The 288,358-nt window shown below is 36.0% G+C and overlaps 1 protein-coding gene across 2 annotated transcripts; it reads left to right on the plus strand.

Annotated features, from left to right (window-relative positions):
• Positions 1–49,892: 49,892 nt before the first annotated feature.
• Positions 49,893–153,580, plus strand: LOC149533114 (MD-2-related lipid-recognition protein ROSY1-like). Of its 2 annotated transcripts, none has more exons than XM_089803808.1 (6): positions 49,893–50,001; positions 50,132–50,166; positions 50,313–50,434; positions 51,237–51,338; positions 127,660–127,826; positions 153,070–153,488. In XM_089803808.1, the coding sequence occupies exons 2-6, from the start codon at positions 50,138–50,140 to the stop codon at positions 153,175–153,177; spliced, it is 528 nt and encodes a 175-aa protein (XP_089659934.1). In that variant the 5' UTR covers positions 49,893–50,001; positions 50,132–50,137; the 3' UTR covers positions 153,178–153,488. The 2 variants fall into 2 exon arrangements, with proteins under 2 accessions (XP_089659934.1, XP_089659935.1); XM_089803809.1 differs by having other exon boundaries at positions 49,959–50,001; positions 50,321–50,434; positions 153,070–153,580.
• The last annotated feature ends 134,778 nt before the right edge of the window (positions 153,581–288,358 follow it).

Consider the following 288,358-nt stretch of genomic DNA (forward strand, 5'->3'; position numbering starts at 1 on the left):
GTTCTTTGTTTTTAGGTTATAATTTGTGTCTTTTGTTTTGGGATAGTTATGTGAATGTCTTTATTTTCCTTAACTCTCATTATTAGGACCTTATTGAAAAATATTTATGCAAACCAATATAGGATTGACGTGTTTTTCTACAAGGAGAGTTTGACTATTTGCTATTAGTTATATCTTCAATTATCATAAGTTTTGGTGTATCACCTATTAGCTAGGTCCAAATTTTTAAGGTTTTCTTTTTGCATCCTTTTCCCCTTTCCCTATCAAGTCAAGTTTGTTTAAATATATAGAACTTAGGTTATTATCATAAGGAGCCATCCCATAACCCAAAGATTCACTCAATTCAATAGGAAAATCCCACCACCTATGAGTGATTCAATGTTGACTAAAATTTCTAGTTCATTTACATGAATTTAGTATGGTGCAAATTTTAGGCCTTAACATGTACACATGTGTAATTCAAGATAAATATTCTTGCATTTCAACAATATCAAATTAAATTTTCTCAAACTTTAACAACTTATGTTGTGGAAATATAACAATTTGTATTGTCTATTAAATGAGTATTAGCTTTGAATAATGATGCTCACAGTTATTTTTCCACGGTTCCCTTTCTCCCTAACCCTACATGTTTGATTAATTGACTTTGGCTCTAACAATAAATCATGAAATTGTTATTGGTAATCAAATTTTTGATTGCAAGAAACTATTTAATATGAATTAGGTGGGTTTTGCCCCCCATGAAAAATCCTATCACCTAATTAATATGTTAGAAATTATAGACCTCAGGGTGTAGATAGGTTAGTTGATTTGTTGGATAACTAGATGATTGACATGGGTTCAAGCCTTGTTTGATACCAAGTTAGTTTATCCTACAACACACATGGTGGGGTCTCATACTAGTTATTGTTGTGCCAAGTGAGATTAGTATTGACCCAACTTTCCCCTTCCTAACCCCAACTTGGCAAAAAAGTAAGACCAGGGAAAGGTAGGTTCGGTGCTAGTATACCAACAATAGAAATATTAGAAAGTATGATATAGTCTGTACATATAAGACAATAGTTCAAATAGAAATTTTTACGTGTGAATAGATATGTAAAAGGATCAAATGTGTAGATCATGATTTTGCATTGCGATAGGATTTCATAATTTGATCTACATGCATGGGTTTTTCTTGTCCAAATCTTGTTAGATGTTATATAGAAAAACAAAGATTACTATATAACAATCAATGTGGAGTATGCACTTTAGCAAAGTAGCTATAATTTACTTGCTTAGACAAAATCCACCTTTTGTGTACATTTATTATTGTATATTTTTTAATTCACAAAGTAATAACATATGAAAACCTTCAACTTAATACACAAATATACTTAAAATATTTTTAGCTATGTAAAAATATAGAAGCTTCAAGGAGACAATTGGTCCTCTCTCTATAAAATCAATGAATAAAATACTCTACTCTTTGAAATAATGTTATCATTCAAAACAAAATCATATCTTCATATTCATTCAATTAATTGATAAATGTCATAAGTCCAACCAAGCTAGTTCAATAGACAAAAGTCAAAACATCTATACCTAAGACATCAACAACTTTGCATACAATATTTAGATTCATCTAGTACTCATGTAATGCCCACTTGTAGTTTGCTTTGTGTTATATATGTTGAACTCTTTTAGGTCTATTTTATGCATGTGTTAGTTTCAGAGATATATGGTATGATGTTATTTCATGACTTCAAAATATCATTCATGAGTTGATAATTGATTATATTTCACATGTTGTCTAATGATTATGATTACTTACATGTCAATGTCGCTTTAGTGATTCTTAGTAAATGTGATTGCTTTCATAACGATATTAGATGATATGTCTTTAAAGATGATTGTTTTACGTTCATAGTAATGCATTGTTATATCTAAGTGTTTGATGAGTTGACTCATGATTCATTATGGTACTTACCCCATACTTGCATCTATATGGTGAGCATGTCTATTTTACTTTTATATCTACCATGTCTGATGTGGTTAAGGGAGGGATTCGTAGTCACCTACTAGTCAGGATCTACACGATGTGCCACTCTCTCACATTGCATGTCTAGTTTAGTTATATACATGCATATATATATGCTATTATTTTATGCAAGTTGTAGGTATTGGGCATCAACTTCCCTGAATTGCCAGGATGAGTGTGCCTTATCACAATAACTCAATGGTAAGAATGTGAAGATAATGATCAAGTCCAATCCCAACTATAGCCTAGACACTTGTCCTACAAGGAGGAATCATATCTAACTCTCTACCCCTTTTTAAATATGCGAGTTTATCTTTGTGTGTGTTGTTTGAGGTTGGATTTTGAATGGTTTTGCTTATGTGCATTTGACTATGTTATTTGTTTGGTAAAAGGTTGAATTGTGATATCTAGATCAATTACATAATATTAGAATTATTAAATATTATTTTAATAAATGGAAGAATTATAATATCATGATATATTTAATTAATTGGGAATTAAATTAATTAAAAATTTATTTATTTTATTTAAAAGACTTGATTTAAGAGTCTAAATGTGAAAGTTAGAAAAAGGATAAATCAAATTATTAAAGAGTAAATATTGATTTATCATGAATATTTAATTAATGATAATAAAATTAGAGTTGCACATTATTAGTGGGGTATAATTATTATTATTGATTAAACTAATTATATGCAATTTAAGTGCACATTAATTAATAAAATTAAAATAAGATTTTTGAGTGGGGAATAAGTTATTTAATTAAAATAAATGAATTTTATTTATTTATTATAAAAAGATAAATCTATTTTGTGAATAGAAAGTAAATAAATCAAGAGTATTTATTTATTTAATATTAAAAGAAAGGGAATAAATTATGTATTTCCTTTCTTAAAAAATAAGTAAAGTGATTTTATTTATTTTTAAAAATATAAGAAAACAAAGAAAAACTATTATTTTATTTTAGTCCAGTTACCTTCTTTTGTAAGTTTACTCATTTTAGAAACTTTAGTTTTATTTATTTATTTTTCTTTATTAAGAGGTCATTCTAGTCATTTTGAGTGAGAAGATTTTTGGAGAACAATAAGATAATTTAGAGCAAAGGATTTAGAAGACAAGCTACATGTTATGCATTCAGATTTTGACGTAAAAGATTTTTTTTCAAAGCTTGGGAGTGAAGTCTACATTTTGGTTTTCTTCTTCTTCTTAACAAATCAACTTGGTGTTAAAAGCTAGGGGTTTTCAAATCTCTTTGCAATTTTTGTTGGAAAGATAATATTCTCTATGTTTTCATGATTGTGAATTTAGCATTGAATTTGAATGAGGACCTTTGATTGTCTAATAGATAGAGATTAGTAGAATTTTATTAAAATTTGCCTTTGTGACACAATTGATATTTTGAGAAAGTTTATTTGGAAACCATAGGATAGAAGATTTAAACTAAATTATGGTGTTGGTATTTATAATTATTATTTTACTATTTTATATAAATCTAATTAAAATATATAGTTATATTCCTGATTATGAATAACTTTTTTTGCAGTTACTTGTGTGTCAGTTTGAGGGTTTGAAACATGTGATTTTTCTATAGCTTTTATTTAATATATTTTATAAAAAATGCAAAGATACTTTTAGACCCCATTTGGATTTTACTTAGTATATATAAAAATCATAGTTGATTATTTTGTACGGACATGGTCAAATATTAACTGTCATGCTAAAACTAGGCCTATTTGAGCTTTATTTTTCAATTAGAGACACATGAACAATCACATATAACTTTTACAAAATATATAATTAGAAAAATATATTCTTTGTGATTGTAAATAAGTATATTATGAATACTTTTCTTGATTTTCATGAAGATCCAACAATTCAAACAAAAGTTATGCTCTTTCTTCTAAACTAGTAACCTTCAAATCTAAATAGTGTTGCTAGGAAGTTTCACATTTTACACCATTCAGATGAACTTTTCTTTAGGACTGGTAATAATAAAAGATATATGAAATTTAATTATATTTCCATCAATAGATTTTGTAGATCCATATCATTTCACATGAAATTATAACATTTAAATTACCAACTAATTTACATAGAGAAAATGATAAAAACTCACTATTATGAACTTTGAAAATCATTTATCTTTATTATTAAATATTATTGATTTAACATATAATAATTAACATACAAAATCTATCTACACTTTTATAATCTCTATATAAGCAAACAAAACTTCTGAAAACAATCTAATCCAAATCATTTGATGGAACCTTGTTTTATTTGCTGTGTGTTTATTTGAGGTTTTGTGGTATTTATTTTGTGATGGGTTTTGGAAATTTTAATGTGATGGCTTTTATGCGAACTATTTCCTGGCCAAACTAGGATGTGCAATGGAAGCATCTTTTAAGATTTCTTTAATGATGGTTATTTGACTAGATGTCAGGATGTACTTTATGATTCAAAATTGAGGCTCATGTCTATGAGATTTATTTGGTGAGAAAATATGATGAATTGGGTTTTGAGAACCAAATTATTTTTGAGTTTCTTGTTAAGGAACCAAGTTCTATCATCAGGGTGTTGTGGTATGGGACACAAATATGTGCTTAGGGGAGGTTGTCTAGGCACATGTCTTTGGGAGTAGCTTGCAATAGGGGTTTGAGATCCAAAGTGATCAGTGTTGGAATTATGATATATTTTTCATCAGTGACAACACTTATTCAATTCTGAATGCTTATCGAGCTCATCACCTAGTCTACAGTTCACACTGAGAATTCAGCGGTTACCTTATAAATTCCATAGGTAAATAGTTGATACCAAGCATTCTTTTGGAAACTAAGGATATGGGCAATTCAGTAGTGTTCTCCAAGCAGTTAGTGGTTACCGAGTAGAACAGTGTTCTCCAAGCAGTCAGTGCTCACCGAGTCATCAAAAGAACTTAGTGTTTACCGAGTGATCAAGGTAAACAAAGAACTTAGTGTTTACCGAGTGATCAAGATAAACAAAGAACTTAGTGTTTACCGAGTGACCAAGGTAAATGAAGGAATCAATATTTACCAAGTGAAGAAGGTTATCAATGGATTCAGTTTTTACCGAGTGACACAATATTCACCGAGTCACCAATGGTTACCGAGTTCCAAGCTACTTAGAATGATTAGTATGGACTGTGCCTCTACTCTTACCGAGTGCATGATGATGCAGTGTATTGTAGTGGATGTCGAGTATCAGAAGGTCACTGAGTCAGTTTGTGGAACTCGAATTTTCTACCACCTAGCCGACTCAGTAATACTTGTTCACTTGTATTTGGCCGACCTTGCCAATGTAAATATTGGATTGGTATATATCATGTGAAATGATGAGATGTTAAAGAGTTGGTTATGATGTGTAGCAATAATTTGAGAAGAAGAAAAGTGAATCACCAACAGAACAGAGGAATACAGCAAGGTCAACATTGATGCAGAAAGGATATATTCATCACATTAGGTGATCAGAGCGCAAAGGATCTTACCAACAATCAATTGTAATCAGATCCACTGCTTCATCCTAACAGGTGAATCAATTTTCTAAATCCTTTAACAAGGTAGACTTAACAGTCTTTTCTAAATCTCCTAACAAAGTGCATACTTCATTGTATGTTTAGAAATCCTTTAACAAGGTGGATCTAGCAATCGTACTTGCTCCTAACAGGGCAGATCATCAGAAGTGATCATTGTAAGCCTTAACTGGCCAACTTTATACTGCAGTATTGAAGTTTTGTGGGTGTTATCCCCACCCCAGTTTTACTTTCTAATTGGAAGGTTTCTAGGTCACCAAATATGTGTTTTCATGTGTTACAAATGTTTATCTTTTCATGCATACAATAGTTTAAATAGATGAATGGTAAAAATATTATTATGCAGAATTGAGTTAAAGTTTTAGAGTTATTGATTCACCCCTCCCCTCTCAGTAACCTTATTAGTCTTGATTATTTCCAAGAATTGGTATCAGAGCTTTGTGATTAATAGGACAAAAGTTTGACAGCTTGAGCAAAGATCAAGGATAATGGAGATATTCAAACTTGACAAGTCTATTGAGAATGAAAAACTAGATCTAGAAATGGCCATGACTCAATTCAATGAAGCAAAGGAGCATCTTTCTCAATCCCTAAAAAGAAGGAAGGAACTTACAAGACAAATGATTGATTATCAGTGTATTGAAGAAAGGATTGAAGACCTTTTACCATCATGTAGTTCAAATGAAGCTAATGAAGCAATCAAGGAACTCCTAGCAAAGAATGGTTCTCTACAGGAAGAAGTAAGAAAGCTCAAAAGAGAACAAGAAGTCCAATCCATCAGGTTATGTGAAGTTTTGGAACAAAGAAACAAGGAAAATGAAGACTTAGAGGTAAGAAATAATCTATCGCTTCAGCATGAAGATCTTATAGGACAACTATCTAATGAAAATGAAGAAATTATGATTCTAAGATCTAAGAATGAAAGTTTGAGAAATAATTTAATCACTAAAAGACAAATCAATGCAAGTTTGCAAAGTGATCTGAGATCTGAAAGACAAAACAATGAAAGTTTAAAAAATGACTTAAATGTTGAAAAACAAGTCAATGAAAGGATGATAAAATCTCAAGTAGATATGGATCAATTGAATCTGCAAAATGAGCAGAATCTTCATAGACAAAAAGGTAAAGCAGGCCTTGGATATAATGAAGAAGGTGAATCTTCCAAACAGGGTACCCAAAAGAATCAAAAACCTACTTGCAATCACTGTGGAAAGTTAGGTCATACATCTAACAGATGTTGGAGCAATGGTAAAAGAAAATTTAATGGTAAATGCTACAATTGCAATCAACATGGTCACAAAGAAAATGAATGCAAAATGAAACCAAAGTTTGAGGGCAAATGTCACAAATGAAAGAAACAAGGTCACAAGGCATCTGAATGTAGATCTAAATCATTCAATCCAGCAGAACAAATTGTCAATGCATTATTTGGTTGGGACTACAATACTTGGTGCAAATGTCACTATTGTAGAGAATATGGACACATTGGAACAAACTATGCAAGGCATCACCTAAGGAAGAAAGATACTACTATAAGATTTTATACATGTACCAAAATTGGTCATATATCCAAGAATTGCATGAATATAGGAAGAATTGAAGATGAAAAGAAAGCCAGAGCTGACAACATTCGAAAGCAGATGAGACAACAGTGGATTCCAAAATCTACCAAGCCAAAAAATTCAAATAATGGCTATGTCACTCAAGAAGTGGGTGACTCCACCATTTGTAATTAGACTCATCAAGAAGGACTAGGGACTGCATCTTCAAGCAATATCCTAAGCAGTTTTAGAATGTAGAAGTGCAAATGACAAATTGGTATTGTTCACTGTGACGCATTTTACCGAGCAAGATTGGTTTCAGACTTAATCGAGCCAGGTCGGTAATATGAAATATTTTAGTTTGTATATTGAGTTGCAAGGTTTACTGAGTGATTCAGTGACTCTCTAAAAAACCTTAGGTCACCTCAGCTACCTTCGTACTCGAACATTAATGGTAGAGTTTTTCATCAAAAGGGCAGAAATTGATCTCATTTTTTCACCACAAATTTAGAATAAGAGTTTCCAAGAGTGCGAAAGAGAGTTCAAGCAATTTGAAGTGATTTTCTAGTGAAGAATTTGTTTAACGAAATCATTCACTTACCAAGCAGAAATGGCATCCGCAAGCACCAGTAGCAGCAAGGCAAAAAGAGGCTTTGAAATGCTTGTGAAGGGAGTAGAATGGAAAGCACCCAGCTTCAAGCTCGTTCCCGCCATAGTTGAATCGCTCGACCCTCATGGAGCTCAATTGAAAATTCCACCAAAGGTACTTCTTATAAACAATATTCATACTCATTTCAAATGCACTGTTCAAGAGATAGGGACACTAGATATGGATAATGCCCTAGCCGAGTTGTGTGTAGATGGAACCCTCAAACCCGAATTCAAACATCTGGAAACCAAAGGTTTGACCCATATCCCGCATCTACAAAGGAAATTTCAAATGAAATGGATAAGATACATTTTAAGCCATGTGCATAATGGTCAGTTGTGGTTAGAGCAACCCATCCTGATAACAAAGAAAATGATTCATAGGATCATGGGTTTGCCAATGTTAAGCAAATCAAAAACCACCAAAACCCTAAGTCGAGATGAACTCCAGAAGTTAACCCTAGCTAAATGGGATGGTAAAGGATTAAAACCTAACAATGTATTTGATGCAAAGTTAAGATTCAAACTCTATTTAATTGCATATAAGATGTATAGCTCCAGTAGATTGAACAGCGTGCCCTGTGAGGGTGTAGATTTAGCCTATAAGGTTGTGAAGAAAAACATGGAGTTTAACCTAGCAGATGTGTTGCTAAAACAACTTAATAAAAACATAGACAATATAAGAACCTCAAAAACCAATTCTTGTAAATTTTGTTCTTTGTTAGTTTGTTTATTTTTCTATGTACAAAATTTTTTCCCTTCAAAAGGTACAATTGTATGGAGGAAAGATATTCCAGTCTTGTATCAAATAAATGAGTTTGTAGCAGAGATGGGTGAAAATTTTGATAGTATTATGGATAATTATTTTGAAGACTTCAAGGAAAGAATGAATAACAGATTCAGAATCCCTCCTAAGCTTGTTGAGGATTACAAAGATGATGTGTGCTTCATGGTTGACTGTGACAAGGTATATATTCAGGCAATCAGACCCCGAGTTGCATGGGTAAAACCTCTTCCTTATGAGGTAAATATTGATGAAACCAGAGACATCATAGAAGCATTGATAAATGAGCCAGTAGACCCAAGGCAACCAATTTTTGGAACCTATGAAGAAGCTAAGGCCAGAATTGAGCTTGAAATCAAGCTACCACAAGCCATAAGCAAGGGCAAGAGGAAAATAGCAAAATTGAAAACTTCTACCGGTTCTCTTATGCTCACTGAGGGAAAAGGTGAAGATGAAGAAGGAGAAGAAGAAGAAAGAGGAGAAGAAGAAGAAGAAGGTGAAGAAGAAGGAGAAGAAGAATCTGCAGAGGAATAGCCAAAGAAGAAAGGTAAGGTAATCATTACCAAACCCAAAAAGAAGCCTACTACAGTATTTACCAGAAGAACCAGGAAAGGTAAGCAGGAACCTATACTAGTTAGGCCTGCACCCACATTTGAGCAAAGGCTCAAACAATTGGAGGAAGGAGTTGGCATCACAAATTTCAAAGCATTGAAATTTGAAAATAGAATCGATGCAGTGAAAATTCAAATTGAGGAACTGGTACTCAGCAAGATGCATAAATGGAAATACTCCCCAGACCAGATTGCCCCTCAAATCTCAAAAGAACTACTGGAGAGATTGCAACCAAGATGGGAGTTAGCCACCCAAATGATAAAAGATATTTATGAGCAATCTCTAAGGAATCTCTGACCAAGTCTCACTGGAGCAGAAGTAAAAGCTGAAATGAAAAATCATGAAGGTAAAATGATGATTAGATTCCACACTTGTTTGATTTTGATTAAAGACATTGAACAAGTTGTAAATGATGCTACAAACATGTGGAAAAACATCTATCATCTACATAAGCCCAGTGTAGACCCAGTAGAAATCAAAGATGATGACAGCGACAGTGATGATGAACTTGATAGCACTCCTTCCGTCATAGTCTCACCAGGAGAGCTACATGCACTGATGTAAGATAAGGAGGAAGAAGTTGAAGAGGCAGATAAGGAAGAGGATGACCCTGTGAAAATTACAGTAGTAGTTATTGCATCCCTTCCTCACTCTCCACCTAAAACTGTGATATCATCAAGGTTGGAGTCAGCTTCAGCAGATTTGGTCACAACTACATCAAATATATCATCTGCAACTACCACATCTCAGCTCCAGGTATCATTAATGGAAGTGTCTACCACTTCATCTACCGAGCTACATACCTCCACTTCATCTACTGAGCTACAAGCAACTCCTTTAGTTATCGAGTCATCCACTGTAGTAGTCACCATATCAGAAGTATCTATTACTTCTGTAGTATGTACAATGAGTTTTCCAGTTTGCTCTCCAATTTTGTCAACTTCAGCTACATTAGCACCAATTTTTGCATCAGTGAGCTCTTCAATTGTAAATATTTTGGTATGCACATCAATTATGGGAAGTATACCAATTTTGGATACATTTAGCCCCTCTCTCAGTCTTCCTTTAGTTGGTCCTATTCCAATTTTGACAGCTACTCCAACCTCATCAACCATTGTCTTTGTTTCAAAAGGAAAAGGTGTTAGTACAGCAAAAAAACCAAAGACTCCATTAAAACTTCTCCTAACAGGCAAGGAAATTGATGATGATGTAGACTTGGATACTGAAATTGTCATTCCAAAGATAGATATGGATACTGCTTCAGTTGATGAACTAAGACTACTCAGTCAGCGAATAGAACTGAAGGCAAAACATAAACAACTAAGGAATGAAAGAGATAAAGAATTTAGAATTATTGATGAAGCGAAAAATATAATTACTGATTCTATAGGTGTTGATGTTGATACTTCTCAACACATCTTGCTACAATTAGAAGAGGCAATCAATAAATTCAATAAGGACACCTCCGGTCAAGAAAAGTTGATAGAGAAGGCAGAGAAGAAATTTGATAATAAGGTGCTCGAGCACATTGCTTAGCATATAGCAATAAAATAGGTTGAATTAACCTCGGTTTTGGCCAACATTGAAAATTCTTTTAATAATGTAACATCTCTTTTTGCTAAGCTTTGTGATGTTACCAAGTATACTAAAGAAATAAGAGAGCAATTGAATAAGATAGAGGAGGATCTGAAGACAAGCGCACAAAATCTGAAGCTTGACCCCAGTTCAACCTCATCTCATCACCTCAAAATTAATTTTTTGTCAGAAAAACAAGCAGAATTGTTGAGAGAAGAGTCAAGGATCCGATCTACATTGTTAGATATTCAGAATATGATCCTTCCCATCATGGACACAATGCAAAAGCACATTGCCCATTCAAAAACATTGATCCATGACAACAATTTCTCTGTTGCAGATCATCTGATTGAACTCTCTGTAGAAGTTAAAATAGCTCTATCCACATGAAAAATCCTGCAAGAGAATTGGGACAAGACTCTGCAGCTCATTCTTCAAGTCCATTCAGAGTTTATCTCACATTTTGGTGTTTCTATGTAAATACATTTTTTTTTTAATTCTTTGGCATTATTGTCAAAAAGGGGGAGAAAGAGATACTCAGAAAGAGTTATTGGTGAGATAAATGTACAAAATGGACAAAGAGATACTGTAAATAAAAGTCATATAACTTAGGGAAATACCTTGTGTATATTGTATGGGGGAGTCATATGCAAGGAAGCCATGTATATTAATCAGAATCAGTTGTCAGTATGTCAAATATTGTATATAAGTTTTGACTCATAAGTGTTTTTGTCACTAATGCCAAAGGGGGAGATTGTTGGAATTATGATATATTTGTCATCAATGACAACACTTATTCGATTCTGAATGCTTACCGTGCTCATCACCTAGTCTATAGTTCACACCGAGCATTCAGCGATTACCTTATAAATTCCACAGGTAAACAGTTGATACCAAGCATTCTTTTGGAAACCGAGCATATGGGTAGTTTAGCAGTGTTCTCCAAGCAGTCAGTGCTCACCAAGTCATCAAAAGAACTTAGTGTTTACCGAGTGATCAAGGTAAACAAAGAACTTAGTGTTTACCGAGTGACCAAGGTAAATGAACGAATCAGTATTTACCAAGTGAAGAAGGTTATCAATGGATTCAGTTTTTATCGAGTGACACAATATTCACTGAGTCACCAATGGTTACTGAGTTCCAAGCTACTTAGAATGATTAGTATGGACCATGCCTCTACTCTTACCAAGTGCATGATAATGCAGTGTATTGTAGTGGATGCTGAGTATCAAAAGGTCACCGAGTCAGTTTGTGGAACTTGAGTTTTCTACCACCTGGCCGACTCAGTAATACTTGTTCGCTTGTATTTGGCCGACCTTTCCAGCATAAATATTGGATTGGTATATATCATGTGAAATGATGAGATGTTAAAGAGTTGGTTATGATGTGTAGCAATAATTTGAGAAGAAGAAAAGTGAATCACCAGCAGAACAGAGGAATACAGTAAGGTCAACATTGATGCAAAAAGGATATATTCATCACATTAGTTGATCAGAGCACAAAGGATCTTACCAGCAATTAGTTGTAATTAGATCCACTGCTTCATCCTAATAGGTGAATCAGTTTGCTAAATCCTTTAACAAGGTAGACTTAACAGTCTTTTGTAGATCTCCTAACAAAGTGCATACTTCATTGTATGTTTGTAAATCCTTTAACAAGGTGGATCTAGCAATCCTACTTGCTCCTAATAGGGCAGATCATCATAAGTGATCATTGTAAGCCTTAACTGGCCAAATTTATACTGCAGTATTGAATTTTTGTGGGTGTCATCCCCACCCTAGTTTTACTTTCTAATTGGAAGGTTTCTAGGTCACCAAATATGTGTGTTCATGTGTTACAAATGTTTATCTTTTCATGCATACAGTAGTTTAAATGGATGAATGGTAAAAATATTATTATGCAGAATTGAGTTAAAGTTTTAGAGTTATTGATTCACCCCTCCCCTCTCAGTAACCTTGTTAGTCTTGATTATTTCCAACAATTAGTACCAGGATAACCTATTGTAAGTTGTGGAATAAGTGATAACATAGTATTAAAATATATTGTCTAGCCCTTTTGCTTAAGATACATCAAAAAGATAAGTTAGTGATGCACCTCACCCATACTTTGAGTGCTTGTATAGGCTAAGGATGGGAATGGGATGATACCTAATCAAAGGTATGACTAGTTCTCCTCATCTTCATGAGATATTATTCTAGTTGTGCATGTGTCATGTTGGAGGTCTAGGGTCTAGAGTGACTAGTCTAGGGTAACTCAACACTTGAGGGTCTAGGGTGTAATGAGAGACCAACCCAAGGTAATGTTGGTAAATAGATTGTTCCTTTCAGTTTAACTCTTGAATGCCCACTATTCTTGAACAAGATCTGATTACAACAGTTCGGAAATCATAACTAAGTGATTGACTTCCCTCTAAATTCTTAGGTACAACTCCCTTAGATTTTGTGATTTGTAATGAATCTTGTTTGTTCCTAAATATAAATGGGGTTTGTTCTTGACCAGAGAACATGAGAGCTAAACCAAGTTAGGCCTAGAAAGGAACTAACTTAGGTGAAGATTTGGGTCTTAAAACTAATCAAGTCTGTGGACTCACACATCTTATGAACTCGCAAAAATTGATAGAATGCTAATGAATTCTATTTATGAACTAACTTCTTAGTTGAAAGCTTCTAACTCTAATAAAGAAGAGACTAACTTGAAGAAGAACACAAAACAAAATCTCTTTAAACTTTCAATAATACTATTATTATCTATAGTTTACTACATTGAACAAGGGAAAAAAACTCAATTTATTCCTCAACTCAATTCAACAAAAACAGATATCCTAAGCTATCACAAAAACAATGGAACAATAAATAATCAACCCAAAATACATTCAACTTATCTCTGCAATATGAAGTATCTCATGCAAACAATTAGTTGACCTTCTATTAATCTTTCAGATACATACATATAAGATTCTGAGATGACCATTACAAAATGAGACTCAGATCAATTCATCTTCTCAAAATTAACAAATGGTAAGGAACCAATTGTTAGTTATAATCATTACATCAAAATATAAAAAGGTGGGATAAGAATCACTTCACCTTCTTTCTTTTTTCTAATTTTTCCCTATAGGCTTTAGTGACAAGAATGATTGGGATCAACTCCTCATGTCTATGAACATGAACATTAGTATATCTTAAGAGCCACTTGGAATTCTCTCTAACTAGATCTTTTATGGCACTCAACTACTCTTATATTTCCTCCATAGCCACGTGTATACATGCACCAAGTTTTTGAAGCTCTAACACTCTATTCTTCTGATGAGAATATTTCTCTATTAAACTATCCAGATAATTGGAGAAATTATTTTTCACGACAGAAACTACAACTATCCCTTTCCCTTGTTCACTAGCTTGAGAATCTATATGTAGGCCCCTTAGTAAGTCATAGTCTCTATCTTGATCTTACTTAACTTTGACCTTTATTTCCTTTAACCCTACTTCTACTACTAGGATCATTTTATATTTGAATTACATGCTCTATAGCCACTCAAATGAGGACTCATCTCCTTTAGAAAGAATCTTTGCCTCCATAGCTTCATTATCCTTCATGTGGATGATCATTTTTAATAAGGAAATGCAATCCTCACTCTTGGCTTTCTTTGATGCCAGGGTAGCTCAGTTAGTTAAGATGATAGCTTTCTCTATTTTAAGCCTCAGTACTACATTTCTGATTTTCTCTATGATTGCAAGTCCCTTAGACTTGAGTTTTTCGCTCCACTCTCTACCAATTTGTCTAAAGTGCTTGTCTTCCTATAACTGGGAGATGATAGTTTGAATGTTAGTGGCTATAGGATCACTGGTGGTTGACATTTTTGAGATGCTTACTAATGGGGTGACTAATTACCTAATGAAGCAATTAAGTTCATGAATCTCCACCTTCATTTTGACTTTAGCTAGCTTAAGGCTTTCGAGTTGTCCGTCTATCACATCATTTTTTAACTTCTATAGGCCCACCTTAGTGTCATGTCTAACTTCCCCAAGATCCATAGAATGCAAGCTAAAATCCTCTACAAACATGTCTTCAATCCTCCCTTCCTTAGTAGGCTTAGAAATCTCTATAGTCAGATGCCCTATATCAAGATTTTGTCTAAGAATTGATAGGGTCTTCTACTTCTTAACCTTACTCAATGCTGATCTAGAATGGATAGCCAGAGATAAAGTTTCTTTGTTGGGAACTCCCTCTTCTTTCTTCTTCCTCTTTCTATTCAAGGTGTCTTATAATCATGATTCTATACCAATCACCTTGGATGGAGTCCTGAGCATGTCTACACTGAACATCTTTCTTTTGACCAAGGTCAATGTCTTCATATCTAAAGAGAAAGGATTCTTTAGGACCTAGGAAATGAGTTTTGAAACTCCAAGACCTTTCTCTCTTTCTATAGTCTTCTTTGCAACTTTGTTGAACTTAGTAGACTCACTTTCGCTACTTCCACCATCTCAAAGGTCCACCACTTGTACTTGAGGACTAGTTGGTAGGAGTAGTGTAGCATTTACAGATGGGATCAAACTACTATGGGGTGAGAGAGCTACTATGATTGTGTTATCTTTCAATTCCTCTACCTTCTTCTTCTCAGCCTCTATTTTAGTTTCAATTACTAGTATTGAACCATCTTGAAAAGTTTTATCAAGGGGATATTCTTGTTAGGAGTTTGGTTAGCTCCACCAGCTAGTTGAGCAGGCCCTTAAGTGGTAGGCAAGACTGTGCCTGAGACAACACCTTGGGAAGAGGAGGTTGTAGCTATAATGGGAGATGCTTGGGTAGCTATGCCTTTTCTCTTGCTTCACCAAGACGTGGTATATTTGTTCTATTTTCCAATTCTCTTGTAGATTCTAGCCATCATCATATCTAGGTCTTCCCCAACTTCTTTGTAAGGTTCCAAACTTATTTGAGTACTCCTTAGCTTAGTCAAGTAAGTGTTGTTATACATGTTCTAACCATTCTCTTCAACTCCTTTAACATCAATGTTAACTTTATATATTTTCACCTAGTCGGCTATCAATTTAGTAAAGGCTCGATCATGACTCTTGAACTTGTCTTTGCAGTCAGCCCAATAGTTTTTATTGGTAGTGATGTCCTTTATCATGTTCCCTATCTATAGAGCATCTTTGGCATACCCATTCAGGTCAAACATGGGCCTCAAGACTTCATACATGTCCAATTTATATTTCTTCTCAAACACCTTCATCATATTTTTAGCATCAGACCTGGTGTTGTAGCTGAAGGCTCTAACTTTCATAGGAAATTCATACCCTTTATTCTTTAGACTCTCGCTCAATATATTCACTTGTAGGGCTTGCCTTATGATCTCAATCAACATGATCATGCCGTGTGGATACCTTGGTAGCTTTAAGGGGAATCCATCAAATGCTGCAAGATGCAGATATGAAAATAATGAGAACTGAATGAAGAAACATCCAAATTGACTAATGGTAGTTATGGCTTCTAGGATGAATCTCCTTTTTGGGCATCCCTGTAGCTCCCTATAAATCCTCATAGTAAATGCATCATTCACCTTAACATAATCTAAATAACTATTATGTAACTGTAGACATGGATAGAATTCATAAGATTCAACATCATTAGGAAAAGTTTCTAATCTTGGGAGGCTAGGCCATAATTACAATGAGGCCAACACGTAAATCAAGAAGGAAGAAATGTAGAATTTTTTATAGAAGTTAGCTACCTGGAGAGCATTGGACAAAATTTTTCTTACCTCTTGAGCCCAGTCAATGTATTGGGTATCAGAGAAAAGTACTTGAACTAAAAGGAAATGTTGCTCAATGAAATTCAAAGCCTATACCTCACCTTTCAACCTATGCAAGAGGACCAAAATATCAATGATTTTTGGCTTGAGGTTTGTCTCAGACAAGGTTTTGGGAACTTTACTTTTATCACTCCATAGTTTCTGGAACTATGTCCTCATGATTTCTTTCCTCTAGATCATCTTTTTAGGTAAAAACTCTGAGAAAGCTCCACCAGTGGCTAAATTAGAGAACTCCTCCTACTCTGGCACCTAAAGGTAGTTCACCACTATTTTCCTATCTATTGAGATTATCACTGTATCATCAGGTAGCACAATTTGTCTAGTCTCTAGATTATAGTGATGAATGCATTCATAAATTAACTTAGGGGCTTGGATTGTGACTGGGAAACCGACTACCTCAAAAACCACATTCTCAAAGCCTCTCGATGATGGGATGAATTTTTTCAGCTCTCAACCTTTTTTGGAAGTCTTCCATGTCAAATAAGCGAAGAGAAGTATTAGTGGAGTTTTGCAATACAAACTTGATTCTAGTTAATCCATCAAAACCTATGAACTTGGTTGTCATAAGTTCGTGAAGGAGATTTTGAATTGAGAAAGTGAATGAGACAAAGAAAGTAATATTCATAGGTTTTTCAAAAGTTATATGCATGGATAGAAAGAAACATAAATAAATAAAAGAGGTAACTTATCCAACTGTGTATCTATCTATATATAAGAGCCTTGATTCATCTGTTGTCTTCAAAATTCATGCCACATGAATGAATTTAAGGGGATACCTATTGAATAGGAAATGTGAGAGTTCAAAAAATATGTAGAGGTATTTTCACTATTCTATTGAACTCAATGGTAACTTTCTAAATCTCCATTATTTACTTTCTCATTTTCCTTTAAGTTTTGAAAAGTTACCATTAGGGTACCCCAGTGAGGAAAATCTTCCAAATGAGATCTTTGCTATGTTTCTTTATCTTTAATGATTCTATCCATTCCAATATCATCTTGACATGATTTTCATCCAATATAGGGGTTGGATTTAATCGTTAACTTGATTTTTTTGAAAATTTAGAAATCTGTCTTCATGGGTTGAAAACCCACCAAGGAGAAGACAATTCCCATTTTACCACCATTGCTTCTTTCCAATTCAAATCTTCAAAAAAAACACTTTTGGAAGCTTGGAATTTTTGTTTAAAGTGTTAATATTGAAGATCTATTTGAGATTCATTAAACATCTTTTTTTTCACCTCAAATTATCTCGCAAAAATTTGTCTTCACGAGTTGAAAATCTGCCGAGGAGAAGATAACTTCAAATTTTTTGTCGAGGCTTAAATCTTTGAGCATCGGTGAATCTGAACAATGCTTAGAAATCTTAACTTAGATTCAAGTGATTGTTTATCTTAGAATCTTTCACCTTTATATGTTTCAATAAATACACATCTTCAAGTGGTTGTGATGAGAAAACACCTTCATGGGTACAAAACCCACTGAGGAGAAGATGTATTTCTTTTTTCTGCCAATGTATGCTAAAAAATGAATGGTGCACCATGAGTGGATATGAGGCATGATTGGTCATCAAATGAGTAAAATCAATCTTTATTAGACTAGGTACTAACCTACCCGACAAGTACATGTTAAAATAAACACCCACCTGACAAGAGGGAAAGGGAAGGCAAAAAGGGAAAGTTCGATAGAGATCACTTAACCTCAAGAATTTAGACTTAGACTCAAATATGAATGAGGACTACAATCACTTTTCCTACTAAACAATACTCAATTTTCCTAATTGGTTAGAAAATGAAAAGTGGGGCAATAGGTAACTCAAGTAGTTTGACCATGTGATGACACTCCATAGTAAATGGCCTGAGTCTCCTTTGTAGATTTTTTATTTTCTCTAGTGGTGTAGTTATTGGTGTTGTACTTATTGTTAGATATATTTATTGTTTCTATTTACTTTTATTGACAGTGATTGGTGATTCATGGTATTTTTACTTTTGACATGTGTCTTTTGATATGTGTCTTTTGACTTGGGGTGGATATCTTTTGTGGAATGTATCTCATTATTTTGGTACTTGATATATACATGGTATATATATATTGACTTGGTATGTGGTGTTGGTATTAGATGAGTGTTCTTTCAATTTTTGTTATATTTGCTTGTTGAGTAGCTTGTGTTACCCTTGAGGTAGATTTGGCTATTAGGATTCCTTGCATAGGAATGTTTTATGGTTTTATTAGTTTCATGTAGATCACTCATTATCTCCCTACAGGGTGGGAGTGGAAGCTTGACTAGGTAACTATGTGGTCGGGAGGTAGTCACTACTTACCATTTAGGTCACCCTCAGATTTCTAGATGCTGGAAGGTTGATGATACAATTGTACCTTTATCATTCTTATCCCTATCTTGGAGACTTCTATTCAGTTGATGTATTTATATGTTATCATGTATCTTGTATTCTGATGTACTTGTATATATTCTCACATACCCTGCAACATGTAGTGGATGCTATCCATTAGATGTATTTCATTATATCGATTGTATTCAAGCATTTTCTTATGAGATTTATATGTTATTTTTTTATGATTATGGACATTGTACTTAAGATTTTAAAAATTAATAGAAAAATATTAAACACAAATCACTGTGAAGGAACCCTTAAGGATTGAAATCTATATTGTATTTGCATGTGTAAATGTTGTGTTTGTGTATTCTGCTTCTGCATTATTACTTTGATGTTGTATAAACTTTGAAAAAAAAAATAGTTCAGTAAACTTTGTAACATATTAGGTTTATTTATTTTGGGTTCCCAAGCAAGGCATTACAACTCAAAATACAAACTTATAATATCTAACCAAGTTATTCTTACTAACAGTTCTCGATTTGTAAAATATGAAATTCAACTTTCTTTATAATGTATCATGATTCACAAATCATGGGACAAAATATGAATCTTTTCAGCCTTTCGCACATAGAACCATAGGAATATGCCATAGTCCCTATTAGACATACTCATTTCTCAAGCTTGGTTAACAGTAGCAAGAAAATATAACTAATAATGATTCTTTGTTTGTAGGGAACACGTACAAGTGCTTCTATGGGAATGTAGTGAGTGCCTATGATGAACCTTGTTTATCATGAGAACTTAGAGTATGGATTTGATATTTAAATACTAGAAATTTGTTTAAATATAGATATGAAGGACTTGATAGGAAGAATATCAAGTTAGGAAAACATTTTCTCTCTTATTCTTTGTTAAATTTATAATGGCAAAAATTTTAATTTAGGAAGTCATCAAGAATCATTAGGTTACTCATAATTCTATTATTATGGTTAGTGATAATTTTAGATGACATGCTTTGAGTTCTAATGTAATGCCATGACAATTTTGAAATGCATTATGCCATAATTAAGTTTGGATTCAAAGATGTGTATCTTGAAATGTTGTTAAAGAAGGTGAAATAAAGGATGAATGTGGGGGGGGGAAGGTTAAATTTGTTGCTATAAATGTGGATCATATGGTTGACAGGCATATCAATCCTATATCTTAACATAGAAGAGATAATCAATGCTAAAATATATAATTTTAAAATAATAATATCAAGTGTTTTTTACTAAGTTAGTTTTACTATTACAATTTTCCACTAATACAACCTTGATATTCATTTAAGGAAATCTAATATATATGGAAAAAAGTAGAAATTATGTTTAAAATTCTCAATCCCTATACCACAAACACATATGAATAAGATAAAGCAATAATGTTGTAACTATTGGTACTATAAATTTTCATTCATCCTCAAATTATAAGCACTATGAAACTCTAGTATAAGATAGAAAATATTGTTCACTAGGATGTGTGGAAAAACTAGGAAACTTGAGCTTATCTCTTCTTGCATTAGAAGGAAGATGACCCACTAAGCTCAAGGAGGTTGAATCACTAAGTGGATACAATAATTTTTTATGCTATTAAAGATGATTATGTAATTTGTTGGTGTGATTAAATACTCATTGATTATACTTTTCTTAAGCTTACTTAGAATAATATATACATAGTAGTTTGCATTTGAGACACTTGGGAATTTGCACCTTTATTTACACATCGTGTAGGAGAAATTCCAATTTAGGTAGTGAAATATCTTATCTCATTTCCACTTTATGTGTTATCTCCACCTTTAGTCCACTTATCATCCTCGAATTGTTTCATATACTTTATGACACAATGGAGGATGATCCAACTTTGATGAGCATGTGGTTTCACCTTATGTGGGTGATAAGTTATCTTATACTTATCATGGTTTCTTATTGGCTTTAATTAGGAACTTCTACATTGTAATCACCCATTATTTTACATATTGCACTTTAGTTTAGTTATTCCATATCAAGGAGAACTATTTATTATTTTATATCTCATCTCTTTGGTCTTTATGCTATTCATTAGACTTTAGATATTGAGTTGCTACTATAAGAAAATTCTTACATAGTATCAGAGAAATTCTTACATGGTATCAAAGCCATTAGAGCATCATTGTATAGTTTGTTTGGAGATATTTTGTGTGTTTGAAGGAGGCAAATTTTAATATCTATGGATTAGTGATCTTCAACAACATCCTACATCAAATCCAAGCTTATCATTACATTAAAGATGTTCTTCTAATAAATTTTAACTATAAATTTGTCTATTTTGAATGAATCATAGGGAAATATTTAGAAGACCAAGTCATAAAACCATATCTATGAGTGATAGTATGATCTAAAATATTTTGGAGATATTTTTTGAATTTTACAAGTTTTATGTAGTCTATGAGCCGTAGTCTATTAGGAGTATTTTTTCCCCACAAAATTTTGGTTTTTTGGGTACCCCACATTCCTCTATTTGTTTCTTAGATGTGTTGTAGGATTGTGACAAGTTGTACATTGTTTAATTTTGTAGTTTTTAGATAGTTTATTAGTTGTAGTCTATTAGGAGTCTTTTTTTCTTGCAAAAATTTGGTTTTGGGGATACCCCACATACCTCTATTTTTTCTCGAATTTGTTGTAGGGCTGGAACAAATCATACATTGTGTGAGTTCATATTGCTCAAAAGTTGTACAATATTTTTCAAAATAACTAGTGATTGCATTAACCAAACACCATGTAATGGCATCATATATATTGTGGGTGACACCAAAATCTAGCAACTAGTGACTTCACAATCACAACTCAGTTGTGTAAATTTTCTATGAAAAGTACCTAAAAGTACCCCACATGGTGCATGATGGATTATTACCTACTACACAACTCAAATAGATCATTTCTTACTCCTATCACTATTTCTTTTTTTCTAGCTATCACATTGTCATCACAAGCCCTCTACTATAGTGTGACCATGCAACATAACTCAGCTAGAGCTCACTTAGAAAATGAAAACAAATAATAGAGCACCATGTGTCAAAGAATACATGTTACTAGTTGAATATGTTGATAGCCACTAAAGATGTCATATGATCTCGTCAAAACTAACATCATTATCACATTATAGCTTTCATAACTTTCCATTCAACATCCACACTATCAACCATGTTAGATTATTATTCCTATGTTTTAACACAATCAACGATCATACCCTCACATCATCATGCGACATCAATCTTTTTTTATTTAAAAAATTGATGCTTGTCTACCCATCATTTTGTGTTATTATTTTCTTTCTATGACAACCTCTAAACCATCAAATTTAACATATTAGACTAATGCCATTATCATGTTTACAAAATTTGGAACCCTCACCATCTGAGTTTTCAAGTTTTCAATTCATCTTTGAGGGCTCATAACTTTCTCATTTTGAGGCCTTTTGTTATAAACTAGTGAGATTTTAGTGGTGGTGTTATTTTATTATCCTAATGGACTTTATTATCCTAATGGACATGGTTTTCACATATCTCGATTGTTGGTGACTATACCTTCCAATCCTTAGGTTGATAACTTCCAAGGATTTGTTCAAGTTTATATAGATAGATTTTGAGCCATTTCTTTTTAAAATGCATGTTGTTTTGCTATATAATTTTTTATAAGTTTGTAGCCCTTGTATGTAGAACTGCCACTTTTAGTACTTGGTTTTTTTGGGGAGTTTTTTACCATTATAATGCTGAGATTTTAGTTGAAACTTTATAATTTCTTTATTTGAGTCTAATTTGTCCCCATCAAGACAATCATAATTGTCAAAATCAAAATTCCACTTCCCAATTATAATTGGGAAGTGGTAATTGTACACATACTCTATATAAAGTGTAAAAATCTTCTTATGTATTTTTCCTTTTCTTTTCTCTTGTGTTCTTGCATTTTTGCATTATGAGTTCTCCTAAATTTCCACATTTAACTCCACACAATTATGCTTCTTAGAAAACTAATTCATGGGGTAAGCTAATAGAAAAAGGATTAACTCAATATATTGAGGAGAATCTTACTATGCTAGTTAATCCTAATGCTCAATTAGAATGACTTGCTAAAAATACTATGGATCTTAAAACTTTGAGGAAGTGACTTCCATAGGATCTTATCTTTCATATTAAAAAATATATATATTGTGAAAAGAGGCTTGGAAAAATTTGGTCAATTTTATGGCCAAGTTGATGAGATTAGGGGCTAAAATCTTGACAAAGAGCTTAATGATTCAGATCCCAAGGAGTTTGATATGATGTAAAACTATGTAATTAAAGAAACAAAGCTTAGAGAAAAACTCAAGGATTGTGACATGGACAAATAAGATGCACAATGTTTCATTTATATTTTTTTGTAAAATCTACCATCAAAGGATGAAACATTAGCTTCTAGCTTGCGGACCCATAAATTGGAAATGGTGGCTTTATACATTACACCTTCATTTGATGCCATCAATAAAAATATGTTAAAAATTTGGAGAAATCAAAGTTTATGAGAATGGGATTTCTCAAGGATTTTGCGACAAATCAAGGGAATTGAGAAAAGGGCTCCAATAAGAAACATAAATAGTGGAATCCAAAGAGACAACAAGAGAAAGTATAATCTTCATCTCCACATAAAGATAATTCTTCCTAAAAGAGGGGAAATTTGAATATGAAAGAGAAACCAACTTTTTCTTATTGCAATAAGCATGGTTATGATGAGTATCATTGTTACACTAAGTAGATTGATGAGTTGAATAATGTTATAAAGACGAAAAAAATTGATTGTTCAAATTCATACAAAGAAAATGATTCATCACCTTAAACTTCCTCACAGTTAAAAGGAAAAGGGAAAACATTTATGGAAATTAAAAATTCTTCATAGGAATGGATACTTGAATTGGGAGCCACTGAAAATTTGTGTTCTTTAAATGAGTCAATTTATTCATTAGAGACACATAAGATACCCTACATTCTTTTGGGAAATGAAACTCAATTTGAAGTTGAAATTAAAGCTTCAATATCCAAGGAGGATGGATCATTTGAGAATGTTCTCTATGTTCCTATCTTGAGCACCAATATACTTTCAACTTAGCAAATCACCCACTATGGAGATGAATGAAAGTTGAGTTTCTACCTAATTTGGTTGTGGTAAAAAAAATTAATGATGGAACTTTGATTTCAATGAGAATAAAAATCACAACACAAGGATTTACTTGTTGTCTAATTTTATGCTTGATTCTCCATCTATTGTCTTTCTTGCAACTAAAGCTTGTCCCTTGCCCTTTGAAGTGGATGAAGAACCTTTGTCCTTGTATGCATTTGGAAAATCAATTTTGTGTTTCCTCATAATGTTTACCAATTCATCAATTTGCTTATCTTTGTACTCATGTTCATCATGTCCATTTCTCTTACAATAGGAACACACTTTCTTCTCCTTCTTGTTGGAATTGTTCCCCTTCTGATTATTCTTGGAAGAAGACTTTCGTTGTTGTGAAGAAGAATCTTGAGTGGAAGAAGATTGATTTGAGGAAGATTTTTGTTTTGAGGAGGACTATTGTGTGTCATCTTGTGGCTTAGCCTTCCATTGCTTCTACTTCTTGTTTGATTTTTTGCCACTTGAATTACCTTCATTTGCTACCAAGGCTTTATTTTTGGAAGACTTGAGAATTCCCATTCCCACTAGATTGTCATGTTCAAAGATCAACATTTCTAAGAATTTCTTGAATGAAGGCTTAACATAGGATACTACCCATTGTCACTTTGTGTGTATTAAAGCTAGAAAAAAAAGGTGCATATTCAAGTGGAAGATGAGTCATGATGTGTTTAATCATCTTTCCATCTTTAATGGATTCACCACAATCCTTTAGCTGTGCCCTATACATTTCTACTTGGGTAAGATAGTCTTTAATTGTGTCAAAATTTCTAGGATCGAACTTGAGAAGTTTATCCTCTATTGTGTAAGCCATGTCTTCATCTACTATCCCATACAAAGCTTCTAGTTTAGCCCAAAACTCTATTGGATCTATAAGCTTCCTAATGTGAAATTTGATAGGATCAAAGATATTTTTCAACAAGGTTCCTAAGGCCATCTCTTGTTTGGATTCCCAGTCTTCTTTCCGAGCTTCATCAGCATCAGCAGAAGGTTTCTTTGCTACACCAGTGACATAACGCCATAAACCTTTTTCTACCAATGGCTCTTTAATGTTTTCTTTCCAAGTAGCATAATTATGTGGAGTGAACTTTGAAAAAGAACCCATAATGCAAGAACACAAGATCAAGGAGACAAAGTACACACACTACACCCCCCCCCCCCCCAAATGAATGATTTTGGCACTTTATATATAGTGCATTTACAATGGGCCACTTGCCAAAATTGACAATGATTACAACCTCTATATAGAGTACAAATCTGGACTATTACAATGTAGATCAAAATTACATCAATTGTGAAGCAATATAATGCAAAACAGGACCTATCTCTGAAAGTGATACTTTTGTCCAAATAAGACTACAATCTGACTATAGATCTAAAAACTAGAAAAAATATACACTTTCAAAAAAAATGGAACTTGAAAAGGAGTCTAGATGAGCCTGTACGATGTGTTTGAAGTTGCAAAAAGTAGGTTAGACAGGTATAGTCATTGACCAATCCATTCACCAAAACTATAAAATAGCTACACCACTAAAAAATTCAGTAAATTTTACCCAAAAAAAATAAAATTGCACGTGATTTGGAGTCCCGATGATCGAGTTATGGTCGTTTGAAGTTGGGCTACCAAATCAAAATTGCATCTGAAGAGGGGTCTGCAGAGGAAAATGCTATGTTAAATTTGACGGTCAAACAATTGTTGCAGTAGTTTAAAAATGCCCTGGAATGACGGCTAGATGAATGTCAAATTTAGGTGAGTGATTCACTGACATCAACATCTGTGCAAGTCTATGATGATGTCACCCTATATGGATGATGATGTGGCATGTACAGATTAGCATGGAATAGTATGAACAGTGTAGTCGTGGCAACTTGTGTGGAAGTATGGTCAATGACTATGTGTATGGAATGTGTCCACGTGTCTGACAGGTCAGTGCAGTGCTGACATGGCAAGTATGTGCAGGTGGCACTAACAGATCGTTGACTGGGTGCTCTGCTATCAATTTTGTAGGTAGAGCTATTGATGGTGCCATGCATCAAATGTGAGGCCTTGCCCTAACCCTTCGTAGCCTTAGTTGTTACTTTATCATTTTGATGCTCATGACTTGAGATGTCGAGACATTATCAGATACTTGAACATATTATATTGTTTTATGTTGTGTGATGTTACTTTCAGATATTTAATGTTTGTCATTTAAGGTTTTATGTATATGTATGTTGATGAAATAAGTAAATGCAGGATTAACATCTTGATTTTGGAATTTTTACGATTAAGGATATAAGTAGGATGAAAGAAACCTTGATTGATGTATGTTTCAATTTATGTGAATTTATGATACGTATATACATATATACATGTGATTTTCGAGACTACTAATGTGTGCAATGAGTGTGAAGATATTTTAGCCGAGAAAACTAACGAAGGAATAGAACTGATCCCTGTGTGCTATTTTGGAAACCTTGTTGTTCATAATTCAAGTATTTTTCTTGTGAGATGTATGTATGTATCTTTTTGTGATCATTAAATGTTAATGTTCGTAATTGTGTTCTTATATTGTCACTTGACACTCGTGAAATTGTTTATGCTCTTCAGTGTGCTTGTTAGGATTAGTTGTGTAACCCTTGGACCTAAGTCGGATTAAGTTAGTATCTTTTGCTAATTTGGTTCTTAATCGAGTTTAGTCACCCTTAATTTGGATTAGTGCTTAATCTTCATTGTTAGAGTTGTTAGATGGTCCTAAATTATTTCTTAGCTTTTGTTTGGTTCCAAACCTATTCCTAAGGCTTTAAAACATGTTATAATTATACCCAAGGGGTATGGGTATGGGTTGGGGGTATTTTCCAACCCTTAAGCCCCTTTTGTTGACTTTTGAGATCACTCAAAAAGTCTCATTTTACCTTTGTGCGAAAATTGCAAGTGGTTACCATGAGTTTCCTTACCTCACCTCCACTTAGTGGTTAACCATAGTATGGGTTGAGTTAGGAGCTTCTAGATTTGTAGGTGGCTGAGAGAAGTTATTGCTCCTTTTGGTGGGTGAGTTTGAGGCTTATTTAGAGGCTCTTCTTGGATGAGTGGAGGTTGTTACCCAATCTCTACATTTAGAGAGGAGTCTTGGAAGATTGAAGAAGGAAGGGAAAGACTCTACTCAAACTTGTTCATTTGCCATTACCTCTTGGTGCAAGTAGGAATTCTCATCTCCCTTGTTCAGATTTTCATGTTTGTTTCATGTTTATGCTACCTTGTTGATGTTTGAATGCTTGTATGATTGTGGTTATGTTGGGAAGATTTGAAAACCATGTTCTTCAATGCTTTTCTTCCGTGTTTCTGTTTGAATTTCAAAGTTTTCTTGTATGGGTGTTTTGGCATTACTCACCCTTGGAGAGGGCAGAAGTGGCCAATTTTGGGAAAGGTCCTTTTAGTTGGACTCCAACAGTGTAGAGTCTCTTCTCAGGATGAGAAGAGGGAGAGAGGGTAGGGTGTTATGGGCCCCTACCTGTCAGCACAAACCATGTATGAGTTATGGCATGTAAGAATGGAAGAACGAAAGTTCTTGATTTATAGCCCCGATTGGGCACCTAGTTTGGTGTTGTGTCTAATATCTCCTATTGGAAAAATCCACCTTTCCCTAGTTTTGATTCATTTTGAATCCTATTGTGAAAACCATGAATATGCATGTTTGATTTGTTTCTTAGTCATGCTTGTTGTCACCTGATTAGATTCTATTTCCTCCACGGTTCATAGAAATGTGTTGCAAAATTTGATATGGAACCCTTGATGAGGGTCATGAAGGAAATTTAATTTAAGTGTTGTAATTCAGGATTGAAATCCTATGTAATTTGTATCTCAAAACCTTGTTGTAATGGCAGCGACACTGGGTTTTCTTCCTAGTTCTTTCCCGGCTGAGCCTTTGAATCAGGTTTGCTAATAAAATTTGTGTTTGAGTAATATTGCTATCATGAGATTTAATCATAATTTTCAATTATATGGTTGATGTTGATTCAATTAGGAAAATTTTAAGTTTTATTATATGTTGGAAATGAAAATTCTATTATGAATGAAAGATTAGTTTTTGTGATTATTAGAATTAAATCAATTTTTGCATTATGGCTTAGATGGATAATTAAATCTATTGGTTTATTGATTTGCAAATGGTCCTATTAGATTTATTAAAAAAAAAAAAAATCCCCTCTTGATAATTAAATCAACTTCAAAATTTAAGAGAGCAAAAACTCTTTGGTTTTTGTATGGGAACAAATTAAATTTTCCTCTTGTAACAGAGAATCTTTAGGGATTCTCCTAGATATTCCCTTTTGAATAAGATTATGACATCAACCTTTGAATAGATAAATATATAAAATTCATTAAACAAAAAAAACAAAAAAAACAAACAAAATATCCTAACTTATCATTGCATGATCAAATCACCTAATTAACTTTTGAAACTTAACTCTTCCCCAAAAATGGGCGCGGACCTTTTTGACCTCTTTTATTTTAAACATAATTGATTTATTTTGGAGACTTGACATGATTTTAGTGTTAAGCAAATGAGAAGGGGGCATGGTGTCATACTTGGCATCAAGGTCAAATAGCATTAATGTTATATCTGTCTACGCAATCCCTTCTCCATTCTTTGAAATAAACCAAAACTAATCCATGCCAATGTTTTAATAGAAAACAACTAAATCAATCCTTTAACTAAGGGTGACATCACCCTATTTCCCTCCATAAGAAAGCGCAACTTGTCATGTCCATTGACTGATGGCACTTGACGTGACTCTGTTTAAATCTCCTTCCCTCTTCATAAATTTGGTCGCCACTTTCCTAGGAGGGTCTGCACTTGGTTTTATGGGGCAGTGTGCCTTGAAAAGTGCTTGGAAGCACTGAGCTTTAAGTGGGGTAGTTAATGGTTAGTGGGGCCACGTGGGTGGTGTTAGGATATGGGGGGGGGGGGGGGGTGGTTAGTATATAGTTTTCTTATTATTATTTAGTAGTGGTAGTTAATGTATGTTAGAAGGTAAGTATAGGATAGTTTAGTAATTGTTAGTTAGTATTAGTTTTATTATTGAAGATTAGTTTAGTTTTAAATTTATGTTTAGTTAATATTAGTTAGTTAGGAACTTTATCTTTCATATATAATTTAATCATTGTGATTTTGTTTTAAAATATTGAATTTTGATACGTTGTTTTTATGTTAGTTTAAGTTTTAGTTTAAATTAGTTTATTTTATTAGTATTAAATAGTGTCTTAGATGTTAGTATATTAAATTAGTTCTAATTTTTTTTTAAAAATCTTAAATGGGAAATTAGTATATTTTAATTAAAACAATTTTAATGTGTTATTAATTAGTTTTATATCATTGCGAGCTTTATACATCGATTTTAATATGAACTTAAATTTATGATAGTTCAAATAAAGTTTAGATTAAAAAAAATAGATTTATTGAATTTATTCTTTTCATCATTTTTAATGGTAAACAATAAATTAAATGGTTATAAGTATATTGAAGATAATTTTAAGGTTAAGTTTAGATTTTGGATTAAAGTTTTAAAACGTAATTAGAATGAAGTTGAAAGAAGTTAATTAATGACATTAAGCCTAAAGTAAATGATTAAAATTGAGATGACATTCAAGTTATCAATTTAATAAAAAAAAGGGTTAGTTAGTTAAGTCATCTTCAAGAATGTAGTATTTGATCATATTAGATTGGTGTTAAACAAGTTGTGTAACTAGGAGATAGAAAGACATTTAAGTTGGTAGGTCTTTGAGACGTAACGAATTAGTCATTTAATTTAATTAATTGATTTACTAGAAACTCTCAGTTTACCCTTATAATCTCTTTAGCAAAATGTTCAAACTATGTTGTGACCTTTTTAAATCAATGATGAACTTGCATCTAGTCTTATAGTACCCTAAATATCTGAACTTAAAACTTCTCGAACAAATTAGTTCCATTATAGTTAAACTTTTTAAATCTTTTACGACCATGTTATTTTATTTTATCATTGTTCTTAAAAAAAATTTGTGTGTGTTTTGCCCTTATGTTTTGGGCATGACATCAAATTTGTTTTCAATCGTGTGACGTGTGCAGGTTTTGCGAAAGCATTCATGTGGCATTGTATTTCTTCACCGCATGTACTAATGCTTTTGAGTCGTGTGTGCATGGTCACAAGTTTTAATATCATCGTGGTCCTTTTTGCGTTCACCGGCTATAAAATTGGGCGGGGACTTTTTTATTTAGTCCCACATTCATAAAATTTGGTGTAGCAGGGTTGTATAAAACAGAACCTACAACAATATAAAAACAAAGGCAATTGTCGTCAATGGAGTTGGTAGCCTACCGGTTGGTTTGTTAGCCGCTAGTACTCTGAGGAATATTTGCCAAAATGTAATTGCCTACCAATGGAGGAAGTTCTCGATTGCCCTTTCTACACAAATATAAAAATGTTGACTGTCGGTGCTAATGTTTAAACGCTGCTATGCCAAATTTGGAAATTGAGACCCTCCAAATGATATTAAAGCTTGCGAAATATAAAATAATACTTATAGAATAATAACTACAGACTGTAGAATATTTTGCACTGCTCAATGCCAGGGTGTGACTGCCCGGTGCCTGGGCCAAAAAAATTTCTCTGCCTAGATTCCTAAATCAAAAAAAATAATCTCAAAATTGCAAAGAAAAATACATAATGAATAGATCCAAATATTAAATGTAGATCAAATAATGACCATACCCATGTTGGGATAAACCATAGACAGAAATAAAAACTACATGCAAATATAACCAATAAAAGAACATAATAGAACACACAGAAATGAACACAAGGCACCAAGATTTAACGTGGTTCACCCAATCCCTGGGCTACGTCCACCAAACAGCAAGTCCGATCTTATTACAATCTAGTGATTACAACCTGATTACAATTCATAATCCCTTACAGCTCAATACCGCCGCAAGAACCAATTTCGTATCACCACATATATAAAAAATACCCAACCCTAAGCCCTTTTCATACAAGTATTAAACCGCTTTAGGGTTATAACATGTCGGCCATATGTCGGCCATAATATGTCGGCTACCATGTCGGCTACTTCCAAAAAAAAAAATTATGTACAGTACTTTCTTGATCAGTCACCACAATCTAACAATCTCCCACTTGGGGACTGATCAGGCTCCACACTAAACAACAATCTCCCAATTGGAGACTGATCCTGTAGCAATACAACTACCGCATGGGGCTCCCACTGGATCAAACCACCCTGGACTCTGCTATTCTTTTATTCACATGTAGTCTAAAAGACCAACTGAAGCTGAAGAGGAGTTCAACTTCTCCCTTGTTACAACCTTTGTCAACATATCTGCTAGATTTTCATTGGTATGTATCTTCTCCAGCTTTAACTGTCCATCCTCCAAAACTGACCGAATGAAATGGTACCGCAACTGTATTTGTTTGGTCTTAGAATGCAGAGCTGAATTCTTAGCAAGATGAATGGCACTCTGACTATCTGTGAACAAATAATTATCCTTCTGAGGATGTCCCAATTCTTCCAAGAAGAACTGAAGCCATATCATCTCTTTGGCTGCCTCTGTAGCAGCAACATACTCTGCCTCTGTAGTGGAGAGAGCATTAATCTTCTGTAGCCTAGAAACCCAGCTCACGGCTGCCCCACCAACAGTAAAGACATAACCTGTAGTACTCCGCCTGGTATCAATATCCCCAGCCAAATCTGAGTCAACATAGCCCTGTAAATCAGTAGTAGAGCCCCCAAAGTGTAAACACTTATTGGATGTTCCTCTCAAATATCTGAGAATCCACTTGACAGCATTCCAATGCTCAAAACTTGGATGACTCATATACCTGCTAATGACTCCCACTGCATGTGCAATATCTGGCCTAGTGCATACCATAGCATACATCAAACTTCCTATAGTTGAAGCATAGGGTACCTTGGACATCTTATCCTCCTCTTCCTGTGTCTTGGGACACATCTCCTTAGTCAATTTCAAATGACCAGGTAAAGGTGTGCTGACAGCTTTAGCATTCTCCATAGAGAAACGTTGCAGCACCTTCTCAACATAATCAGCTTGAGATAGCATCAATGTTCTGTTCTTCCCATCTCTGCAAATCTTCATACCAAGGATTTGTTTTGCTGCCCCCAAATCCTTCATAGCAAATGCATGTGCTAATTGGCGTTTCAGCCCCTTAATATGATCCATGTTAGACCCAGCTACAAGCATATCATCAACATATAAACATAAAATAATGTAGCTATCATCATCCAACCTCTTAAAATAAACACAGTAATATGAATGACACCTATTATATCCATGCTCATGCATAAAACTGTCAAATTTCAGATACCATTGCCGAGGTGCTTGCTTCAAGCCATATAAACTTTTCTTCAATTTGCACACTAAGGTCTCCTTACCTTTGACCTCAAAACCCTGTGGCTGAGCCATATATATTTCTTCATCCAAATCACCATGAAGAAAGGCTATTTTAACATCCATTTGCTCTAAATGCAAATCTTCAGTAGCCACAAGACTTAAAACAGTACGAATAGAAGTCATTTTAACAACAGGAGAAAATATCTCATCAAAATCAATTCCCTTTTTCTGTGCAAATCCTTTTACAACTAACCTGGCCTTAAATCTTTTCTTACCTCCTTCCTCTTCTTTCAACCTGTAAACCCATTTATTCTGTAAAGCCTTTTTACCTGCAGGCAACTTGCACAAATCCCATGTCTTATTTTTCAGCAAAGATTCCATTTCATCTTTCATTGCAGACTCCCACTGAATCTTAGTATCCACCTGCACAGCTTCATCATAACTTTCAGGTTCACCAGCATCAGTAAGTAAAATAGAATACAAAGAGGGAGAAAACCTTTGTGGAGGTCTAATTGGCCTTGTTGACCGTCTAACATTCACTGGTGTGTGTGGTATTTGTTGTTGCAGTTGTTGCACATCATGAGGAATGGATGGAACATCAGCTTTTGGAGTATCATCCAACACTACATAATCATTTTCTTTCTTCTCATGTTGCTGCAATAGATCTTTGTACAACACTTTTTCATTGAATATGACATCCCGGCTTCTTATAATTTTATGATTTTCAAAATCCCAAAGCCTATAGCCAAATTCATTAATGTCATATCCAACAAAGACACATTTCTTTGATTTAGCTTCTAGCTTGGTTCTATTTTCAGAGTCTATAGGAGCAAAAGCTTCACAACCGAAGGTCTTGAGAAAAGAATAACTCACCTTCTTACCAGTCCATGCTTCCTCTGGAATACCACAGCCCAAAGGAGTAGAGGGACCTCTATTAATCAAATATACTGTAGTATTGACAGCCTCTGCCCACATGTGTAAGGGCAACCTAGCATGCAACCTCATGCTCCTTGCGCGCTCCATTATAGTCTTGTTCATGCGTTCAGCCACTCCATTTTCTTGTGGAGTCCTTGGAACAGTTTTTTGTCTACGAATACCATTAGTGGAGCAATAATCTTCAAATTCATGACTGCAATACTCACCACCATTATCAGATCTGAGACATTTTAATTTCTTACCAGTCTCATTTTCAACCAAGCATTTCCATTTCTTAAAAGTTTGAAATACATCATATTTCTGTCTAAGGAAATAAACCCATACTTTTCTAGTTGCATCATCAATAAATGTAACATAATAATGAGAGCCACCAAGGGAAGATACCTAAGCCGGTCCCCATACATCTGTATGCACAAGCTCTAATTTCTCCTTTTTGTTTTCCTTCCCTATCTTTACAAAACTCACTCTCTTTTGTTTTCCATACACACAACTTTCACAGAAATCCATATTCACACATTTTAAACCTGGTAAAACTTTCCTTGAATGAAGTACTTTCATACCTTTCTCACTCATGTGCCCAAGTCTATTGTGCCACAGCGCTGTATCAGAATCTACAACAGCTATTTGTTCTCCCTGCTCAACTGCAGTAATTGTTCTTGAATATTCATTTTTCTCTGAAACAATCAAAGTAGAAGGAACAATATGACCTGTACAAAGATATAAGGTGCCTACTTTCACACCTTTTGCTACTACAAGGGATCCTTTTGAAACCTTCCAATTTTTATCATTAAAAGTAACTACACAACCCTCATCACTGAGTTGCCCTGCTGAAATTAAATTCCTACTCAGCTTTGGAACATGTCTTAGCTCATGTAGTAGCCAATGATTCCCATTCTGCAACTTAATCTTAATTTTTCCCTTTCCAACAATCTGACAGGGTTCATTATCCCCCAAATAAACAAGCCCAAAATCTCCTTGGACATAATCAATGAAATAACCTCTATGAGGTGTAGCATGAAAAGAAGCACCAGAATCTAAAACCCATGAATCATCAACACTCTCTAAAGACAGAAGCAAAGCATCCTCTTTGGATTTGTTACTTACCACATTTGCCTCTTTGTCTCCATCTGATTTATCTCCTTCATTTTTCTTTCGAGTCCAGCAATCTTTCTTTTTGTGCCCTGGTTTCCCACAGTACCAGCAATCATTTGGTCCTCTCGATTGAGACCTCCTCCCCTTTGACTTTCCTCTTGATTTCCCATGATTTCCAGAGTTACTTCCTGTTTCAGTCGTTCTGCCCCTGCTTTGTGCATTTAAAGCACTTCCTGATGTAGATCCACCTGAGGATTTTCTACGAGTTTCCTCACTTAAAATAACACTGATCACATCATCATATTTTAGGGTACTAGATCTAGGAACATAATTACTCACCGCCATTACCAAGCCATTCCAGCTTTCAGGCAAAGAACACAAAATCAAGAGAGCCTTAATTTCTTCATCAAAATTGATACCCACAGAAGATAATTGACTAGTAATAGTATTAAACTCATTTAAATGATCTGCAACAAATCCACCTTCGACCATTTTCATATTAAATAAACGCTTCAGGAGAAATACCTTATTTGAAGTGGAGGGCTTTTCATACAATGTCGCTAGGGTTTTCATCAAATCTTCTGTCGTCTTTGCTTTTGTAATATTAAATGCCACCGATGGTGCCAAGCATAACCGAATGCTTTCGAGTGCCTTTCTGTCCAAAAGATCCCATTCAGCCTCTGACATAGTTCCCTGATTCTTGGCTTTTCCTTCCAACGGCTTCCATAAATCCTTTTGATATAAATAGTCTTCCATTTGCATCTTCCATAACTGGAAGTTCTGCCCATTAAACCTGTCAACCCTCAACTTACCCTCATCTGCCATCTCTCCCACTCAACTGTGAGACTCCCACTTAACCGTGAGACTTTCCTGCAGAGGATAACTGAAAGACAACCTTGCTCTGATACCAATTGTTGGGATAAACCATAGACAGAAATAAAAACTACATGCAAATATAACCAATAACAGAAAATAATAGAACACACAGAAATGAACACAAGGCACCAAGATTTAACGTGGTTCACCCAATCCCTGGGCTACGTCCACCAAACAGCAAGTCCGATCTTATTACAATCCAGTGATTACAACCTGATTACAATCCGTAATCCCTTATAGCTCAATACCGCCGCAAGAACCAATTTTGTATCACCACATATATAAAAAATACCCAACCCTAAGCCCTTTTTATACAAGTATTAAACCACTTTAGGGTTATAACATGTCGGCCATAGGTCAGCCATAATATGTCAGCTACTATGTCGGCCACTATTTATGAAGTATGTACAATACTTTCCTGATCAGTCACCACAATCTAACAACCCATACTTGCAAATTGGGCCTTTGGGTTCCAATTTGTTGAAATTTTTTGCCTCACAGTTGACTATGGCCTAAAATAGGCAAATTTATAGTCAATATTCACCGAATTGTCACTCTGGATGCAATAGTGAGGTTCACTTCAGCTCTGGACTCTCCCAATTACAGCTGATGCTCCAGATCTGGATCGGGTCCCTTAGAGAGATGAAGCAATGAGGTCTCCAATGGCTATGTGATGAGTATCTCCCTTAGCTCTAATACCATGTAAGAATTTTCCTTAGGGAAGAATTCACCCAAGACCAAGGAACTCAAAACACAAGCACAAATTAGACCCGAGTATGATTAGAATAACTGTATAGTATTCAATACAATGTACAAGTACACTAGGAGTGCCTCAATATAAAGGCCTCTGAGATGCATCTAGAATGCCTTAGAATCAACATCATTATAAGTCCAACAACTAGGCACATGTCCACTAGATATGGGTTATCCTCCATTAAGCACAGAAGTAAGTGTGATGATGAGAGGATAAGCCTACAAAGGTGAATTACGCACATCAGTGCTATAGACAACATGTGCTAAATTAGGAGTGCAAAAAACTATGTTGTCTACATTACAACTCGGTGAATGATGCAAACTCCTGTATTGTAGACACCATGTGCATAATTAGAGTTGCTACCTCATTTTATTAGGATGTTTTCTGACTTTATTGCTATGTCATAAGCATTAGGCAAGGTATCTCCTCCCATAGTTTGGATTGTAGTGGCAATGTCACTGTTAAAAGCTCTGAGGTAATGCAAGAAGGCATGACTAGGGGTAGGCTTTACTGAAGTAGGTATTCTATCCTATGTCTTTTGAAATCTATAGTTGAAATCAGTCATACATTCATGGGGGGCTCTTTTTATAGTAGTCAACTATTCTAAAAGTGAAAAATGGTCACTTTTGTCCTCAAAGTGTTTGCACAGTCCTACTCCTAATCCATCCCAATCTGCTATAGAACCATGAGCCAAACCTCTATACCATTGTAGTGCTTTTTCATTCAAGGATGAGGCTAGAAGCCTAACTATAACATCATCTTCTGTAATACCATGGATATTATAGATATTTGCAACTTCTTGAATGTGTTCTAATGGAGAGATAGAAGTTTCACTAGTAAATTCTGGTATACTTTTGAGTGCAGCTATTGGTATGTCAGGTCTTTGGGCCAATAAAAGAGGACTTCCACCATTAAAGGTGGAAAAAGCATGATTTCTAGGCTGTGCCATATAGACAAGTGATCTATTGATATGTGTTGATGGCAATCTAGGCTGAGATCTAACATCAGGAGGAGTAGAGATGGATCTTGTAGGTGTATTTGTTACTATTGCACTCCTTACTGGTGATAAAGATACTCTAGTCTTCCTTCTTCTAGGATTAGAAAATGAAAGCTCTTAGTACTAAAATTTACCTCTAGAAGATGCCCTTGTTTCAGCTTTGGGCATGAATTATTGCAACTTTGGTTTGGAACCAGATGTATTTGAAGCTCAGAGTCACCAAGTACTTGAAGAATGAATCCCTTGAAGGCTTGAACACCGAAGCCAATATTATCTCCTCGGTATTAATCTTGAAATCTTCCTTTTGACACCAATAGAATTGAAATTTTTTAAATACAGTCCCACTAGGCGTGCCAAAAACCGTTGTCACAAAAGTTTGCACCCTTGTCCAAAGTTTTTACCTAAGGACAACCTTGTGAAAAATGGAAACAACCTCCAAGCTATGGGACTTGAACTGTAAGGTTGAGTCTCTGGAGAAGGCCGACTTAATTTACTATCAGGGTGCACTTAACTACTCTTGGAGAGGAAAAGGGCGAAGGAATGCATAGAAGCAAATCTACCTATTCTAACCTAAGGGGGGTGATGCACCAAAAATAGACTGTTCAAACCAATCTCTTCCCATACATGCACTATTGAACCATCATGACACCAAAAGATGACACATCCAGACTTGCTTTAATCTAACAATCACACGCAGATCAAAAAAACCCAAATGAATGACACAAAGAAAGAGAGGATTCATTTATATACCATTCATAGACCAAAAGAGATACAGTCATGCAAGATTGTAGATATCTACAATACACCAATGAGAGGAAAATAGTTCTTGAACTTAACATCAATGGCTAAAGGAGATAAGAATGTCATACAATTTAGAGGCAAAGGGGATTTACAGTGAAATTGCAGAGCAATATCAGAGAAAACAGAGAAGAGTTGACCTCAACAAAATCTACAAAAATTGCCTTTATAGCTTAGGCATAACTGAGATGTTCTCTAACTGAAGTTACTCCACAACCATTGTCATTAAGTCTCTTTAGAGATCTAGAGAAAATATGATTTGGGCACAGATTCAGATACAATGAAATCTGATATTTTGTTGAAATAGGGCCCTAACAGAAATGACACCATTAAACCATTCTGACCAAGTAGATGGATAAATTGGGGTGGTGGAGTGTTCTCTTGCTATTTATTGGGTTTAGCATTAATTCGAGAGTAGTTAGAATCGATCGTGAGGATCAAATCATGCAAAAAAACTCAATTTCCTTCATTTCTAGCTTATCAATCATCAAAGTCAAAAGTCAACTGAATCCTGCAACCAAAATGGGCCATGCGAGCCAATAATTTTATTTCATTTTACCACCCCATAAAGTCTCCATGCAGTTGACCACATCTTCTCAATTAATTGAGCCACCTTCCCAACTTAACCGTGATGTCACATAAGTGTCAGCCTCAACTGTTAATGCCTTAACCAGACCCATAAGGACATGTGTCCTTCAGGCACTTTCTCACATTGTTTAATTACCTTGCATCTTCATAATGCAAGAAAGTGCTAATCATTGATCTCTGTAAGATCAATGATCATGACAGATCTTCATTATAGTGTGCCTGCCCTTAATACTTCTGGGCCCACAAACTACTCAACATACACCTCAACATGACTTGGCCCCACCTGGCATCACCCTACGGCTTATGAAATCATCCCTACCTCACAAAGACATGCAGCAATGAGGTGCTTGCCCACATTCCTTAACATCCTTGCATCTTCATAATGCAGGGAAGCACCCACTGTAGATCTGTTTGCATCGGACGATGGATCTTGTTGGACAAATAGAGTATCACCTTTTCAAACTCACGTGCTTTGACAAGTGCCATGATAGAGAATTCATTTATTACCTTTGAGAAGAATGAATGCATGATGTCATTATCAGCTACGTGTCATGAAGGGGCTTGCCCGCATTACTTAAAACTCATGCACTTTCATATTACGAGCAAGCACCAGCCCTTGATCTTTGCTAAATCAATGATCACAATGCCTAAAATATAAAGTATTAATATCATTAAAAGACCAACCAATGACATCGTAGGAAATTCAAAATGTGCACGAGGAACATGAACAACTCTGCAACAAGTCTGATTGCTTCTGACAACCAAGAACTTTCACGATGCACTGAGGTTTGAATGTCAATAGGGGCTATGTGGCGTAAAGGTGCTTGCTCGAATTAGGTAAAGGTAGTGCATTTTGAGAAAGAAAAAAAGCGCCCATCATAGATCACGAAAGATTTGATGGTTAGGGAATTGTGAGCAAGCAGAAACATTAAAGTGCACAGTCACTTAGAAACAAGGAAATACATTAAGGTTTTATTTCATTTATTTTCATATTTCCATGGCATTTTGAATACTTAAATATGGAAAGTGACCGTTGGGTGGGCTCAAGTATTTGAATTCAAATTTTTGGCGAGGGGCAAATATGGTTAACATTTCTGGTGACTCAGAGGGGACGCAAGCCAACTATGTGTATGACTAGTGACCTTATGCATCCATTGGGTCATAGAGTCATAAAAAAGGTGGATCTTGTGCATTATGAAACCCTAACCCTACCTCTATGGTAGTAAAACACTGAAAGCTCTATCTCTACTCCTCTGCAAACTCAGCAAAACGCATGTGCTCGTGCACTTCTTGGAAAGCCAGAAACCAACATGAAGAAAACTAAGCTACCTATGTACATGAAACCTCGACCCCTATCAAAAACATGGTTTGAGATAGATCCCATTGACTAGGATAGGCAAAATTTCACCACCAGGCTTGCTTAATTGAAAAGCATTAGCCTGCTTGCAACTAACAATCACATAGGGACCACTCCATAGTGCATCAAATTTTGAGTGTCTCCCTTGCTTTGCCCTGTCTGCATCCCATTTCAAAACCAAATCACCTTCTTTGAAGATTCTAACCCTAGCCTTCTTGTCAAAGCTCCCTTTCACCTACCGCTGATGTGTTTCTAGAGTCTACATGGCTTGACTTCTTTTCTCTTCCAGCTCCATCAGCTCTGTCATTCTCACTATCATGGCATCATCTTTAATTAGCTCCAGCTGATGAGCTAGTTATAGGGATGAGAATTCTAATGAAATTGAAAGCCTTACTTCTCTGCCATATACCAACATAAATGGTGAATTTCCTATTGACCTCTTAGGTTTTATTCTATCAGCCCACAGTGTAGTCTTCAAATTTTGATGCCAACACCTCCGATTATCCTCTATAGTTCTTTTCATAATCCTAATCAGGTTTTTGTTGGATGACTCAGCCAAACCATTGCCTTGAGGATAGTAGTTTGAGGATGTGCTTAAGTAGATATTATGGTCAACTGCCCATGCACAAATCTGAGCTCCTACAAAAGATTTTGCATTATCTAAAATAATGGTTGAAGGGGCACCAAACCTAGTCACAATTCCATCAAGGAACTCAACAACTGAAGATTTTGGAGCATCCTTCAATGCAACTACCTCTATCCATCTAGTGAAGTAATCTGTAGCAGCTAAAATCCATTTATGACTAGAACTAGAAGAAGGATTGATAGGGCCTATGAAATCCAATCCCCATTGAGCAAAAGGTTGGTCCACCTAAATGGGATGAAGAGGAAGAGCTACAAGATTTTGCTTGCCAGAGAAGAAGGTTTTTCACACTTCCTCACATACCTATGACAATCATAGAATAGGGATGGATAGTAGTAACCAACCCTCATGATCTTCATTGTAGTTGTCATTGCTGAGAAGTGACCACCATCAGGACCATCATGAAGCTCTTTGATCATTCTTTCAGCTTGGTCTATGTCAATGCATCTTAATAGGGCTTCATTAAAATCTTTCCTAAAAAGGATACCATCAACTATGACATAAGGAATTGACTGTAATCTATACTTTCTCCTTTTAGTTCTATCTAATCCTTGAGGATATCCATTGCCTAATAAGAAATTCCTCATATCATCCATCCAATTCCTTGGGTCATCATTTCTTGTCTCTTGTTGTTCTATTAGTATCATAGCAACTTCCTCATCTGATTCCTGATATGATATCATCCATTTACACAACCTCCTCCCTCTTACCAGCTTGGTAATCTGGATGTCAACATCATATTCCATTACTTTAGTAATTTAACCAGCTCTCTTCTCACTATTATCTTTGCTTAAAAGGAAATCCTTCACACTCACATGGGGTACTAAAAAATGAATGTTATTATGAGACAGGAGGTGTCTAAATTTATTTAAAGCTTTAATGATTGCAAGGGCTTGCTTCTGTACATAGTTGTATTTGTTTTCATACTCTTTAAGCCCTTCACTAAAGAAGGCTATGGGATTCTTTTCATCTTTATCATTTGTTTGAGTCAAGACAGCGGAAATGCTTGACTCACCACCTGGGGCATAAAGGATGAAATCTTTTTCAAAATTTCGATTAATGAGAGTATGGGCTAACGCTATGGCTACCTTGACCTCTTCAAAACTTTCCTTCCCTTCCTTAGTCCATGCAAAGACCATACTTTTCTTGAGCTTAGTCGTAAGGGGTTTTACCATGGTAGCAAGATTAGGGATAAATCTTCTCAAATTTTATCCTACCAAGGAAACTTTGCAACCCTTTCTTATGTTTAGGAAGAGGGAGAGAAAGTATTGCTTTTGTTCTTTCTGGATCAATGGTTAAACCATCCTCAGATACAATGTGTCCTAATAATTTTCCTTGATTGGTAGTAAAGACACAGTTGCTTGGGTTAAGGGATACCCCAAACTCTCTAAACCTTAAGAACACCTGTCTCAAATGATCAAAATGATCTTCTACATTCTTTGAATACATTGTGATATCATCAAGGTAAACTAATACAAACTTTTCAATCATGTCTTTAAAGGCCATCTCCATTGCCTTCTGAAATGTAGCACCTACATTGGTTAGTCCAAATGGCATCTTAAAATAAGCATACGAACCCCATTTGGTGGTAAATGCAGTCTTGTACCTATCAAAATCTTTGAACAGCACTTGATTGTAGCCAGAAAATCCATCAAGAAATGAGAACCTCTTTGAACCACTGACCTTGGACAAAATCTGCTCCATGGAAGGGAGAGGATGGTAATCTTTAAGGGAAGCTTGGTTAAGGTCCCTAAAGTCCACACACAATCTAATTTCTCCATTCTTCTTCCTAACAGGGACAAGGTTTTCTACCCATGACGAGTGCTTGATGGGGAAAATTATATTGGCCTCAATCAATTTGGATAGCTCTTTTCTCATTAAGGGTTCAATTTTGGGATTCACTGGCCTCTATTTTTGTCTTACTAGTTTGACATTATCAATTAAATCTATGGTATGCTGAAACAACCTTGGGTCAAAACCCTTCAAATCATCATACATCCAGGCAAATACATCATTAAATTCTTGACATAGATGAATAAAACTTTCTTGCTCAATCTCAGAACATACCTTCCCCATGTTTAAGGATTTTCTATTAGCAACCATGACTGGGGTGTGATTGTCTTTGTCAGCAGCTAGGTTCATGACCCTACCTCTTGCTTGGTCATCAGGATTGAAAACACTCTCTAAGTTAATGAGACCCTTAGGCAATTTTTTGGAACTAAGATTAATGATTTGATCACCATATTGATCCTGCAGTCTTGACTGGTTTCTATCTGAAAATTTTGCAAGAAGCTTACAATTTGTTCATCAGATTCAAACACTTGCCAATGAATGTTGTTGTCAGGGATGGTAGGCCTTACTACCATTTTGATTTGTTGCTTCTTCTTCTCCTCAAGATTCCTTGGCACATCATGAGATGCACCTATTGCCGCAAGTCTATTAGCATATCTATTTTCTTTTCTAGGGATGCTTTGAATATTAAATGCATCGAAACCCTCAAGAAAATCCCATACCCTATGTTTATAAGACGAGCAAACCGTTCTTGGTGATATTTTGATTTCTTACTTGATTAACCACCAACTCACTATCTCCATATACAATTAAGGCTTGAATTCCTCTTTTCTTAGCAAGTAGGAGGCCCTGAATCAAGGATTCATACTCGGCCATATTATTAGTGCAACTAAATTGGAGCCTAAAGGAGAAGTAGTACCTTACTTATGCAGGAGAAATCAACATCACACTAGCCCTTGATCCATTATTATTCCTTGATCCATCAAAGTACATACTCCATATCTCACTTACATCTTCTTTAGTCTCCACAAGATTGGGAACTAGAGCATCCTTCTCTAATATACAATATGTATTGAGGCCTGTCTCAAGGGTTTCTGACATAGGATCAAATTGATATGTATTAGCCCATTCATCTAAGAGAAAATTAGGTATCTCTATTAGGGAAGTAGTAGGCTCATTCATTATGTCATTCTCATCCATTTCTAGGATAATGCAATTCATGTTGATGAGATTAGGGGTGTAGGGTTTAGTATGATGGAGGGCTAGAGGCTCTACTCTGATTGAAGCTTTGGTCCCATATCTTGTTCTAAAAGACATATATGACCAATCAGAAGATATGTAACCACCTATTTGGGCAGTGAAGTCTCTTGACAGACAGATGGCAAAATGTGGCTTGACTTCAGCAACAGATATATCTTGAGTTACAGTACAACCAAGGCATGCATGTAGGGCCATTTCCACATTCCTAAGGATCCCTATAGTCTTAATAGTACTACCATCCAACTGTAATACATCTCTAACAATGGGTTCATATTTCATTTCCAAAACATTAGCAGCACACCTAGGCATCACTGAACTACTAGCCCCTGAATCAATCATGCAATTGTGGACTAGTTTACCCCCGATAATTAAAGAAACATAAAATGGAGGGGGTCTAACTTTTTTACTTGTTTCTACCTCCTTTGATGGCTGTACTAGGCTTGTGGCACTTTCCATGCTGGGTGGCTGGCCCTTTGGTTCAATACTTTCCAATTCTTGCTGCAACAACCTCTTTTGCATGGGTATAGTAGCAACAACATCCCATATGAAAATATTCACATTTGTCTTCTTCATTTGTTCTACAACACTGAATGGTGTAGTAGGTACTTTGGTAGAAGCCTTGGGAGTTGCATTTGTAGGAGGTTGAGATGGAACAACCTGAGGATCACTTACATCCTTTCTGCCATTATTTTGCCTTTGTTGCTGAAAGGTATTTGATTGATCATTTACTGCTTGTTCATGAGGTATTGCATTTGAAGTTGAGGCATGATTGGGAGGAGGAGGGGTAGCATCTTCAATAGCTCTTCTTTTGCTCCCAGTGTTGTGAGTAATGGAATCCTGGTTTAAATTACAATGTTCCTCCACGTGATGATTCATAAAGGAGAAATCACCTTGTCCTTGCATATACGAGGCATCTTTAAATTGGTCCTCATTGTATGATTATCCTATTGCAGGCTCTTGGATGGTCAAAGCCAAATAAGATTTTGCCTTCTGACACATGCAACAGGCATAGGAGTAGTTACAGGAGGGACAAAAATCTTGATCTTGGGCCATCTTGTTTTGAGGAACTATGGCCCTACTTTGGTTTACATTTGAGGTTGAAGCATGGCTATTCTACCTATTCTGATCAAAAGAATTGTTCCCATGATTATGATTTGGAGGCCTACCACTGTTCAGAGTTTGATATTGCAATTGATGAGCCTTACTACCTTGAGCTTTCTATCTCTCTAAAGTCACCACCTTGTTGCTCACTTTCTGCATCACAGAGAAGCTATCCTCCAGCTCCTTCTCTTGGCCCTACAATCTTTTATCTATGTTCTCTATGTTCAACATCATAGATTGCATCATCTCCTTGATTTCATCTATTCCATTTGAAGATGTGGAAGCTTGAGTGACTAGAGAAAGGGATTGTGATGTGGAAGTTGTGGGAAGAGGAGCCATTGATGGTTGGTGATTTGGAACGTCAGAGAAGAAAGGCATAAGAGGCCTTAGAGCTAGCTTACCTCCTTTTATTAGGATGTTTTATGACTTTATTGCTATTTCATAAGCATTAGGCAAGGTATCTCCTCCCATAGTTTGGATTGAAGTAGCAATGTCACTATTAAAATCTCTAAGGTAATGCAAGAAGGCATTACCAGGGGTAGGCTTTACTGAAGTAGGTATTCTATCCCATGTCTTTTGAAATCTATAGTTGAAATTAGTCATACATTCATGGGGGGCTCTTTTTATAGTAGTCAACTATTCTAAAAGTGATAAATGGTCACATACCATTGTAGTGCTTTTCCTTTCAAGGATGAGGCTAGAAGCCTAACTGCAACATCATCTTCTGTAATATCATGGATATTGCAGATATTTGCAACTTCTTGAATGTGCTCTAATGGAGAGATAGAAGTTTCACCAGTAAATTTTGGTATACTTTTGAGTGTAGCTATTGGTATGTCATGTCTTTGGGCCAATAAAAGAGGACTTCCACCATTAAACATGGAAAAAGCATGATTTCTAGGCTACACCATAAGACAAGTGATCTATTGATATGTGTTGATGGCAATCTAGGCTGAGATCTAATAGTAGGAGGAGTAGAGATGGATCTTGTAGGTGTATTTTTTACTATTGCACTCCTAACTGGTGATAAAGATACTCTAGTCTTCCTTCTTCTAGGATTTGAAAATGAAAGCTCTTGGTATTGAAATTTACCTCTAGAAGATGCCCTTGTTTTAGCTTTGGGCATGAATTATTGCAACTTTGGTCTGGAACTAGATGTATTTGAAGCTCAGAGTCACCAAGTACTTGAAGAATGAATCCCTTGAAGGCTTGAACACCAAAGCTAGTATTATCTCCTCAGTATTAATCTTGAAATCTTCCTTTTAACACCAGTAGACTTGAATTTTTTTGAATATAGTCCCACCGGGTGTGCCAAAAACTATTGTCACAAAAGTTTGCACCCTTGTCCAAAGTTTTTACCTAAGGACAACCTTGTGAAACATGGAAACAACCTCCAAGCTGTGGGACTTGAACTGTGAGGTTGAGTCTCCGGAGAAGGCCGACTTCCTTTACTATCAGGGTGCACCTAACTACTCTTGGAGAGGAAAAGGGAGAAGGAATGCATAGAAGCAAATCTACCTATTCTAACCTAACGGGGATGATGCACCAAAAATAGACTGTTCAAACCAATCTCTGCCCATACATGCACTATTGAACCATCATGACACAAAAAGATATATACATCTAGACTTGCTTTAATCTAACAATCACATGCAGATCAAAAAAACCCAAATGAATGACACAAGGAAAGAGAGGATTCACTTATATACCATTCATTGTCCAAAAGAGATACAATCATGAAAGATTGCAGATATCTACAATACACCAATGAGAGGAAAATAGTTCTTGCACTTCACATCAATGGTTGAAGGAGTTAAGAATTTCATACAATTCAAAGGCAAAGGGGATTTATAGTGAAATTGTAGAGCAATATCAGAGAAAATAGAGAAGAGTCGACCTCAACAAAATCTACACAAATTTCCTTTATATCTTAGGCATAACTAAGATGTTCTCTAACTGAAGTTACTCCACAACCACTGCCATTAAGTCTCTTTAGAGATCTGGAGAAAATCTGATCGGGCACAGATTCAGATACAATGAAATCTGATATTTTGTTGAAACAGGGCCCTGACAGAAATGATGCCATTAAACCATTCTGACCAAGTAGATGGATAAACTGGGGTGGTGGAGTGTTCTCCTGCTGTTTATTGGGTTCAACATTCATTCGAAAGTAGTTGGAATTGATTGTGAGGATCAAATCGTGCAAGAAAACTTGATTTCCTTCGTTTCTGGCTCATTAGTCAGCAAAGTCAAAAGTCAACTGAATCCTACAACCAAAATGGGCCATGCGGGCCAATAATTTCATTTTATTTTGCCACCTTGTAAAGTCTCCACTTAGTTGACCACATCTTCTCAATTAACTGAGCCACCTTCCCAACTTAACCACGATGTCACATAACCGTCAGCCTTAACTATTAATGCCTTAGCCGGGCCCATAAGGACACATGTCCTTTAGGTGCTTTCTCACATTGTTTAATTACCTTGCATCTTCATAATGTGAGAAATTGCTAATCGTTGATCTCCGTAAGATCAATGATCATGAAAGATCTTCATTATACTGCGCCTGCCCTTAATACTTTTGGGCCCACAAACTACTCAACATACACCTCAACATGACTTGGCCCCACCTGGCATCACCCTACGGCTTATGAAATCAACTTGACCTCACAAAGACACATGGCAGCGAGGTGCTTGCCTACATTCCTTAACATCCTTGCATTTTCATAATGCGAGGAAGCGCCCACTGTAGATCTGTTTGCATCAGACGATGGATCTTGCTGCACAATTAGAGTATCACCTTTTCAAACCCATGTGCTCTGACAAGTGCCATGATAGAGAATTCATTTATTACCTTTGAGAAGAATGGACGCATGATGTCATTATCAGCTACATGTCATGAAGGGGCTTGCCCACATTACTTAAAACTCATGCACTTTCATATTACGAGCAAGCGCCAGCCCTTGATCTTTGCTAAATCAACGATCACAATGCCTGAACTATAAAGTATTAATATCATTAAAAGACCAACCAATGACATCACAAGAAATTCAACACATGCACGAGGAACACTAACAACTCTGCAACAGGTTTGACTGCTTCTAACAACCAAGAACTTCCATGGCACACTGAGGTTTGAACATTAGCAGGGGCTACGTGGCGTAAAGGCGCTTGCTCGCATTAGGTAAAGGTAGTGCATTTTGAGAAAGCGAGAAAGTGCCCACTATAGATCATGAAGGATCTGACGATGAGGGAATTGCGGGCAAGTAGAAACATTAAAGTGCACGGTCACTTAGAAACAAGGAAATACATTAAGGTTTTATTTCATTTATTTTTGTATTTCCATGGCATTTTGAATACTTAAATATGGATAGTGACCGTTGGGTGGGCTCAAGTATTTGAATTCAAATTTTTGGCAGGGGGGCAAATATGGTTAACATAGGTCACGTTGAGTCCTTTTTTCCTCTATCACTAGTATATATTCGTTTTACTTTTTTCTTTTTTTTGAAGAGCATATTTTTTATTTTTTTTTCCTAGTTTATCTAGTTGTGAGAGATTTATTTCTAGCTAGGACTAATCCATGCATTTACCATTAGTGTATCTCTACATTTTATACTCCCTAAGTTATATTTAAGGGGGGTGTTAAGGTGAAAAAGGTAATCACCTAATTAATTATTACCAAACTTTTATTCACATTACAATACTTAAGCTTACTTAGATTGTTTATGTCTCAAGTTATGTAATTAAGTCACATACTGTCTTCTAATTCAACCTCCATGTATGGTTTTATCTACGATTCTATCCTTGTCTATTGTAACAATTGGTATTATTATGGCATTGGTAAAACTTTCACACATTATAAAAAACTCTTATTTTTTGTCTTTTATGAAGGGGTATCATGATTATCTCTAGATAGTTCAAAAGTGTATAGAGTCAACTTTCTACCGTATGCTATGACTGATAATTATTACTGAACTCATAAGTAAATATGGTAAAGGTGCTTAGAATAGAGTAGACAAGGTACATGCTTTCAAATGTTGCAAAGAAAATGCAAAGCTGTAACTCTCAAATTTATACAGACACCTTTACAACACATATAAAAAGAAAGAGGTTAATAAAAACACTAGTAAAAAATGTTTCAAGTTACTTTATATTGGCTGTACAACAAAACTATAAGAGTATTAAGGATGTTCAATATCTAATGAAAAAGAGTAATAATAAATATGCAAAGATATCTAAAATAATAAAAATAAAAAATATACATGAACAAATATTTTTAAAAAAAAATCAAAAGATGTGAGCGAATTTAAAACATAGAGTTTGTGCGTGCGCGCACACACACACACAAGGCGGCAAATAAAAGATGTGAGCAAATTTAAAATATAGAGTTTGCACACGCACACACACAATATTTTAAAAATATATCATTGTACATATATTCAACTATTTAGTGATATCTATATATGAAAGTGTTTATATTAAATATATAATGATATCTATATAAGAAAATTAGTGGTACCTCAAAAGAGATTATAGAGAAAGTAATATGTGAGTTCAATAAACTAAACAAAATTTAGTTTCTTTTGAATAAACTTAAAACTATTATTTTTTAATAGAATGTTACATCAAACATAACCTTATAAGTTTTTTCAATAAAAATAGGCTTAATAAATTTTTGGTAAAAAATAACTTACAATTTTCAAATTGTAAAAAATTGTGTGTTAATTTATAAAATATAAAACTATTAAGATTCATGGAATAATATTTAGTTTATAATTTTTTAATCAAATCAATAACATATTTTTTTAATGTAATTTTTAAAAAATGACTCATGATACTATAATATTTAATTTAAAAAAAATAAATCTAAAATTTTAAAAGTTATTAAAAATTAAAAGCTTAGCTAAAAGGTTTTTAACAAATAGATTTGAGAAAATTAATTTTTGATAATTATGTTGTTAATAAATTTGCAACTTATAAAGTTTGATTGAATAAAATTGTATAGTTTAATCCAAAAGCATAGGAGTGAGTGGAACTAATATATATTTATTATTATTATTATATATTAGAATGGTTAAAAAAGCAGTATATACAAGTTATATTCTCTCTCTTAGAAATTAAATGCTGATAGTAATGAAAACTCATCGTTCAATTTTGGAATGATATGCATGATGGTCAATAAAGGTCAATAAAAATTCCCTTAATTCCTTTAATTTAATGAAGGTAAAGTTTCAATTAACAAAAAGTTGGTGAAGAGGTTAAAAGTCCTTTTCAGGGGAGCACGAAGAGCTGAAAACAAAAAACATAATTCCGTTGAGAGATTTTTTTTTTTTAGAACGTTGGTAAGCTTGAACTCTTTAAAGCACATTCTCGCTTAATCATTTTGTACCCGTTGCTTTTTATCTGTTAGTCTGATTTCTTTTCACTTCGGTTGATCTGAACCCTCTCATTTGAATTCATTCGGTTTTCCAGTTTCAGATGATTGCTCGTTTTTGCTCTTGCCAATCGTAAGTCAAGAAATTTGCAATTTGTTACATAAGATTACTCGAGTGGAATAATCAGTAAATTTTGTTAGAATTTGGTAAGCATTAAACTCTGAACAGAGTTGGAGCGTGGATTTAGATTTGAGTTCTTTCCTATGTTTTTGTTGTAGATTTACAGTTGATTTTGGCGGGATGAGCCAGAAATCAGTTTTGTGTGCTCTTCTACTGGTTTTGGCACTGTGCTCATCGCTTCAGCTTTCAGATGCTGTGAACTTCTGGACATGTGGTAGCGGTAAGTTGGCTATATTGAATATCTTATATAGAATTTTTTGAATATGATGATTGGTTGGTCCATCGCTTGATTTGAAATTTTGAAATGGGTCATCCGCAATTTTCATGCTTTTGATTTGATGAATTTTTACTTACACATATTTAGGTGTCTTCCCCTTCAAGTTTGTGCATTCTCGCCAGAATCTTAATAGAAAATTAGTAAACGGGTTCAGCCTCAAAACCTTATAAGATTACATTATTGAGCAGAATGGGACAACCCAATACCATCTACATGATTGACAAGGCATTCTGGAAATAAATATATTCGTGTGATCTATACTGTCAATTACTTGCTTACTGCTAGAATATATAAAACACTTTCATCATAGTCTGCCTGGTTGAAACCTTTACAGATGAGAAAGATTGGACTTCTTTTGAGTGTTTGATAGTGTGAGCTTTGTTTGGGAGTTAATTTTCATATTGAAGTTATACGAGGTTCTCCACCTTTTGCTAGGATATAAGGGTTGCATTTTCAGGGTGGAGGAAAACTCAAAGAATGGAAATTCTTCTGCACATATTGCTTAGAATGGTTTTAACTTCCATTCATTCTAAACAGAGATCTAGTAAATAAGCCCTATCTTCGTTGTTAGATTACATACCCATCTTAAAACATATGTTTCACCAATTCCTCTGTCTGGGGATAGAAGTGAATGTGCTACTTTTTAATGTTTGGTACGCCTAGGGATCTGCATTATCCGGATCAGGGATCTACATTATCCGGATCTTTACATCCTTTTGAAATTATCTTGATTTCTGAATTGCAGGAACAAAGTGGAAATATTCTGTGTGGGTTCATTCTGTGACTTTAAATCCAGATCCTATTCAAAAAGACAAACAGGCCACGTTCACTATTTCTGCCAATTCTAGTGAGTAATTTGGGTTCTCATTATATATGCTGCAAACATTTAATAATGATTAGTATAATGGAGTTATAATGGTTCTCCAAATATTTTGTTTAATATTTCATTTTTTTAGTTTAAACTTATCTATATTGTAAGAATGATTGTTGTCCTGTTATAGAGTTCACGTTTTCTCATGCCAAAGAGACAGAGGTATTAGAAGACAAATTGTCTTTCGAAGTTTATAGGTTTAATAAACATAATAAGTTCTAATTCTAAACTACCTTTGGAGGATAAAAAAATACATATAAATGTCAATTACCTGGACATTACGTTTTATTACATATAGATTGCAAATAAAGGTTCTTAATAGGATACGGTCATAGACATTGTAATGGGTTGCAAAACTAGAGAAGTTCATGTTCAGCGTATTGAAAGTAAGTGCTTATGTTTGACGTTTTTTTTTTACATGATTCAGACGTTGTGTGCCACTTGATCATTATCTTCTATGTTTTAAGTTTTTTCTATGCATGAAACTGGGAAAGTCTTGTGTTAGAAAATAAATCCTTTTCTTCCACTATAGGAAAAATTGCTCATCTTGTTAAATTTTTGAAAGATCTCGCAGATTTGAGATTTAATGAACCACCTCAAGTGAAACTTTATAGTCAAAGGTCATTACCATAGGATTACCTGGTATCACTTGGAAGATCGTATAGCTTAACAAACACATTGCAACAGCATCAATAATTTCAAGTAGTAAAAAGCCTGATAGCAATAGAAATCTGTTTGAGTTTAATTGGCATGTTTAAACATAAATGTTAAGATCTCTACTCCCAAGTACAATGTTTTCTATGTTTAATCACAGATGTGTTGAAGAGAATAAAGGACTTATAGATGATATTGCACTTAAACATTTTGTTAAATACATCCAACCATAGGCTTGCTTTTGCTTGTTCACTGGTTGTTGTTACTTCACAATATGATACTATAGGCGCTTTCTAGATTGCACATATCTAGGCCTAGAATGCTAAGATCTACAAAGATTCGTTAACAAGGAAATACAAGTTAGTCCAACAAGTCATCCTTCCAAGAGAGCTTTTTCTATTTATATAAACATCCCTAGCTATAAAGACTAAATAAAGTAGCTTTTTCCATCTTGGGTTTTCCTCATATATTGGATTTTCCCTAGGGTAAATATGGAGTCATATTCACGATTTCCATGTTATGATGACTTTACAATCTATTGTCTTGAACTCTGCACATTGATCATATGTGTTGTTTGGACATTCTTTGGGATGATATACACAAATGCTAACAGTAGTCTTGAAACATAATCATCTATAGTTTCAAAACTAAAATTTCATTTTAAAAGTTAGTAGAATTCAGCACTAGCAGGTGTAGTTACAAGTTTTTTATTAGGGGATCATGCACATTGTCATAAGAAATTAATGTTAGTAATTTTGGGTGCCATAGTAATCTATTTTAGCCATTGCAATATATGATTCAGCTATAACGATGTAGATGGCAACATTTTGATGTCCCCTTTTAAGATATCTCGGAATATTGTGACAATTACTTCAACTTCTCATACTTACTCTATCTAAATCTTGTGCTTGAACTAAGTAATGGAGAATATAAATAATATCACCTTGCTATTTTTGATTCAATCAAGTTATCAACAATATATGCAATATGATATAAATTTATAAATATATATTGATATGTCCAATAGAAGTTTTAATATATCGATATTGAATATGCCATGAATAAAGATTTCCAGTCATTTATACTGATAAAAGTTTTCTGCTTCTGATATATAATTATGTACAATGATGCTGTTCCTGATAAAGACATTGTTAATATGCAATTGATATGGTACTGCTTGCAACGATTTGCTTTTCCATGTCTGATATAACAATGTAAGTATATAAATGTGGGAATATTGCCATAAACAATAGGTTTCTGTTTCAGATCTTAACTTATATGTTTGCTACTTAAAGATTGATGCAGTCTCTGATGTATACTTTCTATACTTGCAATCACTGGTGCTTTCCCTGATCTGCAGTTTATGCTTGCAACCAGTCAATGCAAATCAATCACTTGCTCAATTGAGCAGATCCAAATATGGATGTATATGAGATAAAAGATTCTGATTAGGATGCCTTGAGTGATCGATGAGAATGCCTTCTAATCTTGTCTTCCTTGAATGAGCGTTGCATTATATGAAATTGTTAATAAGCAAAGTCCACACCTCACAACTGAGAGGGGTGGGTGGTGAATCAGTTGTGGATAAACACAATGAAATACAAACTTATAAAACTGATCACCAACTAACAAGATAGCAATGTACAATATCAAGAAAGCCAACACCATAATACAATGATTTTTGTTCTTGAAGAAAACCCTTAATGAAAAACTCCGGTGGGAATTATACCCACTAGATATTGCATTGATATATAAGTTCCCAAATAAAGGATCTGACCCTGTTAGGAGCCAATACAATGCATTTAGTACAGCTGTCCCTGTTAAAGGACTCAACTGTGTTAGAGGACTTGAACCCCTATTAAAAGATTCTCAACCCTGTTAGGAGTTAATAAGAAAAAAGGCTCAGTGTCCAAGCACACTGCCCAAAGTATGAAAGTTAAACGCCTTCTGGATAACAAATCCAATTAGCTTGAACTGACTGAACAACAACACACTTGCCTTTACAATTCCTTTGAAGTCCACTAGGAATGATAGATTCCACTCATACCTCTTCTCAAAGCATTTAACAATCTTTCAGCTCAGCTCTGATATTCTAGCATCAAGGCTCACATACATAATCATTCCACACACTACAATTGAAGGAAATAACTTTCCTTTATACTAATTACAAACAAGCAATTAGGTTGGCATGTTAGGACTTCCCCAATGCACAATTAAACATATAAAACCACACTAAGGCATACTCACTTTCTTAAACAATTATACAACCATTACAGAAATTAATCCACATGCTAGAGTCCATAATCAACACTTGCCAATAAAGATCAACATACTACACCATCTAGTTGGCTGACAATTTGACATATCGCATGTTACACAGTATACGACATTAGTCATATACCCTGTATAGTCACCTAACATTCCCCACTATACAAGTATTGCTTACCCTACGCACCACCTTTTCACCATACCATACAGTCTCTCAACTAATTCCACCAGACGGTCACCTTCTATCTCTCACATCGTACAATCCCCTCCTCTCTCTTGTCACAAGGTCCATACTCTTGCACGTATAGGGACTCAGCATTCACACATAGCATTTGCTTGATCGGTACTATAGGCTTCTATTGTAATGTCCCCATTTTAGCAGTTGACCAAGTGTGTGTGCGTTAGCCTTGTTCTACATGGTCCCGAGGGCTAACGAAGGGTTTAATGGGATCTTGGAGTGTTTTGGCCTAGTCATTTCCAGTTTGGGCCAAAACGAAGTTGATTTACTTAGTTTTAGGCATACTTACTATCTTTAGTAAGTCGGCAGGACACAGTGCAGGTCAATTTTGGTGATTGGATTCGATACTCCTCGGTGAGAGCTTTCCGATGAGCTATCACTCGCATTATTCGGAGTCCGATTGCTAATACATTTTAATGCCTGAAGTTTTATTAAAGTAACGTCTAATTTAATTGTAAAATATTAAAGTGTTACTTTAATATTTATTTTATGGTGATGTGTACCCAAGGGAGACATAAGGGGTATTTTAATATATGTTTTATATTACACATCTTTTATCCCACATTGCCCATATGAGTTGAGCGGACCCGTGGCAATAGAATAAAAGGAAGCATTTGTGGCTTCATTAGACAGGTTGAATATGAGAAGAAATTGGTGTGTGAGTTGCAGCTCCGTTCTTGGCATTTGAGGACGTCTATCCTCTCTTGTAACATTCTAGACGTCATTCCCTTGGGGTTTGGCCTTTGGAATTCTTTGTTTTTGGTTTCATTATCAGGCAGTTTAGTTGCATTTCCGACTACAGGCAGATTTAGTATTTTGCTCATATCTTCTTCACTACTTGTCCGACGCTTATGCCGCTTTGAGGGAATGGTATTAGGAAGGTAGTGGACTGATTGAAGGACAAAGTATTGTAGCAGCAAGTTCGAAAGCATGGGCTGGAGTATTATGTCAATATTGCTGAAGTAATTAGTGAGTTGATAAATCTGCCATGTATTTGGTTTTATGAATTCTGAAAATAACATTTTATTAGCAGTAGTTCATTTCCACTTTGCATATCATTGTAGTTTCTTTCTTGCTTATGTTGTATGATACCAATTCCATGCATGAAACACAACAAACAAATAAACGTTTGATTTTTGGAGTTATAAGGGGTTTAAAACATTAAACGGAGAAATAAGAAGTTGAATGCAAACTGTTTGACATAATTCCTTTCAGCAATTTGGTTTAGTTTTTGGGACATCCAGGGGTGTCCATTACAGTGGTATCAGAGCTATAAGTCCTGCCATCCTGTGGAGGTCTTATAGAGAATTTGGAACAGCCGGATAGAGGGAAAAAGTGTTTGACAAAATGTCAAAACACTAAAATCAGAAATAAATAAAAAACACAGGCTAAGCATTTATGTTTGAGCATGCGACAGGGGTCTTATAATTTCCGCGATACCAGAGCAAGACAAAATAGGATTTCAGACTTGCAAAGCAAACAGTCTAGTACATCCGTGCAGGGGGACATTGAATCTAACCATACAGACACAGAGGAGATATTCTGTGATCAGGACAATAATATGGGTGATCGAGATGACAGGAATACAGGATTAGGCGGAGGCAAAAATGCTGGTCCAGATTAGGGGGAGGTACTGTTTCGACGGTTACTGGATACATTAGAGCAGGGGCAGCGTATGCAGCAGGAGCAGAATAGGCGAATGGACATGATGTTGCAGCTCATGGCTAGACAGATGGGTGTCAATATTAATCCAGGTGATGCCAACAACAGAAACAATAACAACGAGGGAAACAATAACAATGGGGGAAACAATAACCATGAAGGCCAAGGCAACAACAATGGTCTTGAGAATAACATTAATGGTAATAATGGACACGACAACAATGGGAATGAGGTTGATAACTTTAGACACGTTGCACGCCCAGCACAGACTGCGAGCTCGAGACCTCTTCTACCCACTTTCCCACCCAGAGATCTGGTTCAACCAGTAAACGAACTGCAGATTACCGAGTTACAGGATCAGTTCAGGAGGGACTGGGAGGCTAGTGGACCAGAGTTTCAGGCGGATATTTCTCTTAGAGATTATATGGACTTGAGGATGAGACACATGCCTAAAGCAGGAGGGAGGAATCAAAACTTTGAGTTGAGGAAGAAAGTTGGAAAACTTTCTTTACCTTATTATGATGCTTCAGGGAAGATGACTGCACGAGCTTAGGTGCAGAAGGTAGATACATACTTGCAGCTAAATCCTATGCCTGAGGAGGAGGCTATCAAGTATGCGGCTATGCACTTGGATGACGTTGCACATGAATGGTGGCATCATGGCATGGTGACTTTGGGGCATAATCAGATTACATCCTATGAGGAATTCACCGAAACATTGATTGGGAGATTTGACACTAAGGATCCCGAGTTACATTTCAAGGAGCTAGCACAGTTAAAACAGTCAGGTTCTGTGGATGCTTACATTGCCGAGTTTCAGCGCTTGTCTGTACTTGTTACTGATATCTCTCCTAGGAGATTGGTGGTGTTATTTTGTGATGGTCTTGCTGATCCATTACGAGGTTGGGTGAAGGGACATGATCCACTCACGTTAGCTGAAGCAACTAAAAAGGCACGAGATTTAGCCCCTTCGGTATACAAAGGAAAAAACCATTCAACAGATTCTTCCTACCGTAAGGACAAAGACAAAAAATCGTTTCAGAAAGAGTATAGCAAACCCAAAGAAGGATCAAAAGGACTAGACAATGAAACCTTGAATGAACTTCGAAAGAAGAAGCTGTGCTTCCATTGTAGAGAGCCTTGGGACTTATCTCATAAATGTTCTCTCAAGGCTCAGGCAAATCAAATGGAGTATTTTTCAGCAGAAGAGTCAGAGTCAGAAGGGGAGGATCAACACTCCGATTCAGATGAGGGTAACACTATAGAGGAGAGCAACATTCCTAAGGATGATAGATCGTTGGCACGCTTGACAGGGGCCCAAAAGGCAATCACATTTAAGGTCAGGGGTACTATCCAGGGGCAGAAAGTGATATCTCTTATTGACACTGGGGCTACACATAACTTCATAGATGCACAGTTGGTAGCCAGGAGAGGGTTACAGACAGAGGAGCATGATGGGTTTAGAGTCATGTTGGCTAACGGTGATAAGTTATTATGCACTCGGAAGATATCTAATCTTCGCATCAGGTTTGGAGATGGCTACGAGTTGGAGGATGAGTTCTATGTTGTGGACATGGGAGATTATGATGTCATCCTCGGCATGATATGGATGGCTTCACTAGTTGAGTTCACACTCAATCTAGCGAAATTGGAGATGAGATTCCAGCATGAGGGCAGAACTGTGGTACTTAGAGGGCTTTCAGATGGAGGTTGCAGAGCAGTGTCCTTGAGGAGAATGCAGAGACTTTTTCGTCATGATGACATAGAGTGGGCGGCAGAGTGCCACATTATGCCAATTTCACCAGAGCCACAAGAAAAGAGTCATCCACTAGATGTCCAGAAGATACTTGATAGACACGCTAAAGTATTTAGCGATATTCCTCATGGGGTTCCTCCTGACAGAGGGATGGAACATGTTATTGAGCTCGAGGAGGGAGCCAAACCAGTTATGATTACTCACTATCGTCATCCTAAGAAACACAAGGATGAGATAGAGAAGGCGATTAAGGATTTGTTGGAGATGGGGCATATCAGGCCCAGTAAGAGCCCCTTTGCTTCAGCAGTAGTATTGGTAAAGAAGAAGGATGGGACGATGCGCATGTGCATCGATTACAGGGCACTGAATAAGAAAACAATTAAAAACAGGTATCCCATTCCTAGGATTGATGAGCTGATTGATGAGTTGCATGGGGCATGCTTCTTCACCAAAATTGATTTGCGATCCGGATACCATCAGATCAGGATGAGAGCAAAGGACATTGAGAAAACAACCTTCCGATGTCACTATGGCCACTTTGAGTTCATGGTTATGCCATTTGGTCTAACCAATGCACCTGCTACATTTCAAAGTTGTATGAACCAGGTATTCAGGAAGCAGCTGAGGAGATTTGTCTTGATCTTCTTTGATGACATCTTGGTCTTCAGTAAGACCTGGGAGGAGCACTTACATCATCTGGAGGAGGTGTTATCTATTCTGGAGAGAGAGTCATTGTATGCCAAGGAATCTAAATGTGAGTTTGGCATGACTGAGCTCCTTTACCTGGGGCATATCATTAGTGCAAATGGCGTTCGGGTTGATCCCGAAAAGGTTAGAGCTATTGTAGAGTGGCCTACTCCCACAAACCTTACACAGCTTAAGGGATTCTTTGGGTTATGTGGTTTTTATAGGAGGTTTGTTAAGGGATTCTCACAGATTGCTACACCCTTGACAGATCTTACCAGGAAAGGAGCCTTCGTGTGGACAGGGGCAACACAGAGGTGTTTTGAGCATTTCAAGCAGGTAATGTCTTCATGTCCAGTTCTAGCTCTATCGGATTTCACGAAGCCTTTTGAGCTTCATTGTGATGCATCAGGTGATGGGATTGGAGCAGTATTGATGCAAGAGAAGCATCCCATTGCATTCGAGAGTAGGAAGCTCCGAGGAGTTGAGAAAAGTTATTCTGTCTATGACTGGGAGATGTTGGCCATAATGCATGCATTGGCCAAATTTCGATCATATTTGGTAGGTGGACGTTTTGTGATCAAGACTGATCACAACAGTATTAAATACTTCATGAGCCAGCGTGATCTTAATGACCGGCAACAAAAATGGGTGACTAAATTGCAGGCTTATGACTTTGACATAGATTTTGTCAAAGGTAAGAAAAATGTGGTGGCTGATGCCTTATCTCGAAGACCTCACTTATGTGCTCTGGCAGAGATTTCAGGAGATTGGAGAGATCGGATTATAGCAGAGTATGTCGGAGATGCTTGGGCTTCTGGATTGATTTCAGGTACCATACAGGATGATCGCTATGAGGTGATAGATGGATTGATCAGAGTTCAAGACAAGGTTTATTTGATTCCGTCATCACATTTGAGAGACGCGATACTGAAGGTATTTCATGATGCACCCACAGCTGGACATCCGGGGGTCTTCAAGACCTACAGGCAGATCCGAGAGCGGTTTTCATGGAAAGGGCTCAAGGATGATGTTCAGAGGTATGTCAGGGAGTGTGTGGTTTGTCAACAGAATAAGGGAGAGCACACATTTTCTGTAGGTTTATTACAGCCCTTGCCCATTCCTGATAGGAAATGGGAAAGTATTTCGATGGACTTCATCACTGGTTTACCACGAGTGTAGGGAAGGGATTGCATCTATGTGGTGGTGGACCGCTTGACGAAGTTTGCTCACTTCTTTGCTATTCCGTCCACTTACACAGCAGCACAGGTGGCAGATCTTTTCTTTAAAGAGATATTCAGGTAACATGGGCTGCCCAGATTCATTCTCAGCGACCGGGATAGTAAGTTTATGAGTGTTTTTTGGCAAGAGTTGTTTAGGTTGTGTGGTACAGATCTTACACCTAGCACTAGTTATCATCCGCAAACAGATGGGCAAACAGAGATTGTGAATAAATGCGCGGAAGGATATTTGAGGAACTATGTAACTACACAACAAAAGGCTTGGATCAGATGGTTGCATATGGGAGAGTATTGATATAACACCACTTATCATATGTCCATCAAGATGACTCCTTTCATGGCACTCTATGGTTATGAAGCACCTAGCTTCATGGATTTAGTTTTGGGGGACAGTAGAGTGCCCAAAGCCAAAAACTTATTGCAGGATAGTCAGGACATCTTGAAAGTGCTCAAAGAGAATATACAACAGGCCCAGAATCAACAGAAATTGTATGCTGATCAGCACCGAATAGAGCGTAGCTTCGAGGTAGGGGATATGGTTTACTTGAGGCTATAACCATATAGACAGTCATCGCTCAAGAAGAGCGGAGCTGAAAAGTTGAAACCTAGATTTTATGGTCCCTACAAGGTGATTCGCAAAGTGGGCAAAGTCGCCTATGAGCTTGAGCTTCTAGAGGGCAATCGAGTGCACAATGTGTTTCATGTGTCTAGGCTTAAGAAAGCCATTGGTCAGAGTGTAGTGCCTTCTGCAGATTTACCCCCTTTGGATGAGGAGGGGAAGCTTGTGTTAGTACCTGAGGCTATTCTGGATACCAGAGAGAGGAAGCTTAGAAACAGGATAGTGAAGGAGTATTTGGTCAGATGGAAAGACCTGCCGGAGGAAGATTCTACATGGGAGAGTGAGCAGGTTATTTAGCAGGCTGGACTGAGATTGCTTGAGGACAAGCAATTTCAAGGGGGACGGACTGTAATGTCCCCATTTTAGCAGTTGACCAAGTGTGTGTGCGTTAGTCTTGTTCTACATGGTCCCGAGGGCTAACGAAGGGTTTAATGGGATCTTGGAGTGTTTTGGCCTAGTCATTTCCAGTTTGGGCCAAAACGAAGTTGATTTACTCAGTTTTAGGCATACTTACTATCTTTAGTAAGTCGGCAGGACACAGTGTAGGTCAATTTTGGTGACTGGATTCGATACTCCTCGGTGAGAGCTTTCCGATGAGCTATCACTCGCATTATTCGGAGTCCGATTGCTAATACATTTTAATGCCTGAAGTTTTATTAAAGTAACGTCTAATTTAATTGTAAAATATTAAAGTGTTACTTTAATATTTATTTTATGGTGATGTGTACCCAAGGGAGACATAAGGGGTATTTTAATATATGTTTTATATTACACATCTTTTATCCCACATTGCCCATATGAGTTGAGCGGACCCGTGGGAATAGAATAAAAGGAAGCATTTGTGGCTTCATTAGACAGGTTGAATATGAGAAGAAATTGGTGTGTGAGTTGCAGCTCCGTTCTTGGCATCTGAGGACGTCTATCCTCTCTTGTAACATTCTAGATGTCATTCCCTTGGGGTTTGGCCTTTGGAATTCTTTGTTTTTGGCTTCATTATCAGGCAGTTTAGTTGCATTTCCGACTACAGGCAGATTTGGTATTTTGCTCATATCTTCTTCACTACTTGTCCGACGCTTATGCCGCTTTGAGGGAATGGTATTAGGAAGGTAGTGGACTGATTGAAGGACAAAGTATTGTAGCAGCAAGTTCGAAAGCATGGGCTGGAGTATTATGTCAATACTGCTGAAGTAATTAGTGAGTTGATAAATCTGCCATGTATTTGGTTTTATGAATTCTGAAAATAACATTTTATTAGCAGTAGTTCATTTCCACTTTGCATATCATTGTAGTTTCTTTCTTGCTTATGTTGTATGATACCAATTCCATGCATGAAACACAACAAACAAATAAACGTTTGATTTTCGGAGTTATAAGGGGTTTAAAACATTAAACGGAGAAATAAGAAGTTGAATGCAAACTATTTGACATAATTCCTTTCAGCAATTTGGTTTAGTTTTTGGGACATCCAGGGGTGTCCATTACATCTATCAAGTGTTTTTCCTTGGGTACTTTTTGTCGGGTGCTTCCCTCCGGTACTTTCCCTTGAGTGTTTCCCTTGGGTAATTTCCCTCAGGTTTTGTTGTCCGGCAAAATGGGTAGTTAGGTAGTTACCGGTGAGGACACGGTTGTGTTGTTTCATTAACACTGTTTTGGGTATTATAAATGTGGCTTTCACTTATGTATTTGAAATCATCATTGTATGGAACATTGTTATGTATGAAAAGCATTTGATGAATGAATAGTATTTTACTTTGTTAAATCATTATATGTTTCTTTTCTATTCACCTACGGGTTGAACATTTGGCGCCGTTGCTAGTTCAAATCTAGAGTAGTATGGAAGGCCAAGGATAAATGGGAATAACCGTACCAAACAACCAGAAAATGAATGAGGACGATGAAATAGAAATTCTTGAATGTGAGCACGAGGCAGCCCAAAACTTTCACATCCTGTATAGTGTAGGCCTCGAAACCTTCAAATGGAGAGAAGTCATGGAGAACGAGGTTACGCCAGACAATGTGTGGGATGATATGCATGCAAGCCCAACCACAAACATATTTTTAGACCAACTCCCCTGTTTGATTGCACAAGCATACCTCACACAGAAGAGACGTAGGGATGAAGTAGAATGCGGAGAACGTTGTCAGGAGACCCTCAAGAATTTCTATGAGGAGAGAGATGCACGGTGTTGCAAAACAAAATCATGGGCTTTTGAGCTGTGGTGCCAAGAACACTGGAGTCTGTAACTGTCGCTTGAGTCGACACATGATGTATACAGATTAAATAAATAAAAAAGTGTTATGTTTTGGTTTTTATATAATGGTATATGTCAAATGCCCAATCTTTTAAACAAAAATAGGAACTTGAGGGAGGATGTTGACGAATTACAATATATGCAGGGGCATTTAATCCAAGCCGAGAGAAGGCGGCGGCTAAGACAACTTGCCGAAGATCGGACTGTGGGACAGTCGGAGGAATCACTGAGGGTGATTGAAGGCAACCGCGCGGAAAGTGTTGGAACTGCCGAGGGGTACCATAGTTTGCTGGAACGACGAGTATGGAGCAACGAGGAGTTGCTCGAGGAAACATGACATAGATTAATTGTGCTAGAGGAGACAAGAGAAGTGTTTCTGCACTCATCCCGTATACCACTACGAGAGGGAGCCCGTAAAGTAGGAAGGGAGGCGAGGCCAACAAAAGACACCGGGGCACAAGAAAGTGTTAGAGGGACACTGCACGGTGGTCAGAGTAATTTGTTGAGACCAACTCCTAATAGTTCCAGGACACAACCGAGTGGTCTTCAAAGGACGAGAAAAACAATGTCTCAAAAGAAAAAACTCCCAAAGTTCATAGGCGACAAGAACGAAGACCCTGTACATGCAAAACCATATGGACCGCCAACTCCATTAGCGACGTCGATGAGTGGTTGAATTAATTTCCAGCCAGCCTACAGGGAGTGGTCGTGGATTGGTTCTTTGACATGGACAAGGCGAAGATCTCCACTTGGGATAATCTAAAGAAATAATTTCAAGTAGAATTTCGACTGCTACAGGATGACAACGAGGTTGTTGCGGAGATCTACAACTCTAAACAAGGAAAGAAAGACACTATTTGAGCCTACAATCGAAGGCTCAAAGATCTTCTTAGCCGAATGGGTACTCAACCTGCGGATGAATTAAAGAAACGTTGGTTTGTTGAAGGTCTCCACAGCGCATTGAAAAGGAAAATGAAAATAGTCCCACCCACATCATATATAGATGCCTACGACTGTGCCCTGGACTTAGAAAGTGAGGGCAAGACCGCAAAGAAAAAGAAGAAGAAAAACAAATCCTCATCCTCCTTTGACAGTGATGGGTCCTCTGATGAGGAAAGTAGTGTAGACAATGAGGAGGAACCCAGCAAGAAAGTACAAGCCCTCCAAAAGGACTTCGAGCGGATGAGGAAGGAGTTTAAGTCCATGAAGGGAACCACTAGTTGCATGGAGGGAGGAGAAATATGGTGTATGGATTGCAAAGAGAAAGGTCACCCAAAGGGAGCGTGCCCTAAAAAGGCAATGTGTGATATCTGTCAGATCTTGGTTCATTCTACGAAGGAGTGCCCATTCAACATGAAGACACAAAGTCAACAGATACTGTTCACATAGGAACAACCATCCACTTCGGGCACTAATAATGAGACCTAGGGCAACAACAATGCCACATCCGACGGCTATAGAAACAACCGTCGAGGAGGACAGGGCAGCAACGACAATAGGAATCGGATAACAATATGATTCCAAGGGAAGGCCCATAATCCAATGTTGAGAATGTAACCAATGGGGCCACTTTGCAAGAGAGTGTCCGAAGAATGACATTCCTTAAAAATTATGTCAATGGTATGGTCCAAGGGACCATGAAGACGCTAACAGCCCAAAACAAGTAAACCTCCTTAACATTGATGAGGAGAAAGTTCTTGTTGTCACCTGTAACCAGGCTAAGCAGGCCACCTATCTTGACCTCCGCATGGAGAAGCAGACATTGCGGGAGGCACGGGAAGATGTAGAAAGGGCAATGAAGGCTACAAAAGATACTATTCCTGGAGAATTGGAGGGGGAGAACAACTTGGTGAATTAGATGCTGCAAATGGAGGTGCCTGTTAGACTTCAAGAATTATTACAAATGGTACCACAACTAAGGACGACATTGTTGAATGCCCACGCAAACCCGTCCGAGATGAAGGAACAACCAATTGTACCAGGAGGGTCGGCCACAGATCCCATGTTGCTAACAGTAAGCAACAGTCATCACTCGGTGGTCATTGAGATGGGAATCCTCGGAACCATCTTGACGGACACCATTGTGGATGGTGGGTCTAGGGTGAATGTTCTCCCCGAGGAGACATGGAAGAAATTGGGAAAGCCTACTCTGTGGCCGCCCACATTCAACTTGCTCGGTAGCGACTCGTAGGGGATAAAGCCCCTAGGGACCTTGGTGGCTCAACAAGTAACCATCGGGACGCAATCATTTGTGTTGGAATTCGTAGTGATTCCCTTGAAGAAAAAGAGATATAATGCCATTGTTGGAAGAGGATGGTTGGTGGCCGCCAAAGTGAATCACAACTGGAAGAAAAATACCTTATCGATGGAAAGTGGAGGGTGGAAGTTTTCCATTAATCTATGAACTCAAATAGTAAGTAAAGAAATGACATCATCGTCAGAGTCTGAGTCAGATGGGGAACATCGGACAGATGAGGGAAGAGCTCGTATGGATCCAAATGACGAAGGCGTTTTAGAATTGGAAGAATGTTTAGGAGATGAGACTAGTTCACTAAATGGACTTTTCCATTGGCAGATGGACAATTATGAGCTCTTCCATTCCTACATGCTTGACATCAAGGAGCCGAAATATGAGGAGTATTTCCACTAGAGTTTGTGGAATGCAAAGAAGGCAATGTGGAGATCAATGAAAGTCCTGCCCATTTCTTTGAAGGGAAAGCTATAAGATACAAAGAGTCGTCAGTAGAGGCTACTAATCTTGGAGATGCAGAGAATTCGAGGAACATACTGGTTGGAGACAACTGGAACTCGGTACTGAAGGCCGCGACATTTAAAATCTTTATGGAATATGAAGGTGTATTTGCATGGACTTACAAGGATTTAAAAGGGGTCCTGCCATAAATGTGTGTCCACCGCATACCCTTGGTACCTAGAGCCATACCAGTGTGAAAGCGGCCGTATAGAATAAACAAGAACTATGTAGCCTGCGTTGATGAGGAAATACAATGAATGCTGGAAGCCGGCATAATATTTAAAGTTCAAACAAGTGAGTGGGTGTCACCAATTGTGATATCAATGAAGGACAGGATCCAAATTTGGATATGTGTGGATTTCCGATGCCTGAATGCGGTCACAATAAAAGATCCCTTCCCAATCCCATTCACTGACACAATTTTGGAAGAAGTGGCAGAACACGAGATATATTCCTACATGGATGGATTCTTTGGCTATAACCAGATCTCCATCGTTGAAGAAGATAAACTGAAAACTACTTTTGTGGTGGAGGATGGAGTGTATGCTTACAACCGAATGCCCTTCGGATTGTGTAACACACCTGCTACGTTTCAGAGGATCATTCTACATATATTTGACAAAATGTCAGTAGGCAATTTGCAAGCATTTTTGGATGATTGGTCCATCTTCAGTGGATAGGACAACCACTTGAAGGCACTCAAGGAGTGTATGGAGACGTGTCAGTGGGCTAGGCTGGCATTGAATCCTAAAATGTGTTGGTTCATGGTTCCACAAGGCAAACTACTTGGGCATATTGTTTGCAAGTCAGGACTGAAAAATGACCCCGATAAAGTAAGGGTGATCGTGAAAATGGAAGCCTTGATGAAGGTATCTGGAGTCAAGTCTTTTCTCGAGCACATTGGATATTATAGATAATTCATAAAGAACTACACCCAAATTGCTCTCCCTCTCAACAAGTTGACACGGAAGGGAGAACCATACATCTAGAGTTCCGGGTAGGAGACTACCTTCACAGAGTTGAAAAATAGATTGTTGGGGGCGCCCATCTTGGCATACCCGAATTGGGACAAGGAGTTCCATGTCCATGTGGACGCTTCAAACTTCGCCATAGGTGCAACATTGGCACAAACTGGTGACCATGGCCTCGATCACCCAATGTATTTTGCAAGCCGACTATTGTCAAAAGTCAAGAAGAATTACAACACCACTAAAAGGGAGGCTCTCGGGATGGTGTACTCGATACAAAAATTCAGACATTACCTATTGGCTATACCATTTACCTTTTACGTGGATCACCAGGAGTTGATGTACTTGGTGAACAAACCAATTATCCAAGGTAGGATTAGCAGATGGTTGTTGCTACTGCAGGAATTCACCTTCGCCATCATTGTGTGACCCGAGAAGAGTCGTCATTGTGGACCAGCTTTCTCGAATCAGGTCCGGAGAGCCACCTGAAGGGGTCGGTGATGATTTTTTGGATGCACACTTGTTCCGAATTGTCATTCTTCCAGGATTTTACAAGTCTATTGGGGAATATCTATCGACGCCTCAATTTTCGAGAGAGATGCCACTGGGTGAATGACGAAAGCTAGTTTTAAGGAGCTGGGCTTTCCAAGGGATAAATGGTCTCCTATACAAGATGGGTCCTGATCAAGTGCTAAGGTGATGTGTAATGGAAGAAGAAGTGCGGAGTGTTATGAGGGAAGCACATGAAGGACCGACAAGCGGCCACATGGGACCCAACACAATGGCACGAAAGGTTTTGCTTGCTGGGTTATGGTGGCCCACACTTTACAATGATGCATGGGAATGGGTGTTGAGCTGCGATAAATGCCAGTGAGCCGATAAACCACTCAAGAGGGACTTCATGCCATTAAACCCTTCCCACGCCTAGGAGTTGTTTGAACATTGGAGACTAGACTTTGTGGGTCCACTAAAGGTGAGTAGGGCTTGACATTGCCGATACGTGGTAGTGGCCACAGAGTATATAAAAAAATGGGTAGTGGCACAGGCACTACTCGACAATTCTGCAATAAGTACGGCAAAGTTTTTGTATGAACAGATCATCACATGGTATGGCATACCTATTTAGTTGACAAGTGATAGAGGGGGTCACTTTAGATTGCTGACAAAGGAATTCAAGATTTTTCATTCGTTGTCAAGCCTATATTTACCCATGAGCTAATGGCTAGGCAGAAGCAACAAACAAAATCTTGGTGGCCATCATATATAAATCATGTGGAGTCGAATAGGCAGACTGGGAGAAAAAGTTGCCTTCGGCGTTGTGGGCCTACCACACAACATTCAAAGCCACAATTGGATAGACGCCATTCCGGTTAATGTTTGGCCAAGAAGCCGTGTTACCAATGGAATTCATGGCCCCAAGCCTGCAAATTGCAATTGAAAATAAACTCGGAGATATGGAGAGTCTATTTGAATGCCTATATTAGTTGAACAAACTGGATGAATGCAAATTAACAATACAAAGGGTAAAAAAGATGGCGCAGACCCGTCGAAAGGCATGGCACGACAAACATTTGAATAGAACAAGGTTTTAGCTAGGCCAACTCGTGCTTCGGTACAATGGCCACAATGAGATAAAATCAGGGAAATTCAAAGTCAAATAGCTCGGACCATATAAAGTGAGAGAAGTTGGCGAAAATGGATCCATAAAACTATGGACCTTGGACAGGCAAGAAATCTTGATGCCATCAATGGATCGAAGCTGAAAATTTGTCATGAACGGCTAGAAGGTGAGGCAAGCTAGAATTCAACTTAGTGAGAAAAAAAATTATAAAAAAAAACAAAAATAAAAAAAAAACAAAAAACAAAAACAATGCTGAAGTGTCCCACTGACAGACTTATCCCATAGACAAGTGTCCACAGGAATGTCCGTCGCCATCCTCCCGCAAACAACTTATATGTCCGCCGCAGTTGGTAAAAGGGTAAAAGACAATCATCATGATGCAAACTCTTGTAGATTGCAAGGGAAGAGTTAAAAACCCCACGAAGGTTGATAGGAAAAATAAAGCAAGAAATCATGAGGAACATCTTGTGAAGATTTTTGTGGAGAAAGGAAAGCCAGGGCAACCACCAAGTTGGCTGACGGATCCCGCGTGGAAATAAAAGATGAGCAACCGTGAAGGGATAAAAGACAAACATCCTCGAAGCAACATAGGAGAAAAAGGAGCCACAGACGAAGCAACAAGAAACAAGACAAAGGGTTGCAGAAAAGGAAAAAGGAAGTAAAGCCACCATGGAGAAGTTGTACGGAGTGCGGGCAGACATTACCAAGCAAGGGGTTACAACAAAATTTGAAAGAAAGGAAACCTTCCGTGGAGAAGAGCATTCAGCGTCAGGAAGCAAAGCCTAATCGTTTTTGTTTTGTATTATAAAGACAAAATAAGAGAGGGTTAGTCAGTTAGTATGCATTCTGTAGGGAAGAAAAGGTAGTGGAAAGACCAGATGAAGGAAAATAGTATGGAAAAGAATGCGAGAGTGTTGGCTTCCGGAGTTCGAGTTGTAGGGCTAGCAACATCCAACAGCAAGAAATAGAAGGTGAAGGCCGACTTGTCACATCTCATAGTTTAGTTCGAAGGGTTGAATGGCAGTGAGTGCCAGAGATGGTGACAAGAGATGACGGATATAGATCTAATCAAGAAAATTCTGGTTCGTGCCCAAGTACATTGGTCAATGCAACTCTTGGTATTCTCCATTCCGCTGTTTGAGACGATCCTAAGAACCATGATTGAAACGTACAACAGGAACAACCGAACAAGCACGTTTGTCTACAAGAAGCAGTGGATGACAGTCTCCTTCAAAGCACGAGATTTCAGCAAGGTACTGGGCATTCTTGGCCAAGGAGGTCGCAAAGTGGTGACCAAGAATCACAAGTTGCCGCAAGAACACAAGGAATATTGGGTAAAATTCGTGGGCCACAACCTCACACTAGAGGAATTGAAGTTTGTGGTGAAAGGTACCAAGAGTCAAGGACTACGGTGAGATTTCATCCGAGAGGGCCATTGGAGATTTATTATGGATGTAATAAAAAGTAGGTTGATGGGGGTGAGTAGGGCCTTAGACATCGCCCTACCTTAGATTACATTCATGAACGACATCATGAATGGTATTGAGTATGATTGGGCCATAGTCCTCACAAATAGAATGGAGGAGTTTATGACATTACAACATCGGACATTTTTCATGCCACATCATGCAATTGGCTTGTTTTTGGAAGCAGTCCTTCATCAAGTTCCAACAGATGACTTTGAAGTTCCACCGAGGGGGAAATTGGCACTAGGAGAACCTCCAGTATTCTACTGGAGGCATTTAGATATAGGTGGAACTGCAGCCAATTAGAAGAGGGTATTGCAGGGGTTGGATGCATAAGGGGACACAAACAACGGAAGGGAGGAAACCACTGAGAGTAGTGGGGCTAATTCCAAGGAAGCGAGTACCTCGACAGAGATTGGGAGCAATGTGGTAGTCAGAGGGTCCACACTTTTCACCCCTCCCCAGTTGCCCACTTTAGCACACTTGACAGCCACTACCTCACTTATTCCTCCATTTGGCGAGAGGCATGTGCCAGTTATCATGACTCCACCGACAATCAGGACAAAAACCACAACTGTTATGACTCCACCGAATGTTTCAACAGATCCAGTTGCACTAGCAGTGCCCGCAACAGAGTTAGTAGAGATGCACACGCTAGAGCCCGAACCCTAGGTTTGACTAGATGTGATCAGCTCTGACGTTGTTGTCACTATATCTTCATCTTTGTTGGCGAAGGCCTAGCTAGCACAGCCAGTACAACTAGTCGACAGCATTGAGATGACCCAGACAACACAACCACAACCGGAGAAGGTTGAGGTGATGGATAGAGCCAGTGTATTTTTGAGATAGCAGTTCTGACTCATTCCTGCAGAGGTTGATTCCTCCATTCAGTCCCCGATGCAGGGAGATGTATCCCTAGGAGTAGCTGCCATATTAGAGCCATGAGAGGTGGGAGTACCATAGTCTGAGGATGTGCCCGAAGATGAGCAGGTGGCATCAGATGTGAATGTGACTACCACAAGAGAGGTAGAGATGGATACAAATATGGAGTGGGATGTTGATGCTGTGGGAAAAGAGGATTATGGGTCGGATGAGGATAGATGCAAGGCATACATCAGAGCTCTGGAGGTTGTGATGGAGAGAGGACGAATCATTGGATATTAGGCTTTGACCTGTAGGAGGGAGTTACATTTGGTTCGAGCCTATATTTGGGGGGTCTGTCCTGAGTGTTTTTGCTCTTGCTTTGAGGCTAGGGGATGGACAAAAGTGGAAACACTGGAGATGGTGGTTGATTGGGCTACAGAGCCTGAGTTGGGACCGTGCAACACTGCTATGGAGACGTTGGCACACAAGATAGTAGGGGCGTATAAAGACATCTACTATGCTCAACGATGTGCAAAAGCAAATAGGGAAACAAAGAGGATTGCAACTGTGAGGTCTATGACAATCGAGATAGAAGCTTGAGAGAAGTTAGCTGCTGAGTTGGTTAGCTAGCAGGCAACATGGGCAGCTGAGCGAGCAACGCTTTTGCGGGATAAGGAGAAGGCTGAACAAAGATTGCAAGTGGCTGAACAAGGATTGCAGACAGCTCAGGCCCAGGCCATGGAGGCCGCACTTCTCTTGAAAGAGGCAGTGGAAGTTAACACACAGACGTAGAAGGACCTACACATCCACACTGATCAAGTTTATGAGTTGCATTGACAACAGAACACTTCAGGATGCAACCTCCTCCCTAGTCTATATTGTTTCCATGTTTGTATGTTGTCTCCTAATTTTGTTAGTTTTGAGTCGTGAGGAGATGACTTTTCTTTTTTGGGGTGGATGATGTTGTTTGACAAAATGTTTAGGTAGTTACTGGTGTGGACACGGTTGTGTCGTTTCATTAGCACCGTTTTGGGTATTATAAATGTGGCGTTCACTTATGTATTTGAAATCATCATTGGATGGAACATTGATATGTAAAAAAAGCATTTGATGAATGAATAGTATTTTACTTTGTTAAATCATTATATGTTTCTTTCTAGTTCACCTATGGGCTGAACAGGTTCTTCCTTTCGATGCGTCCCTTGGTTACTTTTCCTCGAGTACTTTCCTTTGGGATTTTCCTCGGGTATGTTCCTTTATTTCCATTGGGTACTTTGCCCTAGGGTATGATGGTATGTGACATGTGGTAGAAAACTCAAGTGTGTAGATGGGTACATTCAACAGTATCAAAACTGGTGATCTTGCTAGCCCATTGGGATGATTGAGAATCTTGGGATTTGGATCACACTATGGTGCCCAACAAGGGTAGACAATGGTGAATGCAGTACAAAATATTGGCAAAGAACTTAGTGATGATATTAATCTTCCATTAGATATACTGGATGCCTGTTTGTGTAGGGGGACCAGTTACCTTCAAGATTTATATAGAAGATCCTTGCTCCAATTGACATCACCCTAAGAAAGCCTAGTTTGTTGAAACTTGAGACACCCTGACAAGGAAATCATGTTGGAAGTTGCAACATGTCTAAGTGAGATTTTGAGAATCTCAGCTCTTCAGGTACCTTATGATGATGACATTGTGACTTTGCACTTGATCGTTGACAGCTTCGAGAGCCCTTATGACATCAGTGGTGATCTATGATATGTTTCATCACTTCTTGGTCACAATCAAGGAATGTCATAATACTAAGGTTTTAGTTGCTATGGAGAGCCTTATGATTTTGTGTAGATGGAGGAAATATCCCAACCTATTATAGGAAAGACTTGACCGTTGTGTACATGCAACCATTGTACGACACACAACAACCTCTCTGCAACCATTGTATGACATAGCCCAAAAATGTACAACATTAGTTATATACCTCGTACGATAACCCAACATTCCATAGCATATGACCTGTTTTGTTCACTACATGGACCACCTTTTCACCATACCATACGGTCTCTTAGCTAATTCCACCATACGGTCAACTTCTATCTCTCACATAGTATGGTCCCCTACTCTCTCTCGCTGTATGATCCATGGTCTTACAAGCATAGGTTGTCAGCGTTCACACATGGTGTTTGCTAGATTGGTACCACAGGCTTTCCTCAGGTACTTTCCCTCGGGTGTTTCTCTTGGGTGCTTCCCTCAGTTACTTTCCTTCACGTGCATCCCTTGGGTACCTTCCCTCGAGTATTTACCATGGGTACTTCTCCCTTAGGTACAATGGTACTTCCCTTAGGTACTTTCCCTTAGGTGCTTTCCCTGAAGTACTTCCCTTAGGTATTTCCTTGAATACTTTTCCCTTGAGTACAGTGGTACGTGATGTGTGGTGGAAAAATTGGGTGTGCCATTGGGTACATATAGTGGTATTAGAGTTAGTGATCTTGCTAGCCTATTGGGATGATTGAGAGATTTTGGGATTTGGATCACACTAAGGCACCCAACAGTGATCGACAATGGTGGTTGAATGCACTACAAAAGATTGGCAAAGAGATTAGTAATGGTATCGATCTTCCAATAGTGAGATATTGAGAATCTCAACTCCTCGAGTACCGTATGATGATGACACCATGATAGAGATATCGCACTTGATCGTTGGCATCTTTTAGAGCCTCAATGACATCAATATTTGGCAAGAGAACCACAATGTTGGAGAATTGTGCAAATATCAAAGTAAGGAACCTCCTAGATCTCGAGTCGTAAGATTTGATCCATGACATGTTTCATCACTTCTTGGTCACAATCAAGGCATGTCATGATACTAAGGTTTCAGTTTCTATGGAGAGCCTTTTGATTTCGTGCATTGAAGATATGGAGGAATTTTCCCAACCTATCATATCTATGCTAAGGGCCGTTCTCAATCTAGAATGCATTCCTTCTATTGCAAAATGTAAATTGGTCAATACCATATTCAAACATTGTGAAGAGAAATTAAAGTCTCATTTGCACAAGTGTGTGGAATTTGGTGACAACAACAACAGTGATGCACTACTTGAGGAAGATGAAGATGTGCACAAGGATATACAAGAACTTTTGGTAGCCCTACAAGAGGAGAAAACCTAAGTCTACATGACAAATGCAAGGTTGAAGAAAATACTTGCATGGAGCTTGTCAAGAAGACAACATTGATTAGTCAACTACATGCAGAAATAAACACTACCAATGATCCTTTTTATGGGCATGACCACTTGAAGATTTTTTATCAGATCTCCAATGTATTTTATGATTGGCTTCTGTGGGATGTTGATGATTTCGGGGATGGCAATATTAGAGTGGAGTAGCAAAAGCTTGATTGAGAGTTACTCTTTATGGGTACGGTGGCAAGGTTGACTAGCATGGTATCAATATAAATGGTGGTAGTGCCAATTAATATGAGTACGATGGTAATGCCAACTGGCATTGTGGGAGCACTAATTGGCACGGTGTCAGTGTTGACTAGTATCGTGGTAGTAATGATTAGTACAGTGATAGTGGTGGAGTGCAATGCATTTAATAAACGCATGGGATCTACGTTGATGCAAGACCATCCTCATGAAGCAACAAGATTTATTAGAGTTATGAAATTCTTGAAGAGATTGATGAACATAATGGCATAAGGGCTTGGGATCTAAGCATCGATGTATTTTATGATTGGCTTCTTTGGGATCCTAGTGACTTTGGACGTGACAATGTTCATATTAGTGTGGCACAACAAAATCTCAATGGTGGTTTACTCATGCACGTGATCCTGAAGCAACATAGATATTTGAATAGATATTGCTACCAACGTTTGCACTTGGTTTGGGATCTTGGAGCGGATTTCTTGAGAGCAAGAAATCTTTAGGCAACAAGGGTTTCTAATGTCCCCAATTTTAATAAAGTGACTTAATTAAATTAATTAATTAAGTGGTCCAAAAAATAGAATAAATGGGCTTCTTTAATTAATTGATTTAGTTATAAATTTAAGAGGGTCAAAATAATAACATAATAGTTCAACTAAGATTATTTTCGTATGGCCTCAAAATTAATTTATCTTTTAGCTCCATTTTTATTTTATTATTTGTAGGTGTTGGCCATATTAGGACTTTGTTGTAAACCCTTGGGAGTTTCTTCAAAGGGGTATTTAATACCGACTTGTAGGTTGTTGTAGTTATGCGTCTCGGATATTTTATTTGTACTGCACATTTCAGTTGGAGTTCTTGTCTTCCATTTCAAACGTGAGTTGATTTGCTACTTTCCAAGATACCAACTCAGTTAATAAGATAAGGGTAACTGTATACAACAAAGAACCGATGCTAGAAGGAAATACTTGACCATTGTGTGCATACAACCACCATACGACGTACAACAACCTCTCTGCAACCACTGTATGACATATCTCAACTCCGTATGACATCAGTCATATACCCCACGCAGTCACCCAACATTCCCCACCGCACGACTTGTTTTGTTCATCGTATGGACCACCTTTTCACCATACCTTATAGTCTCTCAACTAATTCCACCATAGGGTCACCTTTTGTCTCTCAGACCATACGGTCCCCTCTTCTTTCTTTCCACATAGTCCATGCTCTTGCATGAGTAGGGACTTATCAATCGCACATGATGTTTTCCAAATCAGTACCATAGGCTTCCGTCGAGTACTTTCCCCCAGGTGCTTCCCTCGGGTAGTTTCCCTCGCGTGCTTCCCTTGGTCACTTTCTCTAAGATGCATCCCTCAGGTATCTTCCCTTAGGTATAGTGGAACTTCCCTTGGGTACTTTCGCTCAGGTGCTTCCCTTGGGTGCTTTCCCTCAGGTACTTCCCTCGGGTGCTTTGCCCTTAGGTACACTGGTATGTGATGTGTGGTGGAAAACTTGGGTGTTCTTTTGGGTACATTACAAATAGTGATTTCATTTCAAAATTCTTGTTGTTTCAATATCTAAATTAATTTTGATTTTATTTAAAATTTTAAAATTTTAATTTGTGAAAATATGCAGTTTTATTTTTTAATTTTAAAGTAGGCCATAGGCTGAAATTGTGTTTAATGAGTATTCTTTTTTCATTTTGTGAAATGCATAGTGAAAATGAGCTCTCACAATCATAAAATGAGTGAGGATGAGATTGAAACTCAATCTTATAGTGGAAGCCAATCAGAATGTAGACTTGAGCATGACAATGAGCCCAACAAGGGGGATGAGCATGGGTCAAATCTAGAAGAGAAAACTAGTTCCATAGCTAGTACACCACTTGCTACTAATTTCTCCTCCATGCTTTTGGTAGAGTGGGCTATGGGTCGTTATGGTCCCAAGTCTCCTCTCCGACAGTTTGCAACAAGAATAACAACCCCAACACTATTAGGTGGCGGCACAAGGAAATGAATATGCAATATTTGTGGTACAGAATGGTTTGGGAACATCACTAGAGTTAATGCACACTTCCTCTTTTGGCCAGGAAAAGGTGTAGGAGCATGTGAATTTTGCAAGGAGGCTGAAAATCTACTTTACAAAATTGAGTTCAATGAGCTTTGGGGTGTTTTAGATGACTTGGGAATTGCAATGCCTACTATCTTATCTAGTAGGTAGCATATTCAAACTATTCAGAAAATGCAATAGTAGCAAATGTGAGGGCAACCACATATTTCTACTCCTAGGTCTCATTGGAGAGCAACAACATTGTCAACATCAAGAGGAAATAAAAGATGCAAACTCAAAGTAACCCATAGCTGATTTATTTTAACGTATACCTTAGAGATCAGATAGACGGTTCCAATGGCGGGTTTGTTTTTGCCAATGGCATCCCATTTCATGTAGTTCAATCTCCCTATTATAAGGAAATGATGTTGATGGTGGCAAAGGGGGCAGGACCGTCATTTGTGCTACTACGTGAGCATAAATTGAGGACCTTAATCTTCAATAACCAATATGCCAAGATGAGTTTATTGATGGAGATGATGAGGGCATGTTGGAAGGAGTTTGGATGCAACATAGTTATGGATGGATGGATATACAGCAGGCATCATCCACTCATCAATACAATAATTACATGCTCATAGGGTCTATTCTTTCTTAGTGTGATTGATTGTTCAAGGCATCAAAAGGATGCCGATTTTTAGTTCTCTATCCTTTGGATAGTAATTGAGGTGATTGAGCCACAAAATGTGGCCTAATTAGTGATAGATGCAACACATATGTACATTGATGTAGGGAAGCTTATTGAGGCAGCATACAAGCATATTTGGTGGGCTCTATGTTGTGTGCATGCCATAAAAAATGAACTCAGGGACATGGACAAGATTGAGTGGACTCTTCAGGAGCTTTGCGAAGGAGTTCTTGAAACTATTTGAGTCTAGATATGCATCCTATTTCTTTCTTTTGGAGAGAATGCCTGAGTTGCAAGAGCCAACGCAACTCATATTTATGAGGAATGAGTGGAATTGTTGGGATAGGTCAGGGAAAAAGCAGGGAAGGAGGGTGAAGGAGATAGTGAAGAGTGATGCGAAATATAGTCTCTATCATCACTCCAATTTTCCAAGTCATTAGATATTAGGATAAGGATGCATCTAACCTTAGAGAGGTGTACGAGTGCATTGATTCTATGCTTGGCTAGATGAGGGAAGTTGTGCTAGAGGACCCCACTTTAGCATTCTACAATGAGCACATTTATCCTATTATTCAATGCAGATGGGATAGCCTAAACACTAGCTTGCACATGGATTCTTATGCATTGAATCCGAAGTGGTACATGCCTAGGCTTGGCAGACTTACAACGATTTAGGACGATGAGGTGAATGAAGGTTTATCTAGGTGCATTGATAGGATGTATGATGCGGAAATTGTTGGCAAGGTTTACATTGAGTGGACAAGATTTTCTACTCTTAAGTGTTATAAGGCTGTGGCAAGGCGGGCATAAGAACTATTACACAAGAGGATTCAATTTTATGGTAGACTTCTCATGGACTAAGATTAGTGGCTACTACACCAACCATTCATTTTTTGTCTCATATTTCTAGTTCTTCAGCTTTTGAGAGGATCTAGTCTACTTATAGATTCATCCTCACTTTTAAGAGGAATAAACTTACCTCTAAGAGGGTAGAGAAGCTAGTGGTTGCATATAGTGCCTTGCATATCACGAACCATAGGACACGTGTGTACAAGGAGGGCCCAATATCACAATGAAATGTATAGCTAGAGGAGCCATCACAAATTGTTTGGGATGAGGATACTTCAGATGTAGGGCTGGTTGATGTTCCATTGGTGGATCTTGACCTTCTCGAGTCTAGTAGTTCTAGCGATGAGAAGTTTGCCAACCTCTTGAGGGATCATTAGAGGCCTCCTTCACTACATTGTCATTTTGATTTTGTAATTGTTTTGATATCATGCTACTCATTGTAATCATCTTTATGACCAAATACTCTCTGATATCATATATACATTGATATAATACAAAAATTCCTTTTTCTGGTTCAACATTTTAAATTTTTATCATTATGTAATATTGACTATTCTAATTTCTAATTAGTAATTCAACATTGAAAAATTCAATGTTCAATGTTCATTGTTTAATGTCCAATAGTAAGTATTTAGTAATTTTCAATGTTACATCTTTATGTCTTATACATCTTTACATAACTAGCATTTAAGTACCATATGGATAGTATATAGAAATGTTATAGAACTCTGCTAATCCGAGCAGAACTCTGTGAGTCCCAGGCAGAGTCCAACTTTCCAGGGCAAATGGCCTCTGGACTCGGACTCGGCCAAGTCCTAGCAGAGTCCATGTGAACTCGCCGAGTCTAGAGACTTGCCGGACTTGCTGAGTTTTGAGCTCAAGACTCTCGCAGATGCTTGAGGCAAAAAAGTGAAAAAAAATATTAAAATAAAAAGTTAAGTTGCCTTTTTTGTTTTGTATAACATCCATTTGACCTAAAAAGGTCATTCGACCCTTTGCTAATGTTTGTGATAGAGAGGAAAGAGTTAGAGAAGAGTATTGGAGTTTTGAGAGAGAAATTAGCAAACTAGTTGGCTCTCCCATATCAATTGCTGATGGTTTCTGCAACTTTGTAGCTTGCACTTAAGCATTGAGAGGAGCTTAAGAAAGCATTTGGAGGAGGCTTCTATGAACGAAATTGCATTTCCATTCTTTGTGAAAATTTGAAGAGATAAGCAACAAGTTGCATTTCTTTGTGTTGTTTTCTAAATAGTTTTACATTCATATTTTTTACTTTACATTTTGTTTACATTTGTTTTAGTCTCTATTATTTAGATTTATTCTAATTTATCTCGATGACAAACTTGATAAGTAAGAAGGCCCTAAAGTTTAAAAATTTGATTTGATACTAATTTTTTTTCTATTTATAATATATTCATAAGTCAGCAGCAAACACATTGACATCATGCCTCAGGGTAAGCCTTGTGGAAGTGGAACTAGGGCTGCATATAACCCTGATGCAAACCCAATTGCAATAACAAGGGATAGGGCATGGAAATATGCCATCCTGGGCCACAAAAAGAGAGTTGTTACATGTTGGCATTGCGGTGTGATATATAATGGGGGAGGCATAAATAGATTGAAGCATCACCTAGCACACATACCTAGGTGTGATGCTAAAAAATGCAAAGAAATACTTCAGGATGTTATGTGAGACATGCAAGCTCTTCTAGAGGAAAAAATGGAGAAAAAAGAACTGAAAAGAAGCAACAAGAAGAAATGACACAACTAGCTCAATAGGGATCTTCTAGTATTCGCTCTCCATTATCCTCTACTCCACCTACTGCTGCTACTGCTTCTACAAGTGTGACCATTGGGCCTTGCATTCGTAAGCAAAGATTGACACTTGATTCCATCTTTGTTCCACGCATGGTTCCAGGTGCACAATGATCACTTGACAGCATGGGTTGGAATAAGGAGAAGCATGATAATGCAAAATTGGCACTTGAAGACTTCTTCATCAACAACAACATTTCATTCAATGCAGCAAGCTACTTATTTATTTAAATTTAAATTTATGTCTTACTTCTCTTGCTTTCAAGTTTCAACTTCAAGAGACAATAATATGCTTATTTTGTTTATTTTAATTTGTTTTAAAATTTAATAGTAATAATATAATATACTAATTTGGTTAACTTTAAATTTTATTTAATTTGTTTTAGGTCCTCTTATTGGCAAATTGCAATCGATGTTGTTACTGTTTGTGGTTCGGAGTTCAAAGCCCCTAGTATTAACGAGCTAGGAGGCCCTATTTTGACCCAAAGAGTGGCTGATTTAGAAGGTGCAATCAAGGAGTAGCGTGATGTGTGGAAGATGAAGGGTTGCACCATCATGACTGATGGTTGGACTGATAGGAGTAGAACACTCCTCAAATTTCTTGTCTTCTCATCAGATAATTGTAGATATTAAAAATTTAGAAGTAGAACTTGTACTTAAGTGATTAAGTTAATAACTTATGAATTTATGGTTGATCATTGATCATTATACTAATTTGTTTCTTTTTCTTAAGGTGTCACGGTGTTTTTGAAATAAATTGATGCCTCAGGAAAAACAAAGAATGCTGAATATCTTTGTGAAGTAATGGATGAAGTGATAAAAGATGTGAGTGAGGGGAATGTGGTGCAGATAGTTACAGAGAATGCAGCAAACTATGTTGCTACAGGAAAGCTTCTTATGAAGAGACACCTTTACTTATCTTGGACCCCTTGTGCTGCTCATTTCGTTGACCTCATGTTAGAGGATCTTAGTAAACTCCCTTGGATAAAAACAATTATAGAGCAAGGAAGGAGCGTATGCAAATTCATATATAATCATACATGGGTCCTCAGCCTCATGAGGAAATACACAGAACAAAAGGAGTTGTCTCGTCTAGGGGTCACTAAATTTGCAACCAATTTTTTCACATTGCAATCTTTGCTTTATTCAAAGGGAGGTTTGAGACACGTGTTTCTAAGTGAAGAGTGGATTGCATCATCATATGCAAAGATCACTGCGGGGACTGATGTAGCTGATCACATTTTTGACGAGGCTTCCTTTTGGACACCGATCACTTAGATTGTGAAACTAATTTTTCTTTTTGTCCTCATTTCAACTTTTTTGTTTATGAAATTTTGTTATAAATTATTGTTCATTTTTTAAAGAAAAAACATAAAGCTGATTGTTTCTTTTTCAACTTTTATAATGATTGCAGTTCATAAAGCTGCTTGTTGTTCTCCTACATATTGCTGATGGAGAGAAGCCCTCAATGGGCTACATTTATGAGGGCATGGATAGGGTGAAGGAGGCCATTCACTCTTCTTTTGTAGGGAATCGAGATAGGTATGGGCTTATATGGGATGTCATTGATAGATGTTGGCACAATCCACTTCTTAGGTCTATAAATGTAGTGGCCTACTTCCTTAATCCAACATAACAATTCAGCCCACATTTCAAGGCTGATGATGAGGTGTGGAGTGGCCTCTATGATGTTGTAGAGAGAATGTCACCTGACTCAAGAGTTGGAACAATTGTAGTCCATGAGATTGAGTTGTTTAAGAAAGCTCAAGGGGACTTATTTGCATGGGAGTTGTGCAAGAAAAATAAGGCAGAATTGATGCTTGGTAAAAATCTATGATTTTTCATCCTAATTTCTAATTCTATTACCATTTTAATTTGATAAAGTCAAAGTTATTGAATTGATTAAAATTTTTCTTGTTTTAGATGCATGGTCGGAGATGTTTGGCGCTAAGGTGCCAAATTTACAGAGGATTGCGATTCACATCTTGAGCCAGCCATCTAGTGCATCAGGATGCAAACGTAGTTGGAGTCTATTCGAGCATATACACTCGAAGAAGCACAATAGGTTGGCAGTGCAAAAATTGAATGATCTTGTCTTTGTTCACTACAACTTTTGCCTTCACCATAGATAGATCCTGGGCACCGATACATCACCGATTGTATTAGAGATTGTTGATCCACATGCAGAGTGGAAAATAGAGATTGCTGATTCTATCTTCATTGATGAAGACATGGAGTGGGTTGATTAAGTGGATTGGGAGGCTGAGGCAGTAGCGATGGTAGTCGAGGAGGCTAGAGCACGAGGAGATAGAGTGCAGGACCCTAAGGCTAGGAGTAATGGATCCGAGTCTGATGATGAGGATTATGTGGGTGAGGTTGAGGATGAGGATGTGGTTCAACCTCAGATAGAGGGAGAGAGGATGGCTCTATAGTCTTCCATGACTTATCTTAGGCATACTCATAGGAGGACATAGGCTACTTTGAGTTAAGTCTTCTACTGTTCTACACTCTAGTTGTTATTTTGATATTGTTGAAGTATAGCATCAGTCGAAGTGATATACTCATTACATTGAGTATTTGTATTCATGATTTATATAAACATTGTTTTATGTCTCATATTACTGATAAGAATATATATATATATGTGTGTGTGTGTGTGTGTGTATGTATGTCTATGACTTACATAAGTTACAGGACATGACTTTGTTGTAGCCTTTATTGGATTGATTTTATTAAAGCTACCTCATTGATGATAAATTGTCCTTAAGATAAGTATCTTATTTGTATAATATATATTATATATGTAATATAATATATCTTATATATAATATAATATGTATTATATATTATGCATTATATATTATTATATAATAATATAATACTATAATATTATATTACATATACAGTTAATATATTAATATTATATATATGTTAAAGGTGAGTTACAAATATAGTTATTTATAAACTAAATGGTGACTAACTATAGAGACATGTCTCTTCATGTCTCTTGAAGAGACATGTCTCCTCTCATATTTATATGAGATCCAAATCTGCATTTGGAAATCATCAATTACAGTGGCAATGATTATACATTTGCAGAAATGATCTTAGTTACTTCAACATGGTATCAGAGCCAAACTGCAAATGTACCAGGAATGAAAATAAAACTCACAAATGATGGAGCTTTACTTCAGGCTGGCGGTGTTCTGATCTCGGTTGTTGAGACAGACTAGAAATGATCGTGTTTGTATACATGGTGTTTTCAACCCTCTCCAATGCTGCAATAAGCTTATGGTGGATTTTATTTTTTCTCGCCACCACTCTATTAACACATTACTTCCCCTCACCATCACTGCAAGGGAAATATAACCCCATGACAAGTAGCAGATCGACAGAGAAAACTGATCAACAACATATACATGTTGACCGTGATAAATAAAGACAATTTTTGAACTGAGGCGCTTGGTTGAATTAAGAAAGATATACACCTATGCCTAGAACTTATGTTGAGCAAGTCAATATTGATACGAAATGCAGAAATTAAATGGCAAAGGACCAAGTAAAAGGCATCAACCTCTAATATAATAACATATACTGTAACCAAAGAAAGAATTGCATTATCATTACTTGATGGCCTTTGCTACAGAGTTATAAAGTACCGGAATGAAGATCAGTCATTCGAGCGAGTTCTGTTTGCCAATTCCCTTTGGTTTGACAAGAAGAAGAAGACTTTGTTTTTGCCCGTGATATGGATTTCTGATACAACAGAGGTGATCTTCAGGAATCTCATGGCAATGGATGTCTGCCATGAAAAGGAACTCAGTGTGATTTCGGAGTAGAAGACATAATATTGTATTAAAATATTGTGTAGATTCTCAGTAATTGCCTGATATAGTAACTCTTATGTGGCACAACTTAAAAATATAATCAAGGATGGAAATAAAAGATGCTGCAAATCACGGGGAAACTAGTCATCATAGAACAGTGGACATCATGCCAACTATACTCCGAGAAAACAAGAGAATTACAAGTACCTAGACAAATTCTGTAAGGCATCATCAATAGGGAAAGTTTCAAGGATACGGAATAGACTAGACGGTTATCGCTGAAGACATTATATCCCAGACAGATGTGTCATATAACAGGCTGCTGAATCTGAGGTTAAGACAGAAAATACATTAGCAAGGAAAATAAAAGAAGGCGATAAAAATTATTCAGAAATGGAACGGAGGGAGAAAGGACACAGTAATAAATTGATATTCATTACTCACAAAGGACAAACATCATTGAGATAGGGTAAATGGACATATCAAACATCTACATTTCAACTCAATAAAGAGGCTGCCAAATCATAGGTGTTTAGGATGCTTGATAAGGAGGAGAAAGATATATAAAGAGTTGCATTGACTGTGAATGAGGATTGACCTGATAATGGTTCGTAGTTCAAGATCTTAAATAGATATTGGAACAATTCCAGCCTCGTGAAATTGACATTCTAGAGACGCCACAAAAGAAGCCCCACCACCAAGGTAAGTAGAGGTAAGAGTATGAGATATATTATTATTATTTATATATATGAAAATTTACGAGAATAATATTTTTTCTCAAGGAATGTTATTTACTTGATGTTGTGAATCATAGTATAAGTATGTTTAAATATTGAATAGTAGAATGAATTGCCTAAAACTCAAGAAAATCTGCATATGTCTAGAATAGTATTAGACATTTTTGATTTGATGTATATGAGATATGTAATCATTATCATTGAGTATTAAAATTGTCTACTTTTGATTTAAATAAGAATTTATAAGGAGAATATCTTAATGATATTTGACAACTTATATTATATTTTGATGCATATAAATATGTTAAACAATATAAGTTATTACTATTAATGTGAGGTACTAATATTGTTATTGAAATATAAATGAAATTAAATATAATTGAATTTATAGGAGAACATGTTATCTAAGGGAAAGTAATATATATACATAAATTAGTATTGTGTTATCTTCATTCTATTATCAAAATAAAAGATATTATAATTATTCATGTTGTTAGTCATAGGTATGAGTTAAATTACTAAACATCATAACTAATGTTAACATTGTTATTTCTATTATAAGAGATAAGTGCCTTGATCTTTTCCTCCGAGAACGTTCTTGGAGGAAAAGGAGGATTAATATAAGATTCAAAGAAAGTTTAACACTTTATTAAAGTGAAGTTTATTTTAGAAGCTTAGAAGATTTATGTTCATAGGGATTCTGACACATCCATCAGAGGGAGCAGATAGAGAATATGGTTTTGTCTACCATTAGTGATATCGATCATATTGATTTAGAGGGAGTAAACCAATGTTGTAATGGAATCTTCAGCGATCGATAAATTATAACAATCAAGAGGACTAAAATTCATGCAACTATGTGAATGGGCCTACCCCCTGTGTACATCATAAGAAAGTTGTGACTTTAATTAAACTATCTACGAGTCTCTCTTTGATAAATGAAACTTGACATATGAGTTGTAGAGTCATTCAAGTGGCACAATCATACTCAATCAAGATATTGGCATATTGTGGATGAGGTTGTGTTAGTTTCTACTATTAAGCTTAATGGATGTTTGGAGCTTCGATGAATGAAAAGAACAAGTTGGGACTTAGAAAGAAGTTGTCAAATTTGATGTGATGTAAAAGTATTCAACGGTATAAGAGTGGAAATTTTTCATTGAGGGGGTGAATAATAGGCAATGTTTCATTCTCACTTGAACCATCCTTAGAAAAGGAGATATTCCATGACCTTCATGTGTAGATAAGTATTCTTATATTTTGCATTTATCTAATTTGTAGTCTCTCTCTTATTTGTAATTCTATACATACTATAAGGGTTATCTACCTTGATCTTTTCCTTTATGTCTAAGGATGTTCTTATAGGAAAAGAAAGTTGGTATTTTACACATGCTACTAGATATTGGGTAGACTCAATCTAATGATAGTAGTTCCAAAGACCCTGATGATTAAGATTATGAGATTCTTCTACATTGAGAGGGAGTATGACACTTCTTTGAAGGCAATGCTAGAGCTTAGAAGATTGATACTCAGCGGAAGTCTAGAAATACATGTGGGTGACTGCATGATGTTGATGGGCCTACTTCTACATATATCATGAGGGGGTGATGAGTTTGACAGGCATCCTTGGGTAAAGAGAGTTTCTGAGGAAGTAACAAGAGGACTTGACTTCCGAGGATCGATGTTCAGATGGAGAATTTTTTTGAAATGCAATCCTTTGTGGATGATATCTTCTCTATGATGAGAAGTTCTAAGAGAAATTCTTTATAATGTGCTCTCCTCTATGAGAGAGAAATATAAGGTGAAAACCCTTACATTTCACATATGATATGTAATGAAAGGTGACGATCTTTCATTGACATATATAAACATAAAGCAACCATAATAAGACGACGATCTTCTAAATGGTAGACCTGTTATCATGGTTCTTTGGGCTGGATTTTGCCGGACACCATGATAACGAACAAATAGAAGGTAATCTTTGTAAGATGACGGTCTTGCAAATGATAGGCCTATTATCATGGACATTTCTAGATATTGTTTCGAACAATTAGAGATCATAGATAATGAATCCATTATGATTACTCTAGATATTGTTTTGGACAATTAGAGATCATAATATATGTTATGATAGTGTTCATAACATTGTGATTGTAGTTATCTGACAAGTCACTATTTCAGAGTGTTAAAGTAAAATAATATGTTGTGTATAGATATCCTTGATTCTGATGTCTCATAAAATGTTTTTGCTACTTCTCCCTTGCTAAGAGGGGTGTTGAAGTATAGCATCAGTCGAAGTGATATACTCATTACATTGAGTATTTGTATTCATGTTTTATATGAACATTGTTTTATGTCTCATATTACTGATAAGAATATATATATATATATATATATATATTTATGTGTGTATGTATGTATGTATGTTTATGACTTACATAAGCTACGGTACATGACTTTGTTGTAGCCTCTATTGGATTGATTTTATTAAAGCTACCTCATTGATGATAAATTGTCCTTAAGTATCTTATATATAATATATATATTATATATGTAATATAATATATATTATATATTATGCATTATATATCTTATATATATAATATATATATAATATATGTGATATAATATGTATTATATATATTATGCATTATATATTATTAAATAATAATATAATACTATAATATTATATTAGATATATGGTTAATATATTAATATTATATATATGTTAAAGGTGAGTTATACATATAATTATTTATAAACTAAATGGTGATTAACTATAGAGACATGTCTCCTCTCATATTTATATGAGATCCAAATTTGCATTTGGAAATCATCAATTACAATAGCAATGATTATATATTTGCAGAAACAATCTTAGTTACTTCAATAGATATATATTTTGAACTTTTGATACCATGGATTTCGTAATCCATGAATATTGTAGACATTTGACATTGCAGTGACACTATGTTTTTTACTTTATATTTTGTTATTCAATTTTTCTCCTTCAGAAATTCGCTTTTATACTTATGTGATCTATGCAACATTGTGTATGTGTATTAAGTAGCTTCTATTTATCTCAATTGTTGTGTATTTGATGTTAATTGACTAATACATGCATGAAAAAATCTTAAAATCCTTAAAAATCTTTGAATTTCATGGGTTTTTCAATTTTTTGAGTCCTTGCCGAGTCCGATCACCGAGTCTGAGTCCGAGTCGGATTTTGACTTTCGAAGTCAGAGGTGAGTCCGAGTCCTGTAACATTGGTATATAGTATATACAAATCCATCCTTGTTGCCCCCTCACCCTCATCCCCTCGCCATCCCAAAATTAAGGCCCTTTTGTCCCCCCATCCCAAAATCTTGTCCCCCATTCCGCCGTTCCCCCATCCTTGATTGCGGTGCAACTATGCTAAATTTTGATGTTTGATTTGATAAATATGGACATGTTGACATGGAATTCTTCGATTTGTTGGAGATGAGTAGGCACCATCTTAGGATGTATATCTTATAAACTTCATAAAAAAGAAGAGATATCTTTTGACACTCAACATTATATTTCCAATTCTAGTTATAAGCTTCTTGTGAATGACTGTGATGGTTCATATTCCCAAATTGCTTTGTATCCATGAAGGTTCTTCATCTTGCCTTGATCTTCTTTAATGACTTGAAATTGTCGACCTCCATGTTGTTGAGCCTTTCATGTTGATCTTGGAAGTCCGAGGCTGACGTAGCTTCTCACATTTGTAAAGTGATATGCTTCTTTGATTTTTAATTCTTCATCAAACTTGGTTTTTCTTGTCTTGTTGTCTGTAATTTTGACTTGTAAAAATTAGGGATAACCTACCAAAATTTCAACATTTTATGGCTCTAAACACATTTTTTGAGGCATTTCTCTGTCTCCTATGAATCCATTAACAAATCCAATGCCTCACCTCTGTTTCTGTCAAGTTTTAATGTCTAAAAGTTATCTTTACTTTCAATTTTGGGTTTTAGAGACAACATTGCAAGGTTGTGTTCAATGTTGAATCTCTAAGTTGTAATTGTGAGTAACTGTTGCTAAAAGTAAAGTTGCAAGCTTGGATCACTTGCACTTTTAATGGCCTTCTTAATACTCAATTTTGACTGTGTCGTGGCTTTGCTATGTTTAAATGTTGAGTTGTTTGTCTCTTAGTGAAATTGGGTTTTGAAAACATCTTTTGCAAGTGTGTAATTACTCTTAAAGAGGTTATGTAAGATAATGTGCTAAAGCTCGCTGCAATAAAACTCGATTAAGTTACAAATCAACCATTGAAATGTACATTAATATGACTTGAAAAACATTAATGATATTAGAACAATGTGTTTTAATATTAACATTATCCAATATATATATATATATATTTATATATTATTTTCAATATTAATGTTAATATTTTCAATGTTAGGACTTGGATAATATTAAATAAAACAAATAAACAATATTTAACATTATTAAATATATTAATATGCTTGACTAACTAGTTGGTATTGAACATGATTAAAATAAACCAAATTAACTTATGCCAAACGACATACTGCAGGGTCACACCATTCTAGAAGGTCAAAAAGATATATAATTAAACTACTCGATATAGGTTAGAAGGACAACAAGACATTTTACATTCATTAATAAAAAGAAGAGCACTAAAAACAAAAAACGAGAAAGATATAAAATAAAAGGAAACACAAGGCATAAGTTGGAGACTTAAGGAATATTAAATAAGGGACAACCAAGATTTTTGAATTGGAATGGACGACCAAGATGTGAAACAAAGTCCCCCAATGAAAGATTACAATGCAACTGTCGATTGGTAAAAAGCCTTTAAATTGGATGGTTGACACAATTTCCCACAACAAACAACAAAAGAAAATGTGGTAAGGGATGACATGAAATGTGACCCCCTACTTTGTGACGTCTCCCTATCTTGTAACCATCATGTTGCTCGTTGAAGATGATTGTGACATAGCGAGGGAAAACCACGACCGTTGATGGAGAATGAAGATGTATGGGATTTAAAACTTTGGAAAACACTAACCAACATTGCTGAACTTAATGGAGCCACGTGGGAGAACCTGAAAGGTTATGCCATTTCGCAAGGGGCAAAATAGGAAATGTGAAATAGCGAAATAAAGATAATACAATGGTTAGCCACAGACATGATGTGTTAACACACTATGACAAATTTCAGCCCATTGAAAATATCTCATATTAGTTGTTTGTGATGGACTGAATGATAGCAAAAGTAGCCAACAATACTATTACCTAATTATGTATTCAAGTTTAATTTTCTCCCTATTCATTGTTCCTAGACTATCATTCATCACTTTAAAGATATAGTAGATAACATCATCATTAATTGAAGTCCTTTCTACATTAACAAGTGCTTGATTTATATTGGAAATTTTATACTAGATATGGATAGACAATCTTTTGTTCCTATAGAAATAAATTTTCTTAGCTACAGATAAGAGTGAGAAGCTTGGAGTCATTTGAAATAAACTTGTGCATTTGTAGAGTTATGAAACTAGGTTAGATCCATTGGCATGTCACTATTAGTCATAGCCTATCTTATGTGAGATGGTACTCCTTTGAAAGGTTTCTGCTAGTTGTAGCTTTTTAGATATTATGGAAGATTATCAAGCATGTGTGATGATGGGTAAGTGTACTGTCCTAAAAAGTAAGCATCTATAATTAGATGCTCATTTTAACCCCATTTTAGTACATATGGGTTCCCACATTGATCTTACATTCTCCTAATGCTCATTAGACCTTCAAATTAATATTATAAGCCCTATACTGATATAATTTCTTCAAAAGTCTAGGTAAACCCTTATGTCTAAGTGCGTTCCTTTATTATTTATCTTCTTCAGTCATTTATTGGCATATATAGGCCCTATGTTACCATTTGTGGCTTTTGTACTTCTTCTCAACCTCAAAATTAGATGCACCTTCTTTCCTGGCATCTACCCTATATCCCAAACTTCCCATTTCAATTTGGGTGCATTTATTGGATACATAACAGCCTAACTGTTATGTTCCCAAGAACACAACAAACTAGCTGTTATGTTCCCCCATAAAAGGCTTAAATTTTGCCTGGAGGCCCATGTGGGTGTGTTGTGGGGAATTAGATTTCGTGGTCGGCTTGGCTTAATTTTGAATTCTAAAATGTAGTGAGAGGCATATAAGTGGCCTATCTCTCCTCATTTTGACATCAAGCATTATTAAGAAACCATTAACAATCAAGAAATTAATTTCAAAAGCATTCTTAAGGTCTTCAAGCATCGAAGTCTTCAGAGCATTCTTCTTCTTCTTCATCGAACATTGTGCCAAACTACAACATCCACTATACAAGGCTTATCTTTCATGATTTCCTTTTGGATTTTTTGTGGAGTTCAAGCTATTACATTAACATTTATGATGAGATCCAAAGAGGCATTGCACCTTCAAGGTATAAAGTGATTTACCATTCAGATGTAGCTTCTATTTCTTCTTTCCTTTATCCAATTTCATTCCATTCTCAATATTGTTGCCTAAATAGGATTTTCACCAAGGAAAACCCCTTTCCATACCCTTCTTTCAGATTTTATTGTGTGCATGAATAGGTTATGGAGCTAGCAAAACTTTTTTGAGAAGATAGAAATATGTTGAAGTATCCCAAAAAAATTACACAATTAAATCGTATTTCTGTCTTACAAACAAGTTAAATATGTTAATTTCAAAAGCTACATAGTTAAATCCTGATAGCAATATCGCAACTTATAAAATTTTGCTTGACAACTTTTACACATTATGAGCAACTTTTGCAATGTTTATTCAAAACTTACCAAACTGACCTCTAAGCCTTCAAATGATTTGTTTTATGTTCAAACATCCTAAAACGTCCTAATTGACCCTATTTTGACTATTTATGAACCCCGTGGTCTAATTGACCTTCCATATATAAGGACACTTGGAGCCCATTAGCCTTACAAGATTGGTCAAATTACATTGTCTATGATTCAAATTTGATCCACTACCTTATTTCCTTGTTACCTACTTGCTAACCCTTATACCCCTTGTTTCCATCGAGGTGCCCTGCCCCATGCTCTGGGGACCAAAATGAACTGAAGTCCCTTGAGTTGGTAAGTCTGCAAATTTTATACCATTCTTCTCAATGGCTTTAGTAGTCATCCAAGTAGCATCTTCTAGAGGTCCGCTCTTCCATTTGACCAGGTATTCAAGATATGTGTTCCTTGTCTTCTTGGCTGTCCTGCTATCAAGAACACTTTCAATCTCATGGGGTCGTTGTTTAGGTAACTCTTCTATCCATTCATCCTTGTTCTTCACTTGATCACTTGTATCACAAACATCATCCATAGAACCTTTCTATGCATAGAGATCAGAAATACTAAAAATGGGTGAGATACCAATGTCAAGAGGGACATCAATTTTGTAGGCATTGTTGTCACATTTCTTAAGGATCTTGCAGGGGCCTATCTTCTTCATCATGAGCTTTGTTTACTTCTCCCTTGGAAGTCTCTCCTTTTTGAGACGAATCATCACCATATTTCAAACTTTGAACTGAAGTTCTCTCCTCCTTTTGTCTTCTGCCTGCTTATACTTTTCCATTGTTTGAGTCGATTGCTCCTTGACTTGTTTGTGAATGTCCTTTATTGCTTTTGCAAAGTCTTCTACTTGTGTACTCCTCCTTAATTCATCTTTCATGTCCCTCAATTCAAAGATTCCTCTCGGATAGGTTCCATACACTATTGGAAATGGGCTTTTTCTTGTACTCCTATTGACTGAGTCGTTATAGGCGAATTCTACCTATGGTAATACAATGTCCCACGCTACTCTATACTCTGTCAAAAACCCCAATAAGTTCCCCAAAAGTGGCCAATGAACTTGGAATCCCTATCTAATATTATGGACATAGAGACAATCCATGGATTCTCACTATCTCCTTGAAGAAGAGAACTTCTATATGAGATATATCATGTGTTGTTTTACAAGGCAAGAAGTGAGCCATCTTAGAGAACCCGTCTACAACCACATAACTACTGTCGTGACCCAATTTGGTCATTGGGAGTCCCAAAATGAAATCCATGCTCACTGATTCCCATGGCCTCTAGTAATAGGTGGAGGAGTGTATAACCTTGCATTTGAGCTAGTCCCTTCAGCCTTTTGGCATGGCACACATGTTTCTTGATGAGGGCACAAATCACAACCAAAATGAACGCAATAGGAAAAGGGAAATATTATTATCAGTAGTGATATGCTATTACATTTAACACAATGAAAACAGACTCAAAGACATGCCCTACGAGTTTACAATGGTTTGATTCTAGAGAAAAATCCTCCTTGCAGTACCCTCCCCCAAACTCCACCAAAAAACTACCTTTGCAATGCCAAAAATGTTCTCAAGTAATCCCAATTAGGTTTAGGGTTAGCAATACATTTTAGAATATGCCATTTGGCATCCACCGCCAAAACAGAAGGTTCTCAAAATCACGTCAGAAGTCGGTGTAAAACTAGAAGAATCCAAAAATGGTAGTCCAACTTCCGAGAGGCATAACTTTTGATCCGAAACTCCGATTGATGAACCATTTAAATTTTCGGAAAGCTCTCCAAGCGCTCTCTAGGCCTATGGAAAAACTCCACTTGTCCCCCATTTTTCGAGCCCGTACGAGGCCATTTAGTGCCTCAAATCTGACTTTGAAGTGCTTTTAGGAGGTCTCCAGGCAACTTTAAATTGCAATAACTTTCAAACTGTAAAGCCTTTTGACTTGATTCTTTTTTTGGAGTGTTTTAAATTACAATTATAATCATCCCTCCAACTTACACCCTCTAACTCATCATAATTATGATTCAATTACAAAATAACCTATTTTCTACATTGGCACGTATCCCAAGGTGCTAAAAAGCTCTAACCTAGAAAACCAATAGTGGAATTATGAGAGTTGGAACCTTTATTTGACCCAAATGGGTATCCAAAAATGAAAACACATTAAACAGAAACTAACACTAAGCAAATTTTTGGGTGATACAGGATTGCCCTTACACCATTGGATGCTCCTACATTAGACACTCAGGGTAGATTGAAAAGTGACCCTGTCACTTTATAGTTGGTAGAGGAAAACCCAAATGGGCAACCTCCATTGTGGATATCCAAGTTGAATCTTCTACTGGTCATCCTTTCCACTTCACCAGGTATTCTTCATACTGCTTGTTTCTTGTACTCCGGCCCACACGACTATCCATAATTTCTTCTATCTCTTCCTTCTTAGAAGTAGGAATTGGACATGGCTCTAGCATCAACTCCTCATCTGCCCCATCATCATGATATTCTATTAAGTCTGCAACATTAAAAATAGGAGAAATGTGAATCTCATGTGGCAACTCCACCTCATATGCATTTCCTGAATCATGTTTCTTCAAAATTTTGCAGGGGCCAAATTTCTTCATCTTAAACTTGTTGTATGAACCCATTGGAAATCGTTCCTTCCTCAAGTATACCATAACCAAATCCCCAACTTGGAACTCCTTATGTCTCCTCTTTTGATCTGCCCTATCCTTATATTGTTGGTTCATCTTAGAAATATGTGCATGTACCTCCTCATGTAGGTTCTTAACATGTTCAACAAATTCTTTTGCCTTAGCACTTGTCCTCTCCCCTTGCTCCGTCTTCCTCAGCTCTGGTGCAGTCATTGGACTACTCCCATACACAATTTGGAGTGGTGTTCTACCAGTACTCCTATTTACAGAATTATTGTAAGAAAATTCTACTTGTGGTAGAATCAAATCCCATCCCTTGGGCTTATCTTCTACTAAACACCTCAACAAATTGCCCAGACTCCTATTCACTACTTTTGTTTGTCCATCATTCTGTGGATGATGTGCAGAACTGAACTTCAATTGTGTCTTCAACTTCTTTCACAAAGTCCTCCAGAAATACCCAACAAATTTAGTATCTTTGTCAGAAACAATACTTTTTGGGAGACCATGTAGCCTCACCACCTCTCTGAAAAACAAATTTGCAATATGTACTGCATCATGAGTCTTGTGGCATGGAATGAAATGTGCCATTTTGGAAAACCTCTCAACCACCACAAATACTGGGTCATTACTCCTTTGTGTCTTTGGCAATCTAAGAACAAAATCCATACTTATGTCCTCCCAAGGCTTCGATGGAATAAGCAATGGCTAATAGAGTCCAATATTGTGACTAAATCCTTTGGCTATTTGACATACTTGACAAATTTGCACAAACTTCTTCACATCCTCTGACAATTGAGGCAAAAAATAATGTTCTCTAATAATGGCAATGGTCTTATCTCGACCAAAGTGTCCTGCCATCCCTCCACTATGTTTCTCCTTGATCAAGTTCTCCCTCATATAACTCCTTGGAATACACAATTAACTTCCCTTGAACAACATACCATCCTGAATCAAGTAAATCCTGAATCAAGTAATCTAGCCACCTGGTCCTGTCTAGAGTAATAGGTTCTTTACAAGCCTTCCATGCCCTTGCAAAGTCAGGATCCTTAGGGTACATATTCTTGAGTTCATCAAACCCAACCACTTCAACCTACATTACTGTTAGCAACAACTATCTCCTACTTAATGCATTTGCAACCTTATTAGACCTTCCACTTCTATGTTTTAATACAAATGTATAGCTTTGCATGAACTCTACTCATTTCAAATGTCTCTGATTCAATTTACTTTGGCTATTTAGGTATTGCAATGCCTGGTGATCAGTATACAAGACAAATTCTTTTGGCAACAAATAATGCCTCCATTTCTTTAAGGCCTGAACTATTGCATAGAACTCCTGATCATAAACAAAGTACTTCTTTGCATCATTCAATTTTTCACTAAAATAGGCACTAGGTTTACTTTCTTGGCTCAACACAGCCCCAATAGCACTGCCACTAGCATCGCAATCCACCTGGAATACATTGTTGAAATCAGGAAGTGCCAACACAGGTTGCTTTGTCACCTTCTTTAGTAATTCAAAACTCCTTGCAGCTCCTGTAGTCCACTTGAACTCTCTTCTATCCCCTCTCATTGTTTCAGTTAGGGGCGCATATATGCTACTGAAATTCCTAATGAACTTCCTGTAAAAACTAGTCAGACCATGAAATGACCTCACCTGAGTAGCAGACCTTGGAGTAGGCCATTCCAAGATGACCGTCACCTTCTCTGGGTCCATTTTGAGACCTTCAGCTAATACAACAAACCTAAATAAACTAACTCCCTTTTGACAAAGCTGCACTTTCAAATTAATCAACAGCTTTTCTTCCCTCAACCTTTCAAGAACACTACGAATGTGCAATAAATGTTCATCCAATGATTTACTGAAAATCAAAATATCATCCTTGTAAGAATTTGGTATAGCTCTGATACCATGTAAGAATTTGGTATAGCTCTGATACTATGTAAGAATTTGCCTGAGGCAAAAATGAAATGCCAAGATATAGAAGCTCAAGAGATAGCACAAGAGAGACAAGATATGATCAAAGGAGAATGGATTAATCAGATAATTGGATGATTACATCATAGAAGAGCCTTGTATATAAAGGCAATCAAGATGACTAGGAGTCATGCAAAGAGATAAGCAACAACTAAGCACATGTCCACCAAGAGTGGATTATCCTCCATTGTGCATGAATGAAAGTTCAAAAATGAAAGGATAAGAATGCAAAGGTGTATCTCATAAAGAGATGTAGTAGACAACATGTGCTCAATTGGGGTGCAAACTTCTGTGTTGTTTACATGACAACTCATATGAATATGCAAACTCTTAGGTGTCTATATGACAACTAATATAAAAATGCATTAACCTAAGTAAACTTAAGTAAAGTGTAAATAGTAAATACTTATTTACACCAACACCCCCCCAAGTGCAACTTAGGGAAATGTACTTAAGCTCACAAAACCTAGATAATAATGTAAGATGGGTCCCGACTACTAGGCCATGTTAGGTACCCATGTACAAGATGCAAGTGCAAAAGATAGATGCAATACAATCTCTCATAAAGCAGAGAAAGAGAGAAAACCACATAGGAAACCCCCCCCTCCAAAAAGAGAGATAAGTACAATAAAAGAAAATGAGAGAGAAGAAGACCTCATGTGAGGAAAAGATCCCTCCCATAAGAGAGAAGAAGAGGAAGATAGACCAAGTAACCCCCCCCCCCCCCATGTAGAATGTACACCAATGGTAGATGCTCCAGGCTCGATGTAGAAACTGCTCCATGAGTGTAGAACAACATTCCTCCCCTTAGTAAGAAACATAACCAAAGGTGTATCAATGAAGCCTCTGCCATCTATAGGAAGAAACCTTAAAATATATGGAATCTCTGAAACTTGCTCAAGTGTCCCCATGTAAATACTGAAAGGTGCCTCCTCCAAATCATGTGTACTATGCCACTTTGCTGAAAAAGACAAATCAGGCTCAGCTGAGGATGAATGTAGAACATGTATCAAAGACTCAAATATCTCCTCTGAAAATAAAGTGACCTCCTCCAATTGCTGTATCGAAGGATCTACCATCATGTCAACTTTGAAAGACTGATCAAGTAGAGAATGAAGATGAGGGTCAGCATGCTCCCTTGCAACAACTAAAGAAGGATCATCTTCACCAAAGAGAAGATAAATGTCATCAATAGTGTTTCCCAAATCTGCATGTAGGACCACAAACAAACTAGAAATGTCTGTCAAGTATTCATCCCATGGAACTGAGTCTGGAAGACAATGAATATCCTGTTGCATTGAATCACTTGATTCCATGGCTATGTGAATACAACTATCATCAGGAACAACAATAGATGGAATATCAATAGAAGGAGAAGAAATCGATGACTCAAGAACTTGATCACATATGAGAATACCCAAATTCAAGTAGCCAAAGTCTTCCTCAAAGTTTGAATCAACACTAGAAGTGTGATCAAAATTTGCTAAAGAATCTACTGAGAAATCACTGTCATCATCATATGAGCAAAATCTAAGAAGTAGTATAGCCTAGGTGCGTAATCAACTACCCCTGTAGCAATGATCTCTCTAGTTTCCAAGTCTCTGATAAAAATTCAATCAGGTGTGAATTCCACAGTCCTTCCTCTATCTCCATGAGTGAGCTGATAGATGGAAAGAAGATTATGACTTAGGTGAGGTACACACAACACATCTTTAAAATATCCCTCCCCCTTATCAATAGTTCCTTTCCCAATCACATTCATGTAAGTATGACTGCCCATCAAAATAGGTGGAGTATGACAAGGATCAAATGATGAAAACATAGACTGTGAAGATGCCATATGATGAGAAGCCCTTGAATCTTGAAGCCATCTCCCTGAATCTTGACTTGAAGTAGCTACTAAGGCTTGACCTTTTCCCATGTGATCCTTTCCTTTATCAAAATGTGAATGTGAAGAAGAGGGTGAATTGGTCATTCTTGATGGTAGACTAATTTGATTCTTCTTGAGAAGATTCTTGAGTTCATCAATTTCCTTCTTGTAACAATGATGTTCTTCATGTCCATTCTTCTTGCAATATGCACAAGTAAGAAACTTCTTCTTGGACGATTTACCCTTATTGTTGGAGTTTTCTTGTGGTGAGGAGGTTGAGTGTTCTTTCTCATGTTGTGAATTTTGTTGCCATGATTTATGCTTCTTGTTAGACCCTTTTCCTTGATTCCCTTTACTAGCCACCAATGCTTTGGACTTTGAAGACTTGAGAGTCCACATGCTCATCAAATTTGATTGTTCTACCATCAACATCGCTGTGAAGGAATCAAATGAAGGCATGGTGTAGGAAGAACCTAAGGTCAACTTATGAGTGTTGAAGCTCGAAACAAATGATGCGTACTCTGGAGGAAGTTTTCTCATCAAATTATAGATCAAATTTTCATCCTCTATGGTAATTCCACAATCCTTAACCATGGACCTTACCTCATGTGCCTTGGTGATATAGTCTTGAATTGTGTCAAACTTCTTTGGATCTAATGACATGAGATTTTCATCAAGTTCAAAACCCCTAGCTTTGTCTACTTTTGCATACAAGCTAGCAAACTTATCCCATGCTTCCTTTACTGTTTTACAATTGTCAATATGGAAGATAAGATCTTCATGGACATACTTCCTCAGTACCAATAGCAACCTTATTGTTATGATTCCATTCATTTAGTTTATTAGGGTCAGATGGTGCAACCATGGTTCCATCAACATAATCAATTAAAACTTTTTCCATCAGTTTACTCCATGCTTTAATTTTCCATGTAGAATAATTATGTGGAGTTAAAAGTGGAAACCTAGGAGAACTCATGATGCAAAATGAAAGAACACAAGAGAAAGAGACATGCAAACACTCAAGACACCCCCCCCAAATCACTCAATCAAAGAACCCCCCCAAAATGGATGATTTTGGCACTTTATACTTAGTGCGTGTACAACTGCCACTGTCAAAATGAACCAAAGTGAACTTCTAATTTTGATGGTTACAACAACAAATATGAATCTATATTAGACTCAACAAGATAAGACACAAGACCTCTAAAGGATCTACTTAATTACAAGTGCCAAAATAGGTCAAAAATGACCAAATGCTGAAAGTACTATGTCCACTCAAAATTACTCCAAACTAATATCAGATCTGGAAAGTAGACAAAAAATTATACACTTTCAAAAAAATAGCACCTGAATATGTGTCCAGATGAGCTCGAACAAAGCCTTTGAATTTGCAAAAATCGGGATCTGCGATTTTCAAAAAAAATCAAGATCAAGGATTGCAAACAACCTGCAACAATGTGTAGATCACGAAATTCTACCCCAAAACAAAAAACATTGCTCGAAAAAGGGAGTCCGTATGAAGGAGATATCGCTGTTTGAAAATCACCTCTGTAATTATTTTTCCTAAATTGCCGCCGTCGCACCTCCAAAAATCAAATGACTTTAGATTTCACCTCAAACGTTTGATTTTGATGAAACAAAAGTTGATTTAGGGGTTTTTTGACCTTCTGAATGTGATGCCAACATCTGATTTGCACTAGCAAGCTCCAATCTTTACTTGCAAAAAAAAACTCTTTCCAATGGCTATATAATGAAACTCCTATCGCTCTGATACCATGTAAGAATTTGGTATAGCTATGATACCATGTAAGAATTTAGCATAGCTCTGATAATATGTAAGAATTTTCTTGAGGCAAGAATGAAATGCCAAGATCTAGAAGCTCAAGAGATAGCACAAGAGAGACAAGATATGATCAAATGAGAATGGATTAATCAAATAATTGGATTAATCAGATAATTGGATGATTACATCATAGAAGAGCCTTGTATATAAAGGCAATCAAGATGACTAGGAGTCATGCAAAGAGATAAGCAACAACTAAGCACATGTCCACCAAGAGTGGATTGTCCTCCATTGTGCATGAATGTACGTGCAAAAATGAGAGGATAAGAATGCAAAGGTGTATCTCATAAAGTGATATAGTAGACAACATGTGCTCAATTGGAGTGCAAACTACTGTGTTTTCTACATGACAACTCATATGAATATGCAAACTCCTAGGTGTCTATATGACAACTAATATGAAAATGAATTAACCTAAGTAAACTTAAGTAAAGTGTGAATAGTAAATACTTATTTACACCAACAATCCAGATAGACAATAACAAAATTTTCCAAAATTTTCTTTAGTACCTCATTCATAAGCCACATGAAGGTGCTTGGTGCATTGGTTAGTCCAAAGGGCATGACTAACCACTCATATAGATCCTCCTTGGTCTTGACTGCAGTCTTCCACTCATCTCCCTCTTGTATCCGTATCTGGTGATAGCCACACTTGAGATCTATCTTTGTGAAGTATTGAGCTCCACTCAAATAGTCCATAAGATCATCCATTCTTGGCAAAGGAAACTAGTACTTGATAGTTATTCTATTTATAGCCCAAGAGTTTGTACATATTCTCCACTCTCCATCCTTCTTTAGTGCCAACACATAGGTACTGCACATGGACTTAGGCTCTCTCGATTCAAACCTTTCCTCAACAGCTCTTGAACTTGTCTGTTTAGCTCCTCAGTCTCATTAGGAGTCATCCTATGAGCGGCCTTGTTAGGCAAACTAGCTCTAGGGATTAAATCTATTTAATGACTGATTTGTCTTATTAGCGTCAACCCTTTTGGAACATTATTAGAGATAACATCTCCATACTCACTTAATAGACCTGAAACTTCAAGCGAAATTTCAATACTACCTTCCATATCTTTTCTAGGAATCAAAGCATAACACATACGCTGATGTTTCTTGCCATCCAGAAATTTTCTTCCATCAACAAGACATACCCTAGCATTACTGCATACTTTTCACCCTCCTTTATCAAAGGCTTCAATTTGTGGTGAACTACATCCTTTGTTAGAGAGTATGTATTTGCATGACCATCATGTACATGCCTGTTCAACCACCACGAACTTCCCAACAATAAATGGCAGACATCCATTCGAATGATGTCACAGAGAACCTCGTCATGGTAATTCCCAATCTTGAATTATACCAAACATTGCTCATTAACCAAGAACTTATGATCATCCTGCACCCAAGCAATCCGATAGGGTTGCGGCTATTTCTCCGTTTTAAGCTTTAGCTTTGAGACCATCTCCTTTGACACCAATTTGTCAGTGCTTCCAGCATCAACAATCACATCACAACATTTACCCTCACACTTGCACCTGGTACGAAACAAACTCCTTTGTCCAGGTTTAGTCTCACTGCTCAATAAGACACTTTCATTAACTAGAACCTCTCCACTTTTTGCATCCTCTGAATGCGATGACTGTGCATCATCATCTACATGAGCAACCCTTGCTTGACTATCAACTCTCCTATCAGTCCTTCCTTGGTGTTGAGGGCATTCAAAGACATGATGACCACCTTCATTGCAATGAAAATAGGTACCACAGAAGCCTCCTCTTCCTGAACCTTGTCCACGTCCTCTACCTCTTCCTCTCTGATCTCCAAAGTTTTGATTATGGGAGCAGTTGAAACCCTCATTCCTCTAGTTTCGGCTAGTACCCACATCTTCATTTTTCTTCTGGTTCTCATTTCGGCCTCCAAATAACCTGCCACCGCCCCTTCCTCCTTGACTACACCTTTTCCTTCCATCAAACTTTTTGTTTAGCTTCTCCTCAACTCGCAAGGCAAATTGATATGCCTCTTCAATGCTAGTGATTCTAACTAGACTTAACTCCTCTTGAATGGTAGGTCTTAACCCACTAAGGTAACGGGCAACCTTCTCCTTGTTTGCTTCTGCATGCCCCGCCCTAATAAGGACTCGGTAAAATTCCTCTGTGTATTCCTGGATAGATTTTCCTTTTTTCTTTAACCCTTGCATCTTCTTGAACAAATCAAGCTCGTAATCAACATGAATGAATTGCTTCTTTAGTTTGTCCACCATGCGATCCCATCTTGTGATTTTCTCCTTTCCTCTTCTATTTCTTTCCAACTAAATCTCTTACCACCGGATTTTGGCATGGCCTTCGCAAACTTAACCCTGTCAGGGTCCCCAATATCCTCATACTCAAAATATTCCTCTAGCTCATTGATCCAGTCAATCAACTCATTCGGGTTTAGATTACCTGAAAACATGTTGACGTCAATTTTAGGTCTTTTTCCAAGCTTGGCAACGGCCTGTTGTGAGGTTTTCACACCATCGCCCCAAATCTTGGGGACCTCCCCTTTTTTTTAATTGCCTTGGCAAATTTTGAGTTGTCCAAAAAAATTTGATTCTTTTGAATATTTTGAGTCTTGGACACCTTCAGGCTAGTGGGGAGAGGGCTAGATTTGTTTTCACCCAGTTTCAACTTGATTTTCTAGAACTACCAATTTCATCCTTGAGCCAAACAAATTTTAAAGAGCAACACTTGGTAGGGTAGAATTGTGAATTTTGTACTTAGATGATTTGTTTGAAAATTTGGATATAATTGTATAAATTTGGATAATTTTCAAAAAGTGAAATTTTTGCTGAATTTGGTCTTTTGGAAAATCTTAAATTTTGGTGAATGAAAAAATTAATTTTTGTGATGGTGGAATCAAATTGCAAAATCAATTTTAGACTTTAGAGAAATCATTTTATTTGTGTTAAAAAATTAAAATTGCTTGGCAAAATCGATTTGAGTTGAATTGCAAAGAATTGGCTTTAATGTATTAATATTGTCTTGAAAATTTTTAAGCCTTTAATGAAATTGGTAATTTAATATTGAAAAATGCTTTTGGCTAGCCAAAATCCAATTTTAATGACATATTAATTGCTAAATCTTCATTAAATGGAAACATTTAACATCTCCAAGGCACCATTTAATTTCTTTTTGCAATTTGGAACTAATTGGCAATTTTAAAAGCAATTTTCATTTTGGCAAAATTAATATTTAGCTAAGTATTTAATTGTGGGCCATAATTTTGCATTAATTATTGTTTTTCTTGCTCTCAGGGTCCAAGTCGACCAGCTAGGAGGAAATTGGAAAGTTGGGTATAAGAGGAGGCCTCTCTCCCATTTTCTCCTCACTTCTCACTTTTCCTCCTCAAGGTTGGCAATTTTAGCAAGAGCAGTCCTCTCTCCATTTTGGGCAAATTTGGGCTTGGGGCAGCTTTTCTCCTCCTTGGCGATTTCTTTTGAGAGGCAGATTTTCTTGCATTTTGGGGTAATTTTGTTTGCAATCAACCATTTTCAGACCTTGGCGATTTCTCTTGGAGGCAGATTTTTGCATTATTTGGTGATTTTTCTCCTTCTATTAGGGCTGCGATTTATGCCCTAGGTGATTTTTGAGAGGGCAGATTGGCATTATTTTTGGCGATTTTTCCATGCTTGGGCAGAATTTCCATGTTTGGCGAATTTTCTAAGGGGCAGATCTGAAACTTTTCTATGTTTGGCAATTTTTTCAAGTTTCAAGAGTTTGAAATTCTGATTTGCAAGAGGGTAAATATGAAATTCTCAAGTCTGATCCAAAATTCCAAAAGAAAGATCTAGCTATTGGTGGAGGTGACTTTTAATCATTTAGAGTTGAAAGGAATCCTTAAGCTAACTTTTTTTTTTGTTCTAGTCCAAGGATTGTCTCCTTTGGTTCTTCTTGCATTCATTGTCCACCACTTTACCATTTCGTAATAGGGTGATGAGTTGGTAGATGTTAGTGCAAGCAAGAACTCTAAGGGAACAAACACTAAGAAAAACAAAGAGGATATGATGCCCAAAACAACTTTCTTTTCGAAAATGAGGCGAATAACCGATACCAATGTCGGTACAGTAAATATGCTACAGATAAAGGATAGACTAAAGGAAGGTCAATCTCCCTTGGCAAAGAATGGTACAGTAGACATGATGCAGCTAAAGGTAACTTCAAATAATTTAGAGTTGAAAGGGGTCTTTAAGCTGACTTCCTTCTTTCGTTCTAGTCTAAGGATTTCCTCCCTTGGTTTTGCTAGTCTAATTGTCCACCACTTTACCATCCCGTAATAGGGTGACAAGATGGAGGATGTTAGTACAAGCAAGAATCTTAAGGGGACAAACACTAAGAAAGACAGAGGATTTGATGCCCAAAATAACTTTTTTTTCGAAAATGAGGCGAATAACCGATACCAATGTCGGTACAGTAAATATGCTACAGATAAATGATAGACTAAAGGAAGGTCAATCCCCCTTGACAAAGAAGAGATACAGAAGGCGGTTGCACATTGTAGCCTAGGCGTCGACACTTCCATTACAACCATGATGAGCGACATCGGAGCAGCACTTGATTTTGAAGACATCAGAGAAGAGGATATCAATGAGACAGGACTTGGATCGAGATTGGAGGAGCTAGGAAAGGTTGCTATCAAAAAGAAGCATCTGAACACCCTTTCCTCCCTCAATGCCTTTATCGGATTTGCAAAAGAGTATGAGAAGGATCATGAGATATTACAAGCAGCAAACAGTGTGGTGAAATCAGCGGAACTCAGGACGAAGCACACACCTTGTCCTCCTATGGAGGAAGTTAATGAAAGGCTAGCTAAGCTCATTGCCTTAGCTAAGAAAATGAAAGAAAAAAGAGATTTATATTAGAAGATCATTTGATGTAAGCCCAAGTGGCAATTTCTCTTTCTTCTAGGGTAGGACAAGTGTCTATTTTTGATTGGCCACCATTTTGGTGCCTTCTCATTGGTTTTCACTTTTTGCACTTTTTTCATTGGTCCATTAATGAGGTGGCAGCTTCTCATTGGCCGATGGGGTGGCAACCCTAATTAGGGTTTCCTGGATTCAATCTGGGTCGTCGGTTTTGCTTTTGATCTCTATTGTCGGTTGTAATTTTGGCCTCTATATAAGGCCATTTCGCTCTCATTTGTGAGAGAGTTATGCTGGAGAATTGTTGCCAAAATACTATCAAAATTGTTCTCTATTCATTCTTGTGACTTGCATGGTGGATATACATGATCATTTTGGCGTATTGCATGTTTCTTCTCATCTATCAAATTAAAGTAGGATTTTATTTCATGTTGCTAGAGTAGAAGTAGATGGCTAATTGTATGGTGATGTTGGTAGATGTTTGATAGGGATCAATACTAGAGCACTAGCATCCTAGTGGTTGGTTGGGAAGCCTTGTGTGGTAAACTAATTCATTTTCCTTTGAATAATTGCATCTATGTAGGTGGGGCCACTGGTTAGCCTTCATTAGATTCGATCCCCGTCCATTTGCTAACCTTTGCATTCATAGGAGTAGGAGTAGAATAGTGAGTAGCTGGAGTAGGAGTAGAATAGCAAGTAGTTGGGTAGTCGAATTTCATTTTGAGAAAGTTAGGAAGGTAGAAGTCATTAGAACCATTATTGCCTCCTCCTCGTGCAATCAACATATCTGGCATTACATCCTCCACCATCGCTGTCACCATCAACATCATCTGGCACTCATACAAAATCATCACCATCTCACCAGAAAACCCAAGTCTTCTTTGAATGAATAGCATAAGGCCGCCTACGTGATTATTAGCAAATCACATCGATAAACTGTGCGAGTATCCATAGGTGTAAGGAACATTGGAGTTATTCTCATGTCCCATGAGCATTAACTTTTCAAAAGAGGAATTGTGTGTTTGATACTCTGTATTGGATATCCAATTACGAATATGTTATGTAAGTGATACAAAACTCGCATCAATACGGCCCTAAAAAGATTCTCCTCTGCTTGGTTTAGGACTTCTCCATCTCCTTCCCCTTCTTGCCCAATATTTCCTTCTTCATTTTCTTCCTCACTTTCATTGCCTACGACAATATTCATCCCTCTGTGGATCTCCTCCTGCAATGCCTGAACTTGTTTCTGGAGGGCTCTAACCTCAGGAGTAACAACTCCGGCCCTTCCACCACTCTCCCTTCGTAGAGGCATCTTCTTGTATCAAACCCACAACCACGCAGTCCTGGTGCAAATTTCCTCACAGTTGGCACTCTGCCTACACACTCAGGAAAACTTGCTCTAATACCACTTGATAAGGGCACAAACCACAACCAAAATGAACGCAACAGGAAAAAGGAAATATTATTATCAGAAATGGTATGCTATTACACTCAGTACAATGAAAACAAACTCAAAGACATGCCCTACAGGTTTACAATGGTCTAATTCTGGAGAAAAATCCTCCTTACAGTACCCTCCCCCAAACTCCACCAAAAAACTACCTTTAAAATGCTAGAATATGCCACTTGGCATCCATCACCAAAATAGAAGGTTTTAGAAATCACGTCAGAAGTTGGTGTAAAACTAGAAGAATCCAGAAATGGTAGTCCAACTTCCGGGAGGCATAACTTTTGATCTGGGACTCTGACTGACGAACTGTTTACATTTTTGGAAAGCTCTCCAAGTGCTCTATAGGTCTATGGACAAACTCTGCTCGTCTCCCATTTTTCGGGCCCACACGAGGCCATTTAGTGCCTCAAATCTGACTTTGAAGTGCTCTTATAAGGTCTCCAGGAAACTTAAAACTGCAATAACTTTCAAACCGCAAAGCCTATTGACCTAATTCTTTTTGTGGAGTGCTTTAAATTATAATTATAATCATCCCTCCAACTTACACCCTCTAAATCATCATAATTATGGCTCAATTACAAAATAACCTATTCTCTACATTGGCACATATTCCAAGGTGCTCAAAAACTCTAACCTAAAAAATCAATAGTGGAACTATGAGAGTTGGAACTTTTATTTGACCCAAATGGGTATCTAGAAATGAAAACACATTAAATAGAAACTAACACTAAGCATATTTTTGGGTGATACAGAATTTCCCTTACACCACTGGATGCTCCTGCATCATTTCTACAAAGTTTTTGATAGTTATTTGCATCTTGGGCCAAAAATAGAACCTTGTAACCACGTCTAAGGTCTTGTCAATCCCAAAGTGACCCAATAGACGTACACAATGTTTTTGTTTTATAATGTTTTCCGTCATAGAACATATGGGGATGCAATGTTGACTACCTTTAAAAAGTTAACCTTTTTGCACAATGTAATCAAAAAAATCAATATGATACCTATCCTTCATTTTAGTGCACAACTCATATGCCTCCTTGAAGTCTTTATCATCTTGGTACATGTCTTTGAGTGAATTGATCTCCATACTTTCCAATTGGACTTCTTACACAACTAAGTTCCTCCTGCAAAGTGCATCTACCACCTTATTGGCTACCCCTTTCTTATGCTTGATGGTGAATGTGAAAGTTTGCAAGTACTCCATCCAATTCATGTGCGTGTGACTTAACTTCTCTTGCCTATTCAAAAAGCTTAGTGCATGATTGTCAGTATACACTAAATATTCTTTTGGTAATAAATAATGTCTCCATTTTCTTAATGACTGCACCATGGCATACAATTCTAAGCCATAGGATGATTACATTTGTTTTGCCTCATTAAGCTTCTCACTAAAGAAGGCAATTTGCCTACCTTTTTAACTCAACACTCCTCCAATAGCTATCTTACTGACATCACACTCAATAGTGAAAATTTTATGGAAATTAGACAAAGTTAGCATGGGTTGATCTGCTACCCTTTTCTTCAAATATTCAAAGGACTTATCAGCCTCACTAGTCCAAACAAACTTACATTTTCTTTCCCCTGTGATAGTATCAATCATTGGTGTACAAACCCCACTGAAATTTTTCTCAAACTTTCTATAGAAACTTGCAAGACCATGGAATTTTTTTACCTCACTTGTAGTCCTTGGTATTGGCTAGTTGAGGATTGCATCCACCTTGGAAGCATCTATCTTGTGGTTACCTTTGGAGATCACAAACCCAAGGAATACTAGCTCCTCTTGCAAGAAAACACACTTTTCCAAATTTATCTTCAATTGTTCGTCATGCAACCTCTGCAATACCAAATCCAAATGCTTTATGTGCGCATCTTTGCTCTTATTGAATATTATGATGTTAGCAACGTACATCGCTACAAAGTGATTAATGAATGGTTTGAAGACCTCATTGGTGAGCCTCATAAAGGTACTAGGAGTATTTGAGAGGCCAAAGGGCATCAACAACCACTCGTAGAGGCCCTCATATTTTTTGAAAGATGTTTTCCATTTGTCTCCTCTTATTCTTATCTAATGGTGGCCACTTTTTAGGTCTACCTAGGAATAGTACCTAGCTCCTCCTAGACAGTACAACAAGTCTTCCATCCTAGGCTTTGGGAATCTATACTTGATGGTTAGTTTGTTAATGGCTTTTGAGTCTGTGCACAATCTCCGTGTACCTTCTTTCTTAGGGGTCAATATTGTAGGGACAACACATAGATTCTTCCTATTGAACCCTTTTTCCAATAACTCTCCTAATTTCCCTGCAATTTCCTCATTCTGCTCTGGGATCATTTTGTACATTGCCTTTTTGGGTAATGTAGACCCTGGTATGAGATCTATACAGTGACTAATGTCCCTCTATAGTAGTAATGTTTCTAGTGTACTACCTGCTACTATCTCCTTGTATTTGTCTAACAAATCCTTAACTTCTTTGGGACCTACCTTTCTTTCTTGCACCTGGCCTTTAGACTTTTCTTTCAACACTTTTTTAGGTTTCAGAACTAGGGAAAATCATGGGGTGTCCTCCTTCAAGACTTCCATGAATACCTTCTCATCTACTGGCATAACACTAGTCACTATGTGTATTTCCTTTCCATCATCACAGAGTGGGTTCATGGTGGAGTGTATTGCATCCTTAGCGATCTCATATACATTCTTCTTCCCTGAATGGTATGCATCTACATTATACTGCCAAGGTCTGCCTAAAAGAAGATGACAAGAATCCATCTCTGATACATCACATAGGATCTGTAATGTCCCCTTTTTAGCATTCATAGCATGATGTTGTCGTTAGCCTATTTCCCCACGGTCCCGTAGGCTAACCAGGACATTAAAGGGGCTTAGAGGCCATTTGGCCTAGATAGTTTCAGTTGCAGGTCTTTCTCAGGGGTTTTGAGGCAACTTTGGGCATACTTACTATTTATAGTAAGTCATCTTGGACATGGGCGGACATCCAGTGGCATGGATGGTAATTGTTTAAAATCGACAAGAAGACTTGTTCATCATTAATAAGATTTGTTATGCATTGATAAAACTATTTTATAAAGTTAAATTTAAATATTTAACTTTATTAATGCATAGACTATAGTTTGTGGGAAATATTTAAATTAAAAGAGTCCCCTTTATTTTATAACACATTGGAGACATAAGTTACATAAAGGGAGTTATGTTTTATCCCACATTGAGAAAACGAAGGATTGAGTTCTTGTGAGAACACTATAAAAGAAAGGGAAGAGCTTCTTTTTAGTATGCTTGGAAATATCAAAGAAATTGGAAATTTTTTTGGAGATTATGTCTCAATAGTTTCGAGGACGAAATCCCTTCAAGTTGAAAATCTTGACGCCATTGAAAGATATGGTCTTGAGATTCAACATAGTAGCAATCCGAAAAAGTGAAACCGAAAAAGCAGGCTGAAAAAAGCGGGTACGAAAAAGCAGTCCGAAAAAAGTGGAACCGAAAAAGCAGGCTGAAAAAGCGGGTACGAAAAAGAAATTCGAAAAAGCAGAACCAAAAAAAGCAGGTCGAAAAAGCAGTTTGAAAAAAGCAAAGCAGAAGGGGCAGCATAGAAGGAAATTATTACAGCCATCTACAACCAAGTTCTTTTGTTAGTATTGTTTTTTAGGGTGTTATGAGCTTTCAGCTGTAAGTGTGCATTATACCAACATTATCATTTGTAATCCATGTAAATGCCAAAGTCTTGGCCATATTTCATGAGCATTGTAATTTTCATTGCAATTAAGAAGATAATAGTTGCTGGTGTCATTTAAGCAATTTAATATCATTATTTATCAGCTAGTTAGTTTGCATACCAACTATTTGTAAAAATGCCAGTTGGCTGTGGGTGTTCATTTCTCATGCTTAGATCATATATATGCACTGAATATTGTCAAAATTAGTAGCACACTCATGTTAGGTCATTGTGTAGTCCATTGTAGTCTTCTAGCACAAGATTCTCATTGATGCAAATTGAAAAAAAAGTCATTTGAAGCTAGCTGAAATACTATATCAGTCATACGTCCCTTGCATGTGAATTGTTTGATGAAATTTCTCGAGCTTTCATCAGCATTTTTGAGAGCAGATTTGAGGTGGCTTATTACAGTGGTATCAGAGCTTGCTTGCAAAGTGTTTGACGAAATGTCAAACAACTGAAGTATAAAGATTTTTGGTGTTCGAAGAAGTTATAACCTATTGGGGTTATTACAGTGGTATCAGAGCTTGCTTGCAAAGTGTTTGACGAAATGTCAAACAACTGAAGTATAAAGATTTTTGGTGTTTGAAGAAGTTATAACCTGTTGGGGTTATTACAGGATCTTGTCCCTATACTCCCCTATATTAAATTCTACCCACACTTGGTCATTAATTAAGGCCTGTTGTCCCTTGTTCAACCATGAAACTTTGTATGGATTAGGATGAGGTATCTTTTGCAACTTGAGTCTATATACCAGTTTAATAGAGGCTAAATTATCAGAGGAACTAGAATCAACTATGCCCTTGCATACCTTTTCATTCACCTTGTAGGTGATTCTGAAATTTGACTTTCTTTGTGGGGGTTCTTGAGTAGTTGGCACCTTCAAGAGTGTCCTCCTCATCATCAAACATTCCCATTGATTTGTATTTGCAGGCCTGGATTGTGAAGCCACACTATGGCTATCCTCTGCTTGAGTCAAATGGACTCTCTTATATCCTCCTTGATTACTCAACCCTTGCTTCTTAGGGCATCTATAGGATGGATGGCCAATTTGATTGCATGTAAAGCATCTTAACGTGAAGACACTTGATCCCCTTCCTCCAAATCTTCCTCTACTGTTAGGCTTCTTCCCCTAAAGCCACCTCTCTGACTGGGTTCTCCTTCTTGTTATTGATGATTACTTTCTCCAAGGGGTTTTGGACTTTGTCCCCTTTTGAAGTTACCTCTGCCTCTAAAATTCTCCCCTCTTCCCTTGCTCTGCTCCTCTCCTTTTCTTCTTTGCATTTCCTCTATCTTCAAGGCCACTCGGGAACATTTGTGAATAGTATTAGGTGAGAAGAGGTTACCTCATCCTAAATATTATACCACAAACCATTAATGTATCTAGCCACCTTTTGCTTCTCAGTCTCTGTTTGCTTGGCTCTAAGGGTCAACTTGTGGAATTCCTAAGTCTAGGTGCCAACATCTAAATCCTTTGGCCTGAGATTTTGAAGCTTTATATGCATGACTATCTCATAGTCATTAGGGACAAATTGTCTCTTGACTTTGTTGCCCCACTTTTCATTGTGCACTCGAGTAGAAAAAGTGATTTTTTATGTCTTAGTAGTTTCCTAGGCATGTTCAAGTTTAGGTCTAATCCCCCTTAGGTGGAAGGAGTCTTCATCGGATTTTTCATTTTCCCCTTCTCCACATTTCATAGCCAGGTGGTTTTTCTTTTTCCTTTTTGTGGAGGGATTGTACAAGTAGCTTAGTGTCTAATCTGATGGAGACTCGTATTGCTTGTGCAAGGATCATCTATAAAGATTCATCTACTTGCAACCTGTCATTTTCTCATGAAAACAGAAGCCTGTGAAAATCTGGACTTCGTCTTCTCCTCAGCGGGTTTTCAATCCATGAAGACGATTTCCTGCAAAGAGCACCAAATGATGCAGTTAGATCTAAATGAGGAGATAATAGGATGCCTCATGGAAAATTAATGTTCCTCTTACGATTATCCACCTTAGGGAATGTTCAGGATTCATCACAACTCTTATAATCATTCCAGGCAGAAAACTAAAAACTGACTTCTCCTTGGCGGGTTTTCAACCCATGAAGTCAGTTTTCCGCAGAAGGTAATTTCGAAGGAGATGAAACAAAGGTAGGTCCCCAATGAATTTTTGCACTCGTTTTGAACATTCCCAAACCCAAAGGAAACAATAGTCAAGAGATAAAGTAAAAGGGAAGCCTTGCTGGAGAAATAGAAATCGTCTTCTCGGCAGGTTTTCAGCCCATGAAGATAATTTTCCAGATTTTTAAAGAAAATCAAGTTGCGAACAGATTGGACCCACAATTTGTGCACGAAACTTCTCAAGATGAGGATAGGAAACATTCTAACTATTGTGGGAAAGAATTATTAGGCAGAATTTGACTCAGTGCATATTTTCTCACGTAGTACTCTATTTGCAACTTCCCAAAACTTAAAGGGAAACGGGAAAATAAGTATGAGAAGATAGAAAGTTACCATTGCGCCAATGGAACAGTGAAAAGACACAGAGATATCCATTGAAACCATGCATTTACTGCCTCAATGGATCTCTCCTTCAATTCATTCGTGTGGTGTGAATCCTGAAGATTAACGGATGAATTGAGTTTCCTTTTTAGACGGAAACATGAATAGTTACAAAGATCACCGCTCTTTCTTGAACTGTTATTCAGTTAAAATTGCACAACTTTTTCAAAAAGCTAATATTTGTGTATTTGCTATTCTTTTCGTTGCTTTGGATTCAAAATTCACTCTCAAATAGAAATGGCAACTAGATTCGTGGGCTTCGACTGGTTGAACGGAATTAAGTCTTCATTGCAAAATTTCACTAATACTTCTCTCCGTTTCTATGATATGCAAGATTTTCAGAAGAGATTGAGATCGGAGCTAATACATCCCATTAGTGAGAAGCTCTGAGGATGCGGGCTTGTGTAGGCAGCCGGTTTTCCTTTTGCAGTCCAAGCTCCAGAATTAATCTATGAATGCATAAACCATTACAACCTAGACACCAGACAGATTGTATTGCTGGATGACACAATGTTGATCTCCATTGATAGACAAACTGTGGTGAATTGCCTTCGAGTCCCGGAGTGGGAAGAATTTTCAGACTTGACAATTGGAGGAGCCATTGCCGAGTTCTCCGTGAAGAAGATGATTTGGAGAAAAGAGATCATGCAATCATGGTTCTAGAAACCACAGGACACCAAGAGTAAGGTTCCTAAAACCTTGTTTGGGACTAATCTCAAACCTGAGATTGTTGACACCATGGTCCTCGTACACAGATTGAAAGGTGAGGTTGAAGCTTTAAACTTTGTTGAGCAATATTTATTTTTGGTGCAAGTCATCTGTTTTGATACCCAATATATTGATTGGGCCTACGAGGTAAGCGAGATTCTGTCCAATGCTCTTAGTTTTGCAAAATTCTACAGCACATTCTACATGTCCTCCTTCCTCATTTACATGTTAGCTTCTTTACAATTATGGCCAGGCCTCCCAAGAGTGGAAACCTTCCCTGATGACATGAAGTCTTATGAATTCTACCCATGTTTACATTTGGAAAATAGTTATGCAGAGTATATCAGAGTTAATGATGCATTCACCATGAGAATTTGGAGGTAACTCCAAGGATGTATAGAGAGGAAATTCATTCCCGAAGCTATGGCAGCCATTAGCCAATTTGGGAGGTATTTCATCCAGTTCTCATCCTTTTCATATTTGCATCTTGCAGTGTTTGATGGCTTTCCCTTGAAGCTGCCAAGATATCCTAGTGACATGATCGTTTTGATCAAGATCGGTGGCAGGCAATCCAGGTGAACATGCTGAGCAGGAGTTTGAAGAAGAAAGGTAGGAGTTCCCTATGAAGGTGGGATCTTACAGTTGTGAGTCTCGTTCGGATACAAAGAACATGCTAAAAGTGTTCGAATCAAAATATAAATTAGAGATGTATGAGGTCTTAAGACCTACGTTTGATCCGAATGGATATGCAAGGGAGGTGTTGCAGATTGGAAGTGTTATCAAACATATCACCACCATTGAAGACTACTAGGCCGACTGCAAAGATCAATTCGAGAGCCGTGATCGTGCTTTCACCAGACTCACAGTAGATCAAGTGAAGATGTATAAAGTTGATATCAATGTTGAGGGAGTGGAAGATGATGGACAAAATATGTATAGTAATACCTATCTAACAAAGTTAAGGAATACTCCTATTAGCTTAGAACCTTATGAGGATAATGGAGAAGAGCTAGAGATCATGATGGCTCGGATTATTAAAAGAACTAGGAAGTGGGTCGAATGGACCATAGCCAGAAGAAGTCGAAGCAAAAGTACATTTTCTCAAGCTTCTCTAGTAGCTGCAATGACCCCTTCTTCTCAAGGAGGTACATCAAGTGTGACCCTGGCCATCACTCAAGGACTAGCTTGAGCATCAGGAGGAGGTGATCAACCTCCCGACAAGAATATTCCTTTGGCTAAGACTTGTCACGATGGCTCCCTTGCGGTGATTGGAACTTAAACAAAAGCCAAGAAGGAGAAAGTGGAAGAACCTAAAGACATTGCAACTACTCCAGTCTCCTCACCTCATAGTAGTCCAGTTCCATCTGCAAGTTCTGCACTTCTCTAGCCAAGTAGTCCTCAAGTGTAGGCAGTAGATTTAGGAGATGGAGGACACAGTGACAGTGAATCCACTGAATCTGACGAGGCAACCAAGAAGACTTCGGAGGCAGAAAAGGGCCAAGATTCTTCGAAGCTCATTTCATAGGCCCAAAAGAATACCTTCTCTTCGACCGCAAAAGCAATCACTTTGGTCAAAAGGAAAATGTTTAGCATAGATTTTCTTGGGACGGCCTCCAAAGTGATAAGCATAGATTCATGGTTGGAGGATACTTTGGATAGGAAGAGAAAGAGTAAAGATGAAGGTGCCCCCAACAAGGATACCTTATCTCTTGCGGTTCGCTCTGGGTCAGCATTGAGTAAGGTCAAGAAGCAAAAGATCTTGTCCATCCTTAGACAAGACCCTGAAATAGGGCATCTAACAATGGAGATAGCAAAGTCTACCAAGGAGGGAAGGATTGAGGATATGTCCACTGATGATTTTACTCTGCATTCATTTGATCTTGGGGAGGCCAGACGTGATACTAAAGTTGGCTTGTGGAAGTCAACAAATGAGGTGATTGAAGGACAGTTGGAGAGCCTTAAGTTGTCAAAGGTCCGGATGAAAGCGAAAATACAGAAATTGAATGGCTTCATTAGGGAATTGGTCACCTCGTTGGCAAGCATCTCTGGGATGCTCATTACTAGTGATCCCACCGCTGCGAATGTTCAGGCACTTATCTCCCAGCTCCAAGAAGATAAACATTTTGGGCACATCAGTAGAGAGTGTGTAATGTTCCCAATTTTAATTAATTTGGGCCCAAGTTATTAATATTTTTACTTAGGGGTTCTGATTGATTTAGTATATCTCGGACCCATTTTTTTTAATTTGTTTTGTAGGTTTTGGCCGTTGGCTAGTTTTGTAAACCCTCAGGATGTTTATCCGAAGGGTATTTAAGCACGGCATATAGGTGGTAGTTAGTATGCATTCTGGATTATCTCTATGTACTGCGAACTCTTGTTTAGGGTTCTTTGTTGTTCGCCATTTCGGAAGTGAAAGATCTTCCCTATTTGGCTCGTGCGGTTTCGGTGGGATTCAACCCTCACCTTATTCCGTTGTTGCATTGTATTTCCTTGCTTGGATTTGGAAAGTCGGAGTACCATCTGTGGCAAATATTAATCGAAGATTAGTTCATCTTTGTTGGCTTATTTGCATGTAAAGTCTTTGGTTATATGAATGTATGTTCGTCCATAACACAATTGTATGCTTAGGAGTCTGTGAGACGTTTTCCCTTTGTACCTTGGCATACACACAAGGAAATCCCACTCTGCACGGTGTACGGATACCCCACCGTACGGATACTGTACTTACTCCATTGTACACGGTGCATTTTCCACCATACAGCCCCAGGAATATCCCGTACGGCCCCCAATCCACATCGTACTGCATATTTTCCGTCACACCATTCGTCGCCTGTACACCCTTCATCTCATCCGTATGACCTTTATTCCTGCTACCAATATACAGCTATAGCCGTACGAGAACTTGCTGTACTTTCTAAATCGTATGGCCAACTTTCCAGACACCGTACTACAACTTACTTGCAACTTACAAACTTCATTTTCTCACCACGCCTTCTAGTTACTTGTTGAGAAACAAAGAAAATTTGATCTTCCTCGAATGGGAACATTACAGTGGTATTAGAGCTGGTGATCTTGCCAGCCTATTGGGATGATTGAGAGATTTTGGTACTTGGATCACACTATGGCCCCGAATAGCAATGGAGAGTGGTGGTTGAAGGCACTACAAAGGATTGACAAAGAGCTCAGTGAGGGTGTTGATCTTCCATTAGATATATTAGAAGTATGTTTGTATTAGGTGGACCAATTACCTTCAAGATTTATATAGAGAATCCTCTCACTGATTAAGGATGCCTTAAGTCAACCCAGGCTTTTGAGACACCATGACAAGGATAAAATATTGGCAGTTGCAGCATGTCTCAACGAGGTCTTGAGAATTTCGGCTCCTAAAGCACCGTATGATGATAACACCATGATAGAGATAGTGCAATTGATAGTTGATAGCTTTCAGAGTCTTGATGACTTTAGTAGGTGACCCTTTTGGTAGGAGATCTACAATATTGGAGAATTGTGCAAATGTCAAAGTAAGTAATCTTCTCTTAGATCTCGAATTGCAAAATTTGGTCCATGATACGTTTCATCACTTCTTGGTCACCATCAAGGAAGATCATGATACTAAGATTCCAATTACTATGGAGAGTCTTATGATTTCGTGCATTAAAGAGATGGATGAGATATCCCAACCCATCACATCTATGTTATGGGCTATTCGTAATCTAGATTGTATCCCCTCTATAGCAGCATATAGATTGGTTAGCAATGTTTTCAAGCATTGTGAAGAAAAACTAATATCTCATGTGCACAAGTGGGAAAAAATGGATGACAACAATAAGGGTGATGCTTTACATGAGGAGAATGAAGACATGATTACAGGGCCACTCCAGGAGGATTTGCTAAATCTTTCTACTACACCAACATGGGGAGAACACCAAAAAAATGAAGAGGTTGCTTGCATGGATCTTGTGAAGACATGGATGGATCATGTTGTGCCCGAGGTTGTGCCTGTCACCAATGCACTATCCATTGAGGAAGCTCTATTAGTTGCTGAAGTTGGTGTCCGTCATCGTCGTTGTGTCTATCACCATCGTGTCCATCACTGACATGTCCGTCACCGACGCTGAGTCCATATCCATTGTCAAGTTGGTATCCATCACCGTCATGTCCATCATCGATGTCGAGTCTATGTCTGACGTCGAATTCGTGTTCGTCACTGTCGTCGTCACCATCGTGTCTGTCATCGACGTCGAGTCTATGTCCGTCATCGAGTTTGTGTCCCACACCGTCGTGTCCATCACCAACGCCGAGTCCGTTGTCAAGTTGGTGTCCGTCACCATCGTGTCCATCACCAATGTTGAGTCTATGTCTGTTGTCAAGTTTGCGTTCGTCATCGTCATCATCACCGTCGTGTCCATCACCGACGCCAAGTCCATGTCTGTTGTCGAGTTTGTGTCCTACACCATCATGTCCGTCGTCGCCAACGCCGAGTTTATCGTCAAGTTCGTGTCCGTCACTATTGTCGTGTCTGTCACCATCGTGTTTGTCACTGACGAGTTCGTGCCCGTTACCATTGTATATATTACCAATGCTTAGTTCGTGTCCCTTGTCAAGTTTGTATTCGTTGTGTCCATCACCGACATCGAGTCCATGTTCGTCGTCGAGTTTGTGTCTGTCATCGTCATTGTGTCCTTTGTTGTCATCGTCACCATATCCATCATCATCATTGTGTTCGTTGTCATCACTGCCACCTTGTTCGTTGCCATGTCCGATACTGCCATCATCAACATGTATGTCATCTTCATTGTGTCCATTGTCGTTACTGCAGTTGTGTCTATTGCCAAGTCCATCATCATGTTCATCACCATCATTGCGTTTGTCAACGTCATTGTGTCCATCACCAACGTCAAGTTTGTATCCATCGTCAAGGGTGTATCCGCTGCTGTAGTTGTATCCGTCGACGACGTCATCGCTATCTCCATCATTGTGGTTGCATTGGTTGCAATAGCTACATTTGCTGCCATTGAGACATTGTTCGTAGTCGAGCCCCCTTCGTCGACATTCTCACCATTGAAGCTCTCTTAGTCAAGGTTGCATCCGTCAGGAATATAATAGTGATCGTTGTGGTTGTGTTAATGAGTAAGTTTGTACCAACATCAGTGTCTGTGTGCATGACCATACCCAAAGAGATTTTTGAACATAATGACGTGAAAGATTTCATCAATTTGTGTCAGTGGGATCTTGGTGAAGGCTACGACAATGTTTATATTAGAGTGGTGCATCGGAATCCTGATGGTGGTCTACTAACCTCAGTTGAATTCAATCATGCTCATGTGATCCTAAAGAAGCATGGAGTTTCCAGCAGATATGGCTATCGGCGTCAGTGCACGGTTTGGGATCCTGGAGTTGTGAATTGCTTGAGGACAAGCAATTTTTGGGCAGCCAGGATTTGTAATGTTCCCAATTTTAATTAATTTGGGCCCAAGTTATTAATGTTTGTATTTAGGGGTTCCGATTGATTTAGTATATCTCGGACCCATTTTTATTTATTTGTTTCGTAGGTGTTGGCTGTCAGCTATTTTTGTAAACCCTTGGGATGTTTATCCGAAGGTATTTAAGCACGACATGTAGGTGGTAGTTAGTATGCATTCTGGATTATCTCTTTGTACTGCGAACTCCTATTTAGGGTTCTTTGTTGTTGGCCATTTCGGAAGTGAAAGATCTTCCCTATTTGGCTTGTGCAGTTTTGGTGGCATTCAACCCTCACCCTATTCCGTTGTTGCATTGTATTTCCTCACTCAGATTTGGAAAGTCGAAGCACCATCTGTGGCAAATATTAATCGAAGATTGGTTCATCTTTGTTGCTTATTCGCATCCAAAGTCTTTGGTTATATGAATGTATGTTTGTCCATAACACAATTGTATGCTCAGGAATCTGTGAGACGTTTTCCCTCTGTACCTTGGCATACACACAAGGAAATCCCACTTTGCACGGTGTACGTATACCCCACTGTACAAATACTATACTCACTCCATCGTACACAGTGCATTTTCCACCATATGGCCCCTGGAATATCCCGTACGGCCTCCAATCCACATCGTACTGCATATTTTCCTTCACATCATTCGTCACCTGTACACCCTTCATCTCATCTGTATGGCCTTTATTCCTGCTACCACCGTACAGCTATAGCCATACGGCTACCTGTCGTACTTTCTAAATTGTACGGCCAACCTTCCAGACACCGTATGGAAACTTACTCGCAACTTACAGACTTCATTTTCTCACCACGCCTTCTAGTTACTTGTTGAGAAATAGAGAAAATTTGTTCTTCCCCAAATAGGAACATTACAGAGTGGAGTGGGAAAGTCAAGGTGGAAGGACTCTCCATAATAGAGTAGATTGGTAATGCTATATTGAAATTGGAAACATAGAAAGATAACATATCATCAAATAGAGCCAACTTGGCCGTGGAGAAAACTAAGAGCGATGATTGTGTTTCCTTGTTGAAGATGATCATCCACATGAAGGAAAAGGAGGCTGTTGAAGCAAAAATCTTGCCTAAAGGAGATGAGCCCTTAGTTGAGTGGTTTCAGAGCATGCAGTTCAAGTCCAAAATGATCATGGCGGCAGAAGAGGGACTTAAAGAAATTGAAGCCGAAGTAAAGGAGTAGGATAGAGATTATGAGCTATTAAGAGGTTTGCACATAGATTCGCAGTCTAGTGGGCAAGGGAAAGCGATCACTGGAGTAGCTGTCATGCAGACAAATTTCTCCAATTTCATAGATGGTCTGACAGGAATAGCTTCTGATCACTCGAATAGAGTCTCCGAACTTCATAAACTGGGTGGATGCATGCATGTGACCGTGGAAGAATTAGAAGATCGGTTGGGTGCTATCAAGGATTTGCCCCGAGAGCATTCTAAGTGGCTCTTGAGATACACTAATGTACACGTCCATAAGCATAAAGAGCTAATTCCAATCATTGTTCCCGCCAAGGCCTATAGGGCAAAGGCGGAAAAAGGAAAGAAGGCGAAGTGATTCATATTCCGCCTCTTTCATATTTTTATGTAATCATTGTAATAGACAAACTGGCTCCTTGCCATTTGTTATTTTTGGGGAGATGAACTGATTGAACTTCCTTTGTAACGGTCATCTCGAAACCCTTTATGTATGATAATGAAAGATTAATAAAAGGTCGGTGAATTTTGGTGTGAAATACTTAATGTTGCAGAGTCAATCAAATGGTATTTTGTATCAATTATTTTTTGTTCCATGCTATTAGATGTTAATGGTCTGTTTTCTTTTTCTCTTTTATCTGAATTAAAACAAGGAGCGAATAGAGCTTCATCCCCTGTTTTGAGGTAATGAACTGAATATGATAAGTATTGTCATCATAGGTTCGGGAGAGATCCTTCAGATGTTTCTTTCTAGTTAATCTTTCTTCCTCCATTTTCTTTTAGATTCTTGCTGGTCTAGTTAGCATTAGTTGTTATGCGATTTTGAATCTTTAAGTCTTATGAGTTCATAGGATGTGTGAATTCATGAACTTAATTTTTCTTCTGAAATCTTTTCTTGCTTGAGTTAGATCCTATATAGATCTGGCTCGGTTTACCTCTCCTATTCTCAGGTTAAGAACACACCCCCTTTTTAAGATTTAGGGACAAACATAATTCATTGCAAATCTGCAATAGGGAGCTGTACCTAATAATTCAGAGGAAAGTTAGTCTTCTTAGAAGCAACTATCCAATTGTTGTAACCAGATATTGTTCATAAAATTTAGGCCCCCAAGGGTTAAATAAAACAGAACGATTTGTTTACCAATAGACTTATGCCGTCATTCTTCTCCATGTGGAAATGGGGTACTTGTTGTCCTCTATCCTTTCATTTTGCAAAAAGTTACACCAACTAAGGCCAAATCCCTTCATTTTTGGCTTTGCAACCCTGACCTTCTGGTTCTTAGGGTTCTCCTCACACTCAAAATGATTTTCTAAGGCTTCTAGCCAACACATGACTTCCTCTGGGTTCATCTTCCCAGTAAAGACATGGATGTCTTCTCTAGTGTCCTTACTAATTTTGTTAAGAGCTTCAATGAAGTGTTTCTGATCTGCAACAAGTTGCATAGGTTCTTGCTTTGGTTCTTCATTCTCTTCTCCTCTTTCATCTTTTGAGATTTCCCAAACCTCTTTTCCCTTACCTTCCAACTTTTTGACCTTCTCCTCTAAGGCCCATTTCTTCTTCTCTATCTCTTGGAGTCTCTTTGCCAATTCTGCATTCTTTGGAGGCATTGTCCTATGGTGGAACAAGCCTTTTGCTGACATGTACTGACCTCAACAATTCTCTTTTGGACCACTATTGTGCTCTGATAGCGCTTTAATGCAAAGTGGCTAGTGGAAGCACAATGGCTTCAACCCAAACACCCTTGATCCTCACAATAGACCAAACTAGGACTAAGTCCTTTTGATGAACAACCCTTCCTATCTTGAAGAGTTCACACAGACATAAACCCACCACACTTTCTGGTAATCTTTCTTTGTATGAGTTAGATCAACTTTCACTACAAATAGGAATCAAGACAACATCCATCTTTGATCCTATCTTCAAATGTGAAGGCAAACTGTATTAAAATAACTTTCATGTTTCTTTTTAATGCTCACTATTATATCTTATTATATCTCTGTAAATATTAGAATGTTTCTAATATTTAGGTGTAGTCTAGAATAGAATGTTTCTATTCTATTCGACTCCCCTCTTTGTATATATAGATCAGTTTGATCTCTGATTAATTCATTCAAGTATTCCGCCATTTACATTTGTAACATGGTATCAGAGCTAGGGTTTAAACCCTCTGTGCAAATCGATTGAAAAATTGTGTCTTCAGCTACTGGCGTTCTTGGAAACCCGTAGCTTAGTCTGTAAGTCACAAATCTGAAGGTCGTTTTTTCAAATCTGGAGGTCGTTTTTTCAAATCTGGAGGTCGTTTTTTCAAATCTGTTCACATCCAGATCTCAAAAAGTGGGATTTTTTGGTTGTTTTTTTCAAAAACGGGTCTGTCTATCCCTGTTGGATATTCTGCTCGCGTTTCAGCTGTTGGGTTTTGTTGTTTTTTTCACCTACAAACATCTTTTTTATGCCTTTTTGACCTTTTTGGCCGCCGACTATTATTCTGCTCGAAACCCTAGTTTTTGACTTAGGAAAAATTTTCTGAGCACATATTCTTGGTGGGTTTTTTAAAATCTCAAATGGGTCTTCATCAGATTTTTGTGGGTGCCTCGTTTTTTGTGCTTCGATTTTCGAGCCAGCGGATCCGGATTTCGACAACATTTTATTCCTGGGTTTTTCGAGCTCTTTTCTGGTTACTTCTCCAATTTTTTTGGGTCTTTCATTTTCTCACCTCGAAGTTTGTGCCATTTGAAATATTCACATATTATAAGCATCTGTATCAGCAGCATCAAAAGTTGGACTCAATTAAACAGCACGCCAATGCTGCCCAACACTCAGAGCAGAAAGAATCTATCTACCATGCCTTTATGGCCAGCATACTTGCAAATCATGTGAAATCTTCTGCTTGGTACATCGATTCTGGTGCCTCCCGACATTTCACTCATAGGCGTGATTGGTTTGTTGAATTCACTCCCTATTCTGACTCAGTAATCTTTGGAGGTGGTGAAGAATACAATATTGTCGGCAAGGGCAATGTTCAGATTCAGTCTGGAGCAAGAAAACTCATGTTTCTCAATGTATGTTATGTTCCTGGCATGAAACATAATCTTCTGTCTGTTAGTCAGATTATGAAGCACTCTCCTCAGTTGGATGTCGTTTTCAGTGGAAATAAGTGTTCGATTATTGATCGTGTTTCCCGCACTACCCTTGCTTTCGGTCTTGAGGATCATGGTATTTATAGGCTTGTAGATTCAGGCGATTCCCTTGAGCATGCCTTCATCGCCGAATCATCCGCTCTCAGCAGTCTCTGGCATCAGCGATATGGTCATTTGAACATTCAATATCTAGCACAACTTGCTCGAGATAATTTAGTCCATGGCCTACCTAATATTCAGACCCAGAACCATCGCGTTTGCGGAGCTTGCCAAGCAGGGAAGCAACATAGGACACCATTTAAGAATGGTGAATCATGGCGGGCATACAGAGTACTCTAGCTAGTCCATGCTGATGTATGTGGTCCTATGAATACTCCTATTACTGGGAACAGGTATTTTTTACTCTTTGTGGATGATTTCAGTCGCAAAATGTGGGTATATTTTCTTAAGCAAAAATCAGATGCCTTTCTTGTATTTCAGCAATTTAAAGCTCTAGTAGAAAAAGAGTCTGGTTCCTCCATCTGTACTCTTAGGACTGATAATGGGGGGGAATTCTGTTCTTCTGCTTTCTCTGCCTTCTGTACTACTCATGGCATTAGACGTCAGGTCACCACACCTCACACCCCTCAGCAAAATGGTGTTGTAGAGCGTCGAAACCGTACCATCACAGAAATGGCTAGGACTATGCTAGAACATAGAAATGTTCCCAGAAAATATTGGGCAGAAGCAGTATCCACAGCTGTCTACCTTCTTAACCGGTCACCCACCCTTGCAGTTAATCATAAGACTCCTGAGGAAGCCTGGTCTGGTCGCAAACCTAGGATCAACCATTTGAAAGTTTTTGGCTCTCTGGCATATGTATGGATTCCTGATGCCAAACGCACTAAGTTGGATTCCAAAAGCCAAAAACTTATGTTTACAGGATACAGTCACACACATAAGGCCTACAGACTGATTGATGTAAATACTGATCGTTTAATCTTCAGTCGTGATGTTGTGTTTGATGAGGAATTTGGACCATTTCCGCTCTCTGACTCCCCACCACATTCCGAGATTCTGTCTTCAGCAATCTCTGACTTGGGTTCTTCTATTTTATATGAGTCATCTGATGCTACTGATACACCACCTCAGTCACTTCCAAATAATACAACTCCCGCTCCTGCTTCTCATCCAGCTATTCCGTCAGCATCTGATATTGGCTCCTCGACTCTTCGGCCAAAATGGTGGGCTCAAACGATTAGTGATCTTCGTCCTGATGAACTCATTGAGGGTAGAACCTCCAGAAATAAGAGCCTTCAGCACAACACAGTTAATATAGCTCTTATGGCCATCATCCACAGTATCCCTGAGCCCCAGATATATGCAGAGGCCAAAGGAATTCCAGAATGGGAACAAGCAATGGATTCTGAGCTTCAGAGTCTTCAAAAGAACCACACTTGGGTTCTTTTAGATCTCCCTCCTGGGAAGAAACCCATTAGCTGTAAATGGGTCTATAAGGTCAAGTACCATGCAGATGGTACCTTGGACAAATACAAAGCTAGACTTGTTGCTCGAGGATTCACCCAGCGCGAAGGCATTGATTATGAGGAGACATTTGCACCAACAGCCAAGATGAGCACTATTCACATTCTTCTTGCAATTGCAGCTCAGTATGGTTGGAAAGTTCATCAGATGGATGTGAAGAGCGCCTTTCTCAATGGTGAATTACAGAAAGAAGTCTACATGACGCAGCCCCCAGGTTTTAAGGTTGCCGGTTCAGAACACAAAGTATGTAGACTCCAGAAGGCCCTCTATGGTCTTAAACAGGCCCCTAGGGCTTGGTACATAAAGATTGATCATTACTTGGTTGCTCAAGGATTTCAGCGTAGTCCGTCAAACAGTAATCTATATATTAAACACTCTGGTAATGATATTCTTTTTCTTGTTGTCTATGTGGATGATTTGATCATTATTGGAAATTCAGAACATTTGATTTCAGAAATCAAACAGGATCTATGCAGAACTTTTGATATGACAGATCTCGGATTGCTTCATTATTGTTTAGGTATTGAGGTTTGGCAGACTGACAATAGTATTTTTTTGTCTCAGTCCAAGTATGCCAGAAGTTTGCTTGATAGGTTTCGAATGTAGGATTGCAAATCTACCTCCACTCCAATGGAGACTGGTCTGAAATTGTCCGCACAATCTGTTTCTCCTCCTGTAGATGAAACACTCTTCAGGCAGCTAGTAGGTAGTCTCATCTACCTTACTACTACTAGACCTGATCTCAGTTTTGCAGTCAGCTACATCTCACGGTTCATGACAAACCCCAAGACTGATCATTGGATTGCAGCGAAACGTGTGTTACGCTATGTACATGGTACTTTAGATTATGGTCTTCTTTACACAAGGAGTACTACTCCTCAGCTCAGTGGATTCACTGATTCCGATTGGGCCGGCTCAGTTGATGATAGGAAATCTACTTCTGGCTATGTGTTTAGTATCGGATCTGCAGCAGTTACTTGGACCAGTAAGAAGCAACAAGCACATGCACTCTCCTCTACAGAAGCAGAATATAGAGGAGCTGTCAAGGCAACTTGTGAAGCAATTTGGCTCTGGCAGATGCTTGCAGATATGCATATTCCTCAAGCAGGTTTGACTTCTTTGTTTTCAGACAATCAGGGCGTACTCAAACTTGCCAAGAACCCAGTGTTTCATGAACGAACCAAGCACACAAAGCTTCATTGCCATTACATCCGACAATTAGTAGAAGATGGATCTATTCAGTTACGCTATGTTCCTACCTCAGAGCAATCAGCAGATATTTTCACTAAACCCCTTGGTCCTGACAAGTTTGTTAAATTCAGGGGATCTATTGGTGTAGTAAATAGATTGAGCATTAAGGGGGGGTATTAAAATAACCTTCATGTTTCTTTTTAATGCTCACTATTATATCTTATTATATCTCTGTAAATATTAGAATGTTTCTAATATTTAGGTGTAGTCTAGAATAGAATGTTTCTATTCTATTCGACTCCCCTCTTTGTATATATAGATCAGTTTGATCTTTGATTAATTCATTCAAGTATTCCGCCATTTACATTTGTAACACAAACAACCCCACCACCTTGACTCATACACTCAAAACTTGAACACAGTCTCAAAATCAACTCATATGGGAATAAAAAGGCTTGTTCCACCATAGGATATCATATCATGATCATTTCAACAATTTTCAACAACCTATTGTTTCTCCAACGCCAAAATGCAGAATTTGACCTACCAGGTACTAGTCCTATGAAATCAGTTTTTGGGGGACAACTTCAAAAGTTTCAAAACAACCTGCCAAAAAAATTAGGGTTTCAGATACCCTTTTGGGACTTATACCAAGCTTCAAAGAATCAGGACCCAAGTCCACTCCTACACCACTTAACACCTACTGTGTTCAGAGACCTAATAGCCTAATTAGGCTTGGTTAACAAAGCAAGTATTCAAGGACAGGTTCATGAAGTCGAGCCGGTGGTTCAGAGAGTCTTCTCCCAACTAGTTTGCAACAATTCCATTAATAGATTTGGTCTCGACACCCCCTGTGCTGACTGTGTGCATAAAACCTCATTTTTAGGCCAAACACATGGGTTTGTTTGACATAAGGCTTGGTGGTAAAAATGCCAAACCAACTCCTCCAGTTCTAACCTTTTGCAATCATGTAATATACATCCCTAATTTTCATTCCTAAAAGGGCCATTGAATTCCAGCGGTGGAATTGAAAGTTAGGGCAACATTTCTCCAAAAGCTTTATGGAGTAAGCGTTTCAAAACTGCTTTCACAAAATGCTGTATAACTTGTATCAAACTTAACCAATTCAACTCAAACCAATTGCATCTGACAGAGAACTCACCCCTGTAAACAACTGTGCCATTTGGTCATGTCAAGCAATCCGTACAGGGCTGTATAAAGAGATGAAACAGCAAAAACACTAGGAAAAACAAACTTTATTTATTCAAATTCCATCAAACTTACAAAGATTCCAATCTGAGCATTTTCCAAATCAATGTGGCTAAATAGCCCTCCTATGTCTGCAACCAATTTTTAAATGGCTCTAGCCGTTTGTGACCATTTTGCAACTTCTGAGCAACTTTTTGAAAAGTTGCTTTGCAACTTTAAAATGTTGCTTGACAACTTTTACACATTAGGAGCAACTTTTTCAATATTTATTCAAAACTTACCAAACTGACTCCCAAGCCTTCAAATTACTTTTTTTATGTTCAAAACATCCTAAAATATCCTAATTGACCCTATTTTGACAATTTGTGAACCCCATGGTCTAATTGAACCTCCCAGTTTATAAGAACACTTGAAGCCCATTAGCCTTACAAGATGGGTCAAATTACATTGTCTATGATCAAAATTGGATCCACTACCTTATTCCTTGTTACCTACTTGCTAACATCTTAGACCCCTTGTGTCTATGGAGGTGTCCTGTACCAGATTGATGCCCCTTGATCACCATTTCTAATTGTACAGTAACAAAGGCATAGATCTACCTAGGTTTGTAGTGCATTTCTTATTTGATCCATGCAATAAAATAAATCTTTACTCTCTTAATAGATTATGGATATTTTCAGTGATGTGATTTTCAAGAAGAGATGACCTATTATTAGGCTCAGTAAGTTATGTCAAATCCACTCACAAGATTGCAACAAGAATTAATTACCAAGTTAATCATTTATTAATGCCGTTCTAGGCATGGTAAATTTATCTTGCACCACCCCATGACTTCATGAACAGAACTAAGCTATTAATAAATGAAAGGTACCTTTAACATTTATTAGTTTTTCCTCGTCAGCAATTGATAACATTGATGGAGGCTTTTATCTTCATCTTCAACTATCACTGTAAAGAATTCTTTTGAGCATTTTGCCTGGCAATTGGAAGCTATGTAAGTACTCGCCTGATCCTTGAGATCTCCCAGCCTGCTAGATGTAAGACAACTTTAAATCTGATTTATTGTTTGTTAGCATGAGACAATGGACATCTTTATAATGATAATTTCTGTCATTTTGCATTTTTCTGTCATTAACTCCCAATTGCACCATTATCAATAATGAAAAATTTCTTAAGAAGCTCTGTACTGGAAGTAAATCAGAAACGGGTATGAAGCTGGTCTGCTATATGTAACTGCAAGCCCTTATATTTATCTTTAATGGAATTATTTTGTTTCTACTGCCTCAATAAATTTCATTGAAGATTTAATAAAAATATTATTTTCAATTCCAATACCACATTTTAAAATTTAAATCATGTCAATTCTGCAGCCTTTAATATCCATTTAGGCATGGACCATTGTTAAATGTTTTTTATTCTGCTATTTTTTAAGACATTGATCACATTTTTCTATTTACAACATAACAATTAGAAAATTCACGAAGAGGAATATCAAGATCATAAAGATGCAAGGATAGATGATATTTATGCAGACTTCATGTCTATTTTGTGATAAGTGGGATGAGATTGTTGGATCATTTAATTATTGCCTATGACAATTAGGGAAAAATATTACGATATCTGGTGGGAAATCAGACATATTGGTCACCTGGCTTGGATTAAAAGTTTATTCAGAGACTGTCGACCTTTGTTCCATGACATCATGTCCTATAAAGCAAGGAAACTTCACATTGACATATACAGAAGATTGGCCAAGATTCAAACACTTTGTAAGTTCATATACTTTGTATCAATATGTAGGCATTCTGAATTTCTTCCAAGTCATAAGAAATTGTTTAAAGGCTTAGCCTCAAATTGTTTTCATTGAAACATACCCATCATTTTGTGAAATAAAAATCATATACTCTGTTTTGAGATTTCTTGCCTGTCCATGTTAGAAAAGATTCAAAGAAACTTTGGCAGTAAAATATTTAAACAGAATGATGACACCTTTCACCCTGTTACTGCACTAGACTTTTCTTCAATTAAATTTTTTTACATATAAGGTTCTTTTACTGGTATAAAGAAATTTGAGTCACTATATTGTTGCTGATGGAGAGTTCGAGGGAAGAGAAGTTTTGATTACGGAACTATGGGAGAATGAAAAAGCATTGAACATATTTATAATTGAATTAATAATAAAATAAGTGTATAGAAGGAATTAGCTAGGATAATGTGTATGAGTGAAAGTCGAAAGTTGAAACCATGTTATAAAGGTGTTTGAGATTTTCAGTAAGGCCCTTTGATTTTGAGTGATGGAATCATGACTTGGTTTCTATATTCAGATTCACCAGGTAAAATACATGGATCCCAATAAGAGTATGAAATCAATTAGGTAAAATGGATTATTGCTATGGTATTTAGGCCCCATCAATAACCACCTTTAAATCTTGTTTAAACATAACACTGCTATTCTTGTGTTTGTCTACAAATCATGATGAATTGAGTAATGCTCAAGTCAGTCTATTGGATACCCTATGCAAAGGCATGCCTCTCCTTTGATTTAATCAAATTTATAGTCTTTAGAAACTAATTCATGCTCCATATTAAGTACATATTTAGAATTGAGGAACGCATTTTTGTTGAATTGGCACCTCCCTGCTTGAGGTTTTTCTCAGCAAAAGCTGAGAATTTTGACAATATTGGATCTTCACAATTCAAACAATGATTCCAAGACAATCTCCAAGTCACAGTATGAACAGTAGGAGAATTGTAGATCATTATACCTCAGCAACGATTAGCAGCAATTTCATAGAACAATTCTTAGGAATTCTCAAAGAACGCTTAGCCAGATAATCAAAGAGAAAAAAAATATTAATCAAGATACTCTTCTCTCCAATGAAATCATATTTATAAGATTATGTGCAACTTGGCTTCACCTTGACACTTCTCACTTAAATAACTCTTTATAATATAAGGTCCACTTACTTTATAATATAAAGCTCATTAAAGAATCATTAAATCTCAAATTAATCGCAATAAACATGACTTCATCCAATTAATTCGTCCAAAGCTCGAAAATAGAGTGATAAGTACCCAACAATGCCAGAACTGCCTTGACCAAAAATAGGAACTGGCCAGAAGTGACTTACTAAAAATAGTAAGTCCAAAAATAGAAAAGCCATATCAAAGACCCCCAAAACTGAACTTCAACTCATGGGGATCACGTTGCTGACAAATAAAAAATCCAGGAACTTGCTCTATCGGGGACATTACATGCACGGTCCAAACTTCTTCATCTTTAGCTTATTATATGTACCCACTGGAAAATGCTCCTTTTGCAAATGAACCATGACTTCATCTCGAATCTGAAATTCCTTATACCTCCTTTTCACATCTGCCTTAGCTTTATACTGTGTATTCATCTTTATAATGTGCTTCCTCACCTCCTCATGGATGTTTTTCAAATGTTCAGAAAATTCTTCTGCTTCAGCACTACTTATCGCTCTTTTATCGAACTGCCGCAATTCAGAAGCATTTCTGGGACTACTCCCATATACAATCTGGAATGGTGATTTACTAGTACCCCTGTTGACAGAATTATTATATGCAAATTCAGCTTATGATAAAATCATATCCCATCCTTTTGGTTTGTCTCCAACCAAACATCTAAGCAAATTTCCCAAACTACGATTCACAATTTCTGTTTGTCCATCAGTCTGTGGATGATGTGATGAACTGAATTTCAACTCTATCTTCAATTTCTTCCACAATGTACACCATAAATAGCCAACAAATTTGGTATCTTGATCTGAAACTATACTCTTTGGTAGAGCATGTAGTCTCGTGAAAAACAACTCTGCCATATGAACAACATCACTAGTCTTCTTGCAAGGAATAAAATGTGCCATCTTGGAAAAACTATCAACCACCACAAAAATAGAATCATACTCTCGCCGTGTCGTCGGTAATCCAAGAACAAAATCCATGTTGACATCCTCCCACAACTTCTCTACAGGTAATGGTTGATACAACCCTGTATTTTGCTTCACTCCTTTCGCCATCTAACATACTCTGCAACTCTGTACAAACTTCTTCACATCTTGTTGAAACTGTGGCTAATAATTCTCAGCAACCAAAACATTGGTTTTATCCCTGCCAAAATGTCCAGCCAATCCTCCACTATGCTTCTCCTTGATGAGATTCTCTCTCATTGAACTTCCTGGAATGCACAACTGACTTCCTTTGAACAACATACTATCCTGAATCATGAAATCCAACCACTTTGTCTTGTCAAGTGTAATAGGTTCTGTATAAGCCTTCCACGCTTTGCCAAAATCAGGATCATCTAGATACAAAGTACTGAGTTATTTGAACCCAACCACCTCTATATGCATTTCTGTCAGCAAAAGTTGTCTTCTACTAAGAGCATCTGCAATTCTGTTAGAAGTCCCACTCCTGTGTTTCAAAACAAATGTATAACTCTGCAAAGACTCAACCCACTTTAAATGCCTTTGGTTTAATTTTCCTTGACTATTCAAATATTGCAAAGTTTGATGATCAATATACAAAACAAAAATCCTTAGGAAGAAGATAGTGTCTCCACTTCTTCAATACTTGAACTATAGATAAAATTCCTGATCATAAACAAAATATTTTCTTTTTGCATAATTCAACTTCTTACTAAATAAGCAATAGGTCTACCTTCTTGGCACAAAACAACTCCTACTGCAGTACCACTAGCATCACAGTCTACTTGAAACACCTTAAAATCAGGAAGTGCTGAAACAAGCTGAGTAACTTTTTGTTTCAACAGATTAAAGCTCTTATTTGCTCCTACAATCCACTTAAATTCTTTCCTATCCCCTCTTACTGTTTCAGTTAAGGGTCCACAAATAGTGCTAAAACCTCTTATGAACTATTTGTAAAAACTAGCCAGTCCATGAAAAGATCTTACCTCTGTCACACTCTTTGGAGTAGGCTATTCAAGGATAGCCTTCACTTTCTCTGGGTCCATTTTTAGACCTTTTGTTGAGACTACAAATCTCAGGTACACCAACTCCTTTACAAAGCTACACTTCTTTAGGTTTATCAACAACTTTTCTTCCCTTAGCTTATCAAACACCTTGCGAATATGGATCAAATGCTCTTCCAATGTCTTACTAAAGATTAAAATATCATCTAGGTAAACTAGGTAAACAATGACAAATTTACCCAGAAACTCCTTCAATTCCTCATTCATGAACCGCATGAAAGTGCTCAATGCATTGGTTAGCCTGAAAGGCATTTCTAACCACTCGTACAATCCTTCTTTTGTCTTGAAAGCAGTCTTCCACTCATCACTTTCTCTGATACGAATTTGATGGTACCCACTCTTTAGATCTATCTTTATGAAATACTCAACCCCACTCAAACAGTCCATAAAATCATCCATCCTTGGCAACGAGAATCTATACTTAATTGTGATCTTGTTGATAGCATGAGAATTTGTGCATATCCTCCATTCTCTATTATTCTTTGGTGCTAATACTATTGGTATGACACATGGATTCAGACTCTCTCGAATTATCTCATTCTGCAACAACTCATGAACTTGTCTGTTCAACTCTTCACTTTCTGCTAGTGTCATTCTGTGTGCTGCCTTGTTTGACAAATTGACTCCTGGAACCAAATCCATCTGGTGGCTGATCTTCCTCATTGGGGACAATTCATCAGGTACATTATCTGATACAATATTAGAAAACTCTCCCAACATATCTACAACTTCGGCATGTACCTCCTCTACTTTTTCTACAATCTTTTGAAATTACAACAAAACACATATTCTCACGCTTCATACCTTTAAGAAACTCTTTTCCATCAACAAAACATTTTCTGGCAGCACTAAATACCTTTTCTTCTTTCTCCTTCAGCGGCTTCAACTTATGTTTCACCCCATCCTTGGTCAGAGTGTAGGTATTTGCTTGCCCATCGTGTACAACATGCCTGTCAAACCGTCACGACCTACCTAGTAACATATGACATATGTTCATAGGTATGATATTACAAAGTACCTCATCCTGGTAGATTCCAATCTTGAACTTCACTGAGCATTGCTCGTTGACCATGACCTTGTGGTCATCTTTCACCCAAGGAATACGGTATGGACATGGATGTTTCTGTCTCTTCAGCTTCAACTTTGTGACCATCATTTCTGATACCAGATTGTCTATACTTCCACCATCAATGATCACATCACAACACTTATCTTCACATCTAGACCTTGTGCGAAACAAGCTCCTTCTATGATTAGGTTCATTCTCACCACTCAGCGGGACTCTTCTGTTAACTAGGACTTCTCTTTCAGCATCTTCAGAATGTGAGGATCTGACATCTTCATCAACATGTGCAACTTTGGCCTAGCCTTCTATTCTTCGATCTGTCCTTCCCTGGCACTGGGAACATCCAAATGCTCTATACCTTTCTTCTCCATAGTGAAAACATTTCCCACGGAAGCCTCCTCTTCCAGATCCTTGTCCTCCGCCTCTTCCTCTCTGATCTCTATTGTTTTGATCATGAAAATGATTGAAATTGTTTCCCCTCTGATTTTGACTACTACTTCCTGCCTCATCCTTGTTCTTCTGATCATCATTACGGCCACCATAAGATTGTCCACCAGATCTTCCACCGCGGCCTCTTCCTCTATTGTTGTTGTCAAACTTCTTGCTCAGTTTTTCCTCAACTCTTAGGGAAAACTAGTATGCATCCTCAATACTATTCATTCGAACTAGACTCAGCTCGTCTTGAATACTTGGCCTTAACCCATTAAGATAATGGGCCACTTTCTCCTTGTCAGCTTCTGCATGGCCTGTTCTAATGAGAACTTGGTAGAACTCTTCGGTATACTTTTGAATAGATTTTCCTGCTTGCTTCAACCCTTGCATTTTCTTCAACAAATCAAGCTCATAATCCACAAGAATGAATTGTCACTTCAGTTTAGCTAGCATCCGATCCCATCTGGTGATTTTGTCCTTTTTATTTCTATTTCGCTCCAATTGAACCTCCTGCCACCAAATCTTTGTATATCCCTTCAATTTCTCCTTCGCAAACTTGACCTTATCAAGATCCTCAATATCTTCATACTCAAAGTACTCCTCTAGTTCATTGATCCAATCGGTTAGTTCCTCTAGGTTAAGATTTCCCGATAATGTGGGAACTTCAGACTTAGGTCTTTTTCCAATATTAGAGATGGCCTTAAAATGCCTCTCTTCCTCTAGGTTTAGAACTGCCTCTGCTTCGGCATTTTCTTTTACTTCGTCCTCATCCTCGCTTTCATCTCTTACAAGAAGATTTATTCCTTTGCGCATTTGTTCTTCCAATGCTTGCATTTTTCTTTGGAGGGCTCTAAAACCCTCAGGTGTAACACCTACAACTCTTCCACCATGCTCTCTTCGTGGAGGCATTTTCACGCTTTCTCTTAAACCCTAGTGCAAACTGCCTTACAATCTGCGATCTGTCTACACGCTTAGCCAAAACCACGGTCCTAGTGCGAACTGCCTCATATTTGGCAATCTCTCCACGCACTCAAGAACTCTAGCTCTGATGCCACTTGATGAAGGGTGCTCCCCTTAATACCATAAAATCATAACAGAAGAAAAGAAACAACAACAAATGCAAGAACAAAACATGAACTTGTTATCGCCGCAAATGCGGAATTATAGAATTCACAAGTACAATATGCTAACCCACATGGGCGCCTTCATTACAGTAATCTGCAAGTAAATGCTACGAACTATCACCTAAAGCTGTCCTAGACAATGTTCAGGACTTTCTTAAATAGGCAATTTTATGCTGCCCGGGAAGGTTCTAGACATTCAAACTTAATGTCTAGAGCCGATAGACCCTAACAATACATATAGAGTCGGCCAAATACATCTTTGACAATTATTTTAGAAATTTTGAGTAGCCCAACTTTGGAAGACCATAACTCTCGAACCGTTCCTCCAATTGGCTATTATAACCACTTTTCAGAAATGCTAGCTCCTAATTTACAGAGTAAGGATTGCTACAACGCCCTTCTGTCGAGTTTTTGGACCTCATCTGGGCACTCTAAGGCCTCCAACGCTGAGCCTGAATATTTTTATCCTAAACTTTCCACCAAACATCCGTAATAACTTCTCTGATACTTAAGCTGGAGCAATGAGATTTTTATGGTAGGCTTATAATTCTAAAATGAACCTTCATGTAGAAAATGAGAACATTCTGAGCTCGTATGACAAAATTACTAAAAATAGCAAGTTCCTCGAAATAGCAATCCCCTGTCTACTAGTCCTTATTAAAATAGAAGAGACTAAAAATAAAAATATTTTTGGGTGATGCAAGATTTCTCTTACACCCAGGATGTTCTACATCAATGAATGAATTGATAGATGAGTTACACGGAGCTTGTTGCTTCACTAAGATAGATTTGAGGTTTAGTTATTATCAGACCAGGATGAGGGTTGAGGATATTGAGAAGATAGCATTTAGGTCTCATTACAACCATTTCAAGTTCTTGGTAATTCCATTTGGGCTTACCAATTTCCTTGCCACGTTTTAGAATTGCATGAACCAAGTATTTAGGAGGTAGCAGAGAAAATTTGTGCCAATCTTCTTTGATGACATTGTGATATTCAATAGGACTTGGGAGAAGCACTTGGACAAGGTTTTGAGCATCTTTGAAAGTGAGGCGTTGGTTATGAAGGAATCAAATTGTGAATTTGGCATGATTAAATGTTATATCTTGAGCATATTATTAGTGTTGATGGGGTGATTGTAGATTTAGAAAAGATTACAACCATCATAGAATGGTCAACTCTGACTAGCCTCTCACAACTAAAGGGGTTCCTTGGTTTATGCGGCTTCTACAAACGGCTTGTGAAGGGGTTTTCAATGATAGCAACTCCATCGACAACAAAATGGGAACCTTTGAGTGGTCTGATTTAGCTTAGTAGTGTTTTGAGCATTTCAAGAGAGTAATATTATCTTATACAGTGTTAGCTCTTCCAAATTTCACTAAACCATGTTAGTTATACTGTGACGGTTTAGGAGATGGGATTAATGTTGTGTCGATCCAGGAGAAACACTCCATAGCTTTTGAGAGTTCGAAATTGAGAGGTGGAGAAGAGCAATTCTATCTATGATTGAGAGATGTTGGCCGTCATGTTTGTGTTGGCCAAGTTCAGAGCTTATCTAGTAGGGGGCAGATTTATGATTAAGACAAGTCATAATAGCATTAAGTACTTGATGAGTTAGGGAGATCTTAATGATAGGCATCATAAATGGATCACTAAACTATATACCTATGACATTGACATTATGTCAAAGAAAAGAAGAATGTGGTGGTAGATGCACTCTCACAAAGACCACGCATATGCTTTTTTGTAGAGATATTAGCTGATTGGAGAGAGAGAGAGAGAGAGAGAGAGAGAGAGAGAGAGAGAGAGAGAGATGATTGCAGCAAAATATGCAAAGGATCAGAGGGCAATAGGTTTGATTGAGTGTAAAACTTAGGATGATAGGTCTACTGTAATGTTGATCTCATATTCTATAAGAACATTCTTCACGCGTTAAGGAAGTGATCCTAAGAACATTTCATGATGCTCCATTGGCTGGTCACCTAGGTTTATCCAAGACTTGCAGGCAGATTCGGGAGAGGTTCATTTGGAAGGTACTTGTGAATGAAGTCTTGAAGTATGTAAGAGTGCCTAGTATGCAAGTAAAATAAGAACAAGCACACATTTCCAATTGGTTTACTTCAGCCCTTACCAATTGCAGATCAATAGGTGGAAGTATTTTGATAAACTATATTACAGGATTGCCCACGGCGTGGGTTAAGAACTGTGTTTATGTAGTGATTGACAGATTGACAAAATTTGCACTTTTCATTGCCTTTAGAGGTACCTACACAACAATCAAAGTGGCTTACTTGTTCTTTAGGCAGGTGTTTAGGCTACATGGGTTCCTCAAGAACATTTTTAGTGTGAGAAACAAGAAGTTCCTGAGTTTATTCTAGAAGTAGCTTTTAAGATTCAGTGGCACAAAATTGGTTTCTTATGCTTTCTAGGATTTTAGTTTTCTTATGCTTTATAGGATATTAGATTTGCATTTTGTAATTGTGTTGACAAACTACCTATAAATCAAGATATATAATCCCACGTGACTACATTGCGAGTCAAATTGTAAAATGCAATTGCATGCAACAACATTACATGTCAAGTTAGAATAGGACTGTATCTTTTAATAAGTAAATAGTTTGTTAAAATCCTCCCATCTTTTTCTCTCATCCCCTCACCTATATATATGAGAGGGATTCATTGTAATTGGGATCTTAATGTGTAATAACCCCAACCAGTTATAACTTCATCAACCACAAATTCTTCTCTAATTCACTTGTTTGACATTTTGTCAAACACTTTGCAAGCAAGCTCTTATACTACTATAAAATTTTGTGCAATTCTGATTTTTATTTCCTGATTGCTAACTTGAGAATTCGTCAAACACTTTGCACACAAGGGATATATATATTGCAGATCTAAAGTCTGATTACTTTCTAAATGCCAAACTTTAATTCATACGCTTGCAAAACTCCAAACAACCAACAACAAATGTTTTTGTATTTTTTTTTGAAACATAGAGCATCGACAATAAATGAGAAATATGCATCTACATCAATAAGACATTAGCGCAACAATTCTGATGTAAAACTCTGATATAAATTAGATTACAAATGATCTCTAAATTCTTCACATGCCCTAAAATATTCAAATCTGTACTCCATGCATTACAAATGAAATAGATAGGAACTTGAAAAACTACTCAAGGGAATCTGGATTTTTTCTATAGCAAGCTCCTGTAGCAGTAATGACACTGTAGCGATGTCACTGTAGTAGCGACATTGTAGCAAAGTTACTATAGTAGCGGTACTGTAGCAAGTTACTATAGCAACAATGTTGTAGCAGAGTTCTTGTACCAATATCCAACTTATTTCTTCTCCATAAATTTGGCCCTAGGCCACAAATTTGGCACAATGAAAAGACTGATTTGTCTTTTCCAACACCTGAAACCTTTCAGAAGATATTTCACCACCTTAGTTATGCAAATCAATGGGAGTGTTTGTTCCCAATGATCAATGTAGCAACTGCAGAATCCCTTAGCTCCACAAGTTATTTGGAAGAGTAGAAAACAACACATTTGATGCTCAACAATGAGGCTGCCCTCCCTATTTATTCTTTTCCTCCAATAAATGGACCTCTTTCTAGAAGAAATAAAATAATATTTAATTCCCCCTTCTAGAAGTTTCTTTTAATTAATTTAATTAACTTTAGTCACTTTTAATTAAATATAAAGTCATCTTTTAATTTTAATTTATTTAATGACTTTATAAGAAATTAATTTAATCAATTTCTCCTTATTTTTCCACTTAGCCTTTGGAGAATGAAAAGCTAAGAAATCCATTAAGAGGCTAAAAGATGGGGACATTACATTATGTTATACAAGTAGATTATGCCATATTTGTTGCAGCAGCAAAGACTCTCTGTTTTATTGTGCAAGTTTTTATCGAGTGAATAAAAGAGCAAGTGCATTTCAGACTTTGTGTTGATGGAATTTTTGATATCAAAACTGTGTTCTTATGCCACATTTGTGATATCATCTTGAATTTACTGAGAAGGTGCATATAGTACATCTGTTCAATCTAATATATGTGTTGCAACTTTGTGGATTGAAATAGAGTTATTAGAGAGTACAAAAAATTTGGAAGACTTTGTGCCTCAATTCTGTTTGTTCAAGCAAGTTCCAGAGGGCTGTTTTATGTTGCATATTGTCCACTTAATCATTTTAGAAAAGTGGAGAACACTTTGGGCTTTTGTAACTCTCTCATTAAGATAGAAGAATTATACTTCTGATTACTCATATGTTTAATCAGGAGTCTATTGGTATTATTGTTGAAGTTAGTAAATCATTCCCAAAAAAGGAGGAATTCATCTTGTGTCCCACCCATTTTTTTAGTTCTAGTTGAGTATTTTCTGAGTAGAACAGTGATAAGAAGGGTGCCTCCCCTATTTTTGAGAGGAGAGAATAATCTCAATTACACATCTAATTTCACCAGTTCGCAAGTGGTTGCTAAGTTACTTGCAAAATATTTAGCCAACACACCTGGATCAAGCCTGCAATGAATCCTTAGTATTCATAAGCTTGGAGGTAAGATTGTCAACTTCCTCTTCCTTCCTTGCCAATGCATCTGAATAAATTAAAGCAAGACTGAGGAGATTATCTCTATCTGACTTGGATTTTCCATTGCCCTTTTGATTGCCTGTAAATCAGAATAACAAGATTCCTCTTCACAACCCTTTTTCCTTTCCTCAAGTTGAATAATATAAAGATTATTTTCAATCAACTTGTGAGAGTTATCGATTTATGATAATGCTGCAACAATCTTTGTCTTCACTAACCTCCAATTGGTTCTCCTAATCAGGCTTATAAGCAACATTGGATTCAATTGATGCAGTAGCTGATTGACCTTAAAAAACTTGGCTCTCCCTAAAGTCCTCTTCTAGGATACCCTCTCTGCATAATTTTGCTCATTTGGAACTAAGGCAGCATTACTTCCAAACACAAAATTATCATCATGACCCCTCTGGACTAACTCACTAGACGATGTCATGCTTTTTTCTTGTAGAAGAAATTGGAGAGTTAGAATCACACATAGAACCTTCAAAGAAGTCCTTTTCACATGGTTTTCCAATCATGATCTCCAAATCATCCACTAGAAGCTCCATGTGACCTTTTCCTGTAACAGCAAGTGTTCCTTTATCCCTACATCCCATGGTGTCATTCTGCTGAAGCCTCATAGTGTTAGAACAATTTTCTTCATTACTGGTTCATAATTTGTTTGCGGGATTATAAAGTTTGCATGCTTATGGACAACAATGTTCTCATCATTGTTGGCAGAAGAACATTGGTATTTAACTTCAACCCAACAATTGGTTTCCTTAATCAAAAGATCAGTTTGAAGCAAACGTCTATTGGACTCATCACATGTAGAAGTAGGTGTATCTCCGGTAGAGAATGACAACTCTTCCTCCAACTGTTTAATTTGAAAAATCATGACCATCAAAAACAATTTTCTTTACCTATGTTTCTTTGTGGATCTCCTAAATTGATGGAGAAAGTGGTGGAAGCGGGCAAATAATCTTCATGCTTTCCTCTTTTAATTTTGCCAATACACAAATGATTAGGCTCCTTCCCTTGCACGGAAAACAAAGTTTTTTGTTTCCTAAACTCATTCTTGCTGCTCTCCTAATTTTTTTCACTGGAAGTCCTTTTTTCATTTGTCTTCACTTCTAATATTTTCAGTCCCTCATGCATGTTTGGATTTTATCATTGTCTTACAATACCCCTTAATATCTGGTCCTTCATAAGCTTAGAGAGTTCTTCTACCAACTCTGAAATTACCTTACCAAAAGTATTCATCTTTCCAATCTCTGTTATGCTGCTCACAAATTCCACTAGATGGCAGGCTCTTAAGCTTTTATACCATTGAAGTGTCCAACCCCTAACTGCCACTAGTGTTTCCTTTTTTCTTTTGCAATTCTTTTTCACTTTCCAAGTCATCAATTCTTTGGCATTATGTCAAACAGTTTTCTTGCAATTGTACAAGTTTATATTTGTCTCCAAATGGTACTTGATTTCATTTATAATCTAGAATGGATTTTGCATAATAAGATCAGTGATAAGATAAGGTAAGATAAATTTATTAATGTCCAACAAGAGACCACCAAAAGGGTCTAAGGGAGTGAAAGTTTACAAACAAGGAAACAACCCACAACAGGAACACTAAACGGTGACTGGAAAAAGAAAAAGGGAACACCCAGAAAATGATTAGATGTTCTTAGTAGGAAGAAGTCCAACACTGAAGGATATGGTCCGAGGCAACTAAGGGTCCCAAGCCATCTCTAATTAGCACTGGAGGTGGAGTGCCATTGCCTAGTGAACCCATTATGGAGTCTCATGGATTTGGTGTTACTAGAGGCCAAAGTACTGAGTAGACGCTTCATGCCCTTGGCGGCGGAAATAGGTGAGAAAAAGACGGTGATAAGCTGATCCGAGGCTTGAATCTAAGGAAAAAGTAGCTGCAAAGTGCGGTCATGAAGCTATGTGGTCTTCCAGAGATAAAGCGTCAAGCAATGCTGGTTAGTGTATCTAAAAAAAGCTGATAGGGATCTACACTCTCTAAAAAGGCAGTTAAATCTCCCTTTGATCTCGTAGTAGATAGGACAACGGAAAATGAAGTGAGTCTCTATTTTCCATTTTCACCAAGGTACATAAGCGACAAATCCAGTCCTACTTGTCGATGTGATGGTCAGTCTGAATCCGAAGCTGGTGGGAGCCAACTTTGAAGGAACCCAGAGAGATATGGAGGGTGTGGTTCCAACGTTGGGCCAAGTAGATGGGACACACAATAATCCCATCCCAAATATCCATGAAGTGCTTAGCATAAAAGGTCATCTGTGAGAGCAACCCCCTCGGAGGGTTACTCCAAGTCATGAAAATGACCTGTAAATATCAAGTCTAACACACCCATTTAACTCCTACTGAGAGGGAGGACGTAAGTGGGAGCATCCAAAGAGAATTGATAGGGGGAGACGATCAATCTCAATCTTGGTCAAACCTTGTAAAGTAGTGGCCTGTGCATACCAACAATAAGTCTTGACAATTGGGTCATAGATGGCGATAGTGATAGAGGAACAATAAGCCAGGTAGAAGTATCTGTGGCGATCATAAATAGAATCCACAAAACACTGGAGACAGTGAAGAAACCAAATTAGATCAAAGATGACACTAAGCTTGAAGGGGTGAGCTTTGAACTCTACCAATATAACACTACGTGGAGTAGACCAATCGGGTCTTATGATACGCTTGAGAAAAATTGTTTTAACTTGCTCAATCAAGGCCTAATCAGACTCTAGGAGAGAGGCCCCCCACACCTCTAAGCCAAATAATACTGTCAGTCTTGTAATGTCCCCATTTGTAGCAAGTCTTAGTAATTGATTGAGTTAGTTTATCACATCGACCCTTGTGAATTGACAGTGAGATTGGGGGTCTCAACTATGGATTTACTATTTTTAGTAAGTCTAATTTTGGTAGTGCAGTTTGGTGACACTAATAGTTGGTCACTTGCATTAGATGTGGCTATTCATTGCACAGGTTCATATTAATTAATTAATTATTAAGGTTTCATTATTATAATTGTTATATGTTATAAAATGGTGTTGTGACGGTGAAGCTTCTTAAGTGGAACTTGTGTTTAGGAAACTAACAGCCATTTGGAGATTATAAATATGAGCCCATTGTGAAGGAAAAAGCATCCTGTTGTTTATTTTCTTTTGTTTCTTGATTGAGAGGGTTTTCTGGTTTGAGAATTCAATTCCCTTGTTGAGGAATAGGATTTGAAATTGAGAAGTGCATTGTAATTTGATGCAGGAGCATCTTGGGTTTGCTCGGTGACTACTTTGGAGTTCATGGGAGGAGGCTCAATAGTTGCTTTAGAGGGTGCTTAGACTGATACTCGGTCGAAGAAGGACTGGTGCTTGGCATGCTCTGGGAGCTCGCCATTGTTTGTTGCACTTGGCATGCATTGGAACTCAGCATGCTTGTGCGAGCTCGACGATGCTTGGTTTTACTGTTGCTCGGCTTGGTCTTGGTTTCTGTTGGTGCCGAGTTGTCTATGAGCTGACTTTTGACATTTAATTTATGCATGGGTATTTAATTTATGTTGTGGCCAACTTGTGGCTCAACATATATTTAATGTAAGGGATTTAATTTAGTTTGTTATTGCTAGGTCGACTTGTGGCTTAGTTGGGTATAAGTAGGGGGTCTTGTAGAGTCTTTTAGGCATTCATTCATGATGGAGTGATTCATTCAGAGGAGGAGGAATGAGTGTGGGAGCAACTGAAGGGCAAGTTTTTTCGAGTCTGTGGACAGAGCGCCGAATGTGAGGCAGTTTACAACAGGATTGTGATGAAGTTGTGTGTGTGGACAGAGCACCCAACGCGAGGCAATTTACACTTGGATCTTGGATAAAGTTGGAGCAGAGCTAGGGCTGTGGCTGGAAAACAAGGAGATTTCTTGGTGGGCTTGCAAGCACAAGTTGAGATTTCCTTGGTGGTTTCTTCCAGATTGCTGTTATGTTACAGATCTAGGCTAGCTGGAATAGTGTTTGGATTGGATCTTGAGGGATCTTGCAGAACTATTACTTGCTTTGTATTTGGCCGTAACTGGGAAGGCTTTATAGCTCGACACATTGCATGTAATAGTTATCTATGAATAAAGAATTGTGATTTGGTATCAGATCTTGCATTTTTGCTTCTTGCTGTTGTATTTCCGTTGTGTGGTCATTTACTAGGGGCTAGGACATCTCCTCTGGGGATTCTCTTGCCTTGCACTGCGTCAGTTGGTATCAGAGCGAAGGTTGTTCCTGAGTTGTAGATAGATCACCAAAGTTGTGGTAGTTTACACTAGGACTTGGGTTGGAGAAGTAGATTGGAGAAGATCTTGATCTAGTGGTGGATTGTTCTTTCTGGAGTCCTAGATCTCTTGGTTGTGAGGTGGCAGATTGTGGTTTTGACTTGCAATTGCAGAGTACTTGCAGATGGATTGATGGATGCGAAGATGGAAGACTGATCTTGTTGAGGCATGATCGTAGAGAGTTTGTGTATTGCAGATTCGTGTCCCTGGACTTGTGATGTGGTTCCTAATTGTTCATACAAGGTGGCAGGTTGCGATCTGACTTGCAAACAATTTGGTTTTGTCACAAGGAGTGTGGGAAGGATTTGTTGTAGAGGGTTTGTGAAAATCTTGGAAGATGGCTCCGAGAGGATTGGACCTTGGGATGATTATGAATGTCTATGATGTGGTGGAGAGGAGGTTTTCTGAGATGTTTGCTCGGTTTGAAGCTAGTTTGGCTGATCGAGCTAAGGAGGTGGTTGCTCAGTTTGAAACTAGTTCGGCTGATTGAGATAAGGATAGGATGAGGAAGGCATTCCGTAGATGTTTGTGGAGTTGGAGTCTACCGATTCGGAAGAGAGTTGTCTGGCCGGTTAGAAGACTTTTTTGTGAGAGATGATGGCATAGCAAGGTCGAGTGGAAGAGGTTGGTTTTGTTGATCAAATTGTGGAGTCTAAGACAAAACTTGTAGAGCAGTTGGAAGTTGTTGCTGAAGATATTCCTATCCTTGTTGATGCTGGGACAGAGGTTGGTTTTCATGATCAGTTGGTTGAGTCTGACATAGAGATTGCAAAGCACTTGGTCGTGGATGATCCGGTTGTTGTTGGTGGTGAGTTATGTATTGCAAAGCATCTTTTTGTGAGCAATGAAATGGTTAGTGTTGAGAGTTTGGCATGTGTTGATGGAGATCTACATATTGCTGCTGATGTGGAGTTTGTTGTTGCTGGTGTGGATTCATTAGTTGCTGATGTGGATGAGGGTTTGTTAATGGAGCATTATGTTCAATTTGTTCCTGGGAGCGAGCATGCTGATTGGATGGTTGAAATTATGATGTTTGACAGAATGACATAGATGTGGATGATGTGCAGATTGATTTTCTTGTCCCTGTTGGAGTGGAAACCTTTAGTGAAGATGAAGATTGTTGAGGATCTTTCTTTGGGCATCAAAGTGTGGGACACACTTTTCTATTTACCTGGGGAGTGTGATGCAAGAGCATCTTGGGTTTGCTTGGTGACTACTTTGGAGTTCATGGGAGGAGGCTCAGTGGTTGCTTTGGAGGGTGCTTGGACTAATATTTGGTCAAAGAAGGACTGGTGCTTAGCATGCTTTGGGAGCTCGCCATGGTCTATTGCACTCGGCATGCATTGGAACTCGACATGCTTGAGGGAGCTCAACAATGCTTGGTTTTACTAGTGCTCGGCTTGGTCTTGGAATCTGTTGGTGCCGAGTTGTCTGTGAGCTGACTTTTGGCATTTACTTTATGTATGGGTATTTAATTTGTATTGTGGCCAACTTGTGGCTCAACTTATATTTAATGTAAGGGATTTAATTTAGTTTGTTATTGCTAGGCCGACTTGTGGCTTAGTTGGGTATAAGTAAGGGGTCTTGTGGAGTCTTTTAGGCATTCATTCATGATGGAGTGATTCATTCAGAGGAGGAATGAATGTGGGAGTAGTTGAAGGGCGAGTTTTCCTGAGTCTATGGACAAAGCGCTGAATGTGAGGCAATTTACAGCAGGATTGTGATGAAGTTGAGTGTGTGGACAGAGTGCCGAATGTGAGGCAGTTTACACTTGGATCTTGGATAAAGTTGGAGCAGAGCTAGGGCTGTGGCTAGAAATGAAGGAGATTGCTTTGTGGGCTTGTGAGAACAAGTTGACATTTCCTTGGTGGTTTCTTCCAGATTGCTATTATGTTATAGATTTGGGCTAGCTAGGATAGTGTTTGGATTGGATCTTGAGGGGATCTTGCAGAACTATTACTTGCTTTGTATTTGGCCGTAACCGGGAAGGCTTTATAGCCCGATACATTGCATGTAACAGTTATCTATGAATAAAGAATTATGATTTGGTATCAGATCTTGCATTTTTGCTTCTTGCTGTTGTATTTCCGTTGTGTGATTATTTGCTGGGGGCTAGGACATCTCCTCTGGGGATTCTCCTGCCTTGCACTACGTCATAATTCATAGCTGAGGTATTGTGAATTAATTTTGAGAATTTTCATTGTGGCTTCTCCTACTGCTCTTACTGTACTTGAGAAGTCAATTACTTGGTAACAAATCTGGAGTTTGTTGAGGAGTTTATTCTCTATTTCCTAAGGTTCGATCTGTTTTGAAGAGGTTGTGATTGCATTACCAAGCCCTGCATTCCTAATGAGAGTTTGATTTTGTGTTGTTGGAGAGTTTTCATCACTTTACAAGGTGACGATTTGACCTATTTTAAGCTATAAACGTCCTAAGCAAGCCTGCATTTATTACAAGAATGTCTGCATCCAAATTTTGATGCCTACAATTCAAATTGGAAGGCTTGCAACTTGATTTTGAAGGCTTGCAATCAGATATAGAGAGGTTGTTTGAAAAGTTTCAAGCCCTGTAGTAATTGTTTGGAGGCCCACGTTGCTTTTAATTAGAAAACAGCAATACCCAGGAGGTTACTTTCAATATTATAGGCAGCTTATAAATGTTCTACCATTGCATGGATGAACTGCTAGAGCTCGAGAGAATCACTGGCAACTTGGAGCTAAAGTTGAGGCAATTCTAACTATATTCACACTTGAAATTGCATGTCTATCAAGTTCTACGTTAATTGTTATAAATTAATAAATTGTAATCCACAGACTATTACTTGCAAAGACAATGAATGGTAGAGGAAATTGCTTCTCATTCATCACTAAATTGATATAATAATTTAGCTAGTAGGGTTTTTGCAATAGGTTGGAACTAAATGTAAATGGTTTCTAGCTGGAAATGCATATTTTATTGATTAGTTCAATCGAGAGCAATTTTATCATATATTCAATGGCACTAGTTGGTATCGGAAAAGGCTTACCAAGTGTTTGACGAAATGTCAAACCATTAAATTGTGAAAAAAGTTGATAATTGTTTATGCGATAACTAGTTGAGGGCTATAACAGGTCTGACCAAAGAGTCCAGAAGAGACAATTTGGAAGTAGTGTCCTCGAAATGATGTTTGAAGCACTGACTCTCCAGCATGGCAAGGGAGCCCAACCCTTTGTTAATCTTGGGCTAAATAGCGGGTCTTAAACTAAAGCAGGGGATGGAGAATTTAACTTTGAGGTAATTGAATGAGGAGACAACCTTGATCTCCTAGCCTTGGAAGCAGAAATGGAGGTGTGAGGTCTTTAGGCAATTGAAGATCATAACCCGAGTCTTACTTAGGTTCACTGGTCATAGAAAGAGGCCAACCCATCAAGAAGCCTCTGAAGCCCTTTAGGAGAGGAGGCCAAAAGAACCACATCATGGATGAAAAGGAGAATATAGATCAAAATCTAGTGTAACTAACAACCGTTGTTGGGTAGCAAGGAATCTTTGAGAAAAGCCTTAAGCTCGTCAATGTAGATGCCGAACAAAGTGGAGGAGAGAGGGAATCCTTGCTTCACCCTAATGGTGATCTTGATCAGATCGGAGAATCCCTCTGAAGTCCTGGATCTGCCCATCACTGTCTCATCTAGTCTCATAATTGCAGTTAGTAAAGTCTTTGAAATCCCAATGTCTCTAAGCCTTCGAAAAAGTGTCCCTCGGGGATCAAAGTTAAAATGCCTTACGAAAGTCCACGAAATAGTAGTAAACTTTCTTTGAGCAGTGTCAAGCCTCAATAATAGTCAACAACATCAAGATATAGTCCATGGTCTAGAAATTCACACAAAAATCGGCCTAACTTGTGGTCTACAGTGTCTCCTGTCAAGCTCTCTGGAAAGACTACTATTTAGTACAACAACATAGAGTTTGGCAAAGGTATGCCCAATAATGATGGTCCTGTAGTTGCCGGGGTCGGAAACTAGCCCAGTCTTATCAATCGGATAGATTCACGTGCCTTGACCAAGAATTCAGAAAGCCAGTAAAACCACTCTATTAAAGGGTACAAGGAGGAAGGAACCCATAACCGAGATTCCAATTTTGAAGAGCTATTTGCCTGAAACCCTTCCTCATCCGTTGCTTTGCTACATCTCACAAGTTTGACGACCTCGTAAATGTTGGAGGGAGCGAATAAGTTCCACTAGAGAGGAGAGGTGAGGTGAAGTGAGGGCTAGCCAAGGATGTCGTAAAGAATGGAGGTATGGGAGGCAAGAGAGCGACAGTCAAGGGTGGAGGATAAAGGGGTATGATGAGAGAACAAGGTGTGCCTGAAAAGCTTTGGGTAGTGCAAGAACGTGTCACAAAGAGATTTGCATTGCGAAGCAATGTACAATCGCTTCTTGTAGTGAAGAAAGCGGTGATACAGGAGTCACAACTAGGTGTAGGAGCGAGAGTGAGAAGCAAAGACCTAGCGTAGGGAGCAGTGGAAGGAATTATAGTCGTAGTTGAATGACTGGTTCATGGGACAAGTCTTTTGGCACACGGGGCTGAGAGGAGAGGTGCAGTGGGGATGGAAAGGAGAGTTGACTCCCAAATCACATCGGGCAATAAGTCAAACATGGAAGAAGTTTGGCTAGAATCCAAGAAGCGACCAGGGGGAGGATTCAACTAAGATGGAGGGTGAAGAGTCACAATTGCTCTTAGAGAAGTGGAAGAAGGTACAGGAACAAAAAACCACGAATGAGGGATGGAGAGGGGGGGTGAGTTCTAAGGGGAAAACCAGATTGTGAGGCTAAGGACAACATGATTGGCCAAGGGGAGGTGGTTGATGGGGAAAAGGTTGATGGAGGAGATGAATGATGCATAAGCGAGAGCATAGTCCACCACAGTTGGGCTTTTAAGTAAAGATCTCCGAACCCAAAAAGTAGGAGAGACCATTTAGGATCACCAAGTCAGAGGACTCACAAAGCTAGAGGAGGTGGTGATCGTAGCATGAAAGAGGTCCATGGCAATTCTTAGAGAGGGGTTGAAGACCCAAGCTAGTGGGATCCGTCTCATGCATACTAATCAAGTTCAAACCGTGGTCATAAAGAGGAACCTAAAGATCTCCATGAATTAAACCCTCCCATGATGATGATGTCACCTATGATTGAGAACTTGGAGATGCACTTGTACAAGTCCATAAAGGGGTCACCATCCTCAAAGTTGTGTATGGCATACAGAGAGGAGGTCAGAAAAAAGCAACAAATAACCACAAAGAAATCTCTTTGATGGTAGCTACTACGGCCGATATGGATCCACAAGAATCTAGTAAAGGTGTCAAATGAACTACAGAGGTGACACTAAAGAGGTCATATTTAATCAAATAGGCAACACCCCATGAACCACAAACCCTACTCAAGGCCTTGACCTTCTTTCTACACACAAACAACCATTGGTACTCGAAAAATCCAGGGAGAGGATGGGAAGGACTCTCATGAGTCTCAGTAACAACCAAAATATTAGTAGAACCAACATCCTGAAGGAGATCAGGCAAGGACCAAAGAGTACCATTGCCATTCTAGCAGTTGACAAGAAGAGAATCGGTGGAGGGCTTTCTCTTGCCCAATTGCTGGTGAGACCATCATTTGGCTATGAAATAGTCTCAACTCCCAACTGTGGGGAGGGGAATCGCAAATAACCTCTTCGAGATTCCACATAACCATCCACTTCCTATCGCATCTTGCCTCTACCACCAGACCCCTAGAATGTCTTAGTTCTGCTAACTATGATTTTGTGATTTCCTCATCAAGATAAATCTTAGTGGGAAGAGGGAAAAAATCTCTTTACCCTAAGATGCCTAAAGCCTATTAGGTAGAGAGAAAAAATGAAGGTAAAGGGTGTCATCTAGGCCAAGCCAACATCTGTCAAGCGTGATATTAGAAATGCCAAGTTGTTGCTGAGGAAAGATGAGCTAGATGAAGTAGGATCCACAGTGGTGATAGAAAGGCCCTAGACCCTTAGGTTGAGCTCATCTGCCCGCCTTACCCGCTCCTCATCAAGTTTCCCTAGAACCCCTGAGAGAGGTATAGGACCAGTATTGTTGTAAATGGAGGCTCGTGACTTAACTTGTTGTTAGGTTTCAGATAATAAAGAAGTATGTTTAGCAACAAGTTCTATTTGCTTGTCTTTGATAGTGTCCAATTCCTTGAGCTGTCCAATGACAGGTTCAAACTGTGTTTTGGTTCCTTTTGTCTTAGAGGTGAAAGTGGTGAAGCTGTTAATAAATGATGAATGAGTCTTTGCTGTTTAAGGTCATTAATTGTCTCAAAGAGAGACTGGACATTATCCTTTAGGATCTAATTCTCAGCCTCTAACTTGAGTAACCTATCAAAAAAGTCTTTGGTAAGTCAAAGACGAAGACTGTAACTGTGAGATCTCCACTGTGAAGGGAAAGAGCTGGTAGAACACAACACAACACTCGACCAGAGTAAAGTTAAAGCATAGGAAAGGGCTATGCCATGAGACAAAAAAGGAACCCCCGATTGAAGCACAAGCAGAAAACCATGCGAGAAAAACAACTTGAGAAGATTGGCTGCCAAAACCTAACTAGATAGCACAAAAGCAGAGACCACATGTGTGGGCCTGGGAGTTGAGCAACAACCACACAAAGAAGCAGAAAACAACAACACATGCCTTAGAGACAAACATCAGACATTGAGAATTGTAGGAAGCAACAACAGGGATCTCATATGCCTTAGAGACAAACATTAGACATTGAGAATTGTAGGAAGCAACAACCCGATTAATAGGCCAGAAGCGATCGACCACCACCAAGGAAAATGAGTAAGGAAATCACCGACTTGATACCATTAATAGTTAATACACACCATAAGATAATAAAAATTGTAAAGTAATTCTTGTCCTAAGTTGCAGCCTCAGTTAAAAGGATAATAATCTGAAACACAAACTAACCTTACTAACTGAAACCAATAACTTATTGATGCCCAAAATTAGATTCTGAAAATGATGAATAATATTCAGATTTACATATTCAATCTACAAATGATTTGCACCTTCTCACAATTATATTGCAAATTCAAGAATCCTCAAATCAGCAACAGCAAACAAATAAAAATTGATAGCTAACATTCAACTGACTAGACATGTGCCCAGATTTATTTACTGATTGGCTCAATAATGATGAAATTGGTGGCCAACAATAAAGACAAGTCTCAAATCCATTTGAACTAAAGTTTGATATAAATTTGGCTAGGTCTGACTTACAAAGCTAAATGATGATAGATGCCACAGTCACATTAAACCCATACAAAACGTGGCATTCATCTTCAAACCCTAGCCATCCAAGGTTTTATGAAAATATGGCAAATAAGACCCAAAATCTGAAGTGATATGATTTCCACCTACAAAAAAACTTCAAAACCTAGCTGGTTGAAGCTCCAAATGATGTAAATTGGTAGATATGCTCAATGATGTACCCTGGGTTGATTCACCTCTCAACATGGAGTTGATTTTTTGTCCTATCTACTAATTCCCATGGGTTTTCATCCTCAGATTTCCTGTAAATAAAAGCCAAAGCTCTCAAACTTCTCAAAGATCAACAAGCCAAGTGCATCAATTGACTTCCTTAAATCTCCTTTTATTATACTCTCTTGAAGTTTTTGGAAACCCTATATAAATATGCCACTTTTAATATTTTAATATTTAACTTATGGGAAAATTTAATAAGGTGATTTGTCATATAATTTCTTCATTAACACAAAGTCACTTTAATATCCATATACCTCCATATGTTGGCACTCCATTTGACATAATAATAGTTACTACATGGTATTAACATATAACAAGCACGTTTGATCCCTTAAATACTCATTAATCATAAAGGCATTTAATTCAATTAATTATTTAAAGTCAATGCTAGATTAGACTTTAATTAATTAGAGTAAATCTTTAAACTCCACTAAATGCCAAATATCAATCCAATGTCTGGTCCTGCCAACTTTTTGAATATAACCATTATGCCCTTTGACCATTTAGATTTCTTACAATAAATATTAAGTATGGGCCCAAATGCCCAAGTGATTTACTAAAAGTAGCATGTATAAACAGAGCTTGAAATACCTCTTGAAGGCAAACCACAAATAAATTGATGCACTGACATGGAGAATACGAAAATAGTCACCCAAAGGGTCAACTAAATAATCCTGAATCACCTTTAATGGCCCCTTAATCACCGTATTAGCCTATGAGGACCACTAAAAATATGCTAACCTCTGAAAATAATTGATGCTTTGGAAGGCACAAAAATGGGGACATTGCAACCACTGTTACAAGCTTATAAAGACTGCAGAAACGACACTGCACCGCTTCAAGCGGATCCATAGTTATTTGCAGATTGATAATAATATATCAAGAGCAACAGATCATCTATTGCTATAAGCAATATGAAAGATAATTGGGAATACTTAAGGATCAAGATCAGACACAACAATAACTTCATTAATAACACTTGCAGGTTTTTAATGACAGAGGAATTGCGTTGCATCAGCATAAACAATAGAAAATACAGTGATAATTGGAACAGATTGTAGCATACTTTTAGTGTCCTATCAGAGAGCTACCAGTATTATTGGTTGCAGAATTCATATCGCTTAACACAATTCCAGTTGGATATTTAGATCACAGATCATCTTTGCATATGCCAAATGGCTATGTCAAAGATAGCAGTGATTTTTTTTCTCGTATATCTTACGACATCATATTATTGACATCAATCGTATAACTTAAGGACAATAATTTAATAAGTGATATCTTAAAATATTGTTCTTGTGATTAAGTAACTTTAATCATTATCATTCTAAGTATAATTAGAGACTTCAAGGAAATAAGTCTCTTGCTATTGAAGTTGGTAAGTTGATTGTCACTAATTCCTCAGTACTAAGGGATTTCACATCATGCTTGCATGTATCATGTTTATCAATCCCAAAAAATCGAGACCAAAAATGGTTTTTAGTGACCAAAATAACTATAAGTGTCTTCAGGTTTGTATTTATATATCTTCATCTTCCAATAAATTATTATTAATTAATAGTAGTGCCATAATACAAGAGAAACATTCCATACTCCAAGAACTCCCATCATATGAAATGAATTCAGGGTCCAACTATGAAAGCCTTGCAAAAATAGGATAAATAGGAAAGTAATTGCTGCATTTCTGTAACTAGTAATGAGTATAAATTCATTCATTGAACTTTTTGTAGATTTCAGTCCTTGAGGGGACTTCGTATAAGGCTGCAAGGACAGGTTGTCATCAATTGAATCCTGTCTTTGTGTACCACATAACTTCACACATTTTTTAAGTAGGGAAAAAGAAATCATTTCAAGGCCTATACTGAAAATTCAAGCCACTGTAATGTGGTGATCCATACCATGCTTCGCTTTGTTAGAGAGAATGATTCTTTCCTAGATCTTCCTCCATGCTTAGTCTTGCATCAAGTTTTCAATGTCAAGCTTCTGAATCTGTACACTTTGTTCTCAAGCCTTTCATAATTTAACATCATTGATTACTAGTTTAAGCAGTTAAATAATTGATACCAGTTAGGAAGCTATATTTTTATAGCCACCTACTTTGTATTACCAATTCAGAGCACCAAGTTAGATTGCCCCAGTACTGTTGCTGTTGAGTTGGCTACTCATATTCCAAATTATATTTTTACTTTGTTCCAATTCTTCTTGATGGCGGGTCCTGTTTATTTGGTTGAATATATCTGGTTAGACAAAAGTTTCTTCCTTGCATCCTAGTTTGTTGATTGTGCTTTAACCTTTCCTACCAATGATAATGTTTAATTTGGTGCTAATATTCAAACATTTTGGGTGCTAGTATTCAAACTTTTTGGCCATTTCATTAGAATTGAGCACCCATCCTTCCTTGCAAGTCACTGTGAAACAAACATTTAGGTGTATGCAAAATCACAAGAAACTATTAATTGTTTGATTTCTGTTAGATGAAGAACTTTATACAGAAGTTAGTCTATTTTAATGTTGAACTTCCCTCTTACCTGTGTATTGTTGGAGGAGAGAAGTTCATTTACAATATTGCTTCTTATATTCCCCGTGTGACTTAGTTTCCATTTTCACTAAGCAAAATACTTACTGAAGTTTTATGTTGCATATTGCCCTGTTTTGAGGTATCCTCCTCTGGATGATAATCTAATTTTCAGTCTTCAAAATGCATCTTATGTTTTCTATTTTCTTGTATGAACACTCTTATCTAAACTATTTTGTTTAGGTTATGGAAAAACTTATTTGAAGAAATTTGGGTGTTATGATAGATTTCGAGCTGCCTTGCCCTTTCCTGTTCACATTTCTCTTCATATGGAGCTTCATATTGTTTGTCTATAATATTTAGCTCATATTACCTAAATACAATTTTTGGGAACTAGAATGATCTTAAAATTTTGGTTGGCATGCTTACAGGTGGATTACCACAAGCTTGAGCTACTGACTTTTGATGAGCATTCTGCTGAACTGACATGCATTGATATCAGTTTTCATATTAAGGGTATCCTTCCTGCCATGTACTAAAGTCTGGAAAAAGAAGTCCAATCTCCACTAAACAATGCAATTTTGTTTCAAATCTAACATTAATTTAATCTGTATACTAGCTGACTGATTTAAATTCTCGATGCAAGAAAAATCTGCTCAAATTGCTTCTATATGAATTACTAAAATTTTTGAGGCATATGGAATTAGTAATTCTGTAATATCAATGAATTTTGCAATTTTTTGTTTGTGGAAGCTTTCCCCGAGGGAGGTGATTAGCAAGACACAAATGGACTTACCTACATAGTTGGAATGTTATAATACACCCTGTGCTTCATAGTTTTTACTTGAAAGGCTACATTAAAGATGAGCTTTGAAATCCTTTCCGTCGTAGTTAATTTGTAATAACAAACATTGACATATGGAATTCAAATGTTTGTGTGTATTCTGGGCCCTTCAAAAAGACCATATGGAAGAAATTATGTCATGATTATTTTTCCTAAATATGCTGCTGCATGATGGGGCTGGGGGCTTGGCTCCATTGGCCAAAGCTTCTTGTTATGAAGTACGAGGTCCAGTCTCCCGCAGCCCATGTAGTACCAGAGAACATGTCACACTAGTGTCACCATTCATGTTTAAAAATAAAAAGTTTACTGGCACATTGCAGTTTATAGGTGTTGATTTTCCAAGATCACTGCAAATGCACTAAGCACTGCCATGTTTCTGGTATGTGTTTTCCAAATGCATCGATCTCTTTGATTTTGTACGAGGAATAAACCTAGAAGAGACATGTCCCTTCATGGGAAATGTCTATTCATTATATAAATAACATAATAGAAAACTTAATTAGAGTTGTGTGTGTGTGTGTGTGTGTGTGTATCATTGTAATTATATTAACTTCACTTTGATCTCATAGGTTTATCCTACTAAAGTGACCAAAACATCAACACTCTCTCTTAGCTAGGGAGGATAAACATATGATATATTAACTCAATGCAATATATGAATATCTTTGATCAGAAGATATTCAGCATTTTGATATCATGAGTCTTGGTCTCCTAGAATATCGACATTTGATATCCACCAAGTACTCAAAATGTTTTGATATCATGAGTATTGGCCTCCCAGAATATCAACAATATTCACCAAATACTCTTTGAGTAATGGCCTTTTAGAATGCAAATATTCACCAAATACTATGAGTAATGGCCTACCAGAACATCAGGACGTGTGCTATTCACCAAGTACTCTGTGAGTAATGGCCTTCCAGAACATCAAGACACGTGATATTCACCAAGTACTTTGTGTAATGGCCTTCCAGAATATTAATAACATTCACCATGTACTAAAAAATATTTATAAGGTATGTGCACACATGTTCTCATAATGTGTACAATATAAACATCTACTAAGAAAATATAATATATCATGATTTGCATAGACATCGTAAGATATCCATCATGATAGAAAATTAAGTTACTATAAGATCGTCAACTTTCAATAACTTTTGCAATTTCAAGTGACGATCATTTGGAAGTCGTCACTTCCTCATGATTTATACAGGGGGTAGGCCCATCACTTAGTTTCAAGATATATTCATGAATTACAATCCTCTTGACTACTACAATTTATTGATTACTAGAGAATCCATCTCAATATGGTTTACTCCCTCTGGATCAATCTAACTGAGATCACCAAAGGTTGATTGAATCATATCCTCTATCTGCTTCCTCTCTTTCAAAGTCTCAATCTCTCTCTTTTCCTTGCAAGAACATTCTTATAGAAAAAACATCAAGTCACATAGCTCTTATAGTATGTATTAAAAAAACAAAAGAGACTGCAATAATACTCAAGGATAATAAATAGTTTTGCATAATAAGACCATTCCAATAAAATATAGATATAGTATATTTTGAACATGTATGCATATATTCAAACTTTTATATACATATACTGTAATTTATATTATAACATTTTATTTCCTTATTAAGACGACATATAATGATCTAAGGTGGTCACAGAAATAAATGAAATTGATACTGAAAATAAAAAATACTTATCTCATTGTTTTTTTTTCTCTTTTCCACATCTTTATCCACAACCATTCATCTAATTATGTTTGCCGCTCGATTTGTGGTAGGTCCCTTTCCTTTATTTAATCATATATTTTCTTCCTTATATGTTGGAAACTCTCTTCATCTCCAAATGCCCCATTGGCATTTCGTGTTCTTGTCTCGGTCCAAGAAAAAATAAATTGACTTTCAACTATTAGGGGCTAGACGCACCTCGTCATGAAGAATAACCAACTCTAACATAATACCCTTCATCGTTTGCAATCGCTCAAGAAGGTTTTACTCGTGAAGTGCTTGTTTTCCATAGTATTGAAAATCTGTAAAACATTTGGATTCTTATTAACATGTCTCGTGATGTTTGTAGACATATTTATATGGTTGGTTTTTAGAACTAAGAGTTGGGAATGATTGTCATTAGAACGAACAGGACCAATAGCTTGCTGTGGTCTTATCCCCAAATTCTATGTACCTATATACGTTTGCCTCAAAAAAATTACTCGTAGGAAATTTCTTCAAAATTTAAACTAACACAGTCTGGAATAGACCCCAACGCTTGCTGAAATCATATGTTTGGCACGTGAATCATTCATTGTTACCCATCCTATTAAAAAAAATTTGCCTCTCCATACTTGTTCATGCAGATCGTCTACCTCTTTCCAAGCATAAACTCCCTTTTAATTTTGAAACAGATAACACTATTATGATCGAATAACACTCAGGTCATTCAATTGATGCAACACATTGACAGCGACCAAAGGAGAGAAGAAATGAAGGGCTCGAATTCACGCCGAGTTTTCATGTGGTTGCAATATTGAATCTCTCTGGAAGGAAAAATATTGAATCTTATAATTAATCATTCCATGTCTGTAATGAATCTTATTGCCCCCAATCAAATAGTTTACGTGCCTTCCCTGATCTTGCATATTGTGATCGTGTTTTGAATAGCTAGGATCATTTGGCATTTAATCAAGCAATTTTAGAGGCCATGGAACCCACAATCACTCTATCAAATTCTTGATTCTTTATTTGAAACGGTGGAGTTTGAAATTGAATGTTCTATTATTCACTTATACATTTGTAGTTTGGCTCTGATAACATGTTGGTTTTCCGAGATCGCTGCAAATGTACTAAGCACTGCCATGTTTACGGCATGTGTTTTCCAAATGCATCAATCTCTTTGAATTTGTATGAGTAATAAACCGAGAAGAGACGTGTCCCTTCATGGGAGATGTCTATTTATTAATATAATTAATATAATAACAAACTTAATTAGAGTTCTGTGTGTTTGTATCATTGTAATTATATTATCTTCACAGGTTTATCCTACTAAAGCTATCAAAACATCAACAATAGTGTGTGTCATACAGAATTCACGATTCCTACAGTCTAATTTTTTTAAAATAAATATGCTGATACAAACTATGAAATAGAAAGATGTGAGCATATTATATAAACTAAAATGAATTTTATTTTAGAACCATATGGAATATGAAAGAGTAAGAAAGGAGACATAAAAATGACAATGTTTCTTTAGAAGGCAATGCAAGTAGACATTCCCTTGAGGTAATTATATAATGAAAAAAAAACCACATTAAATTGGAGGTTTGTCAAACCACTTGTTCTAATAAATGTCAAATAGAATACTATTAAAAAGAATGTTCTGGACTGTAGAATGATCTTAAACTTTTGGTTGGCATGCTTACAGATGGATTAGCACAATCTCGAGCTACAGATGTTTGATTGACATTCTACTGAACTGAAGTGCATTGATATCAGTTTTCATATTCAAGTTATCCTTCTTCCCAAGTCCTAAAGTCTGAAAACAAAAGTCTCGTCTGCACCAATTAGTGGAACTGAACTGCAATGGTCTACATAAATTTCATCTGTATACTTAGCTGATTGATTCAAGAGGTTCAGAATGCAAAAGAATGTTGCTCGAATTGCTTCTATCTGAGTGGCTAAAAATTGGAGCTGCATGGAATTAGTGAAATTAGTATTATCAATTAATTTTGCAAATTTTTGTTTATCGAAACTCTCTCCGAGGTGATTGATGTGATAAACATAGACTTCCTCCATCATGGGAATGTTATGATGTAGGTTGTGTTTCATTATTTTTACTCTAAGTTGCACAGGTACCTCCTCCCCCCCTCCGCACCCAAGAAAGTTCGAATAGGTTCGAAGTTCGGGTCCGGTTCGAACTTGGTTCTACTAGGGTGCAATTTTTGCACTGCTGGTTCAATCGGGTTCGAAACCGAGCGGACTGCCTTCACATTTTCGAACCCAGTTCAAACCTGCAACGAACTGTGCCCTGTGGATGGCTGGAAAAATGTTTTATCAGCATGTTTTAATTGTTTATTGGTGTCCATAAAACCTAAAAGTTGTTATTAATTTCTTTTGTGCCCCCTCATTGTCATTTTATGTTTCTAAATAGGTTATTGTCTCAAAGGAGAGCACATAAGTTTTTGAGCAACGATACGGTTGTGCAAGGTGGAGTTTGAAGATTGATTTGTTGGTGTTCTTCAAGTATTTGTGCATCATTCATTCACATTTGCAAGCTTGCAATGGTTGGAAAAGGTAAGATCTTATTCCATTTGCTATTGTTTTTGTTCTAGTTTTTTCATTTTTCCATTTCTCTTTCAATCTTCATACGTTCTTTTGAATCTTTTCCATTATTCCAAAATTTGTCATTTTCTTGCATATAAATTATGAACACATATCTATTTTTTTGCCATAGGGAAGGGAATGTCATCTACCTCTTCATCAATAGGCAACATCGAACAAAGAATGGAACCCAACTCTGATCATCCTCTATAGAAGTATGTAGACATTTAAAAACCCCTTCCAAGAGGTGGTGCATTCCGTTGGAGATGTCGGGGATGTGGTTGTTAGAAATAGGGATTACTGAAGGGGGGGTGAATCAGTAATCTACAAACTTTAGTCGCCAGCTGGATATTATTACTTACTTTAAACCATGCATAACAAAGCAATAAAGTAATGCTGAACAGTAATAACAATGCACAAAGATAACTCATGACACCATATTTTGTTAACTAGGGAAACCTTGGCCAAGGGAAAACTCCGTTGGGGATGATACCCACTAGATAATATATTGATATATATGTTCCTTGTTAAAGGATGGACCTTGTTAGGAGTCAATGGGAAAACTTAGTATAATAGTCCCTGTTAGGAGACTTTGAATCCTTGTTAGGAGATTCCAACCCTGTTAGGAGTTGTAGAATAATGTATGCAAGATGAGCCCACTGCCCAAACATGCAATTTCAACTACAAAAAGAGCTTATTGCTCAAACAAGTAATCTAATATTATTTGCCTTCCTTCATTGATCTCTAATCTTCAGCTCGATCTCAGATCAACAGATAGTTCATACAAAACTTCGCATATATTGCTTTCACAAAGTTCACTTTCTTCGCATAACTTCACAATTACATAATAGCACACATATGTCCTTATTGCAAGAAGTCTTTTGCATAAATACCATGCCTTTACATATAATATTGTTGGGTCGGCTAAGACCACAATTCACTTTTCCAAGTTAAAGTAAACATCTAGGATGTCGGCCCTAATTGGAAAAGTAATTGTTTTGCAACCAAAACAATTCTTTCCTTCAATTCCATTGTCCTGCTTCATCAAAACATGATTAACTCTATTCCGTACAGTCCATACAAACTTTAAAGGTTATACACGTCATCATCAACATGTATACTATCTCCATGTAACTTCACTTGTCATAATATGATGTTTGCAACATGTTATAAACAAAACAATACACTACTGTAAACCAAATTCTATACTTAGACAATTTTCTGATAACTAAACACTAAGTATCTTTATTTCTGAGGTTTCCTGTCAACATGTACATCATGTGTTGCCATTAATGACAACAATTACATATCATAATTAGCCAATTGTCAACAATCTTCCCCTTTGGCATTGATGGCAACAAAATAGGGAAAATTGGCTTAGTGACAAAAACAATCTAAATAACACCTTATATTAATACTTTTACATATGCTCCCCCCTTACATTATACTTCATATTACACATGTATTTCTCCCAACAATCTCAATATTTTGCTTTTCAATTTTCTCTGCCATTACTCAACTATTACTGCCCTTTTGATAATTCAATTTTCACAATGTATCTCTCCCCCTTTGACATCAATGACAAAGGTCTCAAAATGTCAAGATTCTGTCCAAATTGTCAAAAATGTTGTCCTTGCCTTTATGCTGAAATAATCTTCATACAATCATCAAAAATAGCTTTCAAACCGTCCATACCTTTGTTCCATGTTTCTTTTGTAGACTCTGCTGATGTGAGAATTGCACATAATGCATATGATGCAACCTCAACTGCATTTAAATCTGAATACAAAAAATTTGTATATGTGTCTTTAATCTTGACACATTCTTCTAGCTGCTTCTCAACAAATGATAACTTTAGAGGAATGGATTCTTTGAAATCAGATGTTCTCTTCAATATCTGCTCTTTCCAAAGTTCCAGTTTCCTGATCTCGCTGTGAACACTTTCAACTTGACTCTTAATATCATCAACTTTACTTGATGGGTGCTGGATTAGGCTGGATAAAGCTTTAAGTTCATTTATCTTAGCCTCTATCTGATTGCCCAAATCCTTAGTCAGTTTGTATGATAAGGTACACTTAACATACAAGGATTTCCCTTCTTGCTGACACTTCCGAAGTTCTTTGATGCATGCATCAAGGTTGACTAAGTCATTCTTGATATTTTGGAAGATGGTGCTAAACAAGTTAGCATCATGGGAAATCTGAGCTTTTGTCTTTGTAACATTCAGCAATTTTTTAAACTCTTTGTCAAAAGACTTTAGCACTGCTTGTGCTCTCAATTTGGGATCTGACTCAGTATGTTGTATTGCCAAGGTACTGTGCAATATGTCAGTCACTTCCATCAATGATCTCTACAAACTTTTCACTATCTTATTTTTTTGTAGGAGTTTGGATAAGGATGAAATCAGATTAGTCTGATCATCACAATCAGTGGCCAAACTAGTAAGAGAGAACATAGTAGATGAACTAGATGGTTTAGTTTCATCCTCCCTCTATTTCTTTGTTGCTTCTTTAGCTTTCCTCTCTTCCTCTTCTTTCCTTTCTTTTTCTTCTCTTTCCTTCTTTTCTTTTAATCTTTTCCTCTCTTCTTCCTCTATTTTCCTTCTTCTTTCTTCTTCTGCAATTCTCCTATTATCTTCTTCCTTTCTTTTCCTTTCATCCTCAAGAAATTGTTGCTTGTCGTCCTGTATCTTTTTCTTTTCAATTTCTTTTAGCTTCTTTTTCTCCTTAATTTGTTTAAACTTCTCTTCAACATCTTTAGTATCAAGTACATTTGGTTCGGAACCACCAAATGGATTGGTATCATCAATGTTGATTGTAACATTGGTTTGATCAATCTTCATAGTATCACCACTAATTGGTACTTCTGTGGTTCTAGGAGCTGGAGGAGTTGCTGTCTTGGATTCTGACAACATCTGACTGATGGTTGCTGTTGTCTCCTTCCTCAACTTATCCTTCTCACCAACCATAAATAAGAATGGCCTTAACTTGTTCCTCAAGTATGTTGCGAGGTTATTCAACAATCTCTTAATCTCATCTTCATCATCGGTCTTGCAGATACAGACTTCCAAAGTTCAAGGTCTTCTTCCCTTGCCAGAGACTTCTTCTCTATGAGTCTCTCATAGACCTTTTGGTTCACTATTCCTTTGATATCTTACATACATAAATCATTCACAATGACATATCTTGTAGAAGAGTTATCAATTTGATCCTTCTCGAAATTATTATAAAGATCATAAAATTTGTTCATCTAAACAAAGTTTCCCTCATTAGCAATCACTGTGTTAATCTTCTCTATCTTCGGCTTCCATGGTTGCCGAGCTTTTCCTGTTGCTTGCTTAGGTGGAGTCACCTTTTTAGCTGGCTTGGTTTCCTATTCCTCAACTTCTTCATAACTGTTGGATTCAATTGTCAACAATGCTTTCTGCTTCCTGCCAGGTCACGAAGCCATCTGTTTGACTCTCTTAGTCTTTGTAGGCACTGCTTAAGCTAATCTTTCTGATTTTCTCTTATGTTCACTGGGCTGAACATCAGATACTGTTGCATATGGTATACTCTATCTTGAAGTTGTCTTTGCGACTAAAACTGACAAGGGTTGAATATTCAATACATCTTGTTTCAATGTTTGTCTCACAGCCTCAAATTCATTGTTTGATATTTTGGCGTTAGATAATGCTTTCTTCATTATTGACTCAACTTTCTTGTGAAATGCCTTTTCCAAGGTTGCTTGATGAGCATTCTGTGTGATCTCATCAAATGTGCCAAATTTTTACTTGGCTTTGTCTTTCTTAGAATTCAACAATAAATCTATGTAGCCAACTGCAACATCATCACTTAACTCATAGCTTAAAGGATCTAAAAATGTCTCCCGAGGTTCTACTACTTGAATGTATGTATAGTTGGTATCAACTAAAATACATATGTCCTCCTTGAACCTATCCACAATTGCAGGTGAGATCCTAAACCTTTGTTTCATCTCATTTTGGAATGTTCTTATAACCAAATTTCCATTGTCCAATACCTTGTCTGCAGGGTGTCTTTTGCATACCTCTGATATCTTCTCCATAGTGCATCTCTCACTGCTCATTATATCTATTATTGACGAGTAGCTTCTGAATACTCTTCACTTCGAATGTGTTCGCAATGAAATAAAATCAATTCTATACTCCATTTATGCATCAACTTGAAACTGCATTAATTGCGTACTCGCAAAAATGAAAAGCTACTATTTGCGTTCGACAATTAGATAACTGTCCAGAATCATTTGTCCGATCTTCAAATGTCATCCGAGGTTTACTATAGCCTCCTTTCATCATGACAAACATCCTCAAAACTTTGCATCACAAAATTTTCTACAAAAACTTATTTTCCTCTTCTGTTACAGAATTACCTTTTACTGTAATATCAGTAACTCTGAAATTCATCATAAGTTATTTAGATGAGCTCCAAATCACAAGTGAGCTTAGGTACCATCTAACCACAACTGGATACAATATTTCCCAACTTCGCTACCTTTAATTCGGTCTCTGCATGAAGTTCTCAAGTTCTGATGCTGTGAACAAGCTTAGTTCAACTTAATTCAATCAAACTCAACAACTGACTTTGATTTTTCAGTATCATCATCTAACTTTTCTTTTGAGATACCTGTTCCTTTCACAAATGCTTTATTAAGTTCTTCTCGAAGTTCACTAACAATGTTTCTTTGTTTTTCATTGCTTCTACTAGTTCCGAAGTTTCTTCCATCATTCCTTCTGTTCCCAAAGTTTCTTCCATTGTTTCTTCTGTCTCCAAAGTTTCTGTCATTCTATAGTACTTTGTTGTGTGTCTAAAGTTATTGCATAACTGACATATAGGTGCTTTGCTTTTAGGATTCTGCTGATCATCAGGTGCATGACAGTTCCGAGCAATGTGTCTTAAGTTGTTATATAACACAATCTGTCTTCTATCTTCATAGATCTTCTTTCTCTCGATAGATCTTCTTCTATCTTCAGGGTTAGTATTTCTAGACATTCTATTATTTCTCCTATCATTATCATACTTAAGTTTCCTACAATCAACTGCATTATGACCCATACTATGACAATTATGACAATCAAAGTCCTTAACATGATTAAATGACTTATTAGTACAATCCTTTTTCATATGGCCTATTTCATTACATAAAAAGCACTTACCACTAAATTCATACCTAGTTGTCTTGGGAATCTCTACTTGCCTTGGTTCATCCAAGATTTCAACTTCCTTGTTTTGCTCAATTTCTTTAGGTTTCTCAGAAGATCGACTGGATTCAATCTTATCATCAGATTTGTCTTTTTCTTTTGGATTTGATCTAATCTCAAGTTTCTTCGTAGACATGTTAATTAAATAACCAAGACCAATCTTGTGATAAGGTCTCTGTATAGACATAGAATCATCAAGCTTTTTTCTGCTAGAATAAAGTTTCTCAAGTTATTGTTTGCACTGTGTCAATTCACCTTTCACAATAGTATTGTACTTAAGGAGTTCTTCATGATCTTCTTTCAATGTTTCAAACTTAGATTTTTTTTTGCTAGACTTGCTCTCAAATCTGTATTTCCAGTCTTCAAATTAGATTCAATTTTGCTAAGATCATTTCTCAAAGTCAGCTTCAAATTTGTAATCTTCAATTCATGCTTCAAGATTTTGTACTTTGTCTTCAACTTTGAATTGTCATCATCAGTAGTTCTAGATTCAATAGATTCAGGCTTGGATTTCAGATGTTCAATCTTTTCTTTCAACTGACCAATGTAGACTTTGGATTCTTCATATCTGTCCTTCAATTTATCTCTTTCTTTAGTAAGAAGATCAATTTGTTCAAGAGCTTCTTCGAGGTTCTTCATCAACTGTTCCATATCCATAGGGATCCTATTTAAGCTGTTAAGCCTCTTCAAAGTAACTAGGCTCTGATACCAATTGTTAGAAATAGGGATTACTAAGAGGGGGGGTGAATCAGTAATCTACAAAATTTAGTCGCCAATTGGATATTATTACTTACTTTAAACCATGCATAACAGAGCAATAAAGTAATGTTGAGCAGTAATAACAATGTACAAAGATAACTCATGACACCATATTTTGTTAACTAGGGAAACCCTTGCCAAGGAAAAACCCTGGTGGGGATGATACCCACTATATAATATACTGATAGATATGTTCCTTGTTAGAGGATGGACCCTGTTCGGAGACTTTGAATCCCTGTTAAGAGATTCCAACCCTATTAGGAGTTGTAGAATAATGTATGCAAGATGAGCCCACTGCCCAAACATGTAATTTCAACTACAGGAAGAGCTCACTACTCAAACAAGTAATCTACTGTTATTTGCCTTCCTTCATTGATCTCTGATCTTTAGCTCAATCTCAGATCATCAGATAGTTCATGCAAAACTTCACACATATTACTTTCACAAAGTTCGCTTTCTTCGCATAACTTCACAATTACATAATAGCACGCATATGTCCTTCTTATCGCAATAAGTCATTTGCATAAATACCATGCCTTTACGTAAAATATTGCTAGGTCGGCTAAGACCACAATTCACTTTTCTGAGTTAGAGTAGACATCTAGGATGTCGGCCCTAATTGGACAAGTAATTGTTTTGCAACCAAAACAATTCTTTCCTTCAATTCCGCTATCTTGCTTCATCAAAACATGATTAAATCTGTTTTGTACAGTCCGTACAAACTTTTGAGGTTATACACGTCATCATCAACATGTATACTATCTCCATGTAACTTCACTTGTCATAATATGAAGTTTGCAACATGTTATAAACAAAACAATAAATTGTTATAAACCAAATTCTATACTTAGACAATTTTTTGATAACCAAACACTAAGTATCTTTATTTTCAAAGTTTCCTGTCAACATGTACATCATGTGTTGTCATTAATGACAACAATTACATATCACAATTAGCTAGTTGTCAACAGTGGTGTAGAAAGAAATAGTTCTTATTATCATGTGGTAGGTCATTTATGTGGTTACACTGGAAGAGGAGTGAAGAAATGCCCTAGCAAAAAAGGTGCCCCTATACCAAATCAAACTGTGTTAAAATATATTGAAGAGCATGAGGCAGCAAAAGAGATAGGACGCAGGGCAACAAAACAGTAGCAATGCGAATAAAAGTAAAAGAGCAAAGGGAATGCAACCCCCCTAGATGTTATAGTACAAGACCACCCCTTCTTTAGTACCACAACGGACACTGACACTAAATCTGTCCCCATTGCACACAAAAGAAAGGGGCCATTAGAAAATGCTTTTCAAAATAAGGGTCAGGAAATTGTAGACATTAAGGTGGGAAGATGCCTGTATGCAATGGGTTGTCCTTTAATGTTGTCCACTCTCCATTTTGGAAGGACATGTTGAGGGGTGCCAATGAAGCTCCAAAAGGGTATTGTGGCCTCGGGTATGAGAAAATGCACACCACCTTGTTGGATGATGAGGTCAAACGGATTGAAAATCAATTGAAGCCCATAAGGGACTCATGGGTTGAGATAGGGGTGACAATTATTTTAGATGGCTAGAAGGATTCCAGGAACTGTCCATTGATCAAAGTGCTTGTGGTGTCCCCTAAAGGGGCAATGTTTTTGAAAGCTGTGGATTGTGAGGGCAAAGTAAAAGATGGGACATTTATTGTTGATATCCTAATTGGGGCCATTGAACAAGTGGATGCAAGAAACGTTGTCCAAGTCATAATGGACAATGCAAAGAATTGTAGAACAGTAGGTTTATTGGTTGAATCATGATATCAACATATCTTTTGGACACCTTGTGCAATCTATTCACTCAATCTTGTGCTACAAAAGGTTGGGAACCAAATTGAGTGGATCAAAACAATGTATGAAGAGGCTGAGGACATACAAATGTTTGTCACAAACCACCACATGACTCAATCTCTTTTTAGGAACTACTCAAAATTGGAGCTATTGAAGGTAAATGAACTTGAACTCAAGTTAGTAATTTAATTTTTAATATTTGACAATTTCTGATTTTTCATATTTTACTTGTGCAATGTGTATACTTTTCTAAAATGTGTATCTAATAGTTCTTGTTTTTTGCTCTAATTTATGTCACAGGTTACTAAGATCCATTTTGCATCACATATGATTTAAGATGACTTGTGCAAGTGAAAGATGCACTTCAAAGTGTGGTAATCAGCCACAATTGGGGGTGTATGGAAGCAAAAGAACAGTGAAAGGGCAAACAAAATAAAGGATAGGCTATTGGCTAAGTCACGCTGGGAACATGTGGAATATCTCCTTAAGATCATCGAGCCCATTATGAGCATGCTTAGGTACACTGACATGGATAGACCTTGCCTTGGAGAGATCTATAATGGCATAGACTCAATGATTGAGAAGATAAAGCAAGTTATAAATGATAAGGAGCAAGATCTACAAGAGACCTTTTTCAAACAAGTGCAAAAAATTATTAATGAAAGATGGAACAAAATGACCATTCCATTGCATTCGCTTTCCTATGCCTTGACCCCCAAATTCTATAGCTCACGATATTGTGATCTACCGGGAAGGTTGCCACCAAATAGAGATATGAAACTGTCTGATGGGTACCAGGCAACATTTAGAAGAATGTTTCCTGATGATGATATGAGATATGTAATCATGGATGAGTTCATAGAGTTTCTCAATGCTAGAGGTCTAAGTAATGATTCTCTTCGTCATCGGTTCAAGAAGGATGCTCATGGTTGGTGGTACCTCCATGGCCAAAAATTCCAAACATTGCAGCCCCTTGTAATCAATGTTATATCAAAATGTAAGTTTTATTTTTAAAAAATTAGCTCACTTTATCTTCAAAAGAATCATGAATAGAAAGCGACCTTAAATTTTTGATAAGATTGAATTAATTCTTTTTTAATTGCTTACCCTATGTTGTCTTTATAAGTTGCTAGTTCTTCTGCATCAGAAAAAAATTGGAGCACCTATTCTTTCATCCACTCCGTGAAGCGGAATAGGTTGCAATCAAAAAAAGTAGAGAACCTAGTATTTGTGAATAACAATTTGCACCTTCTTTCGCACAAGAGTCAAGAATACAAAGAAGGGGAGACAAAGTGGGATGTAGGTGTAGAGATTGTAGACTTGGATACTTCCATTGCTCGGCTTACAGTTGATGATTTTGATCACTTTGATGTCAATACCATTGTTGATTCTGCTGCTAATCCCATTGGCCTTAGCGCAACTAATATCAGAGAAGAAGAAGATGAATATGAAGAAGAAGATGAAGATTGAAGAACTTAGAATTAAGAATATTAATAAGTTTTCATTCCATTAGTTAAGCAATGAAAGTGAAACAATGATACTTGAACTTGATATTTGAAATGTTTTGAATCTTTGATGTTGAAGTTTATTGAACTATGTTACTATATGATGGTATGATCACTATGATTACAAGTTTAACTGTTTATGGTGTTTTAAAGTTTTTGTTGTTTAAAAAATTTAACGTGTTTATGCTACTATCAGACTATGCTACATTCTAATTTTAACTCATGCTTCATAAAAATGTGTGTGTATATATATATATATTAATTTTTACATGTTTTTGTACTAACGAACCCAAACCCCTTTCCAAAATTTTGTCAAACTTGCAAACCAGTTCTCAAACTTTGAACTTGGAACTGAACCTGAACCAGGAACTTAGTTTTTACTTGAAAGACTACATTAAAGATGAGTTTTGAAATCCTTATTATATTTTATTTGTAATAACGAACATTGACATATGGGACTCAAATATGCATACTATTGGTCCTTCAAAAGATCAGAATGTAATTTCCCCTTTCTAGCATTCATAGCATGATGTTGTTGTTAGCCTATTTCCCCACAGTCCCGTAGGCTAACTAGGACATTAAAGGGGCTTAGAGGCCATTTGGCCTAGACAGTTTCAGTTGCAGGTCTTTCTGAGGGGTTCTGGGGCAACTTTGGGCATACTTACTATTTATAGTAAGTCATCTTGGACATGGCCGAACATTCAGTCACAGTGGTATGTCGATGTTAATTGTTTAAAATCGACAGGAAAACTTATTTATCATTGATAAGATTTGTTATGCATTGATAAAGCCATTTTATAAAGTTAAATTTAAATATTTAACTTTATTAATGCATAGACTATAGTTTGTGGGAAATATTTAAATTAAAAGAGTTCCCCTTATTTTTATAACACATTGGAGACATAAGGTACATAAAGGGAGTTATGTTTTATCCCACATTGAAAAAACGAAGGATTGAGCTCTTGTGAGAACACTATAAAAGAAATGGAAGAGCTTTTTTTTTGTATGCTTGGATGAAGATTAATGTTATGTTGCTGGATATCTGATTATCGGGCTTGGAGGACGGAATCCCTCTTTGCTAGCATTCTCTTCGCTGTTGGAAGACACAGTCAGGAGGATCAAGGGTGTTTTCACTTCAGGAAACACACTGGGTTTCATTTGGGGCGTTCGCATAAAGAAATTTACAAGGGTTTGAGGTGCAGATCTGAAGTTAGTTATTGCTATAGTGCCGCATGAACAGTATTTTGCTACAGTCGGCATGAACAGTATTTTGCTACAGTACGGCGTGAACAGTGTTGGTATCAAGTTTACTTGTTTTTCCGGCTGATTAGAAGTTTGGAGGGCTGCCGACTACATCTGCAAAATACTACGGCAACTAATTCCAGGTTTCTTCTGTCAAATTTTGATACTTTGCATAATAATTGTTGAATACAAGTCTGAATAGTTGTTGCAGCCTTTAAGGCAGCTGTAAGTGCTCATCTACATTTAAAAATCACCCTTTTATCAGCAGATTGAAAGAGTTTCCAGATTTTTCATATACTGTTGAATGTGTGCCAAGTGTTTGTGAAAATGTTATGATGTGTATTATGCATTTTAATGTCACTTCATAGTTGTTCGTAAATCTACTCATTGGAAAGCAATTTATTGAGGAAATCAGCTTTATGAGTTTGCATACAAAGTGTTTGACAATATTCCTTAAGTTAAATTTCTACAAGTCAAAGTTCAAATCAGGGGAGGATATTACACAGAAGGAAGAAAACTACAATGATTTTTTTTCCTAAATTTGCGGATTCTAACTTTGAAATAGAAACATGTGAGCATACTACATAATGTAAAAAGAAAATAATTTTAGAACCATATGAAATATAAGACACAAGAAAGACATCGTTGCTCTAGAAGGCATGCAACCTAGAAATTCCCTTGAGATAAGTTAAAATTTAAACATAACCACATAATATTTAAGGTTTTTCTAACCACTACATTTTATAAGTGTTAAATTGAATACTATTGAAAAGAAGAGCAAGCCCCACTTTTACATCAAGTGACATGAAATAGATATTTTATAATTGCTTTTGGTGCAAAAGCTTGTAGCTCATCCAAGTTTTGACATTCCAAGTGACAAATGTCTAGTTTCTCTTCGTTTTTCTTGTGGATGGTGGTGGAGGATAATTTGGGGAGGATAATTATCTAGAACTTATTTGTGGAAAGATAGTTTCAAATTCATAAGTTGATTATAATGGTTCAGAAGGTAGATTTCCCTTTGGTTTAAATAGTGTGAAGTTTATTCATTTAAAAAAAGTCAAGTAAAGACACCATTTGGAATACAAAGTGAAGTCCAATCAAGCATGTAAAATATATATGGTGCCCCATTGGAGTGTGGGATGCACCACAAATGAGAAATGCAAGAGTAGTCCTTGTAGGAAGGAAACAACCAAGGGCTCTTACTCATAGATAAATGAAAGAAAATCAAGCATGGGAACAAAATCACAACACCACTCACGAGAACTAGTAGAAAAATCTACTCAAATGGCTTCCATTTTACTAATTAAATTGAGGTATAAATTAGTCAATTTAGTAATATCAGTAAGTTTTGCAATCTTTTACAAAAGCATGGAGATGGAGGACAAGAGTAGAGAGGATCACATTAGTTTACAGAATCAACCTACATTTTAGTTTTCTGAAGGTGTTAAGTCTTGAGGTAGTAGGAAATGGGTGCATGATGATTTCCTCTAGAAACATTGAAATGGGTATGAGTGCAAGGGCATGGTGGCTTCAAACAAGGATTGGATCAGGTAAAGGGTACAAAAACAATCACATAATGACTTTCTCTGGGAGAGCTAGTATAGGTATGAAGGCAGAGGCATCAGACGCCCAAATATAGGAAGAGATGAGAAAAGGAAATGGAGATTTCCTTGGCCATGAGTTTGCAAGGTAAAACGTGGTATCCAAGAGATCGCTAAGATTTGGCAACCAAATGTATACATTTTGTTAAGATTAATTCGACAAAAATAATAATTACATGCAAATATAACCATATAAGAAAATGATAAATTGTATAGAAGAGAACACAAGACATAGATTTAACGCGGTTCACCCAATCCCTAGGCTACCTCCACCAACAACAAGTCCAATATTATTATTATCCAGTGATTACTATCTATAATCCCTTAGAGCTCAATACCGCCATAAGAAGCTACAATCTCATCATACATTATGAAATCCCTAACCCCAAGCCATTTTATACAAGTTTTTTGCTGGTTACAAAATTAGGGCTAGAATAAGTCATCCAATAGAAAAATAATGGTCAATGCCTTTTACAATAGTAAATTCATTTTTGGCTTTGGGCGCTGCCCCCAAACCCCTATAATAATAACCTGCAAGAAAACTGCACCGAATAAAGGGGGAAAATTAACCTTTGAGTCTGATTAGGCTCCACAACACAACACATTTTGATTTTGGGAGAAGGAAGGTGGGTGGAAAATGGAGATCATTTGTGCAGGTAAGGTTTAGTAGTAGAATGATTTCGAAACAATCCTCTCTCGTTGGAAAGAAGGAATTATGGGGAAACGCTCTGCTAAATTATAAATGTTTTACGAAGGATAGAAGAACAAGATGGAGAATCCATTACATATCTAATGGTATAAAAAGAGGTGTGATGGATGAAAAAATGGTTAAATTGGTTTGGAAAGAACAGTCTTATGCTATACATAACACATCATAGATGGATCAAGAAGCATTTAGAAAGGTTAATGAGCAAGAGATAAAGATAAGAGGGAAAATGTAGAAGGGAGGAGTCAAGGTCTCTTGATGACAAATGTAGATTTTAGTGTTTAATTTTCTGATGACATGGTCTTGCTCAGAGCTAAGGAATTGCAAGATAGAACCTTCATCTATAAGTTTTGGAACATTCTGATGACATGGTCTTGCTCAGAGCTAAGGAATTGCAAGAGAGAACCTTCATCTATAAGTTTTGGAACATTCTCATATTGTTTGATGAATCAATAAACTAGATTACAATGGAATGGAAAGTCTTTGAGGAGATCAGTTAGATATATATCAATCAATCTCAAGACTTTTTATGGTTCTCTTTAAATAAAAAGAATGGAGAAATAAGATTTCCGAAAATAAAGGTTGGTTCTATAAAAGTTCAAGCAAGTCATATGCAAGCTTGGACTCCTAACTTTAGGCTGGCTCAGTCCAAAATTTAATTTATTTTCTTTCAGATTTAACGGCAAGCGTTCAGTTTGACTCGGCCTAGAATTTAATTTATTCTCTTTTGGATTCAACTACATAATTTGCCTCTTGAATATGAAACTTCAAAGATCTTAGAAGTTATTGGGAATAAATTAGGGATTTTTTTGAAAATTGACCCTTCAACATCTAAATATTTTCTTCTTCCCCCAAGGCTTTGTTTACTAATGAATCCGGTGAAGGACTTTCCAACCTTTATTAAGATTATAACTACACATGGGGAGTGGTCTCAAACATCTTTTATGAATATGAAGAGGGAGCTTTTCGAGGGAGAAAAAAGATGTTAATTCTTTTTGTTGGAAAAACATGGATTCAAAGGTTTGTGCCCTTGCCTAGGATGCTTTGACATAAGGAGTCATAATTTATTAATTTCAAAATGTAGGTTCAATTGCTCACAGTAAGGAGGAATATAATATAACAATTACTCATAGTAAGGAGAAATTCAATATAACTCATTTGTCATCTAAGGAAAATATTTACAAGATCCGTATAATTTTAGCAATAGTAAAGATTTCTTGGATTTTTCTTCATCTATGTTAAATATCCTTTCCTTTGTTTGAAAATTTTATTGGAAGACTATTATTTTTTGGGGATTAAATATGTTCTTCTTGAGTATTGAAAATCATAGGAACCTTTGTTCAACTTACAATACGGATTCCTTCAAGTATAGCGAGTTAGATTTAAGGGACAAACTCATTTCAGTTCCTCATATGTTGTAGACACTTATTTGGCTTTACTCTAGGTTTAAGATATTCATCTACAAACAAGTTAGGAGGTTTAATGAGGGTGTGATGTTAAAGATGGAGGGACCTAACAATTTCAAGAATTGTGTGAACATTAAAGGTTTTTAAACTTCATCCCTGGATTTCTATTGATGTTTGTATCACCAATTGAGATATAAAATCCTTTGTATAGAATTACTTGTTTGATAAACAAAGAATTTCAAAGAAACAAAGAATTTCAAAGAAATAGGCGATTGAATACTGTCATAAGACAATTGTAGGGAAGAGTTAAGCGACTATACCAATACTGCTATAGAGTTAGGAATCAACAACAATCTAGATTGTGAAGATGGATTAGATATTTGTAACAATATACTTACCTCAGCGGCTACTAGAAACGGTAGGATATGATCCCCAAAATTATAGTAGGAAATTTGCAACCCTTCTAGACATATTTTCCTTTTTCTAGAAAGTAGGGGATGAAAACTTGAGTAGTGAAAAGGAAATGAAGAAGATTAATGAAAAATATAAATCTTCTTTTGAAGACTCTAGAAGGGAAATCCTCATGGAATCTGTAGTGGAGGAAGAGACAATTAAATCAATATTGCCTTTTGAAGACTCTAGAAGAGAAATCCTCGTGGAGCCTCTGGTAGAGGAGAAAGAGACAATCGAATCAATATTGTCTAGTGTTAGAAGGAAGACTTCATCCTTGAGTATTGAAGGATGAAGAGATATGAATTCAAAATCAACAGATATTGGTTGTGCTGGTCTTAATCGGTACTAAGAGGGGGGTGAATCAGTATCAACAATCAAATTGGTCAACATTCTTACCATTCTAACCACACTTAATTACGACCACCTAGCCACTAAATGTTATGATTGTTACAAGCTAGGGTTGTTGCACCAAAAGATCAACCTGTTAATGTCTGATACAACTAGACTTATAGAACACATGAGCTAGTTAAGTCTTGTTACAAATCTAGAAGGAGAACGTTGGCGGTTGGTCAGATAAGCTCCCCCTCAGCATTACTCGAGCATATTCAAACATGTGACCAAGCTCTAATGCCACTTGTTACAAGCTAGGGTTGTTGTTGCACCAAAAGATTGACCTGTTAATGCCTGATATAGTCACTAGACTTATAGAACACAGAAGGTGGTTAAGCCATGTCACGGGGACCAACAATGATAAATGCAATGAGATAGAAGCATATAAACTCAAGCATAAAAACATTCATCAACAGACACAATGATTTATATGTAGAAATCATCACTGAGGGTGAAAACCACAGTGGGACTAATATATCCACTAGCCCTTATAATGCATGTAAAGGGATGCCAATTAAGAGTTGCAAGTGTTTCTTCCGGAAATACATGATGTTAGGAATGCTTGTAACTTATTAAGGTTACTCAAGCCTGTGAGAGAAACCTGGTTAGAGGACTTACAAGTCTCCTTTTGAGAGACACCTTGTTAGAGGATTTTACAAAAGCTTTCCAAAATGAAGCTTGCCATGTTAAAGGCTTGTAAATAGATGCAATGGTAAGAAAGAAATCTAAAAGTATGTGATCTAATGATAACATTGTCTTGCCTTGTAGATCTTCTTGTTTGCTTCTTCTGCTTGCTTCATGAGTGCTCTTGGTCTCACCTCTTCTCATGATTGTTTGGAATAGTTTGTAGCTGTATCTCCTTCCTTTGCAAATACTTCTCTTGCTAGCTTGCACTTCGAACAACTTCCTTCTCTTACTCTTTTGGTAACAACTTTCTCTCTACTGTTGTCTTCGCAACACACTCTTCTCTTTTTATTCTCTTCCTTTTTTTCACTCTTTTCTATTTTTTAAAATAAAATTTGAGTGCCTTCAAGCTCTCTGCGGTGTCAAGGCACACTTACCTATGTTGATAATCCCGCTCAGTTTCGAATTCAAAATTTGAATCCCACGTCTAGCTTGCTTACATAAAAACCCATAATCCCTACTACTAGGGTCTAAACTTGTAGCCTTCCCAGTCTAATTATGAATCTATGTGTAGCATTTGTCCTTGCCTTCTTGTGTCGTTTCTCTCTTTCTTCTGTTACGTCTAATCTGATTGTTCTCTATCTTGTCACATCCTTGGTGACTCATTTCATAGATAGTCTATGATCAACTTCTCATTACCACTTCACTGCCAATTGGAATAGCATGACAGTGTGTATCGGTTCACTTTTCTATCAGTTACCATGCTTCCTTGTTTCATCTTCTCTCTTTGACCGGTTGCCAATCAATGACATTACATGTATTCATTTTCTAGGACTTGTGGGGTCAATAATCTCCCCCTTTGGCATAGAGGGAAATTTTTTTCTATACCATCATCTTTCAAGACATATTAGTCTTCATTTCGTCAAAACTCCATTCTATTAGTATTCATCCATTTGAACCAATAGAAGACATTGCTCTGGTGTATGGACTTAGCATATTCTTTGTTAGGACTCCCCTGAACAGTGTGCTTCCACATTTATGCTTGTGTTCCTTGCTCTGGAACTTTATTTCATTTCTTCAGTCTTCCTCTCTATTAGCTTATTCTCCCCTTTCACCTTGCTTTATTTCATTCCCCTTTGTCCTTATGCATCTCTTCATATGCATCCACGTGCATGCTTTCATCTCATCGTTAGTTCATCTATACATATCTCCTTATGCATTCTTTCACTGAATCTAACCCTTCGAGTATGCTTTCATATCTCCTTCATATCTCCCTTGTGATTCCTTAGTTTATCTTCCTCTTTATCTCATCAATACATATCTCCCCCATTGGCTTTTCTTGTTAGCTCATCAACAATTCATCGCCCTCTTTTTGTCATCAATGACAAAGGGTACTATAGGTTGTCAAATACATCCTTGTATTGACTCTGACTATGGGCTTCTCATTATGCCCTTATATTGGTGTCTCACTCCTTATATCTGCCAAGAGCTTTTCAATCCCATCCATTGTGCTAATAGATGCTAAGGCTATTAGTGATTCTACATCATAAATGTGTCCTTGTGTGATGCTTATTAGGGGTGACAATATGGATTGCACTTCCATCAACCGTATGATTTTCCATTGTTGCTCTTCTTTGATCTAATTGATAAGATGAAGTTTCCCTTATGTTTTGGACATATAGTCAACTACAAGATCAATAACTATATTGTATATACTCCTTAGTGTTTGGAGCTCATGTTGATCTTGTTGTAGCTTCTCTTCTAGATTTGGTGTGAGTGACCTTGGATCAGATGTCGTTTGCATGACTTCTTTTCCTCAAGTAAGGTATTCAACTCCTTTTGTAGCATATCCAACTTAGAGGTTAAGTTCTCTCTCAAAAGACTCAATCTCCCTAAAACTCTTTTTCTCTCATGCTGCAATGTGTGAAGAACATCAAATATTTTTCTCACTCTTTTATCCACTTCAATTATATTGAAGTCATGATTCTCTAGCTCACTGGCTATCTAATCTAACTTGGCCTTACCCTCTTTAATGTATGTAGTTATATCTTCAACATAAGTATGTGATCTAGTGCATGCTATCTACATTTTATTTTCTTGAGTAGTGCAATGTCATATATCCTTTAGGCACTCATCAATGACTTAGACATCATTTTCTATATTTGCACATACCTTTTGAAATTGTGTGGCCTCAAACTCTTGTTGCGCTCTCAAATTAACTGACTCAATCAAGGTGGTCAAATGATCACCAAATTCTTCAATCACATTGCCCAAAAATCTCTTTCATGTTTGTTACATGTAACTACACTGGTGTGGATAAAGTTCTTTATAACCTATCAAGTACTTTCTCAATTGCCAATTTGTATCTGTATAGTTGGAATTTGGAAACAAACCGACCGCACATGAATGAAGGGGGAAGACCAAGATTCACCCCTTTTGATTAGATTAGATTAACACAAGAGGAAGTACCAATCTAAACTTAATATAAAGAGGAATGAATAACTCAAGCTTAATTCCCTCTTACCCCGACCTTAAGAAAATTTAAGCAAGACGATAAATAAAGTGATGCTAAAATGTAGGACACAATTAAATGAATAAGTACGTAGAAGTGAAAGAGAGGAAGATGATATACCTTGTGGAATACAAACCTGAAAATGTGATGTTGAATGATGTTAGAAGCTGTTGTAAGTCGGGATCGAGGCTGAGAGTTGTGAAGCAGACGAAACCCAGAAATCGTTTAACAATATGTCAGCGGTGAATTGGATGATTAGTGGTGAATTGGATGATCAGGGGCAAATTGCAGCCCTGATAGAATGTGTGGGACATTGATTCTGATTTCTCAATTCCGTAGAGAGCCAAAAAGGGTACCCAAATCTGTAACTTGTTCGACAATTTGGGACTCAAAACCTGCAAAACAAAGAGGTTGTTTGATTGTTGTTGTTGTTGTTGGGGGGGGGGGGGGGGCGCTGCCTAAGTCAAACCCCAGTTTATGAATTAACCTTGAATTGAAATAGAAATGGAATGCTAACAAGAAGTATGATAGATATAACATGCAATAATGTAAATCTATGAATATGCTCTTGAATTTGGAGTGTAATCAAGTATGTAGATGTTATAGCTTTGATTCAACTTCAAAACCCTAGAAAGGACATCAAAGTGAAACCAAAACCTTCATAAATGTATGTACTTGAAATCTGCCTTATGAATGAATGTAACTGGATATAGATCTTGAGAAGATGCAACAAAGGATCTTGAATGTGTGAAAGGGAGATCTTGAATGTTGAAAATGCAATAGAAGATCTAGCATAAACTCCTTCAATGGCTTGAATGTATGAATCATTGATCTTCAAAGGAAAGATAACTTGAATGCCTTGGATGCTTGAGAACTTGAGAGATTGAGTGCTTGTTCTTAAACTTGTGCATGCTTAATGTGATAATGAGGAAATGAAAAGGTTTATATAGTGCTTGGAATTGACTAGCTCCCATGGGCTGACTTGCCTAAGAATCAACACCCCGAAATCTAGACACAGGACTTGAATAGAGGTCCCAATGTGGGGCACATTATGGCCCTGATTGACTCATCAGGGGTGCACTACACCTGTGAAAACCAGGGGCTAGGACCTCTATGATCCCTTTGGGATTCCAAAACAGGTCTCAAATCCTAGAAATTGGGCACAGAGTTTGAGATATAGCCATTTTAGTGTACAAAGCGTATTCCAAGTGGATAGATGAAGAAAAGGGAGGACCTAAGAGGATAGATTCTACCTTGAGCTTAACACCGTGAAAATAGGAGCTTTAAAGAGGATCTATTAGGTTTTACCCCAACTCTACCTAGGAGAACAGACAAAAAAGGGAAGAAATAAGGAAGGTGCAATGAGATTGATGATCTTGTATTAAATGTGTTAAACCTTCATTAAATTGGACTACTTCCAATTTAAGATGGTATAATATCTCTCTGGCTTATTTTCATTCTTCTCTTTTTCTAGTGCATAGGTGTACAAAGAGTTTCACATAAATCCATCTGCATCCATATCTTGTTTAACTAGCTTGGTGATATCTTCAGGCATACTACCACTTGCCAACAATGTTTGCAATAAAGTACTTGGTATAGAAGGTGTAGCATCATCATTCTCTTTTTCAACAGTTCATTTTTCTATTATGGAGGGTTAAATATTTACCTTTGTTGTCCTTTGTTCAACCTTAGGAGTTTAAATATTATCCTTAGTAGAATCATTTACTATGGAAAATGAAGATTGATCTTCATTTGCCACAGATGACAATCTTGTCTGATTTGTGTCCATGTCTTGTTAACTTTTCTCTATTTCCATATTCTGATTATTGGAGATGTTATCATTTGTATGATTTCCTCCTGCTTGCTCAACTTGTTTTTGGTCTTCTTTCTCTTCCTTATCACTATCACTTATATCTCTGGCCATGTGAATTGGTTTTGTCATTATGTTTTCAACGTCATCCTTATTCTGCTCTATTTCATCAGGTGTTGCATCCAAGGATATAGGTACACCGCTGATGTAAAAATCAAGTTGCTTCACTGTACTCACAAAATCCCTTGTCTCTTCATCTTCTAATGTCTTAATGGAAGGTTCATTAATTGAAATGCCAACTGATTTCTTCTTGGGTTTAGACTTCATCACATGAGGGTCATTTAATGCCTCAAAAAGTGCCTTCTCTATTTCTACCTCAACCTTATCATACTGATCTGCTATAAGCTTCACTAATCTCATTGACATTCTAAGTATAGGTTTCACATTCTCAAGAGCATTATTTATCTCTTCAAAATTGATCAAAGTGCATAATTCTTTTGCTTTATTGTCTCCTATTTTCTTATCCTCCTCTATTGCTCTAAGTCTCTTTTCTTCCAATTTGCCAAATAAATGGTCTATAATATTGCCTTTTAGCTCTATAACATTCCTTTTGAATTCTAATAATAAAATTTTCAAGCATACTTGATGATTTTCATCATATCTCTAGTAGAAATTTTGAACTTCATCTAGGTTTCTGTAATGTCTCGTGTCCAATTTCTAAGGATATTTGAGACTGATTTATTTAAATTTAGGAGACTTCCCACTTCGAACCACACTTCAAATCTGATGTATATAATGAGACAAATTTATGAGATGTACTTGTCTATATGAGGTATCCAAATATGTTAAGAATGATATGAACTACTGTTGTAAATATTCTTAATTGTTGATTGTGTATTGGTTGATTGATGCTGACCTGGATTATATTTAAAGCTTATTGCCTTCTTGATGCTCATGAGATTCGTACACAAATAATCACTCTATACTGAGGTCATCGCTAATGAGTAGGATGCATTGGATACAATTATTGCAATCAATAATATGGTATTACTTGATATTATTCAATGTGCCCAGAATAAAGATAATCCTCTGTTTCGGGTATGAGAGCCTATATACTTGACTATCTATGAAATTTCCTTCCTTTCTTGTCTTCCGATGTATCTGTCAGGATTATGTCGGCTTACTTAAAGTCTGGTATTTCTTAAACTTCCAGAAAGAGTGTGCTCGATCCTCTTAAAGATTCCTCTTGCGTGGATATGGATGTATCTCAACTTTGGCTCTAAATGCGTGTGAAAACACCGGATATGTTCCTTCTCCCAACGATAATAATAGCTGCCTGATTGATGAATTGCGCTTAGTCTGAAACTTCTGTATGACGTCTAATGTGGATGCGGATGGTAATGACATTCAGCCTTTTTGATACCTTCGGATGTAATTAATTTCGCCACTGGAGTTGCAAACAAAATTCATTGCTTCTTCGATATCACTTTTATCGATCCCCCCGTACCTCCGCCCTTCTTTTCTGATCTGGTCGAGAAATCTTATATCTTTCCATTTGCATATCCTTCCTTTGATGAGTCACAACTCTTCCCAATGGTTATCTGAATAAAAATATTACTGTGAATAGTTATGAACGTGCATCGAGCGATGGATAATAGAGATTAATTATTAGGGTATAAAAGTTCATTTAGTAGATATATAATTAACATATCTCATCATCATCATTATTATTATTATTTCTTTCTTTCTTTATATAATGTGTTATTAATTGATATAATATTATATTATATCTATTTAATATAGTATAACAATAAATGATATATATATATTTAATATTTGTTTATTTATTATTTTTATTTTAATATTGTTTATTATATTCAATCGGGTATCATTGTTTGTTTTACTTTATCAAATGCAGTCATAATTATAAATTATACTTAATGATTTATTTATCTCATATTAAATTTATTATTATTATTATAAAAATTGATCTTGGAAATGGGGACATTACAATTTCCATCATAGTCAATTCTACCAGTGCCTTTCATTATTAGATTTGGTTTCCATTTTCTTCTTTTTACTTCTAAGTCTAATTCAAGTTCCTTTGGTTTTACTGCAACATTATGTTCAATTTATGGTTCTACACCTTTCTCTGCTTCCTCCTCTTTGGTGTTTTTCTTCTTTATGGTAGTCTTTGGTTTCTTGGTGTTAGAAACATGATTTTTGCCTTTTTCCATGAAGCTTTCTTAGGCTTAATTTTGACGTGCTCCTCTAACTTTGTTGCTTGAGTGGACCTTGTAGTCCTTTTAGGTGTACTATGAAATTTAGGGATAGTATAGACTTTTGGCATCTCAATCTCCTCATCATTTCTAGTGCCTTCTATTGTAGCTTGTGTCAATAGCCTGTGCAATAAGCTCTTTCATCTATCGGGTACTTGTTCCTTCAAGCTTTGCTTTGGAGTAAAGCTTGCCAGCCTTCTTAACTTCTTGCCATTCCTCTTTGCTCCTTCCTCCTTCCATAGGCATTCTTTCCACCTTTCTCTTGTTGGTTCCACTATATAATTGCTCTTTGACTGCACTATATTTTTCTTGGTAAGTACCCCATCTTTCACAAGAGGTGTCTCTAGGTGAGTCCAACATTATCTTTACATATCTATCTGACATTTTTTCTCTAACTTCAGATCCCATAGGAGGTATAAAGATCTATCTTGGTTCCACTACTTCCATGCAAGTATAGTGTGTCTCTACCATGAAGCAAATGGTTTCAACATATTTTTTCTATTGTTGCTCTTGATGTTTTATACCTCTATTTCATTTGCATTTGAAAACTCTTGAGCATTGTATAGGGTATGTGCAAGATCATGGTCAACCAAACTATGGCCTTAAGTGGCAATGAAAAACCAATAAATTAGGGTTATGTCAACTTGACACATAATTTTAAAGTGGTTATGGACTTTATATCAAAAAGTTGTAAGAAAATAATCTGTAGGAAATTGAATGTAGTTTCTAAACTACTAAGCCTTATTAGGAGAAAAAAATAATTGATTGGTAAAAAAATTGAATTTTAATGCAGTACTACAAAAATTTTAGGGCAAAAATAAAAAGTAGGTGTATGTCTAACCACCTTAATCAAAATCAAATGATAATTTTTTTTAATATAATTATAGATATGAAAAGTAGACTCATGCCCAGATGTGACGCATATTTTTTGGTATTTTTATTCCAAATAAATAATTAAATATGAATTTTCTACCAAATTTTTTTTAGAAAAAAAAAGTCCCATGTTTGACCACCTTAACTAATAGAAAATTTTACCAAATTTAAATTTTTATTTTATTTTCTTATACTAGGCGAAGCATAGAATGTGACACAACTTTTAGATTTAAAAAATATTATATCATTTGAAAGTTATAGCCATTTTTCAATCAGTATGTCAATCAACACTTTACAATAATCTTCATTGATAATTAACTAATAAATACTTATCGAACTTAGAATTTGATAGAAATTATATCGATGGATTCTCGAGAGCGATATTAAATTTTTTTTTTGTTTCATTCAATTTCGATCAAAATAACATTGTCAGACGACTACCCGAAGTTTGAGTATCACTAAAACCCTCTTCAAACACGTCATTTGGGTTGACCGGGTAGGCTTGGTAAATACCAAGCCTAATCGGATATCAGATTTCAAATCAGATATCCCATATGGCTTGATGAATTTTGGTGAGAAATTTGAAATCCTAACCCATTTTGAAGGGAAAATCGGATTTAAGAGTTATAGCTTATGATTTATAAATTATTTTTGTTATATTACTATGTAAATATGTATTATAATATATTATATATATATAATAACGTAATGTAAAGATATAACATATAATATATTAATATATAATAATATATTATGTTATTCTCATTATAATCTATAAATATAATTTATATTATTATTATTTTTACTAAATATAATAACGTTATATATATATATATTATAATGTAATATTTTTATTAAATATAATAATTATATATATATATATATATATATATATATATATATATATGTTATTAATATATATAATTATGTAATATATATTATAACATAATATTTTATAGCTTATGATTTATAAATTATTTTTGTTATATTATTATGTAAATATGTATTATAATATATTATGTTATTCTCATTATAATCTATAAATATAATTTATATTATTATTATTTTTACTAAATATAATAATGTTATATATATATATATATATATATATATATATATATATATATTATAACATAATATTATTATATTAATATGTATGTTATTAATATATATGTATATTATTAATATATATGAGTCAAAGGGGGTCATAGGTTGACCTATGACCCATTTCGACTCATTACATAACGACATACGTCCCTAGGGGTCCTAGGACCACTAGTGACATATTAGAATTGTTCTTATGGGTTGAAGGGGGTCATAGGTTGACCTATGACCCCCTTCGACATATTACATGACGACATATGTCCTTAGGACCCTTAGGGACATATTAGAATCGTTCTTATGGGTCAAAGGGGGTCATAGGTTGACTTATGACCCCATTCAACTCATTAAATGATGACATATAGGGGGACATATTAGAATCATTCTTATAGGTCAAAGGGGGTCATAGGTTGACCTATGACCCCCTTCGACCCATTAAATGATGAAATATGTCCTTAGGGGTCCTAGGACCCCTAGGGACATATTAGAATCATTCATATGGGTCAAAGGGCATCATAGGTTGACCTATGACCCCTTTCGACCTATTATATAACAACATATGTCCCTAGGGGTCCTAGGACCCCTAGTGACATATTAGAATCGTTCTTATGGGTCGAAGAGGGTCATAGGTTCGAAGAGGGTCATAGGTTGACCTATGACCCCCTTCGACACGTTACATGACGACATATGTCCCTAGGGGTCCTAGGACCCCTATGGACATATTAGAATCGTTCTTATGGGTAAAAGGGGGTCATAGGTTGACCTATGACCCCATTCAACCCATTAAATGATGATATATGTCCCTAGGGGTCTAGGACCTCTAGGGACATATTAGAATCGTTCTTATGGGTCAAAAGAGGTCATAGGTTGACCTATGACCCCCTTCAACCCATTAAATGATGACATATGTCCTTAGGGGTCCTAGGACCCCTAGGGACATATTAGAATCGTTCATATGGGTCAAAGGGTGTCATAGGTTGACCTATGACCCCCTTCGACCTATTACATGACGACATATGTCCCTAGGGGTCCTAGCACCCTTAGGGATATATTAGAATCATTCATATGGGTCGAAGGGGGTCTAGGTTGACTTATGATCCCTTTCGACCCATTACATAATGACATATGTCCCTAGAGGTCCTAGGACCGTTAGGGACATATTAGAATCGTTCTTAAGGGTCGAAGGGGGTCATAGGTTGACCTATGACCCCCTTCGACACATTACATGATGACATATGTCCCTAGGGGTCCTAGGACCCCTAGGGACATATTAGAATCATTCATATGGGTCAAAGGGGGTCATAAGTTGACCTATGACCTCCTTCGACCCTTTATATGAAGACATTTGTCCCTAGGGGGGTCCTAGGACCTCTAGCGACATATTAGAATTGTTCATATGTGTCAAAGGGGGTCATAGGGTGACCTAGGACCCCCTTCGACCCATTAAATGATGACATATGTCCCTAGGGGTCCTAGGACCAGTAGAGACATATTAGAATTGTTTATATGGGTCAAAGGAGATCATAGGTTGACCTATGACCCCCTTCAATCCATTAAATGACGACATATGTCCCTAGGGACATATTAGAATTGTTCATATGGATCAAAGGGGGTCATAGGTTGACCTATGACTCCCTTCGACCCATTAAATGACAACATATGTCCCTAGGGGTCTTAGGACGCCCAAGGACATATTAGAATTGTTCATATAGGTCAAAGGGGGTCATAGGTTGACCTATGACCCCCTTTGACCCATTAAATGATGACATATGTCCCGAGGACCCCTAGGGACATATGAGAATCATTCTTATGAGTCAAAGGGGGTCATAGGTTGACCTATGACCCCCTTCGACACATTACATGACGACATATGTCCCTAGGGGTCCTAGGTCCCCTAAGGACATTAGAATCATTCATATGGATCGAAGGGGGTCATAGGTTGACCTATGATCCCCTTTGACCCATTAAATGATGACATATGTTCCTAGGGGTCGTAGGACCCCTAGGGGCATATTAGAATTGTTCATATGGGTCAAAAGGGGTCATAGATTGACCTATGACCCCCTTTGACCCATTACATGACGACATATGTCCCTAATACCCTTAGGGACATATGAGAATCGTTCTTATGGGTCAAACGGGGTCATAGGTTGACATATGACCCTCTTCAATGTATTATATGATGACATATGTACCCCTAGGGAAATATTAGAATCGTTCTTATGGGTCAAAGGTGGTCATAGGTTGGCCTATGACCCGTTTCGACACATAACATGATGACATATGTCTTTAGGGGTCCTCAAAACCCTAGGGACATATTAGAATCATTCTTATGGGTCTAAGGGGGGCATAAGTTGACATATGACCCCCTTTGACAAATTACATGATAAAATATGTCTCTAGGGGTCTTAGGACCCCTAGGGACAAATTAGAATGCTTCTTATGGGTCAAAGGGGGTCATAGGTCAACATATGACCCACTTTGACAAATAACATGACGACATATGTCCAAAGTGGTCCTAGCAACCCTAGGGACATATTAGAATCATTCTTATGGGTCAAAGGGTGTCATAGGTTGACCTATGACCCCCTTTGACCCTTTACATGATGACATATGTCCCTAGGGGTCTTAGGACCCCTAAGGACATATAATAATCATTCTTATGGGTCAAAAGGGGTCACAGGGTGACCTATGACACCCTTAAACCCATTACATGATGACATATGTCCCTAGGGGTCCTAGGACCCCTAGGCACATATTAGAATCATTTTTATGGGTCAAACAAGTTCATAGGTCAACCTATGACCTATTACATGATGACATATGTCCCTATAGGTCATAAGACACCTAGGGACATATTATAATTTTTCATATGGGTCAAAAGAAGTCATAGGTTGACTTATGACCCCATTCAACCCACTAAATGACAACATATGTCCTTAGGGATCCTAGGACCCCTAGGGACATATTAGAATTGCTCATATGGGTCAAAGGAGGTCATAGGTTGACCTATGACCCCCTTCGACCCATTAAATGATGAGATATGTCCCTAAGAGTCCTAAGACCCTTAGGAAAATATTAGAATTGTTCATATGGGTCAAAGGGGGTCATAGGTTGACCTATGACCCCCTTTGACCCATTACATGACGACATATGTCCTTAGGACCCCTAGCGACATATGAGAATCGTTCTTATGGGTCAGAGGGTGTCATAGGTTGATCTATGACCCCCTTTGACACATTATATGATGACATATGTCCTTATGTGTCCTAGGACCCTTAGGAAAATATTAGAATCATTCATATGGGTCGAAGGGGGTCATAAGTTGACCTATGATCTCGTTCGACCTATTAAATGACAACATTTGTCCCTAGGGGTCCTAGTACCCTTAGGGACATATTAGAATTGTTCATATGGGTCAAAGGAGGTCATAGGTTCACCTATGACCCCCTTTGACCTGTTACATGATGACATATGTCCTTAGGACCCCTAAGGACATATGAGAATCATTTTTATGGGTCAAAAGGGGTTATAGGTTGACCTATGACCTCCTTTGACACATTACATGATGACATATGTCCTTAGGGGTCCTAGGACCCCTAGGAAAATATTAGAATCATTCTTATGGGTCAAAGGTGGTCATAGGTTGACCTATGACCCACATCGACCCATTACATGATGACATATGTCCCTAAGGGTCCTCGAAACCCTAGGGACATATTAGAATCGTTCTTATAGGTCTAAGGGGGTCATAGGTTGACTTTTGACCCTCTTTGACCCATTACATGATGACATATGTCTCTAGGAGTCCTACGACCCCTTAGGGACATATTAGAATGCTTCTTATGAGACAAAAGGGGTGATAGGTTAACTTATGACCCCCTTCGATGCATTACATGATGACATAAGTCCAAAGGGGTCATAGGACCTCTAGAGACATATTAGAATTGTTCTTATGGGTCAAAGGGGGTCATAGGTTGACCTATGACCCCCTTTGACCCTTTACATGATGACATATCTCCCTACGGGTCCTACGACCCCTAGGGACATATTAGAATCGTTTTTATGGGTCAAAGAGGGTCACAAGGTGACCTATAACACCCTTCGACCCATTACATGACGACATATGTCCTTAGGGGTCCTAGGACCCCTAGGGACATATTAGAATCATTCTTATGGGTCAAAGGGGGTCATAGGTCAACCTATGACTCTCTTCGACCCATTACATGACGACATATGTCCCTAGGGGTCATTGGACACCTAGGGACATATTAGAATTGTTCTTATGGGTCAAAGGTGGTCATAGGTCATTCTATGAGCCCCTTGGACCCATTACATGACGACATATGTTCCTAGGGGTCCTAACACCCCTAGGGACATATTAGAATCGTTCTTATGGGTCAAAGGGGCTCATAGGGTGACCTATGATCCTCTTCGACCCATTACATGATGCCATATGTCCCTAGGGGTCCTAAGACCTCTAGGGACATATTAGAATCATTCTTATGGGTCAAAGGGGGTCATAGGTTGACAATTGATCCACTTCGACACATTACATGATGACATATGTCCTTAGGGGTCCTAGGACCCCTCGGGACATATAAGAATGCATCATATAAATCAAAGGGTGTCATAGGTTTACCTATGACCCCCTTCAACCCATTAAATGATGACATATGTACCTAGGGGTCCTAAGACACCTAGGGACATATTGCAATGATTCTTATAGGTCAAAGGGGGTCATAGGTTGACCTATGATCCCCTTCAACCCATTAAATGATGACATACGTAGGACCCCTAGGGACATATTAGAATCATTTTTATGGGTCAAAGGGGGTCATAGGTCATTCGCCCAATTACATGACCACATATGTCCCTAGGGGTCCTAGGACCCCTAGGGACATATTAGGATCGTTCTTATGGGTCAAAGGGGGTTATAGGGTGACCTATGACCCCATTTGACCCATTAAATAATGATATATCTCCCTAGGGGTCCTAAGACCCGTAGGGACATATTAGAACCATTCTTATGGGTCAAAGGGGGTCATAGATTGACCTATGATCCCCTTTGACTCATTACATGACGACATATGTCCCTTGGGGTCTTATGACCCCTAGGGACATATTAGAATGCTTCATATGGGTCAAAGGGGGTCATATGTTGACCTATGACCCTTTTCAATCCGTTAAATGATGACATATATCCCTAGGGGTCCTAGGATCCCTAGGGACATATTAAAATAGTTCATATGGATCAAAGAGGGTCATAGGTTGACCTATCACCCCCTTCGACCAATTACATGATGACATATGTCCCTAGGGTTCCTAGAACTCCTAGGGACATATAAGAATAGTTCTTATGGGTCAAAGGTGGTCATAGGTTGACCTATGACCCGCTTCGACCCATTACATGATGACATATGTCCCTAGGGATCCTAAGAACCTTAGAGACATATTAGAATCATTCTTATGGGTCTAAATTTATGACCCCCTTTGACCCATTACATGATGACATATGTCTCTAAGGGGTCTTAGGAACCCTAGGGACATATTAGAATCGTTCTTATTGGTCAAAGGGGGCCATAAGGTGACCTATTATCCCCTTCGACCTATTAAATGATGACATATGTTCTTAGGGGTCCTAGGACCTTTAGGTAGATATTAGAATCGTTATTATGGGTCAAAGGGGGTCATAAGTCAACCTATGAGCCACTTTGACCCATATGAACGATTCTAATATACCCTTAGGGACATATGTCATCATGTAATGGGTTGAAGGGGGTCATAGGTAAAACTATGACTCTCTTTGACCCATATGAACAATTCTAATATGTCCCTAGGGGTCCTAGGACCCTGGGGACATATGTCATCATGTAATCGATCGAAGGGGGTCATAGGGGTCATAGATCAACCTATGACCCCCTTGAACCCATAAGAATGATTCTAATATGTCTCTAGGGGTCTTAGGACTACTAGGGACATATGTCATCATTTAAGGAGTGAAAGGGGGCCATAGGACAACTTATGACCCCTTTTGACCTATAAGAACGATTCTAATATGTCCCTAGGGGTCCTAGGAATGCTAGGTACATATGTCGTCATTTAATGGGTTGAAGGGGGTCATAGGTCAACCTATGACAACCTTTGAGCCATATGAAGCATTCTAATATGTCTTTAGGGGTCTTAGGACCCCTAAGGACATATGTCGTCATGTAATGTGTCGAAGTGGGTCATAAGTCAATCTATGACCCCCTTACACCCATAAGAATGATTCTAATATATCTCTAGGGGTCCTAGGACCCCTAGGGACATATGTCATCATGTAATGGGTTGAAGGGGGTCATAGGTCACCCTATGAGCCCCTTTGACCCATATGAACTATTCTAATATGTCTCTAGGGGTTTTAGGACCCCTAGGGACATATGTCATCATGTAATGTGTCCAAGGAGGTTATAGGTCAAGTTATGACCCCTTTTGACACATAAGAATGACTCTAATAAGTCCCTAGGACCCCTAGGGACATATGTCATCATGTAATGTATTGAATGGGTTCATAGGTTGACCTATGACACCCTTTGACCCATAAGAATGATTGTAATATGTCCCTAGGGGTCCTAGGTCCCCTAGGGACATATGTCGTAATGTAATGGGTAGAAGGGTGTCATAGCTCAACCTATGATCCCCTTTGACCTATATGAACAATTTTAATATGTCCCTAGGCATTCTAGGACCCTTGGGGACATATGTCATCATGTAATGGGTTGAACGACATCATAGCTCAACCTATGACCCCTTTTGAGCCATATGAACAATTTTAATATGTTCCTAGGGATCCTAGGACCTCTAGGGACATATATCATCATGTAATGGGTCGAAGGGGGTCATAGGTCAACCTATGACCCCTTTTGACCCATAAGAACGATTCTAATATGTCTCTACGGGTCCTAAGACCCCTTGGGACATATGTCGTCATGTAATGGCTCGAAGGGGGTCATAGGTGAACCTATGACCCCCTTTGACCCATAAGAATGATTCTAATATGTCACTAGGGGTCCTAGGACCCCTAGAGACATGTCATCATGTAATGGGTCGAACGGGGTCATAGGTCAAGCTATGAACCCCTTTAACCCATTTGAATGATTCTTATATGTCCTTAGGGATCCTAGGACCCCTGGGGACATATGTCGTCATGTAATGGGTCAAAGAATATAATATGTCCCTAGGAATATATGTTGTCATTTAATGGGTCTAAGGGGGTCATAGGGCAACCTATGATCCCCTTTGACCCATATGAAGCATTCTAATATGTCCCTAGGGAGTCCTAGGACCCCTAGGGACACATGTCGTCATGTAATGGGTCAGAGGGGGTTATAGGTCAACCTATGACCCCCTTTGACCCATAAGAATGATTGTAATATGTCCCTAGGGGTCTTAGGACCCCTAGCTATATATGTCATCATTTAATGGGTCGAAGGGAGTCATAGGTCAACCTATGACACCCTTTGACCCATATGAAGCATTCTAATATGTCCCTAAGTGTCCTAGGACCCCTAGGGACATATGTCGTCATGTAATGTGTCGAAGTGGGTCATAAGTCAACCTATGACCCCCTTTGACCCATAAGAACAATTCTAATATGTCCCTAGGGGTCCTAGGACCCCTAGGGACATATGTCGTCATGTAATGGGTCGAAAGGGGTCATAGGTCATCCTATGAGCCCCTTTGACCCATAAGAATGATTCTAATATGTCATATGTCATCATTTAATGGGTCAAAAGGGGTTATAGGTCAACCTATGACCCCCTTTGACCCATATGAAGCATTCTAATATGTCCCTAGGGGTCCTAGGACCCCTAGGGACATATGTCATTATGTAATGTGTCAAAGGGGGTTATAGTTTACCCTATGACCCCTTTCAAACCATATGAAAGATTCTAATATGTCCCTAGGGGTCTTAGGACCCTTAGGGACATATGTCATCGTGGAATGTGTTGAAGGGGGTCATATGTCACCCTATGATCCCCTTCGACCTATATGAATGATTCTAATATGTCCCTAGGGGTCTTAAGACCCCTAAAGACATATGTCATCGTGGAATGTGTCGAAGGTGGTCATAGGTCACTGTCTGACCCCCTTCAACCCATATGAATGATTCTAATATGTCCCTAAGGGTCTTAGGAACCCTAGGGACAAATGTCATCTTGTAATATGTCGAAAGGGTTCATAGGTCATCCTGTGACCCCCTTCGACTTATATAAACTATTCTAATATGTCCCTAGGGGTCCTAGGATCCCTTAGGGACATATGTCATCATGGAATGTGTCGAAAGGGGTCATAGGTCATCCTGTGAGCCCTTTCGACAAATATAAATGACTCCACTAGAAATAATATAGTAAAAATAATAATAATATAGTATAACAATCATATATATATATAAAATTTATAGATTATAATAATAATAACATTATATATTATTATATATTAATAATATAAGTCATAATATTAGTAATATATTATAAATTATAATTTACATATGATAATAATAATATTAATAACATAATATATTATTATATATTATATCTTTACGTTACGTTATATATATATATATAAATTTTTGTATAGTAGTTATGTTATTATAGTATATATTTATAGATTATAGATTATATCTTTACATATTTCATAACTCAAATTAGTTATATCACTTAAAAATTTGTTTTTCCCTCTAATTTTTTTGCCTTTTCCCTCCAATTTTTATGCCGCCGATATCGGATATTGGATCTCATATCTGATATCCGATATGAGATCCGATATCTGATCTCATATCGGATATCCGATAAGGCTTGGGCCTTACTTTCTAGGTTTGGTACCTGGATAGGTGAAAAAAGTCAGAGCGGATTTTGAAGCGCTTTTAGACGTGTTCAAACTCTATTTTTTTCACATCGACACTTTTTGGCGCACCATGATCCTGCACATACCCTATGGATGGATACAATGATGTTAGCTCTCATCTGTATGTTATAGCAATCAATGATAATCTCCATAGTGCATTTATCATTTACCCATGTAGAAGATGACATGTTAGGAAATTTATCCATGATGTAAAAGAATATGTACATGACTACTGATCCAAATCTAAAGGGTTGGTGTTTATCATTCTTTATTCTTCTTATGTTCTCAAGTAGTTGTTATCTTAGAACTAGTACATTTTGACCCATTTTGTGATGGTAATCCATCTAAATTTGGACGGTCAGTCGTCAAAGTTTTTACGTCACAATTTACGACAAAAACAACTGCCATCTGAATTTGGACAAAATGTCGTCACAAAATTTATGAACGCCAAAACAAGATTATTGATGACAGGCCGTCACAAATCAAATGCATACCAAGATAATAAGGCCAATGGAAAGTTGTTACAAACTGCTATAATTTGTGATGGGAAGGCTATATGACCGATAGACAAGTGTCGCAAAGGCCATCATGTTGTTGTCACAATTGATGTTGGTAAAATAGTTACGACGACTTTTGCAACGCCTAATTGTCAACAAGGTTGTGGATGTCGTCCAAATTTGATGGCAGTTAGTCGCAACCAGTTAAAGTACCAACGACTGGCCATCATAGATGGAGAATCTTGTAAGAGGAGTCTTCCAATAGAAAGCCATCGCAAATGACCATGGCTTCGTCGTCACAACTGCCATCAGAATACTACTTTCCAACAGTACGATCCATGCACATGTTGTATGTTTAACGACAAGTCATCGCAAGTTCTCTTAGAAATATTGTTTCCAACAACATGATCGACAGGTATGTTGTATGTTCAATGACAAGCTGTTGCAGATTTTGACGGTATGAATTATGTACCCATCAAAATTCAAACAAGTGATGTTTAAAAAAGAAAAAACTATTATATTTATATTGTTCAAGTTGCAGCTTTAGTCAAATTGAATTGATGTAGAGATAATTCCTCTATGGTTTTCAGTCAATCATAAATTAGACAAACCCTCTTATGTTTACTCATATATATATATATATATATATATATATATATATATAGACTAATTAATGATTGATCCATAGAGATATGTCTCTTCTATGAATATTATCAGTCTTCAAAATTTGCATTTGGATATACACCAATTGCAATTAATGATTGATCCATAGAGATATGTCTCTTCTATGAATATTATCAGTCTTCAAAATTTGCATTTGGATATACACCAATTACAATGGCAATGCTATGTACATTTGTAGAAAATGATATATGTTACTCAACATGATATCAAGTCAGACTGCCAATGTAAAAGAAAAGTAGAAGAGAAACCGGTGAAAATAGAGATAGATATTGGAGTTGGAGAGTGGGATAATTCTAAAGTAGACAGATAGGTGAAGGAAGCTAGGAAGGATAGGCAACATCCACAGAGGAAGACAATTTTGCAACCTAGAGGGAAAAATGATTGTCCAAGAGAGAACTATATCGTGGAAGACTCTTATACCAACGGCCTCAATTGAACATCATTTGACTTTACAAATAGAGTGTGGGAAAAGGGAAAAAATGAATTAGCATAGTTAATCTCCTGAGCCATTTCAATAAGTCAGAAGTACCCCCTTAAGCATCCAGATGAAGGAATAAAATGATGTTGTCGAGGATTTGGAAGCTCCAATATCCACTCAAGAGCTCTGATGAGAGAAGTCATGGAATATACCAATATTCACGAAAAATATATGTTTCTATGATGCATGCCTAGTCCAATGGTATACTCACTACAATAATTATGTTATCAATGGTTTATCTTCCAATCACAAATCTATGGTTAATCTCTATGGTCATATACTTGCACTAAACAAAAAAAAAATTAGGAAGAAAAGAAGACGAATGGTGATCGACTCCTATCTAATTGAACTGCTACCTTAGAGCATAACATGGAGGGAATAGCAAGGAATCACATCCAACATTTGAAAAAGAATAAGAACATATAAAAATATATCGGCATAGATGTTTTTGGTGACTCAACAATCAATAGACTCCAAGCAAATAAAATAATTTGGGTCAAGTATCATTTTGAAGATACATGAAAAATGTCAATGGGCCCTTGGTCTACTGGTGAAGTTGAATGGCTCATAAAGAGCCCACCAAGGATCAAGTGTTGTTGAGTGCAAGGCTCCGACATCATAAGGGATGAGGTCGGGATCGTGCCTTGGGTGATTTTGATGGCGTGGATGCCCCTCAGTCCTTAGCTCTAAGCCGAAGAGGTTTCAGGCACAAGTGGGCCTGTATCGGGTTCTTGAAAAGTCTCTGTGGTGGCTTTCGCAGGCTTCGTACCTCACTGGGCTGCGTCGCAGGTCTGAACCCTCCATGAAAAAAAAAATGTGACTACCATAATTTGCAAAGACAGTCGTATATTAGGAGGCAATGCATTTTAATTCATACACGTCTTTTCTTGGGGTGTGACAATACACAGGAGTCAATTTTTTTAAAAAGCTTGAAGAGATAGTACAGGTGGCAAGAAGTATTTACTGAATCTTCAAGAACCACCAAGACTTGATGAGAATGAATAGAAATTGTGGCAGGATAAGGATGATTCATATTCCCTAGTGCACATTACTAGGTAATATCTGTGTGCTGTGAAAAAAGTTCTAATTTTAGACCAATGGCCAAGCTTATCTTTGCAGATTGGATACTATTCAAAAGGCTTTTATTAGTGGGAATGTTTAGAGTCATGATTTGAGGATTTCTTCTTGATCTGACTATCTATGGTCGATCACTTTGGACATCTTCGGTGTGAATATTGTGATTGTGATTTGAATTTCATTTCACATTGTGGAAATATATTATCATCAACTCTATTGAAGGAATGTTAGGCATTTGTGTGGGATGTTACTGAGAAAAACAATATAAACTACATGGATATTGGAAATGGTAATTTCCATGAACTTTGGATCTGAGCATCCATAAAAAAAACTCTTTTCCCTAAGGTTTACTATTGAGTGACTAAACCTGGAATGGGGTATGCACATATTTGTTGAAGGTGCAATTCTATTGAACCAATTTGGAACAGTTTCAAAGAAGCATTGGGGTTGCCATATTTCTTGTTCTAAATTGGAGATATATGTGTTTATTCCTATTCTCATAGAAGAAGCGGGTATTTAAATATTTAAAGGGAGTCAATTCATTTTTCTAACTTTGTTGTAAACATGCAGTGCATCTACGACAAGAATCATACTCAGGTTGCACACCTTTAAGTGTTTATAAATCTTGGGCAAATTGTATACAATGTGGAGTTCGATTGGGAGATTATACTATTAAAAGTTGATTATTGAAAACAATTACTATTGAAAAATTGCTACATCTGAAAATTAAGGAGTAAAGATTGTGTTTGGTCTACCTTTCTATTGCAAGGAGAGAAGACTTCTATACATGAAACTATTATATACTATTGTGCAATTTTTTTTAGATCCCTTCTTCAACACAAGCGACAATAGAGGCTATTGTTCATGATCAATTAGTGGACACCAAGAATGCTGATGGAGATACGACCTTGGATACTGTGTTTAATAGGGGGACTGATGTGATCATGGTGGTGTTGCTACCATCACTGTCCCGACAACTACAATCTTATTTTGAGAGGTTGAAGCACCCATTGGTATGGTATATGCAAGCATCATATCGAATGGGCTTGAAGGATCTCATTCAAAATTGATGAATGAAGGAGTGGAACCTATTGATCTAGATGATGAAGAAAATACATCACTTCATTATATCTTAGAGGACTCCTTTAGTGAGAGGGATTGAATTTTTCGGAAATGTAGTAGAGTATTTGTATCATTTGAATGTAGGGATAATAAGAATTGCAATTTGAGAATCTCTAAACCACATATCTCTATCAAATTGATAGAATTTAGAGAAAAGGAAGATTACATTCAAATTACTAATACAAGGAATGATTGTGCAAGTAGATCACATGGTTTAAGGAGAATGGATAGAGACAACCATTAGAACAATACACAACTTAGGCAAAGATATAATCTGTCTATTAGGACCAATAATAGGATCCATGTATAAAAGATGAAGGATAAATATAAACATATTTCATGTGATGCAAAAATGGTTCAAACAATATAAGAGTGAGTGGGAGTTTTACATTGTCGGGAGAATAATAGTCGATGTTTCATTCCCACTTGAACCATCTTTATAGCAGAAATGTTTCATTCTCAAACAATCTAAGAAGGGATGATCTTGCAGGAAAAGCAAGCTGGTACTTTACACATGCTACCAAATATTGTGCAGACTCAACCTTATGGTAGTAACTCGAAAGAAGTTGTGATGTAGAATTAATTAGTCATCTGATGATCGGGTTGGATAAAGTGAGGCTCAAGAAGTGAATATCTTTGATGATTGAGATTATGAGTATCCTTTCATATCAAGAGGGAGTTCAATACCTCATCAGAGACAACCCTATACATGGAGCTAAGAAGATTGATACTTAGACAAAGTCTAACATACATGTGTATGACTACATGATTGTGATGGGCCTAGTCATGTGTACATCATGAGGAAGTAATAATTGTCACCTGAAGGTTGAAAGATTAATATTAGATTTAGAGGGAGCCCGATAGGCATCCTTGGGTGAATAGAGTCTCAAAGGGAGTATCTACAAGACATAACTTCCCAAAATCATGGTTCAGAGGAGAATTTTTTGAGATACATTCCTTTGTGAATGATATCTTCTCTATGAGGGAGAAGTTCTAAGTGAAATTTATTGTAATATAATCTTCTCTATGAGAGAGAATTGAGGTGAAAGCCCTTGTACCACCCTCTGACTTGGTTCATGGTGGTTACTCTTTTGCAAATGATATTTAATGAAAGGTGACAATTATATAAATAGAAGGTGACCATATATAAATAGAAGGTGACATATATAAATAGAAGGTGACCATTGTAAGGTGACAATCTTCTAAATGGTAGACCTCTTATCATGAAAAACTTCATTTAGTTGTTGTCCTAGAGTGCTAGAAGTAATGATAACAAACGTATCATGATAAGACTTCAGTAAGTTGTTGTCCTAGAGTGCCGGAGATCATGATAGTTGTTATGATAGAGACCATGACATTGTGATTTCTTGTTATCTGATAGACTATATTAATTTGTTGTCCCAAAGTGCTGGAAATCAGATAACTCATATCCTACTAGGATATAATATATTCTTTTGCTAGGCATCGTTGATTTGATGCCATTGCACATACCAAAAGAATATAAGTATGATGAATATCATATGATTGTTATTTCTTGTTGAATCTTACTTCAGATGATATTGAAAGATAAAATCTAAGTTGGTGGATATATGTTGATATCCTTAAATATGTCATTCTAAGAATATCATATTGACATGATATCTCTCTATATGCTTGAGAGCATAATGTGTTCTATAATAATCTTCCCTAGCTAAGAGGGAGTGTTAATGGTGTAGCTTCAATCAGATTGAATTGATGTAGTGACAATTCCTCTATGGTTTTCGATCAATCATAAATTAGACAAACCCTCTTATGTCTACTCATATATTTATGATATATATTATATATTATTATATATGAAATATATATTATATATGTAATATATATTATATAATTTATAGATATGTTATATATTAATATTAATATTGACTAATTAATGATTGATTTGTAGAGACATGTATCTTCTATGAATATTTATAAGTCTTTGTTGATCAGATAAGTAAGATTGACAAATGAGTGTCAACACACTTAACCATTTTCACTAGACATGCCGAGTAGAATTTGTTTATGTGCCGAGAAAACTACAGTTGCTGTCGAGCACAACTTATTACAGTATATGCCGAGCTATATAGAATTCAACATGTGCCGAGTAACTCAGAATTCAATAGGTGCCGAGCAATGCAGAAAGCTAACGAGTGCCGAGTAACGTAGAAACTACAATAGATGTCGAGCAATCCATAATAGATGGTGTCGAGCATCAGTATTACTTCATGTGCCGAGCAATGCAGGATCAACATAAAAGTTTGTGCAATCAAAAGCCAAGATGTAAAACAGTTATGCATGACTCATTGACAAGATAAAAGGATAAGATCAAATCCTCACAACCACCTATGCGATCCTTATGCAACCAATTAGAAAATTGGAAATTGCATGCAGCCAATAGGTGAATTTCAAGGGTTTGAGCGGGAACATTTGAATCAAGGATGCATGATGGACCACTAATCTTTATAAGGGAGTCTTGACGACATTGAACATAGAGAGGAGAGAGGAATTGTGAGAAAGAAAGAAAAGTAGAGCCTATTAAGGTCGTTGCAAAACACTGGTGTCAAAGATTAAGAGGAAAGGACAACATTTACACATCTAGGTGATCAAAATAGAACAAGGAACACAATCAACAGATCAGATCTAGCAGAGATTAGGGATAGAAGAGCAGATCAAGAGCTTGAGATCAGCATTAGAAATTGCATTAGTTTAGGTGTATTATTCTAATACTCTCTCACAATTGAATTTGGAATTTGGAAATCATATTGAGTTAGGTAGGTTTAACAGCCTTATGTAAATCCTTTAACAGGGTGGCATTCTAAGTTGAATGTTCTTAAGTCCTCTAACAAGGCACACTCCTAACAGGGTGTATAAATCCTTTAATAGGGTCACATTTAACAGTGTGTTGTAGCCTTTAACAGGGCAAACCATCAGAAGTGGTTGAAATCAATTGCTGCAGTAATTTTGTGGGTATCATCCCCACCCCAGTTTTACCTTCTTATTCTTGGAGGGTTTTTGGGTCACCAAAATCTCAAGTGTTATGTGGTGATAAATGTTTGTTTCTCATGATTGTTTAATGTTTATATGCATGCATGTTAATTTCAGTTATATGTTATTAAGGGTTTGAAAAGACAATAAAAGGCTAGTACTTTTGATTCACCACCCCCCCACCCCCCCTCAGAAGCACTCTTCCCATCAGTACATTCCAACAATTGGTATCAGAGCCAAGTTCTCTCAAGAAGAAGCTTAATAGCTTGGAGGAAAAGATCTGAAGATGGAAGTCTTCAAACTTGGGAAGATCATTGAGAACCAGGTGATAGATGTGCATCTCGCTCTACACAAGGTAGAGAAAGCTAGAGAGGAATTAATAAAATCCTTAAAAAGAAGGAAGGAAATAGCTATAGCCGAAAATTATATTCACTACAAGGAGATTGACACCACACAAGTATTTGCCAAAGGAAATTCCAAAGAATTTGATGCAGCAATAGCAGAACTGGTGGAGAAAAATAGTTCAAATAGAAGAGATAAGAACTCTTAAGATGGAGCATGAATCATAGGCCATGATGCTATGTGAAATCACTGAACAAAAGAAAAGAGCAGTTGAGGAAAGAATCATGATGGAAGATGACAAAAGAAATCTTGCAAATAGACTTGAAGAAAAATGTACTGAATTAACAAGGATCTCAAACATGCAAATGGATACACTTACCCAAATGATGAACCTTCATCATGAACTCAATATGAAACATATTGAGATCTCTACTTTAAAGATGTAGAATGAACAATTGCAGAATAAATTGAACAGAGAAAAAGAAACAACAGATAATCTCACCAAGTCAAGTGAAGCTATCAAGTACTTTCAACAGTTGTTGAAATCCCCAAGGTCAACCCATGATACATCAGGACTTGGATACTCTAGCACTGAAGTTGGGGAATCATCAAAGAGTGCTGAGCAAAGAAGTGACAAAGGTAAGGATTGTAAACCCACTTGTCATTACTGTAATAAAAAGGGGCATATTGCTAATGTTTGCAGGAGTAGAAGGATTGATCAACCAAACACACCCAAAAGCAAGGGTTACTGTCACAAGTGTAATAAGCAAAGACACATGACACAAGATTGTAGGTCTAAAGTCACAAGGACACAAAGATTTAATGGACATTGCCACAATTGCAAAAAGTATGGACATAGAGCCTTTGAATGCATATCAAAGCCTATGTGGACACCAAATCAGCACGTAAGAAGGGACAACTATGTACACCATTACAATTGGGACTACAATACAAGACAAAGCTGTCACTATTGTCAAGAGTATGGACATATATCCGATAACTACATAAGAACACATTTCAAGGAGAACTATAAAAAATGGTTGAACCAAACTACTTGCCTCAGTTGCTTAAAAACTGGAGATGTCAACATGAATTGTCCAACAAAGGTCAAGGCACCCAAGACTGAAGCAAATAAGGGCAAAGAAAAAGTTGATGAGGAACATACCAGAACAGACATTAAGAAGACATGGCAGAAAAAGAATGGATCAAGTACATCCAATGGAAGGGTCACTTCACCCACGAGGTTAAGTGATCATTTCTCATCCAACTAATCACAAGATGAGCCTATGGGGCTGATACATATAAGGAAGTATCATACATCAGCCCTAAACCATGATGAAACACTGCAAAGTATAAATTTTCATGAGACAAGGTGCTAAGATAAAACTTGAATGATGATGCCGAGCTGTCTTTGGATGTCGAGTGAAATTGCTTTGGATGTCGAGTCAAGAAGTTTAGTGGAAGACGAGTAAAACTATAGTGGTGGCTGAGTTATTAACAAAGTTAGTAGATGTTGAGTGAAAATAGTTGCCGAGTTGAAAAACCTTTGGAAGCCAAGTTACAGGTGAAGGTACAAAAATGCATTAAATGCAAGGTTTTTGAGTCACTTAAAGGTGAAAATCGATTCATTTTTGAGCCATTCAAATGAAGAGCGATAACTAGGAGCATGACTGAGTGATTTTCAAGTATTCAACCAGCAATTTGCAGTGATTCAACATCTACCCAACTGATTTAAGCATTTAATTAGTTATTTCCTTCAAGTGTCGAGTTTTACAATTTGTGAAGTTTGCTTTAAAGTCAAACCCTAGTTCGGTAAATAATGGCGTCTAGTTCAAAGACGACCCAAGGGAAAGAGAGCCATGAGATTCAACTTGTCAGTAATGAGGTTAAACAACTTGAGTTTAGGCCCATCCCAGAAGTTGCATATAAAAACGATCCTGCTGGTGCCCTATCCGCCATCCCTGAAAAAGTTGTTATAGTTCAGGATGTGCAAAAGTGTTATAACTACACAATAGGAGCCATAGGAGACTTGTAAATCTTGAATGCCTTTGACAAACTCTGTGATAATGGAATATTGAAGGATGCACTTTCAATCATAGAGAAGAAGGGTTTAACCAAAGCCCTAGTTTTTCCAATCATATTCAAAATTGAGTGGATATGCATAATACTTAGCAAAATTCATGATGGATCATTTTGGTTAGAGAAAGGACCAATTAAAATAACCAAGAAAATGGTTCATAGGGTTACAGGATTTCCAACCCTAGATCGGCCCAAGACATTGAGAAGTGACAAAAAGGAAACAATTGAGAAAAACACAAGAGCAAAGAGGAACAATAGAGGCATGACCATAGACACCATAACTAATCCCCTTCTAGACTTTGTTGTAAGGATCATATCACATAAGTTTTATCAATCTAGCGGGTTGAATAGTGTACCTTGCATAGCAGTGGATGTAGCATATAAGCTTGTAAAGAAAGACCACACCTATGACCTTGCAGAGCTCATGTTGCAGTAGATTAATGAAAATCTTGGAGCTATTAGAAAGTCCAAGGGAGCACAATGCAAATTCGGGTCAGTGCTAGTTTGTATGTTCTTCTATGTGATGAAGGAATTCCCTTCATTTGGCAAAGTCAACTGGAGTTAGAAGAAAACAATTGTTGATCAAATAAATGATTTTATTGCACAAATGGGAGATAGCTTTGATGATCAAATGTCTATCTATTTTGATGATTTCAAGAATGCAATGAAGAAAAGAATGAGAATACCAGTTTCACTAGTGGAAAAGCATGTAAATGATATATGCTTTCTTGTTGATATTGACTATACTTATATCTAAGCAGTCCTTCCAAGAACAAGATTGCTTAGACCATTGGGATATGAGCTTGATGTTGATCAAGCTTTTGCAGCCATCACAACATTACTTGCATAGGAAATAGACAAATCTGCCAAGGCATTTGGAACGTATGCAACTATCAAATCAAGAGTTGTTACAGAACTCAAGACAGCCAAAGCAGTGAAGAAGAAAGACAAGCTAGTGGTGTTGAAGAAACAAGTGCAGCAGGAGAAGCAGAGGAGATTAGTGATGATGATGAAGAAGGTGGTGATGAGAAAGATGAAAAGGAGCCAGAAAAAGGGCCACTTGAATTGTCACAAGGCCAAGGTGAAGACAAAGATGAGAGTGTCGAGGAAGGAGTCAAGGAAGCACCCATCAAAGGCAAAGCTATCAAAAGGAAGGCAATGACACCTGCTTCTTAGCCTACACCAAAGAAAGCTACCATGCCAACACCTAAGAAGCCAACAACCAGAGCTACAACAAGGGCCTCGACACAAAAAGACAAAGAGGAAGCTACAAAGAAGAAGAAAACATCAAGAAGGCAAAGAAAGAGCCAAGGAAAAGGAAAAGATATGTGGCTAAACCTGATACTGATGAAGAAGATCAGTCTGAAAAAGTAAGTCATCCTCCTAAGTCTTCAGTTGATATATTATGTGAAAAGATTAGGAATGGAGACTTAAGTGATATGAAAAAGATTGATTTCAATAAGTTTAGTAAAGAGGAACAAAATAGCATAGAAGAATCAGTCTATGCATTAATGGCACAATCCAAGTATACACCTCTTGAACTTGATGGGCAATTGCCAAAGGAATTATCTAAAATTGTAGAAGACAGGTGACATTTTTGTTTGAAAATGGAGAAGGAAATGAGAGAATCAACCCTAGCAAGTATACTGCCCGATTTGACAAGGGAACAGATAATAAAAGCAGTCAAAATCATAACACTAGGTTTACACCTAAGTATAGGGCATTCTCCATTCTTCAAAACAAAATTGAAGAAGTTGTACAAAAAACCACAAGATCGTGGAAGAATTTATATAAAAAAACTGAAGATGTCCTTGAAGAGGAATACAAATAAGAAGTTGTTGCTAAACCAGAGGAAAGAAGGAAGAGGAGAGAAGAGAAGACAAAAGTAGAGAAAAAGGTTAAAGAGGAGGAAAGAAAAGGTACTGATAAGCAGCAAAGTGTGCAAGACACACAACTACCACCTCCTAGTCCTCCTCACTCTACTATCACACTTGCAGAAATCATAAAGATTAAGGATGTTGTTGACACCTCAAGTCAAAACATCAATCCACTAACTGCAGAGGATCTCACTAAGATCCTTGACCAAACAACTCTTCAAGCACAGTTGTGTACAAGTCCCATATTGGTCAGTGTAGATGAGCTTCAAAAGGCAGTAGATAAACTTAAAGAAGCCAAGGTGTCACCACAAGAACCACCTCAGATCACTCAAACTATTGGATTCCCATTTCTACTACCTCCATCACTACCAAGAATAGCCATGCAAGCTCATCAGGAGCTGAGTGCAACAACAAGGGAAGTCATAGGTACACCAGTACAGACAACAAGTACACCCCCAACAACAGTGACACAAGAAGAAGATAAGGAAGAAACACAGGATAAGGAGGAGTCTGCAATACAAACTTTGGTTGAATTACCAAGAACAGGAACTCCTACCAAATTTGTTCAGTAGCTGAGTACTGACAAGTTAACCTTACAAGTCAGTACACCAAGGTCAAGTTATACTAGGGTAGCTAGGACCATTCATTATGGTATTCCTGTGCTTGATGAAGAAATTAAAATACCCTATTATGATTCAAGCACTCTAACTGAAGAAAAGACGAATGAAATATAGAGTGCATTGGACAAAAGAAGGAGGCAAGAGGCAATGAGGAAAGACTTCAAATACAAGCAAGCAATGAATGAGATCAAAGATATATTCATGGATGCCTTCAGCCTACAACCTCCAGATTCAACCAGACCAATCCTTGAGCAACTATCTAATATAGTTGACCAAGTGAATAATGAAGACCATGATACAAATGTAAAACTCATGGAATGGTCAAAGAAGAAGTTTCTAGGAAAAGTCAACCAAAAGATAGCCAATAACATTATTTTGGGACAGGTTGATCTAGTTAAGAAATTGGATAAGGTAAAGATTGTACTAGGGAACATCTTTTCCCTTTGTCGAAAATTGTGTGATTTTTCCAAGTTCACACAAGAAATAAATCAGAAAATTTTGAACCTCGAGAGAAACCTTAAGCTCTCCAGTATGCAACTACCCTCAAATCCTGCACAGAGTGAGAAGCATTTTTCTCAAATGCTTCACATTCAGAGGGAATTAGCTGCATTATAAGTAGAAAAGGCTACTGTTAAAGAAAAGCTGATGCAAATGCAAGCCTCTATCACTCCTCACTTGGAAGTATTACACAAGGAGCAAATGTATGGAAAAACATCCTGAAGAAGGATCCAAATTTTCTACACATGAAGGACTTGTTGATCTAGCAGCAGAGCTTGCAATCCAACACAAGTCATTGAATATTGCATTGAATAACTAGGATGCAGCTCTCAAAATTCTCCTTGAGGTAAATAAAACATTTTTGGCCAAGCATGACATTCCCATTTAGGACCCTTTGACATCAGTGTCAAAAAGGGGGAGATAAATAATGAGGGAGATACTATTCTAAGGGGGAGATATATTAAAGGAGGAGAAATGCATATAGCAAGAAAGATAAGGAGATAACAGGATAAAAAGGCAAGAATAGGTCAGAAATAGAGAACATCAGGCACAATGGCACAAGATATCAGAATTCATGACATGATAAGGCATAATCAACTCAAGGGGAGTCATAAGGTATATTGTTGATTACATTATCTTTTTGAAATTTTGTAAGTGAAGAATGTACACATAAGGATTGGATCATGAATGATCAGTTAAGTGTTTTTGACACTCATTTGTCAATCTTACTTATTTGATCAACAATCTCCCCCTAAATAATGAGGGAGATAATATTCTAAGGGGGAGATATATTAAAGGAGGAGAAATGCATATAGCAAGAAAGATAAGGAGATAATAGGATAAAAAGGTAAGAACAGGTCAGAAACAGAGAACATCAAGCACAATGGCACAAGATATCAGAATTCATGACATTATAAGGCATAATCAACTCAGGGGGAGTCATAAGGTATATTGTTGATTACAATATCTTTTTGAAATTTTGTTAGTGAAGAATGTACACAAGGATTGGATCATGAATGATCAGTTAAGTGTTTTTGAAACTCATGTCAAAGCGGGGAATTGTTGATCAGATAAGTAAGATTGACAAATGAGTGTCAACACACTTAACCATTTTCACTATACATGTCGAGAAAACTATAGTTGTTGCCGAGCACAACTTATTATAGTTGCTGTTTCATCAAAATCAATTGATTGCAATCTATAAATATTTGCATGTGGTTTTTCATTTACTAATACTTACAACTCGTGCAACAAGTTTTGAGTAACCACCAAAGCCAAGCTTGTGTTGGCCATGCTTTTGTTTTCTTTCCTTTGTTTGCTATGATGTGTCGGGCAATCTATGAAAAGTTTGAAATATGTTAGATCATATAAATATAAAAATTATCTAGTACATAATCACATTATTTACAATATCACATACCTTCTTTTCAAATTTTCTGGTGGAGGTCCTAGATTATGTCTTTGTCTTCTCTCCGCCCATCCAAAGAAAGATTCTACAACTTTAATTCAAGAATGCAAGAAGGGGCATGTACTTAGTGTTTTTTTCTAATTTCAACCTATAGTGGTCACTTAAATGCCTCAAACAAGACCCTTCTTGCTCAAGGAGCTTAATTTCTAAAAACCATGAGGTCTTAAATAGTTTATCATAATATCAAGAAGAGCTTCCTTTAACTTTCCTCTTGGAATTGGCACCTTTTAATAAAAATAAAAATAAAAATGTTAGATTTATGAATGGATCAAAGGAAAACTATTATATCAATGATATGAAATCAAAATAGTGGATTGGGGTATTAGTTCAGATATAATGTTCCCCCCTTTACGTATGGTGGGTCCAAATATACACAAGCACTCATCATTAAGTTTTTCATAAAAAATATTGTTCCTTACAAAATATTCAATGGATTATCAGTTATTGCAAGGGACTACATAGGGGTTATTGCATTAGCTTATGAGCATAAGATTGTACAATAAAAGAAATGACCAATCTTTAAAGAACCTGGAAGCTTGGATGCTTTCAAGGGAAGTCCATCTTCATCACTGATGAGCAAGTCACAATCCTTCACCGTTCCCATACAACCAATACGGGTACATCCAGGAAATTCTTCATGTGTATCATCTCCGGTTGCATACAATGAATCTAATGTTAAAAAATGCCCCAAAGAAAGAATATTGCAATGGAAATAAACACATTAAAATTGAGAGAATAGTGTCTATGACCATGTTGCATGTTGCCGACATTGTAGTTGGCAATACACCTAGGGTTTTGTTCCTTATCGAAAGTGGCGTCACCAGAGGAACATTAATAGTTCTTGAAGAATAATATTTTTGGAGCATAAAAAAAGCATGGACTATCATTGACAATATTGTTAGAGCGTAAAAAAAGAACATATAGTCCGTGGATAACACAAGCGAGGAATAGAATAGGTGATATACCCGAAGCACCCTCATCAGGGCCACATCGAGGCACATAATCAGAAAAAAGAGCCTGTAAAAAACCACATCCAAATTTTAGTTAGTGACATAAAAAAGTATAACATTGAAAGAATTTTAAAACTTTTTTAATAAATTAAATTTATATTAATACTTACTCTATAATTTTCATCCTTGTCCATTAATTTAGACAATATACAGTGTGACTCAGGAGTTAGATGGTATATAGATACCAATTGATCCAATTCTTTTCCAATGTTTTAGAGGACCTTTTGAATTTCATCCCTAAGGTTAGGGGTTGATGCAAAATCATCAGTGAATAGGTCCTCTTCACATGACTCCTCATCAGGAAATGTATGTTCTTTTTGCTTTCTCTAATTAGCTCTCATTTGATTACAACAATATTATTAGCAATACTATTAGCACTATGTAGTGAAGAAAAAAAACACAATAAAAAATACTATTTATCGTTTTGCTTGTATCTAATTTGTACAATAAAAATGAGGTTTACCTATTGGGAAGAAGTGTGTGAAGGATCATCATCGTCATGTCTATGTGGATGCTCCATATTGCAGCCCTATGTTTCAACAAAGTTTCATTGAGACATGTTAAAACACGTGTTGTTATTCTAAGTTATATTGAATAATAAAAAATTATAAGAGAGCTTCAATTAAAAGAAGAGATTATTAAACTATACAATTATTTTGTATAATTTGTTTTTTTTCTTGTTAAAAGATTTTAAATCATGTACAAGTTCATTTTACTATTTAATATCAAAATACGAGTCTACGAAAAAATCCAATTTTTTTTTGAAAAAAACAAGTGCTAAGCACGTTCAACTATCTTGAGTAGTACTAATAGTTTATAATATATGAAGAGAGTGACATATATTAGTAGAAATGTTAGAAAATAAACTTCATAATTTAATAGTGTGTTTGAGTCATTAAGTGGAGGTTGGTTTAAATGGTGCATAGTTCGTGCCACCCTGGCCATGATAGTGGTTTTCTTTGTATCTATGTGATTCAAATTATAATCGATAAGTAAATCTTCCCCTACACGTATTGATTTTATTGCACATACAAATACACAACTTTCCTCATGTGCCTCAAAAATACAATTTAGTTGCTTAATAGTTGACATAGGTCACACACTATTTATAAAGCCTACAATATTCCTTGATGCTTTTGGCCTACTATCAATGTATATAGCTACTCTTTTACTTTGTTCATTGTCTTTCTCTTGAAAATAATTTTCCGAGAGTGCATATACCTACACATACCTTTTTTATATCTAACAATCTACATCCAAGTACTATAATTGTAACAAGGGCCGACATACTCCATCAATTCGAAAACTTTTTATAGGGGACATTTATGTCATCCATGAAAAATAGTCCCAAACTATGTAATGACCATGGTGCTATGTGACATATCCTATCTCAAACACAAAAAACAATGTTTATTAGAGGAAGTTCCTTAGAGACCCATTTTTTCTATGGATGTTGGTACCTAAGGGGCAACTTGGAGTGGAATTTTTCTCTCATCATCATAAGGACATAACCCCCCATGAGAAAGGAAAAATTTCATGTGTTTATCAAATTTCTTATTGATCTTTTAACCTCTAGTTGATCTCCCTAATTTAGACCTACTAAATGTCTCACTTTCTTCTTCTATTCCTCCATTTCTATCACTCGAGGAAGACACATCTAACAAATACATGTTTGCTTGCACTCCATGAAATGAGAGAGATAGTTGGCAATGAGAGATATTTTACAAATGGTAAAAGAAATTAATTTGTATAGGGTGTATTGACTTATACCAGATGATCCATTAGACTGTGTGGGATGCTTGTGAAAGGGGTTCCCTTTCCTGCATATGTAATTCAATTGTCTTACATTAGCTAAACAATTCATGATAAGTATACACAAAATTACATAGTAGAAAAATATGAACAATACATAGTCATCATACTCCTTACAATTTTTTTGTATTCCTTACCTTCACTTTATGTTGTCTATAAAGGACCCTTAACAAAAGTTGGGTTGAGGATGTTTGTAATCAATTACCTGTTTCCACTAAGAGTAGCAGCATCACACAAAACATAAACATGAAATCAATACCAACAATAAGTCTGAATGTATCACTTCCACCATAAGCATCACATATGAATTAAAAACATTATAAGGTACAACACAAATTAATTAGATTAAGCATTAGTCACATGATTGTACATTTCTATCAAGAAATCAATATTAAATAACATAAGCATTGATCACATAACTATTCGTTTCTATCAAGAAATCAATATTAAAGAGCATAAGCATTGATTAGATAACTGTACATTCATTGATGTCATTGGTCTTCTACTTCATCATCATCACCACCCCCACCACCATTGTCATCATCGTCATCACCACCACCACCATCATCATCATCATCATCATCATAATCATCATCATCGTCATCCTCCTCCTCCTACTCATCATCATCATCATCTTTCTCCTCGTCTTCATCATCAATAGTAGCATCATCTTCATCTTCTTCTTGAAGATTAAATATGTCAAGAACATCATTAACTAAATCTCCATTCTGATCATTATCTATGTCACCTTCTACTTCTTCTTCCTCATTATCTTCTTCTTCCATTGCACTATACTTTATTGGCCTTCATTTTGGATAATGTCTGATAACAAATGACCAACCCGATTTATGTGGAACCTCTAAGTAAAATACTTGCTCACATTGGCATAGAAGAACATAGGGCTCGTCCCCAAATGGCTCAAACAACCTTGTATTAATCATTGGAAATCCATTGTCATGTTCAATAACAATTCTATCAAGATCATTTTGATTAAGTCATAGCATGTATCGTTTGACGATGAAGATAACTAATTTGAAGGATTTAAAGTCACACTCAAGTATATCTTCTAAAATGCCATAGTATCAATTTTGAGACTCTCAAGAATGTAAGTCATTTCTAGATGAAATATTAGTCACCTAAAAGACTGCACTTATCCTAGAATCACAACTTTTCTTCATGTCATCAAACTTTTTGATGTAAAATTTATAACCATTGTAAACATAGCCTTGTGGGGTTTCACCTATAATAACATGTCAAACATGTAAAAATTATTGTATCACGAGTTGATAAAAAATATATGATCAACAAAATTATATGTACTTGGAAATCTCTTAAACCATGTAATAAATCTATTTCCCTCTGTGTAACATTGGCATCATCATTACGATGAGCTTATTTAACAAAAGAAGACACACATTCCCATATTAATCCGCAAGCATAATGTTGACATCGTTCAATCCATACCTTCATAAAATCTTTGATTGTTTGCAATATACAAATGTAGTGCATCCCACTCTTTTAGCAACTATACAAAAAATAAATAGAGGAGTTACAAATGATTTATTTTGAAGATTAAAAACTAATTAGCTACAATAACAACTTATAATTTATTACATTTCACTTTCCTCAATCTACCTTTCCTCACCAAGTACTTTCAAAAAAATTAATGGAGTAAGGATCCCACATGCGATCTATATGAGCCCTTGTTGGAAAATTAGGAAGAAATTGACTAATGCAATCCATAATCTACTATACCATATATCCCTCTATTAGGTGGATATTATTGCAATAGATTGTTTTGTGAAAATCCAATCATAAAATAGGTAGACCAGCCATAATGTGTGAGACAAAGTCTCTCCTACATTAAAGGGAAAGCTCCCCCTTCTCACCGTTCCTTGGATCAACTGAAGGTAAGAAAAAAGTTGAGAGATTTAGTAAGGGTTGTTACAAATATTATTTCCTCTTAGCTTTCAAAAAATAATCCACTTATGGCCACGATAAAACCTCGAACCGCACTTCTATCTAAAGTTGTAAATGGTGATACCGATGAACCAACACCAACTCAAATGTTGATTGAAAGCATACTGGTTTGGCTCTATGTCCTATTTGTATAATTTATAAGAAAAATCACTACCATTGGGGCACAAAGAATTCCAGAAGTAGATGATTTATATTCTATTCTATAAGGAAAACCTTTACCATTGGGGTGCAAAGACTTCCAGAAGTAGGGAAATTCTAACTATCTTTCATGAATTTGTGATGGCAATACAAGCTACAATCAAAGCTTCTAGTCTGTGTATCACCAAAATCGATCGTAGTCAAAGCTTCAGCTCCGATTTCTTCTTAACTCGCTATGCTCTATTATTGAGCACATAATAATAACATGAATCAAAGATAATAGGCACAAATTATAGTCAAAGCTTCTAATTTGTTCTATTACAATTGCTTCTAGCCAAAACTTTGAATCTGATTGCATCTTTTATTCACTTTTCTCCCAAATTTATACTATACAATGAAATTTATGCTTGCACAAGTCTGAAAAAGCTTTCTTGCCTACAACAAAAGATGATTTTTACAATGGGGACACTCCTTATATAGGTAAAGGAGTTGAGAAAAAGATGGAGGAAAAAGTGGGAGCAACTTAATCAACTTTGACCCAGTCTAACTAACAAGAGAAATTATTGGATTACATGTCATTATACATGTAAGTTGTATTACATGTAATTACACATTTTCATGCAATACATCATCTTTAGTCTACAAACATGAAAACAAAATAAAAATCTTAAAGATTGTTCTTTAGTGCCTTGAATTTGATGATGACATCACACACTTTAGGAAGATCTAAAATCTCCATTTTCTTTGACATTATTTCTATCATCATTGCATTGGCATATACCAATTTCATAATCTTGGAATTTGCCAATAAAGAATCCTGTAAGTGCTTTGCAAAGGATTTGTACAAATAAAACTTTTTCATTGTATGGGAATTGAAATATTCAGAATCTAAATAAAAATTGACCTTGATTGTATATTTTGAAGTCATTCCTTCAATTGCAATCAAGCTACCATGTTCATCAAGAATGTGACATCCCATTTGTTCGAAGTTGCTCATGATTCCAGTTTATATGGCTCGACAATCTTCTAAGTTTGCATGCAACTTTGCTAAAAGGTTTCTAGTGTCTCTTCTTTTTGACCCACAAGTCCATGACATCTATAAAATATTTCACAAGATGGAAAAATGTCACATGTGAGCATGGCATCTAGATCAAATTTGGCGATCACATCCTAGTCATTCAGAGTTTCTTTCAAAGTGTTAGATTCTTGAGTTAAAGATGCAATCAAATCATGTACCATTTCTTCCACACTTTTGATATCTCCAAGGACTTTGGCTATATCTGCAATGACCTATACTCCTTAAGAAATGACTTCTCCCACCCAAGACTTTGCAGCTTCTACTATGCTTTTCCTGTTAGGTGTTTGAGATGCAACAATTGCATGTTGTGAGGATTGCTCTCAAATGATGTCATTTAAATGAACAATCTTTTGTTTGAGCTGATTTTTCTTCTGCCATAATTCATGATTGCTCTTTGCAACATTAGCAAGTGTGTCTTTTACATCTTGTAAAAAACCCAATCGTAACTGCTTTCCAGTTTCCACTTTGGTGAACTTGTAATCAGAATGGCTAAATTCTTCAACTGGCTTGTCCACCAATGGATCAACAACTTCTACTTAGTCTTTTTAGAATCAATGATGATCCTAGAAAAAAATTTGACTTTCAAAGACTTAGACTTAGTTGTCTTAATAGGGAGGTCATCTGGGGGTACCACAACCTTTCTTCTCTTCATAGTAATCTTGCTCAGCCATGTAGGCAAACTAAAATTTTCATATATAGAAATAGGTACAATGGAGATTATAGGCATTGATCCTAATTGTATTCCTGTTGTGACTGAGCATGACTCAGTCTCTATAGCTGAACACATGGGTGCATAATAGGAAGATTATATGATGAACAACTCAAAACCACTTAGGGATGTATCAACCTAAGAAACTTGGCCTTCTATAAGGGTTGAAAAATCCTCAAACACATTCCCTAATTGTTCACATTGATTAGTTGTTAAAATGAGAGAGACCACTGAAGATATAGGAAGTGTAGATGTATTTACTTCTGAAGTCAGGATAGAAGTTGTGAAGAAACTGGAAAATGAATCCACATCATCATCTATTGCACCCAAGAAAGGTACTTCCTGCATAGATATTCCCTGAGTTTGTGTAGGGCACGAAGGAGATATGATCACAATTTCTCCTTCCTCATCCTTGTCTTCTTTATCAAGTCCTTCATCTAATTCTTATTCAGACTCTTGAGCTTTTTTAGGTGCTTGAGATGATTTAAATCCCTTTCCACCTTTCAATTTGAATTTGAGAGATTTCTTTATATCAGAGGAATATGCACCATCTTTTCTTAAAATTTCTAATTGTGACTTCCTTCTAGGCGGACCAAAACTTCCACAATCCACCCCTAACTTAGAATTCACCCTTTTGAAACCTTTAATTTTCAACCATTTGTTGGTGTTTTCCAAGATGAACTGAAATTGATCAAGGATAGAAGTACCTTCTTTTTGCTACCATTGAAAGGGAAAGGGCATCATTATCAAAACCAGCCTGATGATATTTTGGATCAAGAATATTACCATCATCTTCAATCTGAAAATTAGATAGAATCTCAAGAATATTTGGATCAACAATCTACTACAATGTTAACCTACAATAGTTCATTTTCATAATATCCAACTCTATCCACATATTAATCCAAATGTCTTCTATATGATGGACATGAGTAAATGCTCTCTTAATTCTTAAATTCATCTGTTTATAATCAAAATCATATGTGGCTTTGAACTTCATCACTGTAATCAATTGAAGTTTTTCTACCATGTCCTTTTTTGTGTGTATTGAAATGATCGTCTAATGACCAATCTCCAAGGGTTCGGCAAGGTAAAAATATGATCTATCCATAATATGTTGATCATATTGGACCTCCATGAGTTTTATATCCAATTTCATTAGAATGATTTGTCGGTAGCATACTTAGGCAAGGTTTACAATTCTCTTTTGAAATACCCAACTCTCAAATAATTAAAGGTTGGAAACTATGAAAAGATGCAACCATATTGAATAACCTTATCCTAAGCCTCATTAGACACTCTTTTGATAGACAAGTTGTTATCGAACAAGTACCAAAAATGCCCAAAGAGTGCATCTTGAACTTTCCTATAGTGATACTATTTTCCAAAGTAATCTTATCATAATACTCCCAAACTAGAAGTTGAAGGTGATCTCCTTTGGTTGAAAGTCATGAAAAAGATCCCATAGCAACAACAATATAGACAAGATAGGAATTCATGTAGAATGGTGTTGAAGTTCCTACATTGAGTAGCTTCTCACAAAGTGCAGTGTTGTTAAGCTCTCATCAAAAGAGCAGCAATATATAGACAAGATAGGAATTCATGTAGAATGATGTTGAAGTTCCTATATTGAGTAGCTTCTCACAAAGTGTAGTGTTGTTAAGCTCTCCCCAAAAGATATGTTCCTTATTACTAATGATTTAAAAAATGAACTTGTACATTCATGGTTCAAAATCACTAGAATCCTTGAGATTACATATTCTGCTAAGAAGGGTAATAAAGTCTTTTTATTCTAGCTTAAAACTAGATATGTGAATGGTTTTGGCCATCTTGAAAAATTGCTTCTTTTGAAATCCAACCAATATAAATTAACATATTTATGATAATTTTCCTTGTTTTCATTCATATTTCCCAAGATGCTTCCTATGTCAAATCCACACATTCTACACTCTATGGTAATTTGAAAATTTGTTCAATAACCTTAGGACAAGGCTAATAATGACATTACCATATGCATCCTCGATTGTTTTAGATTTTAGACTAAAACGCTTTGCACATCCTAGTAAAAAATTTGGTTCCGAGGCAGCCATAGGGAATGTCGACACCAAATGAATATTACTCATTTTAATGTGTTTCATCTCATGATTAGTAGGAGCTTCTATCCTTTGCAAGAAATCTATCATATCCAAATGCTCGATCTTTGTATCTGACACACTATCAAGAATAGACATGACCTGAGATGGACCTGTATGAGACAACTCTTTATCATATTGATATTTCATTTTTCTTTTCAATTTTTTCGATGAGGGCATTTCTTGTGTTCTTGTGCTTATGCTGCAACATGATAATTCTAAAATGTGAACACATCATTAGAGGATACCACTTCCATAAAAGTTTGAATTCTTGAAAAGCAACAAAGTTTTGGAGCATGGATTAGATACTTCAAAGATTTAGCGTAATGATCTTGAAAGGAGATAACATGCATATATAGAGGCTGAAATATGACTTGAGAAGATGGAAACATGAGGTAGAAGTGAGCTTTTATGGGTATGATTTAAGGCATAAAAGTTGAATGCATGGAAATGCATGCAAATGAAATTTTTTGACCTTTAAAGAGTAATTTTTAGTCAAAAATGGGTTCTCAAGATGTCATTGCATGAAAAGTAAGTTACATGTATATGTGACATGTGGCTAGGAATGAAGGATAAAATTGTGTGTAAATGCGGATGAGGGTGAGATTACATGTAATTGCATGTAGAGAATGATATGCAATGTCTCATAACATGAAAACTAAAATTACATGTAATTTCTCTTGAAGTATAATTGCATATGAAAAGAATGGATGCAATATGCCTTAGCATGTAATGATGAATATAGAATGAAATGATGCACTTAAATGAGATGATGGAAGGTGGAGTGAAGTGAAACATGCTCATGTTCTTGGAAAAGAACTTGAAATTTCTTCCAAATGAAGAATGAAAAAGAAAGCAAGAAAACAAACAATGAGAACAAACACAAAAGAAAAATGTACTTTTGGTCTTAGACTCAAACATGTCAACAAGCAAGTTACTTCAAAATGCAAATTCAAATTTAGAATTTGGGAAAAAACCAAAAGTATGAAAATGAGAGTTTTCATCATTTATAAAGAAAAAATGCACTTTTCATGGGATCTATATCAACAAGTGTGCAACATCAAGCTAAAATGTGCATCAAAAGAGAAAGATAAGCGTGAACTAATTAGCAAAATGGAAAATATCCACTTTAAGATTAATGAGCAAAGAATGAAGGAGAAGAAGCTCCAACATAAAAAAAATTCTCAAAACACATTTTGACCTCTTCAACCCTGCATTGAGGAATTCAAAATGAGCATTCAATGAGGCATTTTTGGATATGAATTCCAAAAACATGCCCTATAATCCCTCAAAACACCAATGTTAGTGAAAGTTCTTGGGGCATTTTTATTATAGAAAATGTGTTTCAAATTTGCCCCAAAATGAATCATTTTTGCAAATGGAGGGCAAAGACGTGTTTTGAATAGCAAGATATGGATCAAAAACCCCAAACCGTTTCCTCCATGAGCCAAAACATGATTAGAAACACCATAAAAGTGGACATTCTTTTACAAATACATGACTCCAAATCACCATAAAATGAAGCAATTCTGGCATGAGTTCAAATGTTTGGGGCATGCTAATGCCAAAAAATGCAAAAATGACCCTCCTCTTGGGAATTTCAAGCCATATTATGATCAAATCTAAGCATTTTTAGTGCAAAACGTGTTTTTGGAGAGCATGCGCATGAAGTTGTCACTTCAATCTTTAAAATTGGGTTTTATGAAGACATATGCATGCATTAGAAGGTAAATCACACCTTTTGTGAGAGATTACATATTTTTAAAACACTCAGTAGAGACTCCTTATTCAAATCACACCTTTTGGGTGCAAATGCATGTTTTTTAAAACATGTAATGAAGTCCAAGAAAAAAATCGCACCTTTAAAGGGTGATTACATATTTCAAAATATGCTCACAAATGATCCTTAATGCAAAAACACACTTTTTCGGGTGCATTACATATATAGAAGACATGTAATAGAAGACCAAATGCAAATTGCATCTTTTGAGTGCATATGCATATTTTAAAATATGTTCACAAATGACCCTTAGTGCAAAATCACACCTTTAGGGGGTCACTGCATATTTTGAAAACACTTAAATATGCATGTCTCACCATTTCAGAGTCATTGCATATTTTTAAACACATGTATTTACATGTTTTATGTATTTACATGTTTTATGTATTTTCAAATTTCCCTTTTGTTCAAAATCATGGTTTCTAGAGGCAATTACATATTTTGATGTAAATATGCTTGTACACAAGTTAGCACAACTTAAGTGATGAATTAAGTAGAAGCCAATTCATTTTTTAAAGAAATATTATTTAAATGGGTCATAAATAATATTTAGAATATATATATAAATAATGTACAAATATCATTCAAAATGTAATATTTACTGAGATGTTTGAATTAAAATTCAAAAATTAAATCAAACTATTGAATTAATATAGTCACTTAAGGAAAAAATTAAAAAGCAACTCAACTTAAAATTATAACATAAAGTGCACTATACTTACTTTAAGTGCCAAATTAAAAGGATAAAGTAACTTTAAAACATAAGATAAAGTGAATTTATGTTATATTTTTCAAAAAGTGAATGTCAACTTCAAAATATAACATGATATTTTTAATCTGTGTAGTAGCACCTGGAAAGTGCACTTTTTGGGCACTAATGGTCATATCTTTTGATTGCCAATTCTGATTAAGCTGTAGTATAGATCAAATTGAAAGGAAAATGAAAGGTAATAACTTGAGTAAAACCAAAGGACTAAAATCTAACAAACACACTAAAAATGAGAAAAAGGATATTGAAAGCTTCGAAATCAAGCATAGGCTCAACAAAAAGAAAAACTAAAGAGACTTGACAAAAACCTTTAGTAAAAGGATTTATTACAATTAGAATTGATTGGTTGATCAATTCTAACCAATTACATAATAAACTAAACTTGGAAAAATGCGAAACTAAGTTGAAATTTTTTGTGTTGTTACATACATTTAGCGATGACAAAAAGTAAGACAAGAACTGACTCTGTCTTGGGAATGTTACTCATTTGTTCTTGGAAAAAAAGAGTGACATAGAATCAAGTTCTCTAGGTGCCTTAATAGAGTTAGATGACTCAAAATAACAATAAAAATAGAAACCTATGACCTAAAACAAAAACTATGTATAAGAGGTACTTATTTGATCATTACTGAAAGTAATGTTTTAGATGTTGTCCACTATAGGGCAGTGACATTGGTGTTTCATCATGATTTGCAAGCTATAAACTATTTTTTCCTGCAATCTGATGAATTGTGAAAGGTCCTCACCAAAGAGAATCGAACTTTCCATGCATCCCTTTTAGTTCTTGTCTTTTGTCCTAGAGTAGAACAAGATCAACAATTTGAAATTCTCTATACTTGGCCTTTTTATCAAAAAGAACTTTGACTTGTTGTTGATGAGTAGAAAGTGTGTGAACTACCTCTTTCCTTCACTCCTCCAATTTCTAAATAAACATAATTCTCTCATCCAATGCATGTGAATAAGTTTCATCTTTGATGGCTCATATTAACTTGAGATTAGGAAGCTCTAATATTATTATAATCTCAACATTGATCCCATATAGGAACTGAAAGGGGGACATTCCAATAGCCTATTTTGGAGTGATTTGATCTACCCACAAAGCATCACACAATACCTTGTGTCAGGTTCTCTAATTTGACTCAACCAAATTTTTATAATAGTCACTAAATTCTTGTTGCTTGATTCTACTTGGCCATTACACCATGGATAATAATCAGATACATGTGCTATAGTTATTTCATGATTCAAACAAGAATCAGTTACTTCCTTGGAAGAGAAAGCAACTATATTATTTGAAAAAATTGTATTCATAACACCAAAATGTGAAATGATGTTCTTCTTCAGGAAGTCACAAATTATTTCTGATGTAGAACCCCTCACTGGAATTGCATCGGCCAACTTAGTGAAGTAGTATGTTGCTGCTAGGATATGTGTATGACCCTTGCTTGATGATGGATTAATAGTACTAATGAAATCAACTCCCCATGGATGAAAAGGTTCATCAAACACAACTAGCTTTAATGGAAGAGCAACAAGTTTTTTCTTTCCAAAAAATTGCTTACACAATTCACATTTCTTCGCCCACTGATAAGCATCTTGAAAATGTGTTGCTCAATAGTATTGTGCTCTCAATTTCTTATGTGTAGCCACAGGTGCTAAGAAATGTCCACCACATGCTTGATTACGGAAAGAATCCAAAATTTACACTATTTATCAACACATCTAAGGAATGATTCATCCATCACACGCTTGTAGAGACCATTTTCCCAAAGAATAAAACTTGAAGCTTTTAACTTGAGAGTCCTTCATTCTTTGTATGTAAAATATGGAGGATATTCTCCATAGCTAAGATAGTATGCCATATCATAGTACCCATAATTTATAGTGCTAATGAACAAAATAGTAGGAAGAGAAGGAGAATTCTCATCTTTTACATGCAAGGGTTCATTTTTAGCCATAAGCTCACTGAGTCCTTTACCAAAAATTAAATTGGTAGGTTGTATCTCCATATCATATTCCCAAAACTTAGCAATCCAATTTCCTCTTTTAGTACTAAGATCTTGCTATGCCAGAATAATCTTGACAATAGTATCTCGAACTAAAGCAATGATATGAGAATTCAAAATATAGAACCTGGAAGCTTCAATTATTTAACAATGATATAATCATGTTTCTCCATTGGACTATAATCAATTCATGAGCCTTTAGACAAAAAATCATGAATGAAATTGGTGATTCAATACCTTCATCATTTTTTTGCATTAGAATAGTAAAAAGAGTATGTTCTGAAGCATAATAGTACATGCTAAAGATTTTTGTATAATCATGACACATTAATACAAGAACATGTGTTATGACATCTTTGATATCTGCAAATGCTTTTCTTCCTTCGTGATTCAAATGAAAAGTATTCTTTCCTTTCATTATTTCAACAATGTGACAAGTTTTTTCAGCAAAATTTGGGACAAATCTTCTTAGAAAATTTACTTTTCCAAAGAAAGAATGAACTATGGTTTTACTTGATGGAAGAGATAAACTTTTTATTGCTTGCACACTTTTTGAATCAACCTTAATACCTTCTTTTGACAAATATGTCCCAACAACTTACCTTCCATCAAGCCAAAAATTGATTTTTTGGTATTCAATGACATGCCATGTTGTATCTATCTTTCTAAGACTTGTCAGAGATGAAAGAAAGGATATTGAAATCCTTTAGAATAAATAGTCAAATCATACAAGTATGCAACAATGTTGTCATTGATAAGACCATCAAAAGAAAGACCCATTACTCATTGAAAAGTTGCTCCAACATTGATAAGACCAAAAGGCATTTGTCGATATGCAAAAGTCCCCTATGAGGTAGTAAATGTTGTCTTATACTGATCATCTTCATGAAATTCAATTTTATTGTAACCTGAGAAACCATCTAACATGGATAGTATTTCTGAACTAGTAAGATCTTGTAATACTTGATCCATGATCGGTAGTGGATAGTTATCCTCAAGTGATGCCTAATTAAGATTACAAAAGTCCACACATATGTGAATCTCTCCATTCTTCTTTCTAATATGAACTATATTAGCTACCCATTATGAATGATGAATACGAAAAGTAATACCTTCTTCAAGTATTTTTTAAATTTAAGCTAGAATGGTACCCAAAACCTTGGGACTGTATTGTCTCTTCTTTTGACAGAAACAAACTATGCCAAACTTAAGATGAAGATCATGTTGTAATTCTTTTAGATAGAAAGATTTCAGATCTTCATAAGAATAAGCTAAGACATCTTCTCTATTCATGAAGCTAGGTGATGAACTTTTCCTTCTCATCCTTTGTGCACCAATTACCAATGTTAACCAGCTTTGGATCTTCTTTAATTCCAATGTTTTATTTCTCATATTGTTCCAAAGATCTCATCCTTGTACTTTGTTGTTCCTTAACATATCTATCATGCTTATCGAATATTTTTTCCAAAGAAATCAAACCTTTGGGAATCTTATTTCCTCTTAATTGACCAATTTCAAGATCTATTTCAGAAATTACTTCATTCAGAGCATTTTCACTTCCTTCAAAGTGCATATCATGAAATCCCTCTTTAGTTTCAAGAAAATTGATGATCTAAGTATCATCATTAAACACTTGTCAATACTCACAATTATTTGGGATACTTGGTTGATAAACCAATTGTACTTCATACATGCTATCTTCAAAATCGTGATGAGGAAGTAGTAGGGTAGCTAAAATAGCAAGTGAATCAGCCCTACCATTCAACTCTCTAGGAATTACTGAAATAATTAAAGCATTGAAAAAATTGATGTAATCCCAAGCTAAATCATGGTAATGTCTAAGTCAATCATTTATGGCTTTATTTTGACCCTTGACTGAACATACTACAAACTCAACATCTCCCTTTACATGTAAATTTTGACATCCTTTGACTTGTGCCATGTTCAACCCCAATATCAAGGCTTCATATCCAGTCATATTATTGGTATTAGGAAATTGCAATTTGTAATAAAAAGGAAAAAAATCACCATCAAGTAAAATCAATACAACTCCCCCATCGGATCCCATAGAAACACTTCCATCAAATTCCATGATCCAAACAATAGTAGAACTACTTGAACTTTCTCTGCAATCATTAAGAATGAATTTTCCTTCAAGGGAATCAGTGGAATCACATTTTGGAAAAAAATTATTCTTCTTTAAGAAAATACATAGGATCATCTTCAAGAACAACTCCTTTTTCCATGAGCGACAAATGATTGGGAATACTATCTTCTTCTATAACTTCAACAACATTAGCGACCCTTTCAGTGTCTGATAGTAACAAAGAGGTCTCTGAATCAGTCCAATCTTTGGAAAATTTAGACACTTCATCAATATGTTGGTAGTAAAAAATGATTCTTTTTGACTCAAATATGATTTGAGCATGTGGGTCACTGGATATGACCACGACATACTTTGTTTCTCTTTTAGGATACAACTTTTGCATAAGAGCTTTAACTAGTATCCTAGCTTTGGTCATGTCCATGTTCAGTTCACCTCCCACATCTTTGCAAAAATTATAGCCAAGTAATATACTATAAGAGTCTAGTACATATCCAACCAAAATGGTCATACTGATCTTTTTGTCTGGGAAAGATGCAAATGAAAATTGAGCATCTTTGATTTGTCCTTTTAGTGGTATTTATTTATTCTCCATAGGATAGAAATTACCAAAAGACTTAGTTAAAGTTAACCCTAAAGCATCTACAACGTTGGCAGACATACATTATTAGAGACACCAGAATCTATGACAAAATTGCTTAACTTGAAACTATTAATCAGTAGGGAAGGGTAGAAAGGTATAGTCTTTCCTCGAACTAAAGATGGAATGGTAACTAGGTTATTTGGCATGCTTTTAGATTCAAGGGCAACCAAATGAGTCTGAGTAGGTTGGGATTATTTGACAAATTTGGGAAGTTTGTCAGCTAATCCAGATAGGCTTGTAGGTATTCTACCTTAGACATCTGAATTTAGTCTTCTCTAGCATGATCTATAATATCAAAAGCTTGGAAAGAAATGGTTAAAGAAGAATTGAAATTTTCAGCTTGAGTTTTAATACTATTATTAGGAATACTAAATTTGGAAATACTAGATGTAGGAGTAGTTTAATCAATACTTACTTGGTTTCTAGTTGGATCATTAGGTAGGGTAGGTACACTTTTTCCCATCTTTGCAATTGTAAGAGGCATTTGAGGAGTATCCGACTTCTTTTCAGCCTCTTCTTCTTGTTGAGCCAACTTGGTTTGTGAACCTATGATGATTGCATAAGCTTGTGAAAAATCAATTTCATGATCTTCATCATTGTATTGTGCGTACCCAATAGTAGAGTCTCTAGATTATTGATTATCTTCAAGATATAGAGCAGCAGTGTCCTCAGAAGGATATTTTTCTTGATTATCATCAGTTGAATCAACTTTAAAGTAACTGGTAGCTGAATTAATTGGTGGCAGTTCAAGCGCGAGCCTCTCTAGAGGATGAGGAAACTTGTTTTGTTTTTTAGCTGCATAATTATTTGCAACATTAGAGTATGGTTGTTGATATTGTGGTGAGTGATCATGTGGTGGGGGTTAAGTTGTTGCCCCTTTTAGAGGTTTCCCTAAAATGTTGTTATAAGTGGTTGAGATGCATAATGCACTGTAATGTTGGTAAACATTTTGCTGGATAATAGAAAGGTTAAAGGCTATGTAGGTGGACGTAGCCCAGGTTTTGGGTGAACCACATTAAATTTGTGTGTTATCTATGTTCTTTGTGTTTTCTTCTATTGTTTTTGCATATAATTGTTTATTCTTACATTGTTTCAGACCTGACAAACCCTAACAATGGTCACCTTGGAATATCCTTGTACTAGGTTGCAAATGACCCTTGATATATTTTCTTTTTGAGTGCAAAAATTTTATTTGCTAACTTTTGAACTAGTGAATTAGACGTACCCAATAAAGGATATTCTAGAAAGGAATTGTTCTTAAATCGATTGGAATCTTTATGAATTTTTCTCACAAGTATCAAATCACCTTCAATCTTAGTTGCCAAAGATTGTACAAGAGCCAATGCTACAGGGGGAACTCTTCTCATCAAAAAGATGACTTTAGGAAGTTGAGTGTTGATGAAGAAACGATTCAAATTCATAGAAATAAGTTGAGAAGAAACATGAATTCAATTGGCCAATTTATTGGATTTAGCAATAAAATCTCATATTTCATTATTTGATTCCTTCTTCATCTATGTAAGTTGTGCTAGGATAGCATGCTCATCTTCAATAGGATTGAACCTTTCAAGAAAATTGGTGTGCAAAGATGCCCAATCTGTGATGGAATTGGGTTCCAAGTTGTAGAACCAATCAATTGCTATACCTTTTAAGGTCTCAATAAAAAGCCTTATAGATATATCTTCATGTTCAACACCAAATACTCCAACAAAAATGTAGAAGGATCTAATGTGTTCATTTGGATGTTATTTTTTGTCCCCATAGAATTAGGGAAAATTCTATGAGAACCTTGCGGTAATGCATACAATGGTGTTGCAAGATTTAATGGACCAAAAGATGCTCACCATGTACTAGTAGCCATATTGATATTTTGGGTATTGATAATATGAGTACAAAGGTTTAGTTGTGTAGTAGAAACAAAGGGTTTGAGGAAAAAGTAGGAATCTTCACTAGGTCTAGAAGACATTTTTTTAGAAGAAGGATAACTTGTAGTGTGGGATAGAGAAGGGGTTTTAGTAAGAAAATCAAGGTGAGCTTGTTGCACCCAAATTGATTGAATATAACTTGATGAATTATCACCCTTTTTTCTCTATCAATATACGTCATCAAAACTTGCCAATGTGATAACCTCCAATGCCAATTAGAGAAAGGAACTAAAATTCAAAAAAAAGCAAAAGGCTTCTAAATGCATTTGTATCCTCAGAAGAGTTGCCAAAAAAATGTTGAGTGGATATTTTGCAATTGACAGTTTTGTGAAAATCCAGTCACAAAATAGATAGACCAACCACAACATGTTAGACAAAGTCTCTCCTACATTAAACGAATGGATCCCCCTCCTCACCATTTCTTGGATCAATTCAAGGTAAGAAAGAAGTTGATAGATTTGTAAGGGTTATTACCAATATTCTTTCCTCATAGCTTTTAGTAAAAAATCAACTTACCCATGTAGTGAGTAATAGGCAAGATGAAATCTCAAACTACACTTCTATCTAAAGTTGTAAATAGTGATACTGATAAACCAACACCAACTCAAAGGCTGATTGAAAGCATACTGGTTTGACTCTAAGTCTTGTTTGTATAATTTATAAGAAAAATCACTACCATTAGGGCACAAAGATTTCTAGAATCAAAATATTTCTATTCTATTCTATAAGAAAAACCTCAACCATTTGGGCGCAAAGACTTCTAGAAGTAGGGAAATTCTATCTTTTGTGAATTTGAGATGGTAGTACAAGCTATAGTCAAAGCTTCTAGTCTATATATCACCATAATTTCTCCCCATCAAAACTTTGGTTCTGATTGCTTCTTAACTCACTACGCTCTATTATTGAACACACAATAATAACATGAATCAAATACAATAGGCATAAATTATAGCCAAAGCTTCTAATTTTCTTTATCACAATTGCTTCCAGTCAAAGCTTCAATTCCAATTGCTTCTTTTATTCACTTTTATCCCAAATTTGTACTACAAAATCAAACTTATGCTTGCACAAGTTTGGAAGATGTTTCTTGCATATAAAGAAAGATGATTTTTACAATTAGGGAGGCACTCCTTATATATTCAAAGGATTTGAGAAAAAAATGGATGATGAAGTGGGAGCAAGTCAACCAACTTTCACCTGGTCTAGCTAACAAGAGAAATTATTGGATTACATGTTATTTCATATGTAAGTCGTATTTCATGTAATAACACATTTTCATGCAATACATCCTCTTCAGTCTACAAACATTTTAAAAAAAAAAATCTTAAAGATTGTTCTTTAGGGTTTTGAATTTGATGATGACATCATGCACTATAGGAACATCTGAAATCTTCATTATCTTTGAAATGGATTCTATCCTCATTGCATCAACATATGCTGATTTCACGATCATGGAATTTGTATGGGAATTAAAATCTTTAGAATCTAAATCGACATTGACCTTGATTGCATATTCTAAAGTCATTTCTTCAACTACAATCTAGTTACTATTTTTATCAAGAATTTCACATCCCATTTGTTCCAAGTCACTCATGATTCTAGTTTCTATTGCTTGACAATCATCTATGTTTGTCTGTAACTTTTCTACAAGATCTCTTAGTGTCTCTTCTTTATGACCCATGAGTCTATGACATCTATGAAACATTTTACAAGATGGAACAATGTCACACATAATCATGTTATCTAGATCAAACTTGGTGATCTCTTCCTAGTCATTCAAAATTTCTTTTGAAGTGTTAGATTCTTGAGTCAAAGATGCAATCAAATCATGTACCATTTCTTCACACTTTTGATACATCCAAGGACTTTGGCCATATCTGGAATGGTCTGTACTCCTTCAGAAATGACTTCTCCCATCCAAGACTTTGTAGCTTCTGCTATCCTTTTTTCTTTAGGTGTCTGCGATGCAACAAGTACATGTTGTGAGGATAATTTTCGAATAACCTCATTTAAATGAACAACCTCTTATTGATATGATTTTTGTTCTCCCATAATTCATGATTTTTCATTGGCAAGTGCATCTTGTAAAAAACCCAGTCATGACTACTTTTCAATTTCCACTTTGGTGAACTTGTAATCAGAATGACTAAGTTCTTCAACTAGCTTTTCTACCAATGGCTCAACAACTTCTACAAACTTAGTCTTTTCAGAATCAACTATGATTGTAGAAAAAATCTTATCTATCAAATATTTAGACTTAGTTTTCTTAATAGGAAGGTCATCTAGGGTTACCACAACCTTTCTTCTCTTCATTGTAATCTTTCTCAACCATGTAGGCAAACTGCAATTTTCATCTATAGAAACAAGTACAATGGAGGCAAAATGCATTGATCTTAATTGTATTTCTATTGTGAGTGAGCATGAATCAGTTTGTAGAGATGAATTCATGGGTGCATGATAAGAAGATTCTATCATGAATAACTCAAAACTAGTCAAGGATGTATGAAGCTAAGAAACTTGGCCTTCTATGAGGGTTGGAAAATCCTCAAACACATTCTCCAATTACTCATATTGTTCAACTGTTAAAATGGGAAGGGCCACTAAAGATATAGGAACTGTCGATGTATTTACTTATGAAGTTAGGATAGGTGTGAAGACAATGGAAAATGAATCCACATCATCATCTATTGCGCCCAAGAAAGGTTCTTTTTGTATAGATGGTCCCTAAGTTGGTGTAGGTCATGGAGGAGATATGATCATGACTTCTCCTTCTTCCTCCTTGTCTTCTTTATCAACTCCTTTATTTGATTCTTATTTTAACTCTTGAGCTTGTTTAGGTGCCTCAGATAATTTAAATCCCTTTCCATGTTTCAATTTAATTTGAGAGATTTATTTATACCAAAGGAAGATGCACCATCTTTTCTTGTAATTTCTAATTGTGACTTCCTTCTAGGTGGACTAAATCTTCCACAATCCACCCCTAACCTAGGATTCATCTTTTTGAGACCTTTAATTTTCAACCATTTGTTGGTGTTTGCCAAGATGGGCTAAAATCAATCAAGGATAGAAGTACCTTCTTTTTGTTGTCATTGAATGGGGAATGAACATCATCTTCAATTTGAAAATCAAATGGAATCTCAAGAATATTTAGATCAATAATCTTCTACAATGTTAACATACAATAGTCCATTTTCATAATATCCAACTCTGTTCGCATATCAATCCAAATGTCTTCTAAATATGGACATGAGTAAATAATCTCTTAATTCTTGAATTCATCTCTTTGTAATAAAAACAATATTTGGCTTTGAACTTCTTTAGTGTAATCAACTAAATTTTTTCTTCCATGTCTTTTTCTTTGTGTACTGAAATGATCATGTAATGACCAATCACCAAGGGTTTCGCAGATGTAAAAATTTGGTCTATGCATAAAATGTTGATTAGATTGGACCTCCATGAGTTGTTTGGCCAATTCCATTAGAATGATTCTATTGGTACCATACCTAGGTAGGGTATATGTTCTTCTTTGAATTTCCTAACTCTCAAATAGGTAAAGTTTGGAAACCAAAAAAAGATGCAACCATATTGATTAACCTTATCCTAGGCCTCATTAGACACTCTTTTGACAGAACTTCTTATCAAAAAAGTAGCATAAATTTCCAAAAAATGAATCTTTAACTCTCCTATAGTGATATTATTTCCAAAGTAATATGATCATAATACTCCCAAACTAGAACTTGAAGGCAATCTCCTTTGGTTGAAAGTCCTAAAAAAGATCCCCATAGCAACAACGATACAGACAAGATAGGAATTTATGTATAATGGTGTTGAAGTCCCTACATTGAGTAGTTTCTCACAAAACATAGTGCTTATAAGCTCTACCCAAAAGATATGTTCTTTATTACTAATGATTTGAAAAATGAACTTGTGCATCCATGGTTCAAAATCACTAGAATCCTTGAGATTGCATATTCTTCTGAGAAGGGTAATCGAGTCTTTGTATTCTCGCTTAAAACTGGATTTGTGAATTGTTTTAGGCCATCTTGAAAAATTGCTTCTCTTGGAATCCAACCAATACAAATTAACATATTTATGATAATTTTCCTTATTTTCATTCCATATTTTCCAAGATGCTTCCTTTGTCAAATTCACACATTCTACACTCTGTGGTACTTTAAAAATATGTTCAAAAACCTCATGATCAAGGCTAATAATGACATTACCATCTGCATCCTTGATCATTTTAGACTTTGGATTGAAACACTTTGCGCATCCTAGAAAAAATTTCGGTTCCAGGGAAGCCATAGGGAATGTAGACACCAAATGAATATGACTCATTTTGATGTCTTTCATCTCATGATTAGTAGGAGCCTCTAGCATTTGTAGGAAATTTATCATATCCCAATGCTCAATCTCTATATCTGACACTCTATCAAGGATAAATGTGACTTGAGATGGAGTTGTGAGCCAACTCGTTATCATATTGATATTTCATTTTTCCTTTAAATTTTGTGGATGAGAGCATTTCTTTTGCGTGTGCTACAACATTGAATTTCGAAAATGTGAACACCTTATCAGAGGATATCGCTTCTATAAGAATGTTGATTCTTGATCAACAACAAAGGTTTGGAGTATGGACGAGATACTTCCAAAATCTAGTGTAATGATCTTGAAAGGAGATAACATGCACATGTAAAGGCTGAAAGATGATTTGAGAAGATGGAAACATGAGGTAGAAGTAATATTTTATAGGTATGCTTTAAGGCATAAAATTTTAATGCATGGGAATGCATGCAAATGAAAAAAATTGACCTTTAAAGAGTGACTTTTAGTCAAAAATGGGTTCTCATGAGGACTTGGAACACAAATTAATGTGTCACTTTGTTAGGGGATTCGATAGAAAGAACTTGTTAAAGTTCACCCTTGATGAGACTTGTTTTTGCAGTGATTAAAAAACAATAGAAATACTTATCTAAATAGAATAGATACTTCATTTATCTTGATGTAGATCACTTTGATGCCCTAGGACCTATCTGCGACTTCCTCTTCTCTCTTTCTATTCTACAATTCATACCCAATCACTAATGTGCTTGCTATGTTGGTTGCACCATACTTCATCACTATATTGTTTGGCATACTGGATTTATCAACATAATTCACCTTTTCACCCTCCTCTTATCTCTTCTTCTTCTCCTTTCCTTAAAAATTACAATCAACTTAGCTCTCTAACATTTTTTATTTTTAATATGAAATTTAACCTTCTTTCTTGAAATAATAATATTTATATGATTCTTGATTTCTCATCTATAATCCTTGCATCGAGAATTCAAAATTTAAATTTACCAGCTTATGTTTAGCATGTACTCATGTCATTTCTATGTGTCATTTGTGTCAGATGTACCTTGTATGAACTAAGATATTAGATGATTTATTAATTCAATAGCTTTTCCATTTGGAAAGAATTCAAATTCAAGTTATTTCTTCTCTCCTTGATGTGATAGTACCAACTTCATTAATTGGGATGCCAAGCATGATCAATGTACTTTGTAACATGTCAGTCATATATATCTTTATTTTTTTACTTTGTATGGTCATCTTGACTCAAACCAATCTTCGTGACCACCAATCACTTCATCCTTTATGCTTCATTCACTTCTTCCAACTTTTGCTTACATACTAATCCCAATTTGTCTAAGTGTGAATGTCCTTATGACTTCCTTCGCTTTTCATATTCTTACCTTATCTCTGGTCACCTATGGATAGGAGATGCAACCGTGTGCACACACCAAATTACCAATTACAACCTTGTACTAATTCATAATATGTATTAGTCTTTGATATAGATGATAACCAAATCATAACTAGTCACATTTATAATCTCCATTCATCTTATCCCATAGAATTTTTGATAGCTATACCAAAAAAGAGGTCATAGCTCCTATGAGGCCATCAAATTGATGTTGACAATTTGGCTAGGCTGGTCAGCATGATGTGGCCATTTATAGCAACATATAATGTGAAGTGAGAAGATCGTAAGGATGAAGAATTGGTTACATACTTTGAAAATTATCTAAGTATTAGATAATTCATTTGACAAAATAGTTATAGTTTTTATTAGCACATATCACTGAAGCAATATTGATACGTATAGAGTTAGGTACAGTTAGAGTTTATTTTATAATTTGGCAAGCATTTAAAGGTATGAAGGCTGACATACTAGATCATTATGAAATAACAAGGTATAAAGGAAAATTGTAAATGTGATGTTAAGTTTTCTAAAAATGAAGTGAGTGTGTTATGTATATGGTGCAAATTATGATGTATGATCGTAGCATTTTTAATTGTGATAAAAAAATTTGAAGTGCAGCAAAGACAATATTAGATATTGAAGATATCAACAACAGTGAAAAGGTTTTTGTATCTATCTTTTGTATTGAATAACTTTAGTGTACTTTGCATGTTTAGGCAGTGGGCTTATCTTGCATACATTTGTGAATTGTATATAACAACTCTTAGCAAGGTTGAGGATTAAAACAAGGTTGAGGCTTCTTATATGACCTAAGTCCTCTAACAAGGATTGAGACACTATACAAATGTAACACACTCCTAATAGGGACAATATTATTAACTAGATACTTTTAATTAGTGGATCATTTTGTGGGTACCATCCCTATTGGGGTTTTCCCTAGTTAGCAAAATATGGTGTTATAAGTTACTTTGTTTTAAGGTTATGTTTACTGTTTAACATAGTTAGTTTACTTTCTTATACAAGTTATAAAATTAGTAAAGATATCCAATTTAGGGAAAAAGTTTGTGAAATATTGATTCACAAACCCCCCCCCCCCCTTCAATATTTCCTATTTCTAAGAATTGGTATCAGAGCATAGTTAATTAGAGAAGGCTTAACAACTTGATTAATATCCCTATGGATATGGAATAGTTATATAAGAACCTAGAAGAAGCTCTTGAGTAGTTTGATATTCTTATTGAAGAAAGAGATACTCTGAAGGATAGATATGAAGGTGCTAAAGACTACATTGGCAAGTTGAAAGATAAGATAGATTGTCTTAAGTCGAAGAAAGAGTCTAAAGATTAGATCAAGGATGATGATGAACTTTTAAGAATGAATAAAGAAAATGAGAGCTTGAAACTAATCTGAAATTGAGCTTGATGGATGATGACAATAAAGTTGAGTTAGATTTGAAAGCTAAAAATGTAGATCTACGATTCAATCTTATGAAAGTAACATCTGACCTTGAGTCTACAAAGTTGGAGTATGCAGAGCTTGAGAAGTACAATACTACTATCAAAGGAGTTAACTTAGTCCAAGAAACATCTTGAGAAGTTGTACTCTAGCATAGAAAAGCTTGATGAGAAGATCTTTACATAGAGACCCTCCTATGATAAAACAATTCTTGGCTACCTTGGATAATAGTTATCCAAGAAGTATAAAGATAACAAGGAACCAAATCTTTTAATTCATCAGCCTAAACATAAGGAAGGTAACCAGAACAAGGTTGTCACAAGTCAATATGAAGTTATACCTAAGAATGTTGAGCAAGTTAATCAAACTAAGAAAGTTGATGCACCTAAGCAACCTGAGAAAGATGAATCACCTAAAGATGTTAGGAATGAATTCAATGGTAGATGCTATGCATGTAATAAATTTGGTCATATGAAAAAATATTGTATAGGTAAGTTATTTAAACCCATCTCTAGCTATTGTTATAATTGCCATGGTTTAGGTCTCAAAGAAGTAAATTGTAGAAATCCTAAATTTGATAATAGAAATAATAATGGTAGAATTTTTAGAGGTACAGACCCTATATCAGATAGAATTATTGGAGGAACCAATGTTATAAAGAATGACATTATGCGTTATAAGTGAAACAACTTTGGACATATTGCAAGCGATTGCAAAGAAAAAATTGGTCAGTTAAGACCTAGATATAGAAATAATATTATAGTCTGTCGAATTTGTAACAACATGGGACACAAAAATATTTTGTAGGATGAACATGATGAGAAAAATGAGAAACCCTAACCCTAGAAGGAACATGAACAAAAAAACAAGGAATGCGAATAATAGTAATTGTCAAAGAGAAAACAAAATAGATCTTGTAGGAAACCTTGATGAATAATTTATTAAAACTAAGGAAGCAACAATTTCATATGTTGTGTTGAAAATTTAGACAAGTGGAGCACCATATAATAGATTGAAATCAATGATAGTTGGTAACCAATCATTATCGAATTGAGAAACTTATGCTATAAGAAAAATATTAGAAATTTAGGGTCAAAAACTTAGTTAAAAGCTTAGGAAAAGTTTGGAGACTTGCATAGTTAGTATGAGGTAGAGTATGATAAGAAGAAGCCATGGTTAAGGGTGCATGAGATTGGAGCTTGCATATGAGTGCATGAGATTGGAGCTTGCATATGAGTGCATGAAGCAAAAGAAGTTCACTGGTATACATAAACAACTTTTTAATAATTGTGTACTTATATAATTAATGTAGAAGTGAATTGGATGTGATTTAAAGGTTGAGATAAAGTTTTTGTGTGCCATTTGATCATTCAAAAGTTAAAGGAAATATTTGGAGAAAAGTTAAAGGGGTAATTGAAGTGATTTGAGTAGCAAATTCAGCAAGTCCTAGTTTCACAAAATTGAGGTATTTATTGCTTGTGCAGTTGTATATTGGAGTTTTAATTTGAAAGAATAGCAGCCCCAATAGTATGTCATGTTTGTGAAAGGCCTAGGTATAAATTGAAGAAGCATCCCTATATTTCATTGGACGATGATCCTCCAGGAGCATTTTCACAAGTACCTTGCAATGTTTTACACGCAAAGGACATTAGGGCATTGATTCACTCCAAGTTTGAGAGTATAATTGATAGTGACATCCAAAGAGACCTAAACTTAGTTTGCAACAATGAAAAATCACTTAAACAAGGGTTTGAACACCTAAATATCCTAAACATCATTAGGCATATGTTTAACATGGATTTTGACAACCATGAATGGACAAGAATTATTCTTAGTAGGATTCACAAAGATACATTCTAGGTTGGTGACATACCAATTATGATAGAAAATGTCATGATTCATAAACTTATTGGACTAAGTGATGAAGATAGATATCCTATGAATGAGAAGAATGTGAAGAAGCTAGTTGAAACAACTGTGAAAATGAAGTCAGATGATAGGAACATGAAGTTGGATTTGATCAAACAAATTGATATTAGATTGATAAGCAAGATAATTGACTACAAGATGAATTAAAGTTCAAGGTTGAACTCAGTACCTACTAGATTAATCCATGCAACTTATCTAATGATTATGAACAAAGAACAAATGAATATGTGTGAGATCTTTAAACAACAATTACTAGAAAACATAAACAAAATCAAGAAAACAAAGAACACAATATTTAGGTTTGAGTCTCTAATAACACATTCATTTTTTCAAGTAATAAGAACATTTCCTAGAGTGCTACATTATTAGTGGAATACCAAAAACTACACTACTAACATGATTACACTACTACAGGAAGCATCCAAAAGATAGAATGATAGTATATATTACTGATAGAATGATAGTATATATTACTAGAATGATGAGAAGTTTCAATGGAGATGAAACAAAGATATTGAATCCCTCCATACCTAGTAGAGAAATATAAAGATGGCATGTGCTTCATAGTTAAAATTGATGTAACATGGATGAAAGTAGTAGCACCTAGAGTTAAGTTCATTGACCATATGGGGCATGAAATGTCAGAGGAACTAATAGAAGAATATGCAAAGATAATCCTAAAATTAGAGAAAGATAAGGAGTGTCCTATATGGGGCACATATGAAGAAAAGGTTAGAGAGATAGACACTCTACTTTACAATAAGGAAATCAAGAAAAGAGTGCACAAGAAGACAGAAACCATTCTAAAGTAAACAAACATGAGTAGAAAAGACCACAAGGAAGCTATGGGAATTACTCTAGAAATGAGAGAACATTGATAGTCTGAAATACTAGTTGTAAGCCTTTATAAATTGATCCTAGATCAACATAGGGAGTGATAGTAGCTGGACCATTAGCTGGTACACAATACACACCAATATTATAGGAGAAACCACATCTTGTACCACTAGTTTAGAAGAAACAATATGAAGAAGATGTTAGCATTGTCAAAGTATAGATAGTTACGCCTCCTAATACTAGAAGGTCTGCAAGGTTAACCTAAGTAAAATAGGAGCCAATAGAATCCCCTACTTACAAGAGGTCCAATAAAATGGCCGGTCGACTAGAAAGAAAAGAAAAGAACTTCAAGGAACTCAAAGAAGGACTCAGATAGATGTGTCTGAATAAGATGAATTAGAAGAAGAAGCAGAGGTAAAGGGAAAAGAGTCAGAAGAAGTGAAGATTCCTACTCAAAGGAAACCTTGGAAGCCAAAGATAGAGACATTAAACAACATAATAAAAAATAATGGAAATTTTGTATAGTTAAATATTTTTTATGATTTGCATAGTAATATGGATAGATTGCAGTTGGAAAATGCAGTAGTCAGGCATATGATTTTGTCTAACAACATAGTTTAAGATGCAGAGAAAAAATTTCTAAAAGATCTATGATAGATTGATAAATAGGAACAAAAGAGTAATTGAAGAGGACAAGAAGATAAGAGAGAAAATGATACAAAAGTTATGTGAAGTTATGAATGATGAGCATCTTGCAAACATCATGAAAGGTATTGAGCCCTTACTGAGGAACAAGAGAAGAGAAGAACTCCTAATGGGATAAAATTATGAGGAAGATAATGAGGAAATAAAATAAGTAATTGTGAAGTTTATGACCTCAATGGAACCCATTCAAGAGAAGAAAAGAAAGGGCATTGGTGGGGTGGGGTGGGGGGAATCCCTAAAATAGAGAAATAGGACATACCACCATCAACAACAACAATAACATTATTAGTAGGAGCAAAAGAAACATATACAATAATGATAAAAGCATTGACTACTCCACATACTATGCAAATAAACCTAGTACAAGAATTATGTTGGATACAAAAGAAGATCCATTTGAGGACTATAGACCATCTATTGTTGACAAATTTTTAGGTTATACCAATTCTAAGGATAAGGAAGAGGAGAAGTGAAAGAGAGAAACAAAGAAACAAAGAAGGAAAAGAGGTTAGAAGAAAGAAATAAAAGAGAAGAAGAAGAAAAGAAAAAGAAGAAAGCATAAGAGATAAGGAAGAAAGAAGAAAAGAGGAGAAAGAAGAAGAGGAGAAGAGGAAAGAAGAAGGAAGAAGAGGAGAAGAAAGAAGAGGAGAAAATAAAGGAGTAGAAGCAAGAAAATAAGGCTAGAAATAATTAGAAGATGATAATGCAAGAGTTGTTGATCTCAGATTGGTTTTGACAAGTGAGTGTCAACACACTTAAATTATTTACTTAGTTCATGCCGAACTAGTAGTACATGTTGAGCACAACATATATCTTAGACCATGTTGAGTCATAGTGAGTGCCAAGCCACTCATGTGCCGATTTACTCAAGTGCCAAGTACATAGTTGGTGCAGGAGCACCCTTTCAAGGCTCCCACCATATAAAATTTTGGTGTGATGAACTTCTTCTAAGAAGTATGTAGATAGAATAAGAGTTTCTATCTCATTTGGTGTGTTTTGCTCTAGTTTAGGCTCTTGGTCTAAGTGATTGACAATGTATGGTCATGTTGTGATGTTTTGATTTCTAGTGCATAGGGTGTTCCTAAAACATTGGAATGGTGTATTGGGGGAAGTTTGAAGCCCAAGATTTCCTTGAGAAGACCCAAAAATGGTCTTGGTGACAAAATTGCAAAGAGAAAAAAAAAAGAACTAAAAATTGCTAAGTTGCTGGTCACTTATGTAAAAGTGTTAAGCAACTTGTGTTAAAGAGCAAGTTAACTTGTTTAAGTGGCTAAAAATGCCCTAAATCAACCCATACACCATTGGATATCCTATTTAAGGTTGGAAAAACATGAAGCAAGGGTTGGAAGTCATTTTTTTGTATTGCATTGTGCTGCTACAGAAAACTGTGACTAGTTTTTAATACATTTTGACTGGTTTTTGGTGTTTTTTGGCAGAAAATCACGTTTTTACTGTCATTTTTTTGCATGTTCTAGTTAGTATCTTGTATATTCTCCATTATCCATGCATTAGATTATATTTTTAAACATGTTTAGGAAGGTTTTGTTAAATTTCTTGAAAAGTAAGAGTTTGCTGTCCAGTTTTGAGTTGTCAACAATGAACGGGCTGTAGCTCTTGTTTCCACTATGGGATTTCCATGGCCATTTGGATTCCAAGACTACAGACCCTAATGTGTAACATATTGCAAGCAAGGGCCCAAAAAATGTGTGCAAGCATTTGTTTGACAAAGCCCTAGGCGATCTAGGCAGTGCCCCGCTAGGAGCAAGCATCAAAGAATTTGTCCTCAAGAGCAAAGCATAAAGATTCAAGACTTTTCCTTTGGAGGGATTCAAGAGGGATATAAGAAGGTTCTTTTTTTTTGAGGATAATTTTCTATGAGTTGAATAAGGTGTTTGAAAGTTGAGGACAACAGGCAGCCCTCAAAACCCTCATTTTTACCATTATTGTTGTACGACTTTTTGGTGGCTTAAAACCTCAAAAATATTTGAGTATGTGATGTATGAAATTTTTTTTGTTAAGGCCAGGTCTGATGAATCCTTAAGGGTAATAAGTTACTTGCCCTACAAATCTGAGTGGAGGCCTAATTTGGGGCTCTTCCAGTAGTCTTTTTGTGAAGAAACCAAGAAATCGGGTATGAACCCATTGTTACCATCTATTCAAGCATACTAAAAGTGTTCCAATAGCACCTTAAAACTCATCAAAACCTTAGTTGAACTAGTTATTACCGTGGAACCCTAGTAGACCTACATATGCATTTTGGAAGAATTGCACTCCTAGGAGGATAAGTGAGTCATGGAGAAAGATTTGATTATTTCACCTAGTGGGAAGGTTAGGGAAGGTCAGGGGATGTTCTAAGTTGCAAAAAATCCTATAGACCATATAGGTGTAGTGAAAACACCAAGATCCTATTGTTGGATGAGAAGCATAGACTAGCTAGTCTATCCTAGCCTTCCCCATCAATAGTATATGCCAAGTGACATAGGAGCTGAGTAAACAGTGGATGCCAAAAAATATAGGTGCCAAGTAATAGCAGAGAGATTAGTGTACGTTGAGCATTAGAGACTTCAGATGTTGAGTAAGATAGTTTTTGACATATTTGTTTGTAAAGACACAAACAACTATGTGAACTATTTTTGAGCCAACTTAAGATTGAATTTCAATATTTTGGAGATAAGGACAAATCTCTAGTTGGATTCCCTATGTAATTACATGTAACTAGTCAAAAAATGGGAAGGATTAAGTGGCAAAATGGATGAATCTTAGTTGTAGATTCATACCTAACCCTAAGTCACTATGTCTTCTTAAGGAGGAAAAACCCTACACTCTTCATAGAGAGAGAATGAGAAAGTATGTAAGGAATTGAAGGAGTGAAGAGAGAAGTTTTCATGCACAAATAGAGATTCATGGTGGCTTAGAAGTTATGAAGTGAAACAATATTGTAGAATCAATTAGAGTAGAATAGAGGAAAGGAAAAGGATACAACAAAGAGACAGTTGATCGAGAAGGACCAAGAAGACATCAATTTAGAGGTGATTTTTTATCAAGAAAGAAAGTGCTAACTATAGGATCAAACTTGAGACATTCTAATAGGTGATTTTAGTCAAAATCTCTTAACAGAGTAGTCCTAACAAGCTATATGAAATCCTCTAACAAGATGCTTACTTAGCTATGGGTTAAAGTCCTTTAGCAAGACACACTTCTAATAGGGTGTTGAAATCCTCTAACAAGGTGAGACCTAATAGTCTTTGTAAGTATTTAGAAGGGTAGAGCTTTCATAGGGTAGATCAAGTTTCATAGTCAAAACATTGTAACCTTCATTGGATACACTTTATTATTGCAGTAGTGAAGATTTGTGGGTGTCATCCCCACCTTAGTTTTACTTTCTTATTGGAGGGTTTCTAGGTAGTCATATTCGGTGTCATATGTGTATGATTTCTTATGTGTTTACATGATTTAGATGTATATGCTTTACATATTATTTCATTTTACTCATTGAATATATAAGATGGATGTGTGGTGAAAGTTTTATGGGTCCTAGTTTAAACTACAGATTCACCCCCCCCAGAAGTTTACCTTTCCTATTGTAATTCCAACAATTGTTATTAAAGCTTTGTTCTTAGAAAGAGAAGCTTTACATCTTTGAGGAAAAGATCTTGAAATAGAAGTCTACAAGTTGGGAAAGACTATTGAAAATTAAGGAATTGAAATACAACTCATTCTACACCAACTAGGTAAAGCAAGAGAAGAACTAAAGAAATCTTTAAAGAGAAGGAAGGAAATTGTTATTGTGCAGAATGACACACAATACAAAGAGATACACACTACTAAGCTATTTGCAAATGGATACTCAAATTAATTTGATGCAGCAGTTGTAGATCTAATGGAAAAGAATAGAGCCCAAGTTGAGGAAATCAAAAATCTCAAGTTAGAGAAAGAATCACAAGATATATTGTAATGTGAGGTTACTGAACAAAAGAAGAAAGCCATAGAAGATAAAACCATGATTGAAGAAGACAAAAGAATTTTTGCTAATAGACTACAAGAGAAATAATCAAAACTAACCAAGATTTCCAACATGTAATGTGATACTCTAAGTCAAATGATGAATGCCAACTATGATTTGAATGTCAAGGATATTGACATAACTACATTGAAGTTTCCAAATGAACAATTGTAGAGTGACCTAAAGAGAGAAGAAATTTGCTAAAAGTTTCAACAAGCCTAATGAAGCCATCAAATATTTTGAGCAACTATTGAGATCCCCTAGATCCAATAATGATACATCTAGACTAGGATGCAAAAACACTGAAGTAGGAGAATCATCCAAAAGTGTAGAAGAAAAGAATGACAGAGGTAAGAACTTCAAACCTACTAGTCATAATTGTGGTAAGAAAGGAGATACTACTAATGTGTGTAGGAGCAAGATTATAAATCAGAATCTCAAGCCTAATAGCATGATTCACCACCATAAGTGCAACAAGCAAGGTCATTAGGCACCTGAATGCATAACTAGGCCCATGCATACAAAAATATTTGAAGGATATTTCTACAATTGTCAAAATCATGGACATAGAGCCTTTGAATGCAAATCCAAACCCATGTGGTCATCAAACAGGAAAGCAAAGGTAAGAAATAATGACAACTCTTATAATTGGGATTATAATACAAGATATAGCTGTTATTATTATCAAGAATATGGACATATTCCTAAGAATTGTATTAGGACACACTTCAGACGGAACTACCAAAGATGGTTGAGCTAAACCACATGTTTTAGCTATTTGAAGACTGGTCACATTAGTAGGTATTTTCCAACTAGGTCAAGGCACCAAGTTGTGAATTTGATAAAGGAAAAGGCATGGAAGATGTTGAACACATTAGAGGTGAGATGAACAAGACATGAAAGAGAAATGATGATTGGAATACATCAAATGAAGAAGAGATCACTTCACCCAATAGGTCAAGTGATCACACCTCATCAAACTAGGCAATTAAGAGGTATGTGGGACTAATACTTAAAGGTTATATCATACATCAGTTCCAAATTGAATTAGCACTAAAAAGATTACATCAATATGAACAAAGATGCAAAATGTTGTTAGAAATCCAAGATGAATCTTTAAGTTTTTCATAATGTTGCCAAACATGAAATATTTCCTATGTATGTTGAGTGAAATGCTAGAAGATGTCGAGCTTATAGACTAGCTAGTTAATGCCGAGCTCATGGTAGTTGCCAAGTGATTGAAATGCAAATGGATGTCGAGTGATCCTAAAATTGGTTGATACCAAGCTTACAACTATGTAAGCACTCAACATTAATTGCAGGGTTTTCAAAGGGTATCTGATGGATTTTAGCTCATTTGTCATCATTTCAAATTTGAGAAAGAGTGAGAAAAGTAGAAGGTGATTTGGAAATCCATTCTAAGTAGTTGTAGAAGATTTGAGCAACGATTCTTCACCATTTTGTCATATTTCAAAAGGTATTTATCAAGAGCCAAGCTACGTAGTTTAAATTTTGTAAATCGTAGTTTTACATTATGGCGTCTAGTTTGAAGAATGTAGAGTGGAAGGAAGTTTTGAATGTTCAGTTAGTAAGTGATGAGGTTAAACAACCCATTTTCAAAGCTATTCCTACTATTTCATACAAGAAAGACCCTTCTGGTGCATTGTAAGATAGGAAGCATTGGTGATATGGAGATTAGGGAACCATACAGTAAACTCTGTGATAATGGCATTTTGAAGGAAGAGTTCAAAATTGTTGAGAGGAAGGGATTAAAATGAGCCCTAGATTTTCCAAATGTATTCAAGATAGAGTGGATTAGGATAATGCTTAGGAAAATTCATGATGGTTCATTATGGCTGGACAATGGACCTATCAAAATTACTAAGAGAATAATTCATAGGGTTACTAGTTATCTAACCCTAGATCAGCCTAAGACACTAAGAAGTGATTCGAAGGAAGTGATTGAGAAAAATACTAGAGCTGTCTAGAACAAGATAGTAATAATAATTGATAAAATTATTGATCCTCTAATAGAATTTGTTGTAAGGGTGATTTCACACAAGTTTTACCAATATAGTAGATTGAACAATGTGCCCTGTATAGCTATGGATGTAGGATAAAAAATTGTAAAGAAAGTTCACACATATGATCTAGCAAAGCTATAATTGCAAAAATTGATGGAGAACATTGGAGTAATCAGAAAGACAAAGAGTGAACAATGCAAATTTGGTTCCATATTGATTTGTATATTCTTTTATGTGCAAAACACATTTCCCTCATTTGGCATTGTGGGATGGAAAACCAACAGATCAGTAGCAGTATAGATTGGTGAGTACATTGAGCAACTAGGGGAGAATTTTGAATCTTTGATGACAAGTTATTTTGAAGACTTCAACAAGTCAATGAAGGAAAGATTGAGAATACCAATATCCTTAGTTAAAAAAAACTATGATGATGTATGTTTTCTTATGGATGCTAATTATACATTTGTACAAGCTACTACACCAAGGGTGAGATGGTTGAGACCCTTAAGTTATGAAATAAATGTGGATGAGGCCTCTACAACTATAACAACTTTATTGGAAGAAGAGGTAGATAAAAGTGAAAAGGTATTTGGAAATTATGAGATGGTAAAGTCCAAAATTACCATGGAATTGAAGACTACCTCTACCATGAAGAAAAAGGAGAAGATAGTGAAGAAACTAAAATCTAAGTTTGGAGAGGGTGTTGAGGAGGAGGAAGAAGAAGAAGAAGATGATGATGATGATGATGACGATGATGAAGAGGAAGAAAAAACCCATACACAAGCACCACTTGCATTAACTCAGAGTATGGGAGAAGACCAAGAAGAGGAGTAGACTAAAGGTGCCAAGGGAGAAGAAGTCGAGGAAGCACCTACGCCTACCAAGCCAAAGAAGAGGAAGGTTAAAGCTCAACCAATAACTAAAGCTAAGAAGGTAGCTAAGTCGAGTCTGCCCAAGCCTACTACACCTACTATGAGAGCTAGTAAACGCGCAACAACCCAAAAGGCCAAGGAAAAGACAAAACAAGTAGAACAAGGAGGCCAAGAGTAGAAGAGGCCAAGAAGAAAGTATGTTGCACAAGTAGATTCTGATGAGGAGAAAAAAAAGTCAGATGAGAATAGCCAATTTAAGGTGGTGAGTCATAATCCTCTTTTAGATCTTTGAAAATTTATGTGAAAATGTTTAGAATATTGTAGATCTATTAGGATTTACACATGTAGATTTTGATCATTTGGGAAAAATAGAGAAAAATCCAGTGGAGGAGGCCATATATTCCATGATGGAAAAATTCAAAACAACTCCACTGGAGATTGCCAACTCAATGCAAAGAGTCTATATGACAGAGTTGAGCAGAAATGGCATTATTGTCTAGACTTGGAGAAACAAATTAGAGAAACATCTCTAGCCCAAGTGATGCCTAAACTAACTAAGGCACATATTGCTAAGGCTATAAAGAAATATCTAGTTAGGTTCACACCTAAATATAGAGCCTTTAGCATCTTGCAAAACAATATTGAGGATGTTGTTAAGAAGTCCACATAGATGTGGAAGCTCACTTATGGGTTGACTACAGTTAAGGAAGGAGAACAAGAACCCATTGAAGTGAAAGATGATGAAGAAGATGATGACAAAGATGACACTATTGGAGGAGGAACAAAAATGCAAGTAGATGACAAGGCAACAGCTGAGCCAGAACAACTAGAAGAACAGAGTGTGCAAGACACAAACTTTTTGAGTGTCAGTCCTCCACATGTCACAAATGAGACTACTGAAACAATAGCTATCAAGGATGTTTCTGATCTATTAGCTCAGAACATCAATCCCCTTATTGAAGATGATTTGAAGAAGATATTAGAGCAATCTACACTGTAGGAAATTTTTTTTGATAATCCTATTTTGGTCAGTGTGGATAAGCTACAAAAGTTAGTGACTAAAGTTGCAAGGGAAAAGGTGAATCCACAAGAACCACCTTATATCATCCCTCCAGTCACTAATGTACAACTTGTGGTTCAAATTCCAGAAGATACATCTAACAAGGTTGATAAAATTGCTAATGTTGATATTGTAGAGAAGACCACAGTGGAAACACAAGTTACTACTGTAGAAACAGGTCAGATAGACTTATCTCCACCTACAACACAAGGACAAGGTACAAGTCAAGTCGTTGTGGTAAAACAGGGCAAGCCTAAAGAGAGTGAGATGACACCACAACTGAAGGAGCAAACTGCCATCCAAGCCCTGGTAACCTTACTAGTATCTAGCACTCCATCAAGTCATACTCTTCAAAAGCCGAGCACAGATGCAATACCACTGCAGATCTCGGTGTCGAGCCTGAGTTCATCAAAGGCAAAAGAAGTGATTCAATATGGAGATGTGAGCCTTGATGAAGAGATCATTTTTCCCAAGTATGATTATGATACCGTGACTATAGAACAAATGGGCATATTGCAACAAGACCTAGCAAGGAAAAAGCATTAGGAAATGCTTAGAAGGGAGTACAAGCAAAAGTAGGCAATACAAGATATTAAAGACATCTTTTTAGATGCATTTAGTTTGCCAACTCCAAATGAGATCAAGCTACTAATGGAACAATTGACAAATATAGTGGAAAAAGTCAGTAATGAAGACTTAGATACTAATGCTAAATTGTTAGAATGGTTAGAAAAGAAGTTCCAAAACAAAGTGAAAGAGAAAATTTCAGGTGATATAGCACTAACACAAGTTGCATTGGAAACTAAGGTTGAGGATGTGAAGAAGGTACTTGAGAACATATTCTCATTATACAGTAAATTGTGCAATCCATCACAATTCACCCAAGAAACTAGAAGTCACATTCTGAGTCTATAGAGCCTAATTACTACATTAAGTGCAAAACTGCCAATGAATCTAGCTCAGAGTGAGAAGCATTTCAAGACATTACTTCAAAGATAGAGTTAGTTAACTATATTGACTACAAATGAGGCCAACATAAGGGCCAAATCGACTAGCATCCAAGCAACTCACCCCCCATATGGAAACTTTGCATAATGAGCTAGGCTATGCCAAAACTTCAATGAAGAAAGACTCAAATCTTTCTATCTTAATTGGTCTAGTCCACCTTGCCACCAAGCTAGCAATCCAAATCAAGTCATTGGATGTAGTGTGTGAGAACTGGGATGTAGCTCTTAAGATGATATTGGATGTCCATAAATCTTTTTTGGACAAACATACAATAAGTGTATAGCCCATTTGACATAAGTGTCAAAAAGGGGGAGAACAATATGAAGGGGGAGACATATTTTTGGGGGAGAAATAGAGCAAAGAATGGGGGAGATGTTACTTTTAGGAGTAATAAAGAATAAGAATCAGCTAAGGGAGAGCAAGCATCAAAATATATCAGAAGTATCAGATGAAAGAGCATCAACAAAACTGCATGAAGTCAAAGTATATCAGTAGAGACATATTTACTCAACAAGAGCACAAAATTTTGGATATAGAATAGACATATCAACTCAGGGGGAGTTTTCAAACTTTGAGGTATCTAAGTGATTACAAAATTTTAACATTTTGAAGTTTTGTATTTAAGCCGAGTTAAGATATGTTATGCTCATAAGATCAAGGATATTAATGTATATTGAAGTGTTTTTGACACTCATGTCAAAGGGGGGGATTGTTGATCTTAGATTGGTTTTGACAAGTGAGTGTCAACACACTTAGGTTATTTACTTAGCTCATGTCGAACTAGTAGTACATGCCACACACAACATATATATATATATATATATATATATATATATATATATATATATATATATATATAAGACCATGCCGAGTCATAGTGAGTGTTGAGCCATTCATGTGTCGAGTCACTCAAGTACCAAGAAGATAGTATATGCCAAGTGACATAGAAGTTGAGTAAAAAATGGGTGCTAAGTAATACATGTGTCGAGTAACAACAGAGAGATTAGTGTATGTCGAGCATCAGATACTTGAAATACTGAGTAAGATAGTTTTTGACATATTTTTATGTAAAGGCACAAAAAACTATGTAAACATGTTACTAAAATTTTGTACATGTAAAATTTTAAGTATACATGCAATGAAAGTACAAAAGTGCTATTCATTTCATTCAAACAATAGAAATGTCTTTGTATTTATTTACTTTCAAATATACATTGAAGTTTTCAAACAATGAAATGAATTAATATGATGGAAAGAAATGATCTCACACAAGCCATGAGTGTAGCTCACTGTACTAAATTTCTTTCATAAGGAAATACATAAATAGATATATATGAATGAAAGAAATAAAGAGTAGAGATAACCAGTCATTGCCTGTTGCTTTGACTGGTTATAAAATCTTTCCCTAGCATAGCAGAATCGAGCTCCATGATCTCCAACAGCTGCAAAAAACATGAAAGCAACTGATGTTAGATCTAGAAGGATCTAAGCAATGACCCCCTATCTCTACAACTAGACATACTCTATCTATTGATGCATTTCATCATAAAGGAAAATTAATAGTGACATTCAAATGAAATGTTGAAATAGAAATAAATGTTATTTATGAGTGTCATGAGCTTGTGCTCGAACCTCATGAAATACAATTTATACATCATCAAAAAATTTGAGCATCCTAACAGTCAGGAGAGCATCATTTCAACATACACAGATAGAGAGTATCTAGATGGAAAAGTAAAAGTAAGTAAAAAGAGAGTCAACTATAACATGGCAAAAGAAGGAATAGAAACAAGATGTGCATATCTTAACTTCATTGCTGATTTAAAAGAGATTCCAATAAATTTGAAGTTAAAGAAAATAAAGGTGTTGATCTTATTGAAACAAATAACAAAATAGGATTTTATCTTGAAAATGTGCAACATGTTCCTGAAAAGAAACAAAGACTTGCAAGAGAAAATGCTTCCAATTCAGATACATCCTCTCCTAATGAATCTTATTTATATGGAAAGAAACTCATAGCTATTATCATGATGATTCATTATGTTGTAACTTGTAGAGATAAATAAGATTCTTAGGAAAATCAATGATGACAGTTGAATACTTCAAAGATGAGTAAATGGATAAAGATTTACATAAAGCTTCACTTGAGAAAAAACAAGAATTCATGGCCAGACAAAGCAATTGATCATTCAATCTTTGAGGAAGAAAACACTGTTCTAGGATTGGGTCCGAGTATCATATACACACCCACAAGAAAGGAAGCAATGAGGCTAGTAAATTGTCTTTGCAAGTTTGATGTAAAGGCTACATCTTATCTTATTAAGTTGCCAAATAAGCATCTGAGTGAGCTTTATATGCTGAAATGATGAGGATTCTATCATTATTACCTTGAAGAAGAGATGTATAAAAAATACAAAATGGGCTTGAAGGGTTATTAGAATGAGGTTTCAACAATATGTTGAAACATAAAAAAAATACATGTTTAAGAACAAGTAATAACAACTTAATCATGAGTAACAATTGTATGAAGACCCAGTTGATCTTACATCTCAGATAGATAGCCTTTAATGTGTATAAAATGGAAACCTTGTAGCTTTCTATGTTTTGATTGATATCCTTACTTAGAAGCCTCTAAGAATATCTAAGTAGCATGAGAAAGAAAAAGGTACTTGCAAGTTTCATTATAGTCATGATGAATCCTCAGGTTTACTTCCAAAGAAAAAATGGATCAAAAGAATGGTGGACTGCTAGAACTGAGTTTGATACATGTATACATGACCATGTGGGTGCAACCATTCCCATCCTTGCTAATAGCAACTATCAATTGCCTTATAAGATTTCTCTTTTGAATGCTATATTGTTCTTCTTTGGAACCTCAAAAAATATCCAATCAGTGGGCTGTGGCAGGGATAAATAAAGAGTAATGGAATCACTTGTTTAAGAAAGAAGAACCTAAAGAAAGAAATGTTCAATAGACATTTCTTGGCTGCCTTGAAGTTGGTAAAAGAACTTATGCTAGCAGGTTTTTAAAGTTTTTGAGCATTCCACATGTTGCCACAGGGGACCTTGTTAGAGAGAAGGTCATAGAATCTAGACCTTCGGTAAATGAGCTGAAGAGTATTGTGAACCAAGAAAAATTAGTTCTAGTTGCTAGCTATACACATGACAACTCTTCTACCGCCTCCAAGTTGCGATTCCAAGCGATAACCAGGGCAGATGATACAAAAAAGTTGTGAAAGAGAGGCTTCATGTCTATCATTAAAAGAGCCAACCCATTGAAGAGTTTCACTATAGCAGAGGAAAACTTCTTGAATTTGAGTTGCCAGGTGGCATTCCTAAATCATGGCCAAAGCTATTGGCCGCCTTGCATTATATATGAAGAACAAAGATACAGTAGTAGAGCAAGCTACAATTCGTGAAAGCCCATAAAGGAGAAAAACAAAAAATTCAAAGGGAATAAAGGAGCAAGTTTCCAACAAGACTCAAGAAAGAAAATAATATGCACTTAAAAACCCAAAACAACAAGCTTAGATATGAAGAGAAATAACAAGTCTTTGATAAAACTTGCTCTAGATTACTTTTAATGAGAATAATAGTAACATGGAATAAAACAACATGAAGTTATGCACAAATTGGTGTTCATAAATGTAATGAATTCAACATTAGCAAAAGTCTAATAGTGGCCAGATTTCATTATAAAAAAAAAAATGTACCTCCAAATGTATCTAGTAAATCTCTATGCAAAGACCAACAAAAGATGTGCATGAAACAAAAGCAACAAAAGTTTCTCTTCCATGGCAGTGGCTTCACAAAAAACCAATGAATCTTCCTCATGGCGGCCATACAAAACCACAGAAACCCTCGACCCTTCCAGAAAACTTTTAGAATGTGAAAATGTCAAAATAAGATGAGATTAGGGTCTTTCAACATTGTATGCCCTATTTTCTTTTGAATAACTTTTGGAATCCATGGTATGAGATTTTTATTCCTTTTATTGCTTTGAATTAAGCATAATGTGGGAGGGGTTTTTATTAGCGTGGGTCAACTTTATTCTTTTGCATAAAATGTAATATTTTTTCTTATTTTAAAATGCAAAAAATAAAGGGGTTTTTTTTTTTTTTTTTTTTCATCATTTTTCTTTTGCATAAATATTCTTGTAAAGAAAAATATTAAATGATGAGACTTATAAATCATTTAATATTTTTCTATTTTTAATGCAAAACGAATCGAGTGAGTTATTTTATTCCCTATGTTACGGTCTTTAAGTCAGAAATCAGTTGGGAACATTTAGAGGTAATATAGGCTTTCTGAGTTGAATTTAACTTTGCCTTGGCAGTTGGAGGGGATTTGTTGGATGTTAGAGCATTTTTAGGGCAGTTATCAGTGACTCATTGGTTTCTTTATGAGGTAATGGAGTTTTCCTAGGGGTAGGACTTCATTATGTGAGTTATTGAGACCTCTTTTTGAGGCTTTTATTCTACATTTGACCCAAGGTTGGGTTTGTACTTATTGAGTTTTGGCAACTCATTTTTTTTAGAGTTCTGATTTTGATGATAGAGTTTTGAGACATCTGTCTGAGTCCTAAGCTTTATTACAGAGTCTGTAATTCAACATTTTGGAGAGATAATACTAGTAATAGCAGTGTGATCATGTTTTATGAAGTTAATTGTTAAGCCTTTTCCTTTCTGCAAATTCTGTGTGTCTCTTTGGATGATTTGATGGATTAACTTGTGAATGTTTCATTGTCCCTTATTTTTTGTCTCATTCCAGCACCTTTTTGTGGAAAAGTAAGTTTTCTTGTAGGTTATGATATGTGTTTATAGGTGAAATTAATCAAAGTGTGGTATTAGTTTATTCTCCTTTTGTAGTTTCAGTATTGAAGCCTTATCATAAATCACTTGTGCAAGCCTTTACATGAAGTTGTGCTTTATGTGTATTTCATATAGCTAGATAATCCTCTCTATTACATGTTCATTGCATCTTCAAAATCACTTTCATTGTATCACCTCCTTAGTTTAAACTTTAGGTTTTAGGTTTTCTTTTAGCAATTTCTTACCTTTTCCCTACAAGTTTTCATGAGTTTTAAGAGATTTTCACTGAAAGATTAAATAGGAGCCGGCCTAGAACCTGGAGGTTTCATTTCATTAGCTAGTGTCACATATTGAAATGACTCCCATGTTAAGTAAGGGTTATTGAATTTTTTCAGTTTAGTTTAGGGTGCAAATCTTGAAACTTAACAAAACCATTTTTGAGCCGACTTAAGATTGAATTTTGATAATTTGTAGATAAGGAAAAATTTGTAGTTGGATTCCCTATGCAATTACATGCAACCAATCAGAAAATAAGAAGGATTAAGTGGTAAAATGGATGAGTCTCACCCATAGATTCATACCTAACACTAAGTCACTAAGTCTTCTTAAGGAGGACAAACCTTAAACTCTTCACAGAGAGAGAATGAGCAAGTGTGTAAGGAATTGAAGGAGCGAAGAGATAAGTTTGCATGCACAAATGGAGCATTCATGGTGGCTTAGAAGTTATGAAGTGAAACAACATTGCAGAATCAGTTAGGGCAGAATAGAGAAAAGAAAAAGGATGTAACAAAGAGACATCTGATTGAGAAGGATCAAGAAGACAACAGTTTAGAGGTGATCTATTATCAAGCAAGCAAGTGCTAACCGCAGGATCAAAGCTTAGACATTCTAACAGGTGATTTCACTCAAAATCTCTTAATAGAGTAGTCCTAATAGGCTGTATGAAATCCTCTAACAAGGTACTTACTTAGTTGTGAGTTAATGTCCTTTAGCAAGACACACTTCTAACAAGGTGTTAAAATCCTATAACAAAGTAAGACCTAACAATCTTTGTTAGCCTTTAATAGGGTAGACCTTTCACAGGGTAGATCATGTTTCATGGTTAAAACATTATAAGCTTCATTGGATACAAGTTATTACTGTAGTAGTGAAGATTTGTGAGTTTCATCCACACCCCAATTTTACCTTCTCATTAGAGGGTTTTTGGGTAATCATATCTAGTGTCATATGTGTATGATTGCTTATGTGTTTACATGTTATTTTAGTTTACTAATTGAATGTGTGAGATGATTATGTGGTGAAAGTTTAATGGGTCCTAGTTTAAACTACTAATTCACCACAAACACCCCCCCGCTTAGAAGTTTATCTTTCCTATTGTAATTCCAACAAGAGTCAACATTCTTACCATAGCTTAAGAATATTGAAACTAAACATTTTAGCATGAGGAAGATATTTTGTTAAAAACTCCATAGAAGTCCAAATCTACATTGGAGATCTTATCTGGTGATGATGATGATCAGATAGGACTGATATCATCTTTGAGAAAACTTCTTGAAAGGATCAAGAAGTGAAGAACCTTGAACAATCATTAGAGGAAGTTTTAGAGAAGTTACAAACTACCATTACAGTTAAGATGAAAGAGGAAGATCCCTAGCTGATAGCTAAGAAATTTGTGAAATTTTTTAATAACAAGTTCACACAATTATCAAAAGTGGCAAGAAAACATGCATAGGAAAACCATGATGGACAAATAGTTGACATAATGTTTACAAAATGATTTGATAACACTTGATACTTGTATCAAGGAACTAAGAAGATGCTTGATGGAAGGAAATAGATTGTATGGACAATGTACCATATCATACAACTATGTCAAAGATATGAATGAAGAGGTGAAAAAGAATCAAAATGAAATAAAGAACCTGGTAAATAAGCTTTAGTAGATGACTGCAATTATTAAATACTTAGAGGCATCTATTGCATAGATACATGATGACATAAAGCTTATTGAGCTGAAGAAAGAAAGAATATCAAAGAGGTTCTCATTATTGAGAGAACACGTGACATTGAAGGTCAATTAAGTGTAGAGGCAATTGGATGAATGTATTACAATGAAGAAATCATATGAAAATTTTATCTATACAGACCTTAATACAATAAAGCAAGTTTCTTATGGATTGTACACCATGATTAGTGTATCTTAGAAAGTCAAGGACACATGGAAGAAAGCCTTTGAGAGCCTAAAGTCAAACTTTACAAATTGTATCTCCATGATAGAAAACTCAATGTAAAGAACAAGGTAAATTTTTTTTGACATGTATATAAGTTTTGATACCTTTGTCATTGATGTCAAAGGGATAGAGATATAAGGAAAATTGTATATAGAAGATTTTATTCTAGATTGAATAATTATAATCTAAGGGGGAGTTATCTCAATTAGGAGAAATAAGGAAAGATGGTATATATAATGATCCAATGTTTTTGAAATTTTGATGTTTTATTTTGGGACTTAGCCAATTTCCCCACATGTTGCCATCAATGCAAAAGGGGAGATTGTTGGAAATTTGGGTAGGTTGGTCATAATGATGTTGTCATTTATGGAAACATATAAGTCATATGAAGTGAGCAGATCGTAAGGATTGAGAATTGGGTTACATACTTAGAAAATTGTCTAAGTGTTACATAGTTCATTTGATAGAATAGTTAGAGTTTAATTAGCACAATTCACAAAAGTGATATTGACACGTGCAAAGTTAGGTATGGTTAGCAAGGACTATGAGGATGATGTGTGCAAGTGCGTAGGATAGTATGGTCAGTACAAATAGAGTTATAATGATTTTATTAGTTGCAGTATTGTATGGGAAGAACGAAGCAAGATAAGGAAATGATTATTTTGGGTTAAGGAATTATTTTGTTTACCAAAATGATTACTAAACTAATTAGGTATGACATCCTAGATATTAACCCTAAGCTACTAAGATTTGAATTTATATTTTGGAAAGCATGTAAAGGTATGGAGGCTGATAGAGCAGATAATTATGAAATAACAAGGTATAAAGGAAAACTAGAAATGTGATAGTAAGTGTGCTAAAAATGAAGTGAATATGATATGTGTATGATGAAAATTCTAATGTATGACCAGAGCAGTGTGAATTGTGATAAAGTTTTGTGAAGAGAAACAAAGGCAATATCAGATATTAAAGATATCACTAGTAGTGCAAAGGTTTTTGTATCTATCTTTTGTATTGAAGAACTTTATTGTACATTGCATGTTTGAGAATTGGGCTCATCTTGTATACATATGTAAATTGTATATAAAAACTCCTAATAGGGTTGAGACTTCTAACAAGGCCTAAAACCTCTAACAAGGAATGAGACACTATAGGGATGTAATAAATTCCTAACAGGGTCAAAATCTTTAACCATATACTCTTGATTAGTGGATCATTTTGTGGGCACCATCCCCACTGGTGTTTTCCCTTGGCCAGGGTTTTCCTAGTTTATAAAATATGATGTTATGACTTACTTTTCTTTATGGTTATGTTTTTTTTAGCATAGTTAGTTTACTTTCTTATGAAAGTTATAAAGTTATTAAAGTTTTTGAATAAGTAAAAAATTAAATCCTTGTAAATAATAGCAAACTATTATGAGGATCCAAGATAATTTATTTATCTACCATGGAAACTGAGTTGTAAGTGATGAAAAATTGGATGTCACATGATAAATAAATAACACACAACCAAGATTAAAGTGGAAGCTAGGGAAAGTGAGAAGTATGGATAGGATTCCCTTAACTTAAAAGTGTAGGAATAATAGAAAAGAGGACATATTATGTTACTTAGATGTTATTTAAATAAATAGAGATTAAAATAGGTATCATTATAAGGAGATATTTGAATAACCTCATTTATCAATGAGTTGTTGAAACTTGTAATATAAAGATTGTCAATCAGTAGTAGAGTGATATTGATAGTAGTGATACATACAAAATGAAAGATTCATTACTTATTGATTACATTTCTTTTTGAAAATAGGTCTAGTATTAACCTTAGCACAAAGAATTTTAGGAAAAACCATTTCTTGATTAATAAGAAAAGATATGTTAGATGATGGAGAGGATATAAAAAATGAGTGAAATTCATAACTTTTTTGTACACATCCTAAATTATTATTAATAATGGCATTGACTACTTGTGTCTTATAAGGATTGAACCCTAGTCCATAAGTATGCTCATGCCCCCCATTTTTTAAGTGCACTTGATTTCATTGTTCTTTTTTACCACATCTATTTCCATTAAATTAGTGTTATTTTAATAAATGATAACCAAGTCCATAGCAAGAAGCCATATTAGAAGGAGATGATGGATCTTCCTTAGTTATTATGTTTCCACAACTGATTTTTAAAGATTGATCATGAGTGTAACTAGAAACAATTTATTAGAGGGAGGCATTGTTTTAGATTTCATAAATGAAATATAAGAAACTCTATACTCCCCAATAAAATTGGTGTAAAATCTAAGGATCCCAAATCATCTTCTAAAACGATACTTATCAAAAGAGGAAACCTTTGGATTCTTGATCTTTTTTTCCTCATTATTTAGATAACAATTTATTTTATTATCCACATTAATAGTATATATCACATAATTGTAGGAGAATTTTACTTTTTGATGAAGAGTTGAAGGAATAACATGCATATTATGTAACCAAGGCCCACCCAAAAGAAGGTTATAATTAAGAGGTCTAGGAATGACACGAATGAGAGTATTCAAAAAATTTGGACCTACCTAAATGGGTAAAGTGATTAAGCTCAGATCCATTATCGATTAAGGTGTTAGAAAATAAAGTCCACCAAGATAACTAAAAGTAGGGGGGGGGTGCATGAATCAGTTATTAGATCAATATAAATTTTATCAAACTTATTAAACCTTAAACATGTGAATAATATAATCAACAACCATAAGAAGATACACATACACAATAACACTAGATATGTGTGTATCACCTATTTTAGTAGAGTAAAATGAACACTAATCTATAAAAAGCATTCTCAATACTAAAAACAAATAAACACTTAAGATAGGACCAAAGAAGACAAAATTGAGGAAAGTAGACCAAAGATGGTAAACTCCTCAAGTGCTTCTCATGATGATGAAGCTATGTCCCTAATGGATAGTGCATGTATGCTCACGATGTGCTCAAGCTCCAAATGGATGAGTGATAATCAAATATGAGTGTGGATGAATGATTCAACAATGAAGGTATGGAGGGTTTTCAGCATTATAATAGTATTTTGGTAGTTTTTAGGCTCTCAAAATAGCATTATAAGTTTGCTTCAAAAGTGGATGATTTTAGTGAAGGGAGAGGCTTCTATTTATAGGCCAAGGGGTGGAAGGATGGACAGTCAGGATGCAAGGATGGCAAGATGGTAAGGGAGGGCTAGGATGCACTCAAAGGGGAGCACATGGATTGTGCTTGTTTAAAGCCAATTAGGAGGTGACACATGTCACAAGGTGATTGGATGTGAGAGGGTAGGATATGGGTTGGTCAAAGGAGTAATGAGGGAGGTTGAGCCATAAATGGGGATGGTTGGGTCAAATAGAGATGGTTGGGTCATAAATAAAGATGGTTGGAAGGAGGATGAGATTGTTGACTTTGGCTTAGAGGTGGTTGGGAGGAGGATGAGATTATTGACTTTGGCTTGGGTTAGCAAGTCTTAACCCTTGCTTAAGTTTTGCACATGATTAGAAGAGGGATTAGGATTAGCTTAGGAGTTGGCTAACCTTGTTTAGGGAATGTGACAAGGTTAGAGGGGGGTTTAGGATTAGAATTGACATCTTCTAGAAGAGTCTAGGCTTTTAGGATGAGGATAAATAAGATTTTTTAGAAAATAAATAAAGTTTTATTTACTTCAAGAGTTTAGATTGAGGAAATATTTATTAAAATATTTTTAATAAATATGAGGATTAATATTTAATCTTAATTAAATATTTTGAGTTGGGATTAGGGGTAGGAAATGATGGGATTAGCCTTTAATCAAAATTAAAGAAGGATTTAGAAGATTTTGGAAGAGGTTAGTGGTCTTAAGGAAATTGGCCAAGTTTTGGGCAAAAAAATAAATAAATAATTTATTTTTGGATTTTTGGTCAATTTATTAATTAAATAATTAATAAATAAGGAAATAATGTTTAAATAAGATTTAAACATTTTTGGGAGGGATTCCTTAATTAAATATTTTTAATTAAGATAAAGGGATTTAATGGCATAAAAATAAATAAATTAATTAATTAATAAATGATGATGTCATCAGGGATTTTTTCAGAAAATAAAAATACTTTATTTTCTAAAGGATTTTTAGGTGTCTACAATGTGAACTAGGGAAAACCTTGGTGGGGATGGTGCTTACAAAATTATGTACTTATATAAAAGTTACTTGTAAGAGGATGGACTCTATTAGGAGCCAATGAAATACATTTAGTATATATTATTCGGTGTTAGGAGATTCCAACCCTGTTAGGAATCATAGAAGACAGATGAGCCCACTATCCAAACAACTTCAAGGGAAAGACCATCGAACTCACTATCCAACAAGTCTTTGTATTACTCCTTTCAAAATAATAGAAATGAAATTGATCTCTAGAAATATAACTCTTTCTCTATCCTCTTATTATGCGAATACCACACCAAACACTGTACCAATCAACTATAATAGGACCTCATTAAGATATAACTACCTATTGGATCTTTTTGCAATTACAAAACATTGCCCGATCACAATAAATACAAATTCACACATGTGAAATCTCAAACATCACACACTCATTGATGTCATAATTAGGCTATCTGCTATTAGTGTCTAACTTCACTCATCATGATTATAGCGCTATAAAGAGATACAATCCAAAAATAAAAAACTACTTTGCAGGTACTCTATTTGCATACTCTCTTATGTAAATCTTTAATAACTCTCACATGTCATCGAATCTCTACATGTGTACTTGTCCACTTCATTAGGACACAATGCAGAATATATTCTCAATTGTTCTTGACCTCATCATCAATACATAGTCTGGATGACCTCATTCTATGTCTTCTACTCTACCAATCTTTAAAGAAATAATACTATGTTGACATTACTGAAAAACACAATCATGAATGAAACATGTCAATCGTGCTAACAATCTCTCCAACTGTTCTAACACTACTTAGGATACTCCCCCAAAGTAATACCATCAACATTCATGCTAAAAATCTCCTCCTTTTTCATTGATGGAAACATAGATGAGAAACATCTAAGTTCAAAGAATACTGAATCTGACATTACTTCTATTGCTGCTATCATCTTTTCAAATCCTCTTCATCAATCAAATCTAAAACTCATAGGAAAAAATCTCCATATGTGCTTCCTCATTCTTACATGGATATACTTCCCCATTGACATAAATATCTCATGAATAATTATCTCCCATACATACATCTCCCACATACTACCAGAAGATATTTTTCATGCAATCTCTCTCCCATTGGCATCAATAAAAAAGACATCATTATGTCAATCATCTACTCAAAGTCTTCAACCAGATCAAGTGTCAAAAGATATTATTTTGAACAAGCTACCTTACAAGTACTCAAACGTATCCTCAGGAAAAGTCTTCATAAAAATATATGCAATCTTCTCTTTCATATTCACATACTCTAATCTAGTTTTTTTCTCAGCAACTTTCTATGTTAAAACATGATACTTAATTGATATATGCTTAGTCTTAGAATGTAACACTATATTCTTAGACATACTCAATGTACTTGTGTTATCACAATATATGATAATAGGTTCTGTAAACTCTATCCCAATATCCTTCAGCATTTGTATCATCCACATGATTTGATTACAATTTTTTCTATTGCGACATACTTTGCTTCTGTTGTACTCTATGCAATATAATCTTGTTTCTTTTTTATCTAAGAAACCAAACTTCCTCCAAGAAAAAATGCTCGACCACTTGAAATATTTCTTTCATCCATATTGCCTACCCAATCTACATCACTATATGCACATAGAGTAAAGTCATTTGATCTCTCATACCATAAGTGAAAATCAGGTGTACCCTTCAAATAGCTAAATATTCTCTTTACTATTCCATAGTGTGATTCCTTAGGGTCTACTTGAAATATAGCTACTATACCAACTACATTTTCTATATCTGATCATGTGTGAGTCAAATATTAAAAATCTCCAATCATGGATATGTACTTCTTATGTTCAACTGTAAGTGTCTCATCTTTGCTAGATAACTTGTGACCAGCTACCATAGGTGTACCAATAGGCTTACAAATTTCCAAGCCAACTTCAACAAGTCTTTCAAATACTTAGTTTGTGATAGAAAAATACCATAATTATTTTGCACAATCTATAAACCTAAGAAATATTTCATCTCACCAATTATACTCATCTCAAAATAATTTTTTATTTCATTAGAAAATTTATCACTTACTTCATCATTACCTCCAAAGATTATCTCATCCACAAATATCACAATAGCCAACAATTCATACTCAATTTTTTTAAATATAAATTATGGTTTGTAGTACCTTTAGCAATCCCAAATTTTCAAATACTTGTCCAACCTTGCGTATTAGGTGATAGGTTCTTGCTTTAGTCCATACAACACTTTCTTCAACTTGCATACCATGTCTCCTTCTATTATCAAATAAAATCCTTCAAGCTTCTCAATGTAGATGACTTCTTCAATTTCTCCATTAAAAAATGTTGAGTTCACATCCATCTAATATACTTTGAACTTCTTTCTTGTTGCATAAGCCAACAACATACTTACTACTTCAATTTCGGCAACAGGGGAAAATGTCTCTTCATAGTCTATACCTTCTTTTTGTGAATATCCTTTACATAAAAATCTTTCTTTATTTCTCACATCCTCACCTTGTTTATTCATCTTTTTTATGAAAAATGATTTAGTTCCTATAACATTCTTATCTTTAGTTCTAGGAGCCAATTCTCATGTCTCAATCTTCATTATTTGATCTAGTTCTTCCTTAATTGCTTGAATCCAATGAACAGCCTTGCATGCCTCATCTACAATCTTTTGTTCAACTAGAGAAATCAAACATAATTCTTCATGTACTCTATTTCTTGTCATAACTCCTATGTCTTTGCTTCCAATAATCTAATCAATAGGGTGATTCTTTCTCAAATTCTTTTTAGGTGTCATTGTTTCAAAACTTATTTCTACTCTAGGTTCAAATCTTTGCTCTTCTCTCTATTCCAAAATTTGAATGTCATTCTACAAATCATTGCTAGTCTTAGAGAAAGTTTCAACATTTTCTTGAAGAGGCTTAGGATAAGCTTCTTCTTCATCTATTACTTCCTATTTCTCAACCAATTCAAGCTCATTATCTTTGTCATCGCTATCATTCAAGAATGTTTCCATACTGAAGGATTTGAGCAATACAAATTCACAAAACCCAAAGAACACCTGCATGAAAGAATATATTATCAAATTGAAGGAATAAATTGGAATTTATAATTAATCAATCCTTATAGAAGGACATCATAAAACCTAAAAGGGAAACCCTAATAGGTAAATGATATTTAATAATTGATATTTAATTATTAAATGGGAATGCATATACATAAAGGGAAATATTAAGAAGGGAGTAAAGGTAATTTAATAAATTAAAAAGAAAAGAAATTACAATGCTGAAAGAAAACTTGGGTCCCGACAACAAAGTGTGATGAGGTACCCAATCACAACCAAATCCCTATAAAATGGAGAAATAGAGAAAACCTAGTGGGAAAAACCCTTACTCCAAAATGAAGTAGAAGGAAAAAGTAAAAATTATATGTCTCAAGAGACTCTCTCAAAACCATAAGTACAATGAAACCCCCCATGATAGAGGCTTGAGACTCCATAGCCCCCCCCCATAACGGTAGAACTCCAATGTTGATGAATGGACCAATGTGGCTCCAATTTGAAAGAAAACAAAGAACTAGACAAGGAGGATGAAACACCTGAATGTAAGGTGAATATGTAAATCCTAGCTAATGCTTAAAGGAGAATGCATGAGAATCCTAAAATGGAATCTCCAGTGGAAGTGGGATAAAAAGTGTACTAAATCTATCATTTGAGAGGAGATATATGTCTTCTGATATATCCTCAACAACTTCACTAGGTGACTCAATGACAGGAGCTACAATGTTAGGCAATATTTAGGTGAAGTCAGTTCAGTTGAACTTATATGTTGTTCTTGAGACTAGTGTTGTGACTTCTACACCTCCACCTCTTGTTCAAATTTTTAAGAGGTCTCGACCAATGTTTTAATAAAGTGTTTGAATTTTTTTGATATATTGATATTATAATAGAAAATAATTTTTAAAACACCCTATATAATGCAAAAAATTGAACCCCAACTGCTAGAAGGAATGTGTATACTAGAAAAGAGAAAATAAAAATTTCAATTTAAGAATCACATGTACCTTTAAAAAATATTGATGAAAATAACAAAGAATTTGTATACTACTCAAGAAGAGGATTTTGGCACTTCTTTCGGATTGAAAAATAGAGCTAAAATGACTAAGTTATGCCCCCCAAAAGATAGAAAGCATCATGTAACTTCAAGAACAAAAAATAGGTACCAAACTGGAAAAAAATCCAAAAATTACCTTCACTATCATGTTCAATCTTAGAATTAGCTTTCCAACAATATTTCATTTTCCAAAAAATGATACAATATGCTAATGATTAAGCCAAAAAACCAACAAGGCCTCTAGAAAGAAAAAAAAATTGCAAACCCCTAATTTTTTTGGAAAGGGTCTAAAACAAAGCCCTTGACCCCCAACGTGACCACAGGTTGGGGCAATTGACAATGGTGCGATGCAGGCAGCATGCGAATATAGGCAAGCGCTAGAGCAAGAGACATCGATGACTATGGCATGACTGTGCCATGACAATGGTACAACTTTTTTAAAACAGGCCGCATTTTTTAAGAAAACATTTTATATTTTATATTAAAAAAATTTTGAAAAAAATGACATCGGAATGTGTGTCAAGGACGTACAACCTTGGTATGCAAACTTTTTTTGCCTCCCCAGTCAACATTGTCAAAAATTGATGAATTTTATATGAAAATAGGGATTTTGGTGTCCTTTGAATCCAACCATAAGGTCTATTTTGCCTCAAAGTACTAAAAATAGCCAAATTTACTATGCCAAAACCTCATTCCTCTTTTTCTCCAAATAAGAACAAGCTACAACATATCAAGCTCTGATACTATGAAAGATTTGAGCAATACAAATCCACAAAACTTGAAGAACACCTACATGAAAGAACCTATCACAAAGAAGAAAAGACAAAGAGAAGGCAAGGGTTCAGCTCTAAAAATATGAAAGAATATATTATCAGTCTGAAGGAATAAATTGAAATTTACAATTGACCAATCCTTCTAGTAGGAGATCATAAAACCTAAAAGAGAAACCCTAAGAGGTATATGACATTTAATAATTAATATTTAATTATTAAATGGGAATGCATGTGCATAAAGGAAAATCTTAAGAAAGGAGTAAAGGTAATTTAATAAATGAAATTAAATTGACCCTTTACTCTAACACATACTTGCTTTAATTTTTTTATCATCATCAAAAAGGAAATCATTTTAGTCTTCCTTACTCTCTTAGACATTTGGATGAAAAATGACTTAATTATTTACGTGTCCAACAAAAATAATTTGCATACAATCAAACTTAAGACTTTCTTTTATGGAATATCCTGCTATTGATCTCCTTAAGTTGTTGAGTTTTTCCTTCAAGGACTTGAAGCTCTGATACCAATTTTAGAAAGTAAAATCCACCAAGATAACATAGAGGTGGGGAGGGTTGAATATGTTATTAGATCATTATAAATTTTATCGACCTTATTAAACCTTAAACATGTGAACAATATAATAAAAAACTGTAAGAAGATACACATACACAATAACACCAGATATGTTAACCAGGGAAACCCTTGATCAAAGAGAAAACCCTGGCGGGGATGGTATCCACAAAATGATGTACTAATATAAAAGTTCATTATAAGAGGATGGACTCTGTTAGGAGCCAATGAGATACATTGAATACATAACAGTCCCTATTACAAGTTGTAGAAGACAAATGAACCCACTATCCAAATAGCTTTAGGGGTGAGACCACTGAACTCACTATCCAACTAGTCTCTATATTATTCCTTTTCAAATAATAGAAATGAAATTGATCTTTGCAACTCAAACTCTTTCTATGTCCTCTTTTTGTGCCAATACCACACCAAATAGCTTCTTAAATCTCATTACTAGATCTTCAAATTCCCATCACACTAATCCCTTTTATCACTTACACACATTTACCAACTTTGCATATCACAATGCAAGTTTGATTATCCTTACACACATTAAAAAATTGTCACAAGGAAAATAACCTTCTTTTATACCATATCCTTAAGATAATTCACTAATCCTGCCTTGAGGCTTTCCCAATTAATTATAATAGGACCTCATTAATTCATTACATATATTTATAATTACAAAACACTATTGACTTACAGTAAATAGAATTTCTCACACGTGCAACCTCGGACCTTGTGTTCTTGTTGAAATCATCATCAGGTTGTCTATTGTCATTGTCTAACTTCACTCATCTTTTATTAGTGTTAAGAGATACAATCCAAATACTAGAAACCACTTCTCAAGTACTTTGTTTGCACGTTGTCCTCTATAAATCTTGAATATCTCTCACATGTCTTTGAATATCTCTATGTGCACTTTTCCATCTCATTAGTAAATACTTTAGATAATATCCTCAATGAAACTTAACATTATCATCAATACATAGACTGTAACCTCATTCTCTATTTGTTGCTCTGCTAGCCTTTATAGAAACAATTCTATGTTGACATCAATGATAAACATAGTCATGAATGCAACATGTCAAGTGTGCAAAAAATCTGCCTAATTGTTCTAGCAATGCTTAAGATATACTCCCCCAAAGAATACCACCAACATTCATGGTAACATAAGGCTCTATGAAAGAGATTACCACTTATGAGAATAGCTATCATAAGAGCATCATAGAAATCATTAATTTTTTAGGAGAAAAATTATCATGAGTAAATAGAATTAGAGGTGGATTTGGGGTAGAATTGATGCATTAGAAAAAGGCATTAATTTCATCTCTATTAGGAGGTGTAATTAGAAGAGTGGTTAAATATTTTTGCAAGGCTTCATGATAGGTAGGATTTTTTTTTACATAAGTTCCCAGAGATAAGCCTTGAATTGGGTACTAGGTAATTGCACTACCAAAACATATTTTATCCCATGACTTTGAGTATGATGGTGTAGGGAAGAAAGAATGGGTTGAGAAGGTGGAAAAGAAGTACTAGATTGAGGATTATTCCTTGTATAATTGGTGTGAGAGACCTCATGATATTCCAAAGGATCTCGAGCTTTCCCCTTGGGAATTATTTGAGGAAATCTTTAAGGGATGAGAGGCTTGTTTAAAATCATGGGTTGAGAAACACTAACTTGATTAACATATTTCTTCTTTATAGACTCATTGGAAAAAATTAAAGTATCAAGGGGTTTGATATGATATGTAGAGTCCTTAAAATAGGGATTACTAGCCCACCTTAAAGATACATCTCTACTAGGAACATCGAATAAAGGAAAAGACACATCAATGTTAGAAATACAGATTATTGAGAGAGTGGGGGGGGGGGGGGGGGGTGTGAATTAGTAATCTACAAAATTTAGTTTCCAACTGGATATTATTACTTACTTTAAACCATGCATAAAAAAGTAATATATTAATTTTGAATAGTAACGGTAACAATGCACAAAGATAACTCATAACACCATATTTTGTTAAGTAGGGAAATCCTGGCCAAGGGAAAACCTCGATGGGGGTGATACCCACTAGATAATATATTGATATATATGTTCCTTGTTAGAGGATGGAACCTATTAGGAGTCAATGAGAAAATTTAGTATAACAATACCTGTTAGGAGATTCCAACCCTGTTAGGAGTTGTAGTGCAATGTATGCAAGAAGAGCCCATTTCCCAAACATGCAATTTCAACTACATGAAGAGCTCACTGCTCGATCAAGTAATCTACTATTATTTTCCTTTCTTCACTAATCTCTAATCTTCAGCTTGATCTTGGATCACCAAATAGTTCATACAAAACTTCACATATATCACTTGCACAAAAGTTTTCTCACTTCGCAATCTTACTTGATAGTACTTCACAATCACACTTCTTATCATAAGAAGTCCTTTACATAAATACCATGCCTTTACATAAAATAATGCTAGGCTGGCTAAGACCACAATTCACTTTCCCAAGTTAGAGTAAACATCTAGGATGTTGGCCCTAATTGGACAAGTAGTTGTTTTGCAACCAAAATAATTATTTCCTTCAATTCACTATCCTGCTTCATTAAAACATGATTAACTCTATTTCATATAGTCTATACAAAAATTTGAGGTTATAGACATCATCACCAACATCTATACTATCTCCATGTAACTTCACTTTCCATAATATGATGTCTACAACACGTTATAAACAAAATAATACACTATTGTAAACCAAATTCTATACTTAAACAATTTTTTGATAACCAAACACTGGGTATCTTTATTTTTGAGGTTTCCTGTCAACATGTACATCATGTTTTTCCACTAATGGAAACAATCACATATCACAATTAGCCAATTGTCAACAATCTCCCCCTTTGGCATTGATGGCAACAAAATAGGGAAAATTGGATAAGTGACATAAACAAAGTAAATAACACCTTACATTAATAGATAAGATTTTACACATGCTCCCCCTTACAATATACTTCATACTATTCATGTGTTTCTTCTAATAATCTGCTTCACAATTTTCTCTACTATTACTCCCCCTTTGACATCAATGACAAAAGTCTCAAAATGTCAAGATTTTGTTCAAAACTATCAAAACTGTTGTCCTTGCCTTTATACTGAAATAATCTTCATACAATCTTCAAAAATAATTTTTATGTTGTACATACCTTTTGTCCATGTCTCTTTTGTAGACTCTACTGATGAGAGAATTGCACATAATGCATATGATGCAATCTCAACTGCATTGATATCTGAATACAAAAAGTTAGTATATGTGTCCTTGGCATTGACACATTCTTCTAATTGCTTTTCAACAAATGATAACTTTGGAGCAATGGATTCTTTGAAATCAGATGTTCTCCTTAATGTCTGCTCTTTTCAAAGTTCTAGTTTCTTGGTCTCACTATGAACACTGGCAACTTGGCTTTCAATATCATCAACTTTACTTGATGGGTGCTAGATTAGGTTGGATAAAGCTTCTAACTTATTCATATTTGCCTCTAAGTAATTGTTGAAATCCTTAGTCACTTTTTATGATAAAGTACACTTAACATACAAGAATTTCCCTTCCTTTTGACACTTCCAAAGTTCTTTGATGCATGTATCAAGGTTGACTAAGTCATTCTTGATATTCTAGCAGATAATGTTAAACAAGTTAGCATCATGGAAAATATGAGCTTTTGCCTTTGCAACATTAAAAAAATTTGTAAACCTTTCATCAAAAGATTTTAGCACTATTTGTGCTCTCAGTCCAAGATTTAACTCAGTATGTTATATTGTCAAAGTATTATGTAATTTGTTAGTTACTTCCATGAATGATCTCTATAAACTCTTCATTGTCTTATTTTTCTGTAGGATTTTGGATAAGGATGAAGTCAGATCAATCTGATCATCATCATTAGTGGCCAAAGTAGCAAGAGAGAGTGGAGTAGATGAACTAGATAGTTTAGTCTCATCCGCCCTTTGTTTCTTTGTTGCTTCCTTAGCTTTCCTCTCTTCCTCTTCTTTCCTTTCTTTTTCCTTTCTTTGTTTCTTCTCTTCTAATATTTTCTTCTCTTTTTCCTTAGATTTCTTTTTCCTTTCTTCTCTTGTAGTTCTCCTATTATCTTCATCTTCCTTTCTTTTTCTTTCATCCTCAAGCAATTTCTTCTTGGCTTCCTCTATCTTCTTCATTTCAATTTCTATTAGCCTATTTTCCTCATCAATTTGCTTCAACTTTTCTTCAACATCCTTGGTATTAGGTATATTTTGTTCAGAGCCACAAAATTGATTTCTACCACCAATATTTAGAGTAACATTGGTTTGATCAATCTTCATGGTATCACCACTTACTGATACTTTCACAGTTCTAGGGCTGGAGGAGTTGTCTATGATTTTGACAACATCTTGCTAATAGCTACAATTGTTTCTTTCCTCAACTTATCCTTCTCACCAACCATGAACAAAAATTGCCTTAATTTGTTCCTTAAATAAGGAGCAAGGTTATTTAGTAATCTCTTCATCTCATTTTCATCATTAAACTTGTAGATTTTCCTTAGCATAGACTTCCAAAGTTCAAGGTCTTCTTCCCTTGCAGGAGTCTTCTTTTCTTTATATCCTTCATACTTAAATCATTCACAATGACATGTCTTATAGAAAAATTATTATAACTATCATAAAATTTGTTCATCTAAACAAAGTTTCCTTCATTGGAAATCATTGTGTTAATCTTCTCAATCTTAGGATTCCATCATTGCCGAGCTTTTCTCGATGCTTGTTTAGGTGGAGTCACCTTCTTAGCTTGCTTGATTTCCTATTCCTCAATTTCCTCATCACTACTGGATTCAATTGTCAACAATGTCTTTTTCTCCTTTCTAGGTCCTGAAGCCATTTTTTTGACTCTCTTAGTCTTTATAGGCACTACTTCAGCTAATCTTTCTAATTTTCTCTTATGTTCACTAGGCTGAACATCAGATACTATTACATATGGTATATTTTTTCTTGAAGTTGTCTTAGCAACTAAAACTAACAAGGGTTGAATGTTCAATACACCTTGTTTTGATGTCTATCTCACTACCTTAGAGTCACTTTCTGTCATTCTGGCCTCAGATTATGCTTTCTTCATAATTGACTCAATTTTCTTGTGAGATGTCTTTTCCAAGGTTGCTTGATGAGCATGTTGTGTGATCTCATCAAATGTACCAAATCTATGCTCATCTTTATCAATATTAAAATTCAACAATAGATCAATGTATCCAACTACAACATCATTAGTCAACTCTTAGCTCAAAGGATCTAAATTTTCTTCTCGTGGTTCCATTGCTTTAATGTATGTATAGTTAGTATCAACTAAAATACATATGTCTTCCTTGAACCCATCCACAATTGCAGGTGAGATAATTAACCTTTGTTTCATCTCATTTTGTAATGTTCTCATAATCAAATCTCCACTATCTAATACCTTTTTTGTAGGGTGTCTTCTGCATACCTCTAATATCGTTTCATAGTGCACCTATCACTACTCATAATATCTATTACTGACAAGTAAGGAAATATCTTTGGCACATGAAAGAATATATGATTAATAAATGATTGGAACCTAGACACACCATTATTTATTCTTTTAATCTTCTCAAGGTTTTCTAAGAGTTGCACTCTCAAAATTTCACTCAAATTCACCTATTTTTTCTCAACACAGATCTTGTAAGCTGCATATATGAATCCAGCTGAAAGTTCATCTATCTTAGAACTTTCACATACTGAATAAGCTATTATTTTTCTAAGAAGTCTTACATCATCCTACTTGATGGATCTTACTACCATAGATTCTCCATTGTAAACTACCTTAGTGTAGCTCTCTACTTTCTTCTTGACTAGTTTCTCTCCTATGGGTACACTGCCTTGTTTGCTAAGACTAGTTATCTCATGTATAAGGTCTATAGAAATGTCTATTACATTATCTTGAATCCATTACTTTCCATCATGTATTCCACTTAGTATAATTTGAGTCCATTCATCTGTATCTAGTTCGCAATAAAAATGATACTTAAACAACTCCAATTCACTCAAATGCTCAAATTTGGTCTTCACTGTCATATCATGGTTAGAGACTAGTTAAAGACTATTTCCATATCCTTATTCATATATTTACTACCAATAGACTCGAACTTGCAATTGAAATAGTTTTCTACATCTTCTAAATAGATTATGTTGTTTGGGGTGATAGACAATGTAGAATTAGGGTTTCCATCACTAGGTTTTATGGAAACTACCTTAAAATTAGCTCTATCCTTATTCTTGATTCTGTGAACAACTGACATATCCGTAATTCTTATCAACAATATCCTTTACTGAACAAATATGGCAAAAAAATAATAAAATACTTCTTTCCAAAAATAGGGTTTGCTTCAAAATTGCTCAGACAAGTCGCTTTGCACTTTGCTTCGAATGTGTTCTCAATAAAGTAAAATCAATTTTGTACTTCATTTATGCATCAACTTGAAACTGCATTAATTGCATACTTCACAAATATGAAAAAGCTACTATTTGCATTCTGTAGTTAGATAACTGTACAAACTAATATATCTAATCTTCAGATGTCATTTGAGGTTTACTATAGCCTCCTTCCATCATGAAAATCATCCTCAAAATGTTGCATCATGTAATTCTCTACAAAAATGTACTTTTCATATTTTGTTACAAAATCAACTCTTACTTTAATACCAGTAACTCTGAATTTCATCATAACTTGTTTGGATGAGCTCCAAATCACAAGCAAGCTTAGGTACCATCTAAACACAATTGTATACATCTTTTCCCAACTTCACTACCACTACTTTGGTCTTTGTACAAAGTTCTCAAATTCTAATGCTATGAACAAACTTCATTCAACTTGATTGAATCAAACTCAACAACTAACTTCGGTCCTCCTATCTCATCATCATCTAAATTTTCTTTTGAGATATTTGTTGCTTTCATGAATGCTTCATTAAGTTCTTCTCGAAGTTCACTAACAATGTTTATTTGTTCTTCATTGCTTCTACTAGATATGGAGTTCCTTTCCTGGTTCATTCTGTCATTTTAAGAGTTTCTTGCATCATTCCTTCTATTCCCAAAGTTTCTTCTATTGTTCCTTCTATCTCCAAAGTTTCTATCCATTTTGCAGTACTTTGATGTGTGTCTGAAGTTATTGCATAATTGACATATAGGTTCTCTGCTTCTAGGATTCTACTAATCATCAAATGCATGAAAATTCTAAGCAATATGTCCTAAGTTGTTACACTTATAGCACACAATCTATCTTTTGTCATCATAAGATCTTCTTTCTTTCAATGTCCTCTCTTTAGATCATTTTCTATCTATAGGGTTAGTATTTCTAGAAATTTTACTATTTCTTCTATCATTATCATACTTGAGTTTCCTACAATCAATTGCATTATGACCCATACCCTGACAATTATGCCAATAAAAGTCCTTAACATGATTAAATGACTTATTAAGTACAATCTCTCTTCATATGGCCTATTTCATTACATAAAAAACACTTGCCTCTAAATTCATACCTGGTTGTCTTGGGAGTCTCCACTTGCTTTGGTTTATCCAAGATTTAAACTTCATTGATTTTCTCAAGTTCTCTAGGTTTCTTAGAAGATTGATAGGATTCAATCTTATCATTAGATTTGTCTTTTTCTTTTGGATCTAATCTAATCTCAGGTTTCTTAGAAAACATGTTAATCAGGTAACCAAGACTAGTCTTATCATAAGAAGGTCTCTATATAGACATTGAATCATCAAGATTTTCTTTTCTAAAATAAAGCTTCTCAAGTTGTTGTTTGCATTGTGTCAATTCACCTTTCACAATAGTAGTGTACTTATGGTGTTCTCCATGATCTTCTTTCAATATTTCATGTTTAGATGTTTTCTTTGCCATACTTGCTCTTAGGTCTACAATTTTAGTCTTCAAATCATATTCAACTTTGCTAGGATCACTTGTCAAAGTCAACTTTAGATTTGTAATCTTCAATTTATGCTTCAAGATCTTGTATTCTGTCTTCAAATTTGAATAGTCATCATCAGTGGTTTTAGACTCAGTAGATTCAGGTTCAAATTTCAAATGTTAAATTTTTTCTTTCAACTAACCGATGTATACTTTGGAATCTTCATATATGTCCTTTAGCTTATCTCTTTCTTTAGTAAGGAGATCAATTTGTTCAAGAGTTTCTTTGAGATTCTTCATCAACTATTCCATATCCATAGGGATCTTACTCAAGCTGCTAAGCCTCTTCAAAGTAACTGCGCTCTAACACCAATTGTTAGAAATAGGGATTATTGAGAGTGGGGGGGGGGGGGGGGGGGGTGGAATTAGTAATATACAAACTTTAGTTTCCAAATAGATATTATTACTTACTTTAAACCATGCATAACAAAGCAATAAAATAATGTTGAATAGTAATAGTAACAATTCACAAAGATAATTCAGAACACCATATTTTGTTAACTAGGAAAACCCTAGCCAAGGGAAAACCCTAGTGGGGATGATACCCACTAGATAATATACTGATATATATGTTCCTTATTAGAGGATGGAGCCTATTAGGAGTCAATGAGTAAATTCAGTATAATAGTCCCTGTTAGGAGACTTTGAATCCTTGTTAGGAGATTCCAACTCTGTTAGGAGTTGTAGTGTAATGTATGCAAGAAGAGCCCACTGTGAAGCATGCAATTTCAACTACATGAAGAGCTCACTGCTCAATCAAGTAATCTACTATTATTTTCCTTTCTTCACTGATCTCTGATCTTTAGCTTGATCTTGGATCACCAAATAGTTCATACAGAACTTCACATATATCACTTACACAAAAGTTCTCTCACTTCGTAATCGTACTTGATAGTACTTCATAATCGCTCTTCTTATCGCAAGAAGTCCTTTACATAAATACCATGCCTTTACATAAAATACTACTAGTTTGGCTAAGACCACAATTCACTTTTCCAAGTTAGATTAAACATCTAGGATGTTGGCCCTAATTGGACAAGTAGTTGTTTTGCAACCAAAACAATTCTTTGTTTCAATTTTGTTGTCCTGCTTCATCAAAACATGATTAACTTTGTTTCATATAGTCTGTACAAACTTTTGAGGTTACACACTTCATCACCAACATGTATATTATCTCCATGTAAATTTTCTTTCCATAATATGATGTTTACAACATGTTTTAAACAAAACAATACACTACTGTAAACCAATTTCTATACTTAGACAATTTTCTGATAACCAAACACTGGGTATCTTTATTTCTGAGGTTTCCTATCAACATGTACATCATGTGTTGCCATTAATTAAAATAATTACATATCACAATTAGCCCATTGTCAACAATCAATAAAAGAATTTATAATATCTTCCTCTTTCTCTAAAAGATCCCTAAGAGGAGGCTATATTTAAGGAGAAGGAGAAATATCAATCCTCAACTCTACTACACAAAGAGGAAGAGTATTGAGAGAAAGGTTAAGTTTGTCTTATTTTTCTAATAGTTCCTTATAAGGTTATGTAAGAGAGGACAAAGCAATATCACATACATTAAATTGTCTCTTCTTAGAGGGAACACATTTTAAATGAGGATTTTTTTAATTGTAAAGGTGATAAAATAGTGATGGTAAAATACTTTAAATAATTTTTCTAACATGAGATAAGTGCATATAACCTAGATCTAAACATGCAATGCAATAGAAGATTAACTAGATGCATACAAGGAAATAGAGTAGATCTAGGTAATAAAGATAACAATAAATCAAGGATAAAGAAAGAGGGATAGCACATTAGTTTCACTAAATGTTTTAGGGGGAAATGGATTCAATTCATATAACAATATAAACTAAATAAGATGAATTCATTAGTTAAACAATTTTACCCTAAGCCATTCAATACAATAGAAAAATGGGCCTCCAAACATAATTGATGAGCCCTAATTTTGGCATAATTAAGCTCATGGTTAGGTTGCTTTTCTTATATTTTCAAGAGCTCTTTTAATACCTGTTGTACTATTGAGCATATTTTAAGTACTAAACTGTGGATAATATATGGACTTTTATAATTAGTATTATATGCTAATATGATATGTCTTTATATTACTTCAAGGTTCAAATGATTTATTGTTTTTAAAGTAGTATGAAATATGTTTAGTAATGAGACCATGAGATGAAGTGTTTCATGTAGCAACTATGATCATATGTCATGTAGTTGATATAGGAATTACTACTTTAACTCTATTTAATGTTGAATGAACATATGGATGGAATAGTAAGTCATCAATGAATTTTTGTGTTGAGCTAACTATTGTTGTAGGATTATCTACTAGATCATGCAAGTTCCAATAAATGAGAAGGAGACATAGCTATCATTTAAAGGGATGATACATGGCTATGTCAGAAAAGGATGTAAGGAAACAACTAGAGAATGTATGCCACTTGGTGGAATGCATTGAATCTCCAAAGGAATTCTTGAATATCTGCATGGATTTAGTAGAAGTGGTCACTTATGATCCAACAATCTAGGATGATGGATTAATAACTCCTTTAAAGGTTATGCCATATTCCTTCTTCTCATGATGACTCTTCTTCATTGTAAAGAGATAGGATTGTAATAAAAAAATTATTATTCTTTGGAAATGGTTGGTTGGTTAGTTAGAAACTAGTATCAATAAATAGGTTATATTTATTCTTGAAATATTAGAGATAAAGTTTTTAATTCATAATTTTACTATTACGAAGTTGTAAGAAAAAACTTTATGTATTATGCAATTCATTTTCAATAAATTTGATGAAGAGTTTCTCTTAATTTGGTCTCTTAACTTGGAATCTACTTAAGGGGGGCCACTTAGGGAGTTGTCTTCCTTTCATTTTTAGCTAGTAAGTTAGTTATTCCTACAACCACTAAGAGGAGAGTGATGTTTCTTTTGAAATTTGAGTATAGGTTTCAATTACTACAATAGAAGTTAAATTAACTTCATTTCCACCATTTAAATTCAACTATGATATAATTTAAGCTAGATTCAATGTCTAAAGGAGAAACTTAGTACACATATTGTGCAGACCCATTTGAAGTCTAACATCTCTAGGTTAATAGTTAAATGACATCTTAGGCTGTGGTATAACCACTAGTTGAGATGTAAAATCCTTGAGTAAGAGAATATTCATTCTTAATTTATCAACCATATCCTAAAAACTACATTTTTGGCACTGTTGTTGGTGATGGTGTCAAACTAAGAGCCTATCCTAGACGTGCTATTAAGGTAAATAATTAATTACTTATTAATTATTTATTCTTTTACTTAAGCTTACTTAGGTTAATGCATGTAGTTAATAGTTGTAGTGATGAGTTGTTAACAAAACAGGAGTTTGTTCCTTTCTAGCATGTTTTGCCTTTTTGTGGAAGTGTGATTAGTTGTCAACCTTATCTTCTACCGCCTTCTAGCTTGTTCTACAAGCTTCCTTGAAGCCTTTATATTTGGTCTCTCTCTCTCATTGTAAATTCATTCATTCACATAGCAATTTCATTTTTCTATTGTGAAATATTTTCTATTGCATTTTTTTGCTTCAAGCTCTTGCTCCTTCAATTTTTCTTTAGCAAGCTATTTGCATGTAGGTGATCTTGGTGCACTATGAAGTTGGCTTTCATCAACTTCTACATGGAATCAGAGCTTCCCTACTACTTCTTGCTCGAAGGATTTTTTTAAGCTATGATTCAAAGACACAAACCCTAGTTTGTTTGTGATTTTTTCTTCAATCAGGAGGAAGAGCATTTTTTAAGTATTTGGAGAAAAAGGAGAAAGAGGGTTTTAAATAATAGATCTAATATTTTTTGGGCTTTTTTCTTTATTTTTTGGAGGTGTGATAGTGGCAATTCAAAAAAAATAACTACAGAGGTGATTTTCAAACAGTGATATCTCCCTCATAAGTACTCATTTTTTCGAGCAATTTTTTTTGTTTTGGGGTAAGATTTTGTGATCTACACATTGGTGCAAGCGGTTTGAGATCGCGATTCCTGAATTTTTTCACAACTTGCAATTCTCAAATTTTTCCACTTCAAATGCTTAGTACAGGTTCATCTAGACACATAATCGAGTTCTATTTTTCTTTTAAGTGTATATTTTTTTGTCTACTTTCTAGATCTGCAATTAGATTATAAGTTTTGTAGATAGAAATACTACTTTTAGAAATAGGCCCTAAATTGGCTATTGTAATCACACTAAGTAAAGAGTACCCAATTTATACATTGTGGGGGGGGGGGGGGGGGGAGGAACATTTTCTTTTCTGTAATTTACTTTAGAATAGACCCTTTTGCTTCTATTTTCTTCTCTCAATGTCAAATCCTTCTGTGACCTAGCTAACGCCACACAACTATCACACCTAGAAGGCACAAATGACGAGGCTTCTCATGTCAAGAGGCTTATGGTCATGTTTGGATGAGAACTAACTTGCTCTAATGTGCCCTTTTGAGGTTCTTCAGCTAGCTTCTTCTTTTGCTCTGCCTAATCCTCCAGCTCCATTCATCAAGCCTCCAGGAACACCTATTGCAGATTCTAAGTGGACATTCATGACAATATCATCACACCTACCTTGGGGATTCCCTTTCAGGATCCTCATTTTTTCTCCATTGAGCATTAGATAGGCCTTTTAGTTTTCCCTCTCATTCAAGGGTTCCCTTGTTTTGTTCCCTTTTTACTCCACATTGGAGTTTTATTGGTTTGATTTTTTCTTCGGGGGCTCCATTATTTTGGGGGGGCTTTGGTAGCTTTTCTATCTCTAATGGGAGGGCTGGTTGTACTTATGGTTTTGAGAGAGTCACTTGGGGGGTCTTGTTGAGGCCTTCCTTCATTTTTTTCTGCATGTTTGTACTTACCTATTTTTGGGGGAGGTTTTTTCTCATGAGGTTTTCCCTCTTTCCCCCTTTATAGAGGTTGCATTTCCTTGCATTGTACATGGGTACCTAACATGGCCTCTTTACCGGGAACCATTTTGCATTTTCTCTTTGTTTTGTGAGTTAAGGCATTCCCCTAAGTTGCACTTAAGGGGGGGTGTTAGAGTAAATAATTATTTAATTATTAATTATTAATTCTTTTACTTAAAAGCTTACTTAGATTAATGCATGTAGTTAATAGTTTTAGTGATGAGTTATTGACAACACGAGAGTTTGTTCCCTTCTAGCATGTTCCACCTTTTTGTGGAAGTGTGCATAGTTGTCAAGCTTATCTTCTACCACCTTCTAACTTATTCTACAAGCTTCCTTGAGGCCTTTATATTCAGTCTCTCTCTCTCATTGTTTTGCATTATTTTGTTTCAAGCTCTTGCTCCTTCGGTTTCTCTTCAGCAAGGTATTTGCATGCAGGTGATCTTGGCGCACTGTGTAGTTGGCCTTCATCAAATTCTACACATTCGAGTTGCAATTTCAAATTCATTTTAAGTTAGCATTTTGAATTCCTTTGGCACACTTGGTTTACTTTTACTATATGCATAGAATAAGGGACCACCTAGGAAGATTCATTCCTTGAAATGACCCCTTCTAGATAGAATAAATTCTTGAACCTAAGCTAGAAATTCACCAAGAAGAAAAACCACCATTTGAAAATTAATTTGTTGACAGCCAAGAAGAATTTCTTTCACCCCCATCCGCATAGGCATCACTGAACTAAATGACCTATTTTCTAAACTAGAATACCTAGATAATCATTTGTCTCTAATCATTTATCAACCAAAACAACCACGAGCACCACCACGACCAAGGATGGTACGGCCTACTTTTCCCTTTCTTATCCCTAATTAGCATGGAAACAATAATTTAAAGAAAATTCATTCCTCCGCTGTTCCAAAATTCTATGGCTTGATCACTGAAGATCCTAAAATATTCCTCTTTGAGTTTAATATCCCCTATAGGAGTTATGATTATATAATTGATGCTCATAGGATGTAGTTTTTCCCCTCCACTCTTAAAGAAGCAGCCTTAAGATGGTCTAACAAATGAGGTTCCAATGTTGTAGAAGATTAGGAGATGAAAAATATGTTCTTAACAAAATATAAAGAGTATTATAGGGGAAGTGATATGAAAGGAGATGATATATTCAAGATGTCACAAAAGGAGGATGAAACCTTGGAGGATTTGCTAGAAAATAAAATCCATTGATACAAATAAGAGGCGAGGGAGGGGGTGAATGATTTATATTCTTTAAAAAACTTTTACCAACTTTAATAAATCTAAAACATCTAATCAAAACATATACTAACCACAAGATATGTTAACTAGGGAAACCCTTGATCAAAGGGAAAGGCCCAATGGAAATGATGCTCACAAGATGATGTACTAATGTAAATGTTCCTTGTGAAAGGATGTAACCATGTTAGGAGTCAAATAAATACATTCAGTACATATGATTCCCTATTAGGAAACTTTGAATCTTTGTGACAAGATTCCAACCCTATTAGGAGTTGTGCCAACTCTGTTAAGAGTTGAAAGGAAGACAACGAAACCTAGTATCCAAATTGCTTCAGAGCTATTCTCACTAAACAATTCAAGATAAATTAACAAGGAAAAATGAAATGATTTAGATAACAATGTATCTTTTCCAATAAAGTTCCTTTGAAGTCCACACTTATCCTTAGCATAAAACACTTCACTTACCTTTACAAATTTGCATCCAAATCTTATATAACATAATATATGACCGCATATGATCTCACTAACCAAAAAATGATACTTACAACAAGGAAACATCTTTCCTTTATACCAAGTCCTAATAAATACTTTCACAATGTACAATGAATAATATATGACCATCAAAAGATATTACATTTAGGTTCCACATGTTACAAAACAAGTTACATTATTAATATAACACAATCAGCCTCTAAGGAGTAACTTGCACGTTATCCTTCAAAAGTATTCACAAATGAAAACCAAATTATAACACCTCAAATATAGCATCACGACATTTCTCTGACCAAAATCCAAGCCTGGTGAACAAGCCTCAACCTCTCCAATAAGATACAACACAGACAAAAACATAAAATTTCCTAAAAATTATCCTACAACTTGTCTTCAACAAAACTTCTATAACTCACTGTAAACTTCATAATTATTTCTAAGAACATAGATATATAATCCATAATAATCCACAAACATGTTTTTGACTATGATAAAAGAAAATTAGCAACCAAAAACCTTGTTGAACAAAATTGTCTTTACAACTCTATCAAAACCATCTAGAAAGTTGATATGTTAACATCAATAAAAATTCAAGTCACGAATGCAACTCATAAGTACTCAATTATCTCCCAAGGCATACTTGTAGTATCCAAAAGGCATTCATGCCAAAAATATCCCCCTTTGGCATTGATGGCAACATTTGAAGAAAAATATCAAAGATCCAAAATTACCAAAATATAATTCTTCCTAATCTTCTTTTACTCCCCCATTCATGTGTTGTTTAGTGTGGAGCTTGATCAGTCTCTAAGTGGGAGATTGTTAGATTACGGTGACTGATCGGGAAAGTACTGTACATACTTCATAAATTTTTTGGCCGTGGCTGACATATTATGGCCGACATATTATGGCCGACATGTTGTAACCCTAAAATAGATAAAATACTTATATAAAAGGGTTTAGGGTTAGGTATTTTTTCATTATGTTGTGATGCAAAATTGGTTTTTGCGGCGGTATTGAGCTGTAAGGGATTACAGATTGTAATCAGGTTGTAATCACTGGATTGTAATAAGATCAAACTTGCTGTTTGGTGGACGTAGCCCAGGGATTGGGTGAACCACGTTAAATCTTGGTGCCTTGTGTTCATTTCTGTGTGATCTATTATTTTATGTTATCGGTTATATTTGCATATAGTTTTATTTTTGTCCGTGGTTTATCCTAACAAGTGGTATCAGAGCGAGGTTGTCTTTTTGTTATCCTCTATAGGAAAGTCTCATAGTTAAGTGAGAGTCTTACGGTTGAGTGGGAGCAATGGCAGATGAGGGTAAGCTGAGGATTGATAGGTTTAATGGGCAGAACTTCCAGTTATGGAAGATGAAAATGGAAGTCTATCTTTATCAGAAAGATTTATGGAAGCCATTGGACGACAAAGACAAGAATTAGGGAACTATGTTAGAGGCTAAATGGGATCTTTTGGACAGAAAGACACTTGGAAGCATTCGGTTATGCTTGGCACCATCAGTGGCATTTAATATTATAAAAGCAAAGACAACAGAAGATTTGATGAAAACCTTAGTGACACTGTATGAAAAGCCCTTCGCTTCAAACAAGGTATTTTCCATGAAGCATTTATTTAATATGAAAATGGCAGAAGGTGGATCTATTGAAAATCATTTAAATGAGTTTAATACTATTACTAGTCAGTTATCTTTTGTGGGTATCAATTTTGATGAAGAAATTAGGGCTCTCTTGATTTTGTGTTCTTTGCTTGAAAGCTGGAATGGCTTGGTAATGGCGGTGAGTAATTCTGTTCCTAGATCTAGTACCCTAAAATATGATGATGTGATTGGTGTTGTTTTGAGTGAGGAAACTCGTAGAAAATCCTCAGGTGGATCTACATCAGGAAGTGCTTTGAATGCACAAAGTAGGGGCAGAACAACTGAGAGAGGAAGTAACTCTGGAAATTGTGGGAAATCAAGAGGAAAGTCAAAGGGGAAGAGGTCTCAATCAAGAGGACCAAACAACTGTTGGTACTGTGGGAAACCAGGTCACAAAAAGAAAGATTGCTGGAATCGAAAGAAAAATGAAGGAGATAAATCAGATGGAGACAAGGAGGCAAATGTGGTAAGTAACAAATTCAAAGAGGATACTTTGTTTCTATCTTTAAAAAGTGTTGATGATTCATGGGTTTTAGATTCTGGTGCTTCATTTCATGCTACACCTCATAGAGGTTATTTCATTGATTATGTCCAAGGGGATTTTGGGCTTGTTTATTTGGGGGATAATGAACCTTGTCAAATTTTTAGAAAGGGAAAAATTAAGATTAAGTTGTAGAATGAGAATCATTGGATACTACATGAGGTAAGACATGTTCCAAAGCTGAGTAGGAATTTAATTTCAGCGGGGTAACTCGGTGATGAGGGTTGTGTAGTTACTTTTAATGATAAAAATTGGAAGGTTTCAAAAGGTTCCCTTGTAGTAGAAAAAGGTGTGAAAGTAGGCACCTTATATCTTTGTATAGGTCATATTGTTCCTTCTACTTTGATTGTTTCAGAGAAAAATGAATGTTCAGGAACAATTGTTGCAGTTGAGCAGGGAGAACAAATAGCTTATGTAGATTCTGATACAGTGTTGTGGCACAACAGACTTGGGCAGATGAGTGAGAAAGGTATGAAAGTACTTCATTCAAAGAAAGTTTTACCAGGTCTAAAATGTGTGAATATGGATTTCTATGAAAGTTGTGTGTATGGAAAACAAAAGAGAGTGAGTTTTGTAAAGACTGGGAAGGAAAACAAAAAGGAGAAATTAGAGCTTATGCATACAGATGTATGGGGACCAGCTCAGGTATCTTCCCTTGGTGGCTCTCATTATTATGTTACATTTGTAGATGACGCAACTAGAAAAGTATGGGTTTATTTCCTTAGAAAGAAATCTAATGTATTTCAAACTTTTAAGAAATGGAAATGCTTGGCTGAAAATGAGATTGGTAAAAAATTAAAATGTCTTAGATCTAATAATGGTGGTGAATATTGCAGTCATGAATTTGAAGATTATTGCTCCACTAATGGTATTCATAGATAGAAAACTGTTCCAAGGACTCCACAAGAAAATGGAATGGTTGAATGCATGAATAGGACTATAATGGAGCGTGCAAGGAGCATGAGGTTGCATGCTGGGTTTCCCTTACACATGTGGGCGAAAGATGTCAATACTGCAGTATATTTGATTAATAGAGGTCCCTCTACTCCTTTGGGATGTGGTATTCCAGAGGAGGCATGGACTGGTAAGAGGGTGAGTTATTCTTTTCTCAAGACCTTCGGTTGTGAAGCTTTTGATCATATAGATGCTGAAAATAGAACCAAGTTGGAAGCTAAATCAAAGAAATGTGTCTTTGTTGGATATGGCATTAATGAATTTGGTTATAGGCTTTGGGATTTTGAAAATCTTAAAATTTTTAGAAGTCGGGATGTCATATTCAATGAGAAAGTGTTGTACAAAGATCTGTTGCAGCAACATGAGAAGAAAGAAGATGATTATGTAGTGTTGGATGATACTCCAAAAGATGATGTTTCAGCCATTCCTCATGATGTGCAACAACCACAACAACAAATACCACACACACCAGTGACTATTAGACGGTCAACAAGGCAAATTAGGCCTCCACAAAGGTTTTCTCCCTCTTTGTATTCTATTTTACTTACTAATGCTAGTGAACTTGAAATTTATGATGAAGCTGTGCAGGTGGATACTAAGATTCAGTGGGAGTCTGCAATGAACGATGAAATGGACTCTTTGCTGAAAAATAAGACATGGGATTTGTACAAGTTGCCTACAGGTAAAAAGGCTTTACAAAATAAGTGGGTTTACAGGTTGAAAGAAGAGGAAGGAGGTAAGAAAATATTTAAGGCTAGGTTAGTTGTAAAAGGATTTGCACAGAAAAAAGGAATTGATTGTGATGAGATATTTTCTCCTATTGTTAAAATGACTTCTATCCGTATTATTTTAACTTGTGGCTACTGAAGATTTGCATTTAGAGCAACTAGATGTTAAAACAACCTTTCTTCATGGTGATTTGGATGACGAAATATATATGGCTCAGCCACAGGGTTTTGAGGTCAAAGGTAAGGAGAACTTAGTGTGCAAATTGAAGAAAAGTTTATATGGATTGAAGAAAGCACCTCGGCAATGGTATCTAAAATTTGACAATTTTATGCATGAGCATGGATATAATAGGTGTCATTCAGATTACTGTGTTTATTTTAAGAGGTTGGATGAAGATAGCTACATTATTTTATGTTTATATATTGATGATATGCTTGTAGCTGGGTCTAACATGGATCATATTAAAGGGCTAAAATGCTAGTTAGCACATGCATTTGCTATGAAGGATTTGGGGGCAGCAAAAAAAATCCTTGGTATGAAGATTTGCAGAGATAGGAAGAACAGAACATTGATACATGCTAATTATGTTGAGAAGGTATTGCAACGTTTCTCTATGGAGAATGCTAAAGTTGTTAGCACACCTTTACTTAGTCATTTGAAATTGACTAAGGAGATGTGTCGTAAGACACATGAAGAGGAGGATAAGATGTCCAAGGTACCCTATGCTTCAGTTGTAGGAAGCTTGATGTATGCTATGGTATGCACTAGGCCAGATATTGCCCATGTAGTGGGAGTTGTTAGCAGGTATATGAGTCATCCAAGATTTGAGCATTGGAATGCTATCAAGTGGATTCTCAGATATTTGAGAGGAACATCCAATAAGTGTTTACAATTTGGGGGCTCTACTACTAATTTACAGGGCTATGTTGACTCAGATTTGGCTGGGGATATTGATACCAGGAGGACTACTATAGGTTATGTCTTTACTATTGGTGGGGTAGCTGTAAGCTGGGTTTCTAGGTTACAGAAGATTAATGCTTTATCCACTATAGAGGCAGAGTATGTTTCTGCTACAGAGGTAGCCAAGGAGATGATATGGCTTCAGTTCTTCTTGGAAGAATTGGGACATCCTTAGAAGGATAATTATTTGTTTACTGATAGTCAGAGTGCCATTCATCTTGCAAAGAATTCATCTCTACATTCTAAGACCAAACACATATAGTTGCGGTACCATTTCATTTGGTTAGTTTTGGAGGATGCACAGTTAAAGATGGAGAAGATATATACAAATGATAATCTGGCAGATATGTTGACAAAGGTTGTAACAAGGGAGAAGCTGAACTCCTCTTCAGCTTTGGTTGGTCTTTTAAACTAAACATGAATAAAAGAACAATAGATTCTAGGGTGGTTTGATCCAGTGGGAGCCCCATGTGGTAGTGGTATTGCTACAGGATCAGTCTCCAAGTGGGAGATTGTTGTTTAGTGTGGATCCTGATCAGTCCCCAAGTGGGAGATTGTTAGATTATGATGACTGATCAGGAAAGTACTGTACATCATAATTTTTTTTGCCGTGGTCGACATGGTAGCCAACATATTATGGCCGACATATTGTAACCCTAAAACGGATAAAATACTTTTATAAAAGGGTTTAGGGTTAGGTATTTTTTCATTATGTTGTGATGCAAAATTTGTTCTTGCAGTGGTATTGAGCTATAAGGGATTACGGATTGTAATAAGGTTGTAATCACTGGATTGTAATAAGACCGGACTTGCTATTTGGTGGATGTAGCCCAAGGATTGGGTGAACCATGTTAAATCTTGGTGCCTTGTGTTCATTTCTGTGTGATCTATTATTTTTTGTTATCGGTTATATTTTCATATAGTTTTATTTCTGTCTGTGGTTTATCCTAACATCATGTTGCTCCATGAATGTATTAACATATATCTCACTCATAGATATATATAGGTTGTGAATATTTTTTCATGTATATATCTCCCCCATTCACACCAATGACAAAGGTTTCATATTATCAACTTTCAAAGTTCAATCATTCATGGAGCAACATGATGTTAGGATAAGGTATGAATGTACTAGACTGATGCAATCATACATCAATTACTCTAAAGAAGGTTGGGGTGTGACCCGAAGCATGCCTTGCAAGTACTCAAAAGTATAATTAGCCAATTTTTTTGTGAAAATATCCCTTATCTTCTCCTTTGTTTTGACATAATCCAATGTGATCTCTTTTTCTACTACATTTTCTCTTGAAAAATAATAATTTAATCCAATGTGCTTAGTCTTGAATGTAACACCAGAATCTTTGACATATTAATTGTGCTAATTGTACTTGGGTTATAATAGTGAATAATAATAGGTTCCAAAAATTCAATACTAATTTCTTGTAACATCTATTTCATCCAAATAATCTAATTACAATTTTTTTTTACTACCAAAATAATCTACTTCTTTTCTAAATTATTATATGCAATTTTGCCCCTTACTTAGCCATGGAACCAATCTTCTTCCTAAAAATAATACTCCACCAATGGTGCTTTTCCTATCATCAAATTTTTCTATCCATTCTACATTTGTATATGCAAATAAGGTAAACTCATATGGTGTATAAGCCATAATGAAGTCTACCTTTCAAATATCTGAAAATTCTATTTACTGGTGCCTAAATATATCTTTTTAGGATCTTCTTGAAATCTTACCACAATTCAAACTATATTAGATATGTTAGGTCTTTTATGAGTGAAATAATGTAATCCTCCTATCATTAGTCTTTATCTCATTAGTTTTGCACTAAGGAATTCATCCTTACTCGATAAGTTGCATCATGTAGCCATAGGTGTCCCAACTGGTTTAGGATTCTCCAAACCAAACTTTTCCAACATCCTTAAGATAATTAGTTTGTAATATATAATTTCATCCTCATTCTAATTTATTTACAAATCCAAGAAATATTTATCTCACCAATCATACTCATCTCATATTCACTTTTCTTTCCTTTTGAAAATTTATTGTTGGTTCATCATTTCCTCAAAAAATAATGTCATTAATAAATACAACAATAATCAATAACCCATCTTCACTCTTTCTCAAATGCATGTTACAGTTTGCATTACGTTTCTTAAATCCCAAATTTTGTAAATGCTTGTCCAATCTTGCATACCAAGCTCTAGGTGCTTGCTTCAATCCATGCAATGCTTTTTGTAATCTTCATGCAAGAGCAACTTGGGTTGATGAGAAATATTGCACTAACCAAAAATATTCTTTTTTTTGTACTAGTCTTCTATTTTTGAAGTAATCATTTCTTCTTTTGGTTTCAGGTTAAGTGCAATTCATAACATGCTGAGAACCTATCCTAGATCCTTTTCCTAAGTGTGTGCATTTGGATGTGTCATATTCTTGAAGTTCTATGTCATTCTTTGTGTTCGTTGTTCCTTGAAGTTTTCTTCCAGTGGGGCATGTTATTTCTATTCACATAGTTTCTAGTGATGATGTGGTGTCTTTCATATTTTGAAGTCAATTCCTAACTCTCATGTGGACCTATCCTTAAGTGTGTTATATCTTATGTTCCCCTTTACTTGAGTTTTGGTTTACTCATCCAAGAGTATATCTATAATATAACTAATTCTTGACTAGCTGACCTATGTCTTAGCTTGCTATATAAGAAGTTTGGTTAAATGTAAGAAGGTAGATTTAGATAGATGTTTTAGATTTGGAAGGTAGAAGATGTGAAGTTGGACTATGAATTGTAATTCTCAGTCTATATAAGGCTACAACGCAAAAGGCCTCACAACCAAGGCATGTTGTTATTTTATATGTGAAGTTAAATAATTACACCTATTAAACCATTGCATACAACCTCTTGTTCCTTTTTTTATATGAAACTAAGCTTTCATGTGTAACTCCTTACAAGAGTAGCTTGGATTTTTGTCCTTGAGATACCTTGACTTTGCATCAAGTGCTATTAGAGAGAGTTCTTTCTTGAAGTTTGGACCATAGAGAATCTTGTTAAGTTGGTTGTATGGTGGAAGATCTAAAATCTAACCTATAACTTAAAGAAGTTTATGATCTTTCAAGTTAGAATAGTCAAGATGGTTCGTGGTAGAAGAAATGATGATAATGCTATAATGGACATATTGAGGAAGATTGCAGTGAGACTTGAAGTTGTTGAGATAGCATAGAGAAGAGGTGTACATCTTAAAGATGTTAGTGATGATGAAAAAGTAGCACCTAACCCCAATCCTAAACCTAAGGTTGAACAAGATGAAGAAAGACTTTTGAGATTTTTGTTTAGGAGAGAAACACTAGACCTATTAATGAAGTTGATTTCTATGATCGAAGACTTGATAGTAATGTTGTATTGGATTGGATCTCTAAGATGGATAAGTACTTTGAGTATGAAGGTACTCTTGATAATAAGAAGGTCAAGATAACAATCACCAAGTTTAAGGGTCATGCTTCACTTTCGTAGGATCATTTGAAAACTAAAACATAGAAGAGAGGAAAAGAAAAGATCAAGACATGGGTAAAAATAATTGGAAAAATGAAGAATTTTCTCCTTGTGGATTACCAAGTTATCTTGATAAAGAAAATGCAAAATCTGAGACAAAGAGACATGAGTGTGATAGAATATACTAAAGAATTCTACAAGTTGAATATTAGATCTAGGCATGTGGGTGATGAGGTTGAGAAAGTGGCTAGATACCTAAATGGTTTATAGACATCAATTCAATATGAGATCAGTAATGTTAAGATGGATAGTGTGGAAGAAGCATATTAGTATGCTCTAAAGGCTTAAGAAAGATTGGCAAAAAAACATGATCAAATATAGAGAGGTAGAGGTTGAAAATTTCAAAAAAATGGAGGTAGAACCTATAGAGAAAGTAGTAGATCTGAAGTGCAAGAGAAAGGGGAATTTCATTGGAAAGATGACAATGCTAGAAAGAGAGGTAAATACACTAGGGGTAGCTATATTGGTTACTCTACGAATAGTAACAATGGTAAGAGGGATGAAAGATCTTGGTTTAAAGGTATGTGTTATCAATGTGGTGAAGGACATAGGGATTTTTAATGAACTAATTCTAGTAAAAAGGTTGGAGGAAGTGGCATAAATTTTTTGTTTTTTGAAGAAGTTGTGGAAACACCTAATGAGCCTAAGAACGGTGAGAATCTAATGATAAAAATAGTCTTGTGGAATGAAAAATCAGATGAACTATTTTGAGGAGAAGACAATTCAAAACCATATATAAAATTGATGGGAAATGTTGCAAAGTGATCATTGACATTGGTAGTTTAGACAATTTGACTTCTGAGGAACTAGTAAACAAGATGGAGTTGCATAGATTGAGACATATGAACCCTTATCATGTTTCTTGGATTTGGGATGAGTATAAATTACTGGTAAGTGAATATTGCGTTATAAAATTTAAAATTGGGAATTACTGTGATGAAGTCTTGTGTGATATTATCCCTATGGATTATTGTCACAATTTGTTGGGTAGACCTTGGCAATATGGTAGACAAGCATTGAATGATGGTAGATTGAATCAATATACTATTTGGGAAAATGGGAAGAAGCAAATTTTGTTACCTTTGATTAAGAAACTTGATGAGAGCCATTATACTATAGTAACAACTTATTTCATTGATGGAAATGATTTTTTAAAAAATATTTGAAGAAACATAATAGATGTCTTGCCTTGATTCCTAGGAAGACTAAAAAATGAGATGAACTTGAGCATGGACCTAAGGTACAAGCTTTTTTAGATGAGTTTCAAGATGTTATTTCTAAGGATGTACCTCATGGATTGACTCTTGTGAGAAGTATTAGTCACTTTATGGATTTGGTACTTGGAGATAGCTTAGCAAATAAAGAACCACATAGACTAACCCCTACAAAGAATTTTTAATTGAATATACAAGTGCAATAATTGCTAGAGAGAAGTTTGATAAGAGAAAGTTTGGGTCCTTGTATAGCACTCTTGTATTGGCACCTAAGAAGAATGGAGAGTGTGTACTAATTCCATAGCTATAAACAATATCCCATTAAAATGTAGGTTTCTTTGCCTAGAACTGATGACATCACGGATTGTTTGAGTAGAGCTAGATATTTTACCAAAATTGATTTAAAAAGTAGATATCGTCATATTAGAATTAGGGAAGGAGGTGAATGGAAAATTAATTTTAAGAATAATGAAGTCTCGTATGAGTGGTTGGTTATGCCTTTTGGTTTGACTAATGTATCTAGTACTTTCATGAGATTGTTGAATGAAGTTCTAAGGAAATTATCAGGAAAATTTGTGATTGTATACCTTGATGAAATATTCATTTTCAGTAGGGCCAAAGAGAAACATTTTGAGCATATTAGGAAAGTGTTGCAGAGGTTGAAAGAGGAAATCTTATTTATTAACTTGAAGAAATGTTCTTTTATGAAACAAGAACTTGTATATAGGAACAATCTATATTGGAATGTCCTACACCTGTGTCTGTTAGAGAAGTTAAATCGTTTCATGGGTTGGAAATTTTTTACAAAAATTTTATCAAAAATTTAGTTCACTATGTAATGCTATAATGGAAGCTATAAGAGGAGACAAAAGAGATTTCAAGTGGATAAAGAGAGAATATAAGAGTTTTGAAACATTAAAAAAAGTTGTGGAGTTATCTACACTTATTTTACCTAATGTCACTAAGGCTTTTCAAGTAGACTGTGATGCTAGAGGGAGTGCAATTAAAGCTGGTTTGAGTTAAGAAGGAAGATATGTAGCTTCCTTTAGTGAGAAATGTAATGATGCTAGAAGGAAATACATAGTTTATGATTAGGAATTCTATGTTCTTATAAAATCTTGTAAGAAATGGAGACATTATTTGATGTTTAAGGAATTCTTCTTATTTACAGATCATAAGGTTTTGTAGTAGATTGGAAGTTAGAACAAACTGAATCAAAGACACATAAAGTGGGTAGAATATTTTTATAATTTTAACTATGTGTTGAAACATAGAAGTGGATGATCAAACAAAGTTGCTAATGCTTTGAGTAGAAGGAGTTTGCTAATAGAAATTAAGATTTAAGTGCTTAGTTTTGATGATTTGAAGACCTTATATGAAACTAACCTTAATTTGCAAAACCTTAGAAATCTTGTAAGTATCATTTGATAGTTGAACAAGATAATTGGATTGACTATTTTGTCCAGGATGACATGTTCAAAGAAGTTCAAATTTGCATACCTAGAAGATCTATGAGGAGTAACATCATTAAAGAGAAGCATAGTGGTGGACTTGTAGGATATTTTTGAATTGATAAGACACTATATTTGATTTTTGAAAGGTACTAACGGCCTTCGATGTGTAAGGATGTTCATAAATCTATGAGAAGTTGTGGATTATGTCAAGTAGCTCAAGGAACTAGTTAGAATTTTGGATTGTATTCACCTTTGTCTATTCCTAGAAGACCTTGTGATGCATGAGCATCCAATAATGTAAGGGAAATTTTGTATCACCAAAAAATATGCTTAGTGTTAGTTTTTGTTTAAAGTGTTTTCATTTTTGTATACCCATTTGGTCAAGTAGAGATTCCAACTCTCATAGTTCCACTATTGGTTTTTTGGGTTAGAGTTTTTGAGCAACTTGGGATACATGCCAATGTAGAAAATAGGTTATTTTGTAATTGAGCCATAACTATGATAATTTAGGGGGTGTAATTTGGAGCGATGATTATACCTATAATTTAAAGTACTCCAGAAAAATAATCTGGTCAAAAGGCTTTACAGTTTGAAAATTATTGTAGTTTTAAATTGCTAGGAGACCTCCTAAGAGCACTTCAAAGTCAGATTCAAGGCACTAAATGAAATCCTAGAGGCCAAAAAATGGGTGATGATAAAAGCTGGTCCATAGGAATATAGAGTGCTTGAAGAGCTTTCCAAAAATGTAAAGTACTTGTTAATCGGAGTCCCAGATCAAAAGTTATGCCTCCCGAAAGTTGCACTACCATTTCTAGATTCTTCTAATTTTACACCAAATTTTGACCTATTTTCTAGAACCATCTATTTTGGTAGTAGATGCCAAATGGAATATTCTAAAATTTATTCTTAATCCTAAACCTAATTTGAATTAAGCATATTTTAGGCATTGTAAAGGCAGATTTTGGTAGAGTTCGAGAAAAGGTACTATGAAAAGAGTTTTCTCTAGAATTTGATAACATTGTAAGCCCATAAGGCATGTCGTGGAGACTATTTTTGTTGTAATAAATGTAATAGAAAATAATTTCTAATAATAATATTCCCCCTTTCTTGTGTTGTTCATTTTTTTCTTGGATTGTGGCCTCTTCAAGTGGTGTCAAAGCCAAGTTTTCTTGAGTGTGTAGATAGAGCATCGATTGCGAGGTAGTTTGCACCAGGACTATGTGGTTGTGGGTTTTGATACAAGAAGATGAATCCATGAAGGGAGCATGGTGGAAGGGTCAGAGTTGTTACTCCTGAGGTTAGAGCCCTCTAGAGACAAGTCTAGGCATTGCAAGAGGAAATCTGTAGGGGGATGAATGTTGTCATAGGCGATGAAAGTGAGGAAGAAAATGAAGAAGGAAATATTGGAAAGTTTTCTTAAATTGATGTTGGCATGTTTTTAAGAAATCTAAACCCAGATGAGTTGATCAACTAGATCAATGAAGTGGAGGAATATTTTGAGTTTGAGGATATCGGGGACACTGATAGGGTTAAGTTTATGGAGGAAAAAATGAAAGTCCATGCCAAAATATAGTAACAAGAGATTCATTCTGAAAGAAATAGAAGAGGAAAGGAGAAAATCACAAGATGGGATCGCATGGTGGAAAAACTAAAGAAGCAGTTCATTACTATTGATTATGAGCTTGATTTGTTCAAAAAGATGCAAGGGTTAAAGTAGGTGGGAAAATTTGTCAAGGAATACATAGAGGAATTTTACATAGTCCTTATTAGGGTGGGGCATGTAGAAGCAAACAAGGAGAAGGTTGCCTATTACCTTAGTGGGTTAAGACCTAGCATTTAGGAGGAGTTAAGTCTAGTTAGAATGACTAGCATTGAAGAGGCATACCAATTTTCCTTGCAAGTTGAGGCGAAGTTAAACAAAAATTTTGATGGAAGGCAAAGAGGGCACAGTCAAGGAGGAAGGGGTGGTGGTCATTTGGAGGTCGAAATGAGAACTAGAAGAAAAATGAAGATGTGGGTACTACCCAGAACTAGAGGAACAAAGGTTTTAACCTCTCCCATGATCAATACTTCAGAGATCAAAGAGGAAGAGGTAGAGGACATGGACAAGATTTAGTAAGAGGAGGCTTTCATGGTACCTATTTTCATTGTCATGAAGAAGGTCATCATGCCTTCAAATGCCCTCAACACCAAGAAAGGATAGATAGGAGAGCTGATGGTCAATCAAGGTTTTCTCATGTGGATGATGATGCACAACCATCACATTCAGAGGATGCAAAAAGAGGAGAGGTTCTAGTTAATGAAAGGGTCTTCCTAAGTGGTGAGACTGAACCTGGACAAAGGAGGAGTTTGTTTCGTACCAAGTGCAAGTGTGAGGGTAGATGTTGTGATGTGATTGTTGATGCTGGAAGCACTGACAACTTGGTGCTGGAGGAGATGGTCTCAAACCTAAAGCTTAAGAGGGAGAAACACCCCCAACCCTATCAAATTGCTTGTAGGATGATCATAAGGTCCTAGTTAGTGAGCAATGTTTGGTAAAGTTCAAGATTGGGAGTTACCATGATGAGGCTCTCTATGACATCATTCAATGGATGTCTACCATTTATTGTTGTGAAGGCCATGGTAGTTTGATAGACATGTTGCACATGATGGTCATGCAAATACATACTCTCAAACAAAGGATGGAGTTCACCAAAAATTGAAGCCCTTGATAAAGGAGGGTGAAAAGGTATGCAATAGTGCTAGGGTATGTCTTGTTGATGGAAGAAAATTTTTGGATGGCATGAAACATCGGCATATGTGTTATGCTTTAATTCCTAGAAAAGATAAGGAAGGTAGTAGTGAAATTCCACTTGAATTTTCAAGTATATTAAGTGAGTATAGAGATGTCATCTATGATAATGTTTCATAAGGGTTGCCACCAATAAGGAAAACTAATCATCAAATAGATTTAGTCCCTGGAGCTAGTTTTCCTAACAAGGCTGCTCATACGATGACTTGTAATGAGACTGAGGAGCTAAACAGACAAGTTCAGGAGCTATTGAGGAAATGTTTGATTTGAGAGAGCCTGAGTCCATGTGCAGTACTTATAGTATTGGTACCAAAGAAGGATGGAGAGTGGAGAATGTGTACAAACTCTCGAGCCATAAATAGAATAACCACCAAATATTGGTTTCCTTTGCCAAGAATGGATGATGTTATGGACTGTTTTAGTGGAGCTTAGTGCTTCACAAAGATGGATCTCAAGAGTGGTTATCACTAGATATAGATACGAGAGGGAGATGAGTGGAAGACTACATTCAAGACCAAGGAGAGTCTATATGAGTGGTTAGTCATGCCCTTTGGATTGACCAATGTTCCAAGCACCTTCATGCGGCTTATGAATGAGGTACTAAAGAAAATTTTGGAAAAAT

This window comes from Cupressus sempervirens, chromosome 10 (genome assembly GCF_028749045.1).
Source record: "Cupressus sempervirens isolate cs-2001-9-10 chromosome 10, ASM2874904v1, whole genome shotgun sequence".
Classification (NCBI taxonomy): domain Eukaryota; kingdom Viridiplantae; phylum Streptophyta; class Pinopsida; order Cupressales; family Cupressaceae; genus Cupressus; species Cupressus sempervirens.

Coding starts and splice junctions, on each gene's coding strand:
- LOC149533114 (XM_089803808.1), top strand. CDS start 50,138: ATGATTGCTCGTTTTTGCTCTTGCCAATC. Junction 51,339..127,659: donor CACTATTTCTGCCAATTCTA/GTGAGTAATTTG, acceptor TATGACAATTAG/GGAAAAATATTACGATATCT. Junction 127,827..153,069: donor GGCCAAGATTCAAACACTTT/GTAAGTTCATAT, acceptor GCATGCTTACAG/GTGGATTACCACAAGCTTGA.